This window comes from Myotis myotis, unplaced genomic scaffold (genome assembly GCF_014108235.1).
Source record: "Myotis myotis isolate mMyoMyo1 unplaced genomic scaffold, mMyoMyo1.p scaffold_m19_p_6, whole genome shotgun sequence".
Taxonomy (NCBI): domain Eukaryota; kingdom Metazoa; phylum Chordata; class Mammalia; order Chiroptera; family Vespertilionidae; genus Myotis; species Myotis myotis.
This window is the reverse complement of record NW_023416368.1, coordinates 35459327-35708954: the sequence shown is the minus strand read 5'-3', so window position 1 is coordinate 35708954 and position 249628 is coordinate 35459327. Positions and strand designations below refer to the sequence as shown.

The window sequence follows — 249628 nt, the reverse complement described above, 5'->3', positions numbered from 1 at the left end:
GGCTGGGCGATGACTAGACAGGCCCCCTAGCATCAGGCAAACCACCCATGCCCCTCAGAGGCCACACCCTGCCTCACGGTCAGGGCTTCACCACTCCTAAGGGAAACCAGCAGGTAGCCTAGCTGTTCTGGGGAGAAGAAACCAAACCACAGGGATCAGTGCTCAGCATATTTACCAAACTTTCCCCAAAATGGGTGATCTTCATCTTTGAGAGTCAGAATGTTGGTGCATGAAGTTTTGTATCAGGTGCTTTCTCCTAAAATTCATGGCCGTCGGGATGAGAACATAGCAGCTGTCACCTCTCCCCTTGCTTTGCCAGCAGGGCTGGAGACTTGTTCCTATACCTGTACCCCCAACTCCCTACTGTGGACTGTGAGAAAGTGGGTGTGTCCCAGGTGTCAGGTGGGAGACGGGCCAGCCTTCTCCCCGACAGGTGGGCCTGGGGAAGCTGGGTTGGTGCAGCTTTAGCCCCTGCTGGCTCTCTCTCCACCCCATCCACGCTCTGTGCTCTGGTCAGACCTGCAGACAGAGCCAGTCCTGGCCAAAGCCCTGCCCCACACACAGGCAGAAGGGTCATGACTCAAAATGTGAGTATGAATAATATTTCTTGAACCAAACCTGCATTTCAACAAAGACAAGAATCCATGAAGTGTGCTGTGGTCATATAAAATGCACGAAAAGCACATCTTGCCTGGCGATAAGGTCCTCTCTATCTTCTACCTAAGGCGGTTATGACTGATAAGAGATTTAGCATTTCCTTAGACCCACATATATAGGTACCCCTTCCCACAGAAATGTCACCAAGCCCAGGGCTCGGATCGGATCCGAGCTGCTCTTAAGTTACAGCATGTACCTGTTCGTGCTCCTGGCTTGTGTGCTCTGGGGCTTGGAAAGCCATTCCACCCGGATGAAGATAATCAGCGGGACTCTCTATGACAATCACACGGCAGTCTGTGCTGAGATTCAGAAGGACCTTTCGGCTGATAACACTACATACAACGTAAGTCTGGGTCTTCATCAAACATCACTTGGCTTTCGGTGGCCCTTTGTGCTTCTGACCAACTTTTCCTGCTTCCAGGGTTACTTCAAAAGGCCCCAGAACACCAGTGAGGTAAGGAGCAGCTACCACATGGACCTTTCTGACACATTTCAAAGGCCATCACCCCAGTCGGCATCTAGGGAAGAGATAAAAAGAAAAGGTGTTGGAGAGAGAAATCTGGGGAGAAAGCTGAGAGTCTGAGGATGGAGCCTCCAGCCCAGCAAACAGATGAAGCCATGGCCAGGTCCTGGGCTTTGCTGGGCTCTCTGATCACCATCCCAGATCAGCCCTGGGCCTGGGGAGAGACCAGGCACCCACTGCACGGCTCACAGTGCTCAGAGGTCTCCTGTGAAAGGATCAGGGCAGGGCCTGAATTTGAGCCCAGGTCTCCTCTGGCCAGGGTGACAAGGGATAGATGAGGTTGGCGGTCAATTAGTGCTGTGCACCACCATCATCCCAGTGCCCCAACCCTGTTTCAGGAGTCCTGCTATGGGGAGTTTATGAAGGACTTCATCTCCACTCTGAAGAATCTCATAAAAGGTAACAAGAATGAACACCTGCAAAAGGTTTATAAGAACATGAAATATCTTACCCAAATCTGCACAAAGCTTCAAGTAAGTTGCTGTTGGCTCTTGGGGGAACCTGACACATTATTTTCCTTGCTACAGCCAGAGGTCCAGCAGGGCAAAGGGCTTCTCATGGCCCCTGCTTGCTGCATCGGAGGCCTCAGGAACTACTTTCCAATTCAAAAGCCCACTGGCTGATGGGGGCTGGGTTTGTGGGAGGGGGTACTCAGGGGTCGTTCTGGAGGTTTGTCATGCTCTCTGCCAAGCCCCCGTGAACAGGGGTCAGTGTGGAGTAGGTCTGAGACGGGTCTGGTCATGGACTCAGCCTGGGGAGAGGAAAGGGCCACGTGATGCCAATCCCAGTCAGGCAGGGGTTGGGGAGGGGGGGTGTTGTGGGGAAATGACTGAGGTGTTCCCCTCTCTTTATCCAGTGCTTGCACAGGCCCCTGCTCATCCTTGTGTCCCTGCCCTAGGCAGCTGTGACCTGCCCACACCCCGCTGACTCTTTCCCCACGGCTCTGGGCTCCACAATCAGCAAGTGGGCCCCAGTGCCCTTCCTAGGACAGATGCCAAGTTACCTCCTAGCAGATGGGGAGTTTACCATGTGACCCTTTTGTTTTTTCTGCTGCGATGACTTAAATATATATTTCTTTTTTAGCCAACAGGATCACCCAAGAACTGTACTTCTGAGTACAGTGATTTCGCACAGTTCAAGGAAGCCTTAAAGAGTGTTATTCTGTACATAGAAGTATGGAAATCATGTAATAGGACTGAGGGTAGCCTCTGAGACCCTGTCCTCTCACGGGAGCCTGGTATATACGGTTAAAGCTGCAGAAAATGGGGTTGGAGGAGCATCAAGAACAACTGCCGTCTGGGATGGGCGGGGGTACCGGCCCTGGGCTGGCAGAGGAGGCTGAGGGTGGTAATGGAGGGGCTGTGCCTGAAGAAATATTCCTGTAACTGATGCATTAGCGCCTGCTGCTCCAATAAAGCTGGGGCATGGAAACGCTGGTGACAGAGTCCAGTCTCCCCGGGCCTGGATGGACTGGAAGGGGCAGGGGGCTGGGATTGGTGGGCCCTTGGGAGGGCCCAGCCGTCTCCCAAGAGGAGCGGCTCAGGAGGGCGAGTAAGAAACTCACCTCATGGCCCCAGTGCTAGCTGCTCCAGAGCGAGTAGTCACATAGTAGGGACCCCATTAAGGTCTGTGCAGCTTGCTACTGCCCTGACATCCCTCTGTGTCCTTCAGAACTCAAATCTGATCTTTGCCCAGACCCACCTCCGCAGGTCCTTCTTCCTTTGGTCTCTACTACAGCTCCTGGGGAGCTTGAAGTTTAATTCAACCCGCTGCCCTGAGGGCTCAGTGTGGCCACAAAGTGTGAGTCCTGGGGAGTGGTTCCGGGGACCTGGACCAGATGGGGGGCCCACAAGGACCAGGGCATCTCCAAACTCCTAGCTTCTTCCAGACCAGCAAAGAACTACCTGACTTCAAAGTGAAGCCCCTCGCCTGGCCGGCAGGGCCCCGCACACATGCTCCAGGGCCTCCGTGGCACCACTGGAGCCCTCCCTGACTACTAATGCCCTAACTCCCCAGGGCACAAGGCCCTGCCTGTAGTGAATCCACGGGCACTTGGGTCCTGAAGTGCCTCTGTGCTCTGATCCTCCACCCTCAGGTCCTACCCGAACCTAATCACTTGAACAGTTTATTGGAAGGGAGTGGGATTACCCCACAATGCAAACAGCTTCCTACAATTTAAACCTCTCAGACTGTGGGCTTCTTCACCAAACCAGGGAAGACAAAGATGGATTGCGCTGGAACATAATTAGGTATCAAGCTGTAACACAATGCGGCCCAGGCCAGACCTACAGAGTCTGCACTATCTACCATTGACAGACCTTGCAAAGCTGTGACGCTTCAGATTATGCCTGCAGCCAGCACAGAGGCCACCACCGCCCTGCACACCCCCTCGCTGGCCCTAGGAGTCCTGGGCCACTCCACCTCTTGGGGCCACATCAGGCTGGAGGTCAGCAAGTGTGACTGAGTGAAGTTGCGGTATTATCTCAGAACATGGAGGCTGGCCCTGTGACTCAGGTTTGGTGACAGGATTGGTATGGGGCTAGGAGTCAAGGGTGGTTTCAGCCCTGAGAAAGCCCGCAGTCCAGTCCCCAGGGGCTGTGAGCTCCTGTCCCTTGGGCACACCACACAGGTGCTCAGGCTTCTGAAGACCACTCCCCCCTGATAGGCAGCAGGGTCTGGGGTGCATGCTGAGACCCATTGGCAGGAAGACCCGCCACTTCACTGACCAGCCTCCTCTTGGACTGAGGCACTAATGGTAGAGGGCTGGATGGTGGCATGTACATCCTTGTCATCTCACTGCTGTGTTTGGGCAGCAGGGTGTGCACGAGCCTGGCCTGGCACTAGCTTGCTGTGTGACCCTTGACAGGTGCCTCAGTCTCTCAGCCAGAGTCCACAAAGGTGGGGTGGACTCTAGCCCCAGAGGCCAGACCACGGCCAATGTTCAAAGTCTTGGTCAAACTAGAGGTCCCAAGGCATCTGGCTCAACTTTAGGGAAACAAGTTGACAGAGAGACTCTGGTACCTCTCCTGGGAAACAGGAAAGTTGGGAAAGTCCAGGTGGGAAGGTGGCTATACCACAGAGAAACTGCCTTCATCTCCCTGATAACCTTTGCTATGTGCCCTAGTTTACCTTTCACCAGGCTCAGATCTGGACAATGGTAGTGGGGAACCTGCTGGGGGCTGGAATCGGCTGGGAGGGCCATGTGCTCAGTTTCTGAGCTCATAGTTTCCTTGGAGCCTACTGGTATTGCTGCCTTGGGATCTAAGGAGAGGCCAGTACTTTGGAAGCCTGAAACTCTGGGCTGGAAACCTGGGCACAAGAAGCAAGACCCTGATCCCCAATTGTCTGGGGTTGGCTCTGGACACCCTGTTTTCCTAGAATGCTGGGAAGCAGGTCCAAATTATATCTCTCCATGGGAGATAACCATGAGCAGGCCTGGGGAAGGCCCACCTTGACCCTGAAGACAAACTTTCAACTTTGCTAGGCCCATCTATAGACGAGGAGGGAGAAGAGGGCTGGGTGGCCTGAGGAATAGGTTCATTCACACATCAAGATTTCCCAGGACAGTAAAACAGTCCCTCCTACACCCTTCACAGAGGCCTCCCCAGGAACCACCTCAACTCTCATTTCCTCAGCCTGCTCACCCACCACCCCTCAGAAATCAGTAGCACTGAGGGTGGAACCAGGAATCTAAGGTGTGCACTAAAACAGCAGGGCAGCCCTCTCTCGTATGCTAGACCTTGAGAAGTGGAACAGCCCCCTTGTCAGCCACATGGCAGTCTCTGTCATGGGCATAGCACGACCACATTCTTTGACTCAATGTTCAAATTCAGAGGGATCACAAAGAAGGAGAAAAGTTTCAGAAGGAGAAAGAGCCAATGGGTCAGTCCATGGAATGAAATGATGGACATGAAGCTAACATGACAAGACACCTGTGAAAGTTCCAGAATGGCACTGATGCTGGGATGACCCTGTGTGACCTCAGGGTTGGAAGGGAAAGGGGACGTTGACTTGGGTGGGGGGATGGAAGGAGAGTTTTCTCCTGGATTTTCTACTCTGCGATGGCTGTGAATGTGGCCATGGCATGACCTGAGAAGAAAGGCTCAGTGCCAAGGTCAGTGGTATAATGTGGTCGGTCCCCTTGCTTATAGAGATTTTCCTCAGTGTCCTCAGCTAAGTGGGGGTCCTCATGGTGGCTCACATTGCACCGACTGATTCCCCAAGTTGGTTGTTCAGCCAAGAAATTGGTGATTAGCTAACAATGGGGGCTGCTCACCTCAAAGCCCCGAGCGCTGGTGCCCTCTTTCAGAGATAGCATGGACAGAAGAGGCCTGTGTGCCCTCCTCGGCAGGCAGGGCAGCTCTCAGTGTGGGCCTGGAGGCTGCAAGGTGTTATCCAGGCATCCTCAACCAACCTCACAACTGTCATGGTGCTGGAGTCACAGATGGGGGCTACATACCGGCCTGCATCACAGCCCCAAGTGGGCAGGCCTGGCCCTGGAACCCACATATGCCATGTTCCTGAGCCCTTACTCCTCTTGCTTCCTGGCTGTCTGCACATGTACGTGCTTGGGAACTTGGGGTTGTACGATTGGAAGTGGAAGGCGGGGGCTGCATGGACCAGGCACACACTGTGCCAGCCTGAGCTTCTGAGTGAGCTGCTGTTTGTGCTGAAGGCCCACGGCTGGTGGCTCTGGATCCCATAGCTCCTGCCCTGGAACCTCCAAGCTTGTTACCTGGGTTTCACAAGTAACAAATCGGGCGTGCAGGTCTCTTCTGGGTCTGCTTTTCAAATTTGTGAAGTGGGGTCATGGCAGGAACAGAGAGGTTCCAGCCTCTGGCCAGCCTGCCTGACATAAGGAGGCCTGGCCAGACGCAGAGCCCTGCTGCCCGGGCCTCTGGGGAGAGCCAGGGAAACCTGTCTCTGCTGGGAGTGCCCTGATTTCCCTGTCCCTCTGAGCAGAGGGGAGGCCAGACTGCTCATGGTATCCAGGTCCGCAGGGCAGAGCAGAGCTGGGCAAGGCAGGGCCAGCCCACAAGATGGAGCTGGGATATGAAGGGGCCTTTTCACCTTCCCGCAATGCTGGAAGCTCCCCACCCCCTCGGGCCAGAGAATCCTGGGAATTCCTCAGGACCCCCCCAGGACCCCCCGGGTGGTGGGCTAGGTGGAATCCTCAGGCCTGCCCCACAGAAGCCCCCTTTTGGGGCCCTCAGAAGGGCTGCTGGGCATAGTCTTTGTTTTCGGAAAGAGCTGACCAATTTCCCTCCTGTGAGGAGACCCTGAGCTATGGCTGCCAGGAAAGATGCAACTTCACATGTTATTTTTCACTGTGGTTTGAGATAAGAGCAGCGAAACAGTTTCATGTTGTTGCCACTGATGTTATCTCTGGCCTAGACCTGCTCTTTCAACCTGAGAGATGATTCATTGAAAATCTCTCTCCCTTTTTCTCAACTTCAAGGGAAGATGAGCATAAACTCCCCAGGTTCTGCCCTCAAACACACCTCTGGGCCCTCACCCAAGGGGAAGGTCAGCATTTCCTTCAAATCCTGCAGTTCTTCTAAAAGTGGGGAAAATTCTTTTAAAAAACTGTTATTTTTAGTTGAATTATTATCCAATAAAGTACATAACTCTTAAGTGTACAATTTAATGAATTTTTATCTATGTTTAAACTTACATAACCAGCACCCAGAGCAAGACAGAGAACCTATTCCAGCACCCAGAGGCTTCCTGAGCTTTCTTTCCCAGTCAGAAACCACCCCTCTCTGCACAGCCACCATCCCAACTGCTATCGCCATAATTCCTTTTACCCATGTCATGTCTGTACAACTCTTTCTTTTTTCTAAAAATATACTTTATTGATGTTTTACATAGAGGAAGGGAGAGGGATAGAGAGTTAGAAACATCGATGACAGAGAAACATCGATCAGCTGTGTCCTGCACACCCCCTACTGGGGATGTACCCGCAACCAAGGTACATGCCCTTGACCAGAATTGAACTTGGGACCCTTCAGTCCGCAAGCCAACGCTCTATCCACTGAGCCAAACCGGTTAGGGCTGTATAACTCTAGTTATTCCATGTAGCTATGGTCTCTTCTTTCCATTTCTGAGCACTATCCCATGCCCCATGATGCATTTCCCCACTCTACAGCCTGTTTTGGCGGTTTCTGATTTTTGGCCGAGATAAGTAAAACTACTATAAATACTCTTGTCCTCATATGTTGGTAATTATATGTATGCATTTCTGTTGAAAATGCTTGGAATGGTATGGAATAACTGAGTCACAGGATATACATATTTTAGCTTTAGTAAGTACCCAAACATTTTTCCAAGGAAAAGTCTTTTCAAAACAACACTGCTATTGGTTTTCCTGCCATTTGCAGACAGTGCTTATCCATCAGACACTTCCTAAATGTCCTCATCATTATTGGACAGCCTTCTCTACATTGTTCAGTCTTGCCCAACTGTCCATATTCTGACAAGCCAAATGCTGGGAAACAAAACCCAAATCCAACTAAGCCTGGGCGGAGGTCAGACCTTGCTGACAGGGTCATAGGGACTGCCCTTAGGGAGCTTGGCTCAGGCAGGCTGCAGCAAAGTCTGCTCACCAAAAGGAAATTAGCCAGATTATCACTCGTCCGTTCCCCACGCTGCCAAGTCTATGGCGGGACGGCCTCACTTCCAGTGTCTCCTTTTTGGGGGAGTTAGTGCAAGAAGGCCCAGTCTGACATGGATGTGGATGGTGTCTTGCCAGGGCACTGTGGAGTACAGCCCTTGTCTACAAGTCTCAGGCCCCAGAACTTCCTGGAGGTTGTGAGGAAACTGTGACTGGCCGCCATCCTAGTAGAGAGTCCAGGCCAAGGGGCTCAGCCCTGGGGAGTGATCTAGGTTCCTCTTGGTGTTTCAGTCCCCTACATGTGCTAGTGCTTTCATCTTCCTGGCCCCTTTCAAATCTGGAGTTCTCTCCATCCTATAGTCTTGCCCTGGCCCAATCCACTCTTCCACGAAGGTGAGCACCTCCAATGCCCCACAGGAGTCTCTAGACCAGTGGTTCTCAACCTTCCTAATGCCGTGACCCTTTAATACAGTTCCTCATGTTGTGGTGACCCCCAACCATAAAATTATTTTCGTTGCTACTTCATAACTGTAATGTTGCTACTGTTATGAATCGTAATGTAAATATCTGATATGCAGGATGTATTTTCATTGTTACAAATTGAACATAATTAAAGCATAGTGATTAATCACAAAAACAATATGTAATTATATGTTTTCCGATGGTCTTAGGCGAACCCTGTGAAAGGGTCGTTCGACCCCGAAAGGGGCTGCGACCCACAAGTTGAGAACTGCTGCTCTAAACAGACCTCTCCTGCTTCTCTCCCCCTGGCAGCCAGATGGGTTTCTCACCAGGCTACAAGGTATGATTAATTAATTCAACAAAAATTTACTGAGTGACTGGGAAGTAGCAGGAACTGTGTCAGACTCAGTAGGCAACCCACCCTTGAAGTGCTTACATTTTAGAGGATTAGTCTGGCTGTATCCCATGTGGGCTGCCTGCTGACTCAGTGTGAGCTCCAAACCCTTTGGTCTTATCTAAGGCACTGCCCTGCCACTGTGGCCCCATGGCCCCTACCCTTCCCTCCTCCCCCCACCCCAAGTTTCATTGCTCACAGCCCTCCTCCCTCACAGCAGCTCTGGACGCCAGGGGCATAAACTAGCCACAGCTCTCCTAACATCCCCTGGCCCCTGTGCCTGGAATGCATCCCAGCTAAGTGACTGATATCTAGCCCCCGCAACGGGGTAGACCAGAGTCCAGCAGGCGGTAGACATGTCTTCTACAGGGGCATCCTCCTCCTCAACACTATTCTGGGCTTGCCTGCCCATGTCCTGGGTCTCAGAGGTGCTGTGAGGTGTCTGCTCTGAACCCTGCTCTGTCCCCCAGATCTGTGAAGGACCCTTCACTGCACAGGTGCCAGAGCAGCCATGTCCAGGGTCTGATGAAAGTAAGCCTCTTCTCACCTCTGATTAAAAGAAAAACACAGGTTTTATGGAAATTAGGATGGAAAGGCAGCATGAATTTACCAAAGTTGAGAGAATGCTCCGTGGAGCAGAGATAAGCACCAGGCTATAAGGTACTCACTACATAGTCAAGGGTGTGATCATGATCATGATCCTTCTCAACAGTAGCATCTGCGAGCTGAGCAAAGAGGATAACCTTGGGCCAACCAGGAGCCAGGGGAGCTGGGAACCCAACAGCAGCATAGCTGCCTGCTCCCTTTCCCACTTAATTAATTTGGGAACTCTCTCAAAGGAATCAGAAGGGAAGGAAGCCCAGCTCCTGGCAATGTGTCATACTTCCTCCAGCCCACAGTCTGGGGCAGCCCTAAGTTTTCCTGGTGGCGGAGCTGGATAAGGATAGGGCCCTTTCATGTGCTGGGGAAACAGCTACTGCTGCTGGAGCCACAGCTTCGAGTCAGAAACTACTCAAGAATTCCGTCTCCCCTTGCCCCCCACATCCCCAAAGCTCTCCTTGACTGACCCCCATAGTCCTCCGCTCCCTCTCCCACCAGAATCTTTTTGAGGCTGTTGCTGAGGGCCCTTCCCAGATCCTCAAATGAAACAGAAGTTCTAGCCCTCCTCAGAGCCGGGGCACAGCTACACCCAGCCCAGAGTCATAAGGGCTGTGACTCAGATGGACCCTAACACCCCTTCTCACCAGTCCAAGCCCTGGGAATGCACACCAATCAGTGTCAGAAACCAAGTAGAGATCAGAGGAAGGTGCAAGAGTCCCAGGACGTGCCCCTGGGCCACTGTCATCCCACAGGTTCCTGTGCCTACAAAGCTCAAGGACAGAGTGATACAACCTTGGGCTCTATGACCAAATAAAAACACCAGGAATGGCCATGAACTTATGTCCTCTAGTTATCATGAACCTCCACAGTGGGAAGGAGCATCTTTCCTTAGAGTCGGCCAGTCCAAAGGTCCACAAGTCAGAGGCAAAGAGGTTGGCCCATGACACTGACAGGCAGACACAGCTCAGGGCTCTTGATCATAACAGACAGACACTGACAGAATCCCTGGCACTGACAGATAAATTCAGACAGAGCTTGGAAGGGGCAGATGGAGCAACTAGCTGGGAACAGTGGCAGTGACAGATTGAGAGACATAGATGGACAGACTTGGAGTCCTTGGCAGGGACAAAGACACAGCTGCTATGGTCAGGGCGGAAGGTGGCAGTTCTGTTCTGAGCTCAGCCCAGAGGCTTATGGAGTTTCTCCCTCTTAGCACTGTGATCAGAGGCTTTAGAGGGACTCTTTCTAGGGCAATAATTCCCCCTACACTATAGTCTCCAAGAAGGGAGCAGGCCCTCGCTGTCCTTAAAGCCAGGCTCAAAAATCAGTCCATTCCCCTGTCCTGACTTCTTCCCCTTCCCAGCCTTGTGGGGTAGGGAAAGGCTGCTCCATATCCCTCACAGCCTGGTGGACCTGCTTGTCCTGGAAAAGGTCTTCTTAGGGATCACTGTGAGTCCAGTCTGTGTGGGCACAATGTGGACAGTGCCAGGTTGAGGCTGAAGTTCTGTGCTTCCGTGGTTACCAGAGGATGCTAAGGTCCAATTGACCAATTTCTCCTAACCCCCATACCTCCAGGGCCCAAAGACCTGAGGGTCTGAAAGGTCCTGGCCTTTATTCCTTCATGTTGACCTGTAATTAGATGTAGGCTGTCCCTGGAAGGAGCCATGACAAATATTTTCAGCCAAGAAAATCCCCCAAGAGAGGGATGCCCACGGAGAGCTGTGTTTCAGCAGCACTCCGAAGCTGGGAGAATAACCCTCTCCTAGTGCTTCTCTTCCAGGAGGAAACTTAGTGAGATGGACTGTTGTAGCTTATCTCAGGGCTGCAACTGGTACTCACCTTTTCCTCTACTATCCCCCTAGTCCGATTCTCCCTACCCCTTGCTTAGCACGTATGCTTGTTCTGGTGGCTTCTCTGGTGGCATGGCCTAGTCCCTGAGGGGTCGGTTTCCTGGTCTGATTCCATTTTAGCCTGGGGTTGCTTCATTTGTCCCTTAACTGACAAAATTGGGAGGGGGGAGTACTAAAGAGGCAGCCAAGTGGCTCGCACTGTGTAGCAGCAGCCTTACCTCCTCCTGATGTTAGGCTCATGTGCCCCTGCTAAGCTGGTGACTACTCTCCTTTTCTGCCAGTCCCTGGCCACAAGGAGGTCAAAGTGCCCTGGCAGCAGTCTTGGTTTGTAGTTTAATAGAACTCTTGCAGTGGCCCCCAGTGGAAGGATCTCTAAATCCACAGAGTCCAGCCGTAACCGGTTTGGCTCAGTGGATATAGCGTTGGCCTGTGGACTGAAAGGTCCCAGGTTCGATTCTGGTCAAGGGCATCTACCTTGGTTGCGGGCACATCCCCAGTGGGGAGTGTGCAGGAGGCAGCTGATGGATGTTTCCCGCTCATCGATGTTTCTAACTCTCTATCCCTCTCCCTTCCTCTCTGTAAAAAAAAAAAAAAAAAAAAAATCAATAAAATATATTTTTAAAAAACCCAGAGTCCAGAGTCACAGGGATGGGAAGCACAAATTCCCCAAGGTGGTCACTGGGGGCCATGGTAAAGGGGCCATTTCTGCTTCTATCTCTCGGTTCTCAGACCTTTGCATTATACCTACTGGGACATGGTTCCATATATGAGTCTTCGACTTACAGTGAGAACTGAGTTCAGGATGATGGCTCATTATCCTTGTAAAGCACCATTTCCAAGATGACACAGCTACTGAAGTCTGATAGCTCCTGGATGGTGCAGTATATGCTATGAGCAGTCATGGACCTACTCCTCCATATTCTTTGATGTAAAGTGAATCCCTTGGCCTGACAAGATATTCTATGAGATCTCATGCTAGTGCAGTGGTCGGCAAACTGCGGCTCGCGAGCCACATTCGGCTCTTTGGCCCCTTGAGTGTGGCTCTTCCACAAAATACCACGTGCGGGCGCACACATACAGTGCGATTGAAACTTGATGGCCCATGCGCAGAAGTCGGTGTTTTGTGGAAGAGCTACATTCAAGGGGCCAAAGAGCCGCATGTGGCTCGTGAGCCGCAGTTTGCCGACCACTGTGCTAGTGAATCAAAAACTCTGAAAGCCCTTGGATAGTGATTTGGCTGAGGTCAGCAGATACAAAAGGCAACCCCATACCTGGAATGTATATTTATTTTTGTCAAAATGAATCACTGGCCCTTCCAGGGTGTAAGAGGGCCAGTGGAGTCAACTGGCAACCAAGTGACCTGTTGACCTCCTTGAGGCACAGTGTTGTTTGTGGAGCTCAGGATTGGTCTCTGTGGCTGCAAGTCTAGACAGGTGAGTGGCAGTAACTAGATGAACTGTGGTTAAGAGTCCATGGTATTGGGTTTACATAGCTTCCATCCCTGCCCTCATTAGCTACTACATTTACCTACCCATTGAGCCAGCACTGGGATTACAATGACAGAGCTAGATAGTATCAACTGGAAGAGTCCTTATGTCTACCCAATTATTGTACCTCTTCCCTTGCAGTATGCTTCCAGTAGGCATTAACATGCAATATGAAGCTTTCCATACTTCATGCCACTAACATTTTTCCATCACAGGCCTCTATCCTAGACTTTCTTGTCCCAGGTCTTCTAGTCTTTCTCCTTCCGAGGTCCCTGACCAGCCAAGCCATTTACTGCTGCCCATGAGTCCACATGTATTTTAACTTCAGACTACCTCCCCATATAAAGTCAATGGCTAGGCATACCACCTGAAGTTCCAGCCTGTTAGATTTTTCCTCACTTTCCAGGTCACTCCTGAGTGGGACTGTAGTACAGTTACTAACCATTTTGCCTTGACCCAAATATTGATCTGACCTATTTGTGAACCTCCTCCATTAGCTGGTCCTTGGGGATCACACACATTGTCATAGGTGTGAGACAGGGGAGAGGCTCTGGTGCCGTGGAAGTGATGACATAGGTTCTGTGTTACTTGTTTGTGCAGCTTACTTGTGCCCTCCAATCCTGCTCACACTTGATTCCATCTTATAATAGGTTGTTGCTAAGCCCACCTGACCTAATGGCTTAGTAGGTCTGACAGAAAGCAACCCATCACAAATAGTTCTAGCGGCATGGTCACTCAGTCAGTCCCTCCAGCTCCACTAGCGTTCAGTAGTATAACAGGAGCTGTTTTCAAAAGGTAAGCATAATTCCCCAATGCAGATACTAATGCCTTGTTCCAGAACCCTAGGGACACAATGTATTTTCCCACTACTGATACCTTTAAAAACCTCAAGGTCTGACGATTCACATGGCTCAAATGGCAGGACTACTTACACCACAGCCTGACCTATGGAGGACAACCACTTTACTTCTTAGTAATGCTGGTGCCCTTCTTTCCAGCACTTTCCTTATTGTTTTGGTATCTCCTGGGCCCTTGGGTGAGTTTTTCAACTTTGCTTAATATATCTACTTCTGTACACCCACTTCCTGCCACATCTCACTTATTTTTCCATGCTTCTAGAAGCCATTATAATGGTGTATTTGCACCATCCCCTGGGTCCTTGCCACGGTTTTAAACACTATAACCTTGGAGAGTGATCCATATCCATAAACTCTTTTATCCAAATTTCTGTTCTACCCTCTCGATCCAGAATCCAGTCCTGTATATATTCTCCCAACTCCTGCTCACACTTGTGGGCTAGCTCCTGCATTCATTTTGAGGTATTGAGCTTTTTCTCCTTTAGCAGGTCCAGCACATCTGTGGCCAGCCTATGTTGTGACTTAACTTTAGTTCCTGGCTTAGTGGCCAAGAGTGGGGGAGGGAACAGATCCTGGGAGGAAGAGAGAATATGTTTTGCAAGACTGAGGACTTTGCATCATCTTTAGTTAGGCAAGAGTTAGAGTTCCTAGCTGTTAATAGGGATGAATGGCCACTTATGTAGGCTCAGAGGATTGTGGAATCTGATGATTCAAGATTTTCAGGTGCAAAAGACACCCCATGTGTCAGGGTCTCATTCTTTCCCAACTAGGGCCCTGACCTTGGCACAGAAGACTTATCTTGGTTGGAGTTTAACCTTCTATGGCTTTTCACTACTTTGACTTTGGTTCTCAGCTTTTTCCTTGTCTTCCACTGCACGAGATGAGAGCTCTGTATATGAACCACGGAGGCGTAGGGTTTTCATACTTAGCTTGTAATTGAAAATTAATCACTCTATCCTTTTCATTTTCTTTTCCTGAGGGTCATCAGGCTTAGCAATAATTACCCAATTTCATTGTCCTTAGAGTACTAATTCCCCCATGTTTCTCAAACACCTGGTAAACTGCACCAGCTAATGCATTTTCTTCCAATAAGAGTGAAAGTTATAATTGCACCACTACCTTGTGCCAGAGGCTGTCTGTGCTTCACCTGTCAACTGGAAAGGGCTGAGTCCTCACTGGCAGCCAGACACGTAATCTAGCTCCAAAATCTTACCTTAGCATCTCCTTTTTTAAAAAAAAAAAATCACTCCTGGAACCAAACACTATAAATCAGGTGCTGTGAGCAGACTCTGAGTCAAAGGTTGGTATGCAGGACCTTTATTCGGAAGAGTTCTTGGGATCAACACCTGTGGAAAAGGGAGGCTGGAAGCAGGATTAGAGAGAGGTTGAGCTGCCATGCAGTTCCAACAAAGGTTCCCACTGAGCCCGAAGAGCTCTCCTGCGATGGTTCTTTAGAGTTTTACCATGATGGACTAGGGAGCCATGCCTTTTATGCCCTCACACTGTCAATCACTAGATGTGAACTCCCTAGATCAGGGGTGGGGAACCTTTTTTTCTGCCAAGGGCCATTTGGATATTTGTAACATCATTCTTGGGCCATACAAAATTATCAACTTAAAAATTAGCCCGCTATAGTTGGTCAAATATTTAATTAACTCACCCCTAATTCCTTGGCAGGGCCAGACCAAATGATTTCATCGGCCACAGGCTGGACATTCCCCACCCCTGCCCTAAATGGAAGCAGGTGTGATCTTTCACAAGTCAATGTTCTTCAGTAGGTGCAAGTCCCAAAGAGGGCTGGCAGCTGAGGCCATCTTCTGGTAGCCCTACCAGCAGCTGGTGGGATAAATCCTTCATTCATAAGTGGGGGTCTGAGCTGCATATCATAGCATTAACCCACTACCTTCAAAATGCCATGCGCAAAACCGGCTCCTGGCCAAATGTGTCATAAGCCTGATGCTTAGAAATCACCCATTAAGATTTTTTTTTTTAATATATTTTATTGATTTTTCACAGAGAGGAAGGGAGAGAGATAGAAAGCCAGAAACATCGATGAGAGAGAAACATCGATCAGCTGCCTCCTGCACATCTCCCACTGGGGATGTGCCCGCAACCCAGGTACATGCCCTTGACCGGAATCGAACCTGGGACCTTTCAGTCCGCAGGCCGACGCTCTATCCACTGAGCCAAACCGGTTTCGGCCCCATTAAGATTTTATTGCTTGCCCAGCTGGTGTGGTTCAGTGATTGAACGTCAACCTATGAACTAGGAGGTCACAGTTTGATTTTCAGTCAGGGCACATGCCCGGGTTTCAGGCTCAATCCCCAGTAGGGGATGTACAGGAAGCCGCCGATCAATGTTTCTCTCTCATCATTGATGTTTTCTCTCGCCCTCTCCTTTCCTCTCTGAAATCAATTAAAAATTAAAATTAAAAAAAGATTTTATTGCTTTAGCTTAAGCCTCTTTCCTATTGTGATATATAAACCAGAAAAGGGCCTCACTCTGCTATTCTCAGGTACCCAGCTCCTCTGGATAAACAGCTTCAAGGTGCACGGAGAGGCCTGGATAGTTCAGGCACTGGGGCTGGTGTCTTTAGACAGGCTGGATGCTGAGTGGGGTTCAGGTGAGAGCAGCCCTTGGCCTGCAGATCACCTCAGCCCCTTTTCCCGAGTTTTCCCCAGAGCCTCGTTAGGGCAGGGTGGACCGAAACTGCTCAGGTCCAGGTGCCAGCTCATGCCTGGGTTTCCCCAGGGGGCGGGTCCAGCTGTTCCACCCCTCCATGCTGGCAGTTCCAAGCTCTTCTCCAGGAGGGCCATATCCTGCTGTTTCGAGGCCTTTATAGAGAGCTATAATGCTTCTGCCCCATGGGACCTGTAGGGAAACCCCAGCTTTGACCCCCACCCCTTGACTAAGGCCTCCAGAATCTGGCCCAGAGGCCAGGGTGGGGCAAGCCACTGAGTCAGGACAGTGGTTTTCTGGCTTCCTTCACTTGTGTCCACTGATCCTTTACCATCCCTACCTCAGAGGTGGCCCTGATAGGAGTAGGGGCTGAAGCCCATAGAGTCATTAGAATGACTTCATTTCTCAACCCTCCCCACAATCATGTGAGAGAAAGATCATGACCCTCTCTTTCACAGATGATGTAACTGGAGCTCTGAGCAGAGAAGTACTGTATTTTTCTGTGTGTAAGATGCTATTTTTTTCTAAAATTGTTAGACTGAAAATCCGAGGGGCATCTTACACAAGGAAGTCAGCTGAGGAGGGAGCCAGAGAGGGTATGTAGCTGCCCATACCTTGGCAAACAGGCTTCCTCCAATCACGAGCCTTATTGTTACTGACGTCAGCTGATGCCGTAATTGGAGGTGGAGGTGGAGGTGAGAGTGCGCAGATACAGCTGGGACCCAGCATTCTGAGCCCATAAAGATGTCAAAAAATAAAAAGATAAATATCATAAGTGACTGTCTTACTCTGCAAAATTCAAACTAAATGTAATCAGCTATGCAAAAGAGCATGGGACTAGAGCTGCGGGGATACAATTTGGACCTCCTCCCACTGAGTGTATGCTCAGACAGTGGAGAAAACAGGAAGAACAACTCCTTAAGATGCCAGAAAAGAAGAAGGCCTTAAGAGGAAAACCAGCAAAATGTTTAAAATATCAATTTCCTAATTTTGGGTTGGAAAAGTGAGGGGCATCTTATACATGGGGGTGTCTTATATACAGAAAAATACGGTAACCTGTCCACAGCTACACAGCCACAGTGGCAGAGATGAGACTTGAATCTTCATCTCAAAACTCCTTGCCAGGTGCTCTTCCATTACCCTCCCTGCCACTTGGCAGGAACTACTCAGGATAAGATACTGGGAGGAATGCCAGGTCTTTGTTATTCAGCATCAGGCGATTAACTAGGCCTGGGACCTCCAAGTGTCTGCCCCATGCCTGCCTCAGACCCTGAGCTTGAGCCTTGCCTGGCTTATCCTCCACCCGCTGCCAGCCTCTCACACCTCATGTCTCAGTCTTCCAGAGGGAGCCTCACTCCCTCTTGAGCCTCCAGCCCCCCATTTCCAGAGCCCCTCCTCTCTGACATCCCAGACTCTTCACAACCACCAGAGTGGTGGAGCCATTTTACCAATAGAGAGACTAAAACACAGAGGAGCACAGGAAGCCAGGGCCAAGAGCACAAGTGTCCGTGAATAGCAGATAGGGACAGCAGCCACCCGAGTGAGGACAAGGGTGAGGCATCTGGGGCAGCCCCAGCTTCAGGGCCTTTGCAGAGGGGATCTCCTCTCCTTATTCCCCACAGGAAGCATGTGGTGCTGCCTGGCCAGCCACAGAGGGCTGGGCATCCCCACGGAGCAGCCTCACCTCTCTGCCCTCTGGCCCTCTCCCCACCTTTATCAACACTGGCAGTAGTGCTTTTTATCTCAGAGCCTGGTTTCCTGCTGCTTTTAAAGAGACACGGCCTACTGGCTGGCTGCCATCCTGCCAAGAGGCCCTTGCCCCAATCTCCCCTGGTCATAGTAGGCTCATGTCTTGTTCACCACGAAGGAGGCTCTCTCTTCTCCACTCAGCCCAGGGAACTCTTGTGAAGAATAGATAGATTGATGGATGGATTGACTCAAGACATATTCTCTGCCTTCTTTAGAAAAAATAAAAAATAAAGATTTTTAATTATTGATTTCAGAGAAGAAGGGAGAGAGAGATAGACATGTCAATGAAGAGAGAGAATCATTGAGCAACTGCCTCCTGCACACTCCCTACTGGGGATCAAGCCTGCAACCCAGGCACATGCCCTAATTGAGAATTGAACCATGATCTCCTGATTCATAGGTTAATGCTCAATCACTGAGCCACACTGGCCAGGCATTCTCTGCCCTCTTGATGCTTACGTTCTAGTGGGGGAGACAGACAGTAAAGCAGTGAACAAAAGGGTTCTCCAGATAATGTCAGAGATCAGAACAATGGAGATAATAAAACAGATGATGGCATGGAGACATGGGAGTGATCAATGGGAGCCTTTCGGAGGTGACTTGACTGACAAGGAGGAGCTGGATTTACTTTTTTATTATTTTTAAATATATTTTTATTGATTTCAGAGAGGGAGGGAGAGAAAAAGAGATAGAAACATCTATGATGAGAGAGAATCATTGATGGGCTGCCTCCTGCATGTCCCTTACCTGATCAAGCCCACAACCCAGGCACGTGCCCTTGAATGAAATCGAACCCAGGACCCTTCGTTCCACAGGCTGACATTCTACCCACTGAGCCAAACTGGCTAGGGCTGAATTTACATTTTTATTTATTTATTTATTTATTTAAAAAAATATATTTTATTGATTTTTTACAGAGAGGAAGGGAGAGAGATAGAGAGTAAGAAACATCGATGAGAGAGAAACATCGATCAGCCGCCTCCTGCACACCCCCTACTGGGGATGTGCCCGCAACCCAGGTACATGCCCTTGACCGGAATCGAACCTGGGACCTTTCAGTCCACAGGCGGACGCTCTATCCACTGAGCCAAACCGGTTTCGACTGAATTTACATTTTTAAAAGATGACTTAGGCTACTGTGCCAGACAAATGTGTCAGTAGGGGGATCAGCGAGAAGGTTATTATAATTGTCCTGCCAGGATGATGGCCTGAACTGGGCGGTGGGGTCACAGGGAATAGAGGACACGGGATGGAGTACAGGAGAGAGGCAGGTGGAGGCTCCTCACACTCTGCTTCTCAGCTGACCTGGGCTCTTGAAGGTCTCTGCCAAATGCCCTTGGACAGAGTCAGAAGTATCCAGGAGGAAGTGGGGAAAGATGGAGAGGGATCCCTGGGGCCTGATCCAGCTGGGCTCTGTCCTCACTTCCAGGGTCCCCTGATTCTGGTCACATGAGGAATTAAGACACAGCAAGTACCCTTCCGTATTTGGAACTGCCAGAATTTTGAGGGGTGAATGCCATACCTGCTTGCCCACTGACTACCTGCCACAGCACTTTAAGCTGACTATGATCCAGGCAGACACCCAGAGGGTAATGCCCCCTGAGGCTGTAGCATGTTGGTCATTAGGCACCCAAACTAGCATCCTCTTTGCCTGGAACAGCTTCTGAGTTCCTGGCCATGGGAGAGCAGAGGAGAGTTAGAGGTTAGCAACACTGAGCCGGGGTGGGGATGGTGGTGGAGGGAAGGCTGCCAGTAGGAGGAATAGTCAGTGGTAAGCAGAGGCTCACTGCTCACCACCTACTCACACCACTGCTCACCACAGAGGAGAGTTTTCTTCCCCACTCAGCATCTAAGCCCCAAAGATAGCAAAGCAGGAGGGTTGGGGTGTCAAGAGGAAGAGGGCAGAAACAGAAGGATAGTTGCTGCATAAATAGCAATATCAGATGCTGTGTGGGCATTCAGTGTTGGGGCAAAAGTGGTCCACTACCAAAACTCACTCCCATCTGCACAACTCAGTGGCTTGCTGGGGATGGGAGGGTTTCTGTGAGCCATTCAGTGATGTTCCTCCTAGCCGCTTAGCATCCTGCAGTGGGACTTCAAGGGTTGGAGATTAAAAGAATTGTATAATTTTTCAAGAACTGGACTGCTCTGGGCTCTTAAGAATTAACCCGGGGAAATACTGTTAGATCAGGACAATGTCAGGGCTCCTAATCTAGAGGACCCCAAGGCTCTGCTTTGTACAATTTGATAACTTTCTTGAGAGAACACGTGGAAACTTAAGCCTTTCTCTTGTCCTATATTTCACAGGCCAATGAAGCCTGTGCATTTGGGGTTCATTTACTAATGCCCACACTGGCAAGTGCCCACAAGCCAAATCTCCAGAACTTAGAATGAGGATGAGATCACTGTTCTCACATACGCCAATCCTATGGGCAGCCCTAAAGAACTTCTGGACACAAAGATTTTGTTTTCCTGGCGCTGTCAAAGATGTCCCATACTTACCCGGAGCCCTCACACCATCAACTAGTATGTAGATGCATAATAAAAAAGAGTTTTCCCTACATTTATGCCTGGAGCAAAGGGTCTCCCTGAGAGTGAGCACCCTTAGCAGGTGAGTGAGAGTGAGCACCGCTCTGGGTCTCGGCGGCCAGCAACTTCAGAGTAAGAAGGAAGTTTGGGCACTTCCGAGGAAGGTTATCTATTTTCCTAAGCTATCATCCTCTCACACGCCTCTGCTTGGCCGGTCTCATTATGGTTACAGCAGGGCCAGGCTGTCCCTCAGATGAAGCAATGTTACCACTAAAATCATCTCACATGAAAGCTGATCCATCACACAGGCTCTACACAAATCTTACTCGAACATTTCAGAGCCTTCTTAGCATTTACTCTATTGTCTTAAGAATGATGCTTATTGCTAAAAATCCAACCAAGTAAAGTACAAAGCATCCCATATACAGAGAGTGCACTTTGGTTAGCATCCTTCAGGCACTTCTCTTTTCTCCAACACACACATTTACACACTTTGTGAAAAAACTTCTTACTATACCTGTTATAAACTTTTTTGTTTCGTTCATTCTGCAATTGTAATGTGCCACATGCCAGCAATTTTATTGAGTCAAATGATTCAAGGTGCTCAGAGGAAGTTGTGAACTAATGTTGTAACAGCTTTTTTTTTTTTTTGGTCAAGGCACTAAGTTTGACTGTTTAGGTAAGAATGAGACTTAACCATGAAATTATTTAAACAAGAAGTTTCTTTTCTTTTGATTTCAGAGAGGAAGGGAGAGGGAAAGATAGAAACATCAATGATTAGAGAGAATCATTGATCAGCTGCCTCCTGCACGCTCCCTACTGAGGACTGAGCCTGCAACCCAGGCATGTGCTCTTGACCGGAATCGAACCCGGGACCTTCAGTCCACAGGCCGACGTTCTATCCACTGAGTCAAACCAGCTAGGGTTTTAAAAATTCTTTCATAAATATTTATTGAGCTCCTCTGTGTACCCAGCATGCTATGGGTACTGAGAAATCAGCTTCTCCAGGGAGTTTACATTTTCGTGGAGGTGACTTCATGCCAGGTCCCATGTGTTATTCCTTTTAATCCTCAAACAATGCTATCATATACACATCTTGTTATGGCCTCCATTCAATGCGGGAATCAGAAAAGCTAAGTGACTTACCTAAAGTGTCATAGCTGGAAAGTGGTGTGGAGCCAGGGACAGAGTTCCCTAGAATTTTATGACCAGTCCGTTTCATCAGATGCTCCATTAGTGACCGCAAATGTGCACTGCTGAGGGATCAGCTAACTAAAAAGTGTAGCTTGGGGAGAAACTCCTTTCCTTAATCTCATTGTTATGGGGAGGTCCTGCCTGCAGCTCCCCTGACACCTACAGAAGGACATCCATGAAAGGGGCGATGCACAGATGACAGGCTGCCTGGGCCCCAGGTGCCACTAATGCAGAAACTCATATCACCCCAGTGTGTCAACATTGGGGAGAAACCTTTGACAAATCGAAAGACCCTTTTAGCAACAGTGAAAGTTTTCTGAAGGGTGAAAAAATCTCCTGGAAGGAGACTGTTTTGGCATCTGATTGGCTTATTTCTACAGAAAGGCAATTAGTTGAATTGGTTTGGACGACTTCCAATTGCTTACACTTCACCCACCTGCATGAGAGAGGAAAAGGGAAGTGACACTTACTGAGCACTAGTTAAGTGTTAGTCTGAAGCACTTTCATATATTATCTAGTTTTCACTTCAGCCTGGGAAGTAGATATTATCTCACTTTACATTTCCAAAGTGAACTCCTGATCTTCCCCTTCAAACCTGACCCATCCATTGCTTTCCTTATCTCAAGTGATGTCAAGTCTTCTTTTCCAGCTGCCCAGAGCAAAACCCTTGGAGTCATGATTGACACTGGCTCTCTCTCTCATATTCCACATCTAATCCACCTGCAAATCCTAATAGCTTTGTTTTCAAAATATAACCAGAACCCAAACTCACCTCCATTGCACTCATGGTGAGGCAAGCCACTCTTATCCTCTGCCTGAAAGATACATCAGTGGACATATCTAGCGAATTCCCCTGTTTCTACCTGTGCCCTGCTGTAGGGTCTATTCTCAACTCAGCAGCCAGAGTGATCCTGTTGCCATCTAGATGAGATCATGTGGCTCTATTCAGAACTCTCCAGTGGCTCTGCATTTTACCAGAGCAAAATGGCCTATGATGGCCTATAAGGCTCAATGCCATCTGTCCCTTCATCTTTCCATCACCTGACTTCTTTCCATGCCTTTCCTCATTCACTCATGCCACTCAAGCCATGCCAACCCCCTCACTGTTCCTTGCACACACCAGCCTTTGCACTGGCTCTTCCCTAATTCCTTCACCATTTCCAAGTCTCTGCTCAGATGTTATTTTCTCAAAGAGATCTGCCCTGTCCACCCTCTTTAAGACTACAGCCCCTTCTACCACCACTCCCAGCATCCCAAACCCCCCTTATCTTGTTCTATTTTTTTTTCTATAGCACTGATCACCTTCTAGCACATTATCAGGCTTGTTGTTTATTTTGTGCTTCTCATGCTATGATACACATCTCTGAAGGCAGAAATACTTCTCTGTTTCCTCTACTGATGACCCCCAAGTACCTAAACTAGTACCTGTTACATAGAAGATGCTCAAGCAATATATGTTCAGTGAATGAATGAGTAAACTAATGAATAAATAAACAGGGGCAAAATGAGGAGTTAAGAAACTGTCTAAGGTCTTACAACTAGTAGGCAGCAGAGTCAGGAATTGGAGCCAGTTCTCTTGGACTCCAAAGATCAGTCTCTCAGAAAGAATAAGGCAAAGTATCCAAAAGCAGATTGACTTGTAGCCCTTTGCCCATTCAAGGCTGGTCCCACCTCCCACTGCAGCTGCATCCTTGCCTAGACTCGATGCACAACTGCCAGCCTCAGCAGAGATCCTGAGTCACCTCAAAAGGCATCAACTGTGGTCAGTACCATTATTTAAGGGGGGTGGGGTACGAGAAACACTATGAAAAGGAATCTGTGAAAGAAGGTTACAGTAATGCCTGGGGCTTGCCCACCTGTGTTATTTAATAGTCACTTCCCTGAGAACTCATACTCCCATTTTTCCGAGAGCAGAGTGGCCACCTCATTCCTACCTAATTGTCCTCTTGATTTCTTCTCTGTAGTTAGGCCATGAACCACCATTCGCCTGACAAGCCTCCCTCTAAACCTGCCCTCAATGCAGTGCCTGCTCATTTGCTACTCCACCTTCCACATATGTAGCAAGCCATGCTTTTCCTGACTTTTGTACCCTGAGAAGACTGTACACCCTGAGAAGACAGTCCAAATCTTAGAGGCTAAGTTATTTCTCAGATCCCTCCTCTGACCCACATCAGCACCAGGGTAGGGTGGGTGGTGGGTTGTATTACTTCAAAGCCATGAAAAGGGCTCTCAGAGCAGTGGTTCTCAACCTGTGGGTTGCGACCCCTTTCGGGGTCGAAAACCCTTTCACAGGGTTTGCTTAAGACCATCGGAAAACACATATATAATTACATATTGTTTTTGTGATTAATCACTATGCTTTAATTATGTTCAATTTGTAACAATGAAAATACATCCTGCATATCAGATATTTACATTACGATTCATAACAGTAGCAACATTACAGTTATGAAGTAGCAACGAAAATAATTTTATGGTTGGGGGTCATCACAACATGAGGAAATGTATTAAAGGGTCTCGGCATTAGGAAGGTTGAGAACCACTGCCTCAGGGGTTCCAAAACTTCTGGGACATTGGACTATCCTTGGTCCCTCCAGAATCAAGGCAGTGTCCAGGATTCAGAAAAAGAGATTATTTTCAAACAAACAAAATCACCTGTGGCCACTTTGCCACTGCTTCTGATAGGAATAAGACCAGGAAAAGTCCAGGTTCTCCAGTCCCATTCCATCCTGCTGCTTCAAAGGCTGCGGCTCCTGCTTCCCTGTGTTCTTGTCCACCACACATTTGCCCCAACTGAGAGATCATCACAGAGGCCAAGCTGTAGGCTGTGGGAGGAGAGGCCCTTTCCATGTAGGTAAATGCCACCAGCTGGCAACTGAGGTGCATGCCTGTTCCCATGGCTTTGGGGCCAGCTCGGGGCCAGCTCTCTCGGCCCTGAGCCTAGAAGTGCTCCATGAGCTCCAGGAGCAGGTGCTCCTGCTCAGGGCACCCTGCTGGGCCAAGGAGCTGGGGTGAGACAACCCAGGAGTGTGGAAGAGGGACTAACTAGTTAAAATCCCCACAGAGGGGTGGGCTGCACCTCATGCTGTCTCCCCAAGTGAAGCCCATCCTGGGGATCTAGGAGTGATCCCCCATCTTTCTAATGAGTGAGAGCTCTGGTCTTTGTTGGTTTCCTGAAAGTGCTTTATGAAATACCTCTGTTAATGTATTCATTTGGCTTACGACTTTCTCTTATCTTGAAATAAAAATGACCCAGAAAGTCATGGACTGTGTCCTGAGCGTTATTGATGCCACAGAGTACATGGTCTTACCTTGAGTGGATTTTCTGGGAGCTACTCTCCACCCACATGCCTTCATTGAAATCTTAAGGGATTTCTTGCCCAAATTAGGCCTCTTGGGGAAGACAAAGCACTAAATCTTGGAATGGGGCTCTGAGGCTCTAGGAACATGGCAGGCACACAGAAGGCCCAACCTCAGCATCGAGGTCCTCCAGGGCGCTGGCCTGCTACTGAGGCCTAACCTGAGGAGCTGGTGCCACACTGACAACCTCGTCAGCCTGCTGCAGCACAGGAACCAGGAGCTGGGGGCAGGGATCATTTTGGTGACTAATAACCTAATTGTGGAAAATTACAACTTCCTGAGCTGGGTCTATCAGAGGTGGCCACAAAACTCTTTATGATGTGGCCAAAAATTCCTCCTGCCACCACAGCCCTTGAAAATAGGTCAAAGACACATTCTATGGAACTCTCAAAGCAGCAGGACTTAGCTCACAACATCTAACACTATGTCATTAGGCTGCAAACACAGGAACTCTTGTGAGAATGCTCTCCTCTCTGGATATGAGTCCAGCCTTGGCTCCTGGTTGACCATCAGTCTTGCCCTGCTTGGTCCTCCTCAGGGTACTGATTGGCCAAAGAGCAAGCTGTCTGCTGTTTGCCCCTGGAAATGTCCATCTACAGCCTTTCCAGGGCAAGAAGTGTCTCCTCTTAACTACCCAACAGACCTAGAGGCCTGGCCTCATCTCCCAGGCTACATCTCACCTTAAAGCAGGGCAAGGGTAGATTAGGCACTGGCAGAGACCTCAATTATGTTTCCTCAGCTTTCCAGAAGCCCCAAGTTTATGGTAAGGGCTCATGGCCAGCTGCTGCCTCGATCAGACATACAGAGTTCCTTCCTTGAATGCTGGGCATCCCATCAGTAGTATGGAGCTGCCTGTACTAACCGAAACCCTTCTTTGAGAATGGGGTGGGGGGGGGGAGCATTCTCTGCTGCAGGGGCTGCTATGGAAGCTCTAGGGAACAGGGCAGCAGATGAAAATGGGCTTTGTAGGCCCCTGTGGAGGTGAGCAGGTCTTGGCAGAGATAGAAACCATTCAGCTCTGAGGATGCCAACCAGTGGGGCTTCAGCTCAGGACGACCAGACTCTGAAAGTTCTGTGCCAATTCCTCTGCTGCTTTTGTGTCTGCTGCTACCAGCAGGAGCCCCAACCTTCAGGGCGGAAGCAGTGATGGGATCTCTAGCACACAGAATAGGTCTGAGTGTCTTCCCTTCTAAGAGGCTTGGGAAGAGGCTGACATGGAGAAGACACCCCACCTAAGTGCCTGCCACCTAAGATAACACTTCTCTTGCCCAGAAGCTTCATCTTGTCTCTGGCCCAGGCATCAGCTGGGTTGGGGTGAATGGCTCTGTCTTGACAGGATCCTTGGAGCTGCTTGGCAGTCCTCGCCAGAAATAAGGCCCTGTGTCAGCCTGGTCTACAGCCAGCCTGTGCTGAGTCACAAGAGTCTGCCTGGAACTCAAGGCCAAAAATAATGACTTAAGCAGCCTGGAATCCAAAGAAAACCAACCCTGGCTTTCTACCTGAGAACTCTGCCCAGATGGGCATGAGCTCACCCAGCTAGACAGGGACAATGACAATGGGAAATTGCTAATCTCTTGGAGTGAGAGGAACGGGGGGGGGGGGGGGGGGGGGGGGGTGTTGAACCATGAGCACTAAAGCGCTCCTGAAACATTCTTTTAAAACCCCATATCAACTCATCTAAAATTAGCTTTCAGCATCTAAATCACTTCCTGTTAAGGAAACCACAGGTCTGATGCTTCAGTCATCACCTAGAGTGCCTCTAGGGGTGGAAGCAGGTGATATAGGGGTGCTGCACATGGAAAACTATGACAATCCAAAACAGATACATCAGTCAGGAACCCATCCGCCAAATGCAGAGAGGACAGCCGGGCAGGGCCCCAAAGGGCTGCTGCTGCAGAGACCAGGACCAGCCTCATACACACATGTATACACCTCTGCATATGCACTTGCACAGGCAGGCCAGAGACTTCTCCATTGCTGCAGAGCCCAAGCACATCTCTGCCATGCCCTTCCAAGCATGGGACTCACCAAGAGAGGAGGATAGGGCCTGCCTGGAGTCTCTTTCTCTGGCTCTGCTATTTTATGCCCATGAACTACGAGCAGGTTTTCCTAGTGCTTAGCGCTTAGCCTTCACTCATTGTTTCAGCGAGCTCTTTGTATACTGGGACAATTAAGGATTATGCCAAAAAATCTATAGCAAATATATTTTAATAATGAAACATTAGAAGAAACTCCATTAAAGTCAGAAACAAGGCAACAATACCTGTTAATCATGCTATTATTCAATACTATACTGAAGTCCTAATAGCTATGGGGATTAAAAAAAAAGATAAAGTTGTAATTTTTAAATCGATGATGATTGTTATTATTGTTTGCTTTATGAGATGCTTTACCTATCTTAACTCATTCAAGTAAAGTACATGGCAGAGCCAGAATTTATACCCAAGTGGTCTGACTTCAGAATCTGTGTTCTTAATTAGTCACAAGACTATATTACCTCTTGATGATGTGAGACTCTCTACACAAAAAACCAGGAGATGAATGATGTAACCAAATACAAGTCAACAAACAAAATCAGCAGCTTTCCCAAATACCACAAAAGTCATTTCTCTTCCAATTAGTCAATATATTCTATCCCAATTCAATCAAAATAAAAATTCCTATAGAACTTCTCATGAATCCTCAGAGATTAATTCTAAAATTCATATGAAAGAATATTAAAATTTTTTTTGAAAAAGAGTTATGGTGGAAGCTTTTCCCTATATAGTATCAAAATATGTTATAAAACAGACCCTGGCCAGAGTGGCTCAATTGGTTGAGCATCATCCATGAACCAAAAGGTCACTGGTTTGATTCCCGGTTGAGGCACATAGCCAAGTTGCAGGTTCAATTCCAGGTCGGGATTTTTTTGTGCAGGAGGCAACCGTTTGATGTTTCTCTCTCACATCGATGTTTCTCTCTTTTTCTCCCTTCCCCCCTCTCTAAAAATCAATGAAAACATGTTTAAATGTTATAAAACAGCAGGAATTAAAAGTGTGGTACTCGTACATAAACAAACAATAAATCAATAAGCCAGACAAAGAATCCTAAAACAGACTCATATACTTATGATATTTATGGAGTGAAATAAAGGGACAGGTGAAAATGCTGACTTGGACTCTCTTCAAGGTTGCTTTTATTTTTATTTACTCCTGAGGTAGTTAATAATTAGGATACAAAGAACATTTGTGAGATGAGGACATGTGGGGGTTGTGGCTTCCTATTGCCTTTCTTGATTTTTCACAAAGGCAACCCCCAAGTTTAACGGACTTGGCAGTCTGCATAGAGTGAGATGTCCACTAGGTCAGAAGAGCACTCACTGTCTTTTACAATCTCACCCACGTCAGCACCATAAATAGCTTATAGAACCAATAAAACAATAATTCTGCTCTCAGTAAGCTATATCACACATGCCTAATATGTGATATGTATGTGTGTATATATATATATAAGTATATATATTCACCAGTATTTTGGGAAACCTATCCTTACCTAGCTATAGATTCTTGGAATTTTCTGTTCATGTTTATTCTGGGTCTTTTAGTGAGTAGGATGAGCCGACCACAAGTGGTGTTTCATATCAGTATGAAACAGATGAATCTTTTAGCAAACAGTATTGAGACAACTGTCATTAAATTGGTAAGAAATACTTGGTAGTTTTTTTGTTTTGTTTCGTGTGGAGTTTTTTTTGTTGTTGTTAAATGTCACTCAAGGATATTTTTTTCATTGATTTTTTAAGAGAATAAAAGGGAGGGGGGAGAGAGAGAGAGAGAGAGATCGATTGGTTGTCTCCTGCACGCACCCCGACCGGCCAGCAATGGAACCTGCAACCCAGGCACACACCCTTGACCGGGAATTGAACCTACAACCCTTTTGTTCTAACCACTGAAAAACACTGGCTACTTTTACTTTACGTAAAATAAAACTCAACTCAACAATACAAAAATGTACTGGCTTATGTAAAAGAAATGTAGTTTGGATTTTAGAACACGATCGATCCTCAGATCAGTGATGTCAACAAGAACCTGATTTCTGTTGCTCTCTCTTCTTTGCCTTCCACTGTACTAGTTCACCCTAAGACTAGGTTCCTTTGTGGGAGTAAGATGATTTGTCAGTGGCAACTGAGACAACAGTAAAAAAACAAACACAAAAACCACAAAACACCAAAAAAAAAAAAAAAAACCCTCTTTCTCAGAAGCTCCCAACAAGCATTACTTCACACATCACTGGCCCCAAAGGGTCATTTACCCATCTGAACCATTCAAGACTTGTAGCCAGAGGATGAGATGTATTGATTGCCTTAAGCCAAGCAGGATCCACTTTAAGAGGCGAGTGTAAGAGCAATCCCATACAAACCACGCAACTGGAAAATTCAGAATACTGTTAGCAAGAGAAGAGCAAAAAATAAGAACTGCTTCCACACGGTTAACACTTAAGAGGAAAAATAGAGTTAATCCCTCCTTACACCATTCACAAAAATAAATTCAGATATAGTAAAGCCCTAAATATAAAGAGTAAATATAGTAGAAAATATAGAGTAATATGTTTCTGACCTTGAGGGAGACTGGAAGTCTTTATTTTTATTTATTTTTATTTTTTTCCACATTAACCCAAAAGTCACAGGAATTTAAACAGAAAACATAGTAATAGCTTTGCAAATGTAAATTATATACATTAAAATAAAAATAATTAGAGGGATTTTTTTTTTTTAGTATGGAAACTATATAAATGAAATAAATGGCAAAAGGGTCATAGCAATATTTAGTGATTGTGGATATCAGTTACTTTAGGACCTAAACAACGATTCTGAATATTCAGACTTCTTTTGTTGTTTCATATTTACCTATATTTTGAGTCAACCTACTTGACTAAAAGGTCTGATTTAGGAAGGCAATTTAGCTTTACAGCAAAAAATTTTCCATCTACAGAGACCACCTTTAAAGGAATTGACGTTAGAGTGCTGATGTAATCTGCTGCTTCCCTTTTGAACAGTGTGTAAAAAATTATGTCAACCCTGTGGAAAGTTAAACAGGTACCAAAAAAATGGAACAATTATGTACAATTCAGTAAAGTATGATGTTAGGTTTTCCACATCTAAAAATTAATCATGAAATAAAACATGAACTACAGTTGACTTGGTTTCAGGAAACACATTTGAGAGTTCCATTATTGTTTGGTCTCATATCCAGTCATGGACAGGCGCTTGTAGGCCACCATGCTGTTTACTTTGTGGATTGCAGTAGAGAAGGAATGCAGATGGACTTGCTCACAATTGTTAATGAACTGTGGTCCTAACTCTTCCCACTTTTCAGGTACAACCAAATCTTTGTCTGTGTAGATCAGCAGATCAAATGAATAAGAAACTTCCAGAGGAGAAACCAAGGTGGCGGCATAGGTAAATACTGGAGTCTGCTGCCTCGAACAACCACTTCAAAAATACAGCTAAAAGACGGAATGGACGTCATCCAGAACCACAGGAAGGCAGGCTGAGTGGAAATTCTACAACTAGAAGGAAAGAGAAAAGCATACCAAGACTCAGAGGAGGCGCACTGTGGAAGTAAAATACTAAGGTACAGAGGCGCATGCGGAGCGGGCTGGCGGCTGAGGGCGCGGTTGTCGTTTTCAATCGGGAGGGAGTCTGAGGCTCTGAGCTCCAGTACCGGGCGAGTCTCTGGGGACCCAGACTCATATGGGAGAAGTGGGACTGTCTGGCATCGGTCGGAACTCAAGGGCAGCTTTCTCTTGGAGAGGCTTGCAGCAATTGCCGAGACACTGAGAAGCGGAGCCTCTGAGAGCAGCCATAACTGCTAGCCCCACCCTGTTGATCCCTTGGGACCCACCCCGCCCAAGCCCTGCAGGGAGGCTTTTGCTGGATAGCCTAAGGCAGAGGCTAGATTAGCACCTCCCTAGATATCCAGGAGCCAGTGTACCCAGAGGTCAGAGTGGGACCATCCAGTTTGCAGCTCCATGGAACCATAAAGGACCCACTCAGGGGGCAGACTCAGTGAGCACCAAAGCCCCATTGAAGCAAGTCTTACCCCGGAGGGGTGTCTCCAGCACAGAAGTTCTCCCACTGCAGACACAGCTAATTCTCACAGCCAATTGGCCTGGAGGTCAATTCCTCCCAGTGATACCTACAACAATCAAGGCTTAACTACAACAAGACTGCACACAAAGACCGCAAGGGGTGCACCAAGAGTGTCCACCTCAGGTAATTGGGGAGGCTGAGCCACTGGGCCCTAGAGGACACTTAGCACAGAAAACCACTTTATCAACACAGGGAAGCATAAAAAATGCGGAGACAAAGAAAAAGGACACAAATGACAGAAATGAGGAAAGCAAACTACTGGATATAGAGTTCAAAACCACACTTTTAAGGTTTTTCAAGAATTTTCTAGAAACTGCCAATAAACTTAATGAGACCTACAATAAATCTAATGACACCCTCAAGGTTGTGATAAAGGACCAACTAGAAATTAAGCATACACTGACTGAAACAAAGAATATTATACAGAATCCCAACAGCAGACTAGAGGATCGCAAGAATCAAGTCAACGATTTTAAATACGAAGAAGCAAAAAACACCCAACTGGAAAAGCAAAATGAAAAAAGAATCCAAAAATATGAAGATAGTATAAAGAACCTCTGGGACAGCTTCAAGCGTACCAACATCCGAATTATAGGGGTGCCAGAAGATGAGAGAGAGATATTGAAAACCTATTTGAAGAAATAATGACAGAAAACTTCCCCTACCTGGTGAAAGAAATAGACTAACAAGTCCAGGAAGCACAGAGAACCCCAAACAAAAGGAATCCAAAGAGGACCACACCAAGACACATCATAATTAAAATGCCAAGAGCAAAAGACAAAGAGAGAATCTTAAAAGCAGCAAGAGAAAGAAAGTCAGTTACCTACAAGGGAGTACCCATACGACTGTCAGCTGATTTCTCAACAGAAACTTTGCAGGCCAGAAGGAAGTGGCAAGAAATATTCAAAGTGATGAATGCCAAGAACCTACAACCAAGATTACTTTATCCAGCAAAGCTATCATTCACTATTGAAGGTCAGATAAAGAGCTTCACAGATAAGAAAAAGCTAAAGGAGTTCATCACCACCAAACCAGTATTATATGAAATGCTGAAAGGTATCCTTTAAGAAGAGGAAGAAGAAGAAAAAGGTAAAGATACAAATTATGAACAACACATACACATGTATCAACAAGTGAATCTGAAAATCAAGTGAATAATCTGATGAACAGAATGAACTGGTGATTATAATAGAATCAGGGGCATAGAAAGGGAGTGGACTGACTATTCTTGGGGGGGAAAGGGGTGAGGGGGATGCGGGAAGAGACTGGACAAAAATCGTGCACCTATGGATGAGGACAGTGGGTGGGGAGTGAGGGAGGAGGGTGGGGTGGGAACTAGGTGGAGGGGAGTTATGGGGGGGAAAAAGAGGAACAACTGTAATAATCTGAACAATAAAGATTTAAAAATAAAAAAAAAAAGACTTCAGCCCAGAAAAAAGAAAAAAAAGGAACTTCCAACAGGGGCAGAAATGTCATGGTTGCTGTGATCTGTTTGATCACTGAGCAAATTTCATCTTGGATAGCTTTCTGAGACATTTCTCTGAGTGTGTATGCTCATCTTTGGCAGTCTTGTCACACTCAATATCAAATTGTCATCTTTCAAGGACCTTATCACTTTCTTTTCTAAAAAAAAATATATTTCTTTATTGGTTTCAGAGAGGAAGGGAGGAGAGATAGAAACATCAATGATGAGAGAGACTCATTGATCGGCTGTCTCCTGCACGCACCCCACCGGAGATTGAGCCCACAACCCAGGCATGTGCCCTTGGCCGTAATCGAACCTGGGACCTCTCAGCCCGCAGGCTGACGGCTCTATCCACTGAGCCAAGCCGGCCAGGGCGGACCTCATCACTTTCAATACTCGAGATGACTACTACCAGTTTCTGAACTAAACACTTGCATAACCAGTCTTTTAGTTGTTCCACCACATTATTTATGTATTTCATAAGCTCAGGATCAGTAATTACAAGCAAGGTAAGACCATATTTCTTTTCTTTTTTTGTTTAAAGTATTACAAATAGTAGTACATGTATCTCCTTTTCTTTCCCAATTGACCTTACTACAGCCTCCCCTACCCCCCTCCCCTGCCCCCCGCACATGCCCTCACCCCTTCCCAGTGTCTTGTGTCCACTGGTTATGCAAGCATGCATACAAGTCCTTCAGTTGATCTCTTACATCCCTCCACCCCGCCCCAGCCTTCCTGCTGTAGTTTGACAGTCTGTTCAATGTTTCTCTGCCTCTGTATCTATTTTTGTTCACCAGTTTATAATGTTTTTTATTATCCATAAATAAGTGAGATCATGTGGTATTTTTCTTTCACTGTCTGGCTTATTTCACTTAGCATAATGCTCTCCAGTTCCATCCATGCTGTTGCAAATGGTAAGAATTCCTTCTTTTTTATAGCAGCATAGTATTCCATTGTGTAGATGTACCACAGTTTTCTAATCCACTCATCTGATGGGCACTTAGGCTGTTTCCAAATTTTAGCTATGGTAAATTGTGCTGCTATGAACCTAGGGGTGCATATATCCTTTCTGATTGGTGTTTATAGTTTCTTGGGATATATTCCTAGAAGTGGTATTACTGGGTCAAATGGCAGTTCCAATTTTAATTTTTTGAGGAAACGCCATACTGTTTTCCACAGCGGCTACATCAGTCTGCATTCCCACTTTTTCTCCGCATCCTCTCCAGCACTTGTCGTTGGTTGATTTATTGATGGAAGCCATTCTGACAGGTGTGAGATGGTACCTCATTGTTGTTTTGATTTGCATCTCTCAGATGATTAGTGACTTTGAGCATGTTTTCATATGTCTCTTGGCTTTCTGAATGCCCTCTTTCGAAAAGTGTCTATTTAAGTCCTTGCGCATTTTTTTGACTGGGTTGTTTAGCTTCCTTTTGTTAAGTTGTACGAGTTCCCTGTAAATGTTGGAGATTAAACCCTTGTCAGAGATAACATTGGCAAATATGTTCTCCCATGCAGTGGGCTTTCTTGTTGTTTTGCTGATGATTTCTTTTGCTATGCAGAAGCTTTTTTTTTTTTATGTAGTCTCATTTGTTTATTTTCTGCTTAGTTCCCATTGCCCTAGGACAGTGATGGCAAACCTTTTGAGCTCGGCGTGTCGGCATTTTGAAAAACCCTAACTTAACTCTGGTGCCATGTCACAAAAAGTAATTTTTTGATATTTGCAACCATAGTAAAACAAAGATTTATATTTTTGATATTTATTTTATATACTTAAATGCCATTTAACAAAGAAAAATCAACCAAAAAAATGAGTTCACGTGTCACCTCTGACATGCGTGTCATAGGTTCACCATCACTGCCCTAGGAGCTGTATTGTTAAATATATTGCTACGACAAATGTCTGCTATTTTGCTGAGTACAGATCCTTTATCTCCTTGGTTAAGTTTATTCCTAGGTATCTTAATTTTTTTGTTGCAATGGTAAATGGGATTGCTTTTTAAATTTCTCTTTCTGTGAATTCATTATTGGTGTATAGAAAAGCCATAGGCTTCTAGGTGTTAATTTTGTATCCTGCTACATTGCCAAATTCATTTATTAAGTCTAGTAGTTTTTTGATGGAGTCTTTGGGTTTTTCTATGTACAATATCATGTCATCTGCGAATAATGACAATTTTACTTCTTTTCCAATTTGGATGCCTTTTATTAATAATCGTAGGTCAAAGAAGAAATCAAAACTGTAAATAAATAAAAGGAAACATCAATTGTCATGCTGCATATTAAACTCATATGGATGGATTATAACAAAATTTCTTAAAACACAAAGAACTAATTCCAGGATGGAGAAATCTGGGAAGAGTATTAATCACATCTTGCAACAACAATAATAACAGCCAGACAGACTACAAAATTGTATCTTTTCCTCCAATCAGAGATCTGAGGGCAGACAATCAAAAAGCATAAAATCTAAGGAAAGACAGGTGTCACCAAAGAGAGACAGAACATGAACATAGATTCACCTGTGGCAAGGAACAAAAGAAAGAAACACGGCAACACAGAAGCAGGTAAGAAAAATGCACATTTTTTTGTTGTTGTTAATCCTCACTCGAGGATATTTTCCCATTGACTTTTAGGAAGAGTGGAAGAGAGCCCGCAACCCAGGCATGTGCCCTTGGCTGGAATCGAACCCCAGACCCTTCAGTCCGCAGGCTTACACTCTACCCACTGAGCCAAACCGGTTATGGCTTGGAATTTTTTTTTTTTTAACTTCTGAAAACTCAGCCTCTACCCTAAGCAAAATGTTTTGAAGCTGGAGGAGGTACACTGAAGGCAACATACAATACAAACAAAACAAAAACCCAGTTTGGCTAACTAAATTGACTCAATTCTCCACATTAATGGCTTAGGCGAAGAAGAATTGTGCACACTTCCAGAAAAACAAAATCATATCATGATTTTATATCATGATCTAACTCAATATATTACAAATAAGATAAGTATGCAATAAAAAAGCAAGGAAATAAAGCACTGTTAAGATAAGAGAGAAAATAATTATCTGAAACAGAATCAGGAAGAAGCCAGATATTGGAATGATCTGACAGGGAATTTAATATATCTATGGCAAATAAGTTAAAGGCTTAAGTGAAAAAAATATGGATGACATATATTAACAGATGGGGAATTTCAGCAGAAATATGGGAACATAAGAAAGAATCAAACAGAAAATCTAGAAATAAAAAATATAGTAAGAGAGTTGAAGAATGCCTTTGACAGGATCATTTTAGATTCAACACAGCCAAGAAAAGAATGAGGGAGCTTGAAGGTAGAGTAATATAAATTACTCCAAGTGAAAGAGAAGAAAAAAGTGTGTGAATAAAACCCAGAACAGAGAGCATCCAGAAGCTGTCAGACAATAACAAATGGTTTAACATATGTGTAACTAAATCCCAGAAGGAGGAAATACAATTAAAGAAACAGAAGAAACATTTAAAGATAGGTGAGCCAAAAATTTTCAGAAAACAATGAAAAATATAAATTGGAGATACAAAAAGCTCAGAAATCACAAATATGACAAACATCTCCCCCCACCAATCATGCTTAAATGCATCATATTCATACTGCTGAAAACTAAAAACAAAATCTTGAAGGCAGCAAGAGAAAAAAGAAACACACACGGAGAGGCAAAGATAAGAATTACAGCAGACAAATTAAGAAACTATTTGCACTCTGATTAGGGAGGCAAAATGCAAATCATTTACTCTTAAGTGTGCTTAGTTTAGGGAAGATGGGATTTACTAGGTAGCTCCAAATTGCCATTTAATCATCTCAGTTTCCCTGTTCTACTTATCCTGGCTTACTGGCATGTGTCATTTATATAACTTCCTTTCAACATTTCTTTTTACAATCATTACAACTTTCAGAACCCACTTTTTCCTTCAAAGTGACACCAAAACCATAATTTCTTTCCAATTAGAACTCTTAACCCTTAGAAACCTTAATCTTTAGGTGACATGTAAGTAGTTAACATTCCTTAGATTAGCAATATATTCTTAACAACTTTGAGATTTTAAAACCAAATATTATTACCCAAGGCATTATCTTGACAAATTTTGTAACAGGGATTACTCACGGGTTTATTCTTCTTTACAAAGTGGGAGTGGCCCCCCACTGCTATTTTACAGCCTGCTGGAAAGTACTTCTGCAAATCTGCTCCTCCCAGTGTTAGGAGCAAAAATCTGGGAATTGTACAACCCTGGGACCTGGGAGTCAACCTTGGATTCTCATTCAAGAACTGCCCACCATCATGGAAACATTAACCGTGTTGCCCAAGCAATGGAGTCCCACCCTAGCCTGCATTGCTTACTCCCCCATGCCTGTAATCCCTACTTTACCATGTCAAACTAAGTCCCCCAAAAGAAAAAACAAGCAAAGTAAATCAGTAACCAAAGTTACATTACAGACACACAAACAAAAATCTCACTAGCTAAGAGTTTCTAGTGGCTGATGTCCTGAGAGGGAAAGCAGGAAGAGTCCCCCAGATTAGGAATTCTTGTCAGCTGCTGAGACGTTCCTGCATCTCTGCCACGTGTTCAGCCTCGCCACATAACTGGGCTTTCCCCAAAGTGAGACATGCCCCATCTTTAAACAAATTAAATCAAACAACAAAGAGACACATAACATCAACAGAAATACTCTTATACAGGCACGCATGACCCACAGACATCACAGAATGCCCTGCACAGAAACACCACTGAAGCAGAGCAATGTCTCCTGCCCGTGGTTTGAGGGCTGCCTTTCCCCAGAACCTCAGCATTCTCCCAGTGGACTATTGGGGGAAGCCATTCCCTAGGCCTAGAATTTTTGTTTCTCATCCTCAGAAAGTCCTTTGTGACTATGTACTCAACCTCCCATTCTGGTATTTCTCACATTGTGCTCAATTCCCCCCAGGCTGGAGATTTCTTGCACTCCCCGAGAGTCCCTTGTGACTATGTGCTCAACCTCCCATAAGGGAGCTTTCCCGCACTATGCTCAATCCCCCATATTGGAGATTTCTTGCACTCTCCGAGATCCGCTTCGTCCCTCTCTAGCCACTTCCCTCACGGGAGAAGGGAACTGCAGATAAGAACTCCTCGCTTGCTTCATGTCCAAGACACATCCCAGTCACATATACCTGACCTCCAAGGATACCCAATTACCAAAGTAGTACTAAGTCCAATTCACCTTGGCGCATGCATGAGGTTACCTGATTGCAATGATTCTTGCTTGCTTGGGCCCTTACCGCACTGCTGGCTAACTCTTGATCCTGAGCTCATAGTCAGCCTGGGAGGTAAGAGCTCTGCCTCCTCACCGGGCACACCTCCACAGGAGAGGGGTCCAATTGCCCCCCAAAACAACAAACAGAATCCCGGACAAGCCCCCAGATTGTTAGAAATAAGGTGAACTCTCCAAATCAGGGGTCCTGGCAGAACACAAAGCATACTTGGGAGCCAGACAGCAAGGCAAATATCTTTACTTCTGCAGACGGGTATGTACCAATACAGAGTCTGGCAGCACATACCTATTTTAAGCATTTTATGTAATTCTATTTTCTTTTCTTTCTTAGCATATTAATTATACTTTTGTTTATAGCTTTATTGAGGTGTGATTAATATACTACCTTTTTAAGAACTTTTCTTTGTGGTTGCCCTAGAGTTTGTAATATACATTTACAACTAATGAAGTCTACATTCAAGTAACACTATACCACGTCACAGTAAGGTATTATTTTTCCTCTGGCTTCTTTTCTTTTTTTTTTCTTTATCTTTGATTTTCTGCAGTTTGATTATGACATGACTAGTAATTCTTTTGGTATTTATCCTGCTTGTCTGTTGTTGTTAATCCTCACCAGAGGATATTTTTTCATTGATTTTTAGGAAGAGTGTGAGAGAGAGGAAAAGACAGAGAGAAACATCAATGTGAGAGAAACACATCCATTGGTTGCCTCCTGCACGCTCCCTGACCAGGGCCTGGGCCATGGAGGAACCTGCAACAATGGTACGTGCCCTTGACTGGAATCAAATCCGGGACCTTTTGGTCTGCAGGCTGACACTCTATCCACTGAACCAAACCAGCTAGGGTGAAATATTTTCTTTTTTTAATTTTAATTTTATTTTATTGATTTTTAGAGAAAGAGAGGGATGGAGGGAGAGGGAGAGGGAGAGGGAGAGGGAGAGGGAGAGGGAGAGGGAGAGGGAGAGAGAGAAAGAGAGAGAGAGAGAGAGAGGTGAGGAACATCAATTGGCTGCCTCCTGCACATGCCTAGATTGAAGATCGAGCCCACAACCTGGGTAGATGCTCTGACTGGGAATCAAACCCATGGCCTTTTGGTGTACAGGACAAGGCTCCAACCAACTGAGCCACACCAGCCAGGGCTCTACTGAAATAATTTCAAACTCTCTGTTTCTTCCTTGTCTGTGTCTAGTATTCTGATAAGCTTATCAAAGGTATTCATTTATGTTACAGTATTATTTTATTTTCAGCATTTTCTTTTGATTTTTTGAGTTTCTATCTCCCTGCTTACATTACCCACTTATTCTTGCACGTTGTCTATTTTTTCCATTAGGACTCTTAGCATAGTAATCATAGTTGTTTTAAAATTATGGTTTCATAATTCCAAAATTATGGTTTCATATTCCTGCCATATCAGGGTCTAATTTTGATGCTTGCTGTGTCTATTTAAATTGTGTTTTTTCCTTTTAGTATGCCTATTGAAAGGAGGACATAATGTATTGAGTAAAGGAACTCTGGTGAGTAGGCAATTAGTAATATAGTAGGAAGGTGTGGAGAGAGTGGAAGCATTTTATAGTTCTATGACTGATCTCAACTCTTTTGGTGAACCCATGCCCCCAGACTGTCAACTTCACCAATTTCTCAGTTTTTCCCCCTGAGTGGGAGAGGTTGGCTAGAGGAGGCTGGAGTTGGGTATTTCCCTTTCCCCAGAATAGTTTGGTTTTAATAATATCTCAGCATGCTATGCTCTCATAAAATAGTTTCTCCTAAGGGTAGGACTTATTAAGGATAGAATGTTCTGGCCTAATTTAAAACGGTTTCTTTTTCTCTACACCTGCTGAATCCATGAGATTTTTCTGTGATCCTCACTGTGGAAATTGGTAGAGTTCCTGAAAGTAAAAGTCATAAAAGTGTAGAAGCCTTCTGATGACTAGGATCCCCTGGAGTTTTAATCTCTCAAGCTTATCCACACTAAGTCTTCAACAATTTGATAATCGCAGTTCAAGTGTTTTTATCCCAGTACTCGTTTCCACAGAGGTGGCTTTCTCCTCCAGTAAGTTGTGATCCTATCTACCTGTCTCTCCAATTTATGGTAAAGAGTTTTGCCCTGTGACCTCATTTTTCTGATGGATCTATAAAAGAGTTGATTTATCAGTAAGTTTAGTTATTTTTTACTCATTGTTAGGATGGAATGACAACTTCTACGCTCCTTATATGCTGGACTGGAAACCAAAAGTCTGAAACATATTTTCAGATAAATAAAAGCTGATCATTCACCACAAACAGATCTGCCCTATAAAAACTTTGATTCCCCGTCAAGGCACATTCCTGGGTTGCGGGCTCGATCCCCAGTGAGGGGCATACAGGAGGCAGCCAATCAATGATTCTGTCTCTTGATTGATGTTTCTCTCTCTCTCTCTCTCTCTCTCTTTCACTGAAATCAATAAAACATATATTTCTAAAAATAAAATATAAATCAAAAGAAAGTTGGAGTGGCTATATTAATATCAGACAAATAGAATTCAGGACAAGAAATATTACCAGGTATAAGAGGTACATTACATGATAATAAAGGGGCAAATTAACCAAGAATACATAACAATCCTAATTATGTATGCACCTAACAAAAGTTTTAAAACACATGAAGCCAAAACTGACATAGAAACAGAAAGATCCATAATTATAGTTAGACTTCAATACTCAATAATTGATAGAAATAGAAAATAAGGATATAGAAAATCTAAATAATACTATCATCTAACTTTACCTTTTTGACATTTATATTTATAGTACATTCAACCCAACAACAGCAAAATACACATTATTTCCAAGTCTACATGAAACATTCACCAGGTATACCATATTCTTTGCCATAAACCAATCATCAAGCACACTTAAGACCAAAATCATAAGAACTATGTTCTCTTACCACAAAAGAATAAAATTAGAATTAAAAACAAACAAACAAAAGAACGATATCTGGAAACCCCCAAAACATTTGGTAATTAAAACAACACAGTCCTAAATAACTCCTGCGTCAAAGTGGAAGTCATAAAGGAAATGAGAAAGTATTTTTAATTGAGTTTCAATGAAAACACAATATACCAAAAGTTATGTGATAACCTTGACCAACTCATCAAGGTTTACATCAACAAGTCATGTTGATGTCATGTGCCTCTAAAATGATTCAACAAGAAGTTCACATTCTTTTCTAAAACCCTTACCTTTAGTTTCATCATAAGAAAACATCAGACAAGCCGAAACCGGTTTGGCTCAGTGGATAGAGCGTCGGCCTGCGGACTGAAAGGTCCCGGGTTCGATTCCGGTCAAGGGCATGTACCTGGGTTGCGGGCACATCCCCGGTGAGAGATGTGCAGGAGGCAGCTGATCGATGTTTCTATCTCTCTATCTCTCTCCTTTCCTCTCTGTGAAAAATCAGTAAAATATATTTAAAAAAAGAAAACATCAGACAAACCTAAGTTGGTGGCACATTAAAATATATGACCGGTACTCTTTAAAATTGTTAAAGCTATTGAAAACAAGGAAAGAATATATGAAAAGACATGATGACTAAAGATACTGTGTATCTTGGATTAGATCCTGGTGCAGAAAAAGGACATTAGTAGAAAAGTTGTTAAAATCTAATAAAAGTCTGGATCTTAAGGCAATAATACACCAATGTTAATTTCTTAGTCTTACAAAAATATAGCATGGTTGTGTAAGTTGTTAGCAGTAGGAGAAGGTGGGTGAGGGTGGCAGCTCTACCTAATACATAGAAACAAGCACAGGGAGGCTGCCAAAATGAGGATACATAGAAATAGGCCCAAAATGAAAGAACAGAACAAAACTCCAGAAAATGAACTAAATAAAATGGAGACAAGCAAGTGACTAGATGCAGAGTTCAAAGCCATGGTTATAAGGATGCTCAGTGAACTTAAGGAGAACATCAACAGCATAAAAAAGACCAGTCAGAAATGAAGGTTACTAATATAATAACTGAAATGAAGAATTATTTATAGTGAATCAACAGTAGAGTTAGATGAGAATCAAATCAGCAATCTATATATATAAAAGCCTAATATGCTAAGTGTCTGACCGAGTGGTTGACTGACCAGACGCTATGACATGCACTGACCACCAGGGGGCAGATGCTCCATCCGGTAGGTTAGCTTGCTGCTGGGGTCTGGCCGATTGGGACTAGGCGAGATGGCCCTGATTGGCCCCAATCATTGGCCCGGCAGAGGGACCCCACCCATGCACAAATTTGTGCACTGGGCCTCTAGTTTAAATATAAGGAAGCAAAAAGCACCAATCAGAATAGCAAAAAGAAAGAAGAACCCAAGAAAAGGAGGATAGTGTAAGGAGCCTCTGGGACAACTTCAAGTGTACCAATATTTTCATGATGGGGTGCTGGAAGAAGAGAGCACAAGAAATTGAAAAACTATTTGAAAAAATAATGATGCAAAACTTCCCTAACCTGGTGAAGGAAGTAAACATACAAGTCCAGGAAGCGCAGTCTCAAACAAAATGACCCCAGAGAGGCCCACACCAAGACACATCATAATTAAAATGCAAAAGGCTAAAGACAAAGAAAGAAACTTAAAAGCAGAGAGAGAAAAGCAGTTCATTACCGTGAGGGAGTGCCCTTAACACTGTCAGCTGATTTCTCAACAAAAACTTTGGAAGCGAGAGAAACCAAGATGGCGGCATAGGTAAAAACCTGAAATTGCTGCCTCGCACAACCACTTCAAAAATACAACAAAAAGACAAAACGGACATCATCCAGAACAACAGGAAGGCTGGCTGAGTGGAAATTCTGCAACTAGAAGGAAAGAGAAAAGTACACTGAGACTCAGAGGAGGTGCAGTGCGGAAGTAAAGTGCAGAGGTACAGAGGCACACGCGCAAAGGGCTGGCAACTGAGGACGTGGCTATCTTTTTCAATCTGGAGGGAGACACAAGCTCCTGACTGCTCTGAACTCAGTTCCAGGTGAGTCTCTGAGGACCCAGACTCATACGGGGAGAAACTGGACTGTCTGGCAGCAGGCGGAATTCGAGGGCGGCTTTCTCTCAGAGGTGCTTGCAGCGATTACCGAGGGACACTGAGACCCAGGATCTCTTAGGGCAGGACTGAGGATCAGCCATAGCTGTTTGCTCCGCCCTGTTGATTCCCTGAGACACCGCCCTACCCAAGCTGTGCGCAGAGGCTTTTGCATATGAATGACCTGGTCCTCTGCAATCTAAAATTACCTAACAAACTGAAGCTGGGTCAGAGAGACCCACAACATCCAAAAGAAGGCCCAAGGCCCTACAGCAGCTTGCACTGCTTCATAGCTGGGCCTCATCTGGAAACCTCCAAATCCCAAACAAAGAAGAGGAATCTGCAGATCTCTCTCCATAGCTCCTGCTGGGTAGCCTCAGGCAGAGGCTAAATTAGCACCTCCTTAGAGATCCAAGTGCCAGTGTACCCAGTGGTCAGAGTGGGACCATCCAGATTACAACTCCTCAGATCCATAAGGGACACACTCAGGGGGCAGAATCAGTGAGCACCAAAGCCCCATTGAAGCAAGTCTTGCCCCAGAAGGGTGTCTTCAGCACAGAAGTTCTCCCACCGTAGACACAGCTGATTCTCACAGCCAATTGACCTGGAGGTCAATTCCTCCCAGTGATACCAACAACAATCAAGGCTTAACTACAAGACTGTGAACACAGCCCACAAAGGGGTGCACCAAGAGTGTCCACCTCAGGTAATTGGGGAGGCTGAGCCACTGGGCCCTAGAGGACACTTAGCACAGAAAACTACTTTATCAACACAGGGAAGCATAAAAAATGTGGAGACAAAGAAAAAGGACACAAATGACAGAAATGAGGAAAGCAAACTACTGGATATAGAGTTCAAAACCACACTTTTAAGGTTTTTCAAGAATTTTCTAGAAGCTGCCAATAAATTTAGTAAGACCCTCAATAAGTCTAGTGAGACCCTCGAGGATATGAAAAAGGGCCAACTAGAAATTAAGCATACACTGACTGAAACAAAGAATATTATACAGAATCCCAACAGCAGACTAGAGGATCGCAAGAATCAAGTCAACGATTTGAAGTACGAAGAAGTAAAAAACATCCAACTGGAAAAGCAAAAAGAAAAAAGAATCAAAAAATATGAAGATAGTGTAAGGATCCTCTGGGACAACTTCAAGGAACCAACATCCAAATTATGCGGTGCCAGAAGAAGAGAGAGAGCATGATATTGAAAACCTATTTGAAGAAATAATGACAGAAAACTTCTCCTACCTGGTCAAAGAAATAGACTTACAAGTCCAGGAAGCACAGAGAACCCCAAACAAAAGGAATCCAAAGAGGACCACACCAAGACACATCATAATTAAAATGCCAAGAGCAAAAGACAAAGAGAGAATCTTAAAAGCAGCAAGAGAAAAACAGTTATTTACCTACAAGGGAGTATCCATACGATTGTCAGCTGATTTCTCAACAGAAACTATGCAGGCCAGAAGGAAGTGGCAAGAAATATTCAAAGTGATGAGTAGCAAGAACCTACAACCAAGATTACTTTACTCAGCAAAACTATTATTCAGAATTGAAGGTCAGATAAAGAGCTTCACAGATAAGAAAAAGCTAAAGGAGTTCATCACCACCAAACCAGCATTATATGAAATGCTGAAAGGTATTCTTTAAGAAGAGGAAGAAGAAGAAAAAGGTAAAGATAAAAATTATGAACAACAAATACTTATCTATCAACAAGTGAATCTAAAAATCAAGTGAATAAAAAATCTGATGAACAGAATAAACTGGTGAATATAATAGAATCAGGGACATAGAAAGGGAGTGGACTGACAATTCTCGGGGGGAAAGGGGTGTGGTGCGGGAAGAGCCTGGACAAAAATCATACACCTATGGATGAGGATGGGGGGGTGGGGGGAGGGTAAGGGCAGAGGGTGGGGTGGGAACCGGGTGTAGGGGAGCTGTGGGGGGAAAAAAGAGGAACAACTGTAATAATCTGAACAATAAAGATTTTTAAAAAAAAACCACAAAACTTTGGAAGCCAGAAGGGATTGGCAAGAAATATTCAAAGGGGTGAAAAGCAAGGACACAACCAAGATTACCCAGCAAAGCTATCATTTAGAATCAAAGGACAGATCAAGAGCTTCCCAGACAAGAAAAGGCTAAAGAAGTTCATCACCACTTGAACCAGTATTAAAGAAATGTTAAAGGGTTTTCTTTAAGAAGGAAAAAAAAAATTTTTAATGTGAACAATAAAATGATAATAAATACGTATCTATCAACAACTAAATTTTAAAAACAAAATAAACGAACAAGCAAAACAGAAACAGACTCATAAACATAGAGAGCATTTTAACGGTTGCCCAATGGGGGTAGGGATGCGGGATGGGTAAAAAAGATGAAGGGATTAAGAAGTACAAGTTGGTTGTTAACAGAATAGTTATGGGGATGTAAAGTACAGCATAGGAATATAGTCAATGATAATCTAATAACTATGTATGGAGTCAGATGGATGTGGGATTTATTGGGATGATCACTTAGTAAGTTATGTAATGTCTAATCACTGGGGTGTACACCTGAAACTGATATAATATATATGTCAAGTGTAATTGAAAAATAAAAATGATTTAAAAATGAAAATAAATAAATGGAGCATGTACCCTTTTGAATATGACTTGTTTTGCACAGATTAATAAATTTGATATTTACCCATGTTGTATCAGGAGTTTGTTCCTTTTATTAATGAATTACTAATACTTTATTGTAAGGATGTACCATCATTTATATATTCATTCACTAGTTTTAGGACATATACATCGTTTCCAGTTTTTAATGATTATGAATAAAGCCACTATAAACATTTGCATGCAGGTTTTTATCTGAACATAATTTTTATCTCTTAGGAAAATACCAATAAGCAGGATTATTGGGTCATATAACTGTGTTGTATATTTTTTTAAAACTGCCCAAACTTTTCAAAATGATTTTACATTCCTACAAGCAACATATGAGAATTCTAGTTCCTCTACATCCTTGCCAGCACTTGTTATCATTTTATTTTTTATTTAAGCCATTATAGGTGTGTACTGGTATCTTATGGCTTTAATTTTTATTTCTTGGTGATTAAAGTGCTTATTTGCCTTCTGTATGTTTTCTTTGGTAAAATGTCTATTCAATTATTCTACCCATTTAAGAATTACATTGTTTATTTTCTTATTATTGAGTTTATAAAATTCTCCACATATTCTGGATACAGGTACATGAAATTCGTGCATGGGTAGGTCCCTAGTGGCTATTGGCTGCTGGCTGGAGCCTCCCTTCCCCCGGCTGCCTGCTGCCACCACTGGCTAGGGCCTCCCTTCCCGTTGTTGGCCAGCCCCACCCCCTGGTTGAACTCCTGGTCAAGGGGACAATTTGCATATTAGGCTCTTATTATATAGGATGTGTTTTACATGTATCTTCTCCCCAATATATACCATTTTATTAGGGATAATGATTTTTGTGTTACATCGAAGAAATCTTTGCTTACTTAAAGATCACAAAGATTTTCTCCTATATTTCCCTCCAGAAGTTTTATAATTTTAGATTTCACATTTATGTCTATAAAATTTGAGCCATTTTTGCATTCAGTGAGGTAAAGGACTGAGGCTCATTTTTTCCTCATGAATTACCTGTTTTTCAAGTACGACTTATTAAAACACATTTTTTTTTCCCATTGAAATGCCTTTGAAACATTGCTGAAATAAATTGACTATAGGATATATAGGTCTGTTTCTGATCTCCAACTTTGTTGTTTTGTCAAATTTGTTTCAGCTATCTTTGTTTTTTTTTAGTTTTCCATATTAAGCTTATTGATTTCTACAAACAAAATTGTGATGAGATGTTTTCATTGTGGTAAAATATACATAACATTTATTCTTTTAACCATTTTAAAAGTGTACACTTCAGTGGCATTCAGTAAATTCATAATGTTGTGCAGCCACCACCATGATCTAGTTCCATCCAGAACATTTCCATCAACTCAAAAGGAAACCCTGTTCTCATTAAGTAGTCACCACTCATTTCCCCTTCCTCCCAGGCCCTGGCAACCACTGGTCCTTTCTCTATGGATTTGCCTATTATGGGTAATTCGTATAAATGGAACCATACAATGTGTAGTCTTTGTGTCTGGCTTTTTTTCCACATTGCATAATATTTCAAACTCATTCATGTCGAAGCATGATGATTTGTGTTTCCTTGCAATTCCCTATGAATTTTAGGATCAGCTGTTTATGAAATAAAAGGCCATTGGACATCTTGATTGATATTGCACTGAATTTGTGGATCTTTATGGGGGGAAGGGGGAGTACTGCAATTTTAACAATATGTTCCAATCCATATACATGGGAAGTCTTTCAAATTTAAGTCTTCAGTTTCTTGGTCACCACACGGGGAGAAACCAAGATGGCGGCATAGGTTAACGCCGGAGATTGCTGCTTCGAACAACCACTTCAGAGATATAACTAAAGGACAGAACAGGCATCATCCAGAGCCACAGGAAGGCTGGCTGAGTGGAAATTCTACAACTAGGAGGAAAGAGAATATCATACCCAGACTCAGAGGAGGCGCAGTGCTGAAGTGAAATACTCAGGTGCGGAGTGCGCGTGCGGAGCGGGCTGGCGGCGGAGGGCGCGGTTGTTGTTTTCAATTGGGAGGGAGTCTCAGATTCTGAGCTCCAGATCTGGGCGAGTCTCTGGGGACCCAGACTCAAACGGGAGAAGCGGGACTGTCTGGCTTCAGTCGGAACTCGAAGGCAGCTTTCTCTCGGAGGTTTGCAGCAGTTGCCGGGACTCTGAGAGGCAGAGCCCCTACGGATGGAACTGAGAGCAGCCATAACTGCTCGCTCCGCCCGCCCTGTAGATCCCCAGGGACCCGCCCCGCCCAAGCCCGGCGCAGAGCCATTTGCCGGATAGCCTCAGGCAAAGGCTAGATTAGCACCGCCCTAGAGATCCAGCACAGAAGCTCTTCCACTGCAGACACAGCTGACTCTCATAGCCAGTTGCCTGGAGGTCAAATCACCCCTGGTATTACCGACAACAATCAAGGCTTAACTACAAGACTGCGCACAAAGACCACTAGGGGGTGCACCAAGAAAAGATAAAAAAATGCGAAGACAAAGAAACAGGACGCAAATGTCAGAAATGGAAGATATAAAGCTCAAAACCACACTTTTAAGGTCTCTCAAGAACTGTCTAGAAGCTGCCGATAAACTTAGTAAGGCCTTCGAAAAGACTGGTGAGACCGCCGATAAATGTAGTGAGATCCTCAAGAAATCTAATGAGACCCTCGATGTTGTGATAAAGAACCAACTAGAAATTAAGCATACACTGACTGAAATAAAGAATATTATACAGACTCCCGACAGCAGACCAGAGGAGCGCAAGAATCAAGTCAAAGATTCAAAACGCGAAGAAGCAAAAAAAACACCCAACTGGAAAAGCAAAATGAAAAAAGAATCCGAAAATACGAAGATAGTGTAAGGAGCCTCTGGGACAGCTTCAAGCGTACCAACATCAGAATTATAGGGATGCCAGAAGATGAGAGAGAGCAAGATATTGAAAACCTATTTGAAGAAATAATGACAGAAAACTTCCCCCACCTGGTGAAAGAAATAGACTTACAGGCCCAGGAAGCTCAGAGAACCCCAAACAAAAGGAATCCAAAGAGGACCACACCAAGACACATCATAATTAAAATGCCAAGAGCAAAAGACAAAGAGAGAATCCTAAAAGCAGCAAGAGAAAGAAATTCAGTTACCTACAAGGGAATACCCATACGACTGTCAGCTGATTTCTCAACAGAAACTTTGCAGGCCAGAAAGGAGTGGCAAGAAATATTCAAAGTGATGAATACCAAGAACCTACAACCAAGATTACTTTATCCAGCAAAGCTATCATTCAGAACGGAAGGTCAGATAAAGAGCTTCACAGATAAGAAAAAGCTAAAGGAGTTCATCACCACCAAACCAGTATTATATGAAATGCTGAAAGGTATCCTTTAAGAAGAGGAAGAAGAAGAAAAAGGTAAAGATACAAATTATGAACAACAAATAAGCATCTATCAACAAGTGAATCTAAGAATCAAGTGAATAAATAATCTGGTGATCATAATAGAATCAGGGACATAGAAAGGGAATGGACTGACTATTCTTGTGGGGGAAAGGGGTGTGGGAGATGCGGGAAGAGACTGGACAAAAATCGTGCACCTATGGAAGAGGACAGTGGGTGGGGAGTGAGGGCGTAGGGTGGGGCGGGAACTGGGAGGAGGGGAGTTATGGGGGGAAAAAGAGGAACAAATATAATAATCTGAACAATAAAGATTTAATTAAAAAAAAAGTCTTCAGTTTTTTTTTAAAAATATATTTTATTGATTTTTTACAGAGAGGAAGGGAGAGAGATAGAGAGCTAGAAACATCGATGAGAGAGAAACATCGATCAGCTGCCTCCTGCACATCTCCTACTGGAGACGTGCCCGCAACCCAGGTACATGCCCCTGACCGGAATCGAACCTGGGACCTTTCAGACCGCAAGCCGACGCTCTATCCACTGAGCCAAACCGGTTTTGGTAAGTCTTCAGTTTCTTACATTGATCTTCAGTATATAAGTCTTGTACTTTCTTGATTACGTTTATTTCTCAATATTTTTTCCTTTTGATGCTATTTTAAATGGAATTATCTTTTTTAATTTTTTGGTATTCAGCTATTCATTGATAGTATATACAAGTACAACTACTTTTTGGGTGTGCTTAGATTTTCATTGCAATTGTATTGAATCTATAGGTCAACTGAGGGAGAACTGTTGAGCCTTACAATCCTGAGGGGACTGAGAACACGGATCCTTCACGCGGACCATGAAAGGCCTGAAAGGACCACGTGGCATTTGGTCAGCCTGCAGGGCCTGAGGGCAGAGACTGTGACTCACCTGGAGCTGAGGCAGCAGCAAGCAGAGGTCCCCGGGGCCGCCACGATGAGTGACGAGTGCGGTGGAGCGGAGGGTGGAGCGGAGGGTGGAGCGGAGGGTGGAGCGGAGGGCGGAGCGGAGGGCACTCTCCTCTGCCGCCCTGGACCCTGCGCCATGAGTAGGGGTGGGGGAGCATGCGCAGTCCAGAGCTGGTGAGGGTTGGACACGGCCACGCCGCACGTGCTCAGCGTGCATCCGAAGCCACGTGACTGCCCACGTGAGCGGCTGCCTCGCTGCTGCTTGATGGCTGGGCTGGCGGAGGGACGGGACTGCGTGGGTGGGAGAGTAAAACTCACCGAGAGAGAGGCAGTCAGCTTTCTCTGTCTACTACGTAGGATCACGTTTAGGGCTGGCAGATAACACATGGGAAGCCAGTGAAATTTGCAGTGGGGTAAGCAGTTAAAGTTTTAGTACTATCGCACGCCCAAGTATTTGCTGTTTATGTGAAATTGAAGTGTAACTGGGTGTCTTGTATTTTTATTTGCTAAATCTGGCAACTTTAATGTTAGGGTTTAGATGCCAAGTTTGAACATTTAAGAGCAGTGTTGTGCCAGGCCACATCACAGCCTGAGGCAAAAGGAAACGTGCCCTTTATTTTTGTGTATTTTAAAATAGTTAATGTTCCCAAAATAGTAAACGTTTAAAATATTTTCAAGTTGAAAGGTTGGTGTATTAAAATTCATATTATTTTTTAAAAAAATATGTGTATTTTTTATTTCATAGAGGAAGGGAGAGAACGAAACATCAATGATGAGAGAGAATTATTGATCGGCTGCCTCCTGCACACCCCCTCCTGGTTCATAGGTCGGTGCTCAACCAGTGAGCCATGTTGGCTGGGCAAAATTCATATTATTTTTAAGGTTAAACATTATACCAAAAATAAAAATTACTATAAATTTTATTTTCCTGGCTTTAATGGAGGCAAACTCATCAAATTTTTCAAAATTTACTTCTCTTGATCAAGTGAGATCTTAAACAGTTTTTAATTAACTTCAGTTTACTGAAACTTCTTTTGTAGGACGCTGCTGTGGCTGGTATTGTTTTTAAAAAGTTCCCTAAACCACTTCTGTTAACTCAAAGGGTTTGCTGCTTGGTGTGTTCTATTTAATAACAAGTTGTGCCCACAGTGTGTGGTTCAATGGTTGAGCGTCATGGTTGCATTCCAGTCAGGGCACATACCCTGACAGTCAGGTTGCAGGTTCCATCCCCAGCTGCCAATAAAAAATTCTCTCTCATCATTGATGATTCTATCCCTCCCTCCCTCTCCCTTCCTCTCTCTGAAATCAATTAAAAATATATATATTAAAAAGAACAAGTTGTGCCCTAACCGGTTTGGCTCAGTGGATAGAGCGTCAGCCAGCGGACTGAAGGGTCCCAGGTTCGATTCCAGTCTAGGGCATGTACCTTGGTTGCGGGCACATCCCCAGTGGGGAGCGTGCAGGAGGCAGCCTGTCGATGTTTCTCTCTCATCAATGTTTCTATTCTAACTCTCTATCCCTCTCCCTTGCTCCCTGTAGAAAATCTATAAAATATATTTTTTTAAAAAAAGAACAAGTTGTGATTGTCAAGTAAAGCAGACTGGATTCACAACCAAAGCTCTATCTCCTTGAAGGAAGACTTAGTCATTGCTTACAGACATTATGTGTTTACTTACATGTTGATTTCTTCTTTGCATTGGCTAAACTTATCAATTGTGGTTAGAGTCAAGTTCATCTAGCCAGAATAGGATTTAGTAAGAATCACCCAGACCTTGAGACCCTTGTACTATCTAACACTTGCAAATTTGGGTAAGATTGAACTAAGAAAAATTTTTGAATCAGTTTTAGAGGACCCAAACTCAATTCTGATTTTATACAATGAATTATTGATACCATATGCTGCTTAAAACTACTTCAAATGAAACTTAACACCGGATTTCCTTACCAGCTGACTTCCTTATAGGTACTGCAAATGGAAAGCACTAGATGAAAATTAGATGGCAGTAGGTAGGTAGCAATTGCCCTAAACCCATTGATTAAAAAAAAAAAAAAAGTTCTGATTGATTTTTAGAAGAGAAGAAGAAGGGAAAGGGATAGAGAGAGAGAGAAACATTGATGAGAGAGAAACATCATGGATCAGCTGCCTCCTGCATGCCCCCTACTGGGGATTCATCCCACAACCCAGGCATGTGCCCTGACTGGGAATCTAACCAGTGACCTCTTGGTTCATGGGTCAATGCTCAACCACTGAGCCACACCAGCCGGGCAAAAACCCAGTGATTTTTAACATGAGACATAGTTTTATATATTAAGCCACTGAGACTTAGGGGTTACTTTATTCCTTCAGCATAAGCCAATCCTATCCTAATAAAATATGCAAAAATAATTTTGTAAGAAGACCCCTGTACTTCATACAACATACAAAAATAAAACTCAGGTGAATTAAATTCATAAATGAAAAGGACAACATTATAATGCTTTTAGAAAAGAATACAGGAAATATTTTCATGATCTTAGGGTATGGGAGAATTTCTTAAACAAGACATAAAAAGCATAAATCAAAAAGGAAAACTTGATAATTTGACATAAAAATTAAGAACTATTCGTCAAAAGAACTAAGAATAAAAAGACAAACTAGAAAAAAATATATAATTTGCAAAACATATAACCAACAAAGAGCTTGTGTCCATAATATATTAAAAATTCCTATGAATCACTAAGAAAAAGACGTGAATAGACACTTAAAGAAACCTAAGGACTAATAAACGTACAAAAAAGGTGTTCAGTGTCATTAACAATCATGTTAAAATTAATACTATGCAAGTAACAAGCTGACTAAAATTCAAAAGTCTGACAATACCAGATATTGGAGAAGGTTGGGAGAACAAGAACTCTCATTCACTCCTGGTGAGAAAGGACACTGAAACTTGGAGATGTAAGTGTTGACACCAGATCTAGTACTCAAGGTCGGGGTTTTGCCACTAAAGTACTTATTACCCAGATTCTACCTCCACAGAGGAGAGGCATAGGAAATAGTGAACTTGATAAAAGCTACCATGTCTTAAAAAATACTCCAAATAAGGCTCTTTAAGGCTTCTGGCAGGGACATTTTATTTTTTTTTTTGGTTAAAGCCACATTAATAGAAATGCATAAAAACAAACATGTAAACAAGGTATCAGAACTTTGGTTCACTGAAACATCTCACACCTAAAGCATCTGAGGTACAAAGGCACCTTGCTAGGTGCCAGACAGCCTGACTCTGCTGCATCCACTCTGACCCGAGATGGCACAGGGTGACCAGAAAGGCTGGGACCGAGGTCACCCAGGACTTTCCCCTATCCTCTTGGTCTGCTCCAGCAGACATTCACTTCTCCAAAGACCTGCCTGACAGGGGCTGGAACATACAAAGGTGTTTGTCACGTTGAACTTGAAGACAAAAGGCTGTGGGACCAGGAAGAGGATGGGCAGAAAAGGATGTCAGTCAACTTCTGTTGATCCACATGGCCTCAAGAACTCCTGTCCTCGTTCATGGAACCACTTATTGGAGACTGTGAACAGATAAAAACTATGTTACAATCCTATTGGTTAGGTCAGCCCCCCCCACACACACACATATTAATGACTCCTTCAGGATGAATCCTACACTGGACCCGCGATTCAGATGTATGACATGGTCTCAGGTATCAAGTTACTCAGGAGCTAGTGAGGAAGACATATGTATAAACAGATCATTGTACAAAAGTCTGTCAGTGACAGAAGTTACATGTGTGTAAGGTTGCCATAGAAACAGAGCCAAAGGGCATTTAACCATATGAGGGAAGGAGACCACAGAGCTGGGCATGAAGCTGAATAGGAGTTATCCAGGGAAGAAGATGGACAGACCATGATGGTTCCTATATCAAGGGGGTCCAGGAAGTGAGAACAAGCTGAGAAAGACATCAAGGTTTGAATCACTCTGGTGTGTGATAAGGACCCCAGCCAACTTGATATTATTGAAAATTGGTGGGTAGGAACTGAGAGGTAGGAGAACAGGGAGAGGAAGCATGTCAAGATGGTGGAGGGCCTGGATGTCAACCTCAGGAGCTGTGTGCCAGCAGATCCCATATGTGTGCTGTGCATAGCCACGCGGTCAGCTAAAGCTGTGTCTCAAATTCGCATGAACCATGATTTCATTTCTCAACACAGTCTCTTTCTTTCACAGTGAATACAACAAACTTACTCCAATGCACTACAGAATACGTAGAGCATTTTAAATATGTTAACGTAAGGTAATACAGGTACTTGGTTTTAAAAAATCAAATTATTGCCCAGCGGTTGTGGCTCAGTGGTTGAGCATCGACCTATGAACCAGGAGGTCATTGTTCGATACCTGGTCAGGGCACATGCCCAGGTTGCAAACTCAATTTCCAGTAGGGGACGTGCAGGAGGCAACCGATCAATGATCTTCTCTCATCATTGATGTTTTCTCTTTCTCTCCCTCTCTGAAATCAGTAAAAATATATTTTTTAAAAATCAAGTTGTCTACAAAGCTTATAATGATAAACAGCAATCTCCTTCCTACCCCTTCCCACTACTAATCCCCCCTTCCATTAGACATTCAACTTCTTTACTTGTCTTCTGATATTTATCCTCATTCTTCTAAATAATATGCTTACAGTGCTATTTCTTGACTTTCAATTTTAGAATTCTTTTATATTACCTCTAAAACACATACTTATTACCTCCTATATACTTAATATAATTAAATCACAGGTTTTAGTTACATTAATATTCAGTATTTACATTGTTATATCATGTAAATATTGCTCACACATGAGCCACCTAATAGATTATACTTATATTTCCTTTCTTTTTTTTTTTTCTTTTTTAAATATATTTTATTGATTTTTTACAGAGAGGAAGGGAGAGGGATAGAGAGTTAGAAACATCGATGAGAGAGAAACATCAATCAGCTGCCTCCTGCACACTCCCTACTGGGGATGTGCCCGCAGCCAAGGTACATGCCCTTGACCAGAATCGAACTTGGGACCCTTGAGTCTGCAGGCTGACGCTGTATCCACTGAGCCAAACCGGTTAGGGCATATATTTCCTTTCTTGTGCAACTTTTTCCCCCCTGGTCAGCAATTGCCTCGATTTTCATTTTCATTTGCTCAATTTTCTGTGAACCTGTCATTATCTCCAAAACTCCCCAGGAAGGCTATAAACTCATCTCTTTCTGATCACTTCCTGTCACACGCTGGTTCAAGCCTCTCCATGGCTCACCACAGCTGCTTGCTCAAGCTTCAGCCTCTGCGGTTTGGTCCCAGCCTCCAGCCTCATCTCTTGGTCCCTGTGCCATAGGCCTCCCCTTATCCAAGTGACAAAGGAAGCAAGTTCCCACACCTTTGGTGCTGGTTTTAGCCTGTGCCTTGTCCTGCATGCCTTGCTTGCCTGGGACACCCCTTCCCCACTTTGATTCCAGTTGTCCCCCAGGGCCCCCTCTGAACCCTTGCCAGAGTCCATCGCTCTGGGGCGCCATCCTGGACCTCTGATGCTTGTCTAGCTATTCTTTATCAGAGCTCGCTCAGCTCTCTTGGCATCTCTGAGAGTGGCCTCAAATAGTTGTCTTGGCACAAACCCAGCTGAATGGTTGGGAGGGACTATCAGCAGGATTAAAAAACAAACAAACAAAAAAACAAAAAACAAACTAACAAAAAAAAACCCAACCACACACCCTGGCTCCTGCTTCTTTCTGCCCAAGACATGCCTTGTATTGTAAGTTCCCCTAATATACTCTTGATATAATGGCGGGGAGAAAACTCAAAAGGCGGACAGTATGGCTTTGTGAAACTCTGGCAGCAGTTGTCTCCCAGCTCAGAGTCTAAGGATGACCACTAAAGCCCGCCAAGGCCACCAAGGCCAGCACCACTCCTTAAGCCACTCACCCCACTTGCAGCCCACAAGCACGGGGCAAGCTGCGTGTCTCGTTCGGTAGTCACCTTCCCCACTCCGCAAGAGGTTGTACCAGAATACTGCTGTGCCCTGGGAAAAAGAAACAGCCTATCAGACAACATCCTTAGAGACTGGGCTGGAGAACCTGACTCTGAGCACCCCAAAGCCCCTCCCTGAGCAGACACACCCTCTCTTTCCCGTGTACAGGGAGACAGGGCTCTGGGACTCCAACGAGAGAAAAGTTCCCCAGAAAGCACCTACCCTTCACAGGGGGGAGGGCAGGGAGGAAGGGGTGGGGGGGTGGGTGCCTGCAAACCTATCTGCCCCTAAGGGACCTCCCTCCCTATCCCTTCTCCCCAGATGGAAGCTGAGGCCACAAGGTCAGAGTTAGGCAAGAAGGGGCTAAGGCCCCTCCCAGTGAGAGTCAAGCAGGCCAGGGAACGGGACTGAGGAACATAAAGCCCGGCTTCGACATCAGAGCCACAAGAACCAGAACTTACCTTCTTAGGCCAAATTGCAGCCCCCAGATCAGGAAAGACGGTGGCACCACCAGCTTCTACATCGCTCATCTGGGAATACAAGGCATAGAGGTTGGCCCTTCTACCCAAGGATTTCAGAGCAACTGAGCCACGAAGGACATGACGAGGTGTGCAGATCAGCCTCCTCTGGACATGAGCAACAGGGCTTGGAGGCTCTGCTCCACAGCCAGCCCTTCAGCTAAGAAAAGCTTTTCCCTAAACACTGCTTAATCCAGCGGTTCTCAACCTGTGGGTCGCGACCCCTTTGGCGGCCGAACGACCCTTTCACAGGGGTCACCTAAGACCATCCTGCATATCAGATATTTACATTACGATTCATAACAGTAGCAACATTACAGTTATGAAGTAGCAACGAAAATAATTTTATGGTTGGGTCACAACACGAGGAACTGTATTTAAAGGGCCAGAAGGTTGAGAACCACTGGCTTAATCTGTACAGTTCATCAGGACAGTCTCAATGCCATGGGCACGCAAGAGCTGTAGGGGAGACTCACATCCCAGCTGTCCTCAGAGGGTAACAATCTAGATCTCAGAAAAATGCCTGCCTGACCTCCACTCCTTGCATCCCCATTAGGCCTGGGCCTTGCCTAAGCCACTATACCCATGAGCTACCCTGACCAGGAGCTCCCTGATGCTTCCAACACCATCTGTGGTCCCCACTGTGGCCTCTAAAACTTGCTCTAGTTAGACACGCGCCTTCCCTGGGCCTCTGGGTGGGACAGTAGGGAGAGGCCCTGCTTTCTCCCATGGTGAGACCGCAAACTAACCAGAACACAAATTCCATGGAAGGGAGGCTGCACTCATGCCCACAACGTGTGCCTCGACTCACGCCCAAAGCACCACTTCTTTCTCGTCTGGCTCTCTCACTTCAAGTTTTTGCTCATAATGTAACAGCATTTGCAGCTAATAAATATTTCCACAGGACACATACCAGACAGACTGAAGGGCACTTGACAGACAGGGGAAATGAATAACATGAAAACCCCTGATGGTCACAGCCCTGGGGCTCCAATCCAGACTCTTCTCTAGAACCCGAAGTCCCTGTCAGTCTCACCAGCCTCTCCCTCTAGCCACTATCAATTCATGCCTCCAAGCCACCAGCCTTTTTCTATTTTTCCAACATCCCACGCTCCTTCCCTCCTCCAGGTCTCCACACACTCTCTCCTCTGCCAGGAACCAAGTTCCGCCAACTATTTTCCACTCAACCTTCAAGTCTCAATATTGACATGTTACTTCCCAAGGGAGGCCTTCTCTGAGCACCAACCCTCTGAGCTACTGTCTTCAAAGCACTTGTCACCATGGCAATGAAACAATGACCTCTCCTCTGTTTAAAGTAAGCCTTGTATTAGACCGTCAGCCTTACAAGAGAGACCACATATGTCCTGCCCACCAGCGTGTTCATGGCAGTCCCCAGCACATAAAAGCCACACAATAAAAATGTAAATGAGAAACCAGAGGGAAATACGGACACAGGCATCTATCTCTTAATTTCTTGGCAGCTTCTATGCCTCGTTAGGGCCAGCCCTCTCAGCAGAGGGGGCTGGAAACTGTTGCTCATGTGAGGAAAACCCAATGGCCTGAGGCTGGAGCGCAAGTAGCCTGTGGGAGACAGGACACCAAGTTTGGGGAAACAAAGGCAGCTTTCATCTAAGCACTTCACGGCGACTTCCTCACTCTGCTGCCAAGGAGGGAACTTTTGGGGCACCCACCCCAAAATTCCAGACTAGCACTGGGCCCATCGAAAAGGAGCCAGGGCCCTAGCCAGTTTGGCTCAGTGGATAGAGCGTTGGCCTGCGGACCAAAGGGTCCCGGGTTCGATTCCGGTCAAGAGCACGTATCTTGGTTGCAGGCTCCTCCCTGCCCTGGGCCCTGGCTGGAGCTCATGCAGGAGGCAACCAATCGATGTGTTTCTCTCACATTGATGTTTCTCTCTGTCTTTCCCTCTCTCTTCCACTCTCTCCAAAAATCAATGGAAAAATATCCTCAGGCGAGGATTAACAAACAAACAAAAAAGAAGCCAGGGATGTGAAGGTCCTGGGGGTCAGGGGTTGCCTATAGATAAACAAAGGCCAACTCTCTACTCCAGCCAAGATGGGCCCAGCCACTGAGCAACGCTGGTGGTATCAGCCCTGACAGGAGTGGATATAAGAGCTTTTTGGACCCAGACTCCTCTTAAGGCTCACACACCACACACATCATACTCACGTAGTTTAAGAATGTGGCCACACGGTTCCCCGTCCCTAAATGCTTGAAAACATCTTGCTCATCGTTCTATAAAATTAAGTGAGAGTAAACAGGCGGGCCTGGACCCGATACTTACATAGTTAAGAAACGTCGCTAACCTATTCCCCTCTGTTTTGAGGCCGCTGTCAAAAGGTCGCTGCAACAAACAACAACTTTCACCCAAGTTTGCAACTGACTTCACCCACCACCCCGTCCCCCAGTGGGGCCAAAAGGGTCGGGGAAGGTAATAAGTGTGTGTTCCACCCATCAGCCTAGCCCTAGACCAGGGGTCCTCAAACTACGGCCCGCGGGCCACATGCAAATACAAATATTGTATTTGTTCCCGTTTTGTTTTTTTACTTCAAAATAAGATATGTGCAGTGTGCATAGGAATTTGTTCATAGTTTTTTTTAAACTATAGTCCAGCCCTCCAATGGTCTGAGGGACAGTGAACTGGCCCCCTGTTTAAAAAGTTTGAGGACCCTTCCCTAGACCATGGGCCAAGGCTGCCAGGTAAACTCTGGGAGGGCACGGGGGAGGGGGCAGGATCAGCTTTCGCAGAGACCTGGTGAGGTCCTCTGCTGGACAGTCAGGGCAGAGAATGACAGGGATGGGCAGGAAGAACACTCCCCACATCCCAGGGGAAGCAGCCAGGCTGCACTGGGCTCTGCAGGCCCCTGGTTCCCGACTTGGGCTTCTCCAATAACAAAGAGTTGGCCCTGGTGAGGCGGGGGGAGCCTGATGCGGAGGCTGAAGTGCTTCTAGAAGCCCCAGCTTTCTCAAACCAGCTGGAACAGGTCCCTCTGAAAGCACCGGTGAGTTGGGCCTTACCCTAGAGAAGTCAAAGTGTGGCTCGTACTGTCCTCCCATTCCGTAATTAGCAACCTGGTGGGAAATAACAACGTTGGGCCTCGTCAGCAACATGAACAGCCCCAAAACAGCCCATGTCCCCAGGGGTACTATCTTCCCAGGTAACAACTAGAACTACCTGAACCCCCAAAACCAGAACCCCCAAGATCAGCCCCTCTAAGGTAGAAGGTAACAATGCCCGGCCAGCACAGGCAGAGCAAAGGCTGCAAACATGTCTACGGCTAGAGGGAGAGTAAGGCTGCAGCACAAATGTGGTTTCCCAAAGAGAACATGAGCCACCTGCATGTGGCCACTATGGAGAAGCTCCTGCCCTGCAGGGACACGCAGATGACAGCAGAGGGAGCCCTTGAGACAGGCCCCGGCCCAAGCCCTGTTTGGGAGATAATGAGAAGGTAATTCAGAGGAAAGCCAACAACAAACTCAAGACTGGGATTTCTTTTTTCAATACTAGTTTGGGAGCTTCTCAGTGCCTGGCACTGCTCCTGCCACGTCTGTCACCATGCCCATGGAGGGGCATATTCCTCCATCCCGCAGCTGTCCGCTGCATGGAGTACTCTGCCTCCAAGTGAAGCAGCAGCACGTGGGCGGCCAGCTGCAGGTGGCCAGAGCTGCTGCCCGACCTCGGTGCCCCCTGCAGGAGCCTGGGCCTGGAACAGGACCTGAGCCACCTCGCTCAGCAACCACTGGGTGTCGTTACTGGGATGAGAAACAGTAAAGGCCTTTGTGAATAGTTTATCAGCACAATGTAAGTCCTAAATCACGACAGTTATTTTGGCTTCAGGAGATATATTCAGTATGAAAGTTGGTCAATCAAGTGGCACCATCAAAGTCCTTCTGGGAACACTTGGCTACTGTGTCTTACTGAAACCCGAAAAGCCTGTGGGCTCAGTTATTAGTCCTCAGAAAATTGGTACTTTTAGTGTATTCTCGGCGATTTCAACCGTCAGGTGGAAAATGCTGCCTAGTTAGCAACAACGGAGGCCCTTAGACCCAGGGGAGGGCTGGGAGGGTGGACTTTACAAGAGAGAATCCTCCTTTTGGAGCATAAACAATATCTGTCTAATGGAATGAAGTGCAGAATTTGGGCAGCATGATTTTCGGTCGACACAAAAATAAAAACTTTGATATGAAGAATCAGGGGATGAAAAAATGCTGTCACCCACTGCTTCAGCCTTCAAGATCCCCATAGTCTAAATACCTGAGCACCCGGTTGTTGGTCAGGAGGCCTGGGTCAACAGGTGGCTGGAAGGCTAGAGGTGCCTCTAAGGAGGGAAATGCTAGAGCAGTTGCTGAAGTGACAGTATACATGCTTTTTCTGTGGATCCACTCTAATCGAGACCTTAGGAGAAAATTTTAAACATGACTGTGATCACCGTGCCACTGCATGGGGGAAAATCCCACCACTGCTTGTTGCTGGAGCTGCAGAGCAGACTGTATTTTCCAACACTCCCCCTTATTGGGTGGAGTGCATACATGTTCGGATCCCAGGGAGTGAGAGAAGCTGCATTGCTCTGGCCGGCTTATCTTTTAACAGTTGGGGAACCACATTTGATCATGGTGCTGCAGCCACTGTCCCTACACTATCTAATACTGTTCCCAAATAGTGCAAGTGTCATGGAAACTTCTGGATTTGCCGCAATCAGATTCATGGTCTGGTCAAACTCTGGTCCCCAGACACGTACCTTTAATAACAAGCAACTGCACATCAAAACTGATTCCTGTGAGGAGGTATTCATTTGAACCTTTAGAGCAGCGATTCTCAACCTGTGGGTCGCGACCCCTTTGGCGGTTGAATGACCCTTTCACAGGGGTAGCCTAAGACCATCCTGCATATCAGATACAGTGGGGTCTTGACTTACGAGTTTAATTCGTTCCGTGATGGAGCTCGTAACTTAAATTACTCGTATGTCAAATCAATTGTGAACGAGTGAGACACGTGATGCTGGGCTGATGTTGTGGCGTTCACTGTGACATTCGCTGCGCCAACTAGCGGTGGGGTATCTGAAGCTGGCTTGTAACCCGAATTTTAGCTTGCAACTCAAAGCAAAAAATTGGCTGAGAGACAGCTTGTTATCTCAAAAAACTCGTTAGTCAGGACACTCATAAGTCAAGGCCCCACTGTATTTACATTACGATTCATAACAGTAGCAACATTACAGTTATGAAGTAGCAACGAAAATAATTTTATGGTTGAGTCACAACATGAGGAACTGTATTTAAAGGGCCAGAAGGTTGAGAACCACTGCTTTAGAGAGTTAGTCATTTGAAAGATCAGGGTTTTTATGATGCAGAGATCAGAGTGAAGACACACACAAAAAAATAAAGTTAGAGCCCAGCAGGCATGGCTCAGTGGTTGAACGTCAACTTATGAATCAGGAGGTCACGGTTCAATTCCCGGTCAGGGCACATGCCTGGGTTGCAGGCTCAGTCCTCCGTGTGGAGTGTACAGGAGGCAGCCGATCAATGATTCTCTCTCATCGCTGATGTATCTATCTCTCTCTCCCTCTCCCTTCCTTTCTGAAATCATTTTTTTTTTTTAGTTAGAAATCCCTTTTTTGGTGAGGCTGAGATGTTGAGTTAGAAGTGTCTTCAATCGCAGAGAATTCTAGCAGCGTAGCCTCTCTTCCTCCATTGGGCCCTCATCCAATTCACAACAAAACCGCTTCACTTCAGCTGTAGTGAAGACACATCAACTACAGCTGAAAAAGTGTCAACAAGTAGAAGAGGAACCAGTTCCTTTCCAGAAGCCTGCAGCATTCCACAAGGACCCTGCGTGCATGTATGACACTGCAAGTGGTCCCCGTGGAATAAGCACTTAGAGACAGATGCTGAAGGCAGGTTCCTGTCCCCCAGACCATGTAGGGTCAAAGCTTGAAACACTGCTGGCTGGCAATGGAAGTGCCAAGACAGCACGAAAAGACAAAGCAAACAAACATGGTGCCTCGCCCTGGCTGGTGGTTGAGCTGATTGTGTCGCCCTGTACGCCAAAAGGCTGACAGTTCAATTCCCTGTCAGGGCACATGCCCAGGTTGTGTGTTCGGTCTCCAGTCAGGGTGTGTATGGGAGGCAACTGATCGATGTTTCTCTCTCACATTGATCCCCCCCCTTTCCTCTCTAAAATCAATAAAAATATACATATTTTTAAAAACTGCAGTTGATTTCACACATATCCATGAAGATGACCTTCAAATTTGTTTTTCTAATTGCTGAGAGAGAGAGAGAGAGAGAGAGAGAGAATATGAATGAATTTGCTTGGGTGTGTCCAGGCACAAGTTCAGAGAATCTTTTCCAAACGATTTTCAGTTAAATAGTCTAATAAACTCTCTGGCTGACCAGACCCTAATGTCAAGCCTACAGGTAAAGAGTGAGATCCTTAAACATGTAGAAGCTCTGGCCAAACAGATCCAGGGGATTCGAGAAAAATGCCAGTGAAATTTCTCTGACAGTGTCTCAGGCCATCACTACACAACAGCACCCACAGGTTCCGATGTTCCGGAGATGGCCAGTGCTGACTTGAACTCAGTAGACTGAGGTTTCATTATTAGGAGCTTCACCCAAAACTTCCCAGCACAGTGCTGCCACGTGTCTTCACAATCACCGTGGCAATGGGCAGGGAGCCAGGGCTCCACAGCGGGCACTTAGAGAAAAGCACTCCACCTTCACCAGCCAACTGGTCCGGGCCGCTCGCTTCTATCAATACCCCACAGAACACGTTACCTCCAAGGACCTTTGACTGGGACTCAGTACCATGCCCTCTGAAGGTATTCATAGCTCTCTTAGAGGTGTCCCTGGGACAACTCAGGGTTTCAGCTTCTGTATTTGAGAAGACATGAATGGCCACCATTCTGTATTTGAGAAGACACCACTGGCCTCTAGCTCCCAGTCACATAGACGATAATCGATATTTGCTGAATGTTAACTGTTGAATGCCGCAGGCATGCTTAATTCTGGCTTTCCCATGTGATGTCACTCCATATTCACAGCATTCTGCAGTCATACAGTTTATTGGACAGGCCTCCCTAAGCCTGGCCCTGGGCACCTTGGGAGCCCATGTATCCAGGAATACCCCCACCCAATCCAGGGACCCGCCATACCTGCAACAATTCTGCAGTCTTTACTGTTAGCCCTGTGATGTGCTGCATCCGACGGTTCACTCGAGCCACAACGGGATCATCGTCCTCCTCCAGCCAGGAGCTAAGGCAAAAGAGGGCGAGAAAGAGAGGAAGGGAAGACAGGCTTAGGTGAGGTCCTGCACTCTCTCCCCAGAGGCAGCATGGGTGAGTGCTCTACGCGGGGAGGGGTTGGACAGGTAGGACAAGCCAAGCCACCCTCCCTCAAGGAATCCCTGGGTAGGGCCTGGGAGGCCCTGGAGGTGGGGCTTGAACAGTCACCCTGCCACCATCACCTTTGCTGACCTTTTGGAAACCCTGTAGCTGGCAACAGTGAGGACGCCTGTCTTGGGATCACGAACAGTGGCTCGTGCAAGCTGGAAGGCAGGAAGAGAGGACAGATTTATCCTTCTTTGCCTTGAGTGTTCTCCTGGGGAGACTGGGACCAGATCTGCCAGTCAGGCCAGTGAGGGAAGAAGCTTCGCAGGCAATGGCTCTAGCTGAGGTCCCCATGATCCCGCAAGCCAGGCCAGTGCAGAAGTCTGGAGCTTCCACATTTCTGCTCTGCTGTCAGACCCTGGCCACTGCCCTGCTCAGTCCCCACCCACTCTTGTTTTCACCCAGGTCGGTGCTGTCTGCAGTTACGCCTATGGAGTCGGCCTGTCCATCCATCCATCTTCCCAGACAACCCCCTTTTTCACCAGGCCCCTGTACCACCCTTGCCTGAGCACAGCCTGCACGTGGCTGCTCCTGCCATTCAGACTATGCCAGCATCCCTGCGTCTCAGCTGAAAGGGCGAGACCTCAACCTAGAGGCCCTGATGCCCAGCGCTCCCCACGGTCGGTCCGGCATTCCCCGAGGCGGGCTCCCACCAGCCCGTCCCCGCCCCCACCCCCACCCCACCCCCCCGCCCGGCTCCCGGCACCGGCTCCCGGCACCGCACCGGCACCGGCGCTGGGTTGGCCGCCCCCCCCCCCCCCCCCCCCCCCCCCCCGGTTTCCAGCCCGGGAAGGCCGAGGGCTGCGGAGAGGGGGCAGGCCTGGGGCTCTGGGGGAGCAGGGGCGGCATGAGCCCCCTCCAGCAGGGGAACGGCGCCCCGGGCTCCTGGGTGCTGGGGAGCAGCCTGCGGCCTTCAGGGAGGGACACCTATCAAGGGGCAAAGATTGCGGCCTCCATCTTGCCCTGGGTCCTCCATTTTTGGGCAGAGCCATGTGCTCGGCGGGGGCTTCTTCCCGGAGGCCCAGGACGCTGCTGGCCACACCCAGGATTTCTCTGGACTAGCCAATGATAATCAAGGGAAGTACACGCCATCACTATGACCATATCCTGTGTAATGAGACACCGATGCGCCTGGCCAATCGGCAGGGCCCACAGTCCCCTCTCCTGCCCTTACTCCACCCTCCTATAACACCCCCCATCCCATCAGGCTTCGGTCTTTCTCTGCCACCTGCTGCTGTGCCAGTAAGGGGGGCAGGGGAGCCAGACCTAGGTTTGAAATAAATGACTCTTTGCTTTTGCATGGGACTCGCTGGCTCCCTGGTGGGCCCTTGGGAATCTTGAAATCTGGGCACAACATCAGCCTTACCTGCTCCTCTCAACCTGGTCAAGCCCACAGTCCTGCTGAACCTCAGTGGTCTCCTCTGCCAAACCTACCTAAACAGTCTCTTGCTGCCCCAGCTTACACTGGCTCCCACTGCTGCAGGAGCACATGCAGGCGGCACGGATCCCACCCCCTTAGGTAAAGTCTCAAAAGGTCAGATGATAGAATTGGGACATAAGTGAACTGCTGCCTGGAAGCAGCCACCTCACACATACACCTCACATGCACACATGTACACGCCACACACACGCACAGCCCTCACCTACCTCATCTCTCCCCAGTCTCCATAGACAGGTGACAGAAGCCAATTCTAGCATGTCATAATTGCAAGAGTTTCATCACAAGGTTTATGGAACTTGGGGGCTCAACAAGGGCTGAGTCATACATGTAGTCACCTGTTGGGAATGGCTGAGGGCATTTCCCCAAGCCTGAATAGGATATATTAAATTGACTGTTTGCTGCCAGATCAGCTCAGGCATCTTAATCTACATGTTATTGCCTCCTACTGGCCAAACACCTGAACAGCCGTAGGCTAATTCCCCCGTTCTGACAATGCTTGTGTATACCCTTTGAAGTATATTTCTCTGCCTCGCCTCAGGACAAATTGTGTTAATAAAAGGCATGGGGTCCTGCGATGAGAAAAACTTAGATCTTAGTTTCCCTTTAGCTAAGCTCCTCTGACCCCCAAATGCCTTTCAAAATTATCTTTCGTCTCTGGACTCCTATTTAATCTACGCACAGCCTTCTCCAGATTCCTGAACCCTTCTAGATGCTGGAACAAGAGCCCCGGCAGAAGGTGCAGCGATAGACTCCCAGGAAGGACCTGCTGCCGAGAGCCAGCCCCCAGTGCTTCAGCTGTAGACTGTCCTAACGAACTCACACGGGTGGGAACACAGACCCAGATATCCCACCCCAACAGCACTTCCCCTTCATCTCCATAAACACCTAATGAGTGCCTACTGCATGCTTGGCACTATGCTGGGTGACTAACACGTGGCCCCTGCCCTCATGCAACTCAGTCAAGTGAGGAAGGCAGAACACTAGCTGGGTAAGTGCAGCACAGCACGGGAAGAGCTGGGGGGGGGGGGGGTGCTTAATGTCAGTGGGAGCCCAGTCTGCAGGGTCAAGAATGGTTTCCTGCAGGAGGGGATTGTGTAGCTGAGACTTGAAGGGTAAGCAGGAGTTAGCCAAGTGGTGGAGCATCACAGGAAGAAGGAAGGAACGGCAATGCAGAGGGCCAGGGATGAAAATGGGTGTGGCTCTATGTCTGTGGGTGATAAGTTAGACATAAGAGAAGAGAATAGGCTACAGAGGCAAGTGTGTTGGGGGGGGGAGTCGTGGGGGGCTGAGTCTAGATGTGACCTTGTGGCAAATAAGAAACAGGGAAGGCTTTTATACAGGGTAGGACACTCATAGTCTGAATGTAAGAAGGATCCCTGTGGACACCTCGAGGAAAGTTGAGGAGGAACACAGTGGGAACAAGGAGGCCAGTGGGGAAGTCAAGGCAGAAGTGAGGGCAAGAGATGATGGTAGTCTGGGCAGGGGTAGCAGAAGGGATGGAGAGGAGCAGATGGCCCAGAGGTGGTCAGGAGGTGCAATCAACCAACCTGGACGCTATGCTGCCCTAGCATGTTCTGGTAGGACAACCAGAGCACCCGGACGGAGGGCTTTCCTGAGCGTCTGCCTACGGCTCCTCCCTGATGACAACTGTGGGGGCAGCTAGACCCCATCCAAGCATCGGAGCCTCACTGCTGGCCTGACACCCACAGAGACCTGGGCAGCTGTGCTCTGCTCCCGAGGACAGACAGGGCTATTTTGAAAACAGGCTGGGGACTCCCAGGCAGCTGCCAAGCATTCCCCACCGGCCAAGTTAAGCTCGCCGGCCCCACTTCAAAGCCAGCACAGCATCTGTCCCCCACAGGCTCCGGAAAAGGAGAGGTCAGCGTGTTTGGCTCTTCACATGGCTTCTGTTCAAAGACAAGTTTTCTCAACATCCCCTCCACTGCCCCTGCCACACACATGCATGCGTGCACCCCGTTACATACACACACACACACACAGAAGTGTTTCACTGCCTGGGTCTAAGGAACATGTGAGGAATTTCTCAGGAGATTCTGACACAGGAAAGTGTTTTACTTCCTTGGAGGGCTTTGGAGCTGATGCGGGGAGTGCAAAGTGGGAGGGGGGAGGTCCCCATTCTCCACGCATACTGGCTAGACCAGGGGTCCTCAAACTACGGCCCTGCGGGCCACATGCAAATACAAATATTGTATTTGTTCCCGTTTTGTTTTCTTACTTCAAAATAAGATATGTGCAGTGTGCATAGGAATTTGTTCATAGTGGTTTTTTTTTAAACTATAGTCCGGCCCTCCAACGGTCTGAGGGACCAGTGAACTGGCCCCCTGTTTAAAACGTTTGAGGACCCCTGGGCTAGACCCTCCCTTGGCCACATCTATGATACAACTGACGCTAGTACCCCCAAATCAAGGTCACTCAACATGAGGTCCAGGGCGCGGGACAGGAACCTAGGCTTCCTCTTGGCCACTACAATTCTATTAGGAGCAGAGCAGCAGTAGGTCCAGCTGAGTCCTCCCTCCTCCTGACCAGTGACAGGGGAGTGGTGGGGATATGGCAGCAAGCAGTTCTCTTTGAAAGATGTCAAATGGAAGCAAATCTCTTATGAACTAGAAATAGAAAAGTAACTTTATAATATGATGACATATATACAAAACTAACAGCCAACTGCATACTTAGCAGTGAAATACCAGAAGAATCTTCAGTTAGTTACAAGACAAGGATGCCTCTTATTTCAGTGCTCCAAAAGCTCTGGGCAGCTCACTAAGGCATTGAAAACAAAAGAACTATAAATATTAAGAAGAAGACAACATTTTTCTGTTGCAGGTGATGCTACTATCTGAACAACCCAAGAGAATCAGCTGAAAACCAAAAGAGGAATAAGAAATAAGTTCAGTGACACGCTGTGACCTGCACAAGTCTGTTTCCACGTGGGCAAGAGGAACATAAGGACACAGCCTGCTTAACAGACCTAAGCACTTAGGACAGGGCCTGCCACACTTAAGAACTCGGTCAATATTAGCTCTTACTATGAAATATGCAATCAACAGTTTAGCATATAATCACAAACTAATACAACAATGCAACCAGTAAAAATATAACAATGAAGAAACAAAACGAAGTGACTAGCAAGAAAACTACGGAGGAATAAACGTAAGAAGAAATATGCAGGGCTTTATGAAGACAATGGTAAGAGATATGAATCAATGAGGTCACCCAGAAGGCTCTTGGATGAGAAGACTCGATATTGTAAAAATGATCCCTCTCCCCCTGTGCAGGAGTAGTCCCAATCAGGAGCTCCGCAGGCCCCAGCCCGGCAGCACCTCCTAAAATCTCACCCACACACACCAGCTCCCAGCAGGTAAGCTGACGCTTCTCACGGTGTGCCTGCCCTGCCCCGTGTGCCCTTCTATCCTAGCAGCTGTGCTCTGCTCAGCTGACCTGGCTGTCCACATCGGCTCCTCAATATTCTTCCCCACTGGACCCAGAGACCCACAAGGTCACACCGAGTTCTCAGCACCTCAGCACCCCCACAGCGGACTCATGCTGGACACTGGCCAAGGCTAGCGGGCTAAGCGACAAACGGCCCCACGGTACCAGGACCCAAGAAGGACCTGCAGAGACACCTACTTTGGGTTTTGCGATCTCCTTGATCCTCTGGATTTCCTCATCAGACATGACGTCGTAGTACCTGACGATGTGCGGGCTGTCCCACTCGTCCTCCTCTTTGAAGGGGGCGATGAGCAGCTGTGGCGTCCTGTTGCCATCGTGGTACCTACAGAAAAGCCTCTTCTGCCTCTTGGGTGTCTGGGGAGCACAGAGCAACAGCCCTGAGCTGAGTGAGTCCTAAGCCCTGCCCCAGGCTGGCTGGCTGCAGACACTGGTCTCACACCCTGTGTCCAGCAGCGGCTCCCTCCCACCCCACCTCAGCTTGATGGGCATAAAATGATGCCCCAAACATCAGGCAATGTTTCTTCTTTCCCAAGGTCTGTGGCAGAGGGTGACCCTTGACCTTTTTCACAGAGATGTGAGTAGGTTTAAAGGGCTGGGGCAGGGGGGAGCCTTTCCAGGAGGAAGGGCCGGGGGGAGCGAGGCAGTCAGGCCAGGAAAAGGCCGAGAGTGCCCACACCTGAGCCTCCCTAAGGACGCACTGGGATCCCAGGGCTCTCAAGGCTGGTGATACCCGACACCAAATTCCAGCAACTGCTGAGTTCCAGCAACTGTCCTATCTCTACTACAGAGACCAGGACTTCCCTTGGGAACTGAGTAATGTCCACATGCAGGGTTTTTCCCAACAGAAACTGGGCAGGTTGGGGTGGGGAGGGGAGCTCAGCAATAACTTAGAGGATTGAAAATCTACCTGAGATGTGAGGGGAGAGTCTCCTGTCCTATATCTCAAAGAACGTCCACACGTCACCCTCAGCAGATACTACAAAGAACTAGGGAAGATGCTGAGAAATAACTCACAGAGAAACTTCCTCCCCAAATCTGCCCGTCCAGAGCCAAAGCCCGGTCCACGGCCTGGGCCGCTGGCCCACCCACATGTCTCACCAGTTTGACGCCCTCCCCACGACAGAGGCTCTCGTAGACGTCCCTCTCGGGCAGGTAGTCCGCAGGCCTCTCGTAGATGCTGTCCTGGGGCGCTTGTCCAGCTTCTGTCTGATTTGATCCCATTTTTCCTCTTTCTTCCTCCAGCAACTGTTCAAAGTAACGCAGATTCCCTCCAGCTCGTTCATGGCTCGGGTCTAGAAAAGGCAAAGAACAAGAAGGAAAAGGAAACCACAAACATCTGTTAGGTCATTTAGAGAAATTATTCTATAAGCAGTTTCTCTCCCAGCAGCTCACTCGCATGCAGCATCCTGCCTTCCACAGCACCTCATCAGGGTTCGCGAGTCAGAGCAGAAAATCCAACACATGTTCTCTCTGCTCTGGTCAGTGACGAGATAGAAGCAACAAAGGGGGCACACTTGGCTGGCCACTGAGGCGGCTGTCTTCTCAGGCCGCCCAGGAGGTCCCAAGGACACAGGTCCAGAGTCCTGCCTCCTCTCCCGACCTGGCTGTGTGCCATTGACATTTGTCCCCTAGAGCGCACCCATCCCTGGTGACCACATCACATGCTGGCCACAGCTAGAAGGCAGGCTGAAATACTGGCAAAAAGAACAGCTACGTGACACTGCCACAGCTTCAGCTTGTGGGCCTCACAACACGAGGAGCACGCTTGGCAGGATTACTGTGCCCCTCCTTGGATGAGGAAACTGAAGCCCAAAGGTCTCCTGACTCCCTGTCCAAGGCTCTTACTAACATGACAGAATCTACAAAGCTCTCGTCCCACATCAGTCTTGCTGGACACTCCTATGCTATGACATCAGAGTCATGAAAAGCATCAGCATAAGAAAGTCTTTGCTGGTCTGTGAAATTCCAGACTATGGTGTTCCCATATGTTACTAAAAGGATGCTTTATTTAGTTAGTCAGTCCTCACCCCAGGATATTTTTTCTATTGATTTTTAGAGAGAGCAAAGGGAGAGAGGGAGCGGAAGAAGGGGGGAGGGGTGGCAGAGAGAGGAAGAGAGAAAAACTATGTGAGAGAGACACATTGATTGGTTGTCTCCTGCCCATGCCCCAACTGGAGCCAGGGATCGAACCTGCAACCCAGGTACCAGGAATTGACCCTGCGACCCTTTGGTCTGTGGGCCAACCCTCTAACCACTAAGCCACATTGACCAGGGCAGTGCTTTTGATCTCCTTCAGTCCCATAGCACAAGACACATAATGCCATGGCAAGTCCACCAGTTAGACTCAGGGTCAGGCCATGGTCACTGCAGCAACTCTGGAGTATAGCTTACTCTCAAACTACAATAAAACCTCCATCATGCATAATAGCAGATGCACTGTGGGCCTCATAACACGAGGATTCCTAAAATGCAGGAGGATTCCCCAAACAGAACTGAGTTGGTTAAGGAGCTAGCTGGTCGCTGGGCTGGGTCCAAAAGCGGTAAGGCATTAGCCACTGCCAGTGGACAGGTCAGACTGGCTCAGTCCTAGGAGAATGGCCAGGTAGTGGCCAGCGGAGTAACCAGTCCTCCTGCCAGCTGCCCACCCCGACCTGACCTCCCCCTAACCTTCTCACCAAGAGAGAGCAGGCGGCGGGTGAGCTCCAGGGCGCGGCGCACGTCGCCCAACTGGAAGACAGCGTAGCTCAGGTAGTCCAGCACCTGGGCCTTGGTGGTGACGGCCTCCTCCCCAGCATCCAGCTGCTTCAGCACCTGCTCCATCCACAGCACCGTGTGGTAATAGTCCCCTTCGTTGTAGGCTGAGCGGCCCATCCCAAAGCAGTCGTCTGCACTCATCACTGCCTGGTACTTGGTTCCTGCAGCAGGACAGGCAAACAGTCAGGCACCAAAGAGCCTCTGTGTGAGGGAGAGAGATTGCCACGCCAGGGAAGCCTGGGCCGCTGGCCGGGGGCATCATCCCAGCAGAGCCTTACCAGGGCTTCAGACCACACACCTCAAAGGGCCATTGCTACAGTGAGCACAGCCAGGCTGGCTCTACCTTGGGTTGGGGTTCACAGCCAATCTCCTGGCCTCAGACTCCCCTTCTCCCCAGTGGGAAGGGGCCTTTGCTACAGCGGAGCCCAGGAAACCCACCAAGAAGTAGTTTTCAGGAAAGCATGAATGTCCTGTGAGCCACACAGACGGTATCTGCTGGGCAGCTGGATGTGTGGGTCTGGAGAGTAAAAAAAAATTAGTTGAATATAAAAAAACAGAACCTAGGTGGCATCTAAAGCCATGGATGAGGATAACTGCTCCCAGGAAGAGTCTGAGGAAAGAGTAGAGAAGGTGGCTGAGACCAGAGCCCCAGGGAGCACCTATACAGAAAGGACAGAGGAAGAATTGCACTGGGAGGGACATAAGAGGTAAGAGCAAAAGAAGGAGCAGGAGCCATGAGAGACACCAAGGGAGGCCAAGAGCCAAGGCTGCAGTGCCAGATTTGGCCGTTAGGTGGCAGGGAACTTGCTGAGCATCATTTCAGCAGGTCCTGTGACCATAGGTCATCCACTGTGGGCTGAGCCCTGGAAAGTGACCATGAAAATAGTTTAAAATCAAGAAGATGTGGTGTGTTAGCCATGGGGAGATGCAGGCTTTAAGGTGGGGGCAACGTGGGAGGGTCTGTGAGTGTGTTCAGAGAACAATGAAAGCAGGTCCTATGGAGAACAAGGAGGAGCTGTGACCCACCCTACCCCCATCCCCCCCACCCCAGTCATGGAAATCAAGGAGCTTCCCTACAACCCAGTAACTGGGACAGGGCTGACATGGAAGAGCTGCCTCTTAGTGGGCTCTTTCTGCCTGATGTCTCTGCACGGAATGAGACCCCTGCTGCAATGGGTTGGCTGCTTTAGAGACCAGAGCCTGCTCGCCCTGGTGGCTCAGGAACAATGTGGAATAGGAAGTTGGGGACAGTAAATACAAGATGAAGCTCGTAGGCAGGCCAGAGCCTCTGTGTTAGGGCAGAGGGCTCTTTGTGCCCCTGTCCACGCTCCACGGACCTCCACAGAGCTCCTCTGGCTCTGCAGGCCCAGGAACACGCATTGATGGAGGCTGTAACACAGGTGAGAGGGCTGGGGCTCTGGGTCAGGGACAAGGTGTGTTTCACTATGGCACCCACCTGCTGTGTGACTATGGACAAGTTACTTAGCCTCTCTGAGTCTTAGTCCTCTTATCTCGAAATAGAGATAATAGCATCAATTTTAGAGGATTTGTGCCAAGAATTCAAAGAAATTATCTATGAAGATATCTCCTATGATCCCTAGGATTATAATTATCTATAGCTTTTATCGACATGTCTCACAGATGCCAAGAATGGAACAAATTATTCACAAGTACTCAGCATCTTCCCCAGAAGCCAACTCAAATATCTATTCCATGCAAAGTGCTCCCTAGACAGTGCTCCCTGGAGTGCCAGTTAAGCTGACTGAGTGCTGAGGGCAATCATACTTGGAGCCCTGCTGATGTGGGTAAAGGTGTTCCTTCAGAGGGCATGGGGTGAACAAAGGAGCTGAGTGGTGAGGAAGCTTAGAACAGTCAAGGGCAAAGAGTCCAGAGAGATAAGGTCATGCAGGACCTCAAACACCACACGTAGGAGGAATTTAGGTTTAGCCCTGAATTGACCACGCGTAGGAGTGTGCTGGAGATACACAAGTCACAATGGTACTTCAACAATACAATTGAGAAAGAAGTGATCATGAGGCTGGAGTCAGGGCCTCCAAGTACAGAAGACATTAGGGAGGTGGAACCTACAGGCCTTAGGATTCTGGCTTTGGCAGCCAATGGATGGAGGTGCCTTTTTTTTTTATGGGAGAAAACTGGCTCTTTATTTATTTTTAATCTTTATTGTTGAAAGTATTACATATGTTCCCTTTTTTCCCCCATCAACCCTATCCAGCCCATCCCCACACACCACCCCAGGCCCTCACCACCCCACTGTCTGCATCTAAGGGTTATGCATATATGCATACAAGATCTTTGGTTGATTACCTCCCACCCACCTTCCCTCTGAGATTCCACACTCTATTCCATGCTTCCATGTCTCTGGACCCACTCCATCAGTTTATTTTGTTGATTAGATTCCACATATGAGTGAAATCATGTCTCTGACTGACTTATTTCACTTAGCATGATACTCTCCAGGTCTGGATGGAGGTGTTTTTGCTGAGATAAAGGGTGAGGGAGAGGGGTAGACAGCTGTAAGAAGGACAAGGATTTTAGTTTGGACATGTGAATTTTGAGGAGCCCAGTGGGACACCCAAGTAGAGATGTCCCATAGGCATTTGTCTATACTGTCTGGAGACAAGCTCAAGAGACAAGCCTTGACAAGGAACACAGATCTGGATGTCATCCATGTACAGGTGATACTTCAACTGATGGAAACGGCTGGGCTCACTTGGGAAGGATGTAGGGAGGACACGAGGTAGGGCTGGAATTCTAGGGAATAACTCCCTCCACCTCTCACTCCTCTAGGACGCAGATGGGTAGAAGGTAGAAGATCAATGCTTGGTGGCTCCCTCTTCTCATCAATCCTTCTCACAGGTGCCCTGAGCTGCCTTCTCCCTGGTCTCATGGCCTGGGTGTCTAAGAAGAAGCCTATACCCCATCGTGCTGGTTTATAGACTTCTCAGTACTAGGGCTCTAGGCCTTGACCACCCAACAACAGAGAGCCTCTTTCTCCCACAAACCATAATTCCTGTGCTCGTACCTCCTCCAGGGTCCCCCTGGGTGAGGTGGCATCCAAGGTTTAATGAAGTCTAACTGAATTCTGGGTTTATTGGCATCTAACACCCCCCCCCCCAAAAAAAAGACCCAATATATCTTCTTATAAATATACTAGAGGCCCAGTGCACGAAATTTGTGCACAGATAAGGTCCCTAGTGGCTGCCGGCTGCTGACTGGGGCCTCCCTTTCCCCGCTGCTGGCTGCTGGCTGGGGCCTCCCTTCCCCCGCTGCTGGCTGCTGGCTGGGGCCTTCCTTCCCCAGCTGCCAGCTGGGGCTTTCCTTAATTCCATGCCACCCCCTGGTGGTCAGCGTACATCATAGAGAGCGATCAAATTCCTGGTCAGTTGAACTCCCAAGAGGACACTTAGCATATTAGGCTTTTATATATATACTAGAGGCCCGGTGCACAAAAATTTGTGCACTCCGGGGGGAGGGGGGGGGGGCCCTCAGCCAGGCCTGTGACCTCTCCCAGTCTGGGACCCCTCGGGAGAAACGACCTGCTGGCTTAGGCCTGCTCCCGGGTGGCAGAGGGCAGGACCAATCCCTAGGTGCAACCCCTGGTCGGGCTTAGAGCAGGGCCCATTGGGGAGTTGGGGTGCCGCCCCTGTCATGCACAGAGCAGGGCAGATCGGGAGGTTGCGATGCCACCCTCAGTCACGCTCAGGGTAGGGCCGATTGGGGGGTTGGGGCACCGCCCCCTGTCACACTCAAGGCAGGGTCAATGGGGAGGTTGCGGCACCACCCTGTCACGCACAGAGCAGGGCCCATCAGGGGGTTGAGGAGCTCCCCGCTGTCACTCACAGAGTAGGGCTGATAGGGGAGTTGGGGCACCGCCCCCTGTCACACACAGAGCAGGGTGGATCAGGGGGTTGGGGCACCACCCTCTATCACCCACAGAGCAGGGCCAATCAGGGGGTTGGGGCGCCACCACTGTCACGCACAGAGCAGGGCCCATCAGGGGATTGAGGAGCTCCCCCATCACTCACAGAGTAGGGCCGATGGGGGAGTTGGGGCACCGCCCCCTGTCACACACAGAGCAGGCCGGATCAGGGGGTTGGGGCGCCGCCCTCTATCACCCACAGAGCAGGGCCGATCAGGGGGTTGTGGCTCCGCCACTCTCACACTTAGGGAAGGGCCGATGGGGAGGTTATGGCTCTACCCCGTCACACACAGAGCAGGGCCCGTGGGGTGAGGGGGTTGGGGTGCCGCACCCTGTCACACACAGAGCCGCAGGGTGATCAGGGGGTTGGGGACCTCCTCCCTATCAGGCACAGAGCAGGGCTGATCAGGGGGTTGGGGCGCCTTCCCCTGTCACAAACAGCAGGGCGGATAGGGAGGTTGTGGCCCCGCCGCCTGTCACACAGAGCCGCAGGGCGATCAGGGGGTTTGGGTGCTGCCCCCTATCACGCTGATCCCGGTGCCGGGAGGCCTCGCGGCTCCGCTGATCCCGGTGCTGGGAGGCATATTACCCTTTTACTATATAGGATAGAGGCCTGGTGCATGTGTGGGGGCCGGCTGGTTTGCCTTGAAGGGTGTCCTGGATCAGGGTGGGGGTCCCCACTGTGGTGCCTGGCCAGCCTGGGTGAGGGGCTGATGGCTGTTTGCAGCTGGTCACACACCCTTCAGGGTGGGGGTCCCCACTGGGGTGCCTGGCCAGTCTGGGTGAGGGGCTGAGGGCTGTTTTCAGGATGGCGGGTGACGGAAGCTCCCAACCGCTCCTTTTTTTCTTTTTCTTTTTTTTTTATTCTGGGCCAGCTTTAGCTCTGAGGCTCCAGCTCTGAGGCCTCAGCTGCTGAAAGTAGGTATCTGGTTTGTTTAGGTTCTATAATTGAAACTCTGTATCAACTCCAGCTCTGAGATCCCGGGCTCACTGAAAGCTGGTTTCTGGGGTTTTGTTTAGCTTCTATATATGTAACTATGTTTCAAACTGCCGGCTCAGAGGCCGGCAAGGCAGGCGGGGAACGTTGCAGTCCTCTGTCACTGAAGCAAACAAGCCTCATGTTCAGTTTAAGCTGCCTGGCTGCCGGCTGCCATCTTGGCTGGCAGTTAATTTGCATATCTCCCTGATTAGCCAATGGGAAGGGTAGCGGTCGTACGCCAATTACCATGTTTCTCTTTTATTAGATAGGAAAAGGCTAATATGCAAAGTGTCCCCTCGGCCAGGAGTTTGACCAGGGGGCAGGGCCAGCCCACCAACCACTCGTGGCCCTATCCCCCAGCCAGCCCTGCTCCCGATGGGCCTCCCCACACCATGATCAGGGGCAGGGCTGACTGGCTGACTTTCCGCATCCCCTCCCCCCAGCTGGCCCAACCTGATCATCCCTGATTGGGGCGGGCCGGCCAGATCACACCCGTGCATGAATCCGTGCACTGGGAGGCCCGGTGCACGGATTCATGCACCACTGTGAAACCGGCTCTCCGACATCCCCCAAGGGGTCCCAGATTGCAAGAGGGTGCAGGCCAGGCCGAGGAACCCCACCTGTGCATGATCAGGGCTGGGGAGGGACCACAGGAGGGCTCCAGGCGTGTCCGGCCCAACTTGCCTAGTCCTGATCGGCTGGACCCCAGCAGCAAGCTAACCTACCAGTCGGAGCATCTGCCCCATGGTGGTCAGTGCGCATCATAGCTACTGGTCGAACTGTGAACAGTCGGACACTTTGCATATTAGGCTTTTATTATATAGGACTGGAGCAATCAGTGGGAAAGGGGCCTTGGGGAGGAAAAATGAGAGAGGGAGGGAGGGAAGGAGGGAGGGAGGGAGAGAGGGAGAGGGAGAGGGAGAGGGAGAGGGAGAGGGAGAGGGAGAGGGAGAGGGAGAGGGAGAGGGAGAGGGAGAGGGAGAGGGAGAGGGAGAGGGAGAGGGAGAGGGAGAGGGAGAGGGAGAGGGAGAGGGAGAGAGAGAGGACTATGACCATAGATGCCAAAAGAGAAAGGGCAGAGATCAGTGTCCCAAAATTCAAAGAAAGGGTGAATATCAGGCAATCGGTGTTTCACATGCCTCAGAAAAGTGAAAGAACATTATGCCTGAAAGCTGTCCTCTGGCTTTACAGGCTGACTGGCCACTGGTGACCTTACAGCTGAAGGATTAGTGGACCGGAGGGGGAGAAGGCCAAACTTTGTGCGTTCAGGAGGGCATGGGAATCAAGGAAGTGGAGAGAAACTAGATGTCTGTTCAGCAGCTTCACCAGGAGGGAAAAGAACTAGATCAGCAGTAGACACTCAGAAGGGCCTTGGATCCTGGGGGAAGATTTGTAAGATGAGCTAGAACAGAGCTGTGTGTGAGCTCAGGGGCAGGTAGAGCCCAGAGAGGTACACAAAGAATGAAAGGGACAGAACTGCAACTGAGGGCACATAGGACACAGGGCTGGGAGTCATGAGATCAGTCTTGGGCAAGAAGAAATCAAAGGGAGGGGGCAGAAGTGGGTCTGGGCAGATCTGAGTGGTGCTCTAGGAGCAAGAGCCAAGGGGGCCTGAGCAGCAGCCTCAGCTTTCTCTGAGGTTCAGAAGGAGAGGAACTGGCTAATACAGGGAGGAAGGCTGTGGGCCAGGGCTCTGGGGAGACAGCTTCCATGGGAAGGGGAGACTGGCAGCAACTGGAAACCCAAGAGAGGCTCACCCCCAGAGGTGACAGTCCACCTGGGGGGAGAGACCACAAGTGGGCAGTGGCTCCAACCCTGCCCAGACACCGTAGCAGAATCACAGGCTGGACAGGCAAAGCCCAGAGTGGCGAGTTACCTGGGAGTTCCCCTTTGGAAATCGTGTCTGGGTCCAGCTTGTATGTGTCCTGAAGCCTCATCAGGGCCTTGGCGGCTCCCGTTTCGTCCTCGTCAGTGGGGAAGAACTGCCGCTGTACTGAGAGGTTGGCAATAAAACCTTCCAAATGAGAGTGAGAACAAGAAGTTACCCTTGATCCAGGGGCAGAATTCCACCTGGGACCAGGAAGGTACTCACTGGAGTGTCTCTGCAATTTCCCTGCCCCTCCATCAAAGGTTATTTCCCTTCCACCAAGAACCCCCCCGCTCCTTCCCCCCCCCCCCCCGCCCCCAGCCAATGGCTCCAATCCATGGGGACCTCTCCTTTCGTGCTCCTCACTGTAGTGCTGTTCATTTGGAATTGAACAGAAACATGGCCCCATACATTGGTTGACATGGGGGAGTCTTGGCTCCAAAGCACTCAGTCAGACCAGTGGAGATGGAGGGATGGAGGCCAGAGACAGCAACTCAGAGGGGCACTAGAGAGGAATCAGGGAGGCCTTGCTGGCCACTCAGGGGAAAAGGAATCACATGGAAAACCTGGATCCAGGAATATTGGGCTGACCAGGTAAACACAGACTTCCAGTCTTCATCTCAAGTTGAAGAGCCCGAGGAATAGAGGTTGTCTACTCAGGGAGCCCAACTGACCACTCATTACTGACCACTGGCTCTTATCATCCAGAAAAATGATGATGACAGTCCTAGAGGCATGGTACTATCTGCACCCCCTGGATTCGGGACCAGGTATCATGTAGCCAGGCCAGGCAGGTGAGGCTGCACCAGCCCAGCATGGTTCCGAGACCACACTGGGCCTTGCTATGCTCTCTAGGGTACTCCCCCCAGCCCCCCACCCAGACCTGCTGTGACCACAGGGCAGGAGCTCCCCAACTGTAGTGCTCAAGACCACAGCCTGGAGGCTGGGAGAGCCCCTGACCTCAGAAGTACCCCAAGGAGGCTGTTCTGGGACTGCAGGCCCTCGCTGTAAAGCAAGATCTGCACCTCTTACAACCTCGGGACTCCAGCAGGTGGAAGGCCCTTTGTGCTGACTCAGGGGTTGCAATTCTGCCTGTGACCTGGGAACTGGGAACTGGGAGGGGAGCTCCAAAGCCATTTCTTCCCAGCCTCTTCCCCAAAGCAGCAGCATCCATAGCCACCTACTCTCACAGCCTCGGGCTCAAACATCCACTCCTAGGACCAAGAAGCTGCAATGCTGTCTTCCTCATGACTGCACAGTCAGGGACACTACTTTATAATTTAGTAAAAAGAAAAAATACCCCCCACCCTATCCCCCAAAAAGCCACACTGTCAACATGCCCCCTCATTTCAGGGGAAATAACTCTGAAAGGTGGAGGCGAAAAGAACCTATTGCTCTATGGGCCTATCTTGTCTCCTCCAGATAATGATAAGATTTTCCAAAGAAAACAGATGCTGATGGTAGGGGTGGGGCATGGAAAACAAGAATGGAGAGTGGGAGGTCACCCAAGCAGACAGGAGGTCATCCGAGCAGGTGGTCATCTAAGCAGGTTTATTCTTCCACAGAGCAGAAGGAACAGTCAGTTCTGAGCTACAGGCCCAGGCTGGGAGGCAGGGGTCTGGGAAAGGCAGCCACAGCTTCTGGAAGCAGTGAGCTCACTGGGCACGGCTCCAGCCCGGCTGAGCTCACCAATCTCTCCCCAGAGGCCACCCTGCCTCCAGCCAAGCCCAACCCAGTCTGGCCACATGGACTGAAATGCCTCAGCCAGAGAAACAAGTAGAGTGAAGTTAAGCAGCATTCCCAGCTCAGGGAGAAGAGGCAGAGTCCTGGAGGCTGAGTCCAGGGCTGGGAGGCAGGAGGGCCCACTCCACCATCTCCTGGTGAGCGGAAAATGTTAAAGCATAGGAAGTTCTATCACAGGGAAAGCAGGAAGCACAGTTAAAACTTTAAAGAAGTTCATGGACCTGCAAATAGGAATGAATCCTAAGAAAATAACCAAAGATGTATGTGCAAGACAGCTGATGATTTGGAAACAATGCCACGCCCACTGACTTGACCAGTTTACACAACATCAGTATAACACATGACTGCCCAGCCATGAAAATGATGTTTCAGAAGAACATTTAATGGACATATAGAGAAGCTGCAAAGTTCAGGAAAACAGTATAATCTTATGTCACAAATCCATCAAAAGATATGTTTCATATCTAAAAATATAAATGATAATACCCTTTGTAATACTTTAAGCAATAAAAAAATAAAATAAAAAAATATATATAAATGAAGGGGGGGAAAGTTAAAAAAACAAAAGATATGAATGGGAATGAATTCAGATGAGGCTTGAGCTGGCCCCATCACCCAGCCACCTGACTCACTTCTGTTAAATCATTTGGTCCCTCAGAGCAAGTGAGCTTGCATCCCTGATACATATGTATGGCTCCTTTTTTTTTTTTTTTTAAAGTATATGCATGTGTAAAAAAACTGGAATTTGAGTGCTTATCACTAGGCAATTGGATTAAGAAATATAATTTCCTTATGTGATTGTTTGTGTATTTTCCAACTTTTTATAAAAATGTATTACTAAAGTATAATTAGAAAAAAAAAATCCTACCCAAAAAGAGAAGTGAAAACACTAGGGAAAGGCAAGAACTGATTACTAGTACATATTCAAAAACAAAGACATCCAATTGCCAGATCCCACAGAGGTGAAGAGGGTCGTGAGGTGACAGGGCACATGTTCACACACTGCACATGCCCACCCACACCCAGTCCCAGGACACGTTCAGACACACACTCCCCAGGCGCGAGCATAGGAACATGCCGGCTCACCCAAGCGCCTGCTCACGGCCCCTCACCTGCAGCGGAGTCCTGCAGGACAAGGTCCTCCAGCGTGGACCACTCTGTGTTCAGCCTCTTTACCAGTTTGTAGGCATTCACAGGGTGGGCCAGGTAGCCCTCGGGGTCAGCAGCCGACTTGCTGGTCAGGGCTTCCATTTTGCTGGCCCAGCTGTGGAACCAGAGGAAAAGGAAGACTAACACACCCACCCACATGGGCCTTGACCTGTGGTAATTTTCCTGGTGAGATTTAGGACGCTTTCATCAAGAGGCAATAAAAAATGAATACAGCCCAGCCACTGTGGCTCAATGGTTGAGTGCTGAGCTATGAACCAGGAGGTCACAGTTTGATTCCCAGTCAGGGCACATGCCTGGGTTGCAGGCTCAATCCCCAGTAGGGGGCGTGTAGGAGACAGCCGATCGATGTCTCTCATCATTGATGTGTTTTTCTCTCCCTCCCCTCCCCCCTTCTTTCCTCTCTGAAATCAATAAAAAATATGTATATATTTTTAAATGAAACCCTAGCTGATCTGACTCAATGGAGAGAGCATCAACCTGCGGACTGAAGGGTCCCAGGTTCAATTCCAGTCAAGGGCATGTACCTAGGTTGTCAGTTGCAGGCTCCATCCCCGGCCCCAGTTGGGACACATGAGGGAGGCAACCAATCGATGTGTCTCTCTCACATCGATGTTTCTCTCTCTGTCTCTCCCCCTCTCTTCCACTGTCTCTAAAAATCAATGGAAAAACATCCCCCAGTGAGGATTAACAACAACAACAAAAATGAATACATAACTCCCCACGATCCTTCCAGCCCCTTAATCTAGATAAGATATGGGACCCCAACGTATACAAAGAGACTCTTAAATAGAAAGGAAAAAGCAGAGTCCTCAGCCCACTAGCGCCACCCTGGAGGGCTGGCATGAAGTAACTGCCTGGACAGCCACACAGTGTACTCTCGATGGCTTCCTCTTATGGGCAACCCCTGGGGGGCAGGAGGGCTGACTCAGGTAGGTGTGGGGCCTTGGGACATTGGACACCTCTTAATCTTGGAGAGCTTGGCTTCCTCCACAAGGATGTACTCCTTCAGAGACTGCACCAGGTCCTTCTCTGCGTAAATCAGGTCTGTCATGTGCCCTGTGAGGGAGAGGAGAAAGGGCCAGTGAGAAATGGGTGAGAGGTGTCCAGCCCCCTTCCTTGGGGCATAGAACATTCTCACAGAGGCAAGTCCCTGGGCCACGAGCAGGTCAGCTCTCACGGGGACCTGGAGTTAAAGGGGACCTAGGCCCTCACATGGTCCTGGCCCCCAGCTTCAGGAAGAGAGGTGAGGCCCCAAGGGGATGTGAGGTAAGTGCACTGGGGGTGCCTTAGGGGAGAAACCCCAAATCTCATTCGTTCACCATCACACAGATGGGTCATGTCACTGGAGCCTGGACATCCTGGAGGCTTCATCACATAGAAACAAGCTCTGAGTCTTTAGGCCAGAAGGAGAAGAGCTGGATCCACCAGCCACAGAATGTTCTCTGCTCAGAACCATCCTCTGGTCTGGGAGGAAGACAGGAAGGCCAGGCAGCCCAGGAGGAGCCTAGGGAGGAGGCCCCGCTGAGACAGCTGACTCCCAGGCAACCAGGTCGTCAGGGCCTCAGAGGGGAACTGGCAACTCTGTGAGTGCCACTCTCCCTAGAACTTGTCAAAACCAGTGGGTGAGGCCATCTCACCCTGGCACTTGAGCCAAATATCGCTCAGGTAGGTGGTAGTCTTGTGGGCACATACCAATAGAGGTGAAGAATTCAGCCTGCACACAGCCCAGGACGCCAAACCAGGCCACCAGCAACACGGACACCTGGAGTTTCATGGTCACAAAGGGGAGTGTCTGTAAGGTATTTGGTGACAGGCACTGGATCAACAGTAAAAAAAAAAAAAAAAGAAAGAAAGAAAGAAATTAGGTGAGGAGACACCTACACATGTGCACTGCACACACACACATTCAAACATGCAAATACCCTGACCTAGCACACGGAAGCTAAGGATACTCAGGACCATCGGGGGGTAAACCAGGGTCACATGCCCTTGGGAGAGACGCTGCCCTCTTGGCTCCTGGCAGCCACCGGCGATATGGGAAAGCTAACCTGCATGGGGCACCTCACCTCTGCTCCTAACAATCTGCAAGTCTGAGATTCTGGCCCACACCTTCTTGTCTCACAGACTGCTCATCTATTTCCGTCTTTCCTTCTGACTCAAGCACCAAGACAGCGCGCCAGGTGCTGGGGACCCAAATACAACACGCAGCCCCTGCCCATAGAAGACTGACATCAGAGGAGAGGCAATGACAGAAAGAAACTGACAGACTATGACTCCAGGGACTCACAACCAAAATGAAGCGTATGGCTGATGGCTGGCCAGAAGAGGAATAAAAACTGACCCGTCCCCCTCTGTACCTGGCCACAGCGAGAGCAGTCTGGGAGCAGGCACTCTGGGAAGACACTGCTCTCCCTGTAGTGAGGCTCCGTGGCCGGTGCTGTCCTCACTGGCCAGGCACCATTCACAAATATTTACTAAAGACTCACATATGCCAGGCACTGAACGAGGCACACCAGATACAAAAACAAATCAGCCACAGAGGACCGAAACCCCAGGCTGTGCTGGGCTGTGCTGCTGATGGGTAAGAGGCCAGCTGCTACCTCCTCATTAGCCTAGAAGAGCCAGCCCAGCTCTGAAGGCAGCAGGCACAGCCTGAGCAAGCCCCTCTGGCAGTGGACCGGAGTACACAAATGAGCCGTTTTGAGCTCAGCCATGCAGCCCCCGGCATGATGGAGGACCAGCACCCATCTGAGCCCAGCACTGCCAGTCCCTCCTCTTCCTGCTCTATTTTGGCCAAGCCCCACAGGAAATTTACTTAAAGCAAACAAGGAAAATAAAGAAGACACAAATGCTCCCTTGCCCTGCCCTGCCCTAGCCAGTTGCTCAGTGGTTAGATCGTCTACACATTCCTCACCTCACCTTTTCAGAAGAAATTTTGGTCTAAGGCACGTACCTGGGTTGCAGGCTTGATCCCCAGCACTCTTTGGGGCACATGCAGGAGGTAACCAATCCATGTGTCTCTCACATTGATGTTTCTCTTTCTCTCTCCCCCCGCTTCCACTCTCTCTAAAAATCAATAGAAAAAATATCCTCGGGTAAAGATTAACAACAACAAAAAATGCTTCCCCCCCAAATGTTAGTTTATCACACCCACCATTCCTCACCTCACCTTTTCAGAAGAAATTCCAATCCACTACAGTTCCAGGCTAGGCTCCAAGAGGCTCAACCACAACCCCCACCCCCAAACGGGTTCTTGTATCAGAAAGAGGAGAGAGAAAGTAAGTGGCGTCATTTGTTCATGTCCCAGCCCAGTGTCTACAGAGCCAGCAGCACGCCCATCAGTGCCCTACATGTTGGGGGCCCAGAGATACACGGGACAAGAGCTCTCAGCCCAGAATCTGCCGTCGGGTAGGGAGTACTGTGCTAAGGGGTGCATCATGGAGTGAGGGCAGCAGAGGAAAGCAAATCACAGAGAGAAGGGGAGTGAGACTGGCTAGCTCTGAGGTGGGGTCCGGGTCCTCCCTGTTGCAGCCACAGGTCTGCACCCAGGCTTGCCATACTGCATCTCCGCCCAGGATTCCAGAAGGCCTTTCTTGTTGCTTACACAAGTCCTTTCCACAGGCGTGGTGTCTGTTCCTTATCTCTCAAGAGGCTTGACTAGCCCAGGAGAGCACGTTCTATGTTTGTAGGAAACCAGGCCAGACACAGTTGGAAGTGGGGGACCCCAGCGCTTCTCCCCTGTGTGTTTCCAGTTGCACAAATTCAAGGGAGGGAGAAGCTCCTTCACTCCTTTCAAGCCACCCTGGTGATACTGTCCACGGTTTGTGCCTTACAGACATAGGAAGAAGCACCCAGGTTCCTTCATTATGTAAATACCAGCTGTCATTTCCCTGGAATGTGTTGCCTGGCTTAGACTGAGCCCATCCACAAATCCCAGCCTGGAGGCAGAGCTCCAAAGAATATCAGATAGGGTTCTGGGAAATGGCTTCCCAAGAGCGAGCAAAGTCCTGCTCTGATGGAGGAGGGGGACAACGACTCTGCTGGCCCAGTGAGCGAGACACCCCCAAGGAGCCCCCAAACTGCCACAATCAACACTGCCACCGCAGGCATGGGTGCCCTGGAGCCCCATCATTCTCCTGGTCTTAGGCCGCTGAACACTAAAGGCTTTCTACAAAACGGGTCAGGCTGGGCAGAAGCAACATCCAAGACAGGCTGTGTCCCACAGTGTGGGCAAGGCCAACCTCTCACATGCCAGCCCATCCCACTCATACCTGTACTCAGAGCTTACTTGGGACAGAGTAGACAGGAGTTTGTGTGCCTGCCCTATGCTCCCACAAAGCATCCAGGGCTGCTGGAAGCCCTCCCAGGTGCCCTCAGAAATCCATGTTGGCCTGGAAATGGGCAATGTGAAACCTCTTTTTATGAAAAACGAAGTGGCACTGAGCCAGAACAGAAAACCAATACTGAGTTTTATTTGAGCTGCATCCCAAGTTTAGAACCGTGTCTGGCCCATATCAGGCACTCAACAAGTAATACTTGACTGCAGATTTGTTCAAGTTAGGAAAACTACCACAACAGAAAACTGTGCATTTCTTTCCTACAATGGATTGCTGTGGATTGCATAAGAATGGATACCATATGCATATTAACATGGAGTGAAGATCAAAGCATACTGTTAAGTGAGAAAAGCAGGCTCCCAAACATATGTACTCTATGCTCTCATTTTACAAGGAAAAATGTATTTATATATGTGTGTATATGCATATATATGTAAATTTATAAATATACACATATATATGCAAGAAGAAAGTCATAAACCTAGTTGTATCTTGGAGAAATACTTTTATCTTTCTCTTTATGCTTATTTGTATTACCTAAACTTTCTACAAGGAACCCTAGGGAAATCTGGAACATATTTTCTGATATGCTTAAAATGAAAAGAAAACAAAGCAGACCCTCTCCAATGGACTCCAGAGCAGCCCTGGCAGCCCAAGTTTGGACCCCCACAGGGAGGTACTCCAAATCCTGCCAACACCTCAGTGACAGTGATCCACCCACCAGATGACTGGCACTGCTTGTAAGCACAAGGCAATTCCAAGACATACAATCAGAGTCCCCAACAAGCCCTCTCTTTGGAAAGGACATTTACAACCTGGCCAAGTGGCCGTGGAAAGATGTTTCCAGCTGCAAACCAGCAGCGAGCGTCCTTAGCTTCTCCCCTTACCTCATCAGGCAGAAACCTCTGCCAAGCTCCCAGCTGCAGCCCAAATGCAACAGCTTGCCTTCTAACAATATATTTAACAGCCTAGAGACAGAACATGGGTTTGCTGAGAACAGGTCTTGCTTGGCAATGAACAAGAGGCTGCCTGCCTCTGTAAAGGAGCCAAACCTGCCTGAACAGGGCTCCCCCCCAGCGGCTCTGCCTCCCAACTCCAGGATGGAAAAGTCAAGAGGACTGGCATGCTCAACCTAGACTTGTGCAGAGGTCCCAGCAGGCCCCGCCAGGCCCACGAGCTGCTGTCACTGGCACCCCAGGGAAGGATGGGAGGCACCTACTCTCCTTACCTGATGTCATGCCTCAGTCATCACCTGGCCTGAGCCATCCCCAATTCCCTCCTTGCTGCCACGCTGGCCCCGGCCTGCACTGCTTTCTCATCTCCTCTGGCCGCCCACCCACCTCTGCTCTACAAAGCAGCCAGCATGATTTACTGCAGCCCCTCCTTTGGTCTCAGTCTGGCTAAGAACCCTCCAAAGGCTCTCTAATGCCCTCAGGATAAAGCCTAAACTCCTCAGCCATAAGAGCCTTTTGAACTCTGCGTGACTTGGCCCCAGTGCCTTCTCCAGCCCCATCTCATGACTCCAGGTTTCATACCTTCAACTACCACCTCACAAGAAAAATACTGTCCTTCACGGAGAACCTAATGAAGGCTAGGTGTTCATCTCTATCTATCTTTACACTTTCTCTGTCCATGAACATGTAGATGCGTACTTCCCACTTGGGAACCATCAACACCACAGTCTCCTGCTTCAGTAAACAAACAACGAAGCAGCAGAGAAGGTTGTAAAAATTGACCTGCAAAAGCCCAGTTGGTTATTCAGTCACTATCTTGGCAGAGACTTAGCAGGTGAGACTAACTCCCAAGAAGGAACTCCACACAAGGACACAATCCACATGCCACTGATTTGGATGCACCCGACGTACTGTCTCAAACTCTCTTGGCCTCACCTAGCTCCTGGACCACTGACTCGCCTCAGACCAAGTGGAGGGGACTGTTGGGCTCCAAATCCCTGGCTCTCCCCACTACTTTGGGACTCCAGTGACACGCCACATCTACCTTCCCCGTGGCTGCTGGAGGGCCTGGCAGTGCACCCGAGGAGCAGAGGGAGGTAACTCCTCATAAGACAGCTCTGACCAGTGAAGGGCAGAAGACAGAGGTCAGCAGATGAATTTCCTCTCAGGGCCTCCACTGAGAAACTGTTCTGCCACATGGACTTTCTGTAGAGCTCGCCCAGAGATGGCCCACAGGGCTGAACAACTGATGCTGCTCTGTGCAGACTGGGCAGCTTGCTAAAGCGCCATCCTGAATTTGCTTCCCATCCTTCTCTGCCTCAGTTGCCTTTCCCTCACTCTTGCTGCCCTGCAAGTGCACCTTCCGATAAAGCAGTGGTTCTCAACCTTCTGGTCCTTTAAATACAGTTCCTCATGTTGTGATCCAACCATAAAATTATTTTCGTTGCTACTTCATAACTGTAATGTTGCTACTGTTATGAATCATCATGTAAATATCTGATATACAGGATGGTCTTAGGCGACCCCTGTGAAAGGGTGGTTCAACCGCCAAAGAGGTTGCGCCAAAGGGTTGAGAACCGCTGCAATAAAGCATTCAGCACTTAAGCTCTGCCTCAAGCTGGTTTCTGGGAAGTAGGCTAAGATAACCACTATATTTATTTCCAAAAACCTTTCATTTCTACCTTCAAACCTCACCCAAATCTTGTAAACAAGATTATCATCTCCATTTCAGCTATCGATATATATAAAAGCCCAGCGACCCTTACAGCAGAACGACCAAAATGATCGGTCGCTATGACGTGCATTGACCACCAGAGGCAGACGTTCAATGCAGGAGCTGCCCCCTGGTGGTCAGTGCATTCCCACAGCAGGAGCACTGCTCAGCCAGAAGCCAGCACAGCGGCAGTGGCGGGAGCCTCTCCCACCTCCATGGCAACGCTAAGGAGCGGTGAGCCAAGCAGTAAGGAGTGAGCAGGGAGGCAGTGAGGAGCAAGCAGGTGGGCAGTTAGGAGTGAGCAGGCAGGCAGTTAGGAGTGAGGGGTCCAGGATTGTGAGAGAGTGCAGGCCGGGCTGAGGGACCTCCCCCGCCCCCATGCATGAATTTCGTGCATCGGGCCTCTAGAAGATAGATAACTGAGGCTAAGCATTTCCTGCACATCTGGCATGCTACCGAAAATCACTGGCAGAGCTGAGGCTCAAACCCAAAGATACTTTCTACTAAATACTGCTGCCATTCAATCCCCATCAGTAACATCTGTTGGCTTACGGCACAAGGTCCTCCCAAAAACGGGAGCCACACTTTGCCTGGCACAGCAGGCCTGCTCTGGTCAAGGACTTTATTGTGACCCACAATGCAACTTTATGACATCCCTGGTAGGTCCTACCAAAAGGCAGACAGTGACATGGACCCAAAAGAGAGGAACATGGTGCCCTGAGTGCAGGTGATAGACACCCCTCCCCTAGACACCCACCACAAATGACCTCACAAATGACCAGCCAGCCCAGCTCAGGGCAAGGCAGTATAGTCCAGTAGGCAGGCACACCCACCCTGGGGCTGTCCAGTAGACAGCCCGAGCTAAACCTCAGCTCCACCGTGACTTCCTGGCTTTGTGACCATAATGCTATGGGTCTCTGAGCCTCAAGTTTCCCATCTATATAATGGTGATAATATTAGGACCTACATTTCATAGGGCTGTTGTGAGGGTTGAATGAGATGACAGAGGTCGGTGGACAGCCCAGCAGCACCAGGCACAATTTATACCAGTCATCAGCATGAAGGGTACTGCAGGAACATCAGTGGACCTGAATCAGCCAGCTGTCCAGCTGATCCCTGGAGAGGAAGAAGGTCCAGTCAAGGGAACAGTGAAGATGAAAACAAGGCAAAAATTGGGCAATCTCCAGGTCCCAGGAGTACTAAAAAAGAAGAAACATTTGTTCAGGAAAGACGGAGTTAGAGGGAGTTAGGGGGAGTTAGGGAGTTGTGGCTCTCTCACAATCCAGGACCCCTCACTAACTAGCCAACATGGAATAACCCTGGAACTGGTCAATTACTGGTTCTATATCTCACCAAGGAAGGGAAGTTCTCTGGCAAAAGGTAGGTCACTGGGCCAATACTCTAGGACCGTGGTCGGCAAACTGCGGCTCGCGAGCCCCATGCGGCTCTTTGGCCCCCTGAGTGTGGCTCTTCCTAAGAGCCTTAGGAGTACCCTAATTAAGTTAATAACAATGTACCTACCTATATAGTTTAAGTTTAAAAAACTTGGCTCTCAAAAGAAATTTCAATTGCTGTACTGCTGATATTTGGCTCTGTTGACTAATGAGTTTGCCGACCACTGCTCTTGGAGCTCATGTATTTCTATGCCTCTGACTTGCTCACTCCAAGTTCCTACAAGTACAAGGCCTAAGGATCTTGGCCACACCCTGGCCCTCAGGAGTTCTAGGTACAAAAATAGGCTATATTCTAGCAAGCACTTGCTGAAAGGGTTAGAGCAGTGGCTGGTCTGTGATCAGGCTCAGACAGATCCTACCTGAGCCGGAGTACTCACTACCAGACACTTAACTTAATCCTCTGCGTTGCAGTGATACCACTTAAAAACTCTCTTCCACAGCTCCAAGAAGTCTAGGCTATATTTTTCATTCCCCTCTGCTCTTTCTAAGAATAAAAACTCTATCCCTCATTCCACGTCCCCAGCACAAACCCGAGGCCACAGGAGCCACCAGCCAGCCCTCTCTGCTCTAGGACAGGCTGGTGTCCCAGCCTGGAGCACTTCAAAAGTCCAAATTGCTAGATTTGAGCAACTTTCTGGGTCCAGCTGCACGTGCCTGCATCACAGCATTTCCTGCCAACCTCCATCTGCATAAGATTAAATTCTTGACAGATCCCAGGATCCAGAGACACACCCACCAGCCCAAGCACACTATCAGCCAACGTGGCCACAGATGGGCCTCAGACCCTCCCAATAACGGAGGAGGGCAGAGTCAAAAAGCGAGGCGCTCTCAGGAACTGAGTAGATCCCAGATTCCCTCACCCCACTCATTCCTCAGGTCTGCACCCTCGCAGTCTCTCCTTCTGATAAGCGCTCGCTTCTGGGCTCCTCCCCTGGCACACGGCCAGCTGCCAGCGTGAAGCAACAATCTCAGAGAGATTATGAGCTACCCATGGGCAAGAATAGTGCTGCCACCTCCTCCTGCTCCACCCTCTTTCCGGCCCCAGGCGTGTTCTAAGCAGAAGCCAGGCACACAGGATGTCCTCAAAGAATAAACAGAGATCAGCTATGGCCAGGCTAAACCAGCAAAGTAAATACTCTCCTGGGCATCCCATTTCAGAGCCTGCAACAGGGCAGAAGGGCCTATCAGAAGCCACAGACTACTCATCACCACGTCTGCCTGCTGAGTCCTACGGTGGCCCAGTATGACAGCATCTCTGGGATGAGGCCCCCAGCCAGCTCACTCCATCCTTGCTACGTGGCTTCCTTGGCAGGGCCACAGAGTGGACACGATTGGCCGTCTGAGAATAAGGAGGCACTACAAGAAAAGGATTCAGAGCCCAAAGATCTGGTGAGCAGAAGAGGTGAAAGAAGAAGCTGAGCCCTGAGGCCCCGAACCACAGTGAGAGCACTGCACCCTGGACACTTCAGGAGTAGTTTAAGCACAAGCCAAAGGAAATCTTGGTTCATTTCTTAGAGAACTAAACTATGGAATCTGTTGCCCCGGATGTGACATGGGCTGAGAAGAAGCAACAGCTTGCAAGAACATTCTATAAGTGCTGAGGTGAACAGGGGATCTCTGCAAACCCTGAGACACTTGAGAATGCCCTACGTTACAGACTGACATTCCCCATCTCCTGTTCTCAGGGCCAGGATCTCCTGCAGGAGGGCTGAGGCTGCCGGGCTTCAGATGGTTTCCATCAAGAAACACAAGCCCGAGGTGTCACTCTCCAGCAGAGGACACAGATCTCAGCCTTGGAAGGGACTCTGCTGTTCTCCAGCATCTTAAAGATGTCCGGTTAGCATGCAGAGGCCAGGGCCCACCCGTTGTCCTGGTCCACCCTCCTGTTGCAAGGGCTCGCTGAGCACCCTCCAAGGCTCAGTGCGAGACACTGTCCCCTCACTTGAGGCTCTTGTGCACGGGTCCATGGGCAGCTACCTCCAAGTATCTCTTCCCCCCTCACCTTGCTGGGGGCTGCTCCCTCACACGGGCTGCTCCTCTGTCCAGGTTATCCTATGGGATATTCAGCTTCATCTGACCACTCCAGTGAGTAAGTTACCTCCTCCAGGAAACCCTCTGACCCGAAGCATCGTGTCCTCTACCAACTACCGGCAGCCGGGGCTCCCTCCAACACAGCACTCACCACCCTGTCTGGGCCTGGACTTCCCCGTCTTCCAGTCCAGCTGGTCGGCCCCTGGGCTAGCAGCGCCTTGCAGTGTCTGACACGGAAGGGTCCGTCTGTTGAGCTCAGCAGTTATCACAGGTTTCCGCAGCTGTTGAGGAAAAACATTCGAAAGGGATGTCTGGAGGGGGCAGAAAACACACAACTTTCTCACCCCACCGCCTGTCTTTCGATGAGCACCAAGCCGGCGGTCAGGGCACAGACTGCAGCCTTTGCCCTCTGCAGGGAGGAAGGTGGCCCTCACCAGCCAGGAGCGGCCCCTCGGGGACCAACCTCAGGCAGCCTCGGCCAGGCCGCCCCTTCCCGGGAGCCTGACAGCGCCGGGCGGCCACGCTCCCCGCCCCGCCGGCCGCCCAGGGGACAGCAGGAAGGGCGCGCTGACCTCACCACCCCGAGCCCGGGGAGGAGACGCCGGCGGCGGACAGGAACCCAGACGGGTGTAGACACTGGGCGGAGGGCGCGGGGCTGCGCTGGGAACGCGCTGCGCCCACGGGACCCCCGGCCCCGCGGGGGCAGGACGCACGGCCCCGCGATCCCGGCCTGCGCCGCAGCCCCGCGGCGGGGGGCGGGGGGCGGGAGGCGGCCCGGGGCCGGGCAGGCACTGCGCTCACCTGGACACGCGCCGCTCCCGGCGTTTCCAGAACCTCCCGCGGCGGCGCCCGGCCCGCTCGGCGCCTCCTCCCCGCGGCTCCGCCTCCCGGCCGCCGGCCCGGCTCCGCCCGCTTGAGCCGCTGCCACGTCCCCACCTCCCGCCCGAGCCCGCCCGGCCCCTGGCTCCGCGCCCGGAGGCTCTCGGCCGAGGGTCGCCGCCGCCAGCGCCCCCCGCGCAGCCCGGCCGCCTGACCGCGCGGAGCCGGGAGCCGGGAGCCGGGAGCCGGGAGCCGGGAGCCGGGAGCCGGCCTCGGGCAGCGGGAGCCGGCTGCGCGTCCTTCATGCCGCCTGCCTCCCGCCGCACGTACTCCGCGCCCGCACCCCTCGGGCGACTCCCACCTGGGGTTCCGCCTCCCGCCTCCCCAGCCCGGGGCGGCTGCAGGGGGCCCACGACCCATCCCCGCCCGGTGCTGTGGGGCGTCCCTGGATGCCGGCTCTCTCCCCTGGCCTCAGGGTGCCCGTTTCCTTGGGGGTCCTGCAGGGGACACAGCTCTCCTGCGCCCCTACCCATCCCCACACCGGCAGGTGGAGGGGAGGGGTGAGGTGGGGTGGGGATGTCACCTGGGGCCGGAGCCGGGTATCAGGGGAGGAACAGACCAGGGGAGAAGGCCCCGAAGACGACTAGGGACCTGGTGCCCACCCCCAGGGCCATGCTCCGAAGGGATTCAGACTGTCTCCCGTTCCTGGGGTAGGCACTCCTCCTGATTTATGTGTAGGTGATGGGTCAGTGTGGAAGAAGGAGGGCGGGTGTGGGTACACTGGGGCCAACCCTCGGTTTGCCCAAACCCTTCCCTACTACACAGGCCAAAAACAGTGCATAGGCCTCCTTCAGTCCGTCCAGTCCGGGAGGGAATGAAGGCAGGGAGGCAGCAAACCTCAGCCTGAGCTGGAGGAGGCCCTGGTTCCCACGCCTGCTCTATAAACCTTCCCCTTCATGAATGAGGGGAAACTCATCTGAGAATCTCATCAGGGAGCTCGCCCAGAGTGGGAGGGGCCCGCCTTTGCCCAGGCGCCCTGGGGATGTTCCCTGTGACACACTGTCCAAGCTGGCAGCCCAGGTCTGGGGAAGGCACGGGCACACACACAAATAGACACAACCGCGCATAAAACACAGAACGAGCGCTGTTCTGGCCTGAGTCAGCCGCTTGCCAGAGCTCAGCTACAGCCAAACAGAAACCTTCCTGCGTCTGCTGCATCCTGGTAGGCCACCCTCCCTCTGCCCAGATCCTCCCATCCTCGCCTTCTCAGGAGCTTGCCCTAAGGATCTTGCTCTCTGTCTCCTGCATGGTCAGTCAACCTCCCCCTCTCAACTGGATCCTTCCCTTGACTATAAATATGTTCAAGCCTGTGCTATGGGGGTGATAAAAACCTCATTCAAACCCACCAACTGCTGCAGTGTCTCTCTCCTCAATCACAGCAATTTCTCTGAAAGAGCCCTTTGTCTCCTCATCCTCACCTCTCTCCCATCCCTCAGCCCCCTCACCACGCCAAACCAGGTCTCAGAACATTCTCTGTAACCTACAAGCCCCTGAATTCAATGGCTACTCTTAAGTCCTCATCTGTCAAAGACCCCAGTGGTGTCTGACATGCCAGCAATGTCTGACCACTGCCTCCCTGGAACACTCATGTCCCCTGGTTCCCACCATCCTCTCTGGCCACCTCTGCCCAGGCTTCTTACCCCCGCCTCCCCCCCCCCCCCCAAGCGCATCCTCCTCTCCACTTCTCCCCATTAGTTAGTAAAGGAGGGGATTCCTCAACGCTCAGGCCTACAGGGCTCTCTTTTTCTCTTCTTTGTCTATAATTTCTCCCTATACACAGGTGACACAATGTCTCTCTACCCTTGCCCTGACTCCTGAGCTCCAGACTCATATAACTGACTTCAGGGTCTATATCTCCAGTTGAGTGTCCCCAGGCACCTCAATCGAAAAGTGTCCAACACTGGGTTCATGCTCTCTCCCCTACCCCTCCACACCTCTCATATTCCCTGCTTCACTGATGGCGCCACGCCCCTCCCATCGGTTACCTAACCAGAAACCTGGGAGTCATGCCTTCTGCCTCATCCCCAGACCCTATCCTTCCATAACCCACATCCATTCAATCCTACCGCCTAAATTATGTCTCTCTAATCCATCCATTTCTGCCCATCCTCTCTCACTTAGATGATTGTAACAGTTTCTTAGCTGCCCACCCTCCCCCATTATTGTTTCCTCCCCCCTCCCCTCCACACTGCTGCAACAGGGATGTCCTCAAAATGCAGACTTGAACCCATTACTCTCAGCTTAGTAAACTGCACCGTCCTTTTGAACAACCCTAAAAGTGGTTGGCCCTTGCCCACTTCTCTAGTTACACTGTCCTTCCTCCAGTCCCTGTAATGACCATTCTTCCCCACCCACTCCCAGGCCTTGACTATACTGTTCTGTCTAGAAACTTTCCCCTCCTTCCCAATTGAATCCTCCGATCCCTTCAGAGGGATTTTCCTCACTTCCCTGACCAGATCAGAACCTCCTTATGCCCTGTGTGCTTTGTAAGACTTGCCACAGTTTATGTAGGTGAATGATTGATTAATATTTACCCCACTACCACCACCACCACTGGCCTGGGAGCTGCAGGAGTACATAAGTTATATGTGGTTTTGTCCATCATCATATCCTCAGCCCCTACCACAAATAAATATTTGCTGCCTACATGGAGGGATGGGTGTCCTCTTAATGCCTCGTTCCACACAGCAGTTGTCAAAGGTCTGACTAAGGCCTCCACAGGGCCTCAGGGTCCTGGACTCCATTCATTCCTCAGTGTCTGCACCCCCTCTTCTCTTATAAAGATACTTTTCATTGGATTTAGGGCCCATGGGGTAATGAGAATAATCTCATCACATGATCCTTCACTTAATTATATCTGCTAAGTCCCTTTTTCCAAATAAGGTCACATGCACAGCGACTAGGTATTAGGACATGGGCATATCTTTTTAGGGGCCATCATTCAACACACTATACTTGACATTCCCCCACACAGGCTACTGGATCCCTGCAAATCCATGACTCTTGGTTATGAATCTCCACCCCAGGCCTGCCAGAAGCCGGTCCATCCTTGCTGCTTGACACAGTCGCTGCAGGGAAGAAACATCTGCACAGCATATGTTTCAAGGGACCTGGCGTATATGGCATACTGTTCTTAATATGTTTGCTCCCCTTAGGGCTATGTGTTTTAACCAAGGTCACCTCTCCGAGAAAGGTTGTTTCCCCAGGTGGGGATTTTTTCCCCTGGAATTAGGGAGGGAATAAAACCCCTTAACTAAGTGCCAGGTGGGTAGTTAACCACCTTAACTATAAACAATCACACTTAAGCTACATAATCTTTACTTAGGATAATCTTCAATTACTTCCTTGTAGCTTAACAGAACAATAGAGTAGTGACCTTGGAATGGAGATAAGAAACGCCTTAACCGTTGGAATAGAATGGATAGGATTAAAATCAACTGGTATAAATACAGATGTAACAGGAGAGTAAAGACAGAACCTGGCTAGGCTGCTGATCAACTGAATGCTGTCTCTGTGTCATTCCTTCTTCGCTGACTCCATCCACACCTTTGGGAACCCCTGGACCTGCTGGTGTTGGACCCCAACAATTGGCGCCTGAACAGGGATGTTTCCAGGCTCTACTACAGAGAGGATGCTTGGGTTTCACTGCTTTTAGAAAACGACAACGTTGCATTCCACAAACCCACCTCAGTTCAGAGCTCTGTGGGCCTCCGCAGTTCAACGGGAGGCCCGCCAGGGCCCGCGATGAACGCGCGCCAAAAGCCCGCCTCGTAGCCCGTGGGCTTCCCCACGCCCGGCGGGAAACGCTGACGTCAGGCTGGCTCACTGCCCTGCCCGCTGGCACCTGGGCTGGCCCCTCTGCATCAACCTGCAGTCGACTGGTAGCGCCTGCACAGAGCGCGCCGGGCTTAATTGGCGCTGCCTGCGGGGGAGGAGCCGCTGCTGCCGCCTGGGTTCTAGAGGAAGGGCCTAGGCAGGGCCTGCCTCGTTTGGCTCGCGGAGCGCCCCGCCGAGATCTCTACCCCAGTGTCGCCCGCTCCCGGTCCCAAACGGGCAGGGCACGGGGAAGACCTGCTGGAGCCATGGAGGACGAGGTGGTCCGCATTGCCAAGAAGATGGACAAGATGGTGCAGAAGGAGAACGCGGCTGGAGCATTGGATTTGCTGAAGGAGCTTAGGAATAGTCCCATGACCCTGGAATTATTACAGTCCACAAGAGTTGGAAAGTCCGCAAATGCTATTCGCAAGCAGAGTACAGATAAAGAAGTGACATCTTTAGCAAAGTCTCTCATGAAGTCTTGGAAAAAGTTACTAGATGGACCATCAACTGGTAAAGGTCCTGAAGAAAAGGAAAACGATACTGCAATTACATCACAGAATAGCCCTGAAGCAAGAGAAGGAAGTCGCTCCAGTGGCAATGCAAGCAGCAGAAAGGATGAGACAAATGCTCGAGATATGTATGTGTCATCATTTCCTCGGGCGCCAAGCACTCCCGACTCTGTACAGTTAAAGTGTAGGGAGATGCTTGCTGCTGCCCTTCGAACAGGAGATGACTACATTGCTCTTGGAGCTGATGAAGAAGAATTAGGATCTCAAATTGAGGAAGGATCTCAAATGCCTATATCAAGAAATAAGGAATACAGACATGAAATACAAAAACAGAGTACGAAGTAGAATATTAAATCTTAAGGATGCAAAGAATCCAAATTTAAGGGAAAATGTGCTGTGTGGCAATATCTCTCCTGACTTATTGGCTAGGATGACGGCAGAGGAAATGGCTAGTGATGAGCTCAAAGAGATGAGGAAAAACTTGACCGCAGAAGCCATCAGAGAGCATCAGATGGCCAAGACGGGCGGAACCCAAACTGCCTTATTCACACGTGGCAAATGTAAAAAGAAGAATTGTACTTACACACAGCTACAAACTCGTAGTGCTGATGAACCGATGACAACATTTGTTGTCCGCAATGAATGTGGAAATCGATGGAAGTTCTGTTGAGTTGGAAGAATTGGGAAAAAGTCTGGACCACTGAGAAAATGGATTTTGTAACTGGCTTTAAAACTAGGCCAAGGAAGTAGTTTTTCTGCAAATCAGATTTTTAAAGAAAATGCATCCCTATGTCTTTGTTTTTGACATAGTATCATCCTTTCTTAAATGCCTGTAGTTTCAGATCAGTAGGGAGACTACATAATAATTATATGGTATCTATTTCAATTTTTTTTTCATTTTTATAAGTAATTGATATTAAACTTTTATCAATTAAATTTTTGGCAATTTATTTTTTTCCTTCTTAAAGGAAAATTACTTTTTTTACATTCTGAAACAAACACAGTAGAAATGTTATTCTTCTCAGTTAATACATAAATGAAAATTACAATATAAGCCAAACCAATGGACATGGACAACAGGGGGATGAGAGCATGAGTGGGGGGGAGGAGGATGAGGGTTTAATGGGGGGGGGGGGGGTGAGGACACATTTGTAATACCTTAACTAATAAAGAATTTTTAAAAAAAGAAAATTACATTTTTTTCTGTATTGGCATGTACCTGCAAATATTAAAGGAGGAGGAAGGTAATATAATTGTAAGTTTATTAAATGTGCTGTATACTTGACCAGCTTATCTAAATTGTACATAATATTTGAACTAGCATATGAAATTCTTTTTAATTATTACATTCACAAGTCTGGGATAATTAGATATTATTTTGCATTTGTAACTAACCATGATCATTATTTCTTGTAATTTCTTATACATGTTTATTACTTGATCTTAATGGATTTTACTTTTGGAAACATGACTTGGCTTTATTGGAATCAGTTCAGTTTTGTTTTATGTACCTGTCTGAATTTATAGTATTTTAGTTTTGCAGAATATTGCAATGGCAAAGAATGAAATGTCTAATAGTTTTCCCCTCATAGGAAGATATACTGGGAAGGAAATGTTAGTGTTTTAGTATAGTGTAGTTATTAAAAATAGCTCATAATTAAATTTTGATTTGGAAAGTCAAAGGCCCATTGCAGACCCACATAACCTTTCTCTGTGGCCACTCAATAGGCAACCTCATTATTTCCCCATATTCTACTCAATGCCACCCAAAATGCTTCTGCTCCAGCATTCACCTTACCTCGGGAAATGAAATCAACATCTCACAGTCAATTCCATCTTCTCCCCCACCACATTCCCCATTGTAGCTCTTCCCTGGAGGATCTCAGTCCATTTACTGCTTTCCATTCCTGCAGGCACAGCCCAAATTCAGGACACCACCATCTCTCACCTGGGTCATTCACCCTGCCCACAGCTTCGACTGAACTCCCTCTATCCTTTCTGCGCTCCACAGACAGAGTGCTATGTTAACAGTGTGCTTCTGATCATGTCATTTCCATATATAGAACCCCTCAAAGGTGTCCCTGCCCCCAGAATGGACACAGATCTCAGCAAGGCTATCAATCCCCTTTATCCAACCCTGATGGCCTCTCTTATCATGTGCAACCTCAAACTCGATGCTCCAGCAGCCTGGGCACTTCAACGTTCCTTGGCCTTCCATGTCATTCTTCCTGCCTAGAACACTTCTCTCCTAAAAGCTTGTTTCCTCTGAAAGCCTTCTGTGGGCCCAGCCTGAGCCAGGTTCCCACACAGACCCCATAGCTCCTCATGAATGAATTTCATGTAGGCTACCTGGCCCCATCCATATCTACTTCCTTCACCACTTTCCCTTCCCAGGGAGGGGAGCTGCCTCTGTGTCTCCAGCTCTAGCATAGGGCCTGGTACTCAGGACCTCAACAGGGAGTGGGAAACAAAAATATATGAAGGAAGGAAAGAGGGAAGGAAGGCAGGAGGAAAGGAAGGAAGGAAGAAATGAATGAATGCATGAACACCTCTTACTACTGTGGCCTCCAGCAGACCTCACTAAACACACCAGTTGTATGTCGCTGAATGAATAAACAGCCACCTTGAACAGCCATGTTACACTCCTTTTCCCCAAATCCATTGTGTAAACAAAGCCACACTCCCTCTGGTAATCACTCTACTGTGTTCATCCATACATTCATTCCACAAACATTTGCTGGGGACAGTTGGGGCCATGGTGGGGATTCGGGGGCCATGAATGTCAAAGAAGCTCTATCTAGTGGGGAAAACTAACAGGAGAACAGAGATCCACACAGCAACCTTTTCCAGGGAAGGAAAGGCTACTGGGAGGAGGCGATACTTGTCTAGTCCCAATCCTAGAGCACCTCCTCCAGCTCAAGAGCAGGTATGCTGGGCCACCTTTGACCCTAGCATGGCTAAGAGCATAGCAAATGAAGCCCTGCTTTCATGCTATCCCTAATGCCATCACTGGCCAATGGCTCCTCAAAACAAGCCAGACTTGTCCCCCTATCACCTCCATCCCGAGGGAAGGACCCAGTGACTCTTCTGAGCAGATGGCAAAAAATATCTGTACTGGGTGGAAAGGCACTGAATGAATGGAAGGGCAGGTGGGTGCAGGCCTTCCCTTTAAACAGAGGTCTCCTCGGCCTGCCCGACCCCTGCCTTCCCCATTCACCTGTGATCCCTCCCTCGGGGAGGGGAGGGGGCAGACTCCGCTGTTTGGCACTAAGGCCTGACTGCTGATGACTCTTGTAGGCCCTGGCAACCACCGTAGCAGCCGGAGGCCTGGTCCCTCCATGGAATTCCCCAGAGCAGAGTCCCCAGGATTAACCAATGCCACACAGAGGGAATTGTGTATGTTGACACCATCTATGCCAGCGGTTCTCAACCTGTGGGTCACGACCCCTTTGGGGGTCAAATGACCCTTTCACAGGGGTCGCCTAAGACCATCATAAAACACATATATAATTACATATTGTTTTTGTGATTAATCACTATGCTTTAATTATGTTCAATTTGTAACAATGAAAATACATCCTGCATATCAGATATTTTCATTACGATTCATAACAGTAGCAAAATTACAGTTATGAAGTAGCAACGAAAATAATATTATGGTTGGGGGTCACCACAACATGAGGAACTGTATTAAAGGGTCGTGGCATTAGGAAGGTTGAGAACCACTGATCTATACCCATCAACACATTCTGCACATAGACATTCACTGGACTATGGGACCAACCCTCCCGTCCAAGTTCCTCCCATTAGGGATTGAAGAAAAGTTAGGTGTGTCCCTGTTGACCCAGAGCTTTGACTCCAGGCAGACAGCAGAGGGCAGGAGGTGCAGCTTGAGTGGAGCCACCTAGTGGTGGCTCTACTGCTTCAGAATTAGAACCTGGTGCGCCCCTCCTCCCCCCTTCCCAGAAGGAAAAAGGAATCTAGTAACATCTCTAGGAGCCTGTGGGGACAGCCCTGAACTGGCCAAGTGTGTTCCCAGAGACTGCCCCCCGCCACACACACATATTTGGTGCGTGCGAAAGGTGAGCTGGCCCCACAGAATGACTACAAGTCCCCTCTCAGCTGCCTCTACCATGGGCCCCTGAAGCTAAGTCAGCTGAGCCAGCACAAGCTGGGCTGTCATTACAGGGTGGAGAGAGGCGGTCCAGGGCCTTCAGGGGCTGTAATTACCCATCAGGTCCAGGACAGGCCCTCATGGTCGACACAGGGGGCCTATACTTTGGCTTCCCTTACCACCCTACCCTCCTGCCTTCTGTCTTGGGCAAGAAACATCTAGACTAGTGCAAATGCCCAAAGGGACAGAAGATAGTTAGGTATGGTACTTACAAATCTTGATATTTTGATGCACAGAGTGTAAAGCATACTTTTTAAAATTATTATTACTACAATATATAAGCCCTCTGCACCCCCTGCCCTTCCCTCTTTCCCCAGCCTTGAACCCAAATTGAGGCTGGGTGGGGCTTAGAAATGGTTGTGGGCGAGGTGATAGTCGGGGATAGCTATTGGACATCTGACTTAGCTACTGTTTAAAAGGTTGGAAGTTCAGTGGTTTGACTATTTTTCCAGGCCTTATCAACATGTCAGGAAGCCAGTAGAAGTAGAGGAGAGGGAAGAAATGAGAGGTGAGGCTGCAGAGGTCTTAGGGGCAGATCACCTGAGACCTCATGGGCCACAAAAAGGGGTTTAAGTATGATGGTGAGGGTAGCAAGGCAGCACTCCAGAGTTAAGGTCAGAGCCCTAGACAGTTTGGTTCAATGGATAGAGTGTCGGCCTGAGGATTGAAGGGTTCCAGGTTTGATTCTGGTCAAGGGCACATGCCAGGTTGCAGACTCGATCCCCAGTAGGGGTCGTGCAAGAGGCAGCTGATCAATGATTCTCTCTCATCATTGATGTTTCTCGCTCTCCCTCCCTCTCCCTTCCTCTCTGAAATCAACCATATATATATGTATATGTATATATATATATATATATATATATATATATCTCCTATGTAATAAAAGCCTAATATGCTAAGTGTCCTGTCATCCATTCAACCAATCAAAATGTAATATGCTAATGATATGCTAAGGTTACTCAACCTCTCACTATGATGTGCACAGACCACCAGGGGGCAGACGTTCTGACCAGTAGTTAGCTTGCTGCTGGGATCTGGCCAATCAGGACTGAGTGAGACAGACCAAACACAACCTGAAGCCCTCCCTCCCGTGGTACCTTTCCGGCTGGCCAACGCCCCCCACGTCCCTCCCAGGCCCCGATCATGCACTGGCGGGGGTTCCCCTGCCTGGCCTGCGCCCTCTCGCAATCCAGGACCCCTCAGGAGATGTCGGAGAGCCAGTTTCGGCCCAATCCCACAGGCCAGGCCAAGGGACTATATATATATATATATATATATATATATATATATATATATATATTTTTTTTTTAAAGCCCTGGCTGATTTGGCTCAGTGAATAGAGCATCGGCCTATGGATGGAAGGGTACTGGGTTCAATTGTGGTCAAGGGTATGTACATTGGTTGCAGGCTCCTCTCCAGCCCAGGCCCTATTCAGGGCATGTGCAGGAGGCAACCAATTGATGTGTTTCTCTCACATCGACATTTCTTTCTGTCTTTCCCTCTCTCTTCCACTCTCTCTAAAAATCAATGGAAAAAATATCCTCTGGTGAGGATTAAAATAAAATAACAGAGTTAAGATCAGGGAGGAGCAGGAACTGATTTGGGATTTAGGAAGAGCACCCAGTCTGCCTACTGCAGGGGTTGGGGGAGAAGGAGGGGCAGAACCTGGAGGTGAGTGGGAAGGGGCTGCTGCAGAGTCTAGATCAGCGTTTCTCAACCTGTGGGTCGCGACCCCTTTGGCGGTCGAACGACCCTTTCACAGGGGTCGCCTAAGACCATCCTGTATATCAGATATTTACATGACGATTCATAACAGTAGCAACATTACAGTTATGAAGTAGCAACGAAAATAATTTTATGGTTGGGTCACAACATGAGGAACTGTATTTAAAGGGCCGGAAGGTTGAGAACCACTGGAGATGAAAGCTGATGGTGCCCTGGCCAGCATTTCTTAGTGGTTAGAACGTCAGCCCGCACACTAAATGGTTCGATTCCTGGTCAAGGGCACGTACCTGGACCCAGTAGGGGGTGGGGTGGGAGGTAACCAATTGATGTGTCTCTTTCACATTGATGTTTTTCTCTCCCCCCACCCCTTCCTCTCTCCCATCCACTCTCTCTAAAAATCAATGGAAAAAATATTCTCAGGTGAGGATTAATGTAAAAAAAGAAAGAAAGAAAGCTGATGGTGACCTGAACTGGGGAATGATAATGCATACTGAGAGAAGTGAGTAGATTTAAGAATTAATAAAGAGGAAGGACTATGTCTATTCGTTCATTCTCATTCAATAAATACTCATTGAATACTTTGCTCCCCATTCTGCACTCCCTCTTCAAAATGAGGCCCTCCTCCTCACCCAGAATGGGGTCTTTGCCCCCCTTGGATCCCTCAGCCCTGTCACCCCTGAGCAGGCCCTGCTGGAGGAAATGAGTGGCAGCCCCCACAATGCGATGTGGCTACCCCCAGAGAACACACCAGCACGCTTCAGGGTTCCAGACTGACATGGAATCCTAATCACAACGTCTGGTTTCCTTAATTTCCAGACTCCTTCCACTAAAAGGTAACCACCTGTGTAATGATGGTCTTGGCATTAACACCACCCTTCTTCTCCCTGTGCCTCATTGCCCACATTAGCTGCCTGATGCACTCCCTCTTGCTATAGTGACACATGTTTGTAAGTCACCTTGTATCCTTTTTGGAGTGAGACGGGTGTCAGTCAATCTGTCCATGAGTGGCCCTAGCTTAATCAAGGTGTGTAAATTCTTTAGTGCACAAACTGTGGGTTCCATTCCTATCACAGACATTGAAGATTTGCATATTCATTACAACAACTTGCCAGTAGATGGAAATAAAATGAATTAAAAAGGGGGTATCCCTTGCTTATTTGTACAAAATCACTACCTCCACATAATCACAGGAGCCTGTCACCTGGCTGGTTGAGGCCTGCGTGTACCTGCTTCAAGAGCCCCAACCCCTCTTGTGGGCTCTCTCCTGACTTCAACTAGTCTGCCTGTATCAGCTCTGGTTGTGGCTCTGACTCCCCCAGTCCCTTGAGTAGACACCATCATTCAAACTTGCTGGTGAGCCCTGTCTTCTGTCCCTGTGGGACACTGCCAAGGATTCTGACCCACCCTGGGGAGGCCAGGGCCCTCATTATTCTAGAGGCCCTGACTACCTCACACCACATCAGACACATCCCAACAAACCCACGTCCTATCTAAATGCATCTTATATTTACCCAGTAAGAACATGGCTCTGATATAATGATATAAGGTTACATCTGCTAGCATTTAGTATTTATATTTTCTTTTTTGTAGTTTTCTAACTGTTTTTCTGTTTCCAGGTTTTGCATGAACCTGTGAGAAGCTTAATGATCACTGCGCCGCTAGTGCCTGAAATACAAAACAACTTGACAAGCCTTTGTTGGGAGAGTCCTTACACACTCGACACACAGGCACACTCTCACACACACACACACACGTGCTTGCGGGTGCACACGTGCACACATGCACTCAGAGATCTTGTGGAACTTGGCTTCTCACGTGAGGAGGAGGAGGGTCTGTGCTCTATATTCTGGCTCTGCCCTTAACCATGACTCTGAATCAGAAACTCTGATGTTGCTTTGAACCAGAATCTGACCTTATCCCTGACCCTGGACCAGCCAGTTGAAGTTTGATATCAGGAAAGTGTCCATCTCCATCATCTGCAGGAATTAGGGCCTCAGGAAAGCAGCGATGGCTTGGACAGGGCTTCTCCCTGCCTGAAGAGTGAATGACCCGGACAGCTAAGGTGGAGGGATGGCTTTCCCACAGTGGCTGGGCCATCAGACCCTACTGTACATCAGCAACCTTCAGGGCAAGCAGTGCCCTCTCGCTCCAACAGTCACCCAACAGCTCTAGGCCAGGCCTCAACAATACTTGGGATTTCCTCTACAGTCCATGCCCGGACCCCAGCAGTTATATGGTTCCCACGGGAAAGACTGAGAACACTTTGGGGGATTCTGCTGCTGTTCTGGTCCTGCTAACCTGCATCTGCAAAAATGGTGTGGCCAGCAGAGGGCGCATAGAGCCCATTGTGGAACACCCTGTTAGAGGACCAGTCCCGGTCTTGCTGAAAGAGCCCCTCAGGAACTGATCCTGTGCGCTACCCCACAGGCTTGCCAAGGGTTAGCTGGGACCTTTGCCTAGAATTCTTAAGCATGAGCAACTGAGGCAGATAGGGGTGTTTACCAGGCGATAGGGAATGACTCAATGCTGGGACCTGTAGTGGGAGGGTCCCAAACCCATTACTCAGCCATGGGTGTCAGGGCCCTTCATAGCCAGGTAGGTTGGTTTGTAGCCTCACTAACAAAGGGGTAGAAAGCAGTGAAGTTAGGTAAGGAGATGCAGAAGGCCATCGACCAGACCCAGGATACCTAGACTATCCTGGCTCCTGTTGAGATGAACCCCTTAAAGAGAGAGTTCAGAGGAGCAGGAACAAGCAGTCCTCATCTGGGTTTCCCTGCTGCTTTGAGCCGCTTCTGTGATTGGGCAGCTAATGTGTGGAGCACTCTCCTTGTGCCAGGTGTGACCTAACACTTGACAGACATCTGTGCTGGATGGCTTCTGCTTGTCCCTTCAGATCCCCCCACCTTCTCCTCATTCCACTCTGTGTCCCTGGCTGCCGACCTGTGTGGATAACATCAACAGGATCTCCTACCCTGTGACTTCTGATTGGGTTTAACCCATTGGCAGTACCAAGAACAGATCAGCTGGAGAGAGGAAGTGGACTTTGGGGAAGTTGCCCGAGGCCTACTGGAGAGCCTGGCTCAGCGACTTGTCTGGCCTTGGGACTACCTTTGAGCCCCCCTGGCCATGCTGAGGGGCAGCCAGGCCATCTGCCCTAGAAGAGCTTCCACACTGGATCACTCAGCTCAAGGCCTCTGAAGCCCTCTACACTCTATACCCCCACTTGCTCATGTTCAGTCAGTCCATAAGCATTTGCTGACACCCACTCTTTGCTCAGGCCTAGTACCCAGGACACAGACACAGAGATGAGTCAGACAAAAATTCTTCCCCCACGGAGCTTATGGGACATTTTGGAGGGTGGGGGAAGAGAGGGGAGCAGGGACACAGATAAGGAAACGACAGTAAATCCTAGGGACTGAGAGAGACTGCAGAAGAAGGTTCTCACTGCTGAGTGGACGGTGAGTGGTTCTCACCCAGAAGTCAGCCAGGGCTACTCTTGGGGGTCCGAGAGACTGAGGGAGCACAGCCTGGGAGCGGTAATGGCTAATTCACTTGGAGGTCTGTGGTAGCCCACTTTTCTACTGGGTTTTCTGCATTTTTCTTACCAATTTGTGGATTATATATATTCTGGATATAAATCTTTTGTTGGATTTCCTCTCAGACGTGACTTTTCATCTCTTCACTAGTGTCTTTGGAAAAATAAAAGCTATAAATTTTTATCAATCCAATATATCAATCTTTTGTTGTTTGGTTAGTGTTTTCTATGTCCGGTTTAAGAAAGCTTCGTCTATCCAAAGGCCATAAAAATATTTTTCCATGGTCTCTTAAGAACTTTTATTGTTTTAGCTTTCATAGTTAGGTCTATGATCCAGCTCATTGTGCATAATGTAATGAGGACTCAAGGTTCAAATGTATATCCACTTGATCCAGAACTACTTCTTGAGAAGACCATCCTTACCTTACTAAAATGTAGTAGTGCCTTTGTTTTAAATCAAGAGACTGGATATATGTTTGTTCTGCAATTTTCTTCTCTATTAACTTTTTATTTAGGCATTCTTTTTTAATTGCTTAGAAGTTTTCCCTTAATATGTAAACTTAACTTACTAGAGGGGGTGTGCAGGAGGCATTCAATCAGCATTATTAATGTTTCTATCTCTCTCTCCCTCTCCCTCTCTGAAATCAATAAAATAATAATTATTTTTTAAAAGGTAAGAGATCCTTCTTTTTTACTGCTGCATAGTATTCTATGGTATAAATGTACCATAGCTTTTTTTCCTACTCATCTACTGATGGGTACTTGGGCCACTTCCAGATAAATATGTTTTTTATTAATTTTTAGAGAGAGACAAGAAGAGAGAGGGAGAGGGAGAGATAGAAACATCCATGAGAAAGAACCATTGATCGGCCGCCTCCTGCATGCCCCCTACTGGGGATCGAGCCTGCAACAGAAGATGTGCACTGACTGGAAATGGAATTGGCGACCTCTTGGTACATGGGACAATGCTCAACCAACTGAGCCACCTGAGCCACACCGGCCAGGGCTGGTCCTGGTTTTTAGCATGTCTCATCTATATATACTAGTATAAAAGGCTAAGTGATCGACCATACAGCCATCCAACTGTCCGACCAACTGGCTAGTACATATGATGGGCACTGACAATCCTATATAATAAAAGGCTAATTAATACACAAATCGACCAAAAGGCGGAACAAATGGTTGCTATGACGAGCACTGACCAGCAGGGGGCAGACACTCAATGCAGGAGCTGCTCCCCGGTGGTCAGCACGCACCCACAGGGGGAGCACCGCTCAGCCAGAAGCCGGGCTCATAGCTGGCGAGCGCAGCAGCAGTGGCAGGAGCCTCTCCCACCTCCACAGCAGTGCTAAGGATGTCCGACTGACAGCTTAGGGGAGTGGGCCTAAGCCATCAGTCAGACATCCCCCGAGGGCTCCCATACTGCGAGAGGGCGCAGGCCGGGCTGAGGGACCCCCGAGTGCACGAATTTTGTGCACCGGGCCTCTAGTTTAAAAATAAATGTTGTTACATATAAAGCTCTCACTGGCAACAATAGCATGTGACCAACCAGCTGGTACATGGATTCAACGGATGATGCTGAAAAGGGAAATTTTCCTATAGAATATCTTAATAGTATTACTCCTTTGGGAATGCCGTGTCATAAATTAAAATTGAAAGTAAGTGCAATCATCATGCTACTGAGAAATCTTAATAGCAAATGGGGTCTTTGTAATGGTATTTAGATTTATTGCCAAAAGATTGCGACCTAACATAATAGAAGCTGAAGCATTAACAGGATCTGCAGAAGGAGAGATTGTTTTAATTCCAAGAATTGATTTGTCCCCGGCTGACACTGGCCTCCCATTTAAATTAATTCGAAGACAGTTTCCCATGATGCCAGCATTTGCAATGATTATTAATAAATCACAAGGACAAACTCTAGGCAGAGTAGGCATATTCCTACCCGAACTTGCTTTCGGACATGGTCGGTTATATGTTGCTTTCTCTCGAGTTCGAAGAGTGTGTGATGTTAAAGTTAAAATTGTAAAACTTCATCACAAGGGAAATTAGTCAACACTCTGAAAATGTTTTTACTCTTAATGTGGTGTACAGGGAGATATTAGAATAAGTTTAGTCAATTTATCAATCATTGTTTTTATCAATGTTTTTATATCATGTTGTTATTTTTATTATTAATCAATTTATATATTCTTTTCATATACATTTTACTAATTTTTTTCATCTCTGACACTTCTATTATATAGAGTGAATAGTGATATTAAAATATTTTGTATTTTAATTTTATAATACTATATATTATATATACTATTTTGACATGTAATTTTTTGCAGTAACGTAATTACCACACAAATCTTTCTTCTAATTAATTTCCTTTCAATGTGCACAGATTCATGCACTGGGCCACTAGTAATTTTATTTTGAATAAAACACATTTAGTGAAAATTGGTAAAGCTCTAGGTGATGTTATCTCCATCCAAAAAAGAGAGAATTAAGTTGTCTCCTGGCAGGCAGGATGCTGATAGATCCCCTTCCTCCTGTGGAGGCTTGGTTTTATGCTGTATTTTAGCTAGTGTAGCTCTTGCGTTTTGTCCTAGCGTAAAACTCATTTCCAAGATGTGGCTCTCTCTCCTAGGGTGTGACTCTTTAGGACTCAACTAAAAATATGGCTATTTACCAAGGCCTCTCCACCTGAGCAGGATTTGAATTCCAATTTGTCTCCCAAGCACTTTGTAACTGCTAAAACCTCTGCTCAGTTCTTTAGTCTCCAAGTTGCTGTTTATAATTAGGCCAATAAATTCAGAGGAATGTGTATACAATTATCGGGCTCCTTCTCTGTTGTTTCTTCTTTCTATAATCGCCCCTCCTCCCCAGGTTCCAGCTTCTTTGGCATCCCTGAACTTTAACCCCTCTATCCTCAGTCTATTAAGGTGGATGCTTTCTTCTTGGTCCTTATTCCCTCATATAACAATGTGAGGAATGTCCCCAGGAAGAAGTCAGGGTAAATGTGGAGCTCACTACAGGCTATTCCCTTTCCTTAGGGATCATAATCCTTCAATTCTTACCTGTATCAGTTGTTCTCCAATGCTCTCAAATAGTTGTTTTATATATTTTGTCCAATTTTTATAGGTTGCTTTATTTTTGCAGGAGGATTAGTCTGATACAACCTACCATCATAACTAGAACTGGAAGTGCTGTTGTGTGTGGTTTAGTTTTGTTTTGTTTTGTTTCAGTCCAATTCTAATGGCAAATTAGAAAGAGGGTGGGTAGGCCCAACTGGCCCAGCTACTTTCAGCTAAAGCTTGGATTCTTGGGCATGTGAAGCATCAGATCCACATCCTGAATTAGGGCTCCTTGTTTTCCTGTCCTTTTTTCCTTTTAAACTTTTATTGGATTCCAATCATGACTGAGGAATTGGTCATAAACTTACTTCCCCACCACAAGCAATGGTAAAACTAGATAAAAGATTTATAGCAACTGATTACAGTCATTGGGCATAAAATAGCTTTCATCCTTGACAGAAAGGAAATACACAAGGTGAAGTCCATATTCAGTAAAGTCCTTTGTCCGGTGCACTTTCAAAACTATGGCAGAGGGAAGGGAAACCCAAAGCAAGCAAAGGTCTCACTGGGAGAAAGAAACAGGGATCAGAGATAGTGGATGCTGAGGTGGGGCAGGGTATCAAAGATGAGGGAGCTTCATGGAGAAGGAACTCTAGGAATCTGTGTGGAGGTTTTCTGGATGTTCCTGGATTGTCTGGAGGCACAATAACAATATCATCTGCCAATAATGATTGTTTTGACTCTTTCTATTACTTATTACACTTATTTCATCTACTTATCCTTTTTTTTTTTCTCCCTTTATTGTCCCAGTTAGGACCTCCAGAGAAACACTGCACAATACTAGTGAAAGGGACATTGTTTGGATCCTGACGTTAGTGGGAATTTTAGAGCAGTTGGGGGCGAGATCAGGCCGGCAGGGGAGGGCAGTTAGGGGCAATCAGGCAGGCAGGCAGAGGCAGTTAGGGGTGATCAAGCAGGCAGGCAGAGGGGTTAGGGGCAATCAGGCAGGCAGGCAGAGGCAGTTAGGGGTGATCAAGCAGGCAGGCAGAGGGGTTAGGGGCAATCAGGCAGGCAGGCAGAGGCAGTTAGGGGAGATCAGGCAGGCAGGCAGGTGAGCGGTTAGGAGCCAGCAGTCCCAGATTGCCAGAGGGATGTCCGACTGTCGATTTAGGCCTGATCCCCAAGGGGTCCCTGATTGGAGAGGGTGTAGGCTGGGCTGAGGGAACCCCACACCCTGTGCATGAATTTCATGCACCGGGCCACTAGTTTTAACATAATGTGGAAGTAAATTTATTATATTCACAAATTAGATGGACCTGACATTTTCTTTGCAGAGGTTGTCTTGGTGTTAGGATAATAAACAGATCTTCACTGGGATGTGGAAGCTCTCCAACCCTCTCGCTCTGGAACGTCACGGTTCTCTGAGGAAGAATGCCGGTGCTCCTCCTCTGGGCCAACAATGCTTCACGTTTTAATGCCCAGGATTGCAGCTCTTTGTGGTCAGCTTGTCTTAATCCTAGACACAACTACTTCTAGGGGCTTGCTGGTCCCAGAGTTCTGGGCAGAGCCCATCCCAATGCATCTCTAGTCCAGATCCACCATTTCCCCTTCCTCTTCCCTGAGATAAGACAATCCTTGTTTAACTCTCAGCACACAAAAGTCCTCATTATACATTCTGTTGGAGCAATCCTGGCTTCTCATGTGGGAGGATGTGTCCCCTCCTGATCATTAGGCAAGTCCACCTTCCCACAAATAGGGTGACCTCATATGCAGCACACAATCTGATCAGGAATCCTCTCAGTGGGGCTTATGTCACACCCATGCTCTTGCCATTGTGGGTGGGTATGAGAAATGTGGATGTGTGGAGTTCAACCCCCAGCACTTGGTCTGCACAGCTATGGTTCTGGCCTTGGAATGGAAAGTAAGTGAGAAAGAATTTGGAAGATTCTTGGAGGCCAAGAAAATAGCCACCCAGGACATGAGGCTGACTCATGGGCCCTACTCCAGCCCATTTTTCCCCACAGGCCTGGATCTGGCTCTTTGTGCTCTAATCCCTGTGGCCCCCTGCACCTGGATTCCCAGACCCAGGGCCAGCTGGCAGCTGCTACACTCTGGTGGCACAGCTCTGTTCCACTCTCCCAGCAACACAGGAGGCCAGCTCACACCAGGTGGCCATGGCCGGGATGTTCCACAGCCAGGTCCGGAGGTGAGGTCAGTCTAAATAGTCCCTGCCAACCTGTGACTCAGCCACGAAGGCACCACTGGGCAGTGCTGGGCACCACTGGGCAGGGTACTTCACCAAGACCAATCGGTGACTAAAGGAGCTAGTGCTGCAGGGGAGACGGTGGCCATAAGAGATAGAAAGGAGGTGGCTGGGTAAATGGTCTGGGAGGACAGGCTGGAGACAGCCTTATGCTAACGGGACTCCTGAGGAAGCTTTGCTGTCTCCCCCAACCTCATTGTCCCCATGATCCCTCAGAGGCAGAGGACAGAAGCCTATTCCACACCAGTGAGAAATTCAAGCAGAATGGGATTCTGTGGAGTTCCATCCTGAGGAGAAGGGCCAGAAAGCCCAGACTTTAAATCTTTGAAGTTATATTCAAATGAGGCTATATATTTTGTATATGTATGACAAACATTGTTCAATACTCAGGCCTATGCATAACCCATAGACACAGATAATAGTGTGGTGAAGGCTTGAGGTAGAGGGCAGATTCAGGCCAGAAGGGGTCAAATATGCCCACTCTCCCAGGCAGCCTGCAAGGGAGCACCCAATCAGACTGCAGGTGAGAATGACCACTCTCACCCAGCCAGCACCCAAGAGAGGAGGACCACCCTTCACCCAGCCAGCACCCAAGAGAGGAGGACCACCCTTCACCCAGCCAGCACCCAAGAGAGGAGGACCACTCTTCACCCAGCCAGCACCCAAGAGAGGAGGACCACCCTTCACCCAGCCAGCATGGGCCACAACTCCCTGACGCAGTCTAGAATTAAGGACTGACACTCTGAGCCCAGCCCTCCCCCACCACCCACAGCACCAGCAGCTGTGGTGGAGCCCCAGGGGGGACAACGAATGAAAGCTGTCTTCAAGCTGGGCAGCCTTATGAGGGGATCCCAGCTTCTTCCTCTGACCACAGCCAGGTCTAGCAGGGGGTGGCTAGAAGAGTCTTCAGATTTTTCTTAAAATTCCTATGCTGTACATCAAACACCGACAAGCAGTGAATCAAAAGAACACAAGTGAAACCGATATAAATGTTTACAATACTGGACAGTGGACGGCCCAACCCAGCCAGTGTGGAAGGGAGGAATTCCATTCACCCTGCCAGAGGGCAAGAGAGGACGACAGTTCACCCAGGCAGCGTGCAAGGGCCTCAAGATTAATATAGATGCCCACGTTTCAAGTCTAATTTAGCATTTCTAGCTGTTACAAAGAGAAACTCACAGTGTGATGCTGGGTTATCTTTAACCCCCTCCAGATCTTGGTAAACTTCCTTTTTAAACAAAAAGGAATCAAACCTCAGGATCAGAACCTTTGAATGAGAAATGGTATTTGGCTGGAATTTAATGTTATTATGTTAATTCTATTTATTTGATGCTTTCCTTTTCTCATGGAAAATTATCACCATTTTCCAGGTGGGATTGGGATATACTATTTCATTTTCAATGTTTTGAAGTAAAAAAAGATAAGATTTAAAATATATATGATAAAGGTCATACACAGATTTTGGCAAAAAAGCATGAAGTTGATGTACTGAAGCATAATAATCTTTATTTTGTAAAATTACTGTTTAAAATCCTCTGCTGTTTTTAAATGATCCCTCGTTCTATGTAATCAACTCTGTTATTTTTTAGACAGTGCCTTGTTCTGTGAATTAATGTTGCTTTTTAGCTTGAATAATAGAGATGATAAACTTAGCTGTCTGATCTTGCAGGCTAGCTATCTGACATAAGGGGCTGATACTACTCCCATACTCTCATGCCAGGTGTTTATTAGTTATGTGCTCAAGGTTACAAGCTGCCTGCAAAAATAACTTACACAGAGCTCTTTGTAAAATCTGCAGAAGGTCCAGAACCCCCATATTTGGGAGACAAAGGACTGGGAAAGATATAAATAGGGAAAGCTTCCTCCATGTTTTTGTTCAGAAATTTGGGAGACATCTCCCTCTGGGCCCGCTGACATTAATAAAGACTCCTAATTAATTGGCTTGTTAAGGTCTCTTGTATTTAGCTCACTGATTGACAATATAACAGTACAAATGAGGGAAGTTTGGGAAACTAGAGCAGGTGATTGATTCCCAGCCTGTTTCTGAGCCGACCTTAAGGGCACACATTTTTTTTTGAAAAGGCTCATTTAAAATTAATTTAAAGTAATTTCTAAAAATAAAGATGTCATGTATATATTACTTTTGTTTCTTTTTACAATCTTTTTCTCATTATAAAGATTGTGCATGCTTTATTGTTGTTGGCATGTGACCCTGGAAAATATACAAAGGCATAAAGGTATATAAAAAGTAAAAAACACAGAGTAACACCATTCAGAGAAAAATATATTTAATATGTGAGTTGTTTTTTATTATATACTTTATCAAGCCTTCTTTTGTATATTTAAAAGTTTAATTCGCTTAAAATTTATGTACATGTAATATTTAGCCCCAGACTGTTCCCAGACACTTCTTTACTAAATAAAATTTCATACAATTTCAATCAGTTATAATGAGACTAGAGGCCCAGCGCACAAAATTCATGCACAGGTACGGTCCCTAGGCCTGGCCTGTGATCAGGGCCATCTTCCCTGGCTGCCGACAGCTGGCCCCTCCCCCTGCCACCACCCATCCCTTTTCACCATCGGGCGATTGAAGCCTGCCGGAGGGGGAAAGGGACCAAGAGGTGGTCAGTGTGCCTCATTGTGACTGGTCAAGCTGTCCCATTAGGCTCAATTTGCATATTACCCTTTTATTATATAGGATAGAGGCCTGGTGCACCAGTGAGGGCCCCACTTGGGGGTGGGGCCTGCCAGGGCAAGGGGCCATGGGTGGTTTGCAGGCTGGTCACACCCCCAATCAGGGTAGGGGTCCCAGCTAGGGGGCAGGGCCGGCCAGGGCCAGGGGCCAGGGGTGGTTTGCCATCTGGCCCCACTCCCAATCTGGGGAGTCCTGTTGGGGGGTGAGGCTGATTGGGGCGTGGGATCATGGTCATCTGGTCTCTGGTCATTATGGTCATTCTGCCATTACAGTTGCTGGGTTTTTATTATATAGGATTCTTTTGGAAATTGGGCATTTAAACGTCTGTTTTCCTTACTTGCCAAAGAGTACACTTTCCAGCTTTTTGCACACTTACCCTTCTGCTATGGAAGAATAAAAACAGCAGACTGAGCTGTGTACTAATAGTCAATGAGAGGAAACAGCTTTGGCTCTATTGCCTTACCAAGCCAACAGGCGTAGGGAGATAGTTATCTACTTATGAAAATGGCACAGGTATTGAAAATATTTTTTCCAAAGCAGAACGTCAGCATGGTATAACTATCACTTTAAACACAAACAGGCAAATGGTTAGAAAACAACAACTACAACACCGACAGCAACAATAACAACCACTCCACACCAAGATAATAAACAAACCACTATTCTACCGACAGCTACATGTTTTCTCCCTCCCGCCCTAAGGTGTTCTCTATTCAGGGGAATGACTACACCATCACTTAATGTTGATGTTACAAGGTGAGAGAGGTTGGGATTATATGATCTTATTAGGGCATTTTGTCGGGAAACATAAGGAAGCTAAGGGGATAACTAATGATCTTCAAACAAACTCTTGTCTATTTTTGCTGGCTCCACTCAACCTGAATACCAACAATTTAAAAGACTATAGTCTCCACAAACACTAGGATTCCATGAAATTGGCCCTATTCTCTGTACCTTAAATAGTGCTTGGTTTTTAAAAGACCCTTTAATATTGTTGTATGAATGAATCATTATCATAATAGCTACTATTTCTAAGTAACCAGTGAGTATTTATTTGGTGCTGTGACTTACTATACCAATTCCAGTAGTTAGTATTATCTGAATTATCTCACTGAGGAAACAGGCTAGAAATGGTATGTGTCAAGTTCATACAGTGATGGACTAGGATTCAAACCTAGATATGTCTAAGCCAATGCTTCAGTGCTTTTCTCCTACAAAATGAAAAAGTTATATAACTTCAAAAAGGGCTTCATATATGAAAAAAGAAAACTGCAATAACACAGATTCATATCCTTTTATTTAAAATAAATATCTTTATTTTTACAGTTTACATTCAGTATTATTTTGTATTAATTTCAGGTGTAGAGCAAAGTCGTCAATCATGTACTTCACAAAGTGCTCCTCCCAATATTTCCTGTTCCCACCTGGCACCATACATAGTTATTACAATATTCTTCACTATATTCCCTATGCTGCACTGAACATCCCCGTGACTATTTTATAACTACCAATCTGTACTTCTTAACCCGTTCACCTTTTTCACCCAATCCCCCAACCCCTACTTCTTTCTGGAAACCATCAGTGTGTTCTCTGTGTCTATAAGTCTGTTTCAGTTTTGTTTGTTCATTTCTTTTGTTCTTTACATCCCACATATCATATGGTATTTGTATTTCTCTGACAGACTTATTTCACTTAACATTATACCCTATAGGTCGTCCATGCTGTCTCAAATAATAAGATTTCATTCTTTTTTATGGCTGAGTAATATGTCAATATATATATATATTCCTCCACTTTTTTATCTACTGATGGGCACTTGGGCTGCTTCCATATCTTGGCTATTGTAAATAATGCTTTAATGAACAAAATGCATGTATTCTTTCAAATTAGTGTTTCAGGCTTCTTCGGCTGTATCTCCAGGTGTGGAATCACTGGGTCATAAGGCAGTTTTATTTTGAATTTTTTGAGGTGACTCCATACTGCTTTCTGTAGTGGTTGCACCAATCTGTGGTCTCACCAACAGTACGAGGGTTCCCTTTTCTCCACATCCTTGCCAATACTTGTTGTTTGTTGAATTATTGATGACAGCCATTCTGACAGGTGTGAGGTGATATTTTATTATAGTTTTAATTTGCATTTCTCTGATGATTAGTGATGGTGAGCATCTTTATATATGTCTATTGTCCAACTGTATGTCCTCTTTGGAGAAGTGTCTATTCAGGATCTCTGCTCAATTTTTTTTAATTAAATCTTTATTGTTCAGATTATTACATTTGTTCCTCTTTTTCCCCCCCATAACTCCCCTCCTCCCAGTTCCCACCCCACCCTCCGCCCTCACTCCCCACCCACTGTCCTCATCCATAAGTGCACAATTTTTGTCCAGTCTCTTCCCGCATCCCCCACACCCCTTCCTTGCCCCCAAGAATAGTCAATCCATTCCCTTTCTATGTCCCTGACTCTATTATAATCACCAGTTCATTCTGTTCATCAGATTATTTATTCACTTAATTCTTAGATTCACTTGTTGATAGATGCATATTTGTGTTCATAATTTGTATCTTTACCTTTTTCTTCTTCTTCCTCTTCTTAAAGGATACCTTTCAGCATTTCATATAATACTGGTTTGGTGGTGATGAACTCCTTTAGCTTTTCCTTATCTGTGAAGCTCTTTATCTGACCTTCAATTCTGAATGATAGCTTTGCTGGATAAAGTAATCTTGGTTGTAGGTTCTTGGTATTCATCACTTTGAATATTTCTTGCCACTCCCTTCTGGCCTACAAAGTTTCTGTTGAGAAATCAGCTGACAGTCGTATGGGTATTCCCTTGTAGGTAACTGAGTTTCTTTCTCTTGCTGCTTTTAAGATTCTCTCTTTGTCTTTTGCTCTTGGCATTTTAATTATGATGTGTCTTGGTGTGGTCCTCTTTGGATTCTTTCTGTTTGGGGTTCTCTGTGCTTCCTGGACTTGTAAGTCTATTTCTTGGACCAGGTAGGGGAAGTTTTCTGTCATTATTTCTTCAAATAGGTTTTCAATATCTTGCTCTCTCTCATCTTCTGGCACCCCTATAATTCGGATGTTGGTATGCTTGAAGCTGTCCCAGAGGCTCCTTACACTATCTTTGTATTTTCTGAATCTTTTTTCATTTTGCTTTTCTGGTTCGGTGTTTTTTGCTTCTTTGCATTTCAAATCTTTGCCTTGATTCTTGCGCTCCTCTGGTCTACTGTTGGGAGTCTGTATAATAGTCTTTATTTCAGTCAGTGTATGCTTAATTTCTAGTTGGTTCTTTATCACAACATCGAGGGTCTCATTAGATTTCTTGAGGATCTCACTATATTTATCAGCGGTCTCACCAGTCTTTTCGAAGGCCTTACTAAGCGGCTTCTAGACAGTTCTTGAGAGACCTTAAAAGTGTGGTTTTGAGCTCTATATCCAGCATTTTGCCTTCCTCCATTTCTGTCCTGTTTCTTTGTCTCCGCATTTTTTATGCTTTCTTGGTGCACTCCCTAGTGGTCTTTGTGTGCAGTCTTGTTGTAGTTAAGCCTTGATTGTTGTAGGTAACACTGGGGGGGGGGGGGGGAATTTGACCTCCAGGCCAACTGGCTGTGAGAATCAGCTGTGTCTGCAGTGGGAGAACTTCTGTCCTCTAGGGAGGTGCCAATCTAGCCTTTGCCTGAGGCCAACCAGCAAATGCCTCTGTGCAGGGCTTGGGCAGGGCGGGTCCCAGGGGATCAACAGAGTGAGCAGTTATGGCTGCTTTCAGTCCCGTCCCCAGAGGCTCTGCCTCTCAGTTCCCAGAGACCGCTGCAAGTACCTCGGAGAGAAAGCTGCCCTCGAGTTCCGACCGATGCCAGACAGTCCCGCTTCTCCCGTTTGAGTCTGGGTCCCCAGAGACTCACCTGGAACTGGAGCCCAGAGCCTGAGATTCCCTCCCGATTGAAAACGACAACCGCACCCTCAGCTGCCAGCCCACTCCGCATGCACCTCCGCACCTTAGTATTTTACTTCCGCACTGCACCTCCTCTGAGTCTCAGTGTGCTTTTCTCTTTCCTTCTAGTTGTAGAATTTCCCCTCAGCCAACTTTCCTGTGGATCTGGGTGATATCTGTTCCATCTTTTAGTTGTATTTTTGAAGTGGTTGTGCGAGGCAGCATTCTACGGTGTTTACCTATGTCGCCATCTTGGTTTTCCTCTCTGCTCAATTTTTAATTAGATTGTTTGATGTTTGCTTGTTTTTGGTGCATATGCTATAATTCTTAAAACATTATTTTCACATTTCCTCCATTTGCATTTTATTGAGAGCCTAGAAATATGGAAATGGCCTAGATTTCTCCAGCCCTCTGAGTGGCCCTGGATGTCAGTCTGGTGTCAGGAAGAGGAAAGGGCTCCTCAGCCAGGAGACAAGAGTGTCCTTGCCAGGCCGCTGCTGAATGTAGGTGTCTCTAGATAGGTGGCCTGGAGCAGGGCTAAGCTGTGCCAGGAGTCAGTCCCAAGCTGACAGACGATTAGCCATGTGTCTGAGGAGCCTTGGTAATTGGATTCCTGTGCTGCATCCCATGCTTGTCTCCTCTTCATCAACCCTCTGCTTTTGGTAGAGCCTTAACTGCACCTACAGACTTTTCTCTCCCAGGGCCAAAAAGATCAGGGTTCTGTCCCTTGCTTGACCCAGAGCATGGCGATGGTCAGGCCAGGACTGTGAGTGTCCACGGCACTGAATGAGCACATAGTCCAGTTGCTCCCTGATCCCTTTGCTTCTCTACCTGGAGGAGTGATTTGCAAAACGAGGCACCTTCTCTACATAGGGACCAGCGTGGCCGGCTGCTAGAACTCTTCAACTATCAGGGGAAGCTGGAAACCTGAGAACCAATGGGTGGGACTTCTATTTGGGAGCTACAGGAGGCTGAGTGACCTAGAGCAGGCTGCCTACACCAAGCATGTCAAACTCGTGGCCCGCGGGCCACATGCGGCCCACAACCAATATTTTTGTGGCCCAGCCAATATAAAGGTATGTAAGAAACGTTTTCATAAAAACTCCCTAACTTAATTTTTACAATATCTTGTTATACATAATTATTAATAACGAACTACAACGTTCACTAATGACTGATTACTATAATTGTGTTGCGTTAATTTTCCTTACGTGCCTTACACACAGGTGCATCATTTCTCTCCACTAATACTAGCAGCGAATATTTTAGCAGCTGATTACCATGTCATTAGTCTTCTACTGACTTATTTGGTGTGCGCAACAGGAAATACTTCGCTTTCAGAGAACAAGAAAAATAGGTTTATTTGTGTTACGCTTATTAATTTGTGCAGTTGTTCAGTGTCTGATAAGTTAATGTTCAAGAAAAAATACTAATTTTTATTGAAATGTTCTATTATTTTATGTTAACGATGACTCATTTATTTCAACCCTTGGTATTCAGCATGTCTCTATCGAAATAAACCTACGTTTCTATGAAAATTGAAGCTTTTGTTTTTTTGTGGCACACATAAACTTAAACCTTGTTTATTTTGCCCGTGTTAGCCTTTGAGTTTGGCATGCTTGGCCTACACCTTCTGGCCTGAAAGAGAAGTAGGAAGGAGGGTAAGGATGGGGGTACCATTGAGGTATGGGGAGATCATAGTGCCAGTGAAAGCTGCCTTTTGAGCCCCCAGTCGCACAGCACTCGATCACATGGGCCGCCTGTTCTGTCACTTCCCTGCCTGGACTGGGATGAGCCTCCTTTGTCTCTCACCTGCCTGCTGCCTACCCCCTTGTGTGAGATGCCACTCCTCCCAACACCCCCCACCCTCAGGCCTCAGGGCCAGGGCTTCCTGGGGCGCAGCTGGGTAAACCAGCCTCCACCCTGCTGTCTGGCAGTCCCTTTGTTGGGTCCCAGCGCAGACAGGTTTCCTCTGTGAAAACAGGTCTGACAGGGGTGCTGTTGGGGATTGCAGATGACTGAGACATGTCTAGTTCCTGGTGCAAGGGGCAGAGTATAAAGTCACCAACCCAAGGTCTAATGTTGTTTAGAAGCTTAGATCAACCGCTTAAAAGCTATGTGAGCTTGGGGTGGTCACTCGTCCTCCCGAAGGCGCAGTTTCCTGGTGGGAATTGGTTCTGTGTTTGTGTTGGCCCTGGAATTTGGCTCAGGGCCAGTAACTAGGCTCCATTTGTCACAATCAGCTTTGTCCCTGTTGGGACCCTCAGAGACTGCCTCCCTCTAGAGCAGTGGTTCTCAACCTTCCTAATGCCACGACCCTTTAATTCAGTTCCTCATGTGGTGACCCCCAACCATAAAATTATTTTCGTTGCTACTTCATAACTGTAATTTTGCTACTGTTCTGAATCGTAATGTAAATATCTGATATGCAGGATGTATTTTCATTGTTACAAATTGAACATAATTAAAGCATGGTGATTAATCACAAAAACAATATGTAATTATATATGTGTTTTCCGATGGTCTTAGGCGACCCCTGTGAAAGGGTCGTTTGACCCCCAAAGGGGTCGCGACCCACAGGTTGAGAACCGCTTCTCTAGAGCCTCTGGCCTCTCAATCCCCAGAGGAGGCAGGGCAGCGGCAGTGTGGGGAGTCCCCACCACAGTTCCAATGCTCGTCCATCAGGTCTAGGCTAGACACACAGCAGGCACTCAATAAATGTTTGTTGAGGGATCAAATGGCACAAAACTAGAGCCTGGAAACTCCCTTTGTTACAGGCACACCCTCCCTTGTGTGTTCTGTTGCACACACGCAGCTCAAAAGCCAGCTTTGTTGCCTCCTTGACTGACTGTCATCCCAGGATATGTGGGGCATCAGCCCTCAACCTGCCTCACAGGCTACAGCACCCCACACCTTCCTTTTGGATGTGTTTTGGTGTCCATGCCCCTGATTGCCTTTCCGAGCCCCTCAAACACTACCTAGAACCTGCCTTGGCTCCCTATCACTGTAGGGCCAAGTCCTAGCCCTGTAGAAGGCTGCCCCATCCAGCCCTGTCCCCGATCCCTCCATCCCACGGATTCACAGGCTCTTAGCCTTGACCAGCAGGCCTCTTGGAGAGCAGATCCCTGGTGGCCAGAGGCCCTGGGACCTGGAGCTGGGTTAGACAGGCAACACAATAATGGGGGCCTCTCAGATTCTTCTTTTGCTGCCCTCTGGGAGCCTGGATAGGGCTGGGCATCCCATGAAGAGGGAAGCCCATCAAGGATTCCAATCCCCTTGGAATCCAGGCTATTGTCCAGGAGGAAGGAGCTGGGCCTTCAAGGAAGCCCCTAGTAGTTGACCCTAAATGGGGCAGACTCCACCCAGAGATTTTTGGCCACTGTGCCAGGGCAGGGCAGGGTCTGAGTTCCCTGGCCAGCCACTAGCACCTCACAGGAAGGTATTCTCAAGGGCTGCTCCATCAACTTCACCCCACCCCGCACCGAAGGCTGGGCAGTCCAATGAGTTGGCCTTAACCTCAACCTAAGGTTGTTCCTGTCCGCCCTTCCTTCTCCTTCCCTAGGCTCAGCCTCAAGGCCACCTCCCAAGGGCATCTGCTTCTGCTGGAATTTGCCAGCCCATTGAGGAAAACGCACTGTGGTTTCTTCTGACCTTGGACTGACTTGGCCAGGCACAGAGTACCTGGGCACAGTGCCCTGATACACTTGGGGCTCTCCTGAAGGACAGGGCCACTGGGTGTGGTCTCCAAGGCAGCAAAGCTGAAGTCTTCCCTGTCCTTGGCCTCCTCGTGCCCTCCCTGCCTTTCTCTGGGCTGTGGCCAAGGGGTGAGCTGAGATAAGAATTCCCATAGTAATGATAATATTGTTAGTAGCAAATGTTTTTGTAATACCTTCTGTGTGCCAGGCTCTCTGTTGGGTGCTGAGGAAACATACATAAATTAGATAGACACGGCCCATGCCCCCACGGGTCTCTTGATTCCAGCATAGGCCATGGCATACAGAAAGTACTCAATACATATTTGTTGAGTGGATAAAGAATGCATGAGATGAGCAGTCTGGTTATACCCAGAAGCACAGATGCCTGGTGGGATGTGCAGTGAGCAAGGGAAGGCCACGAGGGCAGAGGTGAGGCATGACCCAGCTACCACTATCTCCACCTTGGAGAGGGTTCCCAGCCCCTGTAACTGCCTATGCCATATCCCAACCCCTTTTCCTCCCTTCTGATAGGCCCTATGACTTAGTGCCCCAGCAGGATAGAGATTCAGCAACATAGCGATCCCCTAGGAACAAGGCCATTAAGAGTGAAAAGAAAATTCTGAGGGCTTCCTGGAGAAGGTATTGGGAATGGGTTGGATGTAGGGTTCCTCAGGAGTGAGCTCACAGTGTGGCCCCTAAGAAGGGCTAGTCTCCAGGAATACAGCCCAGCCTAGGCCTATCAGAAGTGGGCCTCTGATATCCTCTTAAGTACAGATGTCATCAACAACCTACTGTGGGGACCCTGAACCCTACAACTGTCTCAGAAACTGTACAATGAGATGGGAAAGTTCATGTACCAGATCCTAGAAGAGTCACTGCCACCCCACCCCCATCTGCTACCCTGTGAGACAAGCCTTTGGAGATGGACTAAATGCCCAGATGCTGAGGGAGGGGCTAGGAAACTCATATTCAGGAGGACCACTCCTGGAAGGGGGTGATATACACTCTCAAATGGAAGTAAAGAAGAAAACAATGAAAGGATTTGGGGGGATAGGGGGATTGACAGTCCCTAGGAAGCAATGTCTAAGGAGGAGTTTCAGGTATCCACTATGGGATGCCTTAGGTAGGAACTTCCACAGACTCTTGAGGTCCCCTCTCCCACCCAGCAAAGCTCTGTACCATCTACATTCACAATGCTCTTGGGGTCCAGATGTGGAGTCTCTGACCACCCGGCAAGCTGTGCACCGAGCCCTCAGTCGGTGATAGGGGTGGTTGCCCCACTCTCCAAGCCATCCAGTGAGGTCCAAGTCCTAAGGAGCCTCTGGCCTAAGAGCCTCTGAGAGACCATCCAGAGACCAACTCTCCTGCTGCCCCTTCCACTCTGTCCATGTGGGCCCTGGAAACCTGCTCCACCTCACAGGATTGAGTGCCACCTAATGGCTGATGCTCTGTGGATATGGACACCCCCCGCACACACACTCACACACACCACTGCTACACACACCATTCATGTTTCTCTGCAAGCTCAACAGACAGCAGCACCCCATCTCCCAGAGAGGCATCCATGTTCCACCCCAAAGGGTGCCGCTTTCCTTAGACTACCCTAGGCTCGTGCCTCTCAAGCAGCAGTTCTCCTGGGGGTGTTAGCGACTCCCAGGCACATCTCAGGCCACAGCCTCGTAGCCTCCGGAGGACAGAGCCCTGACCAGAACTTGGCTAAGAGGGGACACTGGGTTGTCCAAACATGACTAAACTAGGGACCTCCTCAGAGTCTGGAGAAGCAAACACTGCTGCCCGGATGCAACCAGGAGAGCCAGATGGCCACGCCATGGCGCCTGCAAAGGCTGTTCAAGGATGTCCTGGAGTGCATGGCTGAGAGTGGAGAGAGGGCCAGGGAGGGCCCCAAGTGAAGGTAGTCCACTCCCCTGCTTGTGGGACAGCTGCTACCCCAGTCATCCTGGCTGCTCCTTTTCCAGGAACCTGGTGGAAACAAAGCTCCTTGCAAAGGAGGACGGGAGAGAACTGCGGGAGAAGGCTCAGTGCCCCGGGGAAGCAGTGACACCTGAATGGCAAGACAAGACTCAAGTCAGGGTCACCTCATCCAGACAGCCTTCCTGGCCTCCAGGAACGAGGCTGGGCACCTTTCTGCTCCCGCCCCCACACTCGGCAGTGCGGGCTGTCATGCTGGGTCTGTGTCCCTGACCTAGGCCTGTTCAGGCCCAGGGCTCCCCAACTGTGCTCGCTGTTCCGAGGACTGGCGCACCGAGGGGTGGGGGCGCAGGCTTGCCGGCCAGAACCTGGAGGAGGTTACTGAGCAAGGCGCGGCCCCATCCCCCACCTGCCCTCCCCCCGCCCATCCCTCCCCGGCTGGGCGCCGCCCCATAGGAGCGACTTCAAAGGGCCTGTGCGGAGCTCCCGCGGCCGCGCTCGGGTCCGCGGCCCGCGCAGCGCAAGCCGGGGCAGGATCCCGGGCGTCGGAGCCGTCCCAGCCCCGGGATCTCCGGGAACCCGGAGGGGGTGCGAGGCGGCCGGCGGCGTGGGCTGAGGGCGGGTCTTCAGAGCCCCCCGAAGTGGGAGGGTCGGGGCCGCGGCGGGGCCAATCCGGGAGCGCGGGGAGCGGGGGCGGGGGCCGGGCGGAGCGGGGTCCGGGCCGGGCGGGCCGGGGGCGGGGCGCGGCGTCCCGGCGGCGGCGGCGGCGGCGATCCTCAGTGTCCGCTCGGCTCCGGCTGCGGCTCCCGCCAGCGATGCCCCACTCCGTGACCCTGCGCGGCCCTTCGCCCTGGGGCTTCCGCCTGGTGGGCGGCCGGGACTTCAGCGCGCCCCTCACCATCTCGCGGGTGAGTCCGGTGGGCACGGGGCGGCAGGGCGGTCCTGGATCCGAGACTTGGTCCTCGCGATCCACCCGGGACCCGGATCCCCGACGGTCCTGAGGCTCGAAGGCGAAGGGTTGGCCTGGGTGACCCGCAGCATATAGAGGAGGCTTCCCGGCTGGGCAGTGTCGCCCCAACCCCTTTTCCTCCCTTCTGCTGGGCCTGCCTGCCTGTCCCTTGGAGGAACACCCCACGAGTTCACACATCAGCCTTCCTGCTGGCCTCATTGGGGGGCTCGCTGCAGGCCGAGGAAGGACCGCAGTCGCGGGCCAGGGGTTTGGACAGATCTACAGAAGCTCGGCAACCCTGCTTAGACTGAACCCAACCTAAAGATTTGGAGCAAAATGACTGAGAGTCCCCTCCCCTTATCAAAGGTCACTGCCCGCTGAGCTGGGGTCCTCCCTGAATCTGAAAAGAGAAAGCTCCCCCACACTGGTTTTGGGCAGTCTCTCATCAGTGACCTCAGGTGACCTAAGGGGAAGTAACAGGAGGAATCTGTGGTTTCCAGGAAAAAGAGAGACTTGACTCTAAGCTTGTGAGACCTCTCCCCTCAAGTCAAGGGGCTGGGTTAGCCTCAGCCCAGTTCCTCAAGATTCCAGGACCACGCTCTGCCCCAGGCTCAGGTCAGAGGAGGGAGGGAAGGGGCACAACCCCGGGCTGGGCTGCGGACAGAGAAGCAGAGGAGAGGACTCGGGCCCTATCAGAGGGGGTGCCCATCCTGGGGGAGATGGGATCCTGACCCAGCCTTGGGGCACCGGGACTCAGACTCAGCCCCTGGGAGTCCCAGCCTCAGGGACAGAAGAGGAGAGAGCCCAGGCCCTGCCCTTTGGGGCTACCAGTCTGGAGGGAAGCAGCGGAGGGCATCTGAGAGTCATCCCTTGCGCCCGCACAGCTGCTTTGGCCTTTCAGGGGCCTGTGCCGGGGAAACTGAGAGTCACCTTCCCCCACCTTCCTGCCACCTCTCGCCATGGGGGCCGGACCAAGCTGGCTGGACTTTCAGACACTTCTTTCCAGTTCTTGGGAGCGGGGTGGGCACCCGGTGGAGTGTGGAATCATGGAATCCCATTGCTGGGGGCCAGGGTGACAGGCAGGCCCAGCTGTCCTGGGAGGCCTCCCACATCTGCCCTCACCCCACACCACCAGGTCCCGGGGGCTGAGTGAGGTAGGCCAGCTACATATCCGGGAGCCTTTCATCTCCCACTTTCCTGAGGGAGCCCTGCTGGGGGAGGGGGTGAGCATCTGTGTCTGCCTGTGTATGTCATGCTGTGTGTCCACAGAGGTGGGCTGGTGGGGGCGCTAGACTAGCTGGTGGGCCAGGCATCCTGGGTGTGAGGCTGCTGACAGGCTCAGTGGCGGCGGCTGACGGCCACAGGCGGCAGGGAGCAGAGACATCTGTTGCCCACGCGGCTGGCTGCCTACAAGGAAAGGCCTCCACACGTCACAGCGGCGGCAGCGGCGGCCTTGTTTGGAGCTGACAGTGATGCAGGCCCCTGGCAGGCAGGCAGGCAGGCAGGCTGGGAGATGGTTTGCCTGGAAGAAACCCCCCTTGTCCCCCAAAGTCACATGGCAGCAGCTCAGGCCTGAGGAGCCAGGATGGCTGAGCCTGGGTTTGGGTGGGATCTGGGGAGATTTATGGGGCTGGGGAGGCACAGGCCACAGCTTGCCCAGCAGATACCTCAAGGGCAGGTTTGCAGACACTGAGGATAAATGGGAGTGTCCTCACCCCGGGGGTTCAAGACCCAACCCTCTCGTGCTTCCAGGGCCTCTCCCACCCAGAAGGGACAGCTACACTCAGACAGGGAGGAGGCTGGCAGCCTGGCAGAGCTGGGACCTTGCAACCTTAGCTCACAAAGTCTCAAAGAACATTGTCCAGGGCTCCTTCCTCACAGACTGCAGTGATTGCTGGCTTGGGTGCATCCACAGTGTTCCAGGCCACACCCTGAAGGGTGTTGGTCCCAGCTCCCCGGCAACTGGTGCTGGGAATGAGCATCACTGTGTGCCCGACGCCCCATGGGAGGTTTTTGTCCTGATTGTCTCAAATAGTTCGTCCTCACAGCAGCCCTTAGAAGAACTCCCTCTGGCCTTACATTATTGATGGGAACACTGAGGCTCCGAGAGGCTAAGGCAGGGGTGGGCAAACTTTTTGACTCGAGGGCCACAATGGGTTCTTAAACTGGACCGGAGGGCCGGAACAAAAGCATGGATGGAGTGTTTGTGTGAACTAATATAAATTCAAAGTAAACATCATTACATAAAAGGGTACGTTCTTTTTTTTTTTTAGTTTTATTCATTTTCGCGGGCCGTAGTTTGCCCACGGCTGGGCTAAGGTGTGGTACCCTGAGAAGCAGAGCAGGGACAGGAATCCAGGCCTTTCTGGAGCTGACTGGGACTGTTTGGAAAATATGGCACCTGATCTCTGGCTCCTCGCCCGTCCCAGCCTCTAGGCTGGGTGGAGTGGAGCAGGGGCTGGGGAGGTAGTAGCCGCTACAGGTAAAGGGACTGGTTCATGTCCCAGCCTCCCAGCTGACTCACTGCTCCCCTCTCCCTCCCTTCTGTCTGTTTATCCTTCACTCTGCAGCCAGAGGGATCGACTTGAGTTCAACTCTGTCCTGTGATTTCCCTGCTTAGAACCCTCCATGGTTCCCATCTACCTAGGAGAAATGCCAGATTCTCACCTGGGCCTACAAGGCCCACAGGTCTGGCCCCAGCTCCTTTTCTGACTTCATCTCTTCTACTCTCTTCTCATGAATGATGTTTCAGCCACAAGCCTGCTTTTATTTTTACTCTTGTTCCAAAATGAGCCATTATACATGCCGATCCTTCTACCTGGGACAATCTCCCTTTTTGCAGAAAAACACACAGTAGTTATGAGCATAGGACTTGGAAGCAGTTGACCGGGATTGAAATCCTAACTCCCATTTACCAATTGAGTGTCCTTTTCTTCTCCGGACCTCGGCCATCTCACCCAGCAAATGGGCTCGCCTTCAGGATTAATGAGACAATGCATGGAAAGTCAGTGGGGAGAGTCACCATTTCCTGGCCTCCCGCCTCTCTGACCAGAACTCTCCGGGCTAGTGGAGCTGGCAGGAGTTCCAGCCACCTCTGCTTTCGAGAACTTCCCCCACCCACAGGGGCCTGAACGCACCCTTGTGCTGGCTGAGTCATCCTGCAGCCATCCCCCTGAGGAAGAAGACTCCTCTTCAGTGTGGGGCACGGGTGAGGCGCCCCTCCCCCTGAGCCTCTCTTTCTTTGTCTGTAAGTAGGGATGACAATGCCTCCGTCTCACCAGGTGCTTGTGAGGGTGCCAAGAGCTAGTTATGGGTAAAGCGCTGAGCCTAGGCCATGTCACAGAGGAGGTGTCCATGAGGAGAGGGGGCCTGAGCAAGGCCTTCAGGAGGGATGGGATGGAGGACAGGCCTGTGCAAGTACCAAGACCTTATGAGTGAACATTAATGGTGGCAGGTGGCTGCGGGTGTCATGCTCCAGAACATTCCTCAGGGCAGCTTATTGCAAGGTAGGTCAGCTCGGGCAGTGCCGACACCAGGACTCCAGCTAAGGAGCTGCCAGCACCTCAGTGTTGTCCACTCACTACTGAGCACTAGCGAAGCTGAACCTAGCCAGGTTTCCAGAAGACCCCACCCCCACCAATAGGAACAGGGTGACTGGCAGCTCCGGAGGCGCAGCAGAGCACCCAGGAGGGACTGGGTGAGAATGAGGGTGCCTAACATCCTTTCCAAAGGCTGTGCCAGGACTGGGGATGGGTGAAGGGCTTCCTAGGCTGCCCACTCAGGCTTTCTGGTGAGCCTGTCCCCAGCCTCAAGTAGCCCTCATCAGGGGACCAGCATTGTAAGCTGTGGATACCACTTGACCCTCTGGGGTCAGTAGTGACACTGGGGAGGCCTGAATGAGTGCCTGTCCTGCAGGGAAGTGGGGCTAAAATTGTGACCCAGGAATTCAGGCTGGGAACTGGAAGTAGATGGCCCTGGACATACCTGGGGGGGGGGGGGGGTGATGGCCCAGACCTAGAGGGAGGCACCAGCAATGTTAAGGGAGCAAAGTGGTACAGGGGATGTACAGGGTATGGTGGGAGCCCAAAGGAGAGGCTCCCAGGGGACACAGCCTCTCTGCTGAGACCTGAAGGATGAGGAGGAGTAGGCTGGTCATTAGGACTTGGGATCAAAGGAAAGAATGTTCCAGGTAGAGAACAGCATCTGCGGAAGCGTGGAAGTGAGAGACACCTGGAGGACCCCCTGGACATTCCGATGACCTAGATAGAGTGTGGGTGGGTGGAGGTGAATGTGGGGTGGGCACAAGAGGAAACAGGAAGGGAGCCAAGGCCACTAAGGGTTTGACTGTCGGTCAAAGGGTTGCTGTGCAATCTGGCTGGGTGGCGTGATTTGTGAAATGTCCATGCTTTGTATGTATCTAGGAGCACATGCCTCCCTGTGTGTCCCTTGCATATCCTTGGGCACGTGTGCAGGCTGCAGGAGTAACGTCCCGCTTGTCCCAGCCCAGAGGAAGCTCCTCGCATATGCCCTAACACCCCACCAGGCCTCCAGGTGCTGGAATTGGGTGTTCAGAGCAGAGGCTACACAAGGCCACATAGTGACGAATGCCTGGCTATCTGACTTGTCCACCCACAGGTCCATGCTGGCAGCAAGGCTGCACTGGCTGCCCTGTGCCCTGGGGACCTGATTCAGGCCATCAATGGTGAGAGTACAGAGCTCATGACACACCTGGAGGCGCAGAACCGCATCAAGGGCTGCCACGACCACCTCACGCTCTCTGTGAGCAGGTACGCACAGGGAAGGCTGGGCCAGGATAATTGGGAGGGGGGTGACCTCAGGGGAGGATAAGTTATGGGTGGCCAGCATCCTGGGTGTGCTGGGCCTCACAGCCTCTCTGCTTTAGCGCCCAGGCACCCCAGACCTAAGGAGTAGCACTTTCACAGGGGCCTGGCAGGCACTGGATATGGAGATGACTTAAAAAACAGAAGCCCCCTTTAACACTGGGCTGGACGTGTGTTGGGAGCTTAGGGCAGGGGGAAGCAGCTCAACATCAGGGCTGAAATAAGACCTTGGGTAGCCTCCAGAGGGATGACTTCAGTCCTTTCCTCGCCCCTAAGTGGCCAGCTTAATGACCAAAGAGGTTACTTGTCCAACACCTCCTTTAGTCCTTGAATCAACTTGATAAAGTAAAACCTAATATAGGCCCCACTCTACAGATGAGACAACTGAAACTCAGAAAGAGTAGAGGGTACCTGGCCAGCGTAGCTCAATGGTTGAGTGTCAACCTATGGACCAGGAAGTCACAGTTCTATTCCCAGTCAGGGCACATGCCTGGGTTGTGAGCTTGATCCCCAGTGTGGGGCTTGCAGGAGGCAACCAATCAATGATTCTTTCTCATCATTGATGTTTCTATCTCTCGCTCCCTCTCCCTTCCTCTTTGAAATTAATAAAAATATATATATTTTTTTTTCAAAAGGAAGAAAGACTAGAGGGTGCTTAAAGTCCCACAGCCAGGGAGTTGGGAAGTAAAATTTGACCTCTGGTCTCTCTCACTCCCAGAAACCCCATGCCTACTTGGCTGCTGACCACTCCTACCAGCCCCATACCTGCTGTGCCCCAGCTCCCCACTGTGGTCCATGCCTCTGTCCTTGTTACATCTGGATGCCAAGGCCTATGTAATGTTATACAGCCTCATGAGGGGAGGACTGGCAGTCACTAAGCCCCATCTGTGGCCTATAGATGGTCTAGGATGGAAGGTCTATCTAGGGCGTCCCATGCCATGCTCAGGCCCTGGGTCTTTGCTCAGTTCTGATAACAGTAGGCTGGGTCATGGCTGACTGAGATCTCCCTGCCCCCTGTCTTGCCTGGATCCAGTGAAGTCAGACAGAACTGCTGAGCTCTGCCACGTTCACTGATAACAGGGACTTTCCATGACCCCCTGTGGACATGACTGGGAGAAGTCTCCCCAAACCACAGTACAGCTAGCCCTGTCTTAGAGATGCAGGAGGGGGTTGATCCATTGAACATGGTGGGAAGGCTTCTGAAGTAGCCCCCATTTGTGTCTGGCCCAGGTCCAGATTGGGGTCAGGGCCCCTGGCTATGCTCTCCGTGCTAAGTGGGTCCAGATGTAAGCCCAGGCCTTGTGCACTCCTCCTGGCCCACAGTGCAGAGGCCCCAGCCTGGGAGTTCAGCGGCGCTGGTCCTCATCCAGACTCTGGGATCTTAGGTATCCCAGATGACCCTGTGCTCCTGGGTTTCCTTCTCCGTAAAGCAGGATCACATTCATCACCCTCTCCCAGACGGAGGTTCAGGCTGGCCCGGCGAAACGTCAGCGCTGCTCTGCCCACGAGTGGCCTCTGAGGCCACCCCACTTGGCTGGGTTCCTGGGCCCTGACTCACCTCTCGCTTGACTCTTCTGGCTGAATAAGGGAAGCCCTGGTGGTGCTGGGGCTGGGGTAGGGGGTGGGAGTGGGGGAGGCTCACAGCAGGCCTGAGTCAGGAGGTTCCCAGAGGCAATGATGTCAGGCAGGGTGGCGGGCTGGGGGCAGGGTGGAGGGCCCCCTTCCTTCCTTCCTTCCCCGGTCATTTGTTCCAAGCCAGGCATGGATGGAGCCCGGAGCCCACTGACCTGTTCCACTCTGGGCGTTTCAGTCCCCAAATGCTGCCTGGCCATGGAGCAGGTGCAAGCACAGTCTCTACTATCACAATTCCCGTCCCAGCTCTGCACTTGGCAACTGCTGTCTTCCACCAAGTGATTTAATCTCAGAGCCCTTAGCTTCCACAACTCCAAAATGGGGACTGTCTTGTGATCCTGGGTTTGAGTGATGATGATGTACCAAGCCTGCTCGGTCAGGGTGAAAATCTGGGATCCAGTCCTCAGGCACTCTATCCTCAATCATCACACATGCAGATTCTGGGGGATCGATACACAGAGGCCCTGATAACTCTCTGGGCCACCATCTCTTCTCCTGGGCACCTTCTCACCTGTAAGACCCCTGACTCTGCTTTCTCTCCTGCCAGGACCTATGCTATGCTTGGGCCCTAAGGGCCCCCCTCCCCAATATGGGCTCTTCCCAGTCCAGCTTCCCTACCTGGCCTCTTGTGTACAGAGGGCTTTTATCCTCCACAGACTTCTCCATAGGATGAGAAGTGAAATAAATGCCCAGTTTCCCTGCTATGCTTATTTTGTCTGGAACTCAAAGCCAGGTGTCTAACAATTCAAGCTAACCCCCACTTTCTGGGCATGCTCTGTAGATCCACGACTTTCCTGGCATCAGCTCCAACCCTGGGGCCTCTGGTGGGGACTCTGTTACCCATTATGTGCAGTACAAGATGCTTTTGCACAGCCCACCTTTTGGCTGTCACTTTACCTAAAGATGGCAGACAGAGTCACCTCCCCAGCCTGAAGTGAAGGTGTGGAGATGCAGGTTGACACATGAAGAAGCCCTTCATTCTGATCTGATTTCTTGAGCCACCCTCAGGGCTCTGGGACTTTGGTGCTCTCTGACCTTCAGACTTCAGACTTGTACTTCTCTTCTGGGCAGAACTTCAGGGAAGTATAAGGCAGATAGCCACATGGGATGTCCTTGGTTTATCCCCAGAGTTCTCAGTGGGTGGAGGCCACAGTGAGAGCTGTGAGTTGGGGCAGTCACTAGGTAGCCTGGCTGAGAGGGCTGGAGCCAGATGCCAATAGTGGTGGTGTTGCCCTGGGCAGCAGAGGTTGGTGCCACAGACCTCCAGACAGCTGTGGGGGAGAGAGGTATTTTTCAGGAGGCAAAGGAATGGACAAAGGCAAAGGTGAGGACTGGGGACAGTGCAGAGCCCCCAGTTCTTTGACCAGGCAAAGGCGAGGAAGTGCAGAGTGGGTGCGGACTATAGGTCTGTGAGTGGGGAGAGAGGTAGGATTGAGCAGCTGGCCCAGGACCTCAAGAAACCCCAGGAAGTGGATGCAAAGTAGAAACCCCAAGAGGCTTTTGGGGTAGAGTGGAGACATTATTCCCCTTTGGTCTAAGTAGCCTCACTTCATACCCACCAGCCAGTCCAAAGTCCATGCACCCCTGGCCTGCCTTCCCACAGGGCTACTGAGTGGTAGGACTGGGCCCCAGGCCAGTAGCCTCCAGGCCTGTCTGCCCTGCTTGTGTCAGGTTAATGATGTTTTTTTCCCTCCTGAGTGGTGTTTGGCTTTTGGTTTCTATGGTGAAGCAGGAATTTCCTAATGGCCTGTTTCCCATCTGGGCTGGGCAGACATTGGTGATGACTCTGCCGGCATCAGCAGGAGGGAGGCACATCCCTCAGCCTCCATTCCACCTCCCCCAGAGCCCATGGACGCCTGACCCCCAGGCCCGGCCAGAGGCTGCAGACAGAAGAGGGCTGAGTGGATGAGCTCCCAGCTGATTGATGTGTGAGGCCTGGCTCACTCTGTTGGGAGGTGGCCCTCTTTTTGCTGAGCTTATTTATGTAGCTCCCTCTCTAGGAATCAGCCCAGAGAGAGATGGGGCCGCTGGTAGGGAAGGGACGCACAGCCCCCCCCAGGGCGGTGGCAAATCTAGAGTCCTGTCTCCTTGGCGCCACAGCCGCCACTCTGGTGCCGGGAAAAGCACTGGAGCAATTCCTTCTCTGAACCGGTGTCAGGCCGGGTCCTGCGTGGCTCTGGGCCCAGACCCCGGGCCTTCTTGGTCTTGGTTCCCAGGCAGAGTAAGCAGATATGTCTGACCATCCTGATTCCTGCCACAGGCCTGAAGGCAGGAGCTGGCCCAGTGCCCCAGAGGATAGCAAGGCTCAGGCACACAGGATCCACATCGATCCCGAGACCCAGGTATGTAAAGACTCAGAGCAAGCCCAGGAACAGGGGCCAGGCCTGGTCCACAGGTTTAACTGCATTGGATGTCCTCACCAAGGCTCTCAGCTCCCCAGGCCAGATTGAAGCAGGAGGCTTCTCTGGGCCATGCCCATGACCCATCCTGGGCTCCCCAGGTAATGGGCACCTGTTGGGGATTCTGTCTGTACTCCAGGCAGTCCTGGATTCTGGGACTAAGGTGTCTGTGGTTGGGAGGGATTGGGCCAGGCCTTGGCTCAGGGATACCACCCACCCAGCTGGGTTTCACCCTGGTGCCCAGTGATGCCAGACCAGGAGGAAGTCACCAGGCTTGGGGACAGAGTGGGGACAACCTCAGGCTGTGGGCTGACCACAGGCAATGGGACATTTTTGTATTTCATCCTGGCCTTGAGTAATCACCTGGCCAGAGCCAACCTCAGGCCATAGGGCTGACCTTTGAATGTAAGGTACTTCCGTGCCCTATCCAAGGCTGAAATTTTCTCTTGGCCACCCTGGGATTGCATCTAGCAGACTTCCGGCTAAAGGCCTACCTGCTCAGTCACCTCTTCCTGTATAACAAGAGTCACAGCCATGGTGCTGTCCTCAAGGAGAGTGAGGGGGGCCAGGCTGTTCTACAGCCTCTTTTTGCCATGGGCTTGAGAGGCACCCAGTTGGCAAGACTCCGGTATAAAACAGCCCCACCCAGCTCAGCATCTCTGTGCCACATAGTTTGGGCAAGGTGGAGACTGGACTGGTATGTGATGGAGCCAGAACTGTGGGGCCATCACCTCCTGGGTGCTTGTGTCCACTCTTGCCATGGAGGCTTTGCTGAACTGGAGGCAAGGATCTACTGTGGCCTCTCCCTCACCATCTATCAGTCCCCACCTTGCCTTTGCTGGCATCCTCGAGGCCACATGCTTACCACATGCCAGGGGGTGCCTGTTCCAGAAGGGGCGAGACACGTAGGAGTTCTGGGATGGCAGAAGCCAGGGGTCTAAGGAGTCCATGTGACTCTGTCAAGAGATCAGAGAGGAAGTGGGAGGGGAGAGGTGAGGAGGGAGGGGATGGGGCAGTGTAACAAAGAGGCTCTTGGTGTCCTCTCTCCGGGACTTCCGCTGTTCTTGCAGACTCGTGGCCTCACCTGTGTCTCAGAAGCTTGCTCTGGTAGTCCCATGAACCCGAGGCTCATGGCAGCTGGGGAAGAGGGAGGGGGGCGGGGGACACAGACAAATCAACCACACTTGGGCCAGGCAGAGGGGAGCAGCATAGTACAGGCCTCCCACTCATGTGTGAGGCTCGTGCCAGAATGGATAGGACAAAGGGGCCTGAGCTTGCTCTGTTCGGTCTCCAGGAGAGGCTCAGGGCCAGTGGACCTGGGGGGCTGAGGGCTGGGCCCAGAACCCAGGCCTTCTTGGTCTTAGTTCCCAGGCATAGTAAGCAGATACAGCTGACCATCCTAATCACCCCACGCTGTCCCTCCCTGACCTCTTCGAGGACCAGGCTGCTGAGGCTGGAAGTGAAGGGATTTTCCACAAGCAACAGGGCAGCCCCTCAGCTGCTGCCCGCCTTTTGTACTTAAAAGGTCATGAGCTCCATGGGTGGCGAAAGAAACACCCCCACCCCGTCCCTGCAGGACTGTATCCTCAGTAACACAGACACAGGGCCCATTGTCCCACACTGTCCCCACCCTCTGCCTACAGGGGAGGAGGGTGGGCCCAGCTGGAGCCCTCAGAGGAGGAGAAAACCACAATTGGCCCTAAGACCAGCACTAGCTACCCTGGCACGCACGCCCACGAGGGATGCGGCAGGGCCAGCAGGAGCTTCAGGCCCACCTTACATGTAGGGTTATAGGCGACTCTCCTCTCAGGCCTCACGTGGGGACGCAGGAGGCACTTGGTACAGCCCAGAGCAGAGGAAGGATGGTGATAGGAAAGGTTGCCTGGAGAGGGTGGCATTTAAGCTGAGAACCAGGTGATGGGTTAAGGCAGTGGTTCTCCATCTTCTGGCCCTTTAAATACAATTCCTCATGTTGTGACCCAACCATAAAATTATTTTCGTTGCTACTTCATAACTGTAATGTTGCTGCTGTTATGAATCGTAATGTAAATATCTGATATGCAGGATGGTCTTAGGCAACCCCTGTGAAAGGGTCGTTCGACCGCCAAAGGGGTTGTGACCCACAGGTTGAGAACCGCTGGGTTAAGGCAAGCGTGGTGGAGCTGGCAGCCCTTGCACACTCATCCTGTTCTCTCCAGACTGGCAGAGAGCTAGAGCTTGGATTCTGGAAGGTGCCATCTACCCATCTGGACTCAGCACCTACCTCCGTCCAAACTGCGTGTCTCACATTTTGACCACAGTCATGTGGGAGACAGTTTCCCCCATTCTGCTCACTAACCCAACCAAGGCCTCAACAGCCAGATCAGCAGCTAGCAGGCACTCAGAGTGCAAGCACGCACAGTGCACCACCACACAGAGAGGAGCAGCCCAGGAATGGGGCTCAGGTATGCCCATGACACCTATTTATCCAATGGGCATTTGCTGTGTGGCAGGCACTATGCTAAGTGCTTTGTATGCAATGGTCCCATTTTATCCCCACAAGGAGCTTATGATATAGAGACCATCACATGCTCCATTTCACAGATGAAGAAACAGAGGTTCAAAGGTGAAGTGACTTGCTCAGTGAATGAGTGGTAGAGCTGGGACCGACGTCACCATGGGTGCCCTACCCACCGAGTTCAGACCCAGAGCGGCTGCTGCATGGGTGGCTGTGGAGGAGCAGTGGCTCTGATGACCCTGCAATAGACTCACACCCTGCTGGGTGGGGGTGAGAGGGGTCCTTCCTCCAGGACCCTCTGACTTCCCCTTCCTGTTGAAGCCTCCTCTGTACCACGCCAGCCTTGCCCCCATGGCCAGCCTTGCCCGCCTGCTTGCCCAGCAGACATGCATATATGAGAGTGCTCAGGTTTCTCAGGGCTCTTGTTGGGCCAATGGGGACAGTGTTTTCCTGCTGCTCTTGCCTTCTTGATGGGAGCCCACCTGTGCACCTCTGCTTTGTCTGTTGGGGTAGGGCATGTGGTGGTATCACCCCCATTCAGCTGCTGGTCCACCCATTCATTACCCAAGCTCCTGCCCAGCTCAGAGCCTGCAGAAAGCAGGGGCCTCCAGGCAGAGCCCTGCAAGCTCAACTGTGCCCCAACGCTGGAGGCAGGCTGAGTCCAAACCAGACTTATTCCCCCCAAGTTAGGCATCGTTTCCTCCCCACCTAGTGTCCCCGTCCAGACTGTAGAGCAGTTGTCGCCAACTGGTGGTCCACAGACCACTGGTGGTCCGTGCGGTCCGAAAGGTTGGTGACCACTGCTGTAGAGCAAAGGGGATATTTAAATGTCACCTTCCAGGCTGAGGCTGAGACCACCTTCATGGCCTAGACGATTGGGCCCCACCCTACAGCCAGGCTGCTCTGGCCACCAACCTCATTCCAGCCACGGAGGCCGCCATCGTCCTCCCCAGGGTGACCAGCACTGGCTCTGTGTATATATGTGACTCAGTGTGTGTGACCAGGTTATGTAGGTGGATTGGCTGGTGTGTGTTGTCTTCATGCACACGTACTTGCCAGAGCATGTGGGCATGTTTGCCTGCAGCCGGGGCAGCACAGCCCTGGACTCTGCAGAGACAGAGATTCCTAGACCCCATTCAGACCCACGCCCATAAGAAGACTCCTCATGGGCTGAGGAGGCATGTTCAGGGCATCGCTCCTCAACATGTTTTAGCCATGGACATCAGCCTGGCCATGGCATAGTGGGCTGGAGAGGTTTGAACCCTGGCCCTGCCTCTGCCCCTCATCTGCTGTGCCTACAGAAGGCCACCTTTTTAGCCTGGGAAGCAGGAAATGGGGGCAGAGGTACAAGCCTAGAGGAAGCTGACCTCACAATGGCACATGTAAACCTCAGCCCTTCCTCCCCAAAGGTCCTTGGGCACACAGTGATTGGTGACCCTTCCTGGCTATAGGACAGAAGTTCCTTTTTTGTTTCTAGCCATGGACCCATCCAGTATCCAGGACAGTTCTGGCAAGTAGGAAGGTTTGGCCCCAGGACCACCTCAACAAGGAAGCCACACACACTGGCCTCAAAAGAGTTTCTTGGGATGCCGCCGCCCCAACACCATCCCTCACGGGCACTGTAGTCAGAACCACCACAGGGCTCATGAGCCAAGTCTGAGTTTCAGGTCTGCAGAGTTTTGTGCTGACTTCCTACAGGCATTTCTCATTTCGGGGTGGGGGGATGGGGGGCTGAACCAGGCCTAAGGCTCAGCCCTTCCCCACAGACTCCCTCCCTGGCTGGGCACCATCACTCAGAGATGCTAGAGCAGGGATATCCAGCCAGCATCCCAGAAGGCCTGGCATAGCGGAGGGGGTAGCTGTACTAGGAGTGGCCAGAGGCCCTACCGCAGAGGGTCTCCCAGTACCTCAGACCTCTCTCTCTCCTAGGATGGCAGTCCAGTGACCAGCAGGCGGCCCTCAGCCACAGGGATTGGTCCAGAAGATGGCAGGCCAGACCTGGGATCTCCTTATGGGCAGTCACCTCTCCTCTCAGTCCCTCACAATGGCAGCAGCAGTGAGGCCACCTTACTGGCCCAGATGAGCACCATGCATGTGTCTCCACCCCACAGGTAGGACTGGACACCTGGTTTTTGCAGCCACACCTAGATCCCATCTTAAGCCCTGACCCCTCAGATCTCACCAGGTTCCATCCTGACCCTGATACTTGATGCTTGAATCTCAGCTTGCTTGCACAGTGACCATGAAACTTTCACCAGACCTCTGAGCAGGCAGAGTGAAGGTTGGCACTGCATCTCTTTTGCCCAGTACTGACCCAGGCAGAGGCCTCCCGCGGAGCCGCGACTGCGGAGCCCACAGGGGTTCCGAGGTGTACCGGATGCTGCAGGAGCCTGCCGAGCCCCTCGCGCCCGTGGAGCCCAAGCAGTCAGGTTCCTTCCGCTACCTGCAGGGCATGCTGGAGGCTGGCGAGGGAGGTAAGACGCCAGCCCTTCCCCCATCTTCCTTCCCACTCCTGGTGTTCAGGGATCGACCCCTCGCTGCGCCATCCCTGGCACGGCCCTTGCCCAGAGTTCCCCAAACCCCATCCCCAGCCTGTGTGCCGGGGATCCCGAAAGCCGGGCTCAAGGGCTCAGCCCCACACCCCACAGAAGTGAAGTGTTTCCCTTTTTTTTTTTTTACCTCCGCCCCTCCGCACCTGGCTCTTGCCACCTGCGCTCGGGCTTTCAGGGGAGCGGCAGGGACCTGGCAGCCCCCGGAACCTGAAACCCACGGCCGGCAAGCTGGGAGCCCCACTGAGCGGCCTGAAGGGGCTGCCGGAGTGCACACGCTGCGGCCACGGCATCGTGTGAGTATCAGCCCTGCCTGCCCCACCTCGACCCCGGTTCTCCCCTGCCGCGCCCCACGCCCGGGACTGGCGGGCTCCAGAACCCGTCTCCCAATGCTGCCCTCTGCCGGCCTCCCACCAGGGGTACCATCGTCAAGGCGCGGGACAAGCTGTACCACCCCGAGTGCTTCATGTGCAGCGACTGCGGCCTGAACCTCAAGCAGCGCGGTTACTTCTTTCTGGATGAGCGGCTGTACTGCGAGAACCACGCCAAGGCGCGCGTAAAGCCTCCGGAGGGCTATGACGTGGTGGCAGTGTACCCCAATGCCAAGGTGGAACTCGTCTGAGCCGCTCCTGTAACCCCACCCCCCACCTCTGCTTCTTTTAATGCCCCGTGCGGCCCGTGTAAATATGCGTCTGCCCCTGCCTTTCTAATAAACTCTCTCTGCTGGGCCTCGACCATGTCAGTGCCTTCGCCTACCTCCCTCCAGTGCAGGCCATGGCTTCCGAGTGCCAGCTGTTCAGAACCCAAGCATGTCTTGGGCACCGGATGCAATGGAGAGCAAGACAGGCACTGTGCTGTCCCAGGAGGCCACAGCCTGGATGGATGGCAGACATGAGTCACAAGTTCTGTTCAAAGGGAGGCGAATGAGGTCTGGGGTGCCGTAAGGTGACGTCATGCCAAGGGATCTGACCTTCGTGGAGTCAGGGAAGGTGTCAGCTGAGACATAAGGAGGGAAGAGCCGTACAGTGTGTGCAAAGGTGTGGCAGAGGCGAGCACAAACAGGAAAGGCCCGGTCTTGCCACCAGCAGGAGCGCGGGCACCCCTAACAGCCAGAGGAGGATTGCCCCTCGGGGTGTATGACTCGGGGAGAGTATCTGTCTCCCTGCATTCTCAGAAATCTCCCTTCGGGTGTTTCTCCCTTTCTCCCTTTTCTACTCTCCCTTCCCCTCTCTCACCACCAGGGGGCACGCTCAGTGGGGAGGTGGTGAAGAAGGGCGGAGATTTTAGAACACTCGCCTAGTGCCGCACCCTTCAACCTCTCCAAAGTTGAGAGTAAACACCCAATTCAGAGGCCAGTTGTTACAGTGTGTGCGAGCCAACCTCCATCTTTTCGCAGCTCGGTAGCATGCATCCCGGTAGAGACTCTCACGTTTAAAAAATATTAATGCTGCCAGAACCGGGGAGCTGTGGCTGCTCCTGGACTCCGGGTCTTGTGCAACTCCCCCCTCCTTAGCTTGCTCCCGACTAGAAGCAGCCTTGTTTATTTAGTCCCGTTTCATGTAGTGAACCCGAATAATATGCGTTTGTGCTATTGTCAATGTTGTACTATTGCAAACCACAAAAGTCTTATCAATTCACACTCTCACCATCAGCACACAGCACTAATTTCCTTGCACTCTTGCCACCACAGGACTTTTTTTTTTTCGTGCGATAGGTAGTTGCTTTAAGTTGCATTTCTCTGATTACCAGTGATGAGCATTCACTCAAATATATATTGTGTTTGTGGGTGCTGAGCAAACAGTGGGGAGCAGAATGGTCTTCTCCAAGAGTTCTTGGGGGGAAATGCTCTAAACCAGAGGTTCTCAACCTGTGGGTCGCGACCCCTGAAAATACATCCTGCATATCAGATATTTACATTATGATTCCTAACAGTAGCAAAATTACAGTTATGAAGTAGCAACGAAAATAATTTTATGTTGGGGGTTACCACAACATGAGGAACTGTATTAAAGGGTCGCAGCATTAGGAAGGTTGAGAACCACTGCCGATAAACCCTTTACTCTTTTTACTGAGGTTTAACTTCTTTTTTGTTTTGTTAATCCTCACCCAAGGATATTTTTTCCATTGATTTTTAGAGAGTGAAAGGGAGGTAGGGGGTAAGGAGGGGGAGAGAGAGAAATGAGAGAGAGAGAGGAGAGAGAGAGAGAGAGAGAGAGAGAGAGAGAGAGAGAGAGAGAGAGAAACATTGATGTGAGGGAGACACATGGATTAGTTGCCTTCTCGACCAGGACCAGGGATCAAACCTGCAACCCAGGTACCTGCCCTTAGCCAGGAATTGAACCCCTGAGCCTTCGGTGCGCACGCAGGTTGATGACCTGACTACTGAGCTACACTGGCCAGGGCTATTTAACTTTTATTATAATTATTTTTTTTATTTCAGAAGGGAGAGAAGATATATATAGAAACATCAATGATGATGAGAGAGAATCACTGATCGGCTGCCTCCTGCACGCCCCCTACTGGAGATCCAGCCCTCAACCCGCGAGTATGCCATTGACCAGAATCGAATCTGGGACCCTTCTGTCTGCAGGCGACGCTCTATCCATTGAGTCAAACAGGCTAGAGCTATTTAACTTCTTAATTATACGAAGGAACTTTACATATTTCTGTAGGAATCTTTGTTACTCTCACTGATCTATTTTCCTATTTTTGTGACAAAATCACATTGGTTTGATTACTGTCATTTTAGAGTTTAATATGCCCATTTCTCCTCCTTGTTCTTTGTTTACAAACACTTCCAGGCCATTCTTGCACATTTTCAATAGTCAGAGGTTTAGATTCAGTGTTTCAGGCTCTGGAAAAAAACAAGCAAACAAACCTCTGAACCGTGGCTGGGGTTGCCCTGAATCTGGAGAGACACTTGCTGAGAACTGCCCTGCGCCCTTTTCTCCCAAGGAATACTGCACTATGATCTGCGCTCACTGTCCCAGCTATGCAGGTGCCCAGAACGCCTTCTCCTAGTGTTGACTTCCGTTTTCTTCCTGTTGCTCTGTGCTCCTAGGACTCCTTCCAACAGCTCCTCCCGCCGCCCCTCCCCTCCCTGCGGGAGCACAGGCCAGGGCACTGGGCGAGTGTCCTTGAGAAGTGAGATGAGAAGAGGGCCTGGGCCCTGGGCCTGCAGACAACCGCGGCCCCACCCCAACTCCTTGCCCTCCGGCTCCCCAGCCGTCAGCGCGCAGCGAGGCCCCGCCTGGAGCGGACGGAGGGCCCCGCCCCGGCGCCAAGCGCGCGCACGTACCCACGCCCTCCGGCGGCCTCGCGGGTCGGGAGGGTGTGGGAGCGTCTGCGCGCCCCTCCCCGCCTCGCAGTGCCTGCAGACGAGGTTAGGGCCCCACCCGGTCAGAGGCGGGAATGGAGGGGATGACAGGCAGCCTGGGGAGCCAGGGACGCAATTAGGCGCAGGAACCGGTGGAAAAATACAGGCACAGGCCTCCACCTGGCTCTCGGACTCAAACCGCAGAGACTGCCACCCACAGCCCCATGCTCACTCGCCGCTGTACATCCACCAGCCGCCGGCGATCCGCTTAACCCCGGGACGCGCCATCACCCCCTCTCCCCACAGGGTCTGCTACCCAAATTGAAGGGTCCTTGAGCTGCCTGGGCACCATCGGTACCCCCAAGAACAAGGGCTGCACCCCCACAGGGCTGCAGCACCCAGGGAAGCCCTTCCTAAGCAGGCATCCAGGTGAGGGGCTGGGGAGGCAGGAGCGAAGAGGAGTGGCGCCCAGAACTTTGGACTGATCTGTCCTCTCCCTGTTCACGACTCTGCCCAGGGGCCCTGACTGAGCCCAAAGGTGGCAAACGTAAACATCTTGGGCCAACGTCCTGTGAGACAATAGCTCTGTGACCCAGGGTCCCCAACTCAGAGTGCGCCAGCCCACCTGGCCCAGGCCCAACTCTCATTATTGTCCCCAAACCTGCTCCTCTCTCAAGCCCTCACCCCCGGAGCCTTCAAACTAGACTTGGACATCATCCTCTACACCCTGCCCCCACCAGCCCATCCTACCTGCCGGGAGCCGGTCCATCCTTGCTGTTTCAAAGGACCTGGCATATATGGCATACTGTTCTTAATGTGTTTGCTCACCTTCTTGGCACTATGTGTTTTAACCAAGGTCTCTGAGAAAGGTTGTTTCCCCAGGTAGGGATTTTCCCCTGAAGTTAAGGAGGGAATAAAACCTCTTAACTAAGTGCCAGGCGGGTAATTAATCACTTTAACTATGAACAATCATGCTTAAGCTACATAATCTTTACTCCCTGGAATGGAGATAAGAAACGCCCTAACCTTTGAAATAGAGATTGATAGGATTGGAATCAACTGGTATAAATACAGATGTAAGAAGACAGAACGAAGAGAGACAGAACCCAGGCACAGAACCTACACAGAACGTTCTCTACAGACAGAAGAACTTCGCTGGAGAGAACATGGCAAAAGATCCTGGACTGAACCTGACTACAGAAATTGGCAAGAGAACCTGACTAGAACCTGGTGACTGAACCTGGCTGGAGAACCTAGCAAGAGAACATGGACACAGAACCTGGCTGGAGATCCTAATCCAGACCAGAACTTAGCTGGAGATCCTAAGCAGAACCTCTCTGGAGATCCAGACCAGAACTTGGCTGGAGATCCTGGCTAGAGATCCTGGCTAGGCTGCTGATCAACTGAACGCTGTCTCCATGTCATTCCTTCTTCGCCGACTCCGTCCACACCTTTGGGGACCCCTGGACCTGCTGGGGTTGGACCCCGGCACCTACCCATCATTCTGTCTGGGGTTCTGCCTCTTAAGCATTTCTGGGACCCATTTCAGGGCAGCTGGAGTATTCTCGCACTCCCTGGCTTCATGGACCCCTTCATGGTCCCCAAGGCCCTGAGGACAGAGCATCTGATTGATCAATTATAGGCCTAGCATTTGAAAACTCTCTGACTTCCTGTTGCTGAACTCTTGATCTCACTTTCTCTGCTTACCAGACAGTTCATTGTTTGAGCCATCCTGCCTTTTCATACACCTCAGACCTTCTCTCAAGCTCCAAATGCCTTTATTTTTTCTTCTCCATCCAACAAACTCCTACTCACTCCTCAAGGCCCAGCTCCACTGTCCCCTTCCCACAGAAAAGCCTTGGCAGAGTTAGTAGTTCCCATCCACATGCCCTTCTGCCGGAAGCCAGTCCATCCTTGCTGCTTGACACAGTCGCTGCAGGGAAGAAACATCTGCACAGCATACGTTTCAAGGGACCTGGCGTATATGGCATACTTTTCTTAATATGTTTGCTCCCTTTTTTGGCGCTATGTGTTTTAACCAAGGTCACCTCTCCGAGAAAAGGTTGTTTCCCCAGGTAGGGATTTTCCCCTGAAGTTAGGGAGGGAATAAAACCCCTTAACTAAGTGCCAGGCGGGTAGTTAATCACTTTAACTACGAACAATCACGCTTAAACTACATAATCTTTACTCCCTGGAATGGAGATAAGAAACGCCCTAACCTTTGGAATAGAAATTGATAGGATTAAAATCAACTGGTATAAATACAGGTGTAATAAGACAATAAAATACAGAACCTGGCTGGAGATCCTGGATAGAACCAGACAAGAGAACCCAACCATGCTGGTCAACTGAACACTACCTCCGTGTCATTCATTCTTCGCCAACTCCGTCCACACCTTTGGGAACCCCTGGACCTGCTGGTGCTGGACCCCAACACCCTCCACTCCATCCACTCCATCCCCTCCATCCCTATCTAGTGTTTCTGGCCTAGACCAACCTGTTACCAGCCTGGCCTAGACCTACCTTTGTCCTGCCCAGACCCCAGGCCAAGCAGTGTGTGTGTATGGTCAGCCTTCACAGATACCATGACATTTGAGCAGAGACCTGAGATGGTAAAGAGGAAATTGCGGTCCAGGAAGACGGAGCAGGAAGTACTAAAGCCCTGGGTAGGGCTGGGGGAGGAGGCACATGCTTGTTTGTCCTAAGAACAGTGAAGAAATGGCCGGGTGGTGGAAGTGAGGTGGCCGGGAGTAGTAGATGAGGTCAGAGAGATGTGGGGACAGGAAGGCTGACCACACACACACAAATCCCGGGTCTCCCTGCCTCCCACCACCTTCTTCCTTGCTTTGCCCTCCTGGTTTCAGTGGGCATACTGCCTAAACCCTCAAAGGGAGGTAAGGCCTTGAGGGCAACTATCTCCCACCTACATCCTCAAGCTCAACTCACTCATTCAATTAGTTATTTACTAAGAATCTACTACATTCCAGGCATTGTGCTCCCTACTAGGAAAACATTTTGGGCAAACATATAGATACAGATTATAGGCGGTGCCATAAAGGAAATAAATAGGCCATTACAGTAGACAAGAAGTGATCCCTTCGTGTGGGGAATTTAGAAAGGCCTCACAGATACCGTGACATTTGAGCAGAGACCTGAGATGGTAAAGAGGAAATTGCAGTCCAGGAAGACGGAGCAGGAAGTACTAAAGCCCTGGGTAGGGCTGGGAGAGGAGGCACGTGCTTGTTTGTCCTAAGAACAGTGAAGAAATGGCCGGGTGGTGGAAGTGAGGTGGCCGGCAGTAGTAGATGAGGTCAGAGAGATGTGGGGACAGGCAGGCTGGCCATGTTGACCTTGTAAGCCACAGGAAAGACTTTGGATTTTACTCTGCGATGAGAAGCCTGACGTGAGGCATGACCTGCACTTTCATGTTTTAACCAGGATCCCTGGGGCTGCTCTATGGAGAATCGACTGTGAGGGGCAAAGGTGGAGGGAGACCAATTAGTAGGCATGAGTGCATTCACCCCTCACTAATCCCTAACTGGCCCACTCACTCCGGCCTGGGTGCTGTAATAGCCTCCTGCCCAGCCTTCCTGTCTCCTGCCTGGCTCCTCAGTCCCATCCCACACAACAGCAAAGGGAACTTTTAAAAATGCAATTCTGATTATGTCACTCCCAGCTATTAAAACTCCTGGCTCACCATTGCTCTCAGGACAAAGTCTAAACTCCCAGCCCTGCCCACAGGCCCCATGACGCACAGCCAGCTGACCTCGGCTGACAGCTCTGTCTCATGTTCCCACAATTCTGGTCACACTGATCTGCAGGTTCAGCTTCGTCAAGCTCTCTTCCAGACTCTTGCAGCCTTCCTTGTCCTCACAAGGAGCTTGAAAAATGAGTCCTTCCTTTTAGTTCTCTGTGTGACACCTTTATTGCCCCACCTTCCTCCTTGAGAACCAAGGAAAGGGGTGAGGGTAGGAGAATGCTAGAGGCTGCTTCATGGCAGCCCTCCTCCCTTCCTGGCCGAAGACCCAGTCCCTCTAGTGGGCACAATAGCCTGCCCCTGGGCTCACAGCCCATGAGCAGCTGAGTTGGCGGAGGGAGGGGAGGGAGATAGGGGGCTGGTGGGGGGGTGTTGTGAGCTGCACTGAGGGCCCAGAGAGTCCCTCTGCCCACCTGGGAGCTCCCTGCCTGCTCCTCTGCCTCTGGGTCTCCCTGCCTAGCTTATCTGTTCTCCAGCTCCATCTGGACCGCTTATTCTTACCCAAGGTAACAGCTTCCTATCCTTGGGTCCCATACTCTTCACAACTCTGGCTAATTTCATGATTTGCCATTTTCCCGCACAACATTCCCCAGCACCCCTAAATGGAGGTGGAAGTGTAAAAAGGGTTGAGGGTAGTTCAGGGGTCTCTCTAACAAACAAGGACTGTCCTCCCATGCCCCTACTACCACCAGTGGGAAACGATTTGCGTCCCGACAGAAACCAAATTTCATCTTTGCTCCTATCTGAGATGAACCATCTGTGGCTGAAGGTAAAGGCTAGAAATCCCAGGAGCAGCTGCCGGAGGCTTTACCTGTTCCTGGGGTTGTCCTCAGCCATGAGGGCTTAGAAACCCAACTGACCACCCCTGTGAGCAGGTCTGTCTCCTCAGTGAGACCCGGGTAAGCCAAGCCCAGAGGCCAAAGCACCACTCAGCAGCTTGCTCGCCAACAAAGGCAGCAGTGGAAGGACACTGGGCGGTTCTCCAGGGCATTCTTGGACACTCGGCAGTTCTCAGGCACATTTTCATGGAAGCCAGAGCACAGCCACAGACTCAGAGTAAGAGATACAAGTTGGTTAATAACTGTAACAGGAGCGAATGTGTCCCAGGCATTCATCTCCAGGTCCTTGGTGAACTGATGTTACCCTCCTGTCACCCTCACGTCAACCTGAAAGGAAATACAATTATTATCCCCATTTCGTGGGTGAGCTCAGACAAGTTGAAACGCTTGCCAAAGTCACACGCTAGTTAGCTAATGTCAATAGCAAGGGCACCCAGGACAACCCGTCTTCCCTGGAGAACACTGCCTGCCCTGAATGACCTGGGGACTCTGCCCAGGCCACTCTGAAGGGTGCTAACCTGTCTCTGCTTGGCAAGGTCCCCAGAACAGCCCAGAGTGCGAGGCTCAGACTCACCAACCCCTCGCACAGGGCTGGGTTCCCAGTCCTCTATGGGGAGTGGAATGGTGGGAGCTGGGCTGAATCAACGTGATCCCTGAAACTTTGGGTCAGAGAGAAGACAAGGCTGGAACCCACAATTCTCGATCATAAACTCTGGCCTGCATGAACCCACCCCTATGCCTGCTTGACTTGTTCCTGAGGTCAGGGCATAATCTCTGCTAAATGGCTATCCTGGTTGTTCACCAGCTTCTCAGTGGTGAGAGAGAGAGAGAGAGAGAGAGAGAGAGAGAGAGAGAGAGAGAGAGAGAGAGAGAGAGAACAGGAAATAGCCTGTCTGGGGTGGCCCCCTCCCAGCCCCCAGAGCGCTGTCTGATTGCTGGAGCCTGCCTTGTTGGGGGAAGTCTCTTGCCCCTCAGCCCTGTCCCCCTACATCATGCTGTGCCTTCTCAGCCCCTGCTCCTGTCCACTCTCCTGATGGTCCCCGAGCACCAGCCTCCTTCAGGCTCTGGCCCAGCTCCTCATTTCCTCTTCAAATGCTCATTCTCTAGAGAGGCTGGGGTTGTTTGGGCCTCTTTCCAAACTGCCCCTGCCCTCCTTTAGTAGTCTCATCCAGTCCCCTGGCTTTGGTCTGGAAGGACAGAGACCAGAGGCCACCTTGGCCCACCCAAGGGCTGGATCTTGCCCTGCTAGGACTCCACTTTGGTTTGTAAACTTCCCAGTACCCAGAACCACCTCCACACAGATTCCTGATAATCCCAGCAGATGTCCAGCATCCCTGCTTCTGATCAAAAACCCTGACTGGCTCTGCTCTCTGGAGACCTCAGCCTCCAAGAGCTATGCCCAAGGCCTCCAACACAGACCTCTGACTGACTGGGCATCTCTACTTGGATGTTCCCAATACACCTCAAACTCAAAACATCCCAGACCCACCTCATCATCTTCTCTCCAACCTACTCTTACTCCTCTGCTCCCACCTCAGAGGAAAAACACACCAACCACTCACCATCCAGTTCCCCAAGTTTGGCATCTTCCCTGCCTTCTTCCCCTCCCTCAGCCCACATCTAGTTGGTCATCATGACCTGTCCTTGCCACCTCCTTAACAGCTCTGGAAGCCATCTGCCAGATGGATCGGCCAGGGCCACCATCAGCCTCTTGGAAGCTGACAAGTCTCCTCCCTGGTGTCTGCTTCCACCCTAGCTTCCTCCTCTGCATTCTCAACTTGGCCACCAGAGGGATTTTTCTAAAAACAGAAATGGCGTCAGGTTTTCCTTCTGACTTCCATTGCCTCAGAGTGAAATCTAAAGCCATTTAACAATTAAGGATTTTTGAGGTCAGGGGTGGTTGCACCTCTGCCAACCTTTCCAACCCTCACCCCTGTGCCTTTCCCCACCACTGCTTTCTGGCTCACATGGGCCAGTCTCGGGACTGGATTGGATGGTTCCGGTGCCAGGAGGTGGCCTGCACACTCCCCTCCTGCCCCCGCCTCCCATACACACAGTTGGCTCCAGGCCCCCTTGGCTAGAACAAGCAGAAGCAGGAGTTGAATGCATGGATAAGGCTGCCAGGGTTCTGCCTTCCTCAGGCACCTGGGCAGCACCCAGTGAGAGGCAGCACAGCCTGGTCCTCCCAGGGCCTATTTGAGTAGGATGACAGGCATATGATTCATGGCTTCAGAGCCTCCGGGCTATTTACTCCAGACACTGCTCCCCCGAGGTGTCCCAACCTCAGCTGCTCTGTTTAATTCTCACTTTCTGCTCCCAGACTTCCGGACACTGAGGCATGGGACACCTACAGACACCTGCTCAGCACTCACGCATGTGCAGTCTGGAAGTAGGGGGAGTTACCACCCAATGGGGCACACCTGGACCAGTGAGGGATAGACACCTGCGAATAAATGTTCCTACTTCTGAACCTTAGACATTTCTGAGACACAGTCTCCTGATTTCCCACAGCTGTAAACAACCCTGAGCTGTACCCATGTACAGTGGGGCCTTGACTTACGAGTTTAATTCGTTCCGAGACCGAGCTTGTTAAGGAGCTCGTTAACTCAAATTACTCTATCAACTCAATGCAAAAAATCATCCGAGAGACAGCTGGTATCTCAAAAAACTTGTTAGCTGGGACACTCGTAAGTCAAGGCCCCACTGTAGTTGCTTTCCTCCTCAGTCCTTTACTCATGTTTTCCTAGAGCTATTCCTAAATAGAAGCTGTTTAGAAGGCACACTTACAAAAAAGGGATCCTAGAATGGGACCATTAACCTTTCCAACAGAGCTAAGGACCCCATTACTGTTGGTAAATGGGATGATAATCAACTCTGGCAGGCAGTTACCAAAACTCTTACCCATGCTAGATTACACTGTGATGCCAGTGAAACTAAAACATTGCCTTGTGTCAGTGTTTATTAATAGAGGTGATTTTAGCAATGACTGAAATCATTTAGCAATGACTGAAAACATTTTTATTTTATTTTAAATATTTTTAATTGATTTCAGAGAGTGGAAGGGAGAGGGAGAGAGAGGGAGATAGAAACATCAATGATGAGAATCATTGATCAGCAACCAACTATAAACTCAAGGCACACTGTGTAAGACAGGAGGTCTCCATCCCCCAATCTTCTGCAGCCACAGGGCAGATTGCGCTAGAAATCAAGCCCAGGATTTAGCTGATTTAATTGAAAGGGTAGGAGAGACACCAAAAAAGGGTTGCATGCACAGCTTTGATGGCTGTCCTATGACCAAGTCATGGCCCTGATAGGAAATACATAGAACCCTGGAACACAGAATAGGGACATTTGGGTAAATGGTGACAATTCCCCTAAACCTTCAAGGCAGCAGCAGATCTCTCCCCCTTGCCTGGAGTCCCTGCCAAGACTCCTCCTGAGGCAAGTGGCTCCAAAAAACGCTGCTTATCCCCCTTAAGATGCTCTCCTATCGCCCCTCCAGCCGTGGGCAAACTACGGCCCACGGGCCGGATCCGGCCTGTTTGAAATGAATAAAACTAAAAAAAAAAAAAAAAAGACCGTACCCTTTTATGTAATGATGTTTACTTTGAATTTATATTAGTTCACACAAACACTCCATCCATGCTTTTGTTCCGGCCCTCCGGTCCAGTTTAAGAACCCACTGTGGCCCTCGAGTCAAAAAGTTTGCCCACCCCTGCTCTAGACCAATACCTCCTAGGGTTAGGCCTCAGCACAGCCTAAGTGCAGAGATACAGTTCCTGACCTACCAGGAAATAACGCACACATTGAAAAAGTGACAGGTAGGAACAGGGGTGATGTGTGGGTATGTATTAACCTTGGAGCACTCTGGAGAGAATCTTCTCTTTGGCTTGTAGATGGCTACTTTTCTGCAAGCTCCCTGGTGTCTGTTCTTATAAGGACACTAATCCCATCATGAGGGCCCCGCTCTCACAATCTCATCAAAGCCTAATTATTTCCCAAAGGCCCCATCTGCAAATCACTATTACATTGAGGGTTAGGGCTTCAGCATATGAATTTGAGGGGACACAATTCAGTCCATAACAGTGGCCTTTTACCAGAGTAACTATGTCCTGAAGAAAGAGAAAGACCCAGACCTTTCAAGTGCTGTTGGATTCAGGATATGAGTTGGCATTGATGTCAGAGGATGGGAAACACCATCATGTTCTCCCAGTTAGATTGGAGGCTCATGAAAGCCAGGTGGTAAATGAGTTCTTGTGTAAGCTGGTCTAATAGGTCTAAAAATTCACACTGTAGCCCTGGCTGGTGTGGCTCAGTTGGTTGGAGCATCATCCCGCACACCAAAAGGTGCAGGTTTGATTCCTTGGTCAGGGCACATATCCAGGCTGTGGGTTCCATCCTCTGTTGGGGTGCATATGGGAGGCAACTGATTGATGTTTCTCACATCAATGTTTCTCTCTCTCTCTCTCAAAAAAAAAAAAAAAAAAGAAAAAGAAAAAAAAGAGCCGAACCGGTTTGGCTCAGTGGATAGAGCGTCGGCCTGCGGACTGGGGTGTCCCGGGTTCGATTCCAGTCAAGGGCATGTACCTTGGTTGCGGGCACATCCCCAGTAGGGGGCGTGCAGGAGGCATCTGATCGATCTCTCTCATCGATGTTTCTAACTCTCTATCCCTCTCCCTTCTTCTCTGTAAAAAATCAATAAAATATATTAAAAAAAAAAAAAGAAAAAGAAAAAAAGAAAGATTCACACTGTAGCTCCTGATCCCTAAGTGAGACAGATACACTTAGCAGCTGGCAAGACCCTAGCATTACCCCCTGTCTCATTAAATAAGGGCCATTATGGTAGGAAGGGCCAAATGGGAGCCTCTAACACCCTCACATTTTTTACCAATTTATTAACTCACAAGTAAAACTATATCCTGGGAGTCCTGGGAGGAATTGTGAAGATTAGCTCCAATATCAAGGATTTTTTCTTCTCGATAATCTTCATGATGGGGAACCAAAACCTGTTTGTTTTGCCCTGGCTGGTATGCTCAGTGGTTGGAGCATCTGCCCATCCACCAAGCGTCTCCAGTTGTTTCCCATCAAGGGCATGTATCTGGGTTGCAGGTTCAATTCCTGCCCAGGCCCCACACCATTGGGGTGTGTGCAGGATTCAACCAATAGATGTGAGAGTCAATCTCTCTCTCCCCCGCGCCGCCCCCCCTCTCTAAAAATCAATGGGAAAAATATCTTCGGGTGAAGATAAACAATAGCAAAAAAAACTGTTTGCTTTTATGTGAGACAAACAGCAGTACGTTCTTGCCCCTGGGCCATGTGAATTCTCCTGCTCTCTTTCACAGCATAGTTTTTAGTGACTTTGATTGTCTTTGTAGTCCATAGAACATCGTGATGGTTCACTGTATTGGTGGCATCATGCTAATTTGCCATCAATAATATACTGCATGCCAAAAGTTGGGGATAGGGGTGGCGGGGCAGTATGAAGATTCAGGGCCTGCTCTACTGGTGAAGTTTTTTCTTACCTTTTTATTCTGGGCTGAGTTAAATGTATGTAAAAGCAGACACACTGGTAAAATGAACCCCTAGAACCACCATCATAGCCAATCTTATTGTATCTATATGCTTGCTCGCTTCTTCCATCTCAGATTATTTTGAAGCAAATTGGTTAGGTTACTAGGGATCCAGCAGTCAAGAGCATGCCAGGTCATCCCCTGTAAGGTAAAGACAAGTTGTTGTACCCTGTACCCTCCACCAGTAAGAAGACATAAAGCTTGGTGGGGATATTACGCTGACCCTTTGTTGGGGGTCAGTGAAGCCCAGAGCAAGAGAGCTCTACAGTATGTCCGAGTATAGTGCCAGGTTCTACTCTCTGTTCCATATGCCCCAGCAGAAGGATGGTGCTAGAGGTGTTTGTGGTGACAAGATGCTGGACAGAGTCTCCCATTAATCCTAAAAAAAAAGAGTTTCAGTACAAATCTCTGAGGTTCTAGAGCAAGGTCATGCCTTGTGCAGCAGAGAGCTTTCTGCCTTTTGAAAAGCGGCTGTGGCAGTGGGACATCAAGGGTCTATGAAACTAGAGATGTCCAGTATGAGTTGGGTATTACCGGATTCTATCCAGTCATAAGATTAAGCAGGCACATCAGCAATCCACCTTATAGCAGAAACAAATGATAGAGTCAGGATCAGGACTGAGCAGGTCCATAAGACTCATGTAAGTTAATGAACAGGTGGCTCTAACTCCTGCACCACTTATCGTAGTTATACTAACACTTCTCCTTTAACTTGAAACTACAGTCTTGTGGGATTGTTCTCTATAACCAACTGGTGGGGGAAAAACACTCAGGCCTGCCTCACAGATGGGTTAGTTTGATATTAGCCAAAAAATGGATTGTTACTGCAACACAGCCCCACCTAGGGGTGGCCCTAAAGGACAATGGTTGAGGGAAATCTTCCCAATGGGCCCAGCTATAAGTAGTGCACTTGGACATTCATTTTTTATGGAGGGCAAAATGGTTCAAGATATGGATCTACATATACTCATAGGCAATGGCAAATAGTTTAGTTGAATAATACTGTTCATCTCTCACACCTGTGCAACCTGGAAAAGTGCAGGGGAGTTGACCAATGGAGCCAGAACTAGGAAACAAATACCTCCTCATTCTAAATAGCTCTTATGCCAAAACCGGTTTGGCTCAGTGGATAAAGCGTCGGCCTGCGGACTGAAAGGTCCCAGGTTCAATTCCGGTCAAGGGCATGTACCTTGGTTGCGGGCACATCCCCAGCTGATCGATGTTTCTCTCTCATGGATGTTTCTAACTCTCTATCCCTCTCCCTTCCTCTCTGTGAAAAAATCAATAAAATATATTTTAAAAAAATAAAAAATAAATAGCTCTTATAAGGTCCCAGTGGGATTGAATCCCAGTCACCCACAGCAAGGAGAATTGGGACAAGGCTAAGGCAAGTGAAATGAGTGAGGCATTGCCTCAGGTGCAAAATTTAAGGGGGCACAGAGAAATTAAATAATCAAGTTAATGATATTTTAATGTATTTTTTAAAAAATCAAAATCAGTATAAAATCCATATAAACAAAATATTAAAATCTTAAGTAAAGATAGGATCAGTATTGCTAATTTTTTCCTTTGTCTCAGCACTGCACTGTCATGGTTCCTGGCCATGGCCAGTGACCAGCTCAGTTACACAGTCTTGTGCTGGGCTTCCCTCCTTCTCTATTTGCTCCCCCTTAGTTCCTCACTCCTTTCCCCAGGTTACCACTCAAAATAAAATACCTCCACATAAGTTCTTGTCTCAAGCTTTGCTCTTTTACTGTGGGAGGAGGAGAGGACGAAATCTGAGCTGAGTAAGATGGTGACCATATTACAGTAAGTATTCACTTAATGTCACCGATAGGTTCCTGGAAACGTCAACTTTAAGGAAAACAACGTATAAAGAAACCAATTTTACCATAGGCTAATTGATATAAACAAGAGTTAAGTTCCCATGACATATTTCTGGCCACAAAAAACATCACCAAACTTCTAAATAAAGACCCCAAAACACTTCTAATAGTAAACATTGAAGTAAATGTCAGCTATACATACACTTAAGAAAAATTAACAAAAACAAGTAAGATTATTTTCCAATCTGCTTCTTCCAGTTCAGGGTCATAGGTGGCCAGAGACTATCCCAGAAGCTCAGGATGCAAGGCCAGAACCCACCCTGGACAAGACACCCTTCCATCGCAGGGGCACGGACACACACACACACACATAAACACAAACAACGCACAGTCACTCATACTGGGATGATGGAAACAGGTGAATTAACCTTACATGCACATTTTTGGGATGTGGGAGGAAACCAAAGGACCTGGGGAAAACTCACGCAGACATGGGGAGATGTGAAAACATCACGCAGACGAGGCCCAGGCTGAAAATTGACTATTTTTTTCCCCTCATCAGCATAACAAAATGACATTGAATTCGAGGGTGTGATATATATATTTCAGAGAAGAACACCTTTACACATAAAGGGAAGGGCTATTAATAATTTCGCTGGATTACTAGGCATAAATCAGCGCTGTCCTGGCACATCAGGACATATGGTCTTATTCCAACAAGGAAACTGAGGTGTCAAAGAGGTGGGAAGCCAGGCTAAGAGGAGGGGTAAGACTGGAGGCTCCAAAACATGAGGCAGAACTGTCCCTCAGCCTGGTAAGCAGGGGCTGGAGAAGCAAACACACTTGTACAAAATCTCCACTTTGACAGGTCCTTCAGCCTGCCAACTTCTGGCCTGGTGAAGCCCAGGACTCTGACAGCAGCCCCAGGCTAGCAGAGGGGCCTTAGGACTGGACCCTGAACAGACTGTTGTCCCAGCTCTGGTTCCCCGTTAGATCTAGGCTCCAAACTGGATCTCCTCTTCCTCCCTTCCTCCCTCCCAGTTCCTGGACTGGGGGCGGTCCCTTCTGCCAACGGGAGGCCTTCCAGCCCAGATGGCTCTGGCAGCCACCCCATAAAGAGCCTTGCGGGGTTTGGAGAGAGGGACGGGATCCAAATGAGAATCCAAGAGCGGTGACAGCAGCGTCTCCATGAGGGGCCCTCACCTGGGCCAGTCTTCCTGTTGAATCCTCTAGGGCCCACGCAGGACCCTGGCACGACCCCTGCCCCCCACCGCCCTTCGTCCCAGCCTATCTCTGACGCAGAGTGACCTTGCCCGTCCCTTCCGGGCCCTGGGCCTGTTTCCCTTTTTCAAGGTGAGGCTCCTGGCTTTCCTAGAGCGCCCGCCCCTCCGGATGCCGCCGCCGGGGACTGAATCCAGCCCTCCCGGGACGGCTGGCGAGTGCGCGCCCCGTCAGCAGGCGCCGGCCGCGGGCGCGGCGTGCGTGCCCAAGGAGAGCGCGCGCTGTCGCCGCGCCGCACGCGTTTCCCGGCGCACCGACCCCCCGGACTGGCGTCCGCGTGCGGCCAGCGGAGCTCAGACTCGGGATTGGAAGGGCCCGCCCCGGGCGAGGGGCAGACGCCGACCGGGAGGGCAGAGAGCCGACCTCTCCAAGACTTTGCTCTCCAGCCGCGGCTCGTCCCTGTCGCCCGCTCTCTCCCGAGGGCCCAGCTCGGAGGCCGGGTAGGTTGCTCCGCACTGCGGGGTGGCCGGCGTTCGGAGCGGGGACTCGAGGCGGAGCCGGCCCGGAAGCCCCACCCCGGCGGGCCCGGCCCCCAGGCCCTCCCCAGCCCCAGCCCCAGGCGGGATGGGGGTGTGGTCCCGAGTTTCTCTGGAGGCTTCCAGCTTGGCGTCCAGATCCTGCAGCAGGTTTCCCGGGAACCGGCCCCGGTCGTGCGTCCCACTTTCCGCAGCCGGCCGCCCCCAGAACGTGCCGACACCCCCGGGGAACGCCCTCGGCCGCGCGGCGCCCTCCGGAGAGCGCTCCTGTCGTCGCCGCGCGCTGCAAGCGGCCGAGCCGCGGCGGGGAGCATGCGGGACTACGACGAGGTGACCTCCTTCCTGGGCGAGTGGGGGCTCTTCCAGCGCCTCATCTTCTTCCTGCTCAGCGCCAGCATCATCCCCAACGGCTTCAACGGCATGTCCGTCGTGTTCCTGGCAGGGACCCCCGAGCACCGCTGCCGGGTGCCCGACTCCGCGAACCTGAGCAGCGCCTGGCGCAACCACAGTGCCCCGCTCCGGCTGCAGGACGGCCGCCAGGTGCCCCACAACTGCCGGCGCTACCGCCTCGCCGCGATCGCCAACTTCTCGGCGCTCGGGCTGGAGCCGGGGCGCGACGTGGACCTGGAGCAGCTGGAGCAGGAGGACTGCCTGGATGGCTGGGAGTTCAGCCAGGACGTCTACCTGTCCACCATCGTGACCGAGGTGGGTGTGTGAGCAACCCTCTATCCGTGGCAGTCCCCTGCGAGGCTCCCCCACGCTGGCTGTCCCACCACTGGGTTATGCTTCCAACATAGGTGTGCGGCCGAAGAGCACCGAACTCAGGTTAAGCTCATTCTTGATCTTTTGGTCCCGGATGGAGGGGATGGAGCAGGGAGTGTTATGGCCAACTGTCTTCTCCTTTTAGAGTTGCACAACAGTTGAAGTTGTTTCTCAAGAGCCTAGATGCTGCCCTAGAGAGGCTCAGCCCCAGGCTCCCCAGATGTACAGGCTGAGTCAAGTTCTGTACAGGCAGGAGGGGTGTGTAGGGGACACTGCTGAGCTCAAGTGCAGACACAAATGGGCAGGACTGCCTGCTGGTGGCCACAGACTTCTGGAAGCATCCGTGGCCTACTGCTCTCACGTGCCTACGGTGAAGCTTGGGCTCCAGTTTCTGCCGAAAGGAGCAGAGGTCCTCCTGATGCCTGCTGGGTGCAGGGATCAGAGGAGGCAATGACCATGGCCCCAAGGCACTTAAGAAGAGACCCCTCTGAGCATAGGGCCCAGTGGTGGATGGGGGCTCCAGCTTATGCCATTAGCCCCTTAGCATCCTAAGTGATTTGGTGACAGGTTTTCAGAGTTTCAGAAGTCAGGATACACACAGCTTCACCCCCTGCATTTCCTGCTTTGCCCTGGGTAAGGGCCAGGAGATGCTGGGTCAGGGCACACGTCCTTCCGAGAAGGGTATCCTCACAGACTGGTTTCCTGCTATTGGTTGGGCAGGTCCGACTCCCCAGCTTCTAGACCCTCCTCTGCTCTGTGTTCCTCCCAAGAAAAACTTGAGGGTGGCCTCTGCTCTCCCCTTCCTTCAGCACAATGGGCAATAGGACAACCATCAGACACCACGGCTGGCTTTGAGCTGGGCACTAGGCTGCAGACATCTCAGAGGTCAGATGCCCATGGGGCATACTGGCCATGTTACAGAGAGGGCTAACATCAATGGAGTTCTGGAGCATGAATTCAAATCCTGACTGGCTTGCTCTGTGACCTGGGGCAGATATATTACCCTCTCTGTGGAGATAACAGGGTGAGGAAATACTCCAAGGACGGGGGATAAGATTTGAGCAAAGTCTGGAAATATGAGCAGGACTTATCTAGGCAAAGAACGTGGCAGATCCTGGGATGGAATTCTATAGATCAGGGTGCCTGGAGCTCAGAGGATGGCAGGTGAGGCTAGAAACGCCCACAGAGGCCAGTTCCCAGTGGGCCTGGTAGGAACACAGAGGAATCGACTTTATTCCAAGAACAGTGAGGGTTCTAAGCAAGGGGTAACATGGCCAGATTTATGTTTTTAGAAAGAGTTCACTCTAGCTGCTATAAAAAGCAAGAAGATTCGTGAGGAAGCTGTGGGAGTTGCTTTGGCAGAGACTGGTGGCCAGCCAGGAGTGGTGGCTGCAACATCTACAGGACCCACGGAAAGTGGGCTCAGCCTATGGGCCACCTCAGATTCCCACTGGCATTGGTGCCATGCCTACCTTAGACCCTAAGGTGGCCATACTTCTTGGATCCCCTAAACGGGCCTCCTAGTGCTTGCCCATGCCCTGCCTACAGCCTGGCCCAGGGGCACCTAAGACTGGAGGCCAGTTTATCCCACCTCAGTTCCTGGAAGTGTCGTCAGCAGCTAAGCTGCAGCTGGCCGAGCTGGCCGCTGTCTCCTCCCTGGCAGCTGTGTTGATCAGTCTCCTTTCCCTTCCTTGCTGGTTTTGTTCCCCCCAGGTGTCAGGGGTGGGTAGCTGCTGGCCTCCAAGTACATAGCTACCCTTTGTGCCCTGCTTACAGAGAGGGGCCTGTGGGATGCTCTTCATCACACACACACACACACACACACACACACACACACACACACCAGGATTTGGTTTTTCCCCTCCTTGCTTCCTTTTTGGGTGGTGGGAGTCAGGTAAAAGGCAAATGGGCACTGGTGGTTGGGAGGAAGGTGGGAGAAGCCACAGGGTGGCGGCGGGGGGTGGCAGTGGCTCTCCCCAGAGAATTGGTGGCACAGGAGGAGTCTGGAGTCTGCGGCAGCGTAGGTTCTGACCCCACCGCTAACCACCTGGCTAACTTCAGCATGTTACATTCACTGCTCAAAGCCTCTTTTTCCTTATCTACAAAAGGGATACAGGTGTATGAAAAGGTGCTCAACCTCACTAATTGTTGGGGAAATACAGATGCAAATCAAAACCACAATGAGATATCATCTCACACCCACTAGGATGACTGTTATTTAAAACACACACACACACACACACACACACACACACACACACAGGAAAATAGATGTTGGCAAGGATGTGGAGAAATTGGAGTCCTTGTGCACTTTAGTGGGAATGTAAAGTGGTGCAGGCACTATGAAAAACAGTATAGCAGTTCTTCAAAAAATTAAAAATAGAATTACCATATGATCCAACAATACCACTTCTTGGTATATATACAAAATAATTGAAAGCAGAGTCTTAAAGAGATATCTGTACGCCTATGTTCATAGCAGAATTATTCACAATAGCCAAAAATGGAAGTAACTCAAGTGTCCATCAGCGGATGAATGGGTAAATGAAATGTGGTATATACGTGCATCTGTCTTTGTGTGTATGTGTATATACGGTAGTTTCCTTCCTCGGGCTGTTTGTGAAGTCCGATTTATTCGTCCTGTGCAGTAACTAAGAATCACTTTTTATTAAACTTTATTTTGAAGTAATTTTTGATTTAGAGAAAAGTTGTGAAAATAGCACAGAGAATTCCCATATACCCTTCACCCAGGTTTCCCTAATGGTCACAAGTTATATAACCGTAATTTATTTATTAAAACCAGGAAATTAACATTGGTTACAATATTATTAACTAAATTTCAGACCTTGTTCTAATTTCACCAGTTTTTCCACTCGTGTCCTTTTTCTGTGTTAGGATCCGATCCAGGATTTTACATTGTATTTGGTTGTCATGTCTCCTTAGTCTCCTCCCATCTGTGATAGTTGCTCAGTCTTTCCTTATCTTGATCTTGACACTTGTTATGAGTCTCCTTGCTTTGGGATTTGTGTAATTTGTCTCACGATGAAATTGAGTTTGTGAGTTTTTGACAAGAATACCATAGAAGTGATGTGTTCGCGAGCATCATACCAGCAGGTACATAGTATCGATATGGCTTATTTCTGGTGATGTTAACCTTGATCACTTGTTTAAGTTGGTGTCTGCTTGGTTTCCTCATTGTAAAGCCACTATTTCCCCCCCTTTATCATTAATGAATATCTGGGGGGGGGGAATACTTTGAGGCTATACAAATATCCTGTTTCTCCAACTATAACAACTATTTCTGTGGCATTTGCCTAGTGGTGATTTTTGCATCGTCTACATTCTTTCCAATTTATCAATTGGAATTCTGCAAAGAAGAGCTTCTTCTTCACTCCCATTTATTTATTTATACAATTATTACTTTATATCAGTACAGACTCACACATGCTCATTTTGTTTCATGAGTTATAATCTAATACTATGCTTATTTATTCTGTTGCTTCAGTTGTGCCAGTATGAACCAAATCATTTTTCACTTTAAGGATAACGAATGTAAGAGTCAGGGCAGGGCCCTTCGTCTGTCTCTGGAGTCGGGGCTGGAGAAGCCTGTGCTTGGCCCAGGGAGGAGGAGTGCCAGCCACCACAGAACAGGAGCAGGAGCAGGAACGAGTGGAATCTGCCCCAGCAGGTTGAGACTGACACTTCTGTTGGGGAAGGAAGGGACCCCAAACATCCCAGACCAGCTGATGATGGATGCTTCTCACTGAGACCTACTGCCGTGGGGGGACCGGCCTCCCTGGGCATGGCCCTCTCTGTAGCCCTTCAGTGTGATGGGCTCCACAGAGCAGAGGCCCTGTGTGTGAGGAAGCTCAGAAGCCTCCAGCCCTGAGGCTGAAGGAGCAGGGAGGGCAGCCCATTCCCTGCTCTCCAGGGGGCCTCGATTCATCTGAAGGGCCTCAGGCTGAGCAGTAGGGGTGAGCCTAGCTTCTGGCCAGGGTCTAAGCATGGGCTGGCCTCTGCCTCACACACGTCCTCGTTTCCCATGGAACATCAGGTAGTCTTGACCCCATTCAGTCCATGGGCTTGGAAAACTATGCAGTCACCTCTGAGTCAGGTACCACTTCCAGGCCCTGTGCTCCACAGGCCCTGAGAGAACCTGCTTTTGGTAAGGACCGGCCTTCTTCTTCTTTGTTTAGAGAGAGAGGAAAGGAGCGAGAGAGAAGCATCGCTGTGAGAGAGAAACATTGATTGGTTGCCTCCCATATGTACCCAACAGGGGATTGAACCCTTAACCTAGATATGTGCCCTGACTGGGAATTGAACCTGCAACTGTTTTGGTGTATGGGATGACTCTGCACCCTACTGAGCCACTGCCCGGGGCAGGACCAGCTCCCTGTGGCCAGCCACCAATGGCCTGAGGCAGGGTTGCTTCCTCACCAGACAAACTTTTAGCCTTTCTAGCAGCTGGTGCTTCCTCTAGAAACCCGTGGGTGGAGCTGCTGGTAGTCATGCCTTTAAGCATGAAAGAATCTCTAGCTAAGGGCCTGGACCTTTGGAGGCACTAGCCTTGTGCATCTTTCCTGGGACCCGGGGTCAGGGCATGGATGGACAGAACAGGACACGCTGATTTCCCCCACACAGTCCAAAGTTATGAGGTTGAAACACAGTGGCCTCATCTCTGCTAAGATAACACTTATGGGAGGCATTGGGAGCAGCAAAGAAGGGAACAGTTAGACAGACTGAGCCTGGCATCTATCTGATCTCTATGTGGGAGTGAGTGCATATGGCAACACGCAGACATGTGCCTCTCCTGGGGCCGGCTGGGCCTGGCTGGGCTCTGGCAAAGTTGCAGAGTTTGAGCAGTAGGCAGGTTTAGGCTGTTTTCTTTCCATCAAGCCTGTCGGCCGCCTTGGCATACTGCTGGCCAGTATGGGGACTGACAGCTTGGTTCTCAGGATAGCCTGAATATAACCAAGTTCACACTCAGACCTGCCCTTTGGTACATTCCAAAGGCGGTAAGGTGTGGGGACCTCTGCCTCTAGCCAACACCAGCTGGAAAGACTTTTATTTCCAGCCAGTGCTTCAGAAAGGTCTTGCCAGAGAACAAATAAAGGAGATTCAGGGGTATTTCCCTAGCTCTGGCCCGAATGTGCTTCCCTATTTGTTTATAACTGTCTCACCCTAAACAGTTTGCCTGTGGCCTCTCAGCTATGTTCCTCCAGACAATGGCATCAGGATCTCAGAGCGTGCCTTTGTCCAGAAACTGCCTCACCTACACCTCCTGCCAACTTTCTGGATAAACAGACTTTGTCCATCCCTCCTGGTGGGCAGCAGAACTCTCACACAGAGTCCAAGAGGTTGGTTGTCAAAAAACAAGGCTTTGGCAGGGCTGAGCAGAGGAGCTGCAGATGCCTTGGGCCTCTGCAAGGACTATAATTTGTCCCTTGTGATAGGCCAAGTCAATTTATATTCAAGGCTAGTACAGGCCTGCCTTGTTATCGGAAACCTTGGTGGAGTTTTAAGCAAGGATACCATTTGGAGCAGAGATGGTGCAGAGAGAATGGAGGCTCTGGGGAGAAGCAGGATTGGCTCACATGCCCTAGCAACTGGCATAGACAGCCCAAGGCTAGTGGTTCCTGCTCTGTGTTTGCCGGACTGTAGGGAAGGTCCACAGTGGTACACATCCCACGCCATTTGCTCACATTCCCAGAGTGGAGCCTGGTAGAGCTGTGATGGATTCCATGCCAGGATGCAAGAGGAGGGCCGGGCCCCTGAGTCCCCCTTCTCCTCCCCTCAGGTTCTCCAATCCCATCCCCACCGTCCCACTCAAACTCCCTGGGTCTTTCACTGGGGTGAGCCTCTGATGACCACAGAACTCTTCACTGAGGCCTCTCCACCTGTGGTTGATTTTTCTTTACCTCTAATATGAAGGGGGAAAAAGATACTGAGAACATCTTAAGGTTCAGCCCACCTCAACTTCCTGAACTCCAAGTTGCAGAGGTTTAATTTCTGGTGAATGCAGCCAGGAGATTGGGGGATCCCCTCTTCTAACCAGTTCCTACTGATATGGTGGCAGCTCTACCACAGGTTACATAAGCCAAGACTATTGGGACTCTTGTCCCAGCTTGTTTGTAGGGTGGAGGTTCCATGGTGAGAGAAGCAAGCCGAAAAGACAGAGGCTATGACCCCCACCCAGAGTCCAACTCATGAAGTAGGGGTGTCACTCTGAGGGCTGCTTTCTCTGCCCTCAGCTCTGGAGCTGGAGCCCAGAGTTTTCACCCTCTGAAAGGTAGTCCCATTGGAACAGAGAGCTCTGAAGCTGTCCCTACAGAAAATAACTTCATTTGAAAGTTTGCAGGAGTTGAAGACGAAGAGTGATGTTGAAAACAAAGTAGATTGTGGTGATAAAGAAGAGGAGGATGGCAGCTCCATTAGAGCAACAAGCTAACCCACAGGTCAGCTAGTTAGTTTACCAGTGGCAACCAGAAAAAGAAACCGCTCAGAACATCCCTCCTAGAGTCAGAACAAACCTCAAAAACTACTCCTGCAAAGGGATTTGAATTAATCGAACTAGACTGTGGGATAATTTATGTGCTAAGGGATTATTAAAAACAATAACACGATCAGCTGGGTCTGTTATCAGCAGAGGCAGACAGCGTAATAGAAAAATCAGGGAAAGAGACAGTCAAAAGAGCCCTGCTAAAGCCATTGTCATCCCAGGGTGACTGTCTGTGCACGGGCCCAACACTGTCCCCTCTGAAGAGCAACATCAGAGGCTTCACACTGAAAGGGAACCAGACATCACTTAGAGTCCAGCCAAGTTACTAAATAAGTCAACAGGCAAATAAAGACAAGCCTCCCTAGGGTGTGGGTGGGGTTCAATGCTCAGAGTTTCCATAATATATTTCCTAACATGTCCAATTTTAAACAAAAGAAAATTAGAAGACATGCAAAGAAACAGGAAAATATGACCGACACATAGCAGAAAAAGCAGGCAACAGAAACGGAATAAAAGGGCCCAGATATATTAATAAAGACTTCAAAGCAGCATACTTAAAAAAAGTAAAAGAAGGTATGATGACAATGTCTCATCAAATGTAGAATACTAATTAAGACAAAATTAAATTTATATATAAAAATTAAGTAGAAGTTCTGGAGTTGAAATATATAGTAACTGAAGTTAAAATTCAGTAGAGAGCTTTAATTGTACATATAAACAGGCAGAAGAAAGAATCAGCAAACTTGAAGGTAGAACAATAGTAAATTTGCAATCCAAAAAAAAAAGAGAGAGAGAAAAAAAGGAATGAAGAAAAAATGAACAGAGTCATAGAGAAAAGTGGAACACCATTAAGCACACCAACATATGCATAATGGGAATACTAGAAAGAAAGAAGAGAAAAACAGAAAAAAATCTAGTCAAAGAAATAATGGCTGAAACTTTCCAAATTTTATGAGAAACATTAATCTACATAGGTCAGAGCTCAGCAAAGTCCAAGTAGAAAAAACAAAAAAGTTCCACACACAGACATATCATGGTAAACTGCTGAACATCAAACACAAATGGAAAAATTTTAAAGCAGCAAGAAAAATATGACTTCATATGCAAGGGAACTCCAATAATATTTACGTTTGACTTATCAAAAACAATGGAGGCCAAAAGGCAGTGGGATTACATATTCACAGTGCTGAATATGTCAACCAAGAATCTTATCTCTAGCAACACCTCTTTTGAAAATGAAATAAAGAGCCCTGGCCAGTTTGGCTTAGTGGCTAGCCCAGGGGTGGGCAAACTTTTTGACTCGAGGGCCACAATGGGTTCTTAAACTGGACCGGAGGGCCGGAACAAAAGCATGGGTGGAGTGTTTGTGTGAACTAATATAAATTCAAAGTAAACATCATTACATAAAAGGGTACGGTATTTTTTTTTTTTTTAGTTTTATTCATTTCAAACGGGTCGGATCCGGCCCGCGGGCCGTAGTTTGCCCACAGCTGGGCTAGAGCGTTGGCCTGCAGACTGAAGGGTCCTAGTTTGATTCCAGTCAAAGGTATATGCCTAGGTTGTGGGCTCAATCCCCAGTGGAGAGCATGCAGGAGACAGCCAATCAATGATTCTCTCTCATCATTGATGTTTCTATCTCTCTTCCCCTCTTCCTTCCTCTCTGAAATTAATACAAATATTTTTTAAAAAGAAAATGCAATAAAGATATTCCCAGGTACACAAAAACTGAGATAATTTTTTGCTAACAGTACTTCCTTACAATAAATATTAAAAGAAGTTCTCCAGGAATACATTTTTTTTAAATGCAAAACATGCTCTGAAAACTACAAAGCATGTTTGAAAGAAAGTCAAGACCTAAATAAATGGAATGACGTCTCATGTTCTTGTGATAGGCCAATGTGAAGCAGAAGACTTAATGTTGTTAAGATGGCAACACTCTCCAAGTTGATTTACAGATTCAACACAAAAGATGCTCAATATTGTTAGTCATTAGGGAAATGCAAATCAGAACCACAAGGAGACACTTCTTAACACCATTGGAATAGTTATAATTAAAAAGACATACAGTAACAAATGTTGGTAGGAATAGGGAGACTGTGGAGATAGAGCAGAATAATGCTGCTGTGTACACAAAAGTTCATAGCAGCATTATTCATAGTAGCCAAAAATAGAAACAACTCAAATGTCTATCAACCTATGAATGGTTAAATAAAATATGGTATTTCCATACAATGTTACATTATTCAACCATAAAAAAGGATGAAGCACTGACACATGCTACAACATGGGTGAATCTTGAAAACATGCTTAGTGGGGGAAAAAATCAGTCACTAAGGGCCACATATTGTATTATTCCATTTACATTAAATATCCAAAATAGGAAAATCCATAGAGACAGATAGTATATTAATGGTTGCCAGGTCCTGGGGGAAGAGAATGGGAATTGACTGCTAATGGGCATAGGGTTTCTTTCAGGAGTGGTAAAAACATTTTAAAATTAGATAGTGCTGATGGTTGCACAACTCTGTGAATAATATACTAAAACCACTGACCTGTACACATTAAAAGAGTGAATTTTATGGCGTGTAAATTATATCTCAGTATAGCTGTTATAAACAAAAATAATTAACTATCCAGCTTCTTTTTCCCCAATAGTCAAGAAATTTTCAGCTTTAAATAGCAACTAAGTTATAAGGAAGAAATTGGGGGGATGTATATTCTATTATTAACTAATTACTACTTCCTACTTTCCCTGGAATGAAAAATAATTATAAGAGGATGTGACCGAAATATATTTTTCACTCTTAAGTGGATTAATGTCAGATTTTCATGTATACTCATCTCTAAGATTAAAGTCCATTTATAAAGGGATTTTATGCCCTATGGTAAAAGCCTTTTGGTCATTGAATACAAAGTTCTTGTTTCTGAGAATCTCTTTTGCTTAGTCAGGTTTAAGTGTAACCTGCTTTGCTTATTCATTCATGCTGTTTGTTCTAAGTCATGGTTTTGCTTAGGACAAAGGTGTGAGGTTAGTAGAAAGGGAACTGCCATTTAGGGAGGCCTGTAATATGTCAGACACTCTACTTACATTTCTTGTCAAATGCTCACAGTACCCCTAGGAAGGAGTATTACAGCTCTTCTTTGACAATGAAAAAGCAGGCTGATAGGTGTGCATGAGTAGCCCAAAGCCACCTAGCCATAAGTGACAGAACTCAAGAGAGCCTGTGCACTCTGCTCAACGTCAGGCTGCCTTCCAGAGCTCTCATTTCTCTGCAGTTCTTTATGGTCCTTTACGCCTTTGATAAATGCGAAAACTTTGGCTACTTGGAGAGTTCAAGGTTGAGGATGATTTTCAAAGGACAAAGTGTGACACCACACATTTTCCAAACTCATTTTCCATTACTCCTAATTGTTCGGCATTTGTTCATCAGCAGTTTGTTGAGCATCCATCACGTGCCTAGCCTTGTGCAAGCATTCGTTATCTCAAATAATTATATGAATGGGTTCAGGTTTTAGAACTCTGTCCATCTGGAGGAGATAGAGGAAAGGGGGGGGGGGGGGAGGAGCTCTTTTCTTCTCTAGCCAGAGAGCAAGGGCACAGTGGCCCAGGACAGCTGGGCTAATGCACGCACATGATCTGTCCTATAAAGTATGCTTGACCTTGAGCTTTGTGGAGGCAGAAACCATGTCTGTTTTGTACCCCACACAGAGCCTGGCCAAGAGCAGGTGTTCAATGACGGTTGGATAAATGATTAAGCAATTTCCTTTACCAATCCACTAGAACGTGGGCTGGTCACTTCAATGCTCTGTGCCTTCATTTCCTCATTTGTAAATGGGGATAAAGAGACTACCCATTTCACACGGTAGCTTTGAGATCCATGAGACAATACAATGCACACAGTTAGCACTCAATACACTGTAGTTGTCATTCCTGTTATTACTGCTGGGAGGGATGAGAGGCACATTCTTCTATGGCAAGAGTGACCTCCTGTCCCCTTTTACCTGGTGACCTGGGTTTTTATTTCTTAAAGCAGAACCGAAGGCTAGCTGGTCCAGCTACATGGAACTCATTCTGCTTTGTTGGGGAAACCTTGGTCTGAGCCCCTGAGGATGAGACGGACATAGTAACGCTGGGAGGACACATCCAGTGCCCCTACTCTGCACATCTTGGGCCAGTTGGTTCCCGCATTCCACTCTCTTTCTCTCCAGGGGATGTGTGGAGGTGTGGGGGTTATGTTTCAGAAGTGTTAGTGTTTGACCTCAAAGCACAAGTCCAGAGGATTGCCAGTTAGCTACTCACCAGGCCATCCACCTCTGAGCATGTTGTATAGATCTGTGAGAGACCAAGGCACAGGTCTGTCCCATCAAGGAAAAGACTGTCTCCCGCTGAGCCTGTCATGTCACTGTTAAGCACAGAGAGTTCCTTGGGGCCCTGGCTAGCGAGGCCCCAAGACACACCACTCAAGCCCCAAGGGTCTGGGACAGACATGACCTGCACTCCCCAGGAATAGCCCCGTGGAGAAAAGGGCTCCTCTTCAGACTGACAGCTGATTTACTAGACTGCAGCCCCGTGAGCCCCAGCTGGAACTTTGTCTGCCAATCCTGTGTCCTATTACCAGGCCCTTTGCAGCTTTTCTAAAAGACTCCTTGGATACAGCAACTCCCCAAGAGAAGATCAGCCCTGGAGCCTCCCCGCCCCCCTCCCCGGTAGCACTGAGGTCCAGCTGCCTTTCTCTGCTGGGTATGAGCAGGCTCTCTAAAGGTAGATGGCATGCCCTACCTGTTTTGGCTCAATGGATAGAGCATCAGCCTTCGGACTGAAGGGCCTCAGGTTCGATTCCAGCCAAAGTCACGTGCCTGGGTTGCGGGCTCGATCCCCAGTAGGGGGCATGCAGGAGGCAGCCAATCAATGATTCTCATCATTGACATTTCTATCTCTCCCTCTCCCTTCCTCTCTAAAATCAATAAAATATATTTAAAAAATTAAAATTAAAAAATAAATGTAGATAGCAGCCTGCATGGGCCTGAAGCAAGTGGCTGCTGTGCACACACAGCCACCTCCTGTGTAGCATGATATTGACGGGGCTTCTTGAGCCCTTCTTCAAGGAGGGAAGGGGGACCTAGAGCCATGGCTGCATGGCCTCCAATAGGAGAATGATGGAGAGCTGGTCACTGCTCACCCTTCCCAGCACTCCAATTCAGAACCCCTTCCCCTGCTCCATTCCCCAAAGAGACCAAATCGACCCACTACTAAGCCGATTTCCTGGGCATGCAACCTGTGCAGTCAGAAAGGGCCCGTGCTTGGTTTTAATGTTCTGATATTGACGTCTTGAAATTCTTAATCATTTTTTAACAAGGGGGTTCCTGCATTTGCAGTTTGTGTGGGGCCTGCAAATTAGGTAGCCAGTCCTTCCCACAATCTTTGCTCAGGCGATGCCTAGCTCCACACCTGACAGCCTTCTTCTTTCTTTGATGTCTGTAAATTTTACCTCCCCACATCTAAGGCAAAGTCCTGACAGAAAAAGTTCAAAAAAAATCACGAAGGAGAGACCACAGTATCTTCAGAAGAGCTTTTCTCCTCCACTGCAGATGGACTGGTGATGATTGATCATGGACACATTAATACTCCTACCAAGCTGGAGATCTTCTTGGCTCAGTCCAAGGCTGAAGGCTGTGGTGGAGGCCTCCTGCCCCTAGTCCTGCTGTCACATTCCTTGCCGAAGTGTATGGGATGGAAGTTCATTTTATCCAGCCTTCGGAATTCATGTTCAAAGCGGGAGATGCATACAAGGTTGTAGAGACCTGAGTTGGTCACTCTCATGCCCTTTTACTTGCTATGACTTCAGACAAAACCCAGTCTCAGCGCCTCAGTTTACTCTTCTGCAAAATGGGTCGCACTCCACATCATAAGGCTTTGAAATCTCAATTGCTTATCTTGCTGTGTGTAGTTGGAACAGATCCAAGCTCTTTTTTGACACTTTGGCCAGTGAGTTTTGGAAGTGGGTGGCCATCAATTCAGGTGCATATCCTGTCTACCTTTTCCCATCCTTTGCCCAGGCCCATGAACCTGGCCATGTAACTTTGGAGGGTTTGTGACCTTTCCCATGAAGCCCATTCAGGGACCCGAGGTGAAGCAACCCTACTGTGGGTGTGGTCTCGACTTCTCCTGGGATTGTGACTGAGGGTAGAGAGCTGAGTTCCTGGGCCACATTGTGTTTCTTCTGCAGAGCTGTGCTTGGCTGTCCCTCCCGTGGCCAGCATCATGGGCACCAGGAAAGGCAGCCTCATGAATCTTGCTGTTGTCTTTAGGACAAGGGTGTTCTCAAGGACGTTACCCTCACCATCACAGAGTGACGCCTTTGTGGAAGAAAGTGTCTAGGAGAGACTTCTCTCAGGTCTCGGTACTCAGGAGCTTCTGCAGAACGAGTTTATCACCGTGTGCACTGCGGTCCTGAGCGCTGAGCGGCTGGGATGCTCAGAGCCCGATTTCAGGGCCTCCCTAGCAAGTAGGCAGGACCCTGGGCAGGGCAGCAGGTGGTCAGTCTCCCCTCAGCTTGGGTGTTTTGCAGCCCTTCCTCCCCTGTGCTTTCTCTTTGCCCCAATTCCCTTGGCTTTTTGTGTAACACTTTTCGGGGGGGGGGGGGGGGGAATTGTTCTTACACACACCTCTCTCTGCTGCAGAATGAGGTGACAGAAATATGTGAATTCATTTTTAAATCTATCTTAGGGAAGTTGTGAGCATTAAGAACTGAATTGCTTTGAGACTGTCATGAAGCATCACCACCAGCAAGTGGAGCTGGGGTGGTGGTGGGACGGGAAGCAGGGGCTCTGCTCTGGACCAGCGATTTTCAACCTTTTCCATCCCGCGGCACACACACACTGGTTACTAAAAGTCTGCAGCACACCCAAAAATATATATTTTGTGCCAATCTGACAAAAAAAAAAATCGGTGTAATTTTGACTCATTCACACTAGATGGCTGTTGTTATGTTGGCTATTGCTATTTTTTCATTCGACAATCTACAGGAAAAGAGGTCAGTGCCCCTGACTAAATAGTCAGGTATTGCATGTTTTAAAGATTCTTGTGGCACTTTGGTGTGCTGTGGCACACTCCTTGAAAATCACTGCTCTAGACCAATCATCCGGCCACACACAACAACCTCCTGACCCACAGCTCCCAAATACTCATTGGCACCTGCTTATCCTATCTAATAAAAGAGAAATATGGTAATTAGCCTATGACCGCTACCCTTCCCATTGGCTAATCAGGGTGATATGCAAATTAACTGCCAGCCAAGATGGCGGCCGACAGCCAGGCAGCTGGAAGCGAACACGAGGCTTGCTTGCTTCAGTGACGGAGGACTCCAACGTTCCCCGCCTGCCGCTGCCGGCCTCTGAGCTGCAACTCTAAGCAACTATGTTACAAATATAGAAGCTAAACAAAACCCCAGAAACCTGCTTTAGTCGCCGGGCTTCAGCCAGCAGGATCGCAACATTGTTTCAAATACAGAAGGTAAACAAAGGCCAGAAACCTGCTTTCAGCAGCAGAGGCCTCACAGCTGGAGCCTCAGAGCTAAAGCTGGCCCAGAATAAAAAAAAAAGAAAAAAAGGAGTGGTTGGGAGCTTCAGTCACCCATCAGCCTGAAAACAGCCCTCAGCCCCTCACCCAGACTGGCCAGGCATGCCAGTGGGGACCCCCACCCTGAAGGGTGTGTGACCAGCTGCAAACAGCCATTATCCCCTCACCCAGGCTGGCCAGGCACCCCAGTGGGGACCCCCACCCTGATCCAGGACACCCTTCAGGGCAAACCAGCCGGCCCCCACACATGCACCAGGCCTCTATCCTATATAGTAAAAGGGTAATATGCCTCCCAGCACCGGGATCAGCGGAGCCACGAGGCCTCCCGGCACCGGGATCAGCGTGACAGGGGGCAGCGCCCAAACCCCCTGATCGCCCTGCGGCTCTGTGTGTGACAGGGGGCGGGACCACAACCTCCCTATCGGCACTGCTCTGTTCGTGACAGGGGAAGGCGCCCCAACCCCCTAATCAGCCCTGCTCTGTGCCTGATAGAGGGGAGCTCCCCAACGCCCTGATCGCCCTGCGGCTCTGTGTGTGACAGGCTGCGGTGCCCCAACCCCCTGATCACCCTGCTCTGTGTGTGACAGGGTGCGGCGCCCCAACCCTCCCTGACCCCCCCCACGGGCCCTGCTCTGTGTGTGACGGGGTAGAGCCATAACCTCCCCATCGGCCCTGCCCTGAGTGTGACAGGGTGCGGCGCCCCAACCCCCTGATCTGCCCTGCTCTGTGTGTGACAGGGGGCGGTGCCCCAACTCCCCTATTGGCCCTACTCTGTGAGTGACAGGGGGGAGCTCCCCAACCCCCTGATGGGCCCTGCTCTGTGTGTGACAGGGTACAGAGCCCCAACCCCCCTGATGGGCCCTGCTCTGTGAGTGACAGGGGGCAGCGCCCCAACCCCCTGATTGGCCCTGCTCTGTGCATGACAGGGGGTAGCGCCACACAACCTGCCCATTGACCCTGCCTTGAGTATGACAGGGGATGGTGCCCCAACCCCCCAATCAGCCCTACCCTGAGCGTGACTGAGGGTGGCATCGCAACCTCCCAATCCGCCCTGCTCTGTGCATGACAGGGGCGGCGTCCCAACTCCCCAAACGGCCCTGCTCTGAACCCGACCAGGGGCTGCACCTAGGGATTGGGCCTGCCCTCTGCCACCCAGGAGCAGGCCTAAGCCAGCAGGTCGTTATTTCCCGAGGGGTCCCAGACTGCGAGAGGGCACAGGCCGGGCTGAGGGACTCCCCCCTTCCCCCCAAGTGCACAAATTTTTGTGCACCGGGCCTCTAGTTTTTTAAATAAATGAAAGTTCATTGAACACATGTTGAAATTTGTGCAACCTCCCTTGAGATGTTGCTGGCTTGACTTAAGTCAAGAGCTGGGAGGAACTGGAACGCTGGCTGAAACCCTCATGTTATCGATGAACCAGCAGAGACTTGTTAAGGCTGCAGCAGCCCCGGGGACCTGGGCAATGGGAGGGCCCCACTTCTGGGAAGGCTGGGTGGGAAGGAGGGTGGAGGACTGTAGATGGGAGATAGGCTACATCCCCTCTGGCTCAGTGGGGCCCGATCCAGGCTTCTGGTGTGAATGGACCGGGGAGCACAGGGATCTCCGGAGGAGTCTTCTCAGCGCATGTAATCACAGACCCCCTGGGACCACTTGCACTTTCAACAAGGCAGAGGAAACTTTATACCTGGACCAAGTGACCATGCCCCCTGCCCCGCCCTTCAGGAGTTTCTAACACCTTCGCTCTGTGCTCTGACACCTTCGCTCCGTGGTGTAGACATGCCACCTCTGCTTCATGCCACTGTGCAGCTGAGGGTCCCCAGTCGCAGCCGTGGCCTCAGCTCACTCTCACTGTGTGATGCCAGCAGAGCCAGGGCATCACACTCCCTTTCAGAAGGGAAGGGGGCTCTCAGGGAGGACAGTGACTTGCCCCAGTAAAAGGTAGTCCGGAGCCACCCCCAGGGCCCTCTGCACAATGGCCAGCCTGCCCTTGGCTGCTGTGCTGCTGTCCCCGGAGCTGGGCTGGGGCTGGGCCGCTGGGGAGCGGGCTCACACCTCGCGCTGTTTCCCTGGCAGTGGAACCTGGTGTGTAAGGAAGACTGGAAGACGCCGCTCACCACCTCCCTGTTCTTCGTGGGCGTGCTCCTCGGCTCCTTTTTTTCCGGACAGCTGTCGGACAGGTAAGGAGGCGAGGAGGAAAGGTGGGACGGGGCCCCTTGTCAATCCCTGTTGTCTTGGGATTGAACTGAATGCAAGGTGTTTCCACCCAGAGAAAGGAGGCCCCTCAGGCCACCAAGTCCGTGACAGGAGCAGCCATGATGCCTCCTATTCTTCCTACACCCAGCCCCTTCCCGGGACCCACTGGGAAGTGGATCCTCATATTACCAAACTCTTCAAAAAAGGTGCGCTGCTGCCCGGCCGGTGCGGCTCAGTGGTTGAGCGTCAACCTATGAACCAGGAGGCCATGGTTCCATTCCCAGTCAGGGCACATGCCTGGGTTGTGGGCTCAATCCCCAGTGGAGGACATGCAGGAGGCAGCTAATCAATGATTCTCTCTCATCATTGATGTTGCTATCTCCCTCTCCCTCTCCCTTCCTCTCAGAAATCAATAAAAAATTATATTATTTTTAAAAAGGTACACTGCCATCACCACGCCTCCCACCCTGTCCCTAACGCTTGGATGACATGATCTATCCACAAACAGCCGTCAGCCAGAGTCAGGGCCAGACAGTGAGCAACTGCTTGCTAATGTGCACCACCTCTGCTGTGGACCGGGCCCTGACCAGGCACGGGGGCCACAGAGCTGATCTCCAGCTCACAGTCTTGAGGAGCAGGCATCACAGCTCTAGGGGAAATGCCCACTGACCCCTAAATTGACGGGAGCCGGTCCATCCTTGCTGTTTCAAAGGACCTGGCATATATGGCATACTGTTCTTAAAATGTTTGCTCACCTTCTTGGCACTATGTGTTTTTAACCAAGGTCTCCTCTCTGAGAAAGGTTGTTTCCCCAGGTAGGGATTTTCCCCTGAAGTTAGGGAGGGAATAAAACCTCTTAACTAAGTGCCAGGCGGGTAGTTAATCACTTTAACTACGAACAATCATGCTTAAGCTACATAATCTTTACTCCCTGGAATGGAGATAAGAAACGCCCTAACCTTTGTAATAGAGATTGATAGGATTAAATCAACTGGTATAAATACAGATGTAATAAGACAGCAGAACACAGAATTTAGGAGACAGAACTTAGAAGACAGAACCAGGAGGCACAGAACCTACACAGAACGTTCTCTAGAGACAGAAGAACTTCGCTGGAGAGAACATGGCAAAAGATCCTGGACAGAAACTGGCCTCAGAACCTAGAGACAGAACCTAGCGAGAGAACATGGCAAAAGATCCTGGACTGAACCTGACTACAGAAGTTGGCAAGAGAACCTTACTAGAACCTGGTGACTGAACCTGGCTGGAGAACCTGGACAGAACCTGGCTGGAGAACCTAGCGAGGGAACATGGCTACAGAACCTGGCTGGAGAACCTGGGGAACCTAGCAAGAGAACATGGACACAGAACCTGGCTGGAGATCCTAACCAGAACCTCTCTGGAGATCCAGACCAGAACTTGGCTGGAGATCCTGGCTGGAGATCCTGGCTAGGCTGCTGATCAACTGAACACTGTCTCCGTGTCCTTCCTTCTTCGCCGACTCCGTCTACGCCTTTGGGAACCCCTGGACCCGCTGGGGTTGGACCCCGGCATCTGGCGCCCGAACAGGGACCCCTAGGTAAGCGCCCTGCACTCGGGATGGATCGGACTCCACCATAGGAAGAGGGTGGATAGTCTTTGCCGACTCCGTCCACACCTTTGGGAACCCCTGGAACAGGATTCCCCTAGGTGAGCCCCCTCCCCCCCCATTGAGAACCCCATACTCGGGACGGATAGGACTCCACCAGGGTATTGCAGACCCCCCTATAGAGGATAAGTAGGGTAAGAAGGTGGATAGTACAGAACTTAGATTGAGAAGATGTGCCATACTGAGTCCAAAGAAAGAAGACTCTGTATTGATCTTTAGATTAAGAAGATGTGCCATACTGAGTCTAAAGAAATAAGACTCTGTATTGATCTTTTAACACATATGCTTGCTAGCAGAGGAATTAAGGTTACTCCCAGTCAGACAGAACGTTTTATACAAGAAGCATGTCCATGCTTTTCTGAGGAAGGAAAGGTAAATGTAAAGGCATGGGAGAAGGTAGGCCCAAGGAGCCTTATCCTTAACCCCACTGCAGCCTTTCCACCCTGGGAAAGTGCAGGATTGGCAAGCTGTCCCTGGGGTGATAGATCAGGACTCAGGTAATAGCGGAAAGCGCCAATCCTACTCTTAAAATGGATACAAGAGAGCATTTGGGGTTTTTCTTTTTAATGCCTGCTTTTAAAAAATAAAAAAGGGGGAATTTGCCGGGAGCCGGTCCATCCTTGCTGTTTCAAAGGACCTGGCATATATGGCATACTGTTCTTAAAATGTTTGCTCACCTTCTTGGCACTATGTGTTTTTAACCAAGGTCTCCTCTCTGAGAAAGGTTGTTTCCCCAGGTAGGGATTTTCCCCTGAAGTTAGGGAGGGAATAAAACCTCTTAACTAAGTGCCAGGTGGGTAATTAATCACTTTAACTACGAACAATCATGCTTAAGCTACATAATCTTTACTCCCTGGAATGGAGATAAGAAACGCCCTAACCTTTGTAATAGAGATTGATAGGATTAAATCAATTGGTATAAATACAGATGTAATAAGACAGCAGAACACAGAATTTAGGAGACAGAACTTAGAAGACAGAACCAGGAGGCACAGAACCTACACAGAACGTTCTCTAGAGACAGAAGAACTTCGCTGGAGAGAACATGGCAAAAGATCCTGGACAGAAACTGGCCTCAGAACCTAGAGACAGAACCTAGCGAGAGAACATGGCAAAAGATCCTGGACTGAACCTGACTACAGAAATTGGCAAGAGAACCTTACTAGAACCTGGTGACTGAACCTGGCTGGAGAACCTGGACAGAACCTGGCTGGAGAACCTAGCGAGGGAACATGGCTACAGAACCTGGCTGGAGAACCTGGGGAACCTAGCAAGAGAACATAGACACAGAACCTGGCTGGAGATCCTAACCAGAACCTCTCTGGAGATCCAGACCAGAACTTGGCTGGAGATCCTGGCTGGAGATCCTGGCTAGGCTGCTGATCAACTGAACACTGTCTCCGTGTCCTTCCTTCTTCGCCGACTCCGTCTACGCCTTTGGGAACCCCTGGACCCGCTGGGGTTGGACCCCGGCACTGAATGGTCTGTGGGGATAGAGCAGGAAGGCGGGAATGCTAAATGGCAGTGTTGGGAAGACGCCCAGAGAGGGGGCTGTGCCTCCCCTGCAAAGCCGAATAGGACCCCAAGCTCAACAGCCTGAGACCTGAGTTTGGAAAATGGGGTGGGAGACTGTTCTGCTAACATCTGTGATCCGTTTCTCCCATCGGTGACTATCAAAATGTGAAATTAAGATTTAAGCCAACTACAGGGTCGCTAATGAATGTTCCTGGAAGCTACACTTCCCACAGAGCAGTGGTTCACAATTTTGGTTACACATTATACTCACTTGGAAAAATTGTTTAAATCCCAATGTCCAAACTGCATCCCAGACATAAGAATCTTGGGAGGCGGGTACAGGCTCCAGCATTTTCTGAAGGCGATTCCAAGTGCAGCCAAGGTTGAAGACCGCTGCCATAGAGGGAGTCTTGGTTCTGGACACATAGAGGTCCCGTGTTGCTGATATGAGATGTGCCTGCTGTCTGTGCAGTACCTACCTTCTAGAAATGTGGTGGCAGCTTCTACCTGTGGCTCATTCTCAAGTGATTTCCACGTGGTCCTTGCATAAGTTGCTCTGTGCTTTTGAAATGTGGTGGTTCCACAGGAGGCTTAGACTCTCACAAGGTAACTCCTGGGCAGATGGATGCCTGAGACCTCACCAAGGAGGCACCTGAGAGGATGTGGATGACAGAGAGAAAACCCTGTCCTAAACCCCTCCCCCCAGAATGAAGTCTACAGCAGTGCCTGACTCGGTGCTTCCCACACGCCCGAGTTGCAGTGCCTCCGTGACCTGCCCAGGCCATGTTTTGTGCTGTGCTATCCTCTACAGGTTTGGCAGGAAGAGCATCCTCTTTGCAACCATGGCTGTGCAGACTGCCTTCAGCTTCCTGCAGATTTTCTCCACCAACTGGGAGATGTTCACCGTATTATTTGTCATTGTCGGCATGGGCCAGATCTCCAACTATGTGGTCGCCTTCATTCTAGGTAAGAATGGCTTCTTACCCTTGGGGCTTCTCCTGCCAGCCCTCTGAGAGGCCCGGGAAGAGGGGGACATGGAAAAGGGCACAGGGGGTGCTCTTACCCAGCACAGAAGGAAGCACCTCAGCCTGTGAGCTGTGCTTCCAAAATGGGATCAGCTTGGGATGTGGGGGTGGGGGGCCTGTAGCCACAGGCTCTTTGATCAGACATGGACAAGGCAGGCACTCACAGGGAGCCAGCTCTGTGCCGGGTCCTGAAATGTGGTGGCGACTAAGAGTTCAGGCTGGTGGGAACCAGCTACATAATAACTGAGACACATTTCAGGAGCACAGGGCTTGAGAGAGGCATAAAGTGGGGGGCATTGGGGGAGGGATTTCTGTGATCTGAGCTGTGAAAGCTTGAGACTTCTGCCTGGGATAGGGCAAAAGAGTGTTCCTGGTAGTTGTGCATAGCCCATGGAGGGACTTAGGAGAGTTGGTGTGGCCAGTACACAGGTGGGAGAGGCACATATCAGACCGGAGTTCAGTGCCAGCCCGCCACCGTTGAGCAGATTGGCTCTCCCCCTAGAGCATACTGGTATCAGCTGTGCGCAGGACCAGCCTGGTTGCTGATAGTAGTCCTGTCTCCGAGCAGCTGCCTTGCTTTTGGAATATGAGGCTGCAAGCTGAAGGCCATGAGAAGGTCCCCAGGGCCCTCACCAGCTTTTCCTGGGAGGAAGTGAGGTGAGCTCCACGCAGGTTGATCAGGGACTCCACAGGCATGAGGGTCCCTAACATGCTCTCTGAGCCCACCTGCTCTCTGAACAGGTGAGAGGAGGGGACACCTCTGGGACAACAGACACCAAATGCCATGTCTAGTGTGATAATATATCATTGTGGGCTCGCTGCTATCCCAGTTTATCCCTATTGTCACAGTGTAATTATTAGCAGTACACCTTTAATGAAAGGTGCACGATGCTTCTTATCTCAAAAGTCGATCTGCTAAGATGATTCTAATCCCTTTTGAGTGTGGATGACTCATTGGATTTGGAGGTGCTGTGTTTTCTTAGTTGAGGATGTGTACACCCTTTGTCGGGTTGCCAAGATGGAATCATTCAAATTCCACTCCTTTAATCATTTGTGAGGAGCCCTTGCCATGGGCCCAGCCTCGGTGTCTACACAGGGGAGGAGAGGGCATGTTGAAGCCACATGGACCTGGTAGATAGCACCCTCTTCACCGGCTCCAGCAGGAAGGGGCCTCTCTCTTCCCTGTAGGGGGAAAGAGAAGAGCAAGTGTTTTTTTGTTGTTGTTTGTTTGTTTTTTAAGAAAGGCATTTGTATAAGGGACACAGACCTTCAGGACAATGATGCTGGAAACCAGAGATTGGAGGAATTTGGGGACCGAAATTGTCTGATGGGCCCCAAGGACACAGGGTTTTGGGGCACAGCAAAGTCTATCCTTCTCATTGTCTAAATTCCCCAGAATCTGTCTTTCTTGTGGTGACGTTCCCAGTATCTGAGAAGCCCAATGTATGGCTCTGCTTGGGCCAGAGACTAAACAGGCTTCCTCAAAACAGAGAGCTCTGCCAGAGGCCAGCACACCCTGGCAGGAGGACACAAAGGACCATCGGAAGTAGAAGGCAGAGAATTGTGGTGAAGCCAGGGAGGCCCTGTTATTGGGATTGGGAGCCAGGTGGGGTTTGTGCCAGGCACGGCCTCCCTCAGGTTCTGCTGAGTGGCCAGCAGTGAGATCCGCCTTTCCAGTGGCACCGGGTGCTTCCGGGGGCCACGGAGCCTTCCCTGTATGACCAGATGAGGCCGGGGCAGCCCACCCTACGTGTCCTGCAAGGAAGCCCGCCCAGCCGGCCCTGACACTACAACCGACTGCCCTCCCAACCTACTCCCCTCCCAACCTACTCCCCTCCCAACCTACTCCCCTCCCAACCTACTCCCCTCCTAACCTACTCCCCTCCCTGCTGCCCATGCTGAGACGAGGGAGAGGGCCAGGGGGAAGGAAGATCAGTCAGAGCCTAGATGTCCCAGCCAGGATCAGCAGGCAGGACGCTGGGTGCAGCATCGGCCTGGGCCCGGGGCTGTGGTAGGGTGCTCGTGAGCCTCCCTGGCTGTCATTTTACTCAGCTGTGCTCTGTGGGAAGCTGCTGACTTTGTGTCCTTGTACGAGACGCTTTGTGTTGGGTTCTCAGATCTGAACCTTCTTAAGAGAGTCACTGAAAACCAACCTGACTCTGGAACCTGCGGGCTCCCTCAGCACATGGGGTGTGGTGAGGTGACAGGACCAGTCAGTACAGGGCACCTCTGTGGCTGGCTTACCCACAGCACAGCAGCTCCCTCTGGCGTTTCAGGGCTAACATGGTGAGTTTCTGGTTTTGACTAAAATAAAGCAAAGCTTGGAGTCTGGGCTCACCAGTTCTGTCTAGGCCTTCACTTTGCCCTCTGGCTCTAGAGAAGAGTTGGCAAGACTTTCGATGATGATCTCCAGTTTTAAGAGTCTTCACAGTAACATTAATTCAAGGAGCTGAATTACTCCCATTCTCTAAGTGGTGCAGAAATGGATCTCCTTGCTCTGCTTTTTAAGAAGCCTGCCAGAGTCATTGCGAGAAGAGCAATGCCACCCAAGGGAACATAAAGGGGCTACCCCTGGAGAGGAGGAATGGGGCTGGTTTAGGAGGAAATGACCACTCAGGACAAAGGACACTGACCCTCCCCACACTCCAGCCGCTATTACAACCTACTACTGTTTCCCAGAAATAACGCCTTCAACCAGTCCACAGCCTTGTGGGTAAAATGCCAGCGGCATCCGTCATAACTAGCTGCTTAAATTTATTTCACACACTTAACTGCTTCCTGTCTGGAATGATCCATTAATTTTAATATTTTCCCAGTACTCTTAACATCAGCCTCCTATTCAGTACTTGTTCCAATATGTTGAACTATTTAAAGCTCTGATAGTTCCTTTGATAAGTATGCAACTGATTGCATCTTCCTTTATTATTTTGGCTACCAGAAAGCTCAGGAAAAATTGAAATTTAACTATACCAATTATGCAGCCTTTATCAGTCACATATTTTTAAATGTTTTTAAATTGAGATATAATTTGTATACCATAATACTCTTTTACAGTTTATCACTCAGTGGTTATTGGTATACTTACAATGTTGTACAACTATCAACTCTATTTAACTCCAGAATGCTTCATCAACCCCGAAACACACCCTGTACCCATTAGCAGCCACTCCCCACTCCCCTCTTTCCCCAGCACCTACAACCACTAATGTACTTTCTGTCTATATCGATTTGTCTATTCTGGACATTTCTGAGAAATGGATTCATATAATATGTGGCCTTTGTGATGAAGTCCTTCACTTAACATTTTCAGGGTTGGTCCATGTTGTAGCATGAATCAATATTCCACTGTAAGGACATGCCACATATTGTTCATCCATTCATGAGTGGATGGACATCTGGGTTGTTTCCACTTTTGGACTGTTATGAATAACTATAGGCCCAGTGCACAAAATTTGTGCACGGGTAGGGTCCCTAGGGGCTGCCAGCTGCCAGCTGGGGCCTCCTTCCCCATGGTTGGCTGGCTGGCCCCGCCCCCTGGTCGAACTCCCAGTCAAACTCCAGGTTGAACTCCCGGTAGAGGAGACAATTTGCATATTAGGCTTTTATTATATAGGATGTGCTATGAACATTCAAGTACGATATTTTTGTGGATATGTTTTCAGTACTCTAGAGTATGTACCTAGGAGTGGAATTGCTAGGTCTTATGGTAATGTATGTTTAACCATTTAAGGAACTGACAGACTCTTTTTCCAAAGTGATCAGTTGCAAATTTTTATACTTTACTCTAGGACATAACTTTTAGCCTTTATTTATATTTTATTTTAATGCTATCATCATTTTATTACATTGAAAATCTTCAAGGGATGAAATGGGGTAGAAATACATTTAAAAAGATGCATAAATTTGCTGACACCCCTTGTTTGCACTGCACTATGTGAGGGAAGAAGCAAGGACTCACTCCTGTTTTCAAAGAGTTCACATCTGGTTGGCAGAGGCTGAGAATACAGTTATTACTAAGGACATGGGTCATCATGGGTGAGGCAGGAGGGAGGGGGCGTGCAGGTAACTTTTATGGGTATACGCAGAGATAGGAAAGGTTACTTGTAACTAGAATGATCTGTGAAGGTTCATCGAGGGCAGATAGGAGGCCCTGAGCAGGAGAATATTTGTTAATTTGAAGAGACTTCTGAGTATTTTCTGGGGAGCAAAGAGAGGTTTTGCTGCCTTCCATTGGGTCTCTTGGTCAAAGGCACTGTGATTCCCATCATTCCCCTAACACCTAGCACATTTCAACTGTTTGACCAGAATAAAGGAATTATGTTCTTGAGTACCTACCATATGCCAGACACTCTACAAGTCACTTTACATACGTTATCTCAGTTCCCATAGTAATAACGTCATAAAGTAGGACTGTGAGTCACTTGAATAACAAATGAGCATCAAGGAGCCCAGGAACCCCTGGGTCCTACCTCATATCCTGGCGACTGCACCATGGTCGTGTTTCTTGGCCTGAGGTCAGCAGCAGGCCTCTGTTGGTCATTCATGGAGGGGCAGGTCTTGCCTCCACAGGGAGTGGATTCAGTAGTGCCTGACTGGATCCGTGACTGACTACCACAGAAAGGCCCGATCAGTGTGGAAGTGAGGCTGGCCCTCTCTGAGTCCCTCCTTCTTGGAGAGAGTGCTCAGATAGTTGGTGGTGGCAATCAGTGGGCAAACATTCTGGTCAAAATGCCCCTTTAGCTTAGATGTCAGAGTTTTACTCCTGAGAGGCACTCAGAGGCCCTACCAGACCAAGACCAACTGGTCTCCAGCTGGTTCAAAGACCAGCCCAGGCAAATAAAATGCAAATCCTCCCTTCTGAAAGGAGATATGGCCTCACTCACGTGTGTCTCCTCTGGAATCTCAGTTGAAGGTCTGCTCGATAGGGCCTAGGCTCTGTCCCCAGATTATTTTTTTCTAGACGTTACCCATAGGTCAAACAGACCATACTTGCCCGGTCAGTGTTGCTCAGTGGTTGAGTGTTGACCTATGAGCCAGGAGGTCATGGTTCAATTCCTGGTCAGGGCACATGCCCAAATTGTAGGCTTGATCCCCAGCAGGGGGCATGCAGGAGGCAGCCAATCAATGATTCTGTCTCTTGATTGATGTTTCTATCCCTCTCTCCCTCTCACTTCCTCTCTCTGAAATCAATAAAAATATATATTTTTAAAAAAAACAGACCAGACTTAAATCCTGGCTGCCCCACTTATTACATATGTGTGAAGTTAGGCAATGTATTCTAACTCTTTAAGTCTCAGCAGATTACATTATAAGATAGAAGTAATATCTTTCTATAATTATTGTGAAGATTCAAAAAGATAATACAGGTAAACACTTAATCTGGAACCTGACACAAAGTGCCTACTCAAAAAAAAAAATCTAGGTATGAATATGATGATGGTGGTGATGATGGTGATGGTTTAGGAAGGTGATTATCTAAAAGTCAGAGAGCAGAAAGTCGTGCTAACAAGCAACTGTTCAGGTTCATGCCATCCACATTGCTCCATGCACAGAAAGGCAAAGAGGTAGATTTACGAAGCATCTGTCCCCCATAGTTAGTCAGCAAAGTCAGAACAACTCTGTTCTGGCCTGGGACCCAAACTTAGAGAGGGAGATGATCCAGGAATCTAGTGGTATAACTTCTCTCTCTCATCAGGGGCATGGAACTATGAGGGAGCTCCCTTGGCCTCATGAGTCTACAAGATTTCTCACATGGTCCTGTGCACTTTCTGTTCTCCGCAATCAAATCCTCTGCCACTTCACTTCTGAATCTCTGCTCAGGAATAAAACACACACACACACACACACACACACACACACCCATTCATTTCTATGTCATCATAATCACAGGCAAAGTGTTTAGAAACCATGGCATGGGCAGTCTTCCTATGGAGTGGTAGGAAGGTCATTAATACAGTAAGAAAAGATCTGGAAATAACATTCATGATCCTCAAAATGGTCAGGCCCGGTCCTTGGAAATGAATTTAGAGGCTGAGAAATGCCTGGGTGGTTGGGTCTCTTGTCCACAGTCTCTAGGATGAGAGAGGCACGCAGTACTGGCCATGTCTATCAGTCTGGTTTTAGAAATGGCTGTTTCAGAGCGAGCCTCAGAGGCGTATGGCTCAGTCAGGCTGAGTAAGGAAGAAGTGGGGCAGGGGCTGGGACAGGAAGGCATGGGAAATCAGTAATTTACTTCTCTGTAATTAGCCCCTTATTCCTTAGTCTGTGCTTAGGGCATTTCAACATGGTTGAGAAAACCTGTCTTGAACGCCAAACCTGAATAATGTTTGAATGGTCAATTTTGTGTTTTCCGGGCTACTTCTGTGTAGTGGTGGAAAGACCTCAAACAAAAGGCGGGGCGCTTGCCGTTGGCCAGATCTCCGCCCCTGGGGACCATGAGTGGGCTCTGTGGAGAGGGCCTGGAGCTTCGGGACAACAGAGGGAGCTTGTTCTTGGATTCTGAAGGGCGGGCGGCGTCTCTGGGAGAACTGGTGCCAAGCCAGCCATTGTGGCTCTGAGCAGAGCAGGACCCAGCAGCCACCTGCATGTCCTTTCCCAAAACAGGGCCCAACACCAAGCAGTTTGGGCCTTTGTGCTGTTCTGGGAAAGCTCAGTGGAGTTTCCTGCGTATGTGGCCAGCTCCAGAGCCGCTGTCTGCCAGGCCAGCAGAACTGCGCCTTCTTTCTTTCCTGGTCTAAATGGCCTGTGTCTGCCTGGGGCTGATCCCTGGGCACAATGTGGCTGTAGGGGAACGAGCCCCTGGCTCCGGGACCTGTTCTGTGCACATTCCAGAGCCAGCTGGATCCCATGTATCACTTCTCAGGGCTCACGGGAGGCTAAGAGTGTCCGAGCACCACTCAGTGACTGAGCTCTCCAGTGCCTGTGTCTGTGCGGCGGAGAACAGTGGGAAAGGCTCAAGGCACGGTGCCCCTGCAAAACGCCTCAAAAGAGCCCCCACTGTCTCCTGGACCACCTCTTGCTCCTCACCCTGGGGCTCTGGTTTTGGAAATGTGGCATTCCCAGAAGAGGTTACTTCTTGGGGCTGGGCTTGCTATTTCTAATACATGAAATGATCTTAAAAAAACAAAACAAAAACCTATGGCTCTTTTAAAATGAAAACTTAGCTTTCCATAAGGTGATAAGTCTTGAGTCACTTCCCACCTTCCTCCACCCTGACCACTCCTGCCCTGGGCTATGAAACAAACGCCTTTTCCCTTCTGTAAGTGACTACAGTTTGAACTCCAACTGCCAGGTAATGATGTATAAAGCAAATATTAAAGTGAGTTAAAATGCTAATATTCCTCCCTTGTTTTGAACAGGAACAGAAATTCTTGGCAAGTCAGTTCGTATTATATTCTCTACGTTAGGAGTGTGCACATTTTTTGCAGTTGGCTACATGCTGCTGCCACTGTTTGCTTACTTCATCAGAGACTGGCGGATGCTGCTGCTGGCGCTGACCGTGCCGGGGCTGCTGTGCGTCCCGCTATGGTGGTGAGTGTGGCTCAGCCCCAGACAGCCCCCTGCTGCTGGCCAGCACAGCCTGGAGCCGAGAGCCGGGTGCTGACCCTGGTGTGATCTCACTGGAGCTGGCTGAGGCTGGGCCTCAAAGCCCAGAGACTGGCTGGGTGGGTCTGTGTGCTGGGGTTTAATTCTCCTCTGTCCCACGAAGCGCCTTCTCAGGAAATCCAGCCTTTGCCCCTCCCCAGGCTTGTCTGCTGTTGGTGGTGGTTTTCATTTGTGGAGATGGTCTTGTTGGGTTTTGTTGTTTAGAACTCCACCGCCCCTCCCACCCCAGGTGTTTTGACACTTTTCTCTAGGAACTCTCTTTTTCCCTATGGACTCAACTAATGTAGTTTCTGTCCTCCAGCATCTAAGGAGTGCCTGTTTATCTGCTTTATCTAGAAAGGCGAGAGAATTACTTCCCTTTAGTGAGTTGTCAGAGAAATGACCTCTTCTCTCCTCCCTCAACCCGCCAACCCCATTTTGACACATGAGTATGGGAATCACACAATCACAAAATCACTAGCCCTAGGTTTTCCCTCTATAGTTCCGTGGGAGATTTCAGGTAAGAGAGTAGATTAAGAAAAAGGGAATCTGGTCCCAGCCACACCCTCTTTTTGGGGATTCCCCATTTCTTTGGTTTTTTCACATTTAAGCAAGAGGAAAAGGGATTTCTTCCATAGCTGGGTCTGGCTCTCTCTCTCTCTCTCTCTCTCTCAATTCCTTTTTGTTTGGTTTCAGGACATCGAAATCAAATCTCCGAGCAGTGCCCTGGTCAGTGTAGTTCAGTGGTTAGAGCGTTGGCCCATGCACCAAAGGGTTTCAGGTTTGGTTCCCAGTCAAGGGCAGGTACCTAGGTTGTAGGTTCGATCCCCGGGTTCAGTTGAGGAGTGTGCAGGAGGCAACTGATGTGTGTGTCTCTCACATCAATGTCACCCCCTCTCTCCCTTCCATTCTCTCTAAAAATCAATGGGAAAATATCCTCAGATGAAGATTAACAACAGCAACAACAAATATCCCAGCAGTGACTGTTTTTATTGAACTGTTTGAGTCCTACCTACTTGCACACAGTGAATGCTCCTTTGATCACTTTTTGGAACTCACAATTTAGACTAGCCCTCCTGGCTGCCCTGTCCTGTGGACACGCTGCCTGGAGAGGTGCCTGTAAGTCCGTTATCTTGCTGCAAGTGTTGTGCAGTCATAGAGGCTGATAGGTAGCACATATTGGCCTTGTTGAACCAGATGGCTCAGGTTGGACCCACTCCAAGCTACTATCTCATGACTTCTAAAACTCTATGGTTTACCAGTGTAAATTTTTGCCATGGGTGTGCATGGGGGGAGAGAGCACCTTTCCCCCCTTATTTCCCTGGAATGTGAGAGACAGTGTGTGAAAGGTTAGCTACTATTCTGATTTGGAGGTTTCCTCTGGAACCCAGTCTGATGATTAGGAAAGCTTATGGTGAATAAGGGCAGGCCATCATCTGCACAGCTCTGCCTCCGAGGAAAGCAAGGGCCATTTTCCGGAAGAGGAGTCACCATCATCATCATCATCATCACACCCTCTACCCACAACTCCTTGCTAACTGAATCTAGTGTAATTGCTTTTGGTGACCCAGTGCTCTCTGAAGACACAAGACAAGATTATTCATAGGTTATTTTCTGCCTCTTCAGATGAATGATTTTAATAATTTATGTTCCCTGGCTCTCATCCTTTTGGCATAAGAGACCAGTACTTTTAAAATATGTTATAATCAAACTTATAACTATATACTCCTCTCAGAGGGGAGAGAGAGAGAGAGAGAGAGAGAGAGAGAGAGAGAGAGAGAGAGAGAGAGAGAATGAGAATAAAAATAGAAGGGTTCTGATTAAGAGATTAGTAGGGATTTTAATTTGTGGGACTGGGATCTTTCCCTCAGAACCAAATAGCACAGCAAGGAATAACTCTGATAGGTCAGCCCCTTGAGTTTCCAGCTGAGAAGGCCCATCCCATGAGGAGCGACCTCACTCTTGCCCTAAGGAGAGTCTCTCCTATCTTCTGCTGCCCACTGGCTGGTCCGGGAGTGCTCCTGGCTATGGGCACACTGTTCAGGGCCAGCACTGCCCCACACAGACGCCGTCCAGGGCCAGCACTAACAAGCTGCCTGCTGGTCCTGCAAGGTTAAAACAATAGCCTTGCCATTTTCCTACAAAAACAAAGTCACTTTGTTCTGAACATCTTGTCCTTATGATGCTGGAGTGATGGGCTGGGATGGTGTGGGGATGCTTCGGGCTGCTGGGCTCTGCCACCCGTCAGTGAGCGACACAGACTCTCCAGCACCCCCCTCCCCTGTTCATTGTGAATTAAAACTACAGAGAGACTATTGTGTACAACCTCGCGTGGTGCTCCACTGACTTTATAAGTGATCAGCTAGACTTGATTCTTCGTACACCAACACCCATGGCAGCTCAGTAGTAGGGACTGCAGTCAGCCTGAGTACGTGGCTGGAAATGGGAGGGGAATAGAATCATTGCAGGTGGCTTGGGGATTTTTTATGCCCCAAGTTCCCTTTAAAAGGCTTGCCCACAAGTTTAAATGAAGTATGTGATAGAGGGTGGGGAGGGAGCCCATAGATGCAATGAGGGGAAAGCTTTGCAATATCCAGCTGCCTACACATTAGGAACCTGAGGCCAATGATGGCCCTCAGGGCCTGTAGTAAGAAAGATGGGATATTTTTAGAACAACCTGGTTGGGGAAAGATACTGCTCAGAAGCCAAAGTGCCCTGATGTACACTGTGGCTGTGTAGTAAGACCCCTCATTCTGCACTAAGACAGTAGTCACTCGCCACATGCTGCTTTTTAAATTAAAATTGATTAAAAGTAAATGAAATTAAAATTCATTTCCTCAGTCACACTAGCTCAAGAACTGCATGTGGTTAGTGGCTACTGTACTGGACAGCCCAGCTCTAATTACTGAAGGTCAGTGACCTGACATCATCATGGTTGCAACGGGGACCACGTAAGGGCATCTTCTGAAAAATGCAAACTGGGTTCAGTTTTCAGCCATTGTGCTGGGAGGCTGGGACAGGGAGCTGGGGTTGGCTGTTTGATCAGCTGTCTTTTGCTCTGAGGTCATTCCTCTTGAGGCTTTGGAGGGGCCCATTTAAGTATAGGAGGCCTCTGTATCTGCTACACGTAATTTACTTTCTACTATAACTAAGTACTGATGAATAGGCAAGGAAAACAAGAGCCGGCAGAAGAATGGCTAAGAGATCCTAAGAAACAAAAACTGGGAAGGAATGTTAAAATATAAATAAATATGTGCATGATAAAAATAAATAGAAAAGGAAAAAATAGAAAAATTAGGAAAGAAGTCAACTGTGTTTGACCATCAATTAAAATGTAGGAAGCCGAAACCGGTTTGGCTCAGTGGATAGAGCGTTGGCCTGCGGACTGAAGGGTCCCGGGTTCAATTCCGGTCAAGGACATGTACCTGGGTTGCGGGCACATCCCCAGTAGGAGGTGTGCAGGAGGCAGCTGATCGATGTTTCTCTCTCATCAATGTTTCTAACTCTCTATCTCCCTTCCTCTCTCTGTAAAAAATCAATAAAATATATTTAAATAAAATGTAGGAAGATTGTATAATTTTTAAAATTAACTTTCTAGACATTAAAAAAAAGACAACATTGGCTGTCTCCCCAAATCTGATTTGGGGGCTCGCTGACCCGGGGCTCTGTTGAAGGTGAGGAGGACAGCCCACAGGAGGCGTCAGGGCGCCCACCTTCTCCACTGAGGACAGGAAGTGCCTGAGGAGCACAGGTGGCCGCCTTAACACCTAGACTTGATCGCAGCACCAGCTGGGGCTCCCGGAAGTCTCCTTGGCACGGACACACTGAGCGACACTGGGCTGTGTTTCCCTTGAAGAGCCACACTTGGCTATTACGTTTTTGATGGCTGTCTCCAGCTACCCTGGCTTAAACCCCTGCATAGTTAACGTTATACCTTGCACTGCTCCTGGCTTCAAATATCACTGATGACCAGTCTTGTGATTTGCTCAGAACCTTGAAATGTGAAAGCGCTTTTATTTATTCCTATAACCAATGGAAGTATTATGAGGCCTCAGCTTTAAAAAAACAAACAAACTAGAATTTTACAAAATAAAAATTATTTGGGGAACAACTTATGGTTAATAGTGTCAAACCCTGCCTTTGTGAAAAAGTGTAAACCATTAAAAATGAATTCTAGGTTTATTCCTGAATCTCCGCGGTGGCTGATATCCCAGAGAAGATTTAGAGAGGCTGAGGAGATCATCCAAAAAGCTGCAAAAATGAACAATGTAGCGGTCCCGGCGGTGATTTTTGATCCTGTGGAGGTAAGCATTTGCAGATGTTTTCTCTTGAGGTCAGTCACGCATTCTTGATCTTAATGGAATTTAATTTAATTCAATGTATTTTGAGTGCCCACCAGGTACCAGGCTCTGTCCAAGGCCTTAGAGACACAACGATGATTAAATTCTGAGATAAAACCCACTATAAAGAGCTGTGTGTGAATTAAATGCAATAATATATGTAAACTGCTTAGCATAAACAAGTGTTAACTAGACATTAGTTCCCTTCCTTTTTGCAAGTTCATCTCCAACTTTTTATTGGTATTGCTCCATACCATTGATGCAGCTACATACTGGTGAATATATATTATATATATACTAGAGGCCCGGTGCACAAAATTCATGCATTGAGCGGAGGGGGTCCTTCAGCCCAGCCTGCACCCTCTCACAATCTGGGACCCCTCGGGGGATGTCCGACTGCCGGTTTACCCCCGATCCCACGGTGGGATTGGGCCTAAACCGGCAGTCGGACATCCCTCTCACAATCCAGGACCACTGGCTCCTAACCGCTTGCCTTTCTTCCTGCCGTGAGGCACATTGGACCTGAACTGGTTGGGCCCATGGAGAGAAAGGGAGCTTGTGCTTTCCCAAGGCCCAGTCACCTCCCCTGCTCACCTCCCAGGTAGAATCTTCTTTAGGAGGATCTGCAGAGCCCTGCGCCAGCAAATGCAGCCTGCTCGGGATGGTGATGGAAATCTGCCAGATGCTCGTGCCTGTTTCTCAGGAGAGGAAACCGAGGTACAGAGAAGTTAAGTAATTTTCCCAGGATCCACAGCTAGAAGTCTCACTCGGTCTCTCCAGTGCAAAAGTGCATGCACTTACCTGGGCTTTTTTACCTGACACGAGGAGCAGTGGTGTTAACTTGGACAGGAAAGAATGAAAAGTAGTATCATTTGGAAAGCAATCTCCAGCTTCTCGGATTTCCTTTCTGAAGCATCTCCACCTTGCTTGGTGCCTGGTCCAAAGGCATTTTGGTGGCTTCACACAGGCCAAGCATGAACACTGGATATAAGAATGTTCTTATCCTGAAGTTTCCGAATGTGGCTGCCTATCACAATCACTCAAGGGACCTTAAAATTCAGATTCCCAGGCATCTGCCCCCACCCCCCCCCAAGAAAGAGTGTGTAATTAAGCAGGTTCAGGTGGGATCCAGCAATCTGCATTTTCACAAGGGCCCTGTGGAAGCACCAAATGTCAGCATAGGCCTGACTCACAGGCCCCACCTGTGCATAGCACTACTCCCAGAGCCTCCAGCTTCCCTTCAGCGATGCAGGGGCTTTGCTTTGTGGTCGTAACAGAGCAGCGTGCTCCAAGTAGTGTAGAAGAAACAAGGTAATATGCCTGTGAGCTGCGTGAGGAGGCGTCTGATTATTCCTGAGAGAAGGATGCTAATATCTGGGGAACACCAGCTACAAAGGCGGCTGGCACCCTCACTTCTTTTATTATTGAACCTCCTTCCTCAGCCTCGCTGTACACACACCATAAAGTCCTTGCACTTTATCCCACAGAGATTCTCCACCCCAGAGCCTTGTAACGTTTTAGTTTGAATGCTAATAAGCTTGGTTATCTAGATTCCTAACTCATGGCAAATTAACATCAGCAAATTAAAAGTAAAGGAGGGCTCAGAGGGAAGGTGGGGGTGGGTGGGTGGGAAGAGATTAACCAAAGGACGTATATGCATCGCCCATGGACACAGACAATAGTGTGGTGAAGGCCTGGGGTAAGGGGCAGGGGCAGGCTAGAAGGGGTCAATGGGGGGAAGGGGGGGACATATGTAATCTTTCAACAATAAAGTTGTTGTTTTTTAAGTAAAGGAGGGGAGCCCATTGATAGCAGTAAGGAATTACCACTCACCACTGACAGCTAGCATCTTCTCAATGGCTCAGTAATAATGTTAACAGTTAAAATGTATTGGGCATTTACATAGTTCAGGTATATGTTAAGCTATATTTAATCTTCTCAACTCTATATATATATTGTGGAATATATATATATATATATTTTCCCTCCAAAATGCATACACACTTAACAGCTGATAGCTCAATTGATATTTCTTTCTTTTCAGATTTAACCCATTGGAATTAATTGTTCAAAGTGTGTATACAGTTTTTGGGGGGCATCCTATTTTACAGAGAAGTAAATGGGGGCTGAGAGAGGATAAATAGTAACTTTTCCAAGGTCCCACAGTTAACTCAAATCTGTTCAAGTCTGTTCTGACTCAGAGACCTCAACAAGAAAAGTATAAAAAGCAGACAGGGACTTCAAGGCATATAGCCCTACCAATGCAAGGATCACAACTCAGTGTGATTGAGGTGCCCATAGTGATTGGCATGAGGCAAGGAATGGCTATGCTAGCAGTTAGGCATATTTATGAGAGACAGTGGAGCCAATGTTATATATGTTAAAGGATTCTGTCTTAAATTAGCCACAAATATTTGTGTTAGAATAAAGTGTCATATATGTACATGCTCTTATTCCCCGAGAATTCCTGATTTCTAAGCATATTCAAGGTAAAGTGCATAAGTTTTTCCCATGCTGTCATGGCCAAAGATACTTCCTCACTAGCTCTTAATCTCATGGTTATTTGCATTATTTTAGCTACAGGAGCTAAGACCCCTGAAGCAGGAGAAAGTTTTTATTCTGGACCTGTTCAGGACAAGAAATATTGCCACAATAACCATTATGTCTATACTGCTATGGTAAGTAATAAGTAATCTGGAAGTGTGATATACAGCACATAAGTATACGACTAATTTTCTTTAATTCAGGGGAACATCAGGACAAGGCCTGGGTCTTCATGAGACAAAATAAAAATTATCTATATATATAAAAGGCTAATATGCTAAGTGTCTGACTGTCCTACCGGTCACAAAGACATGCACTGACCACCAGGGGGCAGATGCTCAATGCAGGAGCTGCTGTGATGCACACTGGCCATTTATAGAGAAACAGCACCACAGACCTGGAGCCCACAAAGCAATACTTGGCTTCTCCCAAGTGGGACACAGGCCCCGCCACCACCCTAGAGCGACAGCCCACCAAATCGCAGCAGACCCCATGGCGCAAAATGCAGCCCACAGCCCAGCCTGGAAACAGTGGCTGTGGGCACTGGGTAATGACGACACGTAGCAATGCCCAGCTTCTTCTCCCTAGCAACTAGCCTCCTTGCAGTTTCTTCAGCCCAGGAACATGACTTGCTTTATAGCCAGGTGCAAACATTTTACACTTTAACAAAATGTCTGTGAAGCATTTTCCTGTGCCTTATCTCATTTGATCCTCACAGAAGTCCTGGAGTAGGTAGATAGGAGACTCGGTGGAATCCTATTTTCTTTTCATTAGCCAGAAAACAGATTTAGAAAGCTTAGAAACTTGACTAAACTGAAAAGAAGTAAAAAATGGTGGAGCTTGAAAATGACTTCAGGTTTTCTCACTGCACAGAATATTGTCAAACACTGCTGCAGTTAAATATTTTATCTTTTTGTTCTCCCTGCAAGATCTATAATAATAATCTGCTTCGTGTTGATATTTACTGCTGTGTTGCTGACACCTGAAAGAGAAGTTGGGGTGCTTCACTGGGCTGGAAAAGTTTAAATCAAAAAGGAGGTCTAATTAAGCAAGTTTATTCTATATATATAAGAGGCTAAGTTGACTCGCCTGTGCAGCGATACATATAAAGCTTTCACTGGACCAATCGCACGTGTGTGTTTTGATCTGTTGTTGATCATGAATTTCATTGACACTTCCATTATAGAGAAAGAGCGAATGGCGATATTAAAATATTTCTTCTAATTAATTTCCTTTCAATGTGCACAAATTCGTGCACTGGGCCACTAGTAAAATTTAAGTTATTTGGAGATGCCTCAATTCAATTCATGGAACTGGATACTAAAAAAATAAGTCACAGGGAACAATAAAGTCTGCTGCACTGTGGCCCACAGAGAAAGGGTCCCTCCATTGGGATTAAGGCTAATGATGTCCTTGGTGCCTGAAGCCAAGATTCTAATTCAGCTCCTACTTCCTGAAGCTATACTGGCAATTGAACAGGGAGATTAGAATAACCTGAACCCCCTACTGCCTAGATTGGAGTTTGTTTTTGTTTTTAAATAATCCTCACTGGAATATATGTTTATTGATTTTAGAGAGGGGGGATGGAGTGGTGTGGAGAGACACTTATGGGCCCCGACTGGAGATCGAATCTGCAACCTAAGTACACGCCCTGACTGGGTATTGAACTCAAAACCTTTTGGTGTACAGGACCATGTGCCAACCAACTGAGCCACCTGGCAAGGGCTCAGATTAAGGTTTTGACAAGCTTTTTTTTTTTAATATATTTTATTGATTTTTTACAGAGAGGAAGGGAGAGAGATAGAGAGCCAGAAACATTGATGAGAGAGAAACATCAATCAGCTGCCTCCTGCACATCTCCTACAGGGGATGTGCCCGCAACCCAGGTACATGCCCTTGACCGGAATCGAACCCGGGACCTTTCAGTCCGCAGGCCGACGCTCTATCCACTGAGCCAAACCGGTTTTGGCTTGACAAGCTTTTTATACCTGCCAATTGCAAACTACCAAGTGATTTTTTAAAAATTCTTTTATATATATATATATATATATATTTTTATTGACTTCAAAGAAGAGAGACAGAAACATTAATAATGAGAGAGAATCATTGATTGGTTGCTTCCTGCACGCCCCACACTGGGGATCAAGCCCACAACCCTGGGCATGTGCCCTAACAGGGAATCAAACTGTGATCTCCTGGTTCATAGGTCGACGTTCAACCACTGAGCCACACCGGCAGGCTACCGAGAGATTTTAAGGCATTGAAATAATGAATTGACTTTGTAGACTAGTTTTAATAATAGGTCTTCCAAGAAATGAAGAAGATAAAAAAAAACATGCCTATCCCATGATGGCAACAGAAAGAAAGATAATTGTCATAACTAGTAGGTTCAGACTGCAGCTAGTCTATTTTTAGGGCCATCCCGTTTTGCAGTACGAGGAAACCGAAGACAGAGCTTAAGACTGAATTAAGCAAATGTGTCCAGGCACCTGGCTTTCCTCCCTCACTGAAGGCCTCCTTAGTTCACACCTGTCAGCATAGGCACTGGTTTTTATCTAAGCTGCTCTTATTACCAAATGTGAAAATCAGTAGGATTCCTAGAGCAATCAAGTTTTAATTTTTGTTGTATTTTGGAATAGCCCTTGTGCTACCCAACCTAATAAAGTAGGTATAAAAATCTTCAACAGTGTCCTGAAAAGATTCTTCAGATATCCTTTGCTTTCATTCATGTGAATAATAAGCAAACTTCTGCATAGGGCAGTGATTTTTCCACAGAGAAGGTTTTCCGTGGATGTTAACTGTAATGACAGGATATATGGTGTGCACTTTATATTACTATAAAGTAATTATGGGTCTCCATTCTTTCCCCTAAAGTGAGTTTTACTAAACCTTTTGGAATTTACTACAAGTAGATCCCACAGTATTACCTATGTTTCTCCTTTTCCTTCTTGTTTTTTGGTAAGAATGAAGTCTGGATTTTATGTTCACTGACATGACTGACATACATTCTTTCTTTAAATAATAGCTCTAAGGGAATGAAGATGTACAAACTGTTCAGGAAATATTGAAATATAAAATTAACTAGACCAGGATAGGTGTTTTTGTGTACTGGTATATCTAGACTTGTGCTGTCCAATAGAACTTTTTGCAGTGATGAAAATGGTTTTATCTGTGTTGTCCACTATAGTAGCCACTAGCCACATGTGGCTATTAAGCAATTGAAGTGTGGCTAGTGCGATGGAGGAACTGATTCTTTGATTTTTTTCTTTAAAATTTTTTTTATTGTTGTTGTTAATCCTTACCCGAAGATATTCCTCCATTGATTTTTAGAGAGAGTGGAGAGACAGAGAGAGAGAAGCATTGATGTGAGAGAGACACATCAATAGATTACCTTCTGCATGCACCCTGACCGGGGCTGGGAATCTAGCCTGCAACCGAGGTATGTGCCCTTGACCGGAATCGAACCTGAGACCCTTCAGTCTGTGGTCTGATGCTCTATCCACTGAACCAAACCGGTCAGGGCTGATTTTATTTAATTTTAATGTATTTACTTTTAAATAGCCATATGTAGTTAGTGGCTACATATAGGAAAACAGAATCTAGACAATTTCTTGACCATTATGAAAGTTTAGAGTGATTCATACCATCCTTTTATCACTTTTGTTGTGTCTGTTGTCTTTTAGGATGCTAACCTCAGTCGGTTACTTCGCTCTGTCTCTCAACTCTCCTAATTTACATGGAGATGCCTACCTGAACTGTTTCCTCTCTGCCCTGATTGAAGTTCCAGCTTACATTACAGCATGGCTGCTCCTTCGAACCCTGCCCAGGCGGTATATCATAGCTGGGGTGCTGTTCTTCGGAGGAGGCGTGCTTCTCTTAATTCAACTGGTACCTGCAGGTAAGAAGTTAACCAATAGTAACAGCTTAACAGAAAAGACCTACACCTTGATTTGGGCTAATTATTGGTCACTGCTCCCTGTTTATGTATCCTTCCCATCATATACCATTCATAAGTCAATTAGACAAATGATAGTTAATCATGTCATTTCCCATGTTCAAAACAACACCCCTCAAACAGATGAGTCAGCTTGGAGAGCTGGAAATCATTACCGAAAAGGAAAAACAACACTCCCGGTCATCCCTGTCATAGAAACCTTCACCTAAACCCTCAAACCTCTTTCTTGAAGACACAATCCTGATTCCCAATTTTTTGGTACTTTCTAATCTTTACCTGAGGTGTGTACTCAAGTGTAACAGTTAGTAGTTCATGCTAGTTCCAGTATAAATTCAGCGATTTTTAGGGTCTGTAACATTTTAGATAGAGAGCACACAGAACAACATAAACTGATAGACAAAAACAGATCCAGAGATATAGAAGCATCGAACAGACCGTCAAACCTCAGAGGGTAGGCAGGGGAGGGTGGAAGCGGGGAGGGTGAAAGATCAACCAAAGGACTTGTATGCATGCACATAAGCATAACCAGTGGACACAGACAGTGGGAGGGTGAGCGCATGTGCTGGGGGATGGGAGTGGCCGAGGAGAGGTCAATGGAGGAAAAGGAGACATATGTAATACTTACAATAAAAATGTTAAATTAAAAATAAAGAGCACACAAAGGGACATATGCTTCCTTTCCCCTTATGTCTAACATTCTCATACTATTAAATTGTTAAGGCAATAGATTATTGATACCTAGTATTATACATAGAAATATGTATTTCTTGCCCAGATGGCATGGCTCAGTGGTTGAGCGTCGAACTATAAATCAGGAGGTCACTGTTCGATTCCTGGTCAGGGTACATGCCCAGGTTGCAGGCTCAATCCCCCAGTAGGGGGCGTGCAGGAGGCAGCCAATCAATGATTCTCTCTCATCATTGATGTTTCTATCTCTCTCTCCCACTCCCTTCCTCTCTGAAATCAATAAAAAAATATATTTTTAAAAAGGAATATGTATTTCTTAATAATACTAAACAGGATAGAAAGCATTGGTTCTTCTCATTGAAGATTAAACTTAACTATATTAACATGCTAATGACTTACCATGAAAGTGCTGTAACAAGTAAAGGTGGACAAAGGTCACTGAATGTGTAAATGATCCAGTGGTCGGCAAACTGCAGCTCGCGAGCCACATGCAGCCCTTTGGCCCCTTGAGTGTGGCTCTTCCACATAATACCACGTGCGGGCGCGCGCGTACAGTGCGATTGAAACTTCCTGGCCCATGCACAGAATTTGGTATTTTGTGGAAGAGCCACACTCAAGGGGCCAAAGAGCTGCATGTGGCTCACGAGCCGCAGTTTGCCGACCACTGATCTATACTAATAGTAGAGCCAAGCACAAGGCAATCCCTCACTCTCCATCTTTGTCCATGTCAATTATTTGAATAGAAAGTGTTATTTGGGGAATATCTCTGCAATGTGAAAAACATGCTCCTTCAAGCAAAGAAAACCATAAAAGCAACTGAGTTGAGAACATATCACTTCTAAAGCACCTCTGTTTACACTAGGTCTCTTTTCCAGATTACAACTTCGTGTCCATTGGCCTGGTGATGTTAGGGAAATTCGGGGTCACCTCTGCCTTCTCTATGCTGTACGTCTTCACTGCAGAGCTCTACCCCACCATGGTCAGAAACATGGCTGTGGGGATCACCTCCATGGCCTCCAGAGTGGGCAGCATCATCGCTCCCTACTTCGTGTACCTTGGTGAGACATAGCTTATTGATCTGTTCTTTTTTTTAAATGTAAAAGTAATATATTTTCATTGCATAGAGAGTACTGAAAAAAGTACAAGTTTATCTCTTTTTTCTCAGTCCCCTAAATCACACCCCTATAAGTAATTAATATTAACAGTTTGGTGAGTAGCCCTTCAGATATTCTGTATATGTATATAGCTTTACAATTTTTTTAACTTAACATTGTATCAGACTATCTTTATTGGTATACATAGTTCTTTTACCTTCTTTTTCGTTAGTACCTAGTCTTCCAATGTACACATATACACAATTTGTTTAACTAGGTTTAACAGATGGACATTTAAGCCATGTCCAGGTTTTTGTTATTACTGCAATGAACATTTCCCTATGTCCTACACCCTCTATTGGTTTGATTATGTATATTTGGATTCGTGGATTGCTGGAGCAATTTAAAAATTTTACAGATATTGCCAAATTGACATCTAAATATTGTACCCATTTACAATCCAACTATCAATACATGCCTATTTCTCTGCATCCTCTCCAGCAATGGAATTATCCAATTGTTTAATCATTGATAATCTGTTAGGTGAAAAGTGGATATCATTGTTGCTTTCATTTCTTTAATTATAGTGAGTTTGAGCATTTTTTATATATTTATTGACCTTCTATTTATTTTTTAGTGACCTGACTGTTCATGTCTTTTGCCCATCTTTCTAATGTTTTATTTTCAACATTTTATCTTTGATTTGTGAGAGGTCTTTGTAATTGAAAAAAAAATAGCCCTTTGTATATATGTTGTAAATATTTTTCCTAGTTTATCATTTACATTTTTACTTTATAATACTTTTTGCAATGCAGAAAATTTTAGTTTTTATGTAACCAAATTTCTCAAGCTGAAATAACACCTCAGAGGCACTTTAGTGGGATGTTCAATGGATGCAAGATCTGGTTCTCCAAGCCTCATCCTCATTAAGGACTGTACTGATGAGAGACACATAGGCCTCAGAACAGTTTCAAGATTAATGTTTTGGGTTGTTGTTTTTTTTCAAATAAAATTCTTGGGTGTGTTGTTCCTCTATAATCTCTCTGTGCAAATGGGAAGCAAAATAAGGATCTGTTATTCTCCTGCATGACATTGTATAAAGGAAAGATGAAGTGGTTCTTCCAGTTACTTATAAAACCACGACTTATAAATGCTGCCAAAAAAGAAAACAGAAAAGAAACCAAAGCACTGCTTTCACGGTGCCTAACTTTTTTTTTTTTAATTGGATTGAACATATCACTTAGATTTTTTTTTTTCAAGTCTCATGACTCCATCCATACACCTGGCTTTCCACTGCAGCCTACTGGTTTGGGTCAAAGCAAAGGTCACACCGATCATGATATCCAGTACCTGTACCTGCAGCATGCTGGTCAACCTCTTTCCCCTTCATGTCCTCCCATTCCCTCTTCTCCAGTTACCTCCACCTTCAGAGGAGAACTTTGGTAGGCAAATATTTCTACCAAAGGAACATCTGTCACACATGATTATATAGCAGCTTAGAGAATAGCAGTTGACATGAAAGACCTTCTGATAATGCAAAACAAACGGTGCATTTTGCATACTGTTTAACTTCAGAAAATGTTCCAGTTTAAAACTGCTGTCAAGCACTGTTTGCCACCTTTACAAAATGATGCTCGAGAGCTTCTGGAAAATCCCTTTTTCTAACTATGTCCCGTGCCTTACAGGTGCTTACAACAAAGTTCTGCCCTACATCCTCATGGGCAGCCTGACCGTCCTGATTGGAATCATCACCCTGTTTTTCCCTGAAAGTTTTGGAATGACTCTACCAGAGTCCTTAGAGGAGATGCAGAAAGTGAAATGGTAAGTGGAACTTTAAAAAATGATATAAAAATATCTCAGAAAGAATAAATATGCAAGAATGGCTAGGGAGAGTAGCGCTATCATATAATAAAGTGTAATAATAAGCAGCGGTAGTGAAAACAGTGTGCTAATGGTATAGGAATAGAAATCACTGAATAGAGTTTGAATTAAACCCAAGAAAATATGAGAATTCTGTATATGATAAAAAATAGCAATTCAAAAGCAGTGGGGAAAAGTTAGATTATTAAGTAAAATATATTAGAACATTCAGCTAGCCATTTTGGATAAATAAAAACTTGAGTCCTACTTCAAAACACATCCATATAAATTCCAGAAAGAGTAAAAGTTGAGGCCTAAAAATGGAAAATCATAAACATGCCGGAAGAAAAATATTTCTATAACTTTTGAGAAGGCCTTTCTGAGCATAATCTGAAAAGCAAAGAGCCATAAAGGGAAAAGATTGATATATCTAATTATGTAATTTTAGAAATCACTGGCACAGCAAAAAAGAAACCATAAACAAAGACAAAGGTCAACAAAGCAGGAGGAAAATATTTGCAACATGCAGCACAAACCCAGGCCTGGTATACCTAATATACAAAACGCTCTTAGTGATTCGTAGGGGAAAAGACAGACAACTCAGTAGGAAAACTTAGCAGAAGTCATGAACAAGCAGTTTACAGAAAAGGACATTTCAGTGGCAGATATATATATATATATATATATATATATATATATATATATATATAATCTTTCTATGATATCACAGATTGGCAAACATTTAAAATTAAGTGGTTTGGTAGGAGACGTTTAGATTCTAGAACGAGACTGCCTGGCTTCAAATCCCACATCTACTGCAAAAATTTGGGGAAATTTAATTCGGGGTAAACTTAATTTTCACTAAGCTTCAGTATAGTAAGGTTATATGAGATAACGTGTTTCAGTGCCTGGCCATGATAAAGATAAGTCTTTATCATGTGAATGGATTCTGATCTCTGACAGAACACATAGTAAAAGGTGCATATTTTTGATAAGCTATTTTCTTGTAATGATACAACCAGTTCAATATCAACTTTAACTCACGAGAACTTCATTCTCACCAATCTATCCTTCCCTCAGGGAAACAAAAAGAGTGTAAATTCTGGGTTTTGTTTATGTTTAATTAAGAAAATGACTCCAAGTATTCAAAATAATAAAGTATTAGCTCTAGGTTCTAATTAGAGTTACAATCATTACTTGTCCATTGAAGAAATGTTTTTCAGTGTCGGTTTAGAATTGTGAGGAAGAGAGTTGTGAATACTTAATTTTCTTTAGCATACATCTTATTTTCAGGTTCAGGTCTGGGAAAAAAACAAGAGATTCAATGAACAACGAAGAAAACCCCAAAGTTCTAATAACTTCATTCTGATAAAAATTTCTACCCTACTCGGTGAACTGAAAAACAGAGACACAAGACCCTGAAGAAACCAAAGCTTTTCCTGATGAAATGGACTGACTGTAACCAAACGGGCCCTGCTGTTGAGAAATGCTCGTCATGTAGCAAATTCTGGACCACTCTCCCAGATCATCTCCTTTTTTAAAAGAACTAACCATTTCTATAGAGTCCACCTTACTAATGAGTCCAGCGAAATGGGTTTGTCAGGTTGTTTGAAAATGTGTTGGTTAAGGACTAGTCAACACACATAAAGATTAACACTCATTTCCAAACAAGCGACTGCCGCCCAAATAAAGCGTCATTGTATTCACACACTGTCAGGTGACAACAGCATGTGTGTGTGTGTGTGTGTGTGTGTGTGTAAGTGAACCGGCACATTCAAAATTACAGTCCTTTCTACAGTGAATTCATATACTGCTATAATCACATGACTATATATGCAGCATTCCTAGCCAGAAAATTTTATACACTCCTTTGAGAGGATTAACAGTGTTTGCAAGAGATCAAATAGCCTGGCTCCTATTTTTTAAGTTATTACTATTATTGTTATTGATTTCAGAGAGGAAGGAAGAGAGAGAGAGAGAGAGAGAGAGAGAGAGAGAGAGAGAGAGAGAGAGAGATATCAATGATGAGAGAGAATCATTGATTGGCTGCCTCCTGCACGCCCCCACTGGGGATCAGTCTCACAACCTGTGCTTTGACCAAGAATCAAACCATGACTTCCTGGTTCATAGGTCAACGTTCAACCACTGAGCCACAGCGGCTGGGCGCCTGTCGGCTTTTAAGAAGGGAATCAGAGCAGTTCCCAGCTACAATGCCAGGGGCTACAGCTCACAGACTATTAAAAGATCCACTTTTGTGCTCTCTTTGAGCACATGACTAAACCTTCTATGTCCTAAGACTGACTTAAGAGATATTTTACTGGTAAACAGAGAATCATGAAAACCGCAAAACAGTTAGATCGATAGAGATGGTTTGTGTGCCCCACAGCCAAGAGGGGCCAGCACCTAGGAAGAAGGCTGTCCAAGCCAACCATCTAGGAAGCTTTTAAAACAGTTCTTTCCTTCAATACACCTTCCCAAGCACAGCGTGCAGCCACATCCACTCCACGCAGGGTGCTTCTGATCGGCAATCGCGGAACCTCTGCTCCATGAATGAGCAGCGTGAAAGATAAAAGCTACCATAAGTTCAGAAAATAAATGTCAGCTCTATGTGGCACCATGGTTTAGTTGGAGATGATAGCACAGCAAGCAGTTACTCATGGAGACTTGGACAGCATGCTTTCATTGATAGTGGCTTCTCTAAGGGCAGCATGGTGACAAGCTACTGATGACCCTTTAATACACCCAGGGCCATGGTGTGCGTGTGGAAATAGGCAGCTACTAATTTATAATATGCTGCTTGGTGGCATCATCCTCAAAATGATTATCCCCAAATGTTAACTTTCACTGTCTAAACATTTTTCTTTTTTAAATGTATCTTTATTGACTTCAGAGAGCAAGAGAGCAATAGAAACATCAGTGACGATGATGGTGGGCTGCCTCCTGCACAACCCCGACTGGGGATGGAGCCTGCAGCCCCAGGCATGTACACTGACCAGGAATCGAACCGTGACCTCCTAGTTCATACATAGGTTGACCAACGCACAATCACTGAGCCATGCTGGCCGGGCTGTCTGAACATTTTTCAAAGGAATCTTTGATGTAACATCCTGATACACTTATTGTTTTGAAATCCTTATCTTGAACTTTTCTGATAAGCTCAGAATTTGTTCTCTAGACTGCCATATTCCTAACACATATTTTATATCCTACTGACACACTGCTTCTGCATTTTGATTGTTACCTAAAATCCACTAAAATATCTTAGAATAGCTTATGCTTTGTCTTTGGGGATACAGGTGAGCAGCTTTATCCTGCTTTCATTTCCCTATTGATACATCCTGTCTGATGGCCATTCCACCTTCCCTGCCGGGTACCAGGCGGCCTGTCCTGCAGAGAGGAGGTCATGCTGACTCCCAAGGAGCTCTCCTTGAGCTTCATTCCCACCAGCAGTGACTGTTCACTCTGCTGTGCTCTCCTGGTACTTGTTACCCTCACTCTGTGGGTTCTACCCCACCCCCATATGGCCATTAGCCTCTGGGAGCCAGGGACCTTGCCTGCTTATCTTTTGATAAATATTTATTTTAATTAAAATACTTTATAACTCTAGCTTGGTAAAAAAAAATGTTATGTTTGATACATAGATATTTGAATATTTAAACATCTAAATGTAAAATGCTCTTAAAGCTTTTTCTAAATACAAAAAGTAAGGATGTGATAATTACCTTTTATTGCTGTTTGTATGGGTGCTTTATATTTTACTAGAGGCCCAGTGCACTAAATTCGTGCACAGGTAGAGTCCCTAGGCCTGGCCAGCAATCAGGGCCCATCTGTGGGGCAACTGGGGCCCCCACTCGCACCTGCCTTGGCCTGGCACCACCTGCTCACCTGCTCCACCATCCTGCCGCAGTCCCGGACCCATCGGGGTGGGCTGTGCCTCCACTGCCGCCTGCTGCCAGCACTGTATCGCCAATGCCCGTCATGTTCTGCGCCACCCCCTGGTGGTCAGCGCACGTCTCCCAGTCAGTCAAATTCCTGCCCATGGGGAAAATTTGCATATTAGCCTTTTATCATATAGGAAGAGATGACTTTTGAAAATATATATTTTATTGTTGATAGTACTACAGATATCTCCCATTTTCCTCCCCTTTCCCCCCCAGAGATGACTTTTAAAAATCTGTTTATAAAAAGACAAGTACTCAATTAGTTATGTCTTTGGTAGTTCAAAGACCAAGGTGATCAATATATGCCAAAATTGTATTTGGTTAAATTCAAGACATATTCTTGATTTAAAAAAACTACTTTTAAAGTTAGGTCTATAAAGCAAGTTCCTGCACTTGCTTATGAATATCAACCTCAGATTGACTGACTGAGTACTCTAACATGCAGTATTGCACCGCATTTTAGAGTGAAACACTAGGGGCATGCCATTAACAGGAATTTTGTGGATATAGGTTTTTAGCAACTCTTGAACATTTTTTAATAAGTTTTAGTAACTGTAGTCATAGTATAAAATGTAGATAAGAAGTTAAACTGGTAGAAAGTAGACAAAATTGCCAATATTGAGGAGCATATAATGATGTTCTATTTTTTTTACTACTATTGGCTTTTTTTAAAAAAAAAATACATTTTTATTGATTTCAGAGAGGAAGGGAGAGAGCTAGAGAGATAGAAACATCAATGATGAGAGAGAATCATTGATTGGTTGCCTCCTGCATGTCCCCCACTGGGGGGGATGGAGCCCACAACCTGGGCATGTGCCCTTGGCCAGAACTGAACCTGTGACCCGTTAGTATGCAGGCCGACGCTCTATCCACTGAAACAAACCAGCTAAGGCAATGTTCTATTTTTTAAAATGCAAGACAGTTAACTAAAAATTCTTACACTTAATAGATTCAGTTTAAGTGGAGGCATATAAAAAGTTTCCACTTTTTATGTACTAGAAATAACCAGCTAGAAAATATGTGTGTGTGTGTTGGGGGGGGGAAAGGTTCTGTTCATAATAATCATAAAAATATAAAATACCTAGAAATAACCTTACTAAGAAATATATAAAGCCTAAATGAAGAAATTATTCCATTTTATTAAGATTTGAATAGAGACATGCCATGATCCTGAACGGGTAGAATGAATGCTCGCTTGCTTATAGGGCACTACTCTCTGTGCCCCCACTCTGTGCTCTTCCTCGGTATTGGCAAAGCTTGCTCTTTTACTTCTTTTATGTCTTTGCTCAAGTGTCACCTGCTTAACTAATCCTTACCTGACCACTCTATTTTAAACTAGAGGCCTGGTGCATGAATTTGTGCACAGGTGGGGTCCCTAGGCCTGGCCGGCAATCAGGGCTGATCAGGGCCAGGCCGATTGGGGCCTGCAGGCCAGGTGGAGGGACAGGGGGACGGACCATGGGCCCGCCTGATCGGGGCCTGCCGGCTGGGGCCTGCCAGCCAGGGGGAGGGACAGGGCACGGGAGATTGGCTGCCAGCCCCGAGGAGGGAGCCGGCCTTTGGCCCCCCGGGAAAGGGATCCACCGCCACCCAACTCCAGTTCTTTGTCCCAGCCCGGGGCCAAAGATGATGGTCAGGCACAGAAGGAACAGACACCAGCCACCGATGCCACCAGCCGATCGTGGGAAGTTTGCTGTGGGAGCACACTGACCACCAGGGGGCAACTCCTGTGTTGAGAGTCTGCCCCCTGATGGTCAGTGCACATCACAGTGACTGGATGACTGGTCGTTCTGGTCATTCGGTCCCAACGGTTGCTTAGGCTTTAATATAAATAGAAGATTGTATCCCTTTAGCCCTCTGTCCTGACCTTACCCATCCCTGCTTCAATTTTCTCCATAGTTCTTATTACCTTCTGACATCCTAACTATTTACTTCTTCATTTTGTTTATTGTCCTTCTCCTTCCTCATCCAAGTGCTTCCTCACAGTCCATGAAGACCACTTCTGTATCCTCAGGAGTTAGAACCTTGGTTGGCACACAGTAGATGATCAATAAATATTTGTTGAAAAAATGAATCAATGTATTATATTTTCATTATTATAGTTAAAGGGACCAAAAGTAGTTTTCAAACAAGAAAACATTGGTCAATAAACATACAAAAAAGTGTTCTGCTTCACAAGTAACCAGAAACATATTAATTGAAGTGACAATGTGATGCCATTTTTCAACTACTACATTGCAAAGGTTACAAAATGAAAGTATTCAATAAAGATTTTTAAAGTATTTAAAAAGTAACAATTTTTTAAAATAATAATAAACAAAATGAAAGTATTTAATATTGATGAGAGTATGATTAAATGCACTCTCATATTCTTCTGATGGGAATGTAAATTATTTTATTATTTTCTAGAAAACAAATTGGCAAAGTGTTTTCAGAGCCTTAAAATGCTGGAGTTTTTTGAGGTATTAATTCTACAACTGGGAAATCATCAGAGAAATAAGAAATATTTATGCACATAGATGTTTATCACAGATATAATGCAAGCCACATAGTGTAATTTTAAGGTTTCTAGTGGCATCATTAAAAAAAGAAACAGTTTTAATAAATAGTGTAATAATTCAAAATATTATTTCAACGATATAAAATTATTAATATCTTTTTTATAAAGACAATGGACAGGCTCACTTAAGGTAAAGATTGACCTTTGTCAAGGAAGCTACAGGCCTGCTTCTAGTTAGGAATTTTTATGTTCAAACCATCCTATGTAGTTTCTTTCAGTCTCTGACTTTTTAAGGCCCACCATGCAGGCCTCCCTAATCTTGTCAGATTTAGTAGGTGAACCCTTTTTCATCCACATGTGGATAACTCCCTAATTTATATTTTATGCTGATCTCTCCTATAACCTTCAGTCTCATATATCCAGCTGTCTCCAAATTTATATTTTAAAATAACTTTAAAGTATTTATATATTTAAATGTAAGTTTATTTTTAAATAAAAACTCTTTGCAATCTTAAATATGTTTCACAAGTAACACAAGTTACTTTTATAATCATAAAGATGTTTTAGGCTTTGCAGACGCCGCCACCCGAAGCCGTCCGAGACTAGCCATGGTGAACCCCACCGTGTACTTCGACATCGCCGCCCACGGCGAGCCCCTGGGCTGCTTCTCCTTCGAGCTGTTTGCAGACAAGGTTCCAAAGACGGCAGAAAACTTCCATGCTCTGACCACCGGGGAGAAGGGATTTGGTTATAAAGGTTCCTGCTGTCACAGAATTATTCCGGGATTTATGTGCCAGGGTGGTGACTTCACACGCCACAATGGCACAGGCGGCAAGTCCGTCTATGGGGAGAAATTTGAGGATGAGAACTTTGTCCTGAAACATACAGGTCCTGGCATCTTGTCCATGGCAAATGCTGGACCGAACACAAACGGCTCCCAGTTTTTCATCTGCACTGCCAAGACTGAGTGGTTGGGTGGCAAGCATGTGGTCTTTGGCCAGGTGAAGGAAGGCATGGATATTGTGACAGCCATGGAGCACTATGGGTCCAGGAATGGCAAGACCAGCAAGAAGATCACCATTGCTGACTGTGGGCAACTCTAATAAATTTGACTTGTGTTTTATCTTAACCACCAGACCATTCCTTCTGTAGCTCAGGAGAGCACCCCTTCATCCCGATTTGCTGGAATGTTCCATAATCTTTGTGCTCTTGCCAGTTTATTGGGTTCCATAATTTCCCTCCCCTTTCCCAGTCTAGCTGGATTACAGAGTTAAGTTTATGATTATGAAATAAAAACTAAACAGTTGTCTGTCAAAAAAAAAAATTAAAAAAATAAAGATGTTTTAAAAATAAAAACTTTTATTGAGTGTCAACTAAGAGTGAGGTCTTGGAAAGCAAAGATGAAGATTATGAAAAATGCAAAGTTCCTGCTCTTAGTGGGCAAACTACGGCCCGTGGGCCGGATCCGGCTTATTTGAAATGAATAAAACTAAAAAAAAAAAAAAAGACCGTACCCTTTTATGTAATGATGTTTACTTTGAATTTATATTAGTTCACACAAACACTCCATCCATGCTTTTGTTCCGGCCCTCCGGTCCAGTTTAAGAACCCATTGTGGCCCTCGAGTCAAAAAGTTTGCCCACCCCTGGTCTAGCCAGATGATAAACTCTTACCTGTGTGGCCACAGCAACTAGCTCAATGCCTCCCACTTGGGGTTGAGCACTGTGGAGCTGAAACTCAGGTCAAAGTCATTTTCTTTAAGGCCCGGGTATGTTTATATCTCTCCTCCTCCACACAACTTGAGCAGCAGTCACCTCTACCCTGATTGGGACCAAGCCAAACTTGCTTTGCCGAGGCAAATTACCTTAACATTGAGTTTATATATTTAATAGGCCACTGAATGGATTGCAAAATATTATGAGGATTTGAACTATCACCCAATGCCTCTGAACACAGAGAAGTCTTAAATCCAGTTTTGAGAACCTTGAGACCATCCTTCTCCAACATGGCAAATATAATCCTTCTTGAAGTCAAATTCTCTGTCCCTGCATAGCCCACCATCTCACCCTCCTACTGTTGCTTTCCCTGCTACAGTGAAAACCCATTCCACTGTGGACAAACAATTCTCCTTCTGCAAGTATAGTCTTGGTTGCTCTCTCTACATCCTGGCCTTGACAGAGATCTGGCTTCCCCATCACTCCACTTCCCTCGTGGTTCTTCCTGTCTCTCAAATAGAGGCTGTTCATTTATCACTTTCTATGAACTTCAGGGCCAGGTAAGGTCTCAGCATTTTCCTGTTTCCAAACCATAATTCCTTCAGCTTCACATCTATAAAATTCCTCCTTTGAGGTTTACACTGCTTTCTGGTTGCTATTACCAACAATCTGCCCAGTTGCTTGTCCACATTCTATGAACTCTCTGGAACCCAGCCAGGGGTAGTGATGCCTTCTGTGCTCAGAAGGCGAAGTAATCTTACACCTCAGTCTCATAGTATTTGACCTTAACCTGTATTTCAACTCCTTCCTGCCAAGGACACACCCTAGATGGCCTCATCAGTCACAATAACCACCTCATTCCAGGACCATTTACTTTCCTCCTGATCCTTCAGCTCTGACCTTGATATCCTTTCCTTTACCTTCCAGTCTATACCTCAAGATCTCTTCAATTCACTCACACCACTACCCTCATCTTTTTGTTTACTCATCTTGCAAAATCTCAACCCAAGATAAACCAAACCATTTTACTCTTCACTCTCAATCAAAGCTGTTGAATTAAGATATAGGAGAGAAGGGGGATCGTTATGGTTGGAGAAACATGTGGGTTGGCAGAGTCAAGTGGGTTGAGGGTACAGCCATGATTGGAAATGTACATTTGCAGAGAAACCAATTCACATGGTTGTGTGGTTTTCTCCAGTGTCCCAGGGTAGGAATGATATGCACTAATGGCTGGATTTGGGGCTTTGCAGTCCAGGTGAGCAGAATGCCAAGACAATGGAGGAACTGAGATTGACTGAAGCAAAAGACCATAGTGTCTAGATTGAAGAGGAAAGGGAATAAAACACATGACAACTTCTGTTGATCTTAGTATGCTATATCCATCTACCTTCTTTTCCTTTATTTTGGGTGTATGAGAACTTGGCACAGTGTTAAGACCCAGTGCTCAAAAAAAAAGACTTTAAGTCAGCCTAAGGCAGTGATGGCGAACCTATGACACGCATGTCAGAGGTGACACATGAACTCATTTTTTTTGGTTGATTTTTCTTTGTTAAATGGCATTTAAATATATAAAATAAATATCAAAATATAGGTCTTTGTTTTACTATGGTTGCAAATATCAAAAAATTTCTATATGTGACCCGGCACCAGAGTTAAGTTAGGGTTTTTCAAAATGCTGACACGCCAAGCTCAAAAGGTTCGCCATCACTGGTAAGGTGACAAGATCAGTACCATCTGTCTTGGACCATTCACCACCACAAAGATGTGACTATACTGATATGAAACCCAAGGAGACCAAATGTAGTCAGTGGGTAAGGGCCAAGGGCTAGACTTCATTTTTCAGGATAATGAGATATAGCATTAATAGTTAAGAGTGAAGGCCTGGAAGCAGACCAACTAGATTTGTAATTTGGACCTGCCATATATTAACTATAGCAACTGGGTAAATTATTAAACTTCTCTTTTTTTTTCTTGTCTGTAAAGTGAGGACAATACAAATGTGTACCTCATAGAGCTGTTGTGAGGACTCACTGATGCCATGGGCTATTGTTAATGCTATTGTAATAATACAAAAGCAAGCAGGTTTAATACTTGCCCAGGGCTTTCTAATTTCCACCTGAACCTAGCACCTACCTCAGAAGAACATCAATAACTTATGTTACCCAAAGTTAACTCAGTCAAAACTTCTTGATATCTTCCTATGGAATCTTAACTCTAAGATGACTCCATCCCACAGGGAGACCTAGTTCCTATGGATCTTCTCTCTTGGGTGATTTCATTCACTCAGTGGCTATAAATACCATCCCTATGTGTATCAATCATAAGAAACATCCAAACCTGTAGAGATTTTTATGAATTTATTTGAGCCAAACTGACAATTGCTAAGAAGCAAAATCTCAACGGTTTAAGAAAATGCTCTGGAGAATGGCAGTTTTGCAGCTTATTTTATACATTAGAATCAAAGGAGAAGACATAAGGAGGGTAACGTGAGATACACTGATGGTAGATTAGAGAGGAGAGAAAAAGCAAAGCAGGGAAATCTCTGGGATTGGGTAAAAGTAAAATGGAGAGCCACTTACTTCTTTTACACTGGTGGGTACAGGGTAGGCCTATTAGGGCCTGTTACTTCCCTCCATGGTAGGCTATGACCCACCACCCCTTACTACCAGGTAGTCTCACATTAGTGTTAACCACTAGCATTGTCCTGTAGATATAATGCGATCAACATTGTGTAATTTTAAGATTTCTAATGGCATCATTTTATTTATTTTTTTAAAATATATTTTATTGATTTTTTACAGAGAGGAAGGGAGAGGGATAGAGAGTTAGAAACATCGATGAGAGAGAAACATCGATCAGCTGCCTCCTACACTCCCTACTGGGGATGTGCCCGCAACCAAGGTATATGCCCTTGACCGGAATCGAACCTGGGACCCTTGAGTCCGCAGGCTGACGCTCTATCCACCGAGCCAAACCGGTTAGGGCTAGTGGCATCATTTTAAAAAAGTAAAAAGAAACAGTTTTAATAAATAGTGTTATAATTCAAAATATTATTTTAACAATATAAAATTATTAATATCTTTTTTAAAAGACAATAGACAGACTCACTTAAGGTAAAGATTGACCTTTGTCAAGGACGCTACAGGCTGCTTTTAGTTAGGAATTTTTATGTTCAGGCCATCCTATGTAATTACTTTCAGTCTCTGACTTTTTAAGGCCCACCACGCAGGCCTCCCTGATCTTGTCGGGTTTAGTACGTGAACCCTTTTTCGTCCACACGTGGATAACTCCCTAATTTATATTTTATCTGACCTCTCCTATGACTGTCAGTCTCCAAATTTAAAATATATCCAGCTGTCTCCAAATTTATATTTTAAAGTAACTTTAAAATATAATATACTTAAATATAAGTTTATTTTTATGTTTTAAATAAAACTTTTACACAGGCAACAAAAGAAAAAATAGATAAACTGAACTGCATAAAAATTTAAAACTTCTGCACATAAAAGGACACACAATCAAAAGGGTAAAAAGGAACCCATGGAATGGGAGAAAATATTTGCAATTCATATAGCTGATGGGTTTAATGTCTAGAATAAAGAGCTCCTACAACTCAGTAACAACTAAATGACTTGAGTTTAAAATGAGCAAAGGACTTGAATAGGCATTTCTCCAAAGAAAATATACAAATTGCCAATAAACACATGAAATTAACCACAATATCACTATCATTAGGGAAATATAAATTAAAACTAAAGTGAGATAGCACCTCACACTTATTAGGATGGCTACTATTAAAAACATAGAAAAGAACAAGTGCTAGTGAGGATCTGGAAAAACAGAAAACTTTGTGCACTGTTGTTGGAAATATAAAATGGTACGGTCCCATTAGAAAATAGTATGGCAGTTCCTCAAAAAATTAAACATAGAATTACCATATGATCCAGCAATTCTTGTGAGAAATACCCAAAAGAATTGAAAGCAGGGCCTTGAAGAAATATTTATACACTCATATCCATAGCAACATTATCCACAACAACCCAGTGTCCATCAACAAATGAATGGATAAACAAACTGTGACATATAGATACAGTGGAATATTATTCAGTGTTAAAAAGGAAGGAAAATTCTGACATTTGCTATAGCACAGATGAACCTTGAGGACATTATGCTGTGAAATAAACCAATCACAAAAGGACAAGTACTGTATGATCCCAGTTATATAAGGTACCTAGAGTGATAAAATTCATTGAAACAGAAAACAGAAGGATGATTGCTAGGGGCTGGGAGAAGATGAAAAATGCGCAGTTATTATTGTTCAATGGGTTCAGAGTTTCAGTTTTGCAAGATGAAGAGTTCTAGATGGGGGTGATGATTGTACAACAATGCAAATATACTTAATGCCCCTTAATGCCACTTGTTAAGATGATAAATTTCACACTATGTGTCTTTTACCACAATAATAATGTTTAATTAAAGAAAAATTTTAACTTCCCAAACCTCCACTCCACCCAATTTCCTCCGAGTGGTTTAGTCCAAAAATCCAGGAGTCATCCTTAATTTCCTTCCCTTACCCAACAGTAAGGCATTAACCTTTTGCTTCCAAAATGTATTCTGAATTCATCCATGTATCTCTTTCACAGATACACTCTACTTCAGGCCATGATATGCTCGTGCCTGAGATGCCGCAATCACTTTCTAACACGTCAATCTGTTTTCATAATTCTCCACATAGCAGCCAAAGTGCTTCTTTTGTTATAGAAATCACACCTTACCCTTTCTCTGCTTGAACATACTCTGATTGTTTCTCATTGCACCTATAAAATTCAAACTCCTTGCCACTGTCCACAAGGCACTCCTAGATGATCTGGTCTCCATATAAACTGGCCTCCTGCCAATGTCTCTGCCCTTATGTCCCATTGCTCTCTTTGATCACTGTGTTCTGGTCATGCTGGTCTTCCCTCGGTAGCTCGAAGCGCATGACCTTACCTCACAATCTGTACTTGCTGTTCCTCTGCTTGGCACACTCTCTTCCCAGATCTTCACATGACAGGTTTCTTCTCATTCCTTGCAGCTCAGCTCAGATATCACCTTTTTAAAAAAGTATTCACTCATCATTTAATCTATAGTAGCCACCCCCTGACTGTCACTCTTTATACCATCATCCTTTTTTACCATTCTTTTTTCTTGGCCCCTACCACCACAGGCATACTTCTGTTTATTGAGCTTCACAGATGTGTGTTGTGTGTGTGTGTGTGTGTGTGTGTGTGTGTGTGTGTGTTTATACATACAAATGAAGGCAGGACCCTCTACCAGCAAAAAGATTATGACTTGCTTTATTGCAATACTTGTTTTATTGAGATGGTCTTTGAACTGAACCTGCCATAATTCCATGCTATACCTGTATTTGAAATTTGTATTTATTTTTTTCAAGTTTATTGTCATCTTCCTCATCCCCCAATTAAAATGTGAGCTTCACATCGATCAGACCATCAAACCTCAGAGGGAAGGTAGGGGAGGGTGTGGGTAAGGGGGCGAGATCAACCAAAGGACTTATATGCAAGCATATAGGCCTAACCAATGGACACAGACAACAGGGGGATGAGGGCATGAGTGGGGGTGGAGATGGTGGATAACGTGAGGATAAGGACACATATGTAATAACTTAATCAATAAAAAATGTAAAAAAATAAATAAAATAGACCTAAAAAATAAAAAGTAAAATAAAATGTGAGCTTCAAGAGAATAGGTATCTTGCCTCTTTCCTCAATTCCTAGAACCCAGAACAGTGTTGGGCAAATAACAGCCTATTTAAATATTTGCTGAATGAATGAATTCAGCAAATATTTGTTTGAATGAATGAATAAGTAAACAACATTAATAACCCAATTTTCACCCTAGCTGATTTGACTCAGTGGATAGAACATTGGCCTGTGGCCTGAAGGGTCCAGGGTTCAATTCTGGTCAAGGGCACATGCCCAGGTCGCAGGCTCAATCCCCAGTAGGGGGCGTGCAGGAGGCAGCCGATCAATGTTTCTCTCTCATCATGGATGTTTCTGTCCCTCTCCCTCTCCCTTCCTCTCTGAAATCAATAAGCAAAACAAAACAAAAAACCAATTTTCTTTCTATGTCATATGCATACATAAAACCCTTTTAGGAAAACTTGTATTTCTAATATTAGCCATCACCAATGTCTTTTCCATCCAGAGGTTGATAACTAGTCTTTATGATGCAAGCAGTGTATTTCACATCTCATTTTATGCAGGTATTGCCTTGAAGGGAGCAAGTTTGTATTCCTACTGCAATGTGTAGGTAGCAAAATTGGTAGCAATGTGTAATTATTTATATGGAATTTTAAAACTTTCCTGTATCTCTTAAGCCAAATTGTGGATTTCACATTGGAAATTACACTCATTCAAAGCCAAGGTCTGGACATCTACATCCTTAAAAAACTGTTCAGATGATTTCTTATCTAACTTTTCTTGTCTGGAGAATGTTTCAAGGCCCATTCTCCTCATGGTTAGTTACCTATGTGTCCAGGTCAAAACAGACTGGAGTTACAATGCAGGATCCTGTAACAGCACAAATGTGATTTCTCTGGCCCTTCTGTTTGTGCACCTCCAATCTCCCTCAAAGCCAAACCTACAGACCACAGCTGGGCTCATGAATACAGACTTTTCTGTTAATTCTTTTCTTTTTCTTTTTTTTTGAGATGTGTCTGCAGTAGACACCTGGAAAAGAGCACAAAAGTGCTGCATACCCACTGAAGATGAAGGCCTGCTGTGCCAAGCTCAGCTGCAGCTGCCCTGCTGTACCCCAATTGCTGATATGCATGGGCGATGACATGCCACTACAAATGTGGTCTGATGAGGTGGATAGACTCCTGTTCCTCCACTTTTGGGTCATACTCTGATGTTATGGGACCAAGGCAAATAATGTCTCACAGAGATTTTAGCAAAAATAGCTATTTCAGATTTTGCTCAAGGTTCCCTTTCCATAAAATCTGTGAGAGCAACAGCAGAAACTAGACAGACGCGACTCTGCATCATCCTCCACTCGGATGCTGAAGCTATAATATTGGACTTAGTCTGGACTTCTTTGCAAGTTTCCTCTTCCTCAGGCAAGTTAGTCACATAACCTTCAGACTTGTCCAAAACTATGGAGGATGCTTAGTTCATAAGGTGCTTTTTTTTTAGGGTCAATAATCAAAATTAAACTAATAATTATAGCTAATATTAATTCCATAATGTTTAATAATTTGTATATTAGTGATGTATTGCTGCATAAAAAATTACCCCCAAATTTAGCAGCTTAAAACAACAAACATATTATCTCTCACAAATTCTGAGGGTCAGGATTAGCTGGGTAGTTCTGGCTCAAGGTCTCTCATGAGGTTGCAGTCAAGCTATTGGCTGGGGCTGCAGTCATCTAAAGACTCAACTGGTGCTGAAGTGGTCACAATCTCGCTCACTCGAGGGTCAAATGGCCTCAGTTCCTCATTGGCTGCTGGCAGAATTCTTTATTTCTTGCCACTGCCTACACCTCTTACTACATGGCAGCTTGTTTCTCCCAGAAAAATAGGAGGGGGGGGCATTCAAGATGGAAATCTTTTAAAATATAATCACTGAGCCCAGCTGGTGTTGCTCAGTGGTTGAGCATCAGCCTATGAACCACGAGGTCACAGTTCAATTCCCGACCAGGGCACATGTTGGGTTTACAGGCTCAATTCCCAGTGTGAGGTGTGCAGGAGGCAGCCAATCAATGATTCTCTCTCATCATTGATATTTCTATCTCTCTCTACCTCTCCCTTCCTCTCTGAAATCAATAAAAATGTATTTTAAAAATATGATCACTGAAGTGACAAAACATCACTTCTGCTATGTGCTATTGGTCACCAATCCTGGTACAAGGTAGGAGGGACAAGTGTATGAATATCAGAAGGCAGGGATCATCTTGGAGAAAAGCCACCACACCTGCTAGAGTTTTAATCCTTTTAATTTAGGGTTCTAATCCTGAATCTGCTCTGTCATATACGTTTTTTTCCTCTTATATATAAAGTATATATAAGAGAAAACAACCTAATTCAGAATCTGAGGGTTAAAGGGCCTCAGGTAACTGGTTTTCTCAGATACAGAATTCAAGCTCTCTTATAAAAGGTGTAATTTAAATAATGCTAACATTCAGATATGTGGTAATTACTGTCCCACCAAGAACTGGAAGGCACCTTCCAAGGTTGCTGTTTGTTTTGTACATGTAGACAAGACATCTATTATGACAAATGCGTTTTTTTTCCCTTAAGATCTGCTTCTTCTTTGGTAGCCTATTGAATTATTTTCAGACCCTTTCAGGAGTGTTTTCTGACACACAACTGATATTGCCTAAAATATTTTTTTTCAATTTGTTTGGTCTTGTCAAAGTGACTCAAAGAGTCTGGGGGCTTCGGCTAGAAATAAGTGATGTTTATTCAAAAGTCTCAGAATTTGCAAATGGGAATACAGCTAGGCAAAAAATCCCAGAAGCTCTCCAAAGAAGAAAGGAAAGTTAAAAGTTTTTATAGTAAAAAGTACATTACTGAGAATTACTGGTTGATCCAGGATTGGTCCAGGGCAGTTATCAGTCAGGTGTCAGGTGGTCAGGATAATGGATGCCAGATGGTCTGAATAGGAGTCCTTCGGTGCATAATCAGAGGGGTATCTGAAGGTCTGTTCTATGTCCAGCTGTATATCTAGGCATTGACTCAGGATTGAAAAATTCAGAACGTTTTAAGTTTCCAGGCTATTAGAACACGAATAGACTCATTGCCTAATGCCTTACCCCATTTGATATTAGTAATTTAGCAGATTGACAATATTTCCTCACTCCAATCCTCAATTTGTACACAGGCATTGTTCTCATAGGAGCTTTCATTTATTTTGAAATATTAAAACAATTTTGAGAGTCAATATAAGAAACTAATTTATGATTAAGATGCTTGGTTTTCCTTTTCAGTTAGTTCCAGAAAAGGACTGTTAACTTGAGATAAGACGTTAAAAGGAATTAAGTACATTTCTGAAGGCATAGCAAGTCATCTTCAGGAAGCAGGAATACTGAATAGTAAATGCAAATGAAATGACCAACACCTTTGTTAATTTTTATCCTAATGTAAAAAAAAAATTGACTATGCTTTATGGAAATGTTAATATTTCCTTGTGTAAAATGTTGGCAAGGTTAGTGTGGACGGAAAGGGGCCACATGCTAACATGGCTAGCTCAGGGAAGGCCTGCATGGCTGCCTTGCAAATTCAAAGACCTAAAGTAACTGCAAAGATGGTCTGAAATTTAACTTCTTTTACTAAAAGAAGTTTATGGTGGGTAGTCATGTCAAAACTGCCATTCTCCCAAGCATTATCTCAATCTGTTGAGATTCTGCTTCCTGGCAATTGTCGACAGTTTGGCTCAAATAAACGCACAAAAATTTATCACAGGTTTGAATGTTTCTTACATTAACATTACCTTCTCATTCTCATATTTTCAACTTAGAATGTAATCACTATTGAAGCGTTCACCCAATAGGCTACTTGTTGTTTTTTTATCCTCACCTGAGGCTATTTTTTTCCACTGAATTTCAGAGAAAGTGGAAAGCAGAGGGATAGACAGAGAGAGAGAAACATCGATGTGAGAGACACATCGACTGGTTACCTCCTGAACACGCCCTGACAGATGCCAGGGATTCAGGTACGTGCCCTTGACCAGAATTGAACCTGAGACCCTTCGGTCCACAGGTCGATGCTCTAACCACCAAGCAAACTGGCTAGGGCACCAATAGAGTACATTTTAAAATGCACGTTTAGTTCTATTGCCCACACCACAGCTGGGCTGTATAGGCTCTTCTAAATCTGCTTTGATGGAATCTCATGATTGAGCTCTAATGGCCATCATGTTTGCCTGCAATACCTGTATGTAACCAGAACCCAAGTTCTGCTGCCCGCTGCACAAAAACCAAACTCATTGGACAGATGCAGGTGAAAAAAGGAAAGAGGTTTTATTCAGGTGCTGGTCACCTGAGGAGATGGGGAATGCTTGTCACAAAGCCCATCTCAACATCTCAGTGCAGGCAGAGGTTTTTACAAGGAGGGAGAGGCAAAGCAGAACAAAATAATCAAGGGGAGGGAGTTGAAAAGTTGTCTACGTGCAGTCCAGCATGGTCCATTCCATTAAGGATCTTGAAACTGGTCAAGTGACAATCTAGTGTGGGTCATCCTGGTCTTGGTTATCTTGATTTTATGGTCAGCAATTCTCCTAGGACTGGGATGACTGAAGGTCAAAGTCTGTATCTTCTGAAGTTAGTTCCTAGGATTTTGTTTGTTTGTTTGTTTTGTTAATCCTCACCCGAGGATATTTTTCCATTGATTTTTTTAGAGAGAGTGGAAGGGAGGGGGAGATAGAGAAACATTGTTGTGAGAGACACACATTGATGTGTTGCCTCCCACATGATCCCTGACCAGGGTTGAGGATGGAGCCTGCAACCGAGGTACATACCCTTGAATAGAATCAAACCTGGATAGAGTGTCTGTGGGCTGACACTCTATCCACTGAGCCAAACTGGCTAGGGCAGTTCCTGGGATTGTTATACAAACATGCTGTTTATCTACAAGCTACATATTAGTCAGAGTCAGCATTTCACAGAAACAGTGGCAAGAGAATGTGGGGTGGGTTACAATTTTCCACTGTTACAGGTCCCCACTGTCAATTTTTCTTCCATTTCCATGGAAGTTAGGAAGTTATAGCCAAAATATTTCAGGAAACTAGAAAAATTCAGGATCCAGTCTAGTTCATAGGTGAGAAATACAATATTATAGACAATATACTGAACCAGAGCCTAATGTTTATAACTAGAAGCCTGGTGCATGAATTCATGCACAGGTGGGGTCCGGCCAGCCCCACCCCTGATGGGGGGAGAGGGGTTGAAGGGTAGGTAGGGGAGGGCGACTGGCCAGCCCCGCCCCCTGATGAAACTCCCGATCGAGGGGACAGTTTGCATATTAGCCTTTTATTATATAGGGTTGTATTATAGATTCCATTGAAATACAATTTTTCTCCTAAAATCACCCTTACTTTTTATCAGGGAGTTAGTCAGCCACAGGCAGCCTGGGGAACTCCCTCCAAAGTCCAGGGGCTTACTGGGTGTGGGGGGAGGGGCTCCTGCTCACTCCTGGCTGGCTTGCCAAAACTGTAACCAGAGCTCAAGTTCTGTTGCCTGTCACCACAAAAAACAAACTCATTATTAGACAGATGTTGGTGAAAAAAGAAAGAGGAAATGGAGGACTCGTGTCACAAAGCCCATCTCAACATCTCAGTGTAGGCAGAGGTTTTTACAAGGAGGGAGAGGCAAAGCAGAACAAAATAATCAAGGGGAGGGAGTTGAAAAGTTCTCTACCTGCAGTCCAGCACAGTCCATTATGATACGGATCTTGAAACTGGTCAAGTGTTGGTCCAGTGTGGGTCATCCTAGTTCTTTGTCATCCTGGTTTTATGGTTGAAGGTCAGCAATTCTCCTAGAGTTTGGATGACTGAAGGTCAGAGTGTATGTTCTGAAGTTAGTTCCTAGGATTCTTATACAAATACTAGAGGCCCGGTGCACAAAAATTTGTGCACTCAGGGGGTTGGGGTGGGGGGGGCCCTCAGCCTGGCCTGTGCCCTCTTGCAATCTGGGACCCCTCAGGGATGTCCACCTGCTGGCTTAGGCCCACTCCCCGGGGTTCGGGCCTAAGCTGGAAGTCAGACATCCCTCTGGCAGCCCAGGAGCCCTCGGGGGATGTCCATTTGCCAGTGGGGAGCAGACCTAAGCTGCAGTCAGAAATCCTTAATGCTGCTGAGGAGGCAGGAGAGGCTCCCACCACCACCACTGTGCTGGCAGCTGGCAGCCTGGCTTGTGGCTGAGCACAGCTCCCTCTGTGGGAGCGCACTGACCACGAGGGGGCAGCTCCTGCATTGAGCATCTGCTCCCTGGTGGTCAGTGTGTGTCATAGTGACCAGTCATTCCCAGTCGTTCTGCTGTTAGGGTCAATTTGCATATTACCCTTTTATTATATAGGAGGCTTTTTATCTACAAACCACATAATAGTCAGAGTCAGCATTTTACAGAAACAATGTCAAAATAGTGGGTGGATTACAATGTTATTGGCTTTAAAGTCAATCTTCATTCTTTAAGGCTTTTGATGACATCCAGAGTCCAGGCATGTGTCTTTCTTTCCAATATGACATTCTAGTCAAGATCTTGGTTAATAAAACCACAATTGGAGGGAACCAAGATGGCGGCATAGGTTAACGCCGGAGTTTGCTGCTTTGAACAACTACTTCAAAAGTGAAACTAAAAGACAGAAGGGACATCACCCAGAACCACAGGAACGCTGGCTGAGTGGAAGTCCTACAACTAGGAGGAAAAAGAAACGCATACGGACACTCAGAGGAGGCGCAGTGCTGAAGTCAAATTCTGAGGTGCGGAGTGTGGGGAGCGGGCTGGCGGCGGAGGGCGCGGTTGGCGTTTTCAATCAGGAGGGAGTCGCAGACTCTGAGCTCCAGATCTGGGCGAGTCTCTAGGGACCCAGACTCAAACGGGAGAAGTGGGACTGTCTGGCTTCAGTCAGAGCGAGTGCAGCTTTCTCTCTGAGCTTTGCAGCGGGTGCTGGGACTCAGAGAGGCACAGCCCCTGGGGACAGGACTGAGAGCCGCCATAACTGCTCTCTCCGGCCCACCCTGTTGATCCTGTGCGAGCCGCCCCGCCCAAGCCCTGCACAGAGGCTTTTGCCGGATAGCCTCAGGCAAAGGCTAGATTAGCACCTCCCTAGAGGACAGAAGTTCTCTCACTGCTGACACAGCTGATTCGCATAGCCACTTGGCCTGGAGGTCAAACCCTCCCTGGAATTAGCTACAACAATCAAGATTTAACTATAAGACTGCGAACAAAGACCACTAGGGGGTGCACCAAGGAAGCATAACAAAATGCGGAGACAAAGAAACAGGACAAAATTGTCAATGGAAGATATAGAGTTCAGAACCACACTTTTAAGGTCTCTTCAGAACTGTTTAGAAGCCGCCGATAAACTTAATGAGATCTACAAGAAAACTAATGAGACCCTCGATCTTATATTGGGGAACCAACTAGAAATTAAGCATACACGGACTGAAATAACGAATATTATACAGACTCCCGACAGCAGACCAGAGGAGCACAAGAATCAAGTCAATGATTTGAAATTCGAGGAAGCAAAAAACACCCAACCGGAAAAGCAAAATGAAAAAAGAATCCAAAAATGCGAGGATAGTGTAAGGAGCCTCTGGGACAGCTTCAAGCGTACCAACATCAGAATTATAGGGGTGCCAGAAGATGAGAGAAAGCAAGATATTGAAAACCTATTTGAAGAAATAATGACAGAAAACTTCCCCCACCTGGTGAAAGAAATGGACTTACAGGTCCAAGAAGCGCGGAGAACCCCAAACAAAAGGAATCCAAAGAGGACCACACCAAGACACATCATCATTAAAATGCCAAGAGCAAAAGATAAAGAGAGAATCTTAAAAACAGCAAGAGAAAGAAACTCAGTTACCTACAAGGGAATACCCATACGACTGTCAGCTGATTTCTCCACAGAAACTTTGCAGGCCAGAAGGGAGTGGCAAGAAATATTCAAAGTGATGAATACCAAGAACCTACAACCAAGATTACTTTATCCAGCAAAGCTATCATTCAGAATTGAAGGTCAGATAAAGAGCTTCACAGATAAGGAAAAGCTAAAGGAGTTCATCACCACCAAACCAGGATTATATGAAATGCTGAAAGGTGTCCTTTAAGAAGAGGAAGAGGAAGAAAAAGGTAAAGATACAAATTATGAACAACAAATATGCATCTATCAACAAGTGAATCTAAGAATCAAGTGAATAAATAATCTGATGAACAGAATGAACTGTTGATTATAATAGAATCAGGGACATAGAAAGGGAATGGACTGACTATTCCTGGGGGGGAAAGGGGTGTGGGAGATGCGGGAAGAGACTGGACAAAAATTGTGCACCTATGGATGAGGACAGTGGGTGGGGAGTGAGGGCGGAGGGTGGGGCGGGAACTGGGAGGAGGGGAGTTATGGGGGGGAAAAAAAGGGAACAAATGTAATAATCTGAACAATAAAGATTTAATTAAAAAAAAAAAAAACCACAATTGGAAACTGGCCTTATTGAATTCATGCAAAGAAACCTACTGCCATGGCTCACTCATTAAAAATTGCCTAATTTTGGAGGGATCAGGTAGGGAGAAAAATATATAATTTGCCAAATTGCTTTAAAAAATGTCTCTTGCCCGACCAGTGTGGCTTGGTGGTTGAGCATCGACCTATGAACCAGGAGGTCACAGTTGGATTCCCGGTCAAGGGCACATGCCCGGGTTGTGGGCTCAATCCCCAGTAGGGGGTGTGCAGGAGGCAACCAATCAATGATTCTCATCATTGATGTTTCTATCTTTCCCTCTCCTTCTCCCTTCCTCTCTGAAATCAATAAAAATAATATTTTTTTAAAAGCCAAAAGTAGGGCAAAGATTACATAGGGAGGTAGGGATTACAGACTGGGGTGGGACTTCATTGTTTGGGCAACAAGGTTGTTCATCTTTCCATGATAATAGAAAGTCCTTGAATGAGAACCGACCACATTCCAAGGTCGACTTCCAGGTCCCAGGATGACTCCCAGATCCCGGGGGCATACAACTCCCAGCCAAGTTAGAATGTCCTTTTTTTTTTTCCCAAGAAAAACTATTTTAAATATAATAATGTTACATGCAATAAACATTAATATTGCAAGGAAAACTATTTTAAATATAATTTAATATACAACAAACATTAATATTTCAAGAAAAAAAAGATTTTAAATATATTACCCAAACTGTACTAACATAGTATAATGTCACAAAAGTTGTAGGAAATATTAAAAATATAATGTCCTTTAACCAACACATGGCAATCATGCTTAACAGAGCATGATTAATACTTCCCTTAACCATGAAGCATCCATCTTATATAAGAACTGCTGTTTGAAATTTTAACCCTGCTATTCTGGCTTTTGTCTTCAATAATAAGGAAAATAAGACTACTCCCATTCCAAAGAGGCCGTAAACTATACCCCAGAGTTGTCCGTGCTGACACCAGGCCAGGCCTTGAGATATGGTCTCATGACCCCTTCTCAGCACGTAGGCCCTCTTTCTCAGAAGGCCCAGAAGTTTCATTCCAAATTTGGGAGACAAAGGACTGGAAAAAGTATAAATAGAGAAGTTTCCTCCATGTTGGGGGGCCCAGAATTTGAAAGACACATTTTTGTCTGGGCCTGTGCAGAATTTAATAATAAAATGTAACTCCCTTTCTGGAAGCGTGGCTTGGTTTTTAACCCGGTCTTCTGCAACAACCATATCTAGTCCCCGATATTCTATTCTTGTCCCTAACAATTTCTGAGAGCCATAAAGATTTGGCTGTATGGAAAAGACGTATTGATCCTAGGAGGCCTCATCCTCCATCCACTTCCCTTTGGAACAGCAAAACAGGTCTAACTCTAGGATAGTATTAAACTTAATGGTGCCATGAAGTGGCCAAGTCTTTCCATTGCCCATTTCATAGTGAGGCTAGGTTATGTTGCAAAAGAACCTCAAGGGACTCAGGGTCAAACGTCTCCCAGTTGGCAAATATGCATCCTAAAAGGTACCTCCAGGCACTGTGGACTGGTTCCCCACCTACAAGAGATAAATACGTTCCAGGCCAAGAGTTAGAGGTGTCAGCACTAGCCTGGGCTGTTTTGGGCCATCCTGCAGGCACCTGGCACCCCAATCCTGCAGGCACCACTCTACAATTGTCCTTTGCCAGGGAACCAGGGCTTTCCATCCTGGTGACCTTCTGCACCTGGCCCATTCTCCTCGCTCTGCTTTTGGCTGGCTAACTGCCGACCACACTTATTCTATTGTACAGGGAACCTTTAGAATCATCCAGTTGCTTTTTTTTTTTTTTTTTATTGCTAGTCAACTCCAGAGTTAAGCCTGTGCGTAAACAATTAATCTAGGAAGACTATTTAATCCTAGCCTGGGATCATCAATAATCTTGATGTTAAAATTTTACTTTTGTTCGCACACGTTAAAGGACAACAAAAGGACGTATTAGAGACCAAAACATGGAAAGGTCACCTGAAACAGAATTCAAAGTCATTGCTCCCAGCCTCTCCTTTGGGGTAGTTAACGGTTCCGGTTCGAAAAAATCCCGGTCCCTCTTACATGGCTGGGTAGTGTCAGAGCAGCTAAGCACAGGGAGACCCTGAGCCAGACCCAGGCCCCCGTTTGCCCAGGCGACGAGTTGCGAGGTGGGGGCGGGAATCGAGCCCCGCTGCCCGCCCGCCAGCGCGTCCCCTTCCCCCCGGCTCCGCGCAGGGCCCGCGAGCTCGGCTCGGACACAGCGGCCAGCAGTCCGCCGCCTTCAGAACCCGCGCCAGGGCTCCGCGCGCTGGGACCTCGGGCTGAGCCCCAGGTGCAGGCGGCAGCCCGGGCCCGCCCACCTGCTGTCACGCGCGGCCTGAGCTCCGCCTCCGTCGGCGCCGCACCGCGGGCGGCGGGGTGGGCCTTGCGGCCCAACCCCAGAACCCTCCTCGGCCTCGCCCTCTAAGTCAGGCCTGCGGCGGCGGCGGGGCAGCTCCGGGGCGGGAGCTCGCGAGCAGCTCAGTCGGCGGACGGTCACCCGGCTGATCCCTCGGGCGGTCGCGCGGCGGAGTCCCAAGGCGCACGCGCGCACGCCCCCCGCGCCCCGCCTCTGCGCGCTTCCGCGTCCCACGACCCCGCGCCGCGGGCTGCTGAGTGTGGCATGCGGGACTACGACGAGGTGACCGCCTTCCTGGGCGAGTGGGGGCCCTTCCAGCGCCTCATCTTCTTCCTGCTCAGCTCCAGCATCATCCCCAACGGCTTCAACGGCATGTCCGCCGTGTTCCTGACTGCGACCCCCGAGCACCGCTGCCGGGTGCCCGACTCCGCGAACCTGAGCAGCGCCTGGCGCAACCACAGTGCCCCGCTCCGGCTGCAGGACGGCCGCCAGGTGCCCCACAACTGCCGGCGCTACCGGCTCGCCGCGATCGCCAACTTCTCGGCGCTCGGGCTGGAGCCGGGGCGCGACGTGGACCTGGAGCAGCTGGAGCAGGAGGACTGCCTGGATGGCTGGGAGTTCAGCCAGGACGTCTACCTGTCCACCATCGTGACCGAGGTGGGTTCCAGCCCCGCGCTGGGACCGAGGGCCGGGGTGTGGGGAGGTCCTTCGCAGTCTTTGAGCTCACGCACTTCATCTGGGCAAAGTGCGCGCTGTTGTCACTCCTATTCCCCCATCCCACTGCGCGCTGGTGATGATCATCCATCCTCCGGCCGGGTGGCTTGGGAACGCTTTGCGCGGTGACTTCCAGCCAGAGACGCCCTCTCACAGCAGAGTGTCAAACGGTCCATCTGTCCTGATGGCCAGCTTGGGGAGGGAGCCAAGAAGGCCCTGGTGGCCCGGCCCGCACGAGGTGCTCTAAAGCCCTGAGTGGTCAAAGGCCTCCTCTAGTTGGGATGAGAGTGTGGAGGAGCAGATCCAGGGCTTGAGACACGGGTCCGTCGCCGTTTTTCAGCCAGCCTCTTGGCATCAAAATGCTCCCTTTCTTTCCCGAACTTTTAAACTTAAGGGAAGCATGTGTATAAAACTGTTTCTTGCTCCCTTTTCCAGTTACTCCTTCCCCACCCACCCTCACCCCAAAATGACAGTCTGAGCATGCCCTCTAAGGAACTGTTTACTTTTTGCTGATAGTTGGTTATCAACCTGTTAGTTTCTATGCATCTGAATGAAGATATCTGTTCAGAGTGACTTGTTGCCCAGAAATGTTGTCACAAAGCATACAGCTGTCATTCCTAGACAGACAGGAGAAACCTGTCTGTCTCATTCCCCAGCCCCTTGGGGTTTTGTTCTGGGTGGCTTTGTCTGTCCCCTGGCAACCCCGCGTCACTAGAACCAAATGTATAACATGATGTTAATGGATGAGTGTGGATGTGCTTTGCATCTTCCTAAGACTCCGGCACTAACTGCTTGGAGCCTCAGAACAACTAAGCAAGCAGGGCAGTGAGAGAGCCCTCCTTGATGGGCACCAGGACTGCAGGGTCAGGGATTTGCAGATTAGGGACGGCTTCCCGAAAGATGAAGCCTCTCCGTGAGTCTGGGGTGTTCATGTCAGCAGATGCAAAGTCTGAAACAGCAAGAAACGGCCTAGAAGGAAGGCAGAGTTCAGAGGGGGAGGGGAGGGCTGAAGGGGATCGCCACTGGGATCTCAAAACGAGTGACATGACATCATTCTAGTGTCCTGAGGTGTTGACAAGAGAGACACTGAATGGAGAGACACTGTGCTTTGTGGCCTAAGATTCCAGGGAGAATCACAACTTTCTGTCATCACAGATCCTCAGCCCTAGCCTCGCAAGCAAGTCTGTTACCTTCCTGGAAGCCAGTGAGAGTTGTGAAAGCAGAGACTGTCCATCTCCTCTATACAGGAGGCCCTACAAATTCTGCTTCTAGCTGCTCATGGAAGGGGGAAAGTCAGAAGAAGCTCATGGCACCTCTGGACTTTACCCCGATCCCTCGTATCCCTCGTATCCCTTGACTTAACTCTTGTCATCTGCTCTTGTTTTACTGCCTTCATCCTGCCCTGGGCTGAGAGTGGTGGTGGTACTGATGAGCTCCTGCCAGAGGGGTCCTTAGCTTAAGTTGCTACCAGTGTCAGCTTTTTCATTTTTATATTTAGCCTATGTATTTTACTGTCTTAGCAGTTTCATAAGAGCTGTGTGCCCTTTCACCTACTGACAGGTTGTCAGTCTTTGCTGGGAGGCCAAATTAATACCTTACTTAGCCCTTTGTTTGGAGATGCTGGAATGCCTGACTTGACATTCAGAGCTGCTTGTTCCTCAAGCTGTTGCATTAACATTCTGACTCCATTTTTCTAAGGCCCATTTTCTTTTCCACTCAGACCTGGCGTGATGACCACTGCAGCTAGTCCCAGGTCTGCCCTCTGCCCCACATCATATGTAGAGTACACGGATACTGAATTCTTAGTCGTTTTTTTTCAACAGAAGATGAAAACTTCAGGTCTCCTGTGTGATTGTTGCCTCTTTTGAAATTAAAGTGTGTATGTGTAAGTACTAAAGTTGGTGTTGGATTTACATCTTTGCTTCTCCTGCAGGTCCTAACATGATGCTGGATACAGAGTGTGGGTACGCAGGAAAATTGTTGTTGAATGGATTAATGGATAACTTAAGAACTATTTTCTAACGTTTGAGAATTGAGGAAGAAAAGGATAATTTAATTCACAGCAGGAAATTTGAGAGTGGTTGAAAAGCTTTGACTGAAATATTTTAAAGGAAATGTAATCTCCCATCCCAGGGACTGGGGCATGTGACAAGGGACTGGGATTGGCAGAAAGAAGGGGACACTGAAATGAGATTGCTCTCCCATGTTTCAGGAACAGTTTGGGGGTCCACGTGCTTCTAGGCTGGCCCCTTCTCTGGCCCCTCAGTCATCCCTGGAGTTGGAGAGTCAGCCACCCCACCTTGCTGTGCTGCTCCAATCCCCGAGTGCTTCTTGACTCAGGACTGCCCCCTCCTCTGAGAACCTGGGTGATTTCTTACACTGCCTGGGCCTCCTGCTTTTTGGTGTCTCCATAGCCCAGCCTATAGCCAGAAAAGTTCCTTAGAAACTTCTAGCTTTTGCACCCATGAGTTGGAGTCTGTTCAGCTAAGGCCTAGCAGTCCTCTTTGTCCCCTTGCCTTCTGCCTGTCTCTGCTTCCCAGAAGCCCCCTGCCCCAGCCTTTGGCAGCACAATGACTTTCTCCCTGTTGTCCTAGAAAGCTGCTTTCTCTGGACTAGCTTTTCTGTCAGCCTTATGTCATACATAGATAGCCTTGTAAGATAGGAGCGCCCCCCACTGTTATCCACAAGCCACATCACCTGAAGGAAAGGCCACATCAACCGGGGAGGTGGGGCTGGGCTGACTCTAGGGTGGAGGGACAGACCTTGAGCTTGCGCCTCACCGCTATGCCCTTGCTGATTCAAGGGGAGCACAGACGCTTATCCTGCGTTTGTAGCTCTGGAAAGCCAAAGAAGACCCTTGTTGGGTCCCCTGAGGCCCCCTGTGTGCATGCAGTCATACCAGACCCATGTGGCCCTGAGTGAACAGATTGAGCCCCTCTCTAGATGGCTGAGAACCCACACTCTGGGTCAAAGTTCTGACAGTTGACACAGGGAAGGGGCTGAGGAAGCAAAGAAAATCTAGAGATCAAAGTTCAGGGTTCATCCGGGCTTTGGGCAGCCAAGCCCAAAGAATACTATGATGTTGAAGATTCACAGCCCTTTTTTTCGTCTGTTCGCTCACTCACCTATCTACCAAACAGCTACTGAGCCTCACCTGTGCAGGGCACTGCCAAGCATTATAGTGTTTATGGTAGCAGATACTTCTCCTTGCCAGCCGTGGGGCAAGGATTTGTCATTAATTGCAGCAGGAAGCCGAACTAAATGTGTATAGGAGTACGTGGCATTCAGCAACAAGTGATTCTTACCAGTTTATTTGACCGTTGAAGCAGTCAGGCTAGGCACATCTCAGGGAAGAGCTTCTGCCCTATGGGCACAAACGCTGTATCTTTTTCCTTCTAGCCAACTCACAGGCAAGAACATTTAGTTCTAGGTAAGAACGTTTAGAATCTATTTCCTATAACCAAGAAGCAGCACCAATTACATACTACATACAAGAGACACACTTCTCTCTCTTAAAAATTTTAGCAATTCTATTGAAGTATAAGTGACATAAACTGTACATAGCTAAGTGTGGAATATGAAAACTTTCATGCAAATTAACAGCCAGTGCAGCCCATCCAATGCACCAAGTGGAGGCATCGATGAGCTGGTCTGGAGCTGCTTTAGTCATGGCTGGGGAGCCAGGAGCTCAGTGTAGGAACACTGGATTCCTCTGTGCATATCATCCCACCCCTTCTCATCCCACCCCTCCTAAGGAGGATTCAGGCCAAATCCTAAGTCCACTGCAGACCATTTGACAGGTGAGTGGATAGGTTGGCGAGGTGCCTGCCCCTGTGTTCATTTTTTGAGACCTGTTACCTGTCCTGACCCTGCACATAGTCGTCCTCCTCCCCCTCCCCCCATGTGACCAGTAGGAAGTGTTAGCCCATGTTTGCTTTTGGAAGGCCCAAGCCAGGCCCTGAGAATTGTCAAGAATTGTTAGTGGTGGATTGAGAGTTCAGTTACTCCAGGGAGTTACACACTTGCCCAGAATAAGGACAGGTTGAATCAAGTGGCAGCTGTGGGAGCTGGAGACATGATCTGGGGACCTATCCCAACATGAGCATTAGTCACCTTGTCTCCTTGCCAGTCCAGATTTCTCTAAAAGCCTATATTGGGAGACCTGACATGGGTTGGGGGGACTATCACCCCAGAACTCACTGCAGAAGCCCCTGTGGATTCCTAGTGTAGCTCAGCTATATTATTCCCTAACCCTCACAGGAGACCTGTTGAGAAACAGCTACTGAGTCTTTATTTTTTCATCTCTGTTGCTACAAACGTAATGTGTGCTAGCTGGAGTAGATCCCATCGCATTCAAGAGCAGCAGCAGCCATGATCTGGCCCCTGAAGCTCTGCCTCGCACCCTACCTAATACCAGAGGCCAGCACCCATCACCGAGTCCCTCAGCTCTCTTCCCTGCTGCTCCATCCTGACTTTAGCAGCCATGTCTGGATGGGGATATCTGGGTACTGGCACCACTGAGGCTGTAGATGAGGAAGGTTGCCATAACCCAAGAATTCAAGCCTTAGTGTTTTGAAATTCTGGCCTCCTTGCTAGCCTGGAGTTCCTCTAGATGTAGGAATTGGAGACCCCCAATTCTGCCCTGGGTTAGGGGCCACCAACCCATTCTCAGCCCATCCAAAGTGCCAGAGTGGAGAGCCAGCTATGTGGCTGAGCCATCCTTATCAATAGCAGCAGGGATTTTCTTGTCCAGCCTGGGGCTGCCCTCCCACCCTTCTAAGGAGCCCTGAGGCTGTGTGCACACATTGCCCAGCAGAGCAGAGAAGTAGACTTGTTTTCCCTTCTCACTTAGCCTGGAAGAGGTGCTTTGTTCTTGGGAGCCACGCATTCCCACTGCTTCTCTGTGTTGCTGGGGAGACTGCAGACTCCATGGAGGGCAGGCCAGCAGCCTGGCGTCAGGCAAGCAAGAATGCCCTGGCAGGTGGCCTGCTTGGTTACTGCAGAGCGCCATCTCTCTGTTCTGGGAAACATTTTCCTGGGAACCACCAAGCTTCCTGTTTTGGCTTTTCTTCCTCGTTTTGGCTCCTTGTTAGGCTGGAGAGACTTCACATCTGAGTGTTCAGCTGCTTCTCCAAGCCTGCAGACCTCTTTTTATGATAACCATAGACAAAACGACATATTGGGTGCTGGGAAACTCAAGCCATGTAGCCTGTTACCTACCCCAACCCTTGTTTTACAAAAGACGAAAGGTACAATGAGGAGGGAAATCTTGTCTGAGATTGGATAACCAGTTAACAGTAGACTAGAAGCTAAACCCCAGTTTCTTGACATCCAGCTCAGAGCTCTTGGCTGTAATCAGGCCTAGTGTTAATGCAGCATCAGGGATCCCAGCTCTAAATATCACCAGAAGGTCCAAGAAGTCATTGGCCCAGGGTGGGTGGGGACCTGAGCAGAGCGGAAGGAACAGGTTCACATGGTGCATTTCAGGCCCCCTGGCCTCGGCTCCTTGCCAGATGCCTTGACCCTTAGAGCCCCATACCCCTGCTCAGAACCACTCCTGTGCCATCCTGCCAATGACCCAAACCCCACTGAAAGGGTTCCCTGCCCGTCCACAACCCTGGGCTCGGCCCAGATTCTTCTAAGTGACCATGAGAGGCCTTGCCTTCTCTTGGGTTAGAACATGGGCAGAGTACTTGCTCCCTGCTGCTCCCTTTCTCAAATTAGAAGCAAAACAATGGGGCCAAAAGCTATGAAAAACCAGACGGGGCGGGAGCCCAATCTTCATGTGAGGGGAGCCTCCTCCCTGCCTTGCTGCCCAGATCATTCATTGCTGCCTAAACGGACTCACACCCACATAGTCATGTAAACGGAGTGCAGGAATACAGGATGTTCTGATTTCATTTTCCAAGAAAGTTTAAATTTAAAACATTTTTAATAGAAGTGAATGATACATCCCTTTGCTCCTTTTACAGTGGAACCTGGTGTGTGAGGACGACTGGAAGGCCCCGCTCACGGTCTCCTTGTTTTTCGTGGGTGTGCTGATAGGCTCCTTCATTTCGGGGCAGCTCTCAGACAGGTAAGGTGGGTGTCTGTCTCCTGCAGTGGTAGGGGACCCCAACACTGAGCAAGGAGTGTGTGTGTGTGTGCCTGGCCCATGACTTCAAGTGGAAGTGTCTTTCAGCCCAGGGCCTTGCATTTTAAAAGAAAGGGAAGCCTGACCTATAGTACGGACACCACACCAAGTAAAGAGAGCCAACAACCTCCTCCCCCTAACTCTTGCCAAACAAAACAACCTGAGCTGAGTGTATCCATGCAGGATCAGCTGGATTTGACCAGGAAATATGCCATGATTTATTTCTGCACTAGTCTGGCTGTCCCTCCCTAGATGAGCATGACTCTTTCATGTTCCCAAGCATGGGAGAGGTAGACAACACACACACACACACACACACACACACACACACACACACACACACTGTATTGTAGATCTTAAGGCATACCATGGATGGCTGCTGCCATATTCCCAAAACCACCGCTCTCTCTACAAGGTAAGAGAGGATCTCTATAGCCAGTAGGGACGTGATGGTCAGAACCTGTGTCCACAGGACTGATGCGCCTTAGCTAAGAGGCCTGTGCTTATGGCACTTACTTCACAACAGGCAGAAAATGTGCTATTTTCACCCATAAGCAGATTGTTTATGGAATTCCAAGGCTGTTAACTCAAGGTCCATTTATGACTTAGGGAGTTCATGTACTCTTGACATTATAGGCACAATTTTAGAGATTGTATGTGAGCATTTAGAGAGGTCCGGAGTTTCTGTGAAGTTCTCAGAGGGGTCCGTTATATTATCTCCCTATTCTGGAGCTGCGGGGTCTGTTGGAGAAGCCCAGGACAAAAAGAGTGGCCTTCAGCAAGGTCCTTGGCTGCACTGCGTCACCCAGTGGAGAGGAGTCCCGGCATCATCCCAGCTGGTTGGGTTCTCTAATAGAGAAGTTCAGGATTAGACTGTCATCCTATATAATAAAGAGGTAATATGCAAATTGACCATCACTCCAACACACAAGATGGCCACCCCCATGTGCACACAAGATGGCCAGCAGGGGAGGGCATTTAGGGGGGACCAGGCCTGCAGGGGAGGGCAGTTGAGGGGGAGGGGACCGGCCTGCAGGGGAAGGTAGTTGGGGAGGACCAGGCCAGCAGGGGAGGGCAGTTGGGTGCAACCAGGCCGGCAGGGGAGGACAGTTAGGGGTGAACAGGCCTGCAGGGGAGGGCAGTTGGGGAGGACCAGGCCAGCAGGGGAGGGCAGTTAGGGGCGACCAGGTTGGCAAGGGAGGGCAGTTAGGGGTGACCGGGCCAGCAGGGGAGGGCAGTTGGGGGCGACCAGGCCTGCAGGGGAGGACAGTTAGGGGCGATCAGGCAGGCAGGGGAGGGCAGTTAGGGGCAATAGGGCCAGCAGGGGAGTAGTTAGGTGTCAATCAGGCTGGCAGGGGAGTGTTAGGGGGTGATCAAGCTGGCAGGCAGAAGCGGTTAGGGGCAATCAAGTAGGAAGGCAGGCGAGCGGTTGGGAGCCAGCAGTCCTGGATTGTGAGAGGGATGTCCGACTGCCCATTTAGGCCCGATCCCAGTGGGGTCCCAGATTGGAGAGGGTGCAGGCTGGGCTGAGGGACACACAACTCCCCACCCATGCACGAGTTTCGTGCACCAGGCCTCTAGTATTACACAAGAACAAAGCCATTTTATCCTGTAGCACTGATTCAGGGTGATATTTTGGCAGGTTTACACCTATGGATTATTATCCTTAACTGAGGAGTCTTTACTCATGAAAAATACATGCATTTCTCACTAGATTTGTCTTTTCCAGAGTATCATCCAGCAATTTAAAAAAAGGGACAAATTCCAGTAGTCACCAGAGAGCATTAAGAGTTAAGTAGGCCATCACCGTTAACTGGTGATTCTAGACAAGCCATAGACACTTGTCCTTTTGGGGGAAGGGCCTATGCTCCCCCAGATCTTTTATCTAGCAACAAGCATCAGCTGATTACTGATATATATTTAACAAACACATGGAACTTAATATGTGCCAGACACTCTTATAAGCACTGTACCGAGTAAACAATAATAATGATTTAATCTTCATAACCCTGTGAAGTAGGAAGCATCAGTATTCTCATTTTACAGATGGGGAAAATAAAACCCAGAGGAGTTCAGTGACTTGCCCCAGCGTCACACAGCCAGCAAGTGGCAGAGCTAGGATTTGGGTCCAGATAGTCTTGATCCTCTGCATTGCGTGGGCCCTACTCTTCTAGAACTTGCCTCCTAGCAAGGCAGAATGTCCTAAACAACTAATTGAGGGGAGCACTTGTTATTCTCAGTGGTAGTAAGTGATACAGAGGAGATGTGCACATGCTAAGAGAGTCTGACAGGGGGCCAGTAGAGGGTGCCCCAAGGAGGCAAAGCATGCACTGGGAGTTGAAAGATGAGTAGAAATTAGCCAGCTAAGGGAATGGAGGGAGGAAAAAGCATTCTGGGTGCAAGAGAGCAGCATGAACTTAAGCCTAGACTAAAGAAAAGGCATAATAGCATATGTTAGGAACTGGAAAAATGTCCTCTGTGATGGAGATGTGGAGAGTGGTTAGAGACGAGCAGTGAGGCAGGCAGAGGCCCAGGTAGAAGAGCAGATGGGAGTAGCAGGTGATAGTTAGGAGCTTGGACTTTAGTCATAGAGCACTGGGGAGCCATTGAGAGTGTTTTCAAGCTTGAGTGTGACATAATCAGATTTGCAATTTTTAAAAGATTATGTGATAAACTTTGTGGAGAAAGTATTGAAAGGAGAAACAAGAGAGGGATTGTAGAGAGACTAATTAAGAGGTTATCACAATAATTTATGCATGAGATGGTGGTGGCTTGGACTAGATTGCAGGTGGTATAAATGGGGAGGAGTGGTAGGAGGTAAAGCCAAGAGGACTTGGCTATGGGTTGGATGCGGGAAATGAGGAGAGGAAGGTTTCTGGTCTACACAACCGGAGGGATGACAATACCCTTCTCTAAGACAAATAACTCTGGAAGAGGGGACGGTGGTGAGTTCCATTTGAGCATACTGAATGTGGGGTGATTATGAGACTCCTAAGTAGAGGAATTAAGTATGCACTTGCAAATATGGATATAGTGCTCCATGAGAGGTTTGGACTGGAGAAGCACGTTTGGGAATTAACAGCTCATAGAACCCTCATCACAGTCCCAAACATGGATGAGATTGCCTGGCGGGAATGTAGAGTGAGAAGAGGGGACTAAGCTTAGAGGCCCTCCAAGTGGGAAATACCCTCTCTCTGAGTTGAGTGGCAGCCGAGACTCAGAGTAATTACTTGGATATAAACAGGGAGAAGGTACCCCAAGCTCAGAGTTGAAACGCAGTGCATTTTTCTGGATTAACTGCATCATGGGTTGGGTAGGTCTTTGTGGGATAGCCTAAAAACCTGATGGCCGTGTAACATCCTGACTACCTAAGGAAAGTGTTTAAGTTCCAAAGGATCGTCCAAGTCAACAGAAATAAAACATTAATGAGTATGGAAAAAAACAAACACCAATGAGTATGTTAAGGACTACATTAGTCTTTAGAAGTGCTAGTAGTGTTTTTCAAAACTTAAAAAAAAATTGTCAGCAGACTTATTTTAAGTAGTATCATTTGAGTCCAGTAAATGAAACAACTAGAAGTATGGCTGTTCTGGTTGTAGCCCCTACCATCAGCCCTTAGCACCACCCCCACGGGAGGCCCAGGGCTCTGTGGAGTGGACAGTTTCTCTTCTCATTACCTCTGAGTCAACCAGTTCAAAACCTAAGTCAGACAAATTACCTAAGTGCAATAGATTCATTACCTCAACTTGTCTAGGATACCAGTAGTAACTTTTTATGTAGGACAAAGGTTTAACCTTCATGAATAAGTAAGGCTGAAATTCAAGAGCAATACAATAATCTTGGGGACAGAGACATAGAAGCATCGAACAGACCATCAAACCTCAGAGGGAAGGCAGGGGAGGGTGAGAGGAGAGATAAGAGATCAACCAGAGGACTTGTATGCATGCATATAAGCATAACCAATGGACACAGACAGTAGGCGGGTGAAGGCATGTGCTGGGGGGTGGGAGTGGCCGGGGAGAGGTCAATGGGGGTGGGGGGCGGAGGGAGGAGCATAAGTAATACTTTAAACAATAAAGAATTTAAATTTTTAAAAAATCTTGGATTGTCAAAGCCTTTTATCTGACATTGAGTTAGTTTTATGTGCATGAATTATGAGAGGCACAACTCTGGGAAGAAGTAGACTGGTATTTCCTGGTTTTGTAGGCACGTATATGTTTGATGTTTGGTTTGGTTGACATATTTTATTTATTTTACTTTTTTGTTGACATACATTAAAAGTGAGTGTTTCTGGGCCCAACCCGGACTGCCAAGGGGCTGGTACTATGCCAGGATTCCCTGGATCTTTCTCTTTCCCATCATCCCAGGGAGCCCTTGGGCGGGGAAGGCAGGGATAGAGGTTACAGCTCTGCCTGCAGGAGGGCTGCCCTTGGACGGCATGGAGGGTGCTCTGTAAAAGAAAGGCCAGAAGGGGGTGTGGGGAACAAAGTCTGCTTCTAATGTCAGGGTTTCCCCATCTTCACACTATTGACATTTTGAGCCAGAGGATTCTTTGTTCTGGGGGACTATCCTGGGCTTTTTAGGATGTCTAGACCATCTCCAGCTTATGTCTACTACTATATGCCAGTAGCACTAGCCACCCCCTCAAAAACAAACAAATAAAAACCCCCATCGCAGTAAGTAGAAACACCAGCTCTTCAGTGCAGTGTAGGTCCTGCCACCCTGCAGTACCCTGGTGAGCAGCTGACTCCAGCCACAGTTGTGTGTTCTCCTCTTAACCACCCTGCCCCCAGGGCCTTCCTTGACCTTGCAGGCTAACTCAGAGTCCCTGGTTTACATTACCTTGGTTCCTTGTGCCTTTCCTTCAGAAATTGCTAAATAGCCCTAGCTGGTTTGGCTCAGTGGATGGAGCGCTGGTCTTTGGACTGAAAGGTCCCAGGATCGATTCCGGTCAGGGCACATGCCCGGGTTGCGATCCCCTGTAGGGGGCATGCAAGAGGCAGCCAATCAGTGATTCTCTCTCATCATTGACGTTTCTATGTCTCTCTTCCTCACTGAAATCAATAAAAATATATATTTTTTTAAAAAATTGCTAAAGAAAAGGTGTTCTCATGTAATTAATGGTCTCTTTGCTATATTGTGAGTATCATTGGAAGCTTGGTCCCTATCCTTACTCCCCCTTGTCAACAAGTACTTTTCTTTAGGGCCTCATCTCAATGTCCCATCATCAGGGAGACCTTCCCTGAATGCCTCCATCCCCAGCCCCTACCCCCAGTCCAGGGTAGGTTCCTTTGTTGTACACTTGAGGACCTGGGTGCTGATCCTTCAGTGCACCTACCTTAGTGTGTAACTGTACTTTCAGTAATGTGTTTATTTGACTAAAATGTGATCACTGCCCAGTTGGGTAGCTCAGTTGGGTGAGCATTTTCCTTGCACCAAAAAGGTGGCAGGTTCGATTCCAGTCAGGGCACATACCTAGGGTGTGGGTTCTATCCCAGGTTGGGACACATACGAGAGGTAACCAATTGATGTTTCTCTCTCACATCGATGTTTCTCTCTCCCTCTCTCTCTCAAAAGTGATCACTGTCTATTTCACTACCTATCCTATATAATAAAAGGCTAATATACAAATTGAGTGAATGGCAGAACGACCGCCGCTATGACACGCACTGACCACCAGGGTGCAGATGCTCAATGCAGGAGCTGCCCCTTGGTGGTCAGCATAGCAGTGGTGGCGGGAGCCTCTCCCACCTCCGTGACAGTGCTAAGGATGTCCGACTGACATCTTAGGCGGGGAGTGGGCCTAAGCTGTCAGTCGGACATCCCCTGAGGGTTCCAGGACTGCGAGAGGGCGCAGGCTGGGCTGAGGGTGCCCCCCCCCCCCAGTGCACGAATTTCGTGCACCAGGTCTCTAGTAAACTATAAGCTCCATGAGGGCAGAAACAGCATCTTTTTTTTTAATAAGCATCTTTTGGGGGGGCTACCCTGGTGCCCAGGCTGTGGAGGCAGGGAGGATAAAAGCATAGGGACTGGGAGACTGGTACCCTAGCAGTACTGTCCACCACCCATCCCTGAATGGTCCTGGAGAAAGCCCCTCTTGGTGGAGCCCCTTCCTACCGCCTTCTCCCTGCTGGTTCTGTCACTCCGCTTTCTTTCCCAGGTTTGGTCGGAAGAACGTGCTGTTTGTGACCATGGCCATGCAGACAGGCTTCAGCTTCCTGCAGATCTTCTCCAGCAACTTTGAGATGTTTGCCGTGCTGTTTGTCCTTGTAGGCATGGGCCAGATCTCCAACTATGTGGCAGCATTTGTCCTGGGTATGGCCATCAAGTTGGAGTTGAGTACTTGATCCTGTGTTTCACCATCGTCTCACCACCACTTTCTGGAGACATCCGTGATGTCCCTCAAGGGGAAGTGGTCTCTGGCAACACCAACCAGGGCTTCTTAGAGAACCCAGTTTGTAGGCAGGGAATCTGAGTCCACCAAGTACCCAGCCTTGGGTCCCCAGCAGCGTGTAGCCTACCTGCTGTATGCCAGTTCTCTTCTGGCCTCTGAGGAGTGGCTCCTTGGTTTTATTAGGACTTGATGGCCATTTCACTATACCCCACCCCAGATCCTTCATCCAACAAAAAGGGCCTGCCACTGCCCAGGGCTGAGGTAGCTAAGGAGAGAGGGAAGTATGACATGAGGAACAAAGGCCAAGGAAGAAATGGCCCCCAGCAAAACACTGGCAGTGAAGTTGACTATCAAGAATGAATTGATAGGATCAGGCTTTAGCCATGTGACCTTTGGGTTTTAATTAAGAATTCACACTGCGGGGCTTTTGCCTGTTCTCACTGAAAAGTTACCAGTCTCACTGTTTGGAGGAATCTAACTCTAGCTTATCGGTCTCTCAGTTGTACTGTTGAAAGGATTATTTCTTTCTCTTCACACTTAACAGAATATTTTTTCCTTAAAGGATAGCAGTCAGCCTGTGCAGCCTTAGTAATGACTTCCCCTTTAATGGATTCTTCCTCCTGTGAGGGTTACATTTGGAGGCCTAACGTGGCATCTTTAGCATATGGCTTCAGGAAGTGATGACATTTTCATGAGAGAACTGTCACCGAGAGGCCACAATGAGGCACGCCCAGCAGATAGTCAGACCAGGCTGGGTTCAGAATCCCATCTCTCTCGAGGGCTTAGAAACTTAGAAATAATTCTGGCAGCTTTCTTGTCTTTCTGTTGACAAGAGAAGATGAATAAGGAAATAACCTAAATTAAAATGCTAACATGACTCCTCCCTTGCTTTGAACAGGAACAGAAATTCTTGGCAAGTCCATTCGTATTATATTCTCTACGTTAGGAGTGTGCATATTTTATGCAATTGGCTACATGCTGCTGCCACTGTTTGGTTACTTCATCAGAGACTGGCGGATGCTGCTGCTGGCGCTGACATTGCCGGGGCTGCTGTGCGCAGTGCTCTGGTGGTGAGTGTGCCCAGGGGTAACACCCACAGGGGATCTTCCGTCTTCCATCTGGCCTTCACTAAGGGGCAGCAGCAACCCACAAATCCCTATTTGGGCTCCCAGAGACAGGAAGTGTAAATTACAGTCAAATTTTGTTCTCAACCAAGTTGTTGGGGGTGCGGAGAGGGGCAGAATTGTCTCCCTTTTCAAAACTTCAGTTCTTGACCTCACAAGCCTTTCGTGCTGATACATCCATATGGCAAAAGCCACTCTCCGGCCACACACAAAGGAGAGAACGCGGGTCAGCTTACCACGAAATCTCCCTGAACCTGCTGTTAATAGCTCAGGAAGTCGTGCTATGAATATCTTCATGGGGTTTTGTTGTTGTTTTTTTTTGCTTTTGTTGCTGGTGGAAAGGACAACTAGCACACCTTTAAAACATATACAAGATGCCATCAAGTGTGCTGTTGTTGCTAAGGGTGTGAACGTGCTCACAGAATTCCGATCACAGGGGACTGAAGAGGTCGGAAACTATTGTTGATTTGAGTAAACGAAAAGCAGAAAGCCGTTACCTGCTGACAATATTTAGGAGACAGTGATATGTGAAAAGTGAAGATGCTGCACACCTACTTCCTGAGAGACGCCCATGGAACTAGTGCTGAAAATGATCCGATGAAGGCTAGTAGGGTGTGGTTCCATCAATTCAAGAAGTGTTTATAGATTAAACAGTACACATAAGAAAGGTTAAAGCACAGACTCATTTGGGGATTTGGGATGGATTCATTCCATTTACATTATTTCTAGGGGGGGAAAAATGATTCAGTTTTCCAACAAATCCCATCTCAAACAGCTTTCCAAAATGAATTAAGTTTCAAGAACCAAGGTTCCACTGTATTTGTAAGTTACTTTAGAATGTTTTCTCCATACTCAGAAAAGCCAAAGGCAAAACAAAATCCCAGGCATCAGTGGACTTGTTCTCAGCCCTGTGCTGGGTTATTCAGAGTTCAGGGAGAGGAAGAAGCAGCATCTTCTCTGAGAGATGAGCATCTTCTCTGTGAGATGACAGGGTCCTCCCTGGCCTCCAGGAAGTTATCCGACTACAGACTAGATGGCTAAGGCCCTGCTTCTGGCTGTGTGTTGCCACCAAGGCTTCATGACACAGGCACTGGGAGAAGAGGAAGAGCGATGGAAGCGAGAGTTCCCAGGGTGGCCACACAGAAGAAGCCAGGCTCCATCTGAGCCTCCAACACAGAGGAGTTGGACAGGCAGAGGGGAGGCCATTCCTTACCAAGGGAGGGAACACAGCAGAGGGGCTGAGGCGGGAATCGCCCCTAGCAGGTGGGGATGTTGAGGGCACTGCCCCACATGTTGTGAACATTCCAGGGCATTTGGGAAAGGATACAGAGCTCAGCATGGGTCCTGGTCCTGACCCAAAGGCTGGGGCTACCTGCTGAGGTAGAAATTAAGATCCACATACTCTCAGAGCACCCAGATGCCTTAGTAAGTGTAGGTTGAGAGTCTGACAAGTCAATTGGGTGAATCAGGTGGAGATGAGGAAAAACTAGAGGCTAAGAGGCCAGTGTAGAAACTTCTGTGGATGCCAGGAACAAGCAGAGGAGTACAGGTGGGCAAGGAGCTGGGCTGGGCTGAGCTCACACACAAGCCAGGCTTTGGGAGCCCAACTTGCCTGGTCTCCTTAATGTCCAGCAGGTGGCACCACTGCTCCTCAGAAATGGAGATGGCCAGCCAGTGGAGGCATCCCATCATGGTGAGCAGGCCCTTCCAAATTTTGTGCACTCCAGTGTACTCAAAAGCTCACACGTCAGGTCATTATTGGGTGTGGCATAGATGGTCTCTTTGCTTCTGACTTGGAAACACCAAGTATTCCCCAAACCTAGCTCTGGTTCTGAGGCCCCATTTCCCACCTGGACCCCATTTTACATCTTGTTTGTTAAGCAGGAATGCCTCAGTGAGATTGCTTCTTTTACTTCAGGTTCATCCCCGAGTCCCCCCGATGGCTCATCTCTCAGGGACGATTTAAAGAGGCAGAGGTGATCATCCATAGGGCTGCCAAAATCAATGGGATTGTTGCACCCTCAGCCATCTTTGAACCAAGCGAGGTAAGCCCTGTATGGGAGCTGGTGGGAGGGTCTCCGTGCCATGGTTTGAGGGCAGCATTACAAAGGTCAGAAGCTCAGCCAAGTCAGTGTGGCTCAGTGGTTGAGTGTCGACCTATGAACCAGGAAGTCACAGTTCGATTCCTGGTCAGTGCACATGCCCAGATTGTGGGTTTAGTCCCCACTAGGAGTTCTGCAAGAGGGAGCTGATCAGTGATTCTTGCTCATCATTAATCTTTCTCTCTCTCTCCCTTCCTCTCTGAAATCAATAAAAATATATTAAAAAGCCCTAGCAGGTTTGGCTCAGTGGATAGAGCATAGGCCTGCAGACTGAAGGGTCCAGGTTCGATTCCAGTCAAGGGTACATGCCTGGGTTATGGGCTCAATCCCCAGTAGGGGGCATGCAGAAGGCAGCTGATCAATGATTCCCTCTCATTGATGTTTCTATCTCTCTCCTTCTCCCTTCCTCTCTGAAATCAATAAAAATACATTAAATAAAAATATATATATTAAAAAAATACAAAAGACCAGAGGCTCTCCCTTCACACAGGAGCCCTGCCCTCTCCCTGCCTATGCCCCAGGTGCCCAGGCAGGCCCTATTAAATTTCAGAAGCTGAGCCCAGCCGGTGTGGCTCAGTGGTTGAGCATCGACCTATGAATCAGAAGGTCACGGTTTGATTCCTAGTCAGGGCACATGCCTGGGTTGTGGGTTCAATCCCCTGTGTGCAGGAGGCAGCCAATCAATGATTCTCTCTCATCATTGATGTTTCTCTTTCTCTCTCCCTCTCCCTTCCTCTCTGAAACAATAAAAATGAAAAATTTCAGAAGCTGAGAAGCAGGTGCTAACTGCCTAAATCTCTTCACCTTTCTTGTGGAAATTAGGTTTTCTTACTTTATACACTTCTTTTCTAGGCAATCATATAATCTTACCATTACTTGTAACCATAAGCACTCTTTATGAGTAAGGGGCTAAGTAGTCTCCAATCGTAAAAATAATAATGCAGTTTGTAAAACAGGAAGCAAACACAGTTTGGAGTTAGAAGTGTTCGGTCTCCTCCTGTGGGTAGTTGTTGCATGACCCTGGAGCCAGGTCCTTTTTGGTGTCGGACCCTTTCTTTGTCCCAACCCACCTCCCAGCAAACCCTGTTCTCACGCCGTGAGTAACCTCCTGGCCCTGCCTGATTCCCGGGTCTTGCTTCTTCCTGTTCTCCCAGAGCGTCCACCCTCTGCAGCAGGCAGTTCTCTTCAGTCTCGTGACAGTGAGAAGAGGTCAGACGTTGTAGTTGCTGGCTGCTACAGTTCTGGAATGTGTGTCTGATCTGACAGGAAGATAGGGGACCAGCTGTGAGAACAGCCACCGGCACTCACGCTGAAGTGTGTGGAAGGCACGTTAGAGACACTCGGGCCTCAGAGATGCCGAGTGGGGGTTTGGGGAAGAGGCCAGTTCTACGCAGCAGAGAAGCGGCTGGCCCCCCCGCCAGCCCGGCCAGCCTCGCAGCTGAGTGGCGGCCCAGCAGCCGCTCCCTCCAGCACAGTTGGAAAGGGCAGGAGTGGATGGCAGAGAGGGCTTTTCAGAGAAGCGGCTTTGGTGGCTTTTCAGTGAGGGGTCAGTTTGGGTGAACCCATGGTCCCACTGGCATCCTTGAGGAAATGAGGCTATTCAGGGGATCCATTAAGTCTAAAGTTGACCTTGTGTTGAACTGCTAACGCTGGGAAAACAAGCTCCAAAGCTGGGTTTGCTTAAGAAAGAAACATCAGTGTGTTTAGACGTGTGGTTTATGAATGTCCTTGGCTATGCTGAATTTCATAGGAAGTCACTCTGGGTGAAGCCGAGGTCAATTTTCCTGTTTTTCTATCTGAAATGTTTTTGTTTTTGGAAGTAGACCAGAGACTACATGGTATGAAGACTCAAAACATTAATTCTTCTAAAATAGCAGATCAATAAACTGCACAGCCAGTTTCTCTCTCTGACCCAGAGGGCAGGGATCCAGCCTTGGGGAGGAATGCTTAGAGACCTGCCTGGAATGTGGCCACTGACTGGGGTGGTGCTGTGAGGGCGCCACCGTGGGCTTGGGTCTGCCTTGGCCCTCAGGGACTGGCCACTTATTTTCCCTCCTCATTCTTGACACTAATGTGGTACTGACAAGGCCAGGGGAAGCCTTGTGCTGCCCAAGATGCAGTCACTATATATACTCTTCTTTTTAAGAAAGAAACAAAACCCTCCCCAACTCGGAGAGGAAGATGCAGGGGTTTCAGGTATGCTGTTGGATCTCTGAATCTCCAGCCTTCTCTCCCTCCTATATTCTTTTATTTTATTTATTTATTTATTTGCAGTAAGGATCATATTTTATTCAAGTCTTTGGGGATTAATAGAGTGTCTGGCAGAACTTCATCACTGTAATAATATTTCCTCCTATATTCTTGTCATTTTGTCCCTGCAGCTACAAGACCTAAGTTCCCAGAAGCCGCAGTCCCACAGCATTCTGGATCTGCTCCGAACCCGGAACATCCGAATGGTCACCATCATGTCCATAATTCTGTGGTGCGTGAGACTGTTTGAGGCTTCCACGCGACGCCTCTGCAGTGGCTGTCGTGCCTCTCTCATTGGCAAATGTGGTTTAGACCCAAACTGAAAGGCCATGTCATCAGAAAGTAAAAGGGATGTGTTTTGCCATCAAAGAATGAGCATGTCACAATTCTTTTTTTTTTTTTACATATTTCTTTTTTTTTTTAAGATATTTTATTTTATTTTTTGTTAATCCTCACCCAAGGATATTTCTCCATTGATTTTTTTAGAGAAAGTGGAAGGGAGAGGGAGAGACAGAGAGAGAAACATTGATGTGAGAGGGTCACATCGATGGTTGCCTCTGACACGTGCCCCAACCAGGGCCAGGGCCAGGGATCAAGTCTGCAACCAAGGTTTGTGCCCTTGACCAGAATTGGGCCCAGGGCCCTTCATTCCAAGGGTCAACGCTCTATCCACTGAGTAAAACCGGCTAGGGCATGATTCTTGATGGAATCTCAGACAAGGAAATGGAAACTGTTGTGGGGGGTTTGGGGGGGATATATAGAACCTTTGAGGATCCCTCCAGGTCGTGGGCGAATCCTTGCTCACTCTGGGTCCCAGTTTAGCTGTTCCTGTCCCTTGTGCCCCAGGCAGTGGCTAAGGAAGACAGGGCAAGCCTTCAGGAAGGCGCCAAGTGAAGACACCATGCTCTTTCAGTCACAGAGGCTGCTGAGTACCTTCTGGGAGTCTGTGTGGAAGCAGGATCCCTCCTTCTGGGATGTTTGGAGAGTGTCCTGGAAGCAGGGCTCCTTACCAGTTCCTTCTGATGAGACATTTCACCAAGTGTGTCAGGAAGGGAGTTGCATTTGCTCAGCTGCAGACACTTAGGGTTAGAGGCACCACCTGATCCTGCTGGGTGAGGAAGGCAGACTTCACCTCAGTCTAAACTACGAGTCAGCCAGTCTCTGGGCAGCCAGCCATTTTGCTCCCTAGAGATGATGAGTCACCCATTTCCAAGAAATAGCCCAGGCTCCCTCAGGGCAATGCCGCGCCCGGGATCGGCCTCAGACAGTGCCAGCATTCAATGTGTGCCACAGACTTGCCAGTCGCCCCCGCTGTTCACCTGGCACTCCTCCGGCTCTGGGTTTCCCGGGAACTCTTGCTCCTGCCCCTTTCCCTGGTTGTACCAGCTGTGGCTTCACCCCTGCAGATGAGCCCAGTCTAACCATAAAGGTCCAGTCTGACAGAATGTCCTGGGGACAGGGACACCGGGTGCGGGTGCGGCCTGCAGACGAGAGCCCCCCTGGCCCCGCCATCAGCAGTCCCTCTCCTCCGGGAGTAGGTGGTGGTGTGTTCACTGCCTCTGACCAGCCTCTTCCTGGCTGGTTGCCACAGGGGGTCTGCTCTGGCTCTTTCTCCAAATGCTTTACCGTGTTTGATCTTATCCTTCCAGTCCTCTCCCACCCCTCTTGCTGTCTGCTTCCTCTCACTCCCCAGCTCCTCTGTAGCTGCTGGGTTTGAGGAGGTTCAGAGAGTCAGGAAGTTGGCTTAGTGAGAGCTTCAGCTTAGGGTTTCTACAGCCAACAGGCAGGTTGGAGATGGGTTTGTCCTTTCTTTCTTTCTTTCTTTCTTTCTTTCTTTCTTTCTTTCTTTCTTTCTTTCTTTCTTTCTTTCTTTCTTTCTTTCTTTCTTTCTTTCTTTCTTTCTTTCTTTCTTTCTTTCTTTCTTTCTTTTATTCCTTCCTTCTTTCCTTCCTTCCTTTCCTTCCTTCCTTCTTCCTTTCTTTCCTTCCTTCCTTCTTTTCCTTTCTCTCTCTCTCTCTCTCTCTCTCTCTCTCTCTCTCTCTCTCTCTCTCTTTCTTCTTTCTTTCTTTCTTTCTTTCTTTCTTGTAAATCTGTCTGAATTGTATGTCTTTTTGCTGTTTGGGATCCTCTGAAAATGCACTGGGCCAGAGACTGGGTTCAATCTGCTGCCCTCCCCTAAGGGTTGTGAATTTCCTGCATTAGTTGCACTTGGAAGGTCCTCTGTTGGAGGCCCCAGGTAGCTGCTGCTCCTCCAGCTTACTTCTGTGCTCTGCTGCAGGATGACCATAGCAGTGGGCTATTTCGGGCTCTCCCTGGACACCCCTAACTTGCATGGCGACGCCTATGTGAACTGCTTCCTATCGGCAGTGGTGGAAGTCCCCGCGTACGTGCTGGCCTGGCTGCTGCTGCGGCACCTGCCCCGCCGCTACTCCATGGCCACCGCCCTCTTCCTGGGCGGCAGCGTCCTCCTCTTCGTGCAGCTGGTGCCCCCAGGTAGGGAGTGTGTGCGTCTGCCTCTGGGGTCTTCGCTGAGTCACTCAGCCACTACCAGGCTGTCTCCCCCAACTCATGAAGGGATTAAAATAATGCCACCACCGCTCACCTGCATATCTGCATTCTTGGCCAAAAAATCAAGAGAAAGTGTCTCCTGAGACCCGACACTCCTCATGGCCTGGGCTTGTGTGGAGTGGGCAGAACAACCAGGTGGGGCTGGTGGTTAGTTTTACTCTTGACTCAAGCAGATTTGTTTTTCTCTGTGGGGAAGCATGAGACTTGGTTGGAAGGCTTATAAGGAGGCTATTCCAAGGAAAGGGAAGCGTGTGGAAGGCCGCCTGCTCTGTTTATCGGAATTCTGACTTAGGGGAGTGTCGAAGGCGGCACCCCTAATTATTCCTTGACATTTCCAAACAAGTCTGTGCATGTGCGGACCCCTGGGTGTTTACTGGAATCCTTATGCTTAATCCCTGAATGCCCTTGCCTAGAAGACTATGCAAACACATGTGTCCTCCCAAGATTACTCACCCTATTGATTGTATCTGAAGATTAAAAACTCTAATAAAAGGCTAACGAGGCAGGCAATTGAGGCTGCCTGGTTGCTATAGCCAGGCCGTCCCTTAGCCTTTCTTTCACAGCAAACATTGTGCAGGAGTAGTCCATTCATCTGTCACTCAGGGTCTGCTGGCCAGCCCCACCATTTCTCTGCAGAGTAAGGGAGAGGAAAGACAGCCATCCCCATCACTCTTTAACCGGGCCCTTAGTCATTTATTTATCCAACAAGTAGATAGGGGCACTGTGCTGGGGCAGGGATGCAGGAGAAAACAACTTGGGCAGAGCCCAGGCCCTCCTGCAGCTCACACTCTAGTTGAGAAAACAGGTAAACAAGTAAATAAAGGCTTAATATAGTGCAGACTGTGTTACCTTTATAATAACAAGCAAGGACTGTGGAGAGCTAGTTTATACAGAGTGGTCACGGACAGTTGAAAGAAACATAGATGAAGTGATGGAGAAAGCCATGAAAAATTCTAGGAACGAAGCATTGCAGACTGAAGAAATAGCAGAGGCATAGACCCTGAGGCGGGACCAAGCCTGGCATGTTTGAGGAGAGAGGAAGAGCTGGAAAAAGACAGAGAGGGGAAAAAGGAGGGGCCAGATCATAGGCCGTTAGCAGGGTCTGATTCTTAAAACCGTCTTGGCATCCCGCAGATGGAGGAGACAGCCCTTTTCAAAGAACAGTTCATGGACTCCCCGTGGTAACTAGATTGTCAGAGTACCCAGGGATTTGGAGGCCTCTGGGGATCGTTTGTGGGTCCCCGAGGCTGGCAGCACTGCACAGGGACAGCCCCGACTGTGACATGGCAGGGGAGCCCAGGAATGCGTGTACAGGTTCGCCCAAGCTCAGGGAGACCCACAGGCCGCTCACAGCATCTCCTCATTGGCACAGCAAGCAGGGTAGATGGGAGGGTCCGTTCCGAGGGTGTGTGGGTCTGAGTAGAATGAAAGCATGAAATGAGTTAGATGTGAGCTTCCCGTTCACCCAGAAGCCAGTAGTTATACTTCCACAGCGCCTGCAGCATAAGGTTCTGGACGCAGCTGGCCCCTCGACAGGCGCGTGTTTGATGACTTCTGGCCTGGAAAGCAAGTTTGTTCGGGATGTTGAGGGGCTCATTCTCGTCATCTTCACACCGAGGGGAAGGGCAGGCACTTACACAGCTGCAGGTCCAGCTTCCTCTCCGTAGTAACAGTTTGGAGGGATCTCTTGGCTGTAGCCCCTCATCCCACAATAGGAATGCCAGCCCCACAGAAAAGGGAGAAAGTATGTTTGTTTCAGACAACAAACAAAACAACAAAACCTGGAACTCTCAACAGCAGTGTACCTTGGGTTGGTGCCTTCTCCTACCTTCTTCCCTCTGTCTCCCCAGACTTGTATTATTTGTCCACCGTCCTGGTGATGGTGGGCAAGTTTGGAGTCACTGCTGCCTTTTCCATGGTCTACGTGTACACAGCCGAGCTGTACCCCACCGTGGTCAGAAATATGGGCGTGGGAATCAGCTCCATGGCGTCCCGCCTGGGCAGCATCCTGTCTCCCTACTTCATTTACCTTGGTAAGTCCCGTGGGCCGAGGGCACACGGGAGCTTTGGGGCGGAGGCACTGGTGAGCTGGAATGCGAGCTGAAGATGGCTTGCGAAGGGAAAACACACAGCAAATGGGACCCATCTAATCCTGGATCTGTGCCTGGAGAAGGTTCCTGTCCAGGTGCGTGTGCTGTGGAGAGGCACTGGCTTGTAGCTAAGCCTGAAATTGCTGAGAAAAGTAGGGAGTTTTGTTCCTGTTTCAGCTTCCCATCAGAAAACAGAATCCCCTATCCTAAGAAACTACACAGTGGCTTAGGGAGCCAGTATTCTTAATTGGAGAACCTCTTCTTGGAATCAGAATTTAAAAGGAACAGGAGAGGGAAAGATGTCCATTCAAGAGGGCTGATGAACTGAGAATGTGTGCGGGTTGGAGCATGTGACACGGTGGTTTAATTCTGTATGAAGATGCGCCTCATGCCATTTTCTGTAGCAGGGCACCATTTGTCTCTTCCTCAAAATCATTTTCTCTTGGCAGCTGCTTTCCCCTGAGCATCCCTGCTGGCACATCTTTGGGGAGGAGTGCGCCCACCTTGAGAGTACCCGTTATGCTAGGTGAACATGCTCCATAGATCTGACAAGCAGAAACATCTTGCTTGACCTGTAGGCAAATTGAATGGGTTGTAACACATCTGGAAAGAGCTATTCCTGTGGAGGAGCTATTCCTGTCCCTGGACGAGTATCTTGCATTTTTTGGAAACCCAGCATTTAGAAATAGGAATCGTAGTCATCATGGCTCCCCTCCCCTGCACCATGAGGCATTCCTGGACCTCTGGGCATGCCAGTGCCAACTCTGGGTTCTGAGACCCGTCTAGGTGCCAGACCCCATTCTGGCAGCTCAGACTATGGCTGAGGGGGCAGGTGATCCCCATTAGAGCTCAAAGGGATAGAGGGGACCAAGTCTAACTGCACCCTGGCTTGGGGCTCTGTCTGTTTTGCCCTAGGTGCCTACGACCGCTTCCTCCCCTACATTCTCATGGGAAGTCTGACCATCCTGACAGCCATTCTCACCTTGTTCCTCCCAGAGAGCTTCGGTATCCCCCTCCCAGACACCATTGACCAGATGCTAAGAGTGAAAGGGTAAGGAGGCCTCCTTCTTCACCATGTTGGCACACTGGGGGCAGAGAGTTCCCCGGGAAGTCTCACCAGCGCCAGGGACTGGTTTAGAGGGTTAGAAATGGCAAGGAGATTGCATTCCATCCTCTGTGGCCTGACAAGATCACCATGTCACCATGCCCATCTCCACAGCAACAGCAGCTCTGGGAGAGCACAGAGACTAGGAGAACCTTGCAGAATCTGCTGTACGATTTCTTTTTTCCCCTTTAGCGATATAGCCTCAGTTCTAGGTTGGTTTTGTTTATTTGTTTTGAGACTGATGGACATCTTTTTAAGATTTGTTACTAACATTTGTTTTGCTTGTTTTGATAGGATAAAATACAGGCAAACTCCAAGCCACACAAGGATGTTAAAAGATGATGAAGAAAGCCCCACAGTCCTTAAAAGCACAGCCTTCTAACCACCTCTAGTGAGTGAGAAAGTGAAGAGGAAAGACTGGTCTTGTCAGAAACTGTGTAGATGCTGAGTCCTTCAGCGACAGGGTCTTTGCCGTTCATTCCGTCGACCCTTTGTCTGACAAGCTCGCGGATGGGCACCTGGGCTCAGAGGCTGCGTGTGGTCCTAGAGCGCCACCTTCCCTCCAGCGACACCGTGGCTACTGACAGACAACTTCAGAGAAGTCCTAACATGATGGACGGAGCACTTCCTAAGAAGTGAACTAGAACCATTGGGATTTGGAAGAATATAAGAGGCATCTGCTAAATTTACATTTTAATTTCAGACTTCCTGAAAAGGCCTCCTAATAAAACTGGAGGTCTAAATCCCACCCTCTAAATATTTTCTTCGATTCCCTCTAATGGTGCACTTTAGAGGGAAAAAGATCATTTCAGCCCTGGCTGGTGTGGTTCAGTGGTTAGAGCATCAGCCCACATACCGAAGGGTCCTGGGTTCCATTCCTGATCAAGGGCACGTACCTGGGTTGCAGATTCAATCCCCAGCCCTGGTCGGGTTCCTTGAGGGAGGCAACCAGTCCATGTGTCTCTCTCACATCGATGTTTCTCCCTCTCCTTCTCTCCCTTTCACTCTCTAAAAAAATAAATGGAAAAAATATCTCAGTTGAGGATTAACAACAACAACAAAAAGAAATCATTTGACAGGGAGTTGCATTTCTCACACTTTCTCAGTTACAAAGGTTATTAACTGGGATTATTGCTTCCTGAGGGCAGGAGAGCTGGGTGTGGGGAAATTTACAGGTAATTAACATGAGGGGATGTAGAGGTAAAGAACACAGGCAAGGCACGAGCCTGAGCTCTTGGGCCACCCAGTGTGATTACTGGGCAGACTTGTTTACATCTGATCAAAGCGCGGGGCTGGTCCAGGCCCATAATAGACACCTCTTGGAACCCACTATTGTTTTCATGCCAAATGAGTCAAACCGCCTACCTGTTATGATGTCCATGTATGGTTTGCAGGAGGTGTACCAGTGAGAAAGAGAGATGAG

The 249628-nt window shown here is 48.0% G+C and overlaps 6 protein-coding genes and 1 long non-coding RNA gene across 25 annotated transcripts; 5 read left to right on the top strand and 2 right to left on the bottom strand.

Annotated features, from left to right (window-relative positions):
* Positions 1 to 52889: 52889 nt before the first annotated feature.
* Positions 52890 to 92497, bottom strand: P4HA2 (prolyl 4-hydroxylase subunit alpha 2). Of its 8 annotated transcripts, none has more exons than XM_036313711.1 (17): positions 92350 to 92497; positions 91700 to 91829; positions 89031 to 89262; positions 82752 to 82875; positions 82019 to 82115; positions 81002 to 81153; positions 78156 to 78293; positions 71282 to 71521; positions 69705 to 69898; positions 68784 to 68960; positions 63785 to 63855; positions 63464 to 63563; positions 59331 to 59384; positions 58482 to 58547; positions 56238 to 56306; positions 55731 to 55827; positions 52890 to 53354 (listed from the first exon to the last, which is right to left on the bottom strand). In XM_036313711.1, the coding sequence occupies exons 4-17, from the start codon at positions 82831 to 82833 to the stop codon at positions 53284 to 53286; spliced, it is 1608 nt and encodes a 535-aa protein (XP_036169604.1). In that variant the 5' UTR covers positions 82834 to 82875; positions 89031 to 89262; positions 91700 to 91829; positions 92350 to 92497; the 3' UTR covers positions 52890 to 53283. The 8 variants fall into 8 exon arrangements, with proteins under 8 accessions (XP_036169604.1, XP_036169607.1, XP_036169609.1 ...); XM_036313714.1 differs by having other exon boundaries at positions 89031 to 89179; XM_036313716.1 differs by lacking the exons at positions 58482 to 58547; positions 89031 to 89262 and adding an exon at positions 58597 to 58656.
* Positions 92498 to 96435: 3938 nt separating this feature from the next.
* LOC118658828 (transcription elongation factor A protein 1-like) lies at positions 96436 to 97539 on the top strand. The gene is given in 2 exon segments (XM_036314546.1): positions 96436 to 97040; positions 97042 to 97539. Coding segments are annotated over 2 exon segments (915 nt in total). The 5' UTR covers positions 96436 to 96509; the 3' UTR covers positions 97426 to 97539.
* Positions 97540 to 124492: 26953 nt separating this feature from the next.
* PDLIM4 (PDZ and LIM domain 4) lies at positions 124493 to 139367 on the top strand. 3 transcript variants are annotated; one of them, XM_036314783.1, is made up of 7 exons: positions 124494 to 124669; positions 129346 to 129497; positions 133444 to 133525; positions 138009 to 138190; positions 138387 to 138553; positions 138807 to 138924; positions 139046 to 139367. In XM_036314783.1, exons 1-7 carry the CDS (start codon positions 124577 to 124579, stop codon positions 139248 to 139250), a joined length of 999 nt encoding a protein of 332 aa, XP_036170676.1. In that variant the 5' UTR covers positions 124494 to 124576; the 3' UTR covers positions 139251 to 139367. The 3 variants fall into 3 exon arrangements, with proteins under 3 accessions (XP_036170678.1, XP_036170676.1, XP_036170677.1); XM_036314784.1 differs by lacking the exon at positions 124494 to 124669 and adding an exon at positions 127369 to 127918; XM_036314785.1 differs by lacking the exon at positions 138807 to 138924 and having other exon boundaries at positions 124493 to 124669; positions 139046 to 139116.
* A 16020-nt stretch (positions 139368 to 155387) lies between these two features.
* LOC118658807 (solute carrier family 22 member 4) lies at positions 155388 to 206125 on the top strand. 7 transcript variants are annotated; one of them, XR_004968374.1, is made up of 10 exons: positions 155388 to 156398; positions 172607 to 172710; positions 176701 to 176855; positions 184273 to 184444; positions 188676 to 188802; positions 191416 to 191516; positions 195066 to 195280; positions 196887 to 197082; positions 198804 to 198939; positions 205987 to 206125. XR_004968374.1 is itself a non-coding variant. In XM_036314518.1 (10 exons), exons 1-10 carry the CDS (start codon positions 156006 to 156008, stop codon positions 200345 to 200347), a joined length of 1680 nt encoding a protein of 559 aa, XP_036170411.1. In that variant the 5' UTR covers positions 155390 to 156005; the 3' UTR covers positions 200348 to 200691. The 7 variants fall into 7 exon arrangements, 3 of the variants coding, with proteins under 3 accessions (XP_036170411.1, XP_036170413.1, XP_036170412.1); XR_004968375.1 differs by having other exon boundaries at positions 205978 to 206110; XR_004968373.1 differs by lacking the exon at positions 205987 to 206125 and adding an exon at positions 200254 to 200691.
* Positions 205993 to 206728, top strand: LOC118658809 (peptidyl-prolyl cis-trans isomerase A-like). The gene has a single exon (XM_036314525.1). The coding sequence runs from the start codon at positions 206028 to 206030 to the stop codon at positions 206520 to 206522; it is 495 nt and encodes a 164-aa protein (XP_036170418.1). The 5' UTR covers positions 205993 to 206027; the 3' UTR covers positions 206523 to 206728.
* Positions 206729 to 212123: 5395 nt separating this feature from the next.
* Positions 212124 to 223825, bottom strand: LOC118658810. Its single transcript, XR_004968377.1, has 4 exons — positions 223688 to 223825; positions 218550 to 218667; positions 215707 to 215870; positions 212124 to 212225 (listed from the first exon to the last, which is right to left on the bottom strand). It is a non-coding gene; the product is annotated as an uncharacterized LOC118658810 (long non-coding RNA).
* SLC22A5 (solute carrier family 22 member 5) lies at positions 223800 to 249131 on the top strand. Of its 4 annotated transcripts, XM_036314521.1 has the most exons (10): positions 223804 to 224382; positions 230412 to 230515; positions 236733 to 236887; positions 237865 to 238036; positions 240009 to 240135; positions 242574 to 242674; positions 244721 to 244935; positions 246861 to 247043; positions 248016 to 248151; positions 248500 to 249131. In XM_036314521.1, the coding sequence occupies exons 1-10, from the start codon at positions 223990 to 223992 to the stop codon at positions 248585 to 248587; spliced, it is 1674 nt and encodes a 557-aa protein (XP_036170414.1). In that variant the 5' UTR covers positions 223804 to 223989; the 3' UTR covers positions 248588 to 249131. The 4 variants fall into 4 exon arrangements, 3 of the variants coding, with proteins under 3 accessions (XP_036170415.1, XP_036170416.1, XP_036170414.1); XR_004968376.1 differs by lacking the exon at positions 248500 to 249131 and having other exon boundaries at positions 223800 to 224382; positions 246861 to 247195; positions 248016 to 248134; XM_036314522.1 differs by lacking the exon at positions 248016 to 248151 and having other exon boundaries at positions 223801 to 224382.
* Positions 249132 to 249628: the final 497 nt, after the last annotated feature.

Coding starts and splice junctions, on each gene's coding strand:
- PDLIM4 (XM_036314783.1), top strand. CDS start 124,577: ATGCCCCACTCCGTGACCCTGCGCGGCCCTTCGCCCTGGGGCTTCCGC. Junction 138,191..138,386: donor CATGTGTCTCCACCCCACAG/GTAGGACTGGAC, acceptor TCTTTTGCCCAG/TACTGACCCAGGCAGAGGCC. Junction 138,554..138,806: donor GCTGGAGGCTGGCGAGGGAG/GTAAGACGCCAG, acceptor TCGGGCTTTCAG/GGGAGCGGCAGGGACCTGGC.
- P4HA2 (XM_036313717.1), bottom strand. CDS start 82,833: ATGAAACTCCAGGTGTCCGTGTTGCTGGTGGCCTGGTTTGGCGTCCTG. Junction 63,856..68,783: donor AGGAGATCGCAAAACCCAAA/GTAGGTGTCTCT, acceptor CCTGCCTTCCAG/CTTGCACGAGCCACTGTTCG. Junction 63,564..63,784: donor AGCTACAGGGTTTCCAAAAG/GTCAGCAAAGGT, acceptor CTTTTGCCTTAG/CTCCTGGCTGGAGGAGGACG.
- LOC118658807 (XM_036314518.1), top strand. CDS start 156,006: ATGCGGGACTACGACGAGGTGACCTCCTTCCTGGGCGAGTGGGGGCTC. Junction 176,856..184,272: donor TGTGGTCGCCTTCATTCTAG/GTAAGAATGGCT, acceptor TGTTTTGAACAG/GAACAGAAATTCTTGGCAAG. Junction 188,803..191,415: donor TGATTTTTGATCCTGTGGAG/GTAAGCATTTGC, acceptor GCATTATTTTAG/CTACAGGAGCTAAGACCCCT.
- LOC118658809 (XM_036314525.1), top strand. CDS start 206,028: ATGGTGAACCCCACCGTGTACTTCGACATCGCCGCCCACGGCGAGCCC.
- SLC22A5 (XM_036314521.1), top strand. CDS start 223,990: ATGCGGGACTACGACGAGGTGACCGCCTTCCTGGGCGAGTGGGGGCCC. Junction 224,383..230,411: donor TGTCCACCATCGTGACCGAG/GTGGGTTCCAGC, acceptor CTCCTTTTACAG/TGGAACCTGGTGTGTGAGGA. Junction 238,037..240,008: donor CTGTGCGCAGTGCTCTGGTG/GTGAGTGTGCCC, acceptor CTTTTACTTCAG/GTTCATCCCCGAGTCCCCCC.